At 44.1% G+C, this 226738-nt stretch overlaps 1 protein-coding gene across 4 annotated transcripts; it reads right to left on the bottom strand.

The window, feature by feature from the left end:
• Nucleotides 1-92182: 92182 nt before the first annotated feature.
• Nucleotides 92183-201586, bottom strand: tgfbr1b (transforming growth factor, beta receptor 1 b; the record flags this gene model as incomplete). Of its 4 annotated transcripts, none has more annotated exons than XM_083657981.1 (8): nucleotides 201430-201586; nucleotides 171421-171726; nucleotides 158814-159044; nucleotides 141884-142051; nucleotides 140345-140501; nucleotides 110171-110295; nucleotides 108935-109065; nucleotides 92183-92308 (listed from the first exon to the last, which is right to left on the bottom strand). In XM_083657981.1, exons 1-8 carry the CDS (start codon nucleotides 201569-201571, stop codon nucleotides 92183-92185), a joined length of 1386 nt encoding a protein of 461 aa, XP_083514107.1. In that variant the 5' UTR covers nucleotides 201572-201586. The 4 variants fall into 4 exon arrangements, with proteins under 4 accessions (XP_083514107.1, XP_083514106.1, XP_083514108.1 ...); XM_083657980.1 differs by having other exon boundaries at nucleotides 171460-171726; XM_083657982.1 differs by having other exon boundaries at nucleotides 171460-171717.
• Between the last annotated feature and the right edge of the window lie 25152 nt (nucleotides 201587-226738).

The raw sequence follows: 226738 nt of genomic DNA, 5'->3' as shown, positions 1-226738 counted from the left end.
CTGCCCCCCCCCCCCCCCCCCCCCCCCCCCCCCCCGCCCGCCCACACACACACACACACACACACACACACACACACACACACACACACACACACACACACACACACACAGACACATGCACATGCACCCTACCCCCACTCCTTCCCGGGGTGGGAATAAAAAAATAACTCAAAATATGTTAATATAGGTCTACTATGTTGCCCACGATAAAGATGGTATCACAATATGGCGATTCAATCTGCAATATTCGATATATTGCAAGGCAATCCGTCTATGATATATCACGATATGCCTGATATCAGACTGAATTGTCAACATGTTACACTCCATTCCCATCTTCTAATCTGAGATTACCTCCACTCTAACTGATTTCCACCAGGGCACAACCCCAGGGGAATTCCATTTTCCCTAACCAATCACAAGAGACCAATGTGTCCGCCTGTTTAATCTAGTTGGGAGAATGAAAAAAAAAAAAAAAAATCTCGTTGAATAAATGCCTTCAAAGCAGAGTGCTGTTTGGATTTCAAAGTAAGTGGTGCTTTTACTCATTACATTACATTACATTACGTCATTTGGCAGACGCTTTTATCCAAAGCGACTTACAATAACATATTTTTGTCAGCAATAGATCAATCAACTACGCAACACAGTCTATGACAACTACAACATCTGAAGGAATAGTGGTAAAGTTAAGTTAGTAATTTTTTTTTTTTTTTTTTTGAGAGAGAGAGAAAGAAGTTAGTTCAAGAAGGGCCCAGATGGAGCATGAAAAGGTGTGTCTTTAGTCTTTTCCGAAAGATCGGCAGTGATTCAGCCGTCCTGACTGGAGGTGGAAGCTCATTCCACCATGAGGTGCCAGGGACGAGAAGAGTCGCGATCGGGATGAGCGACTTTTTAGCCCCCGTAGTGAAGGAGGGGCGAGGCGTCCTGCACTAGTGGAGGAGCGAAGGGAGCGGTGAGAGGTTTGGAACCTGACCATAGATTGCAGGTACAGAGGAGCTGTCTGGTGTACTGCCCTGTAGGCCAGTACCAGTGTCTTGAATTTGATGTGTGCCGAGATGGGAAGCCAGTGAAGGTCCCGGAAGAGGGGAGTGACATGAGAGAATTTGGGTTGGTTGAATACCAGACGGGCTGCAGCGTTCTGAATGAGCTGAAGCGGTCGGATGTCGACGGCAGGTAGGCCGGCCAGGAGCACGTTGCAGTAGTCCAGGCAGGAGATGATAAGTGACTGGACCAGGAGTTGAGTCGCTTCCCTTGTGAGAAAGGGACGGATTTTGCGGATATTGTAGAGGGAGAACCTACAGGAGCGTGCTGTCGCAGCTGTTTTACTCGATTTACAACAACCTCGATAGCAGCGTCATATCTCATGGCAGCCGCCATTGTTGTTATTACTACTCAGCAGACTTGACAACAACATTCCGCCAGTTGCGCTGTTTATTGTTGCTGATTGCCTAATCATCAGTCCCCCTTGGCGCTGATTGGCTAATCATCAGTACCCCTCGGTGCTGATCGGCTAATCGTTTTTTTTTCTCCAACCAAGGAAATTGCTGTTATATATCACGATGCCAGACCAGAAGCAACCAAAACCTATGCAGGCAATCATGATATTTCTGTAACTGAAGAACAAATACCCCTTAAAAGGCAAAAAGCAGTATTTATTCACTGCATTGTGGTAAAGCAGTATTCACTGCATTGTGGTAAAGCAGTATTTATTCACTGCATTGTGGTAAAGCAGTGTTTATTCACTGCATTGTGGTAAAGCAGTATGTATTCACTGCATTGTGGTAAAGCAGTATTTATTCACTGCATTGTGGTAAAGCAGTATTTATTTACTGCATTGTGGTAAAGCAGTATTTATTCACTGCATTGTGGTAAAGCAGTATTTATTTACTGCATTGTGGTAAAGCAGTATTCACTGCATTGTGGTAAAGCAGTATTCACTGCATCGTGGTAAAGCAGTATTTATTCACTGCATTGTGGTAAAGCAGTATTCACTGCATTGTGGTAAAGCAGTATTTATTCACTGCATTGTGGTAAAGCAGTATTTATTTACTGCATTGTGGTAAAGCAGTATTCACTGCATTGTGGTAAAGCAATATTTATTAACTGCATTGTGGTGTCAGATTCACAGAGTTTGACAACTGACATGAAACAATGAACAGCAAGGGGCATTCAGTCTTAGCTGTGCCTCTTTAAACACACACACACACACACATGCATTTTTTTCTCCAATATTTTACTTTTCATTTTCTCTAGAGAACAACACAAAAAAGAAGCTCTGACACAGGAAAAGAAAGAAAAGGCACACATATTGGTGATACCAGCCGCATAAGGTGCTTATGTGCTTGTAAGAGATGTTGTGCATGGGATCCCACATAAGGGCGGGGTCCATGAGAAATCAGCTGGGCGAGTCACTTGTCGCTTTTAACCTCGTCAAAGTAGGCCAGAAACGGGTACCAGATAGTTGAGAATCTTTTAATGTAAGTGAATTGATCCTCAGGAATCTGAGTCTCTGCATCCGTATAACTGAGAGACCATGTCCGTCAACCACAGCTGAAAAGAAGGTGGAGTGGGGGAATTCCATTCCTTCAGAATGAGTTTCTTGGCAACAGTCATCCCCTGTGTCAGAGACTGTTGCACAGCCATAGGGAGGAGCAGAGACGATTCTGAGCAGCTGAAGATGGCGAGTTCTGCCTCCAGCTGAAGGGTTATTTTGTAGGCCTTAGAGCAGTGGTTCTCAACTGCTCTAGCCTCAGGACCCACATTTTTCCTTAGTCATTAAGTCGCAACCCAAATTTCAGATTTTTTTTTCTACCACTCAAATTTATTGAACAAAAAATAGTGCAGTGATACACAATGCCTTCATGCACTGTTAAAAACATGAAAGGAAAAAAGTGCAACAAAATTGCAAATAGCGCCAAATTACTTACAGGCTTATATATATATGTATATATATAAATATATATATATATATATATATATACATATATATATATATATATATATATATATATATATATACGTGTGTGTGTGTGTGTGTGTGTGTGTGTGTGTGTGTGTGTGTGTGTGTGTGTGTGTGTGTGTGTGTGTGTGTGTTTTAAACAAGTTGAAGTGCTGATGCTCATCAAGTTTCAACAATCTGAATTCTTCCACTAAAACAATTCGAGACAACATTTGGGGATTTTTTCCCCCCACGGGTGTCCGCGAACCACGTTTGGGTCCCAACCCAACAGAAACCCTGCCTTAGAGTGCCAATCAAATATTTTGGCCCAGAATCCCATTAGTGAAGGGCAGAACCAAAAAGCATGGGACAGTATGCCCTCTGTCACCTGTCACACAGTGGTGAGACATAAGGGAAGATATTGTGCAGCTTGGAATAGTGAAGACATGACATGAGCGACTTTAAATTTGATCAGCTGGTGTCTGCTATTGACTGAGCAGAGTTGTATCACAGACAGACTCCTATCCCATATAGATTCAGATAAATCAATACCAAGTTCCACCTGCCACGCTTCTCTAATCCTCTCAGTAGAGGCCTCACACGTGAAATGTTTAAAGGAAGGATACAATTATGCCTCACAAAATTCGTTTCAATCTGTGCAAATTCAGTTTTGAGGAAAAATACCTATTTCAGTGCTTAAGAAGCATATTGCAACTTGTTTTATTGGACATATTTCTGTGGCTGCATGTTTTAATAAAAAAATATCGATTTTTGGTGCCAGTGTATGAGAACGTATTACAAGAGGAAGCATCACGATATTTTTAGTTATTTTGTCCCACCCCTAACCTCCCTTGTCTCTCTAGGCCCGATAAAACTCAGTAAAAACTTTGCACTTACACATCAGATTACCCCTGCTCTCATCAGCCTATCACAACACTTTTAGCTTGTTGAAGCAACAGATACCCACCAATTAGGGAGGGAACAATCAGTAGTATGTTTGATTTTTCATTCAAAGAAAGCACTGCTGGTATCCGTAAATTTTTAGTATAGATACTTATCGATATTATGGATACCTGTTGCGAGTGAGTATTTTATCCGTTTCAAATCTTTAGTATTGATACTTATCGATATTGATACTTTTGACAACCCTACCCAGTACACACCAGTACAGCACCCAGCAGTCTGCTGACTCTTCACCTAATGTGAATGGTGACAGATGGTGTTGGTGTCCTGCAAGGATTAGCAAATCCATAACCACCACCCCCAACACACACACACACACACACACACACACACACACACACACACACACACACACACACATACATGTACTCTCTCACACACATACACAGATGCACGCACACACACACACACACACATGACCACCAACACTTTCTCCTCTTCTCATCCCGCTCTCCTGCTGTGATTTGTGGGTTCTTCATCCCGAGTATTTTATTCAAATTGTTCGTTTACATCTTCTTCTCACTCAGGCAATTTATTAAAGATCCCTAAAGTCATGTTTTAAGATGTATATAAAATAATAATTTGTGTACAAAAAAATATATATATATTCTTTTTCGGCAGATGCTATTTGCACCCGGGTGTGAATACGGTAGTCACATTGGCTATTTAAATAGCTAATGTGGATATTTACACCCCAATTCAGAAAATTATTTTAATGTATTTAAAATTTTAAAAATTAAATATAACTAAATGTTTCTAGAGCCATGCTTAAAATGTATTTTGCAAATAAATATGCTTCATGAAGGATATATATACTTCAGGATAGCACTCCAATAAGTTTGATAGGCTATTTAAATTGTATTGCCTGCACAAACATTTTGGGCCAGATGCACTTCTCCAGTGTGCTTAGTGGTAAATCATCTGAGTCAGTCAGAGGTAACGCTTATCAGTAATCAGGCTGACACAGCAGCTCACAAAAAAAAACATGACATCAACAACAACTCCAACAGTAGGTATATATTTTTACACTGCAAATGAGTTTCCTTTGTTCTTCTTCTTCCACTTCCTTTTTAATATATATACTGTACATAATCACATTATTTTACATTATTTTATTTTATCCAGGACTAAGCCCAGAAAACAGATATAGGACATATAGGGACAAATTTAATCCAGAACAATCTCAAGAAAGTTACAAAAAAGCAAGATAAACATAACTCCTCATTGAGCACCCTTGGCTCCATTGTGTCAGTGAAATGGATCCAGAGATATTATTTTTGTAGAATATCCCAGCAAACATTTTCATGTAGAACAACGTCTTCTGCACCTCAAACCAATATACGTCAAGTCAGGGTCTCATTATATGTCTGGAACGGAAATCCCAGCGACGTCAATCCTGTCCTTCCCCAGAACATTGCCGTGCATTCAGCAGCGTTACATATAGCCTACTACGGTATGTCCAGATTTAACCATTTTTGCTACATAAAAAAAAAAAAAACTTGCAGGATTTAACCTGGCACGCCAGCATGATAGTGCTGTAACTTATCCACTGTGCCATCGAATTGTTGCAGTTTTCATGTGCACTTTAGACATATAGGGCCCTATTCTCCCACAAGCCTTCGGCGCTAAAACGGGCCTTAAACGCAAAAAAACGTGCCTTGCGCCTGTTTTGGGACGATATCAATATGGCTTTACGCTGCCAAATGCGCTTTAGGCCGAATGGGCGTGGCGCAGTCCCAGAATGGGCCAGAGTGGGCGTGTCGGCGCTAAATACCGGCGTACTGCTATCTTCCGACCTGGCGTACATTTAGCGCTTTGCGCTTTTGAAAACCAGGCCTATTCAGAGTGCGCCAGTTGCGCGGAGCGCTCCCCTATGGCTCTCTCCCTCCCCTCTGGCTCTCTCCTCTGTCACCCTTCTCTGTGTCACTCTCTCCCTCTCTCCTCAGTCTGCCAGGCACAATACCGACTGTCTCTGACTCCCTCGCTCAGAGTCCCATAGAAAAAATAAGCTGTAAGTTCACTGCAATGTGAATGTCCCAACATGCATTGTGTTTCTCCATTTCGCTACTAAATAGCAACCAAATGAGCCGAAAACCTATATTAAGGGAGGATCTAAATAATGTGTAATGGTAAGACAACCTCCAATTGTAGAACATTTCAATATTGGACCAAATAAAACATCGAAATGAAAACACCACCCTATGTGAAACATATATGTCCTACTGGGGCTATAAATATCCCTTGTCGATTTAACGTGATTTAGATAAGTGACAGCGGAACGCGCTTCGGAAGCTTCTACTGTCATCTGCTATACTGTGATGTCCGCTCCAATAACTTGGCCCTACTCCACATTTAGTTTTACAATAAAAACACATTTATGCAATGACTTTACATAATGTAGGCTATATTTATGTGCATCATCCTTCCTGCAGCAGGCGAGAGAAAATTATATCTTTCTGGACAAACTTTCACCAATCTAATAGGCTATATTTTTCTAGCTGATGCATTTAGAACATTATTTTCACTTTGATCTTGCTATAGTGTAGCGTATTTACATGCTTGCAGTATTTAAACTGCAGTTAGATTGGTTTGAGAAGCATAATAATATGGAATAATAGCCTATAATGGAGACAGACAAGACTGGATGAAGGGAGGGGGGGGGGGGGGCAGAGCGCTTGGCTTTCGTCTGGTTTTGCGGGACCAGTGGAATTGGAGCTAAAAAGGCAAGCGTGCGATTCGTTTATTGCAGTTATCCAATGAGCATGACGGTGCATAATTTTGCGCTTAAAAGGCGTGGTTGTAATGCTTTAGGCTGCGTGTAGCACCAGCCCCTATCGTTGCATCGGCGCTGTTTCTAGGCCGAGCGCCTGGCGCAGCGCAAATCAGTGGGCGTGGACCAGCGCACTTGATATCTTGGTCTTGGCGCTAGACGCAGCCTCAACCATTACAACCACGCCTTTTAAGCGTAAAATTATGCACCGTCAGTTCATTGGATAAGTGCAATAAACGAATCGCATGCTTGCCTTTTAAGCTCCATTCCAGTGGTCCAGCAAAACCAGACGAAACCCAAGCCTCTGATCCCCCCCCCCCCCCACCTCCCTTCATCCCGTCTGTCTCCATATATCGGCTATTATTCCATATTATGATGATGCTTCTCAAACCAATATAACTGCAGTTTAAATACTGCAAGCATGTAAAAACGCTACACTATAGCAAGATCAAAGTGAAAATAATGTTCTAAACGCATCGGATAGAAAAAAATATAGCCGGCTGGATGTCATGAGATTAGATGAAATTTGGCCAGAATGATATCGTTTTCTCTCTTCTCCCCCACTGCACGATGCAACATCCTCTGAATGACACCTATCACTTTTACTGGATCTGATTACTTTATTCTATTTTATTTAGCCTACTGGATTTTATTATTGAGTATTTGTATTTTATTTGGCCTATGCTTTATTTGGCCTATCCCCAGGTCCCGGTGGAGGGGAGGGGGAGTGGATGGGAGGAGAGCCCTCGCCCTCCGACTCAGTGGTTTCCACTGCTGTAAATAAAATAATTGTATGAGCACTCAATCTGTTTGTCAGTCAGCTCCACTGCTGCACGACCCGCCTGCACGACCACCAGCGCCTCATAGCGCACCAGCGCGGCTCCGCTCCCCGCATCTCCTGCGTGATGCCCGGCGTCCTGTGAGGAGGAGAGGACGGCCCCGTGCAGGGAGAGGAGAGAGGACGCCCCTATTAAATTAATATTTTGCTTTGTCATTGTTTTTCATATTTTATTTAGAATTGTAGCCTAATTAAATATCCCCCTCTCTCTTTCTCATTCTTTCTTGCACTTAATGTAGGCTACACGGCACCTCGGACAGCTCCGCTGCCACAGACGGGGGAAACATTTGGAAATAATTCTAACTACTCTGCTTTGCAAACAGAAAATATAAATACAACAGACAATTCTGTAATGAATAGCTGTAATGAGAGTGGGGTTTGAAGAAGCGCTACACAAAAGTTTATCCAGTTTCTTTCTCTCTTTCTTTCTCTCTCCCTTTCTCTCACATTAAACGATATACATGCCTATAATGTCAATTATCTGAATGAAATAATAATACGTATTAATTAGGAATATTAGTAATATTAGAAGCCTAGCTAATTTCGGGGGGGGGGGGGGGGTAATAAAACGTTGAGCTATATTAATACAAAGTTAATATTGCTAATCAAAATGTTCCAAAACGATTTTTTTATACATCAAATATGTGTAGTTAGACAGCTATCCCATTTGAAAAAGATCTGACAGATATAACTCTGCTGCTGTCTGGATGCTGCACATAAATGGGGATTATTATGATAGCCTAAACTAAATAAATGAAACTGTGCATTGCAGCTTCACCCAAAGCCTGAGAAGGGTTGCCACTGCATGCTGTAATCTTCCAATCTTATATTCTATTGTGTTCTAAACTATTTTTTTCTATATATTCTATTCTCCATTCACTATCCTGTCCCCGGCACTGAATAGGCCTGCTTTTCAAAAGCGCAAGGCGATAAATTTACGCCAGCTCGGAAGATATCAGTAGGCCGGTATTTAGCGCCGACACGCCCACTTTGGCCCATTCTGGGACTGCGCCACGCCCATTCGGCCTAAAGCGCATTTGGCAGCGTAAAGCCATATTGATATCGTCCCAAAACAGGCGCAAGGCACGTTTTTTTGCGTTTAAGGCCCGTTTTAGCGCCGAAGGCCTGTGGGAGAATAGGGGCCATAACGTTTACACTTCCCAATATCATGATTCCAACAACGATGAAACAGGTAACGTTATATATTTTATATCATGTACGATATTGTAACAGACTATTATCTTGACATCACATGAGAGCAATCTAGTATACACGCCGCTTGATCGCTGACGCATTATGGATCCCACCAATAACTGTACTGTTTTCTTATTAAGACCCACCTTACTCTGCCTCTGATTGGCTTACCCACTGATGTAAATAACCCAACCAATTATCACTCACGATCTAAGTAGGTAGGACCAGAGATCAAATAGCTGTGTCTTCAATGGCCTGTGTGAATAGCACCGCAACACGGCAAAAGCTATTTACACCCGGGTACGAATAGATTTTTCTTTTTTTTCTGAGGCATGTTACCTTCATTTGATAGGACAGTAGGCAGACAGGAAAGGTGGGGAGAGAGAGGGGATGACATGCAGCAAAGGACCACGGGTCGGATTCGAACCTGGGTCAGCCGTGCGAAGGTCTAAGCCTTAGTGGTACCAGGTGAGCCACTGGGACATCCTCAAACAAGGGCTTCAATTGCTGAATACTGGACAGCTGGATTGGCTCCAGTATTCGCAATGTCACAAATCATGCTTGTTTCAGCAAACAAATGTGAAAACAGCCCTCTAGTGTCAAACTCTGCACAGTCATCATTCTCCACAGTGAAGCTCAAACATCCAACTGAAGGAACAAGAAGAAAAACTGATTTTTGACTTTACTTGACTATCCATTTAAAGATCACATGATTCTGACATTTTACAGGCTGCCCTGCCTTCAGGGAAAAGACTAGGGAGAAGGAGCAGTAGCTAGGGATAGGAAGGTGGTAGAGAGTCAGGATTCGAGGAGTGGTTGGGTGGGGGGGTGGTCAGGGAGAAGGAGCGATAGTTAGGGAAAGTGGTAGAGTCAGGATTCGAAGGGTGGGTAGGGGGTGGCAAGGAAAAGGAGTGATAGGGATAGGAAGGTGGTAGAGAGTCAGGATTCAAGGGGTGGGGTTGCCGGCTCGTGGGATGTGGGTGGTGGGAGGGGGTGTGCTGCCACAAAGCAGAGTGGCCACACCACTGTGGTGTGGGCTTAAAGTGTTGTTTGTTTTTTCTTCACCCGACCTTCCACTGCATGGCATGGTGGTGACGGGTGAGTAGATAAGTGGATTTAAATTTTTGGGTGAACTGTTCCAGTGCTGCTAACCCTAAAATAACTTAATCAGTCACTGGAGAGTTGGAGTGTCCCATGATGGTCTAAATGCTGTTCCAGAGGCTTTTCCACCCTGACAAGAATTACTTTTTTGGTATGATTTTTTTTTCTTTTTTTTTAGAAATCTTGAATAAGATTAATTAAAAAAAGACCATTATCAGCCTTCAAAAGGTCCATATCAGTTGACCTCTAATGCTAATTATATCAGTAACACATCATATGGCATAAACCCCTCAAGTTTTAAAGCATAGAAATGTAGGCTAACCTTTTGCATTTAGCCCAAGGAGCTTGAGGAGGAGATTGTTGGGAGCATGCCACGTCTTGGAAAGATGTGCTGGTTGAGCAATTAACATGGTACACTTGCTTCATGCAGCATTTGCCCCATGGCATCCCATGTACACAAGAGCTGGTGTGGATCAGAAGTCCAGCCTGAGATAGACACAGTGGAGCTCACAGTGCTATGCCTCCTCATTTGGTTCTGCATGCCAGTTCCTCCCCGTTGAGAGACGAGTCACCGGGGAGATAATTTGGATTAAATGACGTTGTGGTAATCCCTTGGAGATGGGCTCTTAACACATGTAAGTGCTGTCGTAATTGCATGTCTCTGTGGGGCGTCCTGGCAGGTTTATGGGAACATCTGTAGATGTGTAACCGTCCCATACTGTTCATACTCCCATTACAGCATTTCTGTCTCAAACACGTTGGTAGTTTTATCAAGGGGCCTATCAACCTCTGGCTCTGAAAAATGAAGCCAATGCGGAAGTAACTTTAAACCTGCATTATTTCTAATGCCCAGCAGTGGACGACTCCACTGTCTCAAAAAAGAAGTCCAATTGTATGGAAGTCAATCGGAAAATCATTTGAACAAAGCATGTGAACGCAAACTCCTCAGATGGCCCAGTTGTGATGTATTGCTGACTCAGAGAAAAGAAAAGTATGCCTTGACACATGTAGGCAGGGGAGAAAGGAGGAGAAAAAATGTAACCTGGAAACATGCTCCAACGTCAGCCTCGATGAGGGGGTCGCAGCCAGGGGAGTCCCCAGCAAAATGAGTGAATTTATTTTTCACTAGGATTTCGATGACTAGAAGTTAGCCCAAGGAGAGAATGTAGTGCATATACTTGGTCATAGCTTTCACTCTCTCCTGTTATCTAACCATCTACTGCATCAGTGACATTTTCAGGGAGCTGCACACCAGGTTCGTCAGCCGCGGCGCAGCGCATGACGCATTCAGCGAGGGCTTTGACACTGTAGCATGTTTTCCACATTAGATTCAGAGGGTAGGTGGTAGGTGTAGGGGTAAGCAGATGGTTGGTCCGGTGCCCTGAAGCCTCCAGGCAGCTGGTAATCTGGAGGGGGGCCTCAGTGACCGACAGCTAACCTTGGTGAAGGTTAGCTAACCGGAGTCAACACATCGGCCTGAGTGTGAGCAGAAATAATTAAGTAAGAAAACAGTAAGGAGCTGTTGATGTAACCTGAGACTGTTAGTTATTCATTGAGTTATTTTGTAAAAAAAAGAAAAAAAAAGAAAAGAAAAAAAAAGCATGGCCTTGAGAAGCCCTGCTATTGAATTGCAGCTAAAGTGCAAAAATTGTATTTCACACTTGTTGTCATGTTGACAGTCAACAAATGTGAAATACAATTTTTGCACTTCACACATCAGACAGCACCGTGTAGAGCAGAGGTTTTCAAAGTGGGAGGCGGGCCTCCCCAGGGGGGCTCCAAACCGTTTAAGGGGAGGCTCAGTGAGTGGGATTTATTTACGTCTGTATGTATTTTTTAATTAGTTATTACGTTAGCTACCACATCACATATAATAGTCTAAAAAGTGCATAATATGAATAAAGAGATGGTTCAGAGATACAGTAACTTTGGAGATTTTTTTGTATAGGCATCCAAGAATTTAGTGAAACTAAACAAGTAACTAAGGGGAGGCACCTTTTTCCAAGCTTTTTTCTGAGGGGAGGCCCATGGTCTCAGACTTTGAAAACCCCTGGTGTAGAGGATTATCAAATGGTAAAATTCAGAACTAATTAATTTCACACAAAACTTTAAACGCCTCACATGCCACACATGTGAGGCATTTAACATTTTTCTTTCTAAGCCGCTAAAAAATAAGCCACATAGATTTCCTTTAATATATTATCTAGTCATTTATGATATTAAAATGTTTCATGACATTTTGGACAAATTTTTAGGGGTATCAATTACATTGACAAATGACAGAATCCAGAAGTTATTACATTATAATTTACTATATTCCTCTCAATCTCAAAGGGAAATGCAGGGATCTATTCCCTTATCTGCTCTTCTTACAACAGAATATGTTTGCTTCCTATTTCCATAACAATAGGATTGGCTCCTGCAGGGGAGATACTGAGAAATGCAGACTCAGCTCTTTCTCTTAATTTCTATGCATGCGAACCAAGATGCCTTATACCTTACTAATCTGAGATGATGCTTTACCTTTACTAATCTGAAGATGATCCCTTACTTTAGTAATCTGATGCTTTACCTTAGTAATCTGATGGATTTCTCATATATTTCTGTGCTGCATATGATAGGATATAAGATAAGATATGATATATGCATATGATATGATATAAGATATATAAGGGTTAATGCACGACGAGGTGTCCATTATCACTTTTTAAGGGACGACGCGAGAAGCGTGAACCGGTCCGAGGCACAGCCGAGGACCGGTTGCTTCCGCGAAGTGCATTAACCCGCTTATACCATGGTCACTTGCCAAAGAAACAAAACAAGACCATTCATTTATATTTTCATGCATTTTGCAATCAAAATCTAGTTTTCATAACCTTGAATATGAGTTGAGAACCGGCGAGACAAAATAGTCCCTCGAGATTAGGCTATCATTGGATAAAATGGCTGTGTAGTTTCTACACCTGGCACAATTCTAGAATCAAGCTAATTAATAATTGTAGCCTATGTAACAACATACAAAATAAAACGGCAATGTCTAAGAATGCAACGCCATGTAACTGGGTCGTTTAAACTCGCATTCCAGGGAATTGCGTTAACGTCTGCGGGTCTTATAAGACGTAAATGGCGCGAGGCAGGAGTAGATTGAAAACTCTGCTTTCAGTATGTTGGAGTCCAGGTATGTTTTGTACAAGGACGTCTCTCAGTGTGTTGCTGTTAACTCCCCATTTCGTTGTTTTCTTTTTGTTGATCTCGTCTTTTTCCTCTTTGACTTGATTTGTAAAGAGGCAGCGCACTCTCTCCCAGAGCACCTGGCTGCTGGTTGCTGCAAGTTGTAAACAGAGGGTTTGACAGTTGACAGCTGAGAGCCCGGCTTCTGTCAGCTGACCAGAACGAAAATCAGATTTCTAAATAGCCGTTATTTTAATAAACTGAGCACTCAGGGGTAATCTAAATAGTTACTTTGACCGACTCCGTTTTTTTATAAACTTATAAAAGTGCCATATTAAGCGTTAACGGTGGTATAGAGCTCAAACAGTTGTCTTGATACCACTGTTGAAACTATGGCGCATTGATATGAATGGTGAACAGACCATTTGGCTGAACGACTTTACCAACTGTACATTATCACTTTTTAATGGACACCCTGCAGCCAATCAGAATCGAGTATTCACCCAGACCATGGTATAAGATATGATATATGCATATGATATGGGTGAGTAATTGTGGCCATAACACCGCAGGAAGTGCTCATTTAGCTGTTGTGTTTTGGCATCCAGCAGAATACTGCGGTGCAGATGGGACTGATGTGGCAGTGACTTGAAAAACTAAAGCCATTGCAGAAATATGGACGAGCTTCAAACGGCTCATTACCTTGATCCATTGGAGACTAATTTGTCAGCCTCTCTCACCAAGTACAACAACACACACACACACTGGCCCCTATCGTTGCATCGGCCTAGTTTCTACGCCGAGCGCCTGGCGCAGTGGGCGTGGACCAGCGCACTTGATATCTTGGTCTTGGCGCTACACGCAGCCTAAAGCATTACAACCACGCCTTTTAAGCATAAAATTATGCACCGTCATGCTCATTGGATAAGTGCAATAAACGAATCGCACGCTTGCCTTTTAAGCTCCAATTCCAGTGGTCCAGCAAAACCAGACAGAAGCCAAGCGCTCTGCCCCCCCCCTCCCTTCATCCAGTCTGTCTGTCTCCATATAGGCTATTATTCCATATTATTATGCTTCTCAAACCAATCTAACTGCAGTTTAAATACTGCAAGCATGTAAATATGCTACACTATAGCAAGATCAAAGTGAAAAGAATGTTCTAAAGGCATCAGCTAGAAAAATATAGCCTATCCCTATATGATGAGATTAATTTTATATTGGTGAAAGTTTGTCCAGAAAGATATCGTTTTCTCTCCCCTGCTGCAGGTAGAATGATGCACATAAATATACCCTACATTATGTAAAGTCATTGCATAAATGTGTTTTTATTGTAAAACTAAATGTGAAGTAGGGCCAAGTTATTTGAGCGGACATCACAGTATAGCACATGACAGTAGAAGCCGTTCCGCAGCGCGTTCCGCTGTCACTTATCTAAATCACGTTAAATCCACAAGAGATATATATAGGCCCAGGAGGACATATATGTTTCACATAGGGTGGTGTATTCATTTCGATGTTTCATTTGGTCCAATATTGAAATGTGTACAATTGCAGGTTGTGTTACCATTACACATTAATTTAGATCGACCTTTTATATCTATTTCGCCTCATTTGGTTGCTATTTAGTAGCGAAATGGAGAAGCACAATGCATGCTGGGACATGCCAGGCAACTTACAACTTATTTTTCCTATATGGGAAGTGTGTTGTGCCTGTCTAAGCAAGGGAGTCAGAGAGAGAGAGAGAAGGGTGACAGAGAAGAGGCAGAAGAGCACTGGCGCACTGAATAGGCCTGGTTTCAGAGAGAGACAGAGAAGGGTGACAGGGGAGAGGCAGAAGAGCGCTCCTTGCAACTGGCGCACTGAATAGGCCTGGTTTTCAAAAGCGCAAAGCACTAAATTTACGCCAGGTGGGAAGATATCATTACGCCGAGATTTACGGCCGACACGCCCATTCTGGTCCATTCTGGGACTGCGCCACGCCCATTCGGCCTAAAGCGCATTTGGCAGCGTAAAGCCATATTGATATCTTCCCGAAGCAATGCGCAAGGCACGTTTTTTTGCGTTTAAGGCCCGTTTTAGCGCCGAAGGCCTGTGGGAGAATAGGGGCCACACTGATCTTACACACTGAGCACACACACATAAACACACACACACAACATAAAACTGCATTGCCTGAACAGGCATATTACTTTCTGTATGTGTATGTGACGTATGTGTGTGTGTGTGTGTGTGTGTGTGTGTGTGTGTGTGGGGGGGGGGGGGGGGGGGGTTAGGGAGTCTGTACACAGAGAGCCCCATCGACTGACTCTCTGTGTATATATACATCCATGCAAATTGAGCAGACAGCAGTGGAGGAGGGCAGGGCCTGAAGGTTAAAACAGCAGGCTAGTGACCAGAGAGTCATCACTTCTGAATCCTCAGACCGACTAGAGCAAAACATGTACCCGTTTTCTCCTTTTTAGTTGAAACGGGGAAAATGGATTATACTTTAATACTCCGCCATGATCCCCTTAAAAACGGGGGTCAGGGTACTAAAGTATGGTTTTCCCATTTTCATTTTTGCCTTTAAAAGGGAAAAGTACCCTGGCCCTGTCTATTTTGCACTGGTTTTTGAACATTTTTAATACTGAATTTTGGTTAAATTATCTCTGTCTTAACCTGTTGGTGCAGAAATTGAAAAGACATTTTGAAAAGATACAGAAATACCTATTGTAATATGTGAGCACATCAATAAACAACTATGTGTCATATATTTATTTAGGTAGAAAATTAATTTGAATGGGTTTTCTGGTCAAATTCCCCCCCCCCCCCAGTCTAAAAAGGGTGAAAACACGCCCTTAATATTGGCTTAATTTGGCCTGCGACAATATTTTTGTGTATATGTGGACCACAACCAAAAAAGTTTGGCCACCCTTGCCTCCGAGCGCGTAGCATATTGACGCTTTGTCACGTGCCTTGTGCGTTGCTTGTTACTAACACGGTACCCTTGAGCGAGCCATGAAACTTCTGGTTCTGCACTCTCCTGGTTCACCTCTTATCTCTCCAATCGCACATTTCAGGTTCTTTGGCGAGGTTCCCTCTCTAAATCTTGCACTCTGAACACGGGTGTCCCCAAGGGTTCAGTCCTCGGTCCCCTTCTTTTTCTGCTTTATGTTAGGTCCCTGGGTCACGTACTCTCTTCTCACGGGTTCTTGTATCACTGCTACGCTGACGACACTCAGCTTTTCCTCTCTTTTCCCCCTTCTGACACACAAATCGAAACACGTCTTGCCGCTTGCCTCAAAGACATCCTCTCCTGGATGACAGACCATCATCTCAGACTGAACCTCAGCAAAACAGAACTACTTTTTATCCCTGGTAAAAACTGCCCCCTCACTGACCTCTCCATCACCATCGACAATACCACAGTTCTTCCTTCTCAATCTGTTAAAAACCTTGGTGTACTCATTGACAACCAGCTATCCAACTCACCCTCAATTACAGCTATCGCCCGCTCCTGCAGATTCTCATTATACAACATCAGAAAAATCCGTAAGTTCCTCACCACTGAGGCAACACAACTCCTGGTCCAGGCTCTTGTCCTCTCCCGCCTGGACTATTGTAATGTCCTCCTGGCGGGGTTACCTGCCTCTGCCATCCAGCCCCTCCAACTCATTCAAAACTCTGCTGCCCATCTGGTCTTCAACCTCCCAAAATTCTCCCATGTCACCCCTCTTTTCCGTCAACTTCACTGGCTCCCCGTCCTGGCACGTATCAAGTTCAAGACCTTGGTTTTGGCCTTCAGGGCAGTCCACCGGTCAGCCCCCCTTTATTTACAATCCCTCGTCACCTTCCAAACATCCCACGTTCCCTCCGCTCCTCTACCTCCACCGCTCGCCTCGCCCCTCCACCACTTCTGACGCCTGGTAGTCGTCTGTCCCGTTCACGCCTGTTCTCCTCTCTGGCTCCACAATGGTGGAATGAGCTTCCCCCTTCGGTCGTGCTGGCTGAAACTCTTCCTATTTTTCGCCGGAGGCTGAAAACCCACCTCTTTGGACTACACCTGGGTCCTCCATAATTGCTACTGTTACTGTTACTTCTTACTGTTACATTTGTTGCTTTTTAACTTATTTTAATGTTTACATTTGACGGTAACCTATGTTTCTCTCTTTCATTTGTATTTATCTGATATGTTCATAAATTGTAATTTGTAAATCTTGTAAATCGCTTTGGATAAAAGCGTCTGCTAAATGCAATAAAGTAAAGTAAAGTAAAGTATGAAACGACTTGGGCTTTCCGACTAAACTCCAATGTAAACCCATGGAAGTAATCTTTGACGCTCATGGCAACTGCTCCCCCGTTAGGGTCTGGGAGGAGGAGCTAACCTCTCCCAGCCCCTACGCCTAAACCTAACCTCTCCCACCCCCCACACCTAAACCTAACCTCCCCCAGATCCTAACCCTAAACCTAACCTCTCCCACCCCCCACGCCTAAACCTAACCTCCCCCCAGACCCTAACGGGGGAGCAGTTGCCATGAGCGTCAAAGATGACTTCCATGGGTTTACATTGGAGTTTAGTCGGAAAGCCCAAGTCGTTTCATGGGTCGCTCAAGGGTACCGTGTTAGTAACCGGAGTGAGAACGTGTTGGGAAGGAGTAGTTCTCTTCCCTAGTGACCAGAGAGTCATCACTTGTGAATCCTCAGACCGACTAGAGAAATGTGGAAGGGTCTCCCCTCCCTCAACAACTGCTGGCCAAGTGCTTGAACAGCACACTGCCCCCACCTGCTCCAGTGAGCTGTGTTGGCAGACAGTAGAAGACTGGGCAGATCTATACCCTTTTTCCATACACATGTGCTGGCCTGGCATCTCGGGTACGGGTTGGCACTGGTTTGCACTAGGCGTCAACTGATAATCGGCCTGGCCGAATATTCAGCGTTTTTTTTTTTTTTTTTTTTACAATTATCAGTATCTTTCCTCCCACCCCCACCCCTGATTGCCTTCTTCTTTTTCTTCAGGTGCCTTGCATGTTGCACGCTTGGGCGGTCATGGCTTCCCACATCAAACAATCCTTCACCCCGATTGCCAATAAACTTAATTTAAAAATGTGCTACTTTGGCTCTGATACAGCCTCTCTCTGTCTGTTGTCCAGTCTGTGGCCTTGAGCAATGTCCTGCCCGCAGTGCTATCTGATTGGTTACACATCAGTAAAGGCCGTTACACACTGGGGACGATGCAAACAAACTTTAAAAATACAGAATAATTCGCAGGCAAATTATCATTCACCCAATTATATTCACATCAAATATGATGTGATTTTGCTCTTAAATAGCCTAGGTTCTAAACAAACCATTGTGTCATCAAAGAATGAGTCAACGTCAAGCAGCAATGATGACATGCTTTTGAGGAGAGGAGAAATCATGGAGAAGATCACTGCTTGCTTGGCACAGGAGCTGAAGTTGTAGCTCCACTTTCAGACCTACTTATAAAGTCAAAGTCGGATGGACAAACCCATCTTTATTGTCCCACGAAAACCCAACACACACATGCTGCCAGCCACACACACACACATGCTGACGGTGGCTGGTGAAATATAATCTCTGCTTTTAACCCATCCAGGCTTGTGCTTCCTCCGGGGGGCAGGCCAGGAGCAGTGGGCAGCTTTCTTGTGTACAGCACCCGGGGACCAACTTCAAATGTTGTTGTCACTGGTCAGATGACGATCTTCTGCATGTTTTTAGTAGGGGTCCATACTGATGTTGTATGGAGGAACCTGAGGGGAGCACGGGAAGAACATGCAAACTTCACACAGAAAGGCTCAGCGACCACAACGTCCCAGGCGGGAGTCGAACCCAGAAGAAACATGCACTTTTAATGAAGGAAGACAATGAGATAACCAGTGGGGATAACAGGCGACTGACATCCAGAATTTACATTTTATTCACTTAGATTAACCTCTCTGTGGATTATATAGATGCCGAATTGAAGAGTGGCGCCTGGCAATATATGTCATGTAGGCCTACCTCTGTATAATCAAGAAACTTTAAATTAATAGTGTCGATGTTTTTCATAGCGAGACAACAGCACGCATGCATGGGTGTAGCGGTGTGGCAGTGTAGCAGATCAGCAGAGGCATAGCCTCCAGCAGACCACTTTTTCCATCATGTTGGAGGACAACAGTTTTCCTCCTGGATCTTTTCTCTTTACACTACCTCATATTTATTTGGGGCATGGGATTAATTCCCTCATTTTAGGGTTTGACTGGAGTCTGGCGATGTTTTAATCACATCAATCAATGCGCCTCCTCTTCAACCAACTCCATTACGTGCATAACGTAATGGCTGGAAACTCGCATAATTCAGCATTTTCTTTTGCCGACTTTCTGAATGGTTTGTAGTAGGGATGTTCATTTTGAAAAATTTCCATAATCGAAAATCGGGAAAATTAACAATCAATTATCGATTATATTAATAATATATATATATATATATATTTTTTACAAAATGAATGCCTATGGCAGAAAATATGAAAGACAATGTGTTCTCCTCAATGAACTCTTTATTTCAATGTGTCTCCTCTCCAACACTCTGCTGTCCCCGGCGCATGCCGGTGTGAATTCCCCATGTTTAAAACAGTTTTGTTGGCACAAAGGCCCGTGCCCAACCAGAAAACTAGAGACTATATGAAGCTCCACCTCACGTTAGTCGGCTGCGCAATGGAGTGGGGCGAGGAGGAATGAATTCCACCCAAACCTAGTCCGCAAAATAATAATAATAATAATAATAACAATAATCGATAACAATTCCACATGATCGATTCAATTCCTTAACGATCAATTATTGATTTTCGATAATTGATGAACATCCCTAGTTTGTAGTGGTACAAAGGGGATCGCATGCTTCCCATTTTGTGGATTTTGTGATCTTGCATGCTGGCTTGCGGTGCCATTTCCTCTTTCCTTTGTCTCTCACCAGGTGCTGCTGTTGGTGGGCTGCGGCAGGGCGTGGGAGCGAGAGTTTTCGGGCGGAGACGGTACGAGGTGGTCGGCTAAACAGAATGGCAATGGGCTGCTTTTAAATAGGCTATAGCCTACTCAACATTATTTTTGTAATAAACACAGATTATTTTTGGATTCATGCCTCATCTGGTGATTATTGGAACCAAGGTATTTAAATCATTGTTGTTGCCATTGGGTTGAGCTCCTTCTGCTCATTAAACAGAAGGTGGCATTGTCACAGAACATTTCGAGTGTATTTGAAAGTGTGGTGAACAGGTGGCGTTGTCACACTGGAAGTCCTTACAGTGCATTTAAAGTGTGGTCACTACAGTAGCAACGTTCATCCAAACACATTCACTTCAACTTGGCTATCCTGCAACTCTTTCTACAGTCTGTGGTCACACTCAGTGGGTCAGACAGACAGCAGTTTTGCTTGCTAGCTTGCATGAAAGACACCACTGTGTGTTTTATGTTTTTAATATCTAATGTCTGTTTTATAACACTGCCGCTACTCTTGAGTGCACGTATGGATCCTATACACAAATCGTTCAAAAAAAATGAAAGAATGTGATATAAAACCAGGGTCAATGGCCTTTTACAATCAACTTTAATTCTGCTCATTAGGAGTGACATGTATTTGAATTGAAATATTAATCAGAGGAAACAAGGTGATGAAATTTACAATGACAACAAAAAAATACACATTTAGATGAAAATGTGTTGGAACCCTGATCATAATCAAGTCTGGTTCCTTGCTTATAGATGCCTCGCGGGAAGACCCACCGTCGCACACAGCCATCAACGCTTTGCCACACCGGCCATATGCTAGGTTTCGACCTAGCCTTGTTTTTAACTGAAGCGTGAAGCACTTGGTGTAATTGGTGGCAAAAACATGAAGCGCTGCAACAGCGCTAAAAGGCTAAAACATGTGGAGATTAACCTTGCGTCACTAGGCTCTCTTAAAGAGTGGAGATACTGTAGGTCTGGCTATCCAAGACTGCTTCTATGATGACAAGCCAAGTGATCCTCTGGGGCTGAACCTGTGAAAGTACCAAAACCCGCAGTTCCTCCAATGGCTACTTGAAGCTAGCTGCAAAAGTGAGTCATTCCCCATAGACCCTCATGTCAAAATGCCCAACTTTACAGGATAAATAAAATAAAACATTTAGTGTTTACACCCTTGTACAAAGAAGAAGAATAAAATAAGGGGATTTGGTGTCTAGCTAATTGTTTCAAAGAAATGAGGGCATCCAGCCACTGTCTTGACTCACAGTTCACTGTAAACCACTCCCACCATGTTTGAGTTATGAGCATTATAAAAGCTCCAATTAGGGTGAAATATGGCCGACTGTGGGTTGGCATTTACTGTCCTCATGAAGACATGCCTATTGCCCTTCACGCCATGATTCATCACTGAGCATCACATACAAGCCAGCACACACCAACCTGCACTGATGTCAATACATGCCTGTGTATCTCCATTCATTTGTATATTAATGTAATTTGTATATTTGTGTTGCGCTGTTCCAACAGTGGATCCGAGCAGGCCCCTTCGCCACTGGCGCCGGAACAAGGGGGACATGGGGACATGTTGTCCCCCTTAAAATTTGGTCCCCCTAAAAAGACCCAGGGATCAAGTTACAGAGAGCCCACTTTACACTGTTTACACAGCCTGTGACACTTGTTAAAGCTGTGATCATTGGGGGATTATTACACCTGAGAGACAGACAGACCTGGACTCTGTACTGCACTCACTGTCATTGGCTGCTGCTATAATCGTATACGGTTATTGTTATTTTATTTTTGTGTTGAGATGACAAGTTTTGCACTGTGTTTCGAAGTGATAATAATAATAATAATAATAATAATAATAATAATAATAAGTTCAGTGTTTCTGCCTGTGTTGCTGTCTGTTGTAGTGTAATTATAAAATTACCTAAAGGGAGAGCAGGTCACCAAGTGAGTTCAAGGTTCAAAGGTTCAAAAAACTTTAATGTCCCCGAGGGGCAATTCGCTTTGCAGACAGTAGACACGACACATAGGCAACAAATTAATACATCATACATACGTCGTACATACAGTAACACAGCACAGAATAGATCTAAATCACCTGCACTGTCGTCATAAATCATGGAAAGAAAAGTCTCTCTACCTGCAAGAGACACGATGACATCTACGACTATCGGTTGTTTAAAAACCTAATGGCAGAGGGAACGAAGGACAGCCTGAATCTGTTGGTCTTAGTCTTTGGGTGACTAAACCGCCGACCAGATGGAAGCATCTGGAACTCAGCATGTAAGGGGTGCTGAGGGTCCGAAACCACAAATTGTGCCTTTGATGTGACCCTCCTTTCATATAGGCACTGAATGTCATTGAGGGTGGCTCCGGAAATCTTACAGCAAAGTTTGACAATTTTTCCCAGTCTGTTCTTGTTTTTAAGACTGAGATTACCAAACCAGCAGATCATGCTAAAGGAAATGACAGATTCAATAAAGGCAGAGTAAAACATTTTCATCAGTGTCCTGTCCACAATAAAACTTCTCAACTTCCTTAAAAAGAACAGTCGTTGATTTGCCTTTTTGCAGATGGCATCTGTGTTTGCATCGAAATTGAGTTTGTCATCAAAGACAGTGCCCAAATATTTATATTGCTGCACTGCTGCTACTGGCTCACCCATGATCACACAGGGAGCAGGAGCATGATTAGGAACAATTCTCCGAAAATCAATGAACATTTCCTTGGTCTTAGCCACATTTATTTCAAGGAAGGACTGGTTGCACCATTCAACAAAGTCATCCAGGACTGGGCCATGATCTTGTTCTGCACCATGCAGCAGGCTCACGATCACAGAGTCGTCAGCATACTTTTTTTTTTTTTTTTTTTCACAATATTTTTTTATTCAGTTTCACATTTTTCTCCCCACATATATTACACATACATACAGACAATAGTAATCAAATCAAATTCACATATAACATAATTATATTAAGACAAAACTAAACTAAGCAAAACAATAATAAATAGCACAAAACGAAACAAAGACGAGACAAAAAATAAAAAAGACAAAAAATAAAAAATAAAAAAAAATAAAAAACAAAAATAACTGCACATCAACGAGCTAAGAATGATATAAGAGGGTCCCACACCCTCTCAAAGTCTTCTGCCCTTCCTCTACTTATATAAGTCAGGCGCTCTAGCGCCACACAGGCCGCCATCTCCCTCTTCCAAACCTGTATTGAGGGTATTTCCATTTTTTTCCAGGACAATGCTATCATCCTCCTGGCCTGCAGGAGTCCAAAATCAACCAAAGTCCTCTGCTCCGAGCCACCAGCAAAATCAACTGGAAAAATACCCAAAACACACAGCCTTGCTTGACACGGGACCCCAACCCCAACAATCTCCGTTATCGTCCGAACAACACTCTCCCAGTATTTTTGTAACTTCGGACAGTCCCACACACAATGAAATAGAGTACCCTTTCCAACAAAGCATTTACTACAGGTATCAGGAATATTAGGGGACCAACGATTCAGTGTAACAGGGGTGATGTAAGTTCTCATCAGCCACTTATATTGTAGAAGCCTCATTCTTGTATTAATGGATTGTTTTTGGGCTTTTTCACATGCCTCCTCCCAATCAGCTTCATCTATGTCCCCTTGAACATCTACTCTCCATGCCTCTAACCTGTCGATAGTAGATTCCTTATCATATGACATCAGATCTGTGTAGAAGAAAGAAACATGCTTCCTTCCCTCTGGGGGCAGAAGTGTGAGATTTTCGATATGAGATAATAACGGTTCAGACATTATATCTTTATGTTTTGTTAATATGAAGTGTCTCAGTTGAAGGTATTTGTAGAAATGCTTTGGAGGAATATGATACTTCTGGCATAACTGTTCAAATGTAAGAAGTTTACCCTTCTCATAAAGGTCTCCTATATTCTGCACACCTCTGTCTGCCCAGATTCTGAAAGCACCATCTGCCCTCCCTGCTCTGAAGAGTGTGTTACCCCATATGGGGGAGAGGCAAGAAATGGGAGGAGTATCCCCAATATGTTGATGTGCTTTGAACCAGATGTCAATAGTATTCTTGAGGAAAGGGTTCTCTGTTGATTTTTTCAATTGTTTTGGGTCTGCCGAGTACAAGTACAGCTTTAATGGAAGGTTTGGTACAGATGTCTGCTCAATATCCGTCCAGGCTGGAGAAGCCTCTTTTGAAAAATAAAACATTGCTGAACGTAACTGAGCCGACCAGTAATACAACTTAAAATTCGGAAGTCGGAGTCCACCCCTTTCATAAGGCAGGTACAGTAGTCCAAGTCTTAATCTCGATTTCTTGTTATTCCAAATGAATTTACTAAGGATACTATTAAGCTCGGTAAAAAAAGATTTTGGAAGTGGGAGAGGGAGTGACTGAAATAAATATAAAAATTTGGGTAATATATTCATCTTAATCATGTTAATACGGCCAATCATTGATATGGGCATTGTCATCCATTTATCCAATGTTTCTTTCACTTTGTTCATCAGTGGGTCATAATTTGTTGGGATAATTGTTTTAATTTCAGGGGTAATTCTGACACCAAGATAGGTAAATCCTTCCTTTGCATTAATAAATTGAGTTTGTATGACTGGGTTTAATCTTTCTTCTTTATTCAAAAATAGTATCGATGATTTTGAGTTGTTAATTTCATAACCAGAGAAGCGCCCAAATAATTCAATTTGTTGCATCAAGGTTGGGACACTGGTAGATAACTTTGTCAAGAAAAGAATCACATCATCAGCATATAAAGATATTCTGTGTTCTCGTTCACCCAACCGGATGCCCGACAGGCTTGTCTGCGCTCTTATAGCCATAGCCAAGGGTTCTATTGCTAAAATGAACAGTATTGGTGAAAAAGGACATCCCTGGCGGGTAGACCGCTCCAAAACAACTGGTTCAGAAACTATATTATTTGTGAGGATGTTGGCTATTGGATTTGTATATAAGATCTGAATCCATTTAAGGAAGTTGTTTCCAAATCCGAATCTAGGTAAGACATTAAATAAATATGGCCATTCTATACGATCAAAAGCCTGGCGAGCATCCAGTGATAGTACAGCTGTATCCTTAGCATCAGCTTTTTCATGAATAATGTTAAGAACTCTTCTAATATTATGGAATCCTTGGCGTTTTTGCACAAAACCATTTTGATCATCATGAATCAGATGTGGAATATAACGATCTAACCTCCTAGCTAGGGCTTTACAGAGTATTTTTGTGTCTGATCCAAGCAGGCTTATTGGCCTAAATGATGAACACTCCGTAGGCGGTTTGCCTGGTTTCAGCAACAGTGTTATCATTGCCTGTCTTAAAGAAGGTGGAAGAGTTCCGTTTTTATAGGATTCATTGTACATATTTAAGAGTGGGACTAGTAATTTTTCTTTAAATGCCTTATAAAATTCAATTGGTAGGCCGTCAGGCCCAGGCGCCTTACCACTGTTAGTATTTTGAATAGACTGTGATATTTCTTCGATTGTTAAACCACCATCCAACTCATTTTTTGCATCTTCTGTCAACATTTGGAATTGAAACTGATCAAGAAATGCATCACGTTCTGCTGAAGTTTGGGAGCATTCTGAGCTATATAAATGTTCATAAAATTCTCTAAAACGACTATTAATTTCCAATGGGTCTACTGTTAGACTTCCAGAAGAAGTCATTATACCATTAATTGCTCTATCAGATTGCATTTTTTTAATTCTCCATGCCAGAAGTTTCCCAGCTTTCTCTCCTTGATCGTAAAAAGATTGTTTCAGCCACATTAAACTTTTTGCAGCTTTATCTGCAGATAACTTATTATATCTGGCTCTCAGAAGAAGTAGGTCCCTTTCTTTTGTTAGGTCATCTCTTCTGTTTGTATCTACCTCAAGCAATTTGATTTCTTTTTCCAAATTTTCCATCTCTATTTTTTGTTGTTTGGCCTTGGAGCTCGTGTAACTGATTATTTCTCCTCTAATATATGCTTTGAATGCTTCCCATCTTATACTGGCACTAGTTTGATCAGTATTCAATTCAAAATAGATGTCTATTTTAGTTTTCATAAATGTAACAAACTCTGTGTTTTGCAGCCATCTGACTTGAAATCGCCATGTAGGGGGACTGTGAATAAATTTTTCTATATAAATATTTAATGAGATGGCAGCGTGGTCGCTTATTACTATGCTATTATACCAGCAACCTTTGATCTTGGACAGGAGTTCCCTAGATACAAGAAAATAATCGATACGAGAGCGGGATTTACCTAAACCTGAGTAACAAGAGTACTCTATTTTGTTAGGGTTCTGTTCTCTCCACACTTCAACCAAATTTATATCCACAATGTATTGTTTTAGTGAATTCCTAGTTTTTACCTTATACGTGTCACAGCCTGTAGAACGATCCATGGTTGGATTTAGAGTGCAGTTAAAGTCTCCTCCTATAATATAAGAGCCTCGTAAAGTGGATAAAGTAAGGAAAAGATCCTCAAAAAATTTAGGGTTGTCTTCATTCGGGCCGTATACACTGACTAAATTAAGTGTGAGAGAGAGAATGTTACCTTGGGTGATAACATACCTTCCAGCGGGGTCTTGAATTGTTTTAATAGTTTGAAATGGTATTGTTCTATGAATAAGGATAAGTACACCTCTAGCATAGCTATTATATGATGCATATATCACCTGACCAGACCATCTATTTTGTACCCGTCTAATATCCGAGATTGTCAAATGGGTTTCTTGAAGAAAAACTACCTTTGACTTAAGCTGTTTAATTCTGTTCATGACCTGTTTCAATTTGGTTAATTTCCCTAGTCCCCTAACATTCCAACTTGTGACCTTTATATTTTGGATGTTTGGTTGTTCCATATACTATAGTACCTATCAATTCTGCAGAAAAAAATAGTAAAAGTTGTTACTACTACATTGAGTGCATGACGTATATAAACAAAAATAAAAATACACATAGTTACACATATACACATAGAACACTTAAATCCCCTCCCCCCCACCCTTACTCAAGAGAAAAAAGGGGCTTGTGCTGATCCACTCTAAAGGGGAGCAGCAAAACTGTTCGAGCCCGACTCAACAGGCAACCAATGGTGTTGACCCTGTCAACCACGCACTTACTATATTTAAAGCCTATGTTCAACCCGTAAATATAAGAAAAGAAAAAGAGAAAGGGATTTTTTTTTTTTTTTTTTTTTTTTTTTTTTTAAGCTACAGGAATGTATCGCCCCTTATAAATGTTCATTCAAGAACACGCAGTCCCATTTCAGTAATAATAGAAAAATAATAATAATAAATAAAAAATAAATAAACATGTATTTATATATATATATATATACATATACATACATAATATAATCGTGATAACAACAATTTCAAGCTATTATACCATTTTCTTTCAAAAATAAAATATTCTATATTTTTATAGTGTTCCTTCAGGCCCATGTAGACAGTCCGTGTAGTTAGCTTGAGATGGGAAAATAAAAATAAAAAATAAAATAAAATAAAATTGCAGCATAAGCTGTTGTCAATCTCTCTCCATTAGCCTGTCTCTTCAAGAATATAGTAGGCTGTTATTATGGCAGTTCTAATGAAAAATAAAGTCAATGGAGATCGAGAGAGGAAGATCAATGTATATATAAAAGTAGAAAAATAATATGTCTCGTTGGACTCATCAAAGTGGACGTATACAACCTGCAGCAAACATCAGTTGGCATTCATTTGACGAAGCTCATCTTCCCCCTAGTGGTGGTGGCTCGCCCCCTCCTCTCTCCGCCGATGGCCCGCCTCCCCCTCTCTCTGATGGTAGTGACCTGGCTCCACGGTGGAAATCCTCCGCCTCCCTTGGTGTAGAAAACACGCGTAGCTTCCCGTTGTGGAGAACCCTCATCTTGCATGGATTGATCTGAAATCCGCGGAAAGTGCCTTTTTCGATAAACACTCGTCTGGCCGTGTCAAACTCACGTCGTTGTCGCATAGTCTCAGCCGAGAGGTCCTGGGCAAAGGAGAGCTTGTTTCCCTCATGTGTGATGTCACGCTGTTTAGTGGAGCGGAAAACAAGCTCCCGGTCTTGAAACTTCAGGAATCGAATGAGAACCGCTCTGTGCTGGTTCGGTTTCGGTGGAGCTAGGGTTCGGTGAACTCTCTCTAGGATGAATGGCTCATCTGCAGCGCCCCGTTCCAGCCAGCGTGGTAGCATATTCTGTACATACTCCAGCAGTGGTCGATTTCCCTCAGCTCCCTCTCGGAGACCAAATAGCCGCAGATTCTTCCTTCGACCCCGGTTCTCCAAGTCTTCGGCTTTGGTTTCCAAATAGGCGATGCGTTTCACAGCGCTGGAAAGTTCCGCCTGGGCCTTATCCAAGTGCTCTTCCGCTATCATTATCCGAGTTTCAGCCTCTCCCACCCGTTTGGTATTGTCAGCGACCTCACGCTTCACCTCTAACATGCTGGTTTCCAAAACGGCTATAAAGCCGGCCATCTCACCCATACGTTTATCGATATTATCCAGTTTGTGTCCAAAGCCGCCAAACTCTGAGCTAAGTGACTTTAGCTCCGTTAGCACCGCTGCTAAGTCCACCATGTTAGCTTCCTCGCCTGGCTCTGTTGATGGAGTCTTGTCGTGTTTTAATGCCTGTGAGGCTCGATTTCGGGTGAATATATCGTAGTCGTTGGTCGTTTTATCTGTTTTTTTTGCCATTCCAGGTCACTTGGTCGTGTTAGTTTTGGGTTTTAAAGCAATTTAGCGCGAAGCTGTGCAGAGCTTCCAAGTTAAGCTGCCATCTTGGTTCGTGGCTCTCTAGCCAGAGTCGTCAGCATACTTAAGGACAAATCTAAGTGCATGAATGCTCTGGCACAGGTTTGTATACAAAATAAATAAAAGTGCTGAAAGCACGCAGCCCTGAGGGGATCCGGTGGAGGATGAAAGTTTACCGGACAGGGTTCCATTAACCCGGACCCTCTGAGATCTGTTGGTTAGAAAATCAACTAGCCAACATACTAGACTAAAATCCATATTAAACTGAGATAAAAGCCTGTGAGCAAGAACATGTGGCTGGATACAGTTAAAAGCAGAAGAAAAATCAATAAAAAGCAAACGTGCATGATTCTTATCTCCCTCCATGTGCTTCAGAAGGAGATTTGACAGGGTAATAGTGGCATCCTCCACTCCCCTCTTAGCCCTATAGGCAAACTGTAATGGGTCCAACAGGTCGTGCACATTGTGCAAAATTTCGAATTTGACAATCTGTTCAAAAGATTTCATAACAAGGGACGTGAGTGCCACAGGGCGATAATCGTTTAGTACTTTAGGGGCCTTAACCTTTGACACTGGCACTACAATAGATTCCTTCCACATATTAGGAACTTTATGTTGTTCCAGGGAGGACTGGAAAATGTATGTGAAGATACCGCTCAATTGCTGGGAACAGCACTTCAGCAGTTTCCCCCCAATGCCATCAGGACCTGGGCTCTTCTTCACTTTAGTGCGGCCTAGGGCTTTACACACAGTTGTCTCATCAATTGTAATTTTGCAGCCTCCAGGCACATTCCTGAATTGAGAAAGCTCATTGTTAAAATCATGAATATCAAACCTAGAGTAGAATGTGTTTAGTTCTCCAGCTAATTCTGCATCAGTTTTATCAGGGTAGAATACTCTCCTGTCCTTGTTCTGCATCCCTACCATGGACTTGATGCCTTTCCAAGCCAACCTTGATTGCCCATTATTCAGCTCATCCTCCACTTTCCTTTTATACTTGGTTTTGGCTAACTTGATCTCTCTCTTTACAAGTTTATGAGCCTCCCTCTTTTCAATGTTGTTTCCTGCATACTGAGACAGCTTTTTATGATTAAGGGCATGTTTAAGTGATTTGCTAATCCAGGGTTTATTGTTTGGGAAAATAGTGCAAGTTTTCCGGGGGATCAGCATGTCTTCACAAAAAGAGATATAGCTGGAGACTGTGTCTGTAAGATCATCTAGATCAGAACATGAGTCTTTAAATAAATCCCAATCCCAAAAGTGAGTGAGAAAAGGAAAAATACTGAATAATTACATCACTACAGTATAATCCTAATGTTAATTTAAAATTAGATATTCATCTAAATATGGCTAAAAATCATCCAAACATCCATAAAAACGTCAATTTTTCATCCCTCAGGGCGCCGAAAAAAATAATAAAAAAAAATAAAAAATAAAAAAATAAAATAAATTGTGTCCCCCTTATTGCAAACTCGTTCCGGCGCCACTGCCCTTCGCCTTCCCAGCATGCATTGCAGCCGCTCCCCTCCTCCGCGACGAGATGAGGCAGATTATCACCATGGTAACGGCTCTGTCCCCATGGTGACACCATGCGACACTGTGAGGGAATGTACTGCAGCCTGTTAGCCTTCTGAGAGAAGAAGAAGAAGAACCGGACACACACATGCAGGCCACACACACACAGTACGTTAACACATGCATGCAGGGCACACACACACACGCACACACACACACACACACACACACGTTACAACACATGCATGCAGGCCACACACACACACACACACGTTACAACACATGCATGCAGGCCACACACACACACACACACACACACACACACGTTACAACACATGCATGCAGGCCACACACACACCCGTTACAACACATGCATGCAGGCCACACACACACCCGTTACAACACATGCATGCAGGCCACACACACACCCGTTACAACACATTCATGCAGGCCACACACACACCCGTTACAACACATGCATGCAGGCCACACACACACCCGTTACAACACATGCATGCAGGCCACACACACACCCGTTACAACACATTCATGCAGGCCACACACACACCCGTTACAACACATTCATGCAGGCCACACACACACCCGTTACAACACATTCATGCAGGCCACACACACACCCGTTACAACACATGCATGCAGGCCACACACACACCTGTTACAACACATGCATGCAGGCCACACACACACACATACACACAGTACGTTAACACATGCATGCAGGGCACGCACGCACGCACACACACCCGTTACAACACACACACACACACACACACACACACACACACAAGGTATTCCCCCAGTAGGAGACTGAGGTCTGTCAAGACCTAGTCTCGGCTCCCAGACGTTTGGTGAGCGACGCCAACAGAGACTGAGAACTGAGTCTAGTGAAGCCCAAAACCTCTCGCCACAAGAACAGCTTCTTCCCAACTGCCACCCGCCTTATCAACAAGCCCCAAAAGCCCCCATGAATAGGGACTCTGCCACCCCCACCCCCTTTAAAGATATCTTGGACTGCACCTTTAATTTTTTGTGATTGTCTTTCTGTATTGTTTTTATCTTCTGACTATTGATGTGATGCTACGCTGCATACTTACACGAAGTCAAATTCCTCGTATGTAATCTGATTACCTACTGTGGCAATAAAAATAAAATCTAATCTAATATATAATCTAAGATACACCTTGTGCTCTCGTTTTGACTCATTTGAGTCTAAAAGACATCACTCCCTCATTTTGGAATACCCTTATTTCCATTACATTCAATTTCATATTTCAACAATTTAATTCATGTGTGCCCACAAGCTGAGAGAATGTGTGTGCTCCATTTAGCTCCCTCTGTTAAGCCAAGGTGAGCGGACAAATGCAGAAGCAGAGGCTGAGGCAGTTGCAAGGTAACAGGGTATTTAATGAATGTTCAGTAGTGGCATGTGGCAGAAGGCAGATGGAGCTGGCAGGTAGGCTGGCTGGCAGAGAAGCAGGCTGGAGTCAAGTCGGTGATCTGAGCAGAGAGACAGGAACAGGTTAGAACAGGCAGACTTGGGAGACTAACTGGTTGCAAGTCTATAATACGGCGAGGACTGAATGTGGAGCTGGAACTTATTATAGGCAGAGTTGATTGTTGATCGTGTGCAGCTGTGATGCCATGCCATGCCTGCAATCACACACGACCCACACAGACACATACAGAAAGAGAGAGAGAGACAGACACTAGGAGGCAGGGGGTATGACACCCTCAGCAAGTTTCAAACTGATTTCACTCTATTGCTCTATTTGATTAATTTAGTTGATTGCATTGATTTATTTAGTTGAATTAGCCTGCTATGTTGTTGAATAAAGATTAGTTGAGTGAGGCTTTGATAGGTAACAAAAAAGTCCGCACACAGCATTTGCCGGTGTCACATAGTCATGTGACATAGTCATGTGACTGATCTATCTAATGCTGCGTTCCATTTGCACTGGGAACTAGGAATTTGTCAGTTGAGTGACATCAGATCCGCGTTGACCACGTTCCACTAAACAGTCGAAAAACCAGCCAGGGTTAGCTCTAGCCAGGCTCGCCATTGTTAGCAATAACAGTTGATAAAGCATTTAGCGATATTTTGCGCATACAAACACTGTAGCAACATGTCCACAGATAGAAGTTAGATGACAGTACTGTGTGTGCAGAGAGACCTGCCATCTTGGATTTTGAGGTCAGGGTTGGTGAGGTCCCCCGACTTTCACAGTAGGAAATCCCAGTTCAGGTGATTGAATTTGACAATATCTCACCCTTAAAGAATGTATGAATAAACTATGGAGGGGGGAGAAAAGGGATGGCGGTTCAATCTCCCAGGGATCAATAGGGAACAATCAATTCCAATCAGATCCAAAGCAATCCAGTCAAACAGCAGGCAGGTGTGTGGGGGGCAATGAGGAAGAAGAGGATGGAGGGAGGAAGGGGTAGAAATAACAACCTAATCATCAGAATAACATTTTGGCACTCTTTTTATAGGCATTTTACGAAACTAGGCATCTCGCGCGCTCGATTCCTGGGCTCGCTCGCCTGCCCTGCAGCTTGCCGAGCTGGCCCTGCAGCTCGCCTCGCATATGCAGGTACGCTGCTGCGTGGCCTTGCCTGCCCTATTGGCGGATGCACAATGTCTCCCTCACTCTCTCTCTCTCTCCATCTCCCTCAGTCTCTCTCTTGTGTGTGTGTGTGTGTGTGTGTGTGTGTGTGTGTGTCACTGATGACATCATGTCACAATGCCTATGTATGACATCACTGATGACATCATCAGTAATGGTATGACATCACTGATGATGACATAGGTAATTAGGGCAATCACCTTAATTAAAAAATCCAGCTCCGTCAGGTCACGCAAACGGGTGCTCTTTACACCCCCTGAAAGTTTCAGCCCGATCGCATGTAAAACGGCATAGCTGTGGCCGGCACAAAAATTGAAACAGAGAACAGAGATTGCCCACATTGCCAAATTTATACTGCCCTGCAAAGCTAAAAAATTTTTTTTGTCAAAAATCAGTTTTTGTCATTTTTGGAACATTAAAGATCTGCTTTATCATGTGGAAAAATATCAATTTTGTTGTTTTTTGGAGAAAATAGAGGGTCATATTTACAGTAACTTCCAAAAGCCCTAGAAAAGCCAAGCCAGACTGAGGTAACATCAGTTACGGTTGTTTGGTTTGGTTTGACTGACTCTGAATGCTCTGCCCTGCAACGCCAAAAGGGGGTAAGCCCTTGTTCACACAGGATGCCGAACGTAAGCAGAACTGAAGCTTGAAGCAGGCACAAGCTGAACGTACGCCTACCTGTTCACACAAGACGCCTTCTCTTTTCCTCTCAGCGCCTACTCTCGCGCCTTGAACCCGCCCACAACTCCCATTGACTTCATGCTTCACGGCTTCACGGCTTCAGCGTCACGCTTGGAAATTCGGCGTCAATCCTGAGTGATCGCTTCAGCGTGGCGTGAGCGTGGCTTCAGCAGGGCGTCAGCGTGGCACGCGCGCGGGTGGTGTGAAAGGCTTCGCCTGTTAACAAGGATGCCTAAATGAAACTTGTGGGTTCAGCGTAGGTACAGCTTCGGTTGAGTGTTGCTTCGGCGTACTGTGTGAACTCAACCAGAATGCTCAGGTTGAGTTGAGGTATGAGTTGTACTGGGCAGGCCTAATATCACGATTATGACATCGGACCGATACCATGCCACCCCCACCCATCACAGACACCCACCATACCCACATTAACCCCAGAGGCACCAGCTCATATGACATTAACCCCCGAGGCACCAGCTCATACGACATTAACCCCCGAGGCACCAGCTCATACGACATTAACCCCCGAGGCACCAACTCATACGACATTAACCCCCGAGGCACCAGCTCATACGACATTAACCCCCGAGGCACCAACTCATACGACATTAACCCCCGAGGCACCAACTCATACGACATTAACACCCGAGGCACCAACTCATACGACATTAACCCCCGAGGCACCAGCTCGTACAACATTAACCCCCGAGGTGCCAGCTCATACGACATTAACCCCTGAGGCGCTGCTCATACGACATTAACCCCTGAGGTACTAGCTCATACAACATTAACCCCTGAGGCACCGCTCATATGAAATTAACCCCAGAGGTGCCAGCTCATACAACATTAACCGCGGAGGAGCCAGCTCATACAACATTAACCCCGAGGCGCCGCTCATATGAAATTAACCCCAGAGGTGCCAGCTCATACAACATTAACCCCAGAGGTGCCAGCTCATACAACATTAACCCCGGAGGAGCCAGCTCATACAACATTAACCCCGGAGGAGCCAGCTCATACAACATTAACCCCGGAGGTGCCAGCTCATACATTAACCCCGGAGGAGCCAGCTCATACGACATTAACACCCGATGCGCCAACACACAGACACACAACAAGGGGCCAGCAAGAGTCCTACCAAACTAGGCTTAAAGGATGTGTAGTGGCCTGATAATCTAGTTATATATTTATACGTATATTATATTAACTCATTCATGGCCAGTTTAGGACTGCCAATATTTAAAAACACGATTCAGACGGACAAGCCTGTCTTTATTGTCACACGATTACAATCAACACATGCACGGAGGGCCACAACACACACATGCTGACGGTGGCCGGTGAAATTTGTCCTCTGCATTTAACCCATCCTGGCTTTGTCCTTTCCTCCGGGGGGCAGGCCAGGAGCAGTGGTCGCTTTCTCATACAGCGCCCGGGGACCGACTTCGGATGTTGTCGTCACTGGTCGGATGACGATGACGATCTGATCTTCTGCATGTTTTTAATGGGGGGGGGGTTATATACGGAGGAACCCCCCTGGGCGAGCACGGGGAGAACATGCAAACTCCACACAGACAGAAAGGCCCTTACGACGAGATACCCCACCTGGGCAGTAGGCACTGAAGATATGGGGGGGAACACAACCACAGCGCCCACAGTGTCCCAGGCGAGAATCGAACTCAGGACCTTCTGACTGCGAGGCGACAGCTCTACCACTGAGCCACCGTGCCCCGTATTTAGCACAGGCCAAAGATTTTCATAATTGTTGGTCATCTTTCAAGACCCACAGTAAATTATCTATTAGCACCAAAGTGATTTGCAATACCTCAAAATGAAGATGTACGTCTCTGGGTTCACCAGAAAAAAAAAAGTGAGCTTTTAGCATGTTCTGTACTCTACTTATAGCCATTTATATACACCCTTTTTTCACCAAAAAGGTCTCTCTGAGAAGAGAAATTGCAGAAAATTGCATTTTTGTAAAAGACACAATCTCAGGCAGAACTTGCTCTCAATTATTTTATTTTGAACTGTATTGACATCAGACATGTAAATATTATTCGTTATGACACAAATGACAAAAAAAAATATATATATATATATACATGAAGTGCTTTTTTTACATTCAACAATACAGTTTACTCAGTGTGAGTGAGTGTGAATGTGTGTGTGTGTGCGCGGGGCCCATGTGTGTCTCTTTACATTACATTACATTTCGTCATTTAGCAGACCTAAATGACCGTCCTGACCGTCCTGACCTCATTCTGAGATGTGGGCTCACAATCGGCTCCTCATCTGAAATAAAAGCAACATATCCTCAGTAAACTATATAATCACATTTAGTACAGAGACAGTGTAGTGTACTAGTAGTGTCTCAGTAAACTATACGATCATAGAATGCAGAGATCAGTGTAGTCTCTCTCACACACACACACACACACACACACACACACACACACACTCCTTACCGCGAGATCATCCGGGTCCTGTCGCATTGGAGTCCAGTCTTCCTCGCCCTCGACAGGAAAGTGGCCGTGCTGCTTGGCTCTGTGTGAAAGCAATTTCTGTGGCGAGGCTGCTGTTCTCCTCCTGCTCACAAAGTTGTGACTCCGTCTTGTCTCTTTCGGGGTGGCACACAGGAACGGGGTCCAGGGACCAGGATCGATCATGTTGGTCACGGGTTTGACTACCGCGAACAACTGATCGATGTCCGCTGCCCTGCAGCAAGCCGACCAGCTCGTGCAGCGCGCCGAGGGGTGTTTCAATGGCGTTTCTCCTCTGCACAAGGAAGCGCGTTTCTCTGTTTTCTGTTTTTCCTCCTGCTCATTTCAAAACAACAGCTGCGGTATGTGTTTGTTAACGTGTTGTCGGCTTGACTTTGAGGGCAGGGACCTGATAACATGTCACAGGCTGGGGAAGTCTTTGAACTACGCGCTGCACTAATAAAAACAAAAACACGTCAAACACGTCTTTGGCGTGGATGGCTATTCCTGATAACACGTCAAAGACGTCTTTGGCGGTGAATGAGTTAAGCCTAATTGTCCCATGAACATTAGACTTCATGGGCCCTATCGTTGCAATCGGCGTAGAAACTGCGTTTAAGGCCTAGCGCTAGGCCGCCTAGCGCAGTAAGTGGGTGTGGACCAGCGCACTCGCTATCTTGGTATCGGCGCTACACGCAGCCTCAACTATTATAACCACGCCTTTTAAGCGTAAAATTATGCATAGTCCGCTCATTGGAGAATTGCAGTAAAGAGTCACACGCTTGCCTTTTAAGCTCCAATTCCTGGACAAATCCGGTAAAACCAGACAAAGCCACTATAGCAAGATCAAAGTGAAAAGAATGTTCTAAATGCATCAGCTAGAAAAATATAGCCTATTAGATTGGTGAAAGTTTGTCCAGAAAGATATCATTTTCTCTCGCCTGCTGCAGGAAGGATGATGCACATAAATATACCCTACATTATGTAAAGTCATTGCATAAATGTGTTTTTATTGTAAAACTAAATGTGAAGTAGGGCCAAGTTATTGGAGCGGACATCACATTAAATCGACAAGGGGTATATATAGGCCCAGGAGGACATATATGTTTCACATAGGGTGGTGTTTTCATTTCGATGTTTTATTTGGTCCAATATTGAAATGTTCTACAATTGCAGGTTGTGTTACCATTACACATTATTTAGATCTACCTTTATATAGGTTTTCGGCTCATTTGGTTGCTATTTAGTAGCGAAATGGAGTACCACAATGCATGCTGGGACATGCCAGGCAGTGAACTTACAACTTATTTTTCCTATGGGAAGTGTGTTGTGTCTATCTGAGCGAGGGAGTCAGAGAGAGAGAGTGTATTGTGCCTGTCAGACTGAGGAGAGAGGGAGAGAGTGACACAGAGAAGGGTGACAGAGGGGAGCCAGAGGGGAGCTCTCCACGCAACCAGCGCACTGAATAGGCCTGGTTTTCAAAAGCGCAAAGCGCTAAATTTACGCCAGGTGGGAAGATATCATTAGGCCGATATTTAACGCCCAAACGCCCATTCTCGCCCATTCAGGGAGTGCGCCACGCCCATTCGGCCTAAAGCGCATTTGGCAGCGTAAAGCCATGTTGATATCTTCCCGAGGCAGGTGCAAGGCACGTTTTTTAGCGCCCAAGGCCCGTTTTAGTGCCGAAGGCCTGTGGGAGAATAGGGGCCTATGTCTATGTTATCATTATTATCATATATACTGGTTTTATATATTGATAAGCAACCAAGTGAAGGATCAAATAGAAGTTATTGTCTTTTTGCTTGGCATCACCCCTTATTATTTTGCAGACAATGCAAAGCCAGAGTAAGGTAACTTCCAAATAAGGGTCAAAGGTCAAGTTTGAGCAAAACAAACAAACAATATGTAGATAAATAAGTACATTTAGGTACCTTTTTCAATGCTCTGCAGCATTTAGGCACCTTTTAAGATAATTTACTCACATTTTTAAATCGTTTATGCACTTATTATTGCACGAGTTTAAAAAGGTTAGAGTAGGAAACTCCGTTGATGCGGAGACCACGGCAAGCACGTCACACACCAAAACAAAAGAAACAAGATGACACATGGCACTGACCAGGAACTCTGCGAACCGTAGACTACTACTTCTGGAGCGCTCCGCGGGAAAGGTAGGCTACACGGCCCCGGTCACGTTGGTGCCTTTCTCGAGCTGCGCTTGCCTGCCCAGACAACAACTTGACGGTGCCATTGTGGCAGCGATGCGCAATGCGCATTTGGAGACGCGCATTTGGAGACCAGCTCATGGTGAGCTGAACGGTTAAAAATGTGTGTCAGGAGTGGGGAAAATCATATAGGCCTACCGTTTTACAACTGAAGAGTGAATCATTGCACTTCACGCAATTAAGACAACGTGACCATTTCTGACGCAGAAGAAACTGAATGGATTCGTCAGTTTTTCATAATAACCCGAAAAAACGAAGAATATAGGTTGCAAATGGTAAATTGCTTGTTAAAGCAGTTAGTCAGATTATGCCTGACATATTGTTGTCAAGTAGCAATGATTGAAGCTTGATGTGCTGAGCTCAATCAAGCTAATGTTATTAATTTGCACTGCTCTGGCTGTCATTAGGCATTGATTAACTGAATGCTATTGCTAACTGTTACTTTGAACATTAATTTGCAATGATTCTGGCTGGATATTAACTATTGTAAATTTGTCACAATGAATGCAATTTGTGCACAATGTGTAAATACATTTTATATTGATTGTTTAGGCCTAATTATTTGTAAAGTCACAACACATTAGAGATGTGTGTAGTTCTTCATAGATTTAGCCTCTTAATTTTGCTCTCAAATGCACCAGGTTGACGAATTTTACTTTAAAATGTACAACATTTTCTTCCGGGGGAGAATCCCCTCGGACCCCCCTTAGGTCCAAGGCCCATCCCATATTTAGCCAGCTACTTTTCCTATCTGGCCGGCTACTCAGAAATGTGGGGAACCCCCTGATATACCTTATAGGGCTATTAAGATTAAGTTGTTCTACTCTCATATTTTGTCTTGTACTGTATATCGGTCACGGAAGCTTATAATTTATCCGCCGTTATAACACTGCCGGTGCCGCGTGAGAAAGCTGCCTCAAAAGTATAGTTTACCCACCTTTTGTTTTTTACCACTACAGCACTGCCTACAATACATTTGGCTGGACAACAACAAAACTTTAAAGTCATTTTTCTCAGTTCTACACTCTGGCGAGTTAACCCCTTTTGGCTTTGCAGGGCAGTATAAATGGATAGATAGCTGTAGATGAAAAAAGAATGGCAGATGAAATCTCTTGGTGTGTATGCCTCAACCCGGAAGTGGGCGTGACTTTGTATCTCTATTGTATTGGTCTTTCTATGACCTGCAGTTATGTCACTGTTCACAACAGCATGTATCCAGTCTTATTAAATAATAGATGTATACATTTTACTTTTGTTTGGCCAGCTATTTTCATATCTGACATGATAATTTGTAACACTGGAATTGAAGTGCTGATGAGAATCAGAACACACATAAGGCAGCACAGGGTATTATAATCTCATTATCAAGTGTAATCAACACTACATGTAAAAGGTTAAGGTTGGGTACTTTATGGGGAACCTGTATAGTTAATGACATGATATTAATTTTAATGTATGTTTTAATATACTGTAAACAATACAGATTCTGATATAGAGTTGCAGCCCCTTTTTTACAATCAAACAAAAATTATTCTCTACATTCTATTCTACATTCAATAATAACCTGGATTTCTTATCAAAGAGTTGAACATGGGCGGGACCTGCTCATGTACTGTATGGTGATATGATGGACACCAGTGCCCCCCTGTGGTTGTTTCCTAGAGCTGCTGGGAGCCCAAAAAGAGGCAACAGCTACTAACAAACTCTAAACACCACCCCCAGTCCAAAGACAAAATAGTGACTGTTGCTGTTTGGGGTTGATGGTGGTTAAGTGAGGAGGAGGCGCCCTGATATTAGGTTTGAATCATAGCGATAGTAGTTTGGTTGACTGTTTTTGATCCTCAGACAGCTCAAAACAATTCCAATTAAAACAAAACCTCCTCCTTCAGTTCTACACAGCCACCATTGAAAGCATACTCAAGGGCCGCCGGGGGGGGGGGGGGTTGGGGGGCGGGCGGGGGGCAACCTGTATAGTTGTCCTGGGACCTGAATCAGGGGGGCCCAAAAGGGCTCTAAAAACTGCTTTTGCGGTCTTACCGTCTTATGCTGATGTTTTTCTGTTTTTCTTGTAATACATTTCCTTATGCTCTTTCTGTTAACCCTCGGGACACTTTATCATGTCTATTCATCATACACATTTAGCTTTTTGGACATTTTTGTCTCCTAACCACATAAGTGTGACATTCCCCACCCCCCTCTAATAATATTCAAATCGAATAATAAAAAATAAATAAAAATAAAAACGGAGGGGAGAGGGCGTTTGCACACTGCAGACTAGAGCATACATGGCCGTAGCCAGGGTTTGAGAAATACTAAGGTCACTTTAGCACGGCGTGGGGCTCCCCCGGTTAGAAAATGGTGTCCATTTTAAAGTAAAATGCTTCAATCTGGTGCACTTTAAGAGCAAAATTAAGAGGCTAGGGGCCCTATCTTTGTATGGCGATATCGTTTGCGCGCCTCTTATTGCTATCTTCCCTGCGTCTTAAGCTATCGTCTGCCTCGCTATGTTCCGAGCGTAAACAGAGGTTTGGGCGTTGACCGTGCCAAAATAGGCGTTCCAGTGCAATGTGTTAGAAAAAATGGCCTTGGGTGCTCTCAATTTTAACGCCACCAAATAGCTGGTCTTAGCGCAAAAAAAAACACTACACCAGGCATACGCCTGAGCACAAACAGTATTCTCCACGCAGTGCATGAAATCCTCGCTTGGATACATTAAGCACGGCATGGATGTCACTCTCCAACACCTCGCGCCTGCACACACTCTTCTCTCCTCAGAATGCCACATTTTCAACTATAGCCTACATTGCAGAAAAAACACACCTTGATTTAAAAATGAGAATTCGTTTGTCTGGTTTTATTAGGCTACATAATTCCCAACCATACAGGTGTGTGGTGGGAGGTAACAGTAGATTGCTTTTGAGAAAGTTGTGACGGTGTTGTGCCAAAAAGTGATTTGCTGCCAGAAACTGATTTCGCTCCGTGGGACCACGCACAGCGCTGCCTCTCCCCACCCTGTGAGCCCCATAGCCGGCCAAAAACACCCAGGGCACTGACCCTCATTCCCCTAATCCAATTCAAAACGCAAATCACTTTTTGGCACAACACCTGTCCGACCAGTACAGTAATCTCTTTCCCTGCAATTGCACGCATGTAAGACCAGCTTCTCCACAGCGCGGATGGCGTGACCGCAGTCAATGGCTTAACCAGAGTGGACAATTCTGACATAGGCTATTGAAATAGGCTAGAAGTAAAATCTCACACATTCCTACCCTATTAACACGTTGAGTGCCAATGACGAGATATCTCGGCCTACAGAATCCAACCGTTGAGTGCCAAAGACCAGATATCTCGGCTTAAAATTTTTTTTTTTTTTTTTTGACGGTGGGACATCGATCAACCCCTTTTACGTCTCCTATACCAATATTGGAGGAAGAGAATGTGTATAATCTATTTTACCGACCAGCTAAGTGGCGACAGTGCTCTCCAGACAGAGAGAAAGCCAACCAAAAACAGCCGCGGGAGCAAGCCATTCTCAAGGAAATGGCTTGGCGATTTTACAGTCATCAGTCACCAGACTCGCCCGAGAGCGGCCGCGCCAGCAGCAGCACACCGAGAGCGGAGAGCGGTGCTGGCGTGGGGGATTGCAAATTTGCATAATAGATTATGGGTGAAACACACTTTGAAACACCCGCAGAAAGGCCAGAATCGCACGCATTCCGAAAACCTAGAAACGAACGAGCCTCATTCTCATACTGTAGGCGAAAACGCTTTCACGCTGCTGCACACCGGCGCACAACGGTGGGGGGTTCCAAAAATAGACTGGGTGGGCAGCATAAAGCCTAGAATCGCACAAAGCTTCATCAAAGCTCTCAACCGAAAATCCAAGAAACGATTGAGTCCCATCCACAGTCCACACTCGCCACACTCGCCGACGAGGGGCCGCCAGAGAGGGAGGCTGCTCACTGCTCAGACAGGCAGGAGAAACTGGCTTGTGACAAACGCCACCAGACACGCCCACGGAGGGAGGAGTTTAAAGGAGAGGGTGTTCAGAACTATATTGTTCAGATGTCTGATCTCTCACTGATGCCAAAAATAAATGGTTAAAGTGACTGTTCTGCCTGTTTGATTGAATTTCACAAAACTGCGATTATCTCAGCTTCCTGTCTCAGACGCTCAAACCATGCTGTACTCAACGGCTAATATCTACATAACTACTAACTCTACAAACTAACTCTTTTAGACAGAGAAAGCACACATTCTATTAGTACTTTTGTGAACTTCGTGTTCACAAAGTCCAAGCAGAAAATTATCCTCGGCTCTTGTAAAATGAGCCAGAATCCTCAAAAAACGGCTTGGCAGAAGCTACCTACAGTAAAAAAAAAAATGGCTGGCAGTGAATGTGTTAAAGAAACAAATATTTTTAGATGTGTATGTTATAGCCTATATGAACGAAACGTCTAATTATAGTAAGCGCACCCTTTGGGACATATATAACACCATGGGGATATTATCCACTGTGTAATTGCGCAGCGCGCGCGGCAGCCCTTTCTTGTGTTCAAATGGAATATTGTTCCATCAGCACCAATTTTCGTTATCACATTTTTTTTTATTAGTTTCTAATGGTGTATCTATATTGAATCATCGTTTAATTCTCTCCCTCTCTCTCTCCCCTCTGTCGTTCTCTCCCTCCCCCTCTCTCGCTATCCCCATCTCTCTTTTCTTTCTCTCGCCCCCTTCCTCTCTTCCTCTCTCTCACTCTGTTCCTCCCAGTGAGGAGGAAGCTGCTGACGTGACGCTGTGGCTTGCATGATCACACCTACAAAATGCTTTTTGGCATAAACACGCCTTATGGAGCTTTGTGCCGAGATGACGCGAAGCACAGTGGGCCGACACGCCCACAATTAGGGCTTTGCGCGGCACTATTCCAACGCAAAACGGGCGCTAACGCAAAATTACCGCCGTTGCGAAGATAGGGCCCTAGATCTATAAAGAACTACAGACATCATATTAGATTAATATCCTCTTTACTGTGCTGTTGCTTTACAATAATAATAATAATAATAATAATAATAATAATAATAATAATACAATGATACAAAAAATAAATGTCTCCCCACATAATATATATTCTGCATACAGGTCACATATGGCAGAATACTGCTCAATTAAATACAATGGCCCATCTACACAAACATCACTTACAGGGGAGTTAGCCTACTTACCCATTCACTTCAATATGTCCCCAAAGTCTAGCCCCAATGCAAAATGTCAACGTTGTGGTGAGTTATGTCTCTTCCTTCTATATAGCACACAGAGAGGAAGCAAATTGTTGCATTTCTGATCAACTATGTCATAGATCATGTTATTTATGAGGGCTTTAAAACATCAATGACAGATGAATGGATCTGGGGGCGGGGCTATTTTATTTTTTTATTTTTTAAGAAAATATGGAGGTCATGACATCGGTGTCCTCAATGGTAGTTACGGGCATGAGAGCATAGTCAAAAAGTCGGCCAGGATCATTGGCACCCCCCTCCCATCAGATGAATCACACTATCTCAAATGCTGTATCAAAAGGTCAAATAAAATAATCTGACCCCTCTCACCCTGCTCACCACTCAATCCCTGTCCACCAAATCATCACGTTTCAAACAGTTTCTTCCCCACTGCTATAAGGACTCTGAACACTTAACACATTGCACTAACCTTGCCAGAGTGGCTACTTGCACTTTAACTCATTGAGTGCCAGCCACTTTTGGAGAACGGACGCTCCCAGTGCCAGAGTTTCAGAGCGTTTTCAGTGATTTCTCGAGGCCCACAGAATATTGTGTGATATTACTATGTAAACACCGAACACGCACAAAGAACGAGGAGACTCTATTCAAAAAAAATATATACTCTACGCAAAAAAAAGTTTATTGATACCTGTTACATCCTCAAACTCCAAATGAGACCTGTCCCCTCTCCTCCAACCTCGAAAACGTTGGCGGTATGCCTCAGGGACAAGCTCATACGATTTGAGGATTGCAGCTTTCACAGAAGCATACTTTACGCACTCGCTGTTACTCAAGGAGGAAATGCCTCCTTGAGCATTAACAACTCCTTCTGCTGCTCAAAACTAAATCCAGCACTGGACCTTGCCACTGGCGGAGGCAAGCCCTCAGCGCCTTCGGAGCTAGCACGCACCACATCTCGGACTTAACACATTTATAGCCACCAAGTTAACCTTTAAAATGGCCCTCACAGTATCTTTGCTAGCTCTCTTATCTCCAACGTCAATACTGTAATAATCGGCTATTGCCACAAGCTGATCTTTAGTGCATTTCTCTAAAAACTTTTCAGATGGTTCTTCTGAAAACGCTTTAGTTAATTCCTCCATTTTTTTTATATATATATTGTAGTGAACCGGGGTTTACGGGTAATGTGGTGTTTCTGTGTTTAGCTAGGAACTGATATGTGTGGGTGTGTTCCTAGGGGGAGGGGGTGTATGGGACCAGCGGCCGCGTGGCGGAAGTCAGACAAGATAGGCGGGGAGCTGGTGTGGTTGTGGGGAGAGCTAGCAGCAAGGCTACCGCGGAAAGCTAGGGTAACAAACTGTGAATAAAGAATCCTGTACCAACTCAAGTCTCCGGTTCCTTGGCGAATACACGATTCGCTACACTGGTGTCAGCAAGTGAAGCGGTAACGCCTCTGATTCGGCCGAGAGGAGAGAGAGTAAGGAGGAACGACGGAGAAAGTTGGAATCGACAGCTGTTGGACTCGAGTGAAAAAATAAAATGTTTAAGTGGGAGAGGGAAGAGGCTGTAGCCTCGGGGTTCGCGAGGACGAATGCGGCGGAGGAGGACTACATGTGGATGGAGGAGGGCCGTGGGCGGAGGGAGAATGAAGCCGAACCGGGCCCCGCTAACGGACAGGGACCCGTGCGCGGAGCAGCGGGAGCCGGGGAAGATCCTGTGCAGCTGGCGCCAGTGAGGAGCGGCGGGCGGGGCCCTATCAAGACGCAGAAGTACGACGGTAAACAGAGTTGGGAGGCGTTTCAGGCCCAATTCGAACTGATAGCGGAGAGTGAGGGCTGGACAAAGCAAGAGAAAGGAACAAAGCTAGCTACGTGCCTGGTGGATGACGCGCGGGCATGCTTGCTACTGCTAAGCCCAGGGGAAAGAGGTGACTATGGAGCACTGGTGGGGGCCCTACAGAGGAGATTCGGCCAGTGTGAGCTGCCGAGTATACAACGCGCCGAACTGTGTAACAGACGCCGGCAGCCTGGCGAGTCACTGCGTGTTTTGGCTAATGACATTGAGACTCTACCAAGGAGGGCATATACGGACATGTTGCCAGAGACGCAGAGTGAACTTGCCAGGGATCAGTTTGTTCGAGCTTTGACCCCATGTTGGCTGTGCAAGCAGACCCAGCTGGCACGCCCAAGGACGCTGCAGGAGGCGCTGGAGCTGGCATCAGAGAGAGAGATCGTGGGGGCAGCGGCCACGGAGGACGGCACGATGGAGGCCGCCCCCGTGGCGAGAATGGCAGTGGAGAGCCCACCACGGGAAGAGCCGGTGTGGAAGAGTGGGTTGGCGGAGCAAAGCAGCATGGTGCGGGAGCTATCTGAGTCGGTGCGCCAGTTAAAAGAACAACTGCTCCGAAGCGCGACCCTGCAGCCCACCCCACGAGACAATACCTGGCCCAGGGGGCCCGGGGCCATGCGCTGCTGGACCTGTGGACGCCCCGGACATCGGGCCAGAGAGTGCCGCGGAGGAGCGTGGAACCAGGGAAACGGCGCGGGGCCCGTCTAAGAGGGGCGAGACGGGCCCCCTACGTCATATCCCCTATGGCAGGGGTGCCCAATAGGTCGATCGCGAAGGCATTTTGGTCGATCGCGAAGGCATTGAGAAAAAAAAAAAAAAAAAAAAAAAAAATTATTATATATAAAAATATATATATATATATATATATATATTTACATAGTGCCGTAGTGAGGATGGATGATAGGCTAATAGGCCCATTTGCCACTTGATTGACATACAGGTAGCCAGTCAGATCTCATCTATACGGCACATGCAAAAGTTAGCAGCCTATCATCCATCCTCACTATGGCATTTGCCACTTGATTGACGTACAGGAGCGCCAGTCAGATCTCGCTGTGGCAGTCAAGTTTGGTGAACCGCGCGCTAGCTGCAAATCACTGGTGAGCTGCTAGTTAGCCTTGATTTAACGATGAGTGCGAAAGCTGGACCAAGTAGTAAGAAACCAAAAACTTACAGCTTCCATCAAGAATGGGAAGAGGACTTTTTTTTCACGATGTCATTTTCGAAGTGCGTTTGTCTGATCTGCAAAGCTACGATCGCTGCTCCAAAGAAGGGAAATGTGGAGCGGCACTTTCGGACACTTCACAGGACGTACGACACTGACTTCCCTCCAAAAAGCGAACTGAGAAATAAAAAGGTGAAGGAACTGAAATCACAGTTGTCCGGACAGCAGGCATTGTTCACACAGGTGAATTCAAAAGCTAAGGCAGCCACCGAAGCATCGTTCAGGGTGAGTCACGCCATCATTAAGCACAAGAAGTCCTTCCAAGATGGAGAGATGGTAAAAGAGGCATTCGTTGAAGCAGCTGACTCGTTGTTTCGGGACTTTAAAAACAAACCTGAAATATTATCTTCAATCAAAGCTCTCCAGCTATCAAGAAGTACAGTTACACGGCGCTGTGAAGTCATGGCAAAGGATTTGACACAGCAGCTTCAGAAGGACATCGCGGACTGCGATTGTTTTTCACTGCAATTAGACGAGTCTACAGACGTGAGTGACATCGCTCAGTTGTGCATTTTTATTCGGATGGTGTTTACAGATATGACTGCAAAAGAGGAGATGTTAACAATACTGCCCATGAAAGAACACACACGGGGAGAGGACATTTTCCAGTCTTTCAAAAACTTCATAGAGAAGACCCAGCTCCCAATGTACAAATTGGTGTCAATCACCACGGACGGTGCGCCCGCCATGGTTGGCCGCTCAAATGGATTTATTGCCAAATGCAGGGAGGACGATGCTTTCCCGGACTTCCTCAATTATCACTGCATAATACACCAACAAGCGTTATGCGCAAAAATGCTTAACATGAAAGAGATAATGGATGTGGCAATGAAGATCGCCTGTTCTATTCGAGCCAGATCTCTTCAAAGACGACTTTTCCGTTCACATCTGGAGAAGGCTGACTGCGACCATTCTGAGTTGTTGCTACACACTGATGTGAGATGGCTTAGTAGGGGGAAATTCCTGCAGAGATTTCGAGAGCTCTGTCCGGAGATAAAAGAGTTTCTCCTTGTCACTAAACATGTTGAATACAACCAACTAAATGACGAGCAGTGGCTGCTAGACTTGGCATTTTTAACCGATCTGACCAACATGTTGAATGACCTTAATTTAGAGCTGCAAGGAAAAGACAAAACCGTGGTCAATATGATGAGCTCCGTTAATGCTTTCAAACGAAAATTGCAACATGTGTCCTCAAAGCTGGAGCGCTATGATTTGGGGAACTTCAAAAACCTTGCGTCAGAGCTGGAGACGCAAAGGAAGGCATGTGCGCAACTTGACAGTGCACGTTACACAGAGCAGATTGGGACAATTATGTCAGAGTTTGACAGACGCTTTCAAGACTTTGCATTACTCGAGCCAGTCGCTACATATATGTGTTACCCATTTCGGGAGGATGTTGAGGTTGATTCACTCTCTTCCAAAATTGCGACGCTGTTTCACCTGGACTCGTCTGGAGTGGAGGATGAGATGTTGACACTACAAGCTGACATTCAGATAAAGAGCAGGGCTCATGGACAGTTCTGGAACTTACTCACAGAGGAAAGGTACCCAAACATTAGAAAATGTGCTACTTTCTTGACCGCATTATTCGGCTCCACCTACTTATGTGAGTCAGCCTTTTCCCACATGAAGATCATCAAATCCAAATACCGTTCCACCATGACTGATGAACATTTGGAAGTCTGCTTAAGGATGGCTATCAGCAGCTACTGCCCGGACTATGCAACCCTGGCTGATTCCATTCAGTGCAAGTCATCAGAGTAGTAAGCAAGGTAATGACAAAAAATGTAGCCTACTGTAATGTAACAATGCAAAAAAAAAAATGTAAAATGTAAAAAAAAAAAAAAACAATACAAATGTATGTTGTATTGTGCCCTCTCATGCAGTTATGCAAGGTACACCAACATAATGTATTTGTATACTCAGTGTATATATATATAAATAAATATGCTTGGTAGCTCACTTTGACTTGGTCATTTTAAAAGTAGCTCGCGAGCTGAAAAAGTGTGGGCACCCCTGCCCTATGGCCATGTCACCGTTGGAGGGGGGCCAGCGGTACAGACGGGGAGGTGGGGCGTCGCCTTCCCCCGAAGCAGACGACATCGCCGGCGCTGTCAGCATGCAGAATGGGCCGCACACGATGAACAGCTGCCATGTTCTGGTCGTCCTGCAAGGGAAGTCCTGTGTCACCCTGGTGGACACGGGGTGTACGGCAACGCTGGTGAACGCCAACATGATGCCAGAGGGAGCGCTTCTGGAGCAGCCAGCGGACCAGCTGCTGAGGACAGTATCCGGTGAGTTGATGCCGATGAGGGGAAGGGGGTCCGTGATGATAACTGTGGGGGAACAGACAGTGAACTTTCCAGTATGGGTAGTGGAGATGGCGGGGCCCTGTATCTTGGGGGAGGACTACTTGACGCTAAACCAATGCACAGTAGACCTGGGAAAGAGGACACTCACGTTCGCAGGGGGGCCAGTAGTCCAGATGGGCCACCCTCCCACCGCTCCAGGGGAGCAACCAAACGTCAACGGCACCACTGTGTACCACGTCACGGTTGAGCACGGGCCCCACTCGAAGCCGCAAAAGAGACTGTGTTGGACATGTGGGAAACCGGGGCACTTAGCGAGATGGTGTTGCAGCGGTCCCGGGGAACAGACCAGGTACGCGGGACAACGACATGGACAGCAGGGAGCCTGCTGGGCATGCGGTGCGATTGGACACCTGGCCAGGGAGTGTCGAGGGGCTGTCGGAGACCGGGGGACAGCGGGGGAGGAGAGACGTGCAGGCGGCGGGCAGGTGAGACTCTGCTGGACTTGTCGTTCGCCTGAGCACTTAGCCAGAAACTGCACTGCGCCCCCCACAGTTGCTGTGCGGAAAGCCGAGGTGGAGATCGAGGCCGGTTGTGTTCCCCCTGCTGTCCTGAACACGCCGCCCCCTGGGGAATGGGGGCGGGAGGACGACCGAGTGCAGGAGGTGGAGGAAGACGAGGACTGTCCAGATGTGGATCTGGAGGACGACAGAGCGACCATCAAGGATGTCGACGTGGGTGAGTGGAAACGCAGACAGATGGAGGATGCGGATATCGGTCCGGTGTATGAGTGGGTAGCGGCCGGACGCCGGCCCCCTGTGGGGGAGATTTCCCTGTGTTCCGGTGCCACGAAGGGACTGTGGAGCTTGTTTGCAGAGCTGCGTCTGGACGAGGATGGGCTGTTGGGGAGGACAGGGCCCGGGGAGGTGAGGAGACAGATGGTTGTGCCCAGTTACCTGCGAGAATTGGCACTTAAGGGGGCGCACAAGGGCCCTGGATCCAGTCATTTTGGGCCCGAAGAGACACTCACCCGCATCCGTGGACATTTCTACTGGGGCAAACAAAAGGAGGATGTGCGAAGCTACTGCGGTGCGTGTGATGACTGTGGGGCACAGAGGGGGGACCGAGAGGAGTTACACTGCAGAGGACTGGCCCCATTGGGGGTTGAGCGGGACTAGAGTGCTTCGGGTGGGACGGAAGCTTTGAAAGGGGGGATGGAGGTGGTGGTCGAAGTGGGGTGTGAGATGTGTGTGAAGAAAAGGGGTGTTGTGGAGAAATTGGGGGTTATTGTTAAATTGAAAATGTTGAAAATGTAAATGATGTGAAGTAGCTATGTGGGGGATTGAAATGTTATGGGAATTGTTGGGGGAATTGAAATGTGGTGATGGGAAAAATGTTAGTGTTGGTGTGTTTTGGTACAGGGGGGTATGTGTGGGTTGTGGGTGTCGCGTGGGCGCGACATTAAAGTTGAGTGGGGGATATGTAGCGAACCGGGGTTTACGGGTAATGTGGTGTTTCTGTGTTTAGCTAGGAACTGATATGTGTGGGTGTGTTCCTAGGGGGAGGGGGTGTATGGGACCCGCGGCCGCGTGGCGGAAGTCAGACAAGATAGGCGGGGAGCTGGTGTGGTTGTGGGGAGAGCTAGCAGCAAGGCTACCGTGGAAAGCTAGGGTAACAAACTGTGAATAAAGAACCCTGTACCAACTCAAGTCTCCGGTTCCTTGGCGAATACACGATTCGCTACAATATATTCGCCCTCAATTAGGAAAAAAAACAAGGGAATTCAACGTGTTGCTCACCACTGCACCCGACAGAGGTCCCCCCCTATTGCTGACTGCCTATCAGAATCTAGCTAAAGTAACCCATTCCCACCCCCTATGATCTTCATGGAGTGTAGTGGCGGGTTTTTCAGCGCCCAGTGGAGCCACCATCCACCATCCTCCTCGGAACGAGCTATAAGCGACCGCTATTCGGCACACCCCCTCGGACCGGGACGCGGCTCCCGAGCCGACGTAGGGAAAAGGGAAAGGGGATGCTCTATCCACCTAACTCCAACATTACAGCCACCCCACGACGAAACCCAAAGGGGAAACGCCGTTTAAACCCAGGGAAACACTCTGTCCTCAAGGCGCAATTACGCACCGGTGAGTCAACACTTACCCCAACACACTGGCGAATCTCCTGTCCCAAAGACACTGAGTGGAGGAAAAAACACAATTAACTCCACTAGACCATTCACAGCACGAAAACAATCCAAGACTCTCAAAAATGCATCTCCCCGAGCGCACTAACCATGAGGAAAACAAGCGCTCGACTGACTTCAAAATAAAAACTTTTTTTTTTTTTTTTTTAACAATAATGATGTCCTAGGTTTACTCAAACGGACAGAGCCCCCACGTTTGTTACAACCGGCTCGTTGGTTGCAACAAAAGAGGGAGATGACAGAGAGTTTTTAAACAATAATCAGGTTTATTGAACAAATAATGAATAAATGATCAAAATGTACAATAGAGTATGATAGTCAGTATCAGTAGTGTCAAGTAATGTATGAATGCAGTGATCAATGTGTGGTGTGTGTTGTTAGTGTAGAAATCAAAGATAAGGAAGAGTAAAGAGCAGCGTGGCCTCTGTGCAGCGTGAGAGTAGATCTCCAGACTGGCAGAGCCAGGAACCGGATAAAGGATCCTGGGAGCACTGGCCAGGTGCTTCCCATTTCCAATTAGCCCACCAATCTGGAATGCAAATGACAGCACAGCAACACAGGCAGAGGTATAGACAAGAGGCCCTAGGGCCGTCACATACCATTTTCCGTTCTTTAGTTATCAGCCGGAGAAGATAGGTTGTTTTCAGCAAAAACAGACGTTTCAAATTAGAAGCTGAGATATTGAGCCTTTTGTGAAATGAAGCATTTCAAGCAAATCACTGACTCTGAAGCTAATATTTTCTGACCTGAAACATCTGAACAGTAATTTCCTTCAATAAACAGCACCCCCACCCCCCTCAACTCCAAACTCCTCCTCCGTGGGAGTGTCTCTGGTGGCTCTGCTCACTCTGCTGGCTGCTGCGTGTGTCAGGCGAGTCTCTGCTGCCTGCTATGGCAGGCTCTGCTGCCTGCGGATCCACGTTCGACTCGACTGTACCTCCAGTCCAACTAAGTCGAGACTCGAGTCCCCAGTACCAAGTCCGAAAAGAAGCAAAGAACCACCTGCGGTGTTGGGGTAAATCATTTAAATTGCAATATTTTTAAGGTTATTACCGGAAGTTTCCGTTTTATTCTGGCTGACTTGACGCTGATCAATGGCTCAGTTTATGGTGTTGATGTTGTCTTCCTTGTATTTTATTCCTGTGTACTTGTATTGTACTGGTATTAGTATAAATGTAGGAATAACTAGCTACTGTAGTTGACTGCTTCTTGGTGGGGGCTAAACACTGTATTGACTTGTTACTGCATAGCCTCACAGTTTTCCATTGGCTATTGATGGGATCATAATACGTATTATGCATGCGAGTTGTCCAGAGTCGGCTTGGAAATTCAAATATGTTTAATAAAATCGTTGTGGTGCCGAGTGGCGTCGGGAGGCACTCTGTTCCCATCACATTAGAATCTGTAGCCCTCACACTTAGAGATTTTGGTGCCAACTGGCCACAACAACTGTAGACTAGTGCAGACAAAGACAGACTCTGCCCGACTGGAAATCGTGGCTCAAATCGGGGGAATAGTCTTGTAGTGTAACCTCAGTTTATGTAGCCTATTAGACACCACAATGCTATAATTATTATGATTAGCCACTTATCTAACTAAAACAAGTCGAGACAACAGCATTTGGGGATATTTGGAGCTATTTCCCCCCCAGTGAATCAGTTATAAACACTGCAGAAAGTTAAGCAAAGTAGAGAGTACAAACAGAAACACAGCGAAATAAGACTGATATCTGAACGCACAAACAGGGAAGTGTAGCATTTATTAAGGTTAGCATCTGTAACTGTGTGTGGGGGGGCACACTTCCCCCAAAGAGAAGAACTACATAATGGGGTTTGAAAGACCGCCAGAGGTCACCGCTACTTCCTGGTTACAGCTCCCAACTCTGGCATATGGATCACACGCATGTAGGCTACTTACATTCATAAACATCGGCCATGTGTCAACTTTGTCACATGGTGTGAGCAGAACCACCTGCAGCTCAACATGTCAAAGACAAAGGAGCTGGTGGTGGACCTGAGGAGGGTCAAGGCTCCGGTGACCCCGGTTTCAATCCACGGGGTCAGTGTCGACATAGTGGAGGATTACAAGTATCTTGGAGTGTACATTGACAATAAACTAGACTGGGCTAAAAACTCTGATGCACTCTACAAGAAGGGGCAAAGCCGTCTCTACTTTCTGAGACGGCTGAGGTCCTTCAACGTCTGCCGGACCATGCTGAGGATGTTCTATGAGTCGGTAGTGGCTAGTGCCTTCCTGTATGCTATTGTGTGCTGGGGCAGCAGGCTGAAGGCAGCGGATGCCAACAGACTCAACAAACTGATCCGTAAGGCTTCTTTCACACAGACAACCTACGCCTTGCCTTGCCTCAACCCACGCCTACGCCGAGCTGGGCGTGAACCTGTTACACGCTTTTGCGATCACACCGCACGCCTTTTGCACGCCGAACCTGGAGCCGAGTCACAAGCGCCTCTCCTCTCTCCCGACTGTATTTTTTCACGTGTTGTCCAGAATTGTCATGGGTAGCCTCTAGGTAAAATAAATCGGATATATTTAATGTTCTATTGATGCTGGATATGTATAACCAGGTCTGACTATAGTCGGACATTTTAGAGAGGTGATCTTGCAAGAATATGTGCTGGCAGCCTGGCACACAACAACATTGCTTCTTCGGTCGCTATTCTCTCTCATGAAGATTTGTTTGCCGACGGGGAGAAAGCCCCACGTGATAGCCACCCGTCAATCTCTCTGTCTCTGCTCAACATGTTGTAGTAACTCCATTTTATTTTGAAATTCAGTTGACTTTGCCAGTTCCCACGGATATTGTCGCGTTTTTCTTTCATGGCTTGACAGAAAAGCCTGCCTGCACGCGCCTTGTCGGCGTGAAAATAGAACTCTCGCCTATTCGATAAAATCGGCAAGGCACAGGCAAGGCGTGGGTACACGCAGGGTTCACGCTCAGGCGGCCGGTGTACACAGCCTCATTGACTAAAACGGACGCCTATTTAAAAGCGTGGGTAAAGGCAAGGCATAGGCAAGGCTTGGGTCGCCGGTGTGAAACCAGCCTAAGGCCAGGGACATTGTGAGGCTGGATCTGGGCTCTCTGACTGCGGTGTCAGAGAAGAGAACGTTGTCCAGGCTACGCTCCATCATGAACAATGACTCGCACCCACTCCACGGCGTGCTAGTCAAACACAGGAGTACGTTCAGTGAGAGACTGATTCCACCTAGATGCAATACGGAGAGGCACAGGAAATCATTCCTGCCTGTGGCCATTGGTCTATTTAATGCCTCTCTTAAAAGAGCACCTCGAAGACGCTCAGTCTCCCTGAGACTGAGCCAGCCGATAGGTTAACTGTGCCTGGCTGAGCCACGTGTAACGTATAGGGCAAGCCGACTTAATATAAGTCCAGGGTGCAATAATGATAATTGACACGGAATGTATACTTACTCTACGTATTTTGTATTTTGCTTACTTAGACATTCTACTTATTTTTTGCTTCTATCGCATTTACTACTGTTATTCTATGCTATGTTGTGTTCTTCTGCTTATTTGCTTAATATTGCATTTACTACTGTTTATTTTATGCTATGTGTGTTCTGTGAGCCAGCTACTGTAACTTGTCCCAATTTCCCCCCGGGGATCATTAAAGGCCCAATCCGTCAAAACTCACTATTACTGACGCCGGTGGCCGTTAGTGTAACTGCAGGCAGCGTGTGAACGAGCTGACGCGCGGGCACCATACTCGCATGCGCACAAGCAGTTGCCTGGCAACAGCAGAGCTGTTCGTTGCTTTGTAACGTTAACTCATAAAAGTCACTTGAAAACGGCAACCTGGACAATTTATCGGTCAGATCAGCCTCGAGATGCCCAGCAAGGATTCTGGATGAATTAGGGGACGTTATTGTGGCATGTTTGGTCGTGTTTTGGCTTGCGTTGGCTGCGGGCAAGTCGATACTCATGTTAGCACAAGCCAGGAAATAGCCTGCTGCTCCCCCTGTATGTACGGTACCCTGTAATGCCTGGAGTTGACCAAACTGAACAATCAAACAATGTTTCATAAATAAATAAAAACATGATTTCAGACGGACAAGCCTGTCTTTATTGTCACACGATTACACATCAACACATGCACGGAGGGCCACAAACACACACATGCTGATGGTGGCCGGTGAAATTTGTCCTCTGCATGTAACCCATCCTGGCTTTGTCCTTTCCTCCGGAGCAGTGGTCGCTTTCTCGTACAGCGCCCGGGGACCGACTTCGGATGTTGTCGTCACTGGTCGGATGACGATGACGATCTGATCTTCTGCATGTTTTTAATGGGGGGGGTTATATACGGAGGAACCCCCCTGGGGGAGCACGGGGAGAACGTGCAAACTCCACACAGACAGAAAGGCCCTTACGACGAGATACCCCACCTGGGCAGTAGGCACTGAAGATATGGGGGGAACACAACCACAGCGCCCACAGTGTCCCAGGTGAGAATCGAACTCAGGACCTTCTGACTGCGAGGCGACAGCTCTACCACTGAGCCACCGTGCCCCCCATAAGCATAACAGTAACGTTAGGCATATTTACGACTGTTAAATTCATTATCCACACAAGACGGTAACGTTATTAGTGGGGCTGGTGGTAATTTATATAAATGTAAATTAATATTAGTTAGCCGCGATTAGCATCAAGCTAACGTTACTAGTATGTGCAGTCCCACTGCAGCCAACTGCAGTCAGAGCCTGCTGACTGCGGGAAGTGGATACTCATGTTAGCACAAGCCAGGAAATAGTCTGCTCCCCCTGTATGTACAGTCAAACAATGTACCGTAAACATAACAGACAGGCTAACGTTAGGCATATTTCCGACTGTTAGATTCATTATCAACACAAGACAGTAACGTTATTAGTGGGGCTGGTGGTAATTTCTATAAATATAGCTAAATCTATTAGTTAGCCGCGTATAGCATCAAGCTAGCGTTCAGGCAGACTCACCACCGCAGCTAAATGCAGTCAAACAATAATGTTCCATGACCATAAGCATAACGGTAGTAACGTTAGGGTTGCATTACTTCACACAAGACGGTAATGTTAGCAGAGTTTCTGACCAGGTGGTCAGATACTTGTACTACGGAGTGACAGTAAAAATCTTGAATCTTGAAAATCCATTAGCAAGCAGCTAACGTTATCTGGTCAAAACCACATTACAGTAGCTACAAGCAGCAAGTTTCCTTCATGAACCGAAAACACAGTCCTGACTCTAGTTTCCCCCCGATGTCGGTCACATTGCTGCTGTCTGGCCAGACGGGCTTCATTAGATAAATATTTATTTATTTAGTCTGGACTTTTTCTGGAGTCTGTGTTGTTGTTTCCTTTTCCTTTAGCTAGCAGCTAGCGACGACCGTAACGTTAAAAGCTACTTCAGCCATTTCCTGTTAGCGTCTAGGACAAGAGACAAGCTCGACGTGAATGCGCGAGAAGTCACATCCTCTAGCTGTGGCGGGAGATGCTATCCACTTCGAAACTGCGGTTTTTCAATGTATCTTCTGAACGGCTGGTCTGAGAGAAACGCCCCTGGTCGCCATTTTTAAGTTACGTCAAGGCGCATTCACTCAGTGCCAATAATAAACACTTTGTGCACATTTATTTCACGCCAAAACCAACGGAATGGGCCTTTAAAGTCTTTCTGATTCTGATTCTGATTCTGATTTGAACCACCTTGAAAATCGACCAATGTTGTCGTTTACCTTGTGAGGAGGACGGTCTGGCTATTAGTATTAATACCAAAGATGATGGGATTTCAAGTAAGATGGCCCAACTTCAACTCACTTCCTGCCATTTTGGGTTTTGCCCATCATGGCTTTCCACGGACACGGCCACTAAGAGATTTTCAGCAGGTCTGAGTCTATTGGAGTCAATGGGAAAAGTCAACGAGATCTCAGATTATGACAGATCCCTTAGCCCCCACATTCATTAAAGTAAATATTTGGCCCATTCTCCGAAGCCACATATCTTCTGAATATTCTGACACTAAAATGGCATTTTTCAGACAGACAGATCAGGAGAAAATTAAACTTGTTCAAGACCTGTCTCTATCTCAGCAACACACTCTCGTGAGGGTCTGAATATCAATTAAAGGACTTCCACCAATACCTGAACACCACCAACCCCAACATTAAACTCAGCCTAGAATACAGTAACACAGAGATACATTTCTTGGATTTAAAAATCTCAGTTGACCAACATGGCTGTCTGCACACATCAATATATAGAAAAAGTAGTGACAGAAATACCATTCTGATGGCGGACAGTTTCCATCCAAAAAGCCTAATTTCAAACATCCCATATGGCCAGTTCCAGAGACTCAGACGGATCTGTGACACTGAAAGTGATTTTGAACATCAAGCCAGAGATATGCATTGTAGATTTACACAGAGGGGTTACAACAAAAACACCCTCTCTACAGCTCTTACTAGAGCTCAGTCTCTGGACAGGAATGAACTTCTGAAAAAGAGACCACGAGAACAACAGCCACCTAGAATCTATTTCACTACACAGTACAGCAACATGGCCTACGACATCAGACACATCATCACAAAAAACTATTGACATTCTATTGAGTGACCCCTCCCTCAGCGCAGCCTTTCCAGAGCCTCCAGCCTTCGCTTTCAGAAGGGCACCAACACTGAGAGACAGCCTGGTGAGGAGCCACCAACCGGGCCCCAAACCCACCACCTGGTTTCCAAAACCAACCGGCACATACAGGTGTGGCTCTTGCAATCATTGCAATAACATAAAGAGAGATAAAACTTTTGTGGACATCTTCAGCCACAGGACTTTTCAATGTCGGAGCTTTGCAAATTGTAACACTACATTTGTGGTCTACAGACTTGAATGTGAATGCGGGACCTTCTACGTCGGTCGTACCAAGCGCAAGCTGAGGGAGAGATTGGCGGAACACAAGTACGCAATTCGGACCAACAACCCCCTCTACCCTATGGCTCAACACTACAAAACTGCAGGCCACACCAGTCCTGACACTCTGAGGGTCATGCTCCTTGAGGTCATCCCCAAAAACGTGAGAGGAGGTGACAGACTGAAACACTTGCTCAAACGTGAGACATTTTGGATAAACACCCTCAGAGCCACCACCTTCCCTGGCTTGAATGAGGATAATGATTTCTCACCGTTCCTCTAAAGTGATGTACCGTAAATTCCGGACTATAAGCCGCACCGGTGTATAAGCCGCACCTGCAAAGTTTTTTTTTTTTATAATATATTTATTTGAGATTGGAATTTTGCAAAGTTATATACAAGGTACACACAGAACAGTGGTATTTCTTCTCTCTTTTTTTTTCTTTTGGGATGCACCAGTCGCAGACTGGAGCACAACCTTTTCTTATACAATCTCAAATTGACAAAGGCACAAACAGAAAGAAAACTAAAACAACAATGAAACAAACAGACAAAACAAAAACAAACAAACAAAAACAAAACAAAACAAAAAGAAAACTAACAAAACAATAAGTCTACATGATAACACACAAATCAGGCATAGGTCGCATGGGGGGTGATGAGCAATCGACAAGTCCATATAGAAAGATAAAGTAAAAAAAAAAAAAAAAAAAAAAAAAAAAAAAAAGGGGAGAAGTATATAGAAGTAAAAAGAATAAAGTATAAAGTATGCTCAGGGAGTCCATCTCAAAAAATAATAAAATAAAGGTCAGTTTGGGTCCAGAGACACGAGCGAGTTGACATGGGAGATAATAGGCTGCCATCTTCTGTCAAAATTAGCAATTGATCCTCTCACAGAATGCCCAATTTTCTCCAAAGACAGGAAAGACATTAAATCACTCAGCCAGGATGTGGAAGGGGGGGGATTTTGACTTTTCCAATGCAACAGAATGCGTCTACGGGCTATGAGTGATGCAAAAGCGACAACATCAGATTCAGTTTTAGAGAGATTAACTAATGTAGAGGGCACCCCAAAAATGGAAATAAACGGACATGGATTCAGTGTAATATTAAGGGCTTCACTTAATGTTCTAAAAAAACATAACCAGAAATCAGACAGCTTTGGACACAGGAAAAACATATGAGTATGGTCAGCTGGAGACAAGCCGCATCGATCACAAATGTCATTCGTATCAGGGAACAGCCTACTAAGCTTAGCATTTGTGTAGTGAACCCTATGAAGAACTTTGAACTGGATTAAGGTTAGACGAGAACATGAGGATGAGGAGTTTACTCTAACTAATGCCTCCTCCCAACATTCATCAGACAGATCTTGTCCAAACTCCTCCTCCCACTTACCCCTAACTCTCGCAAGAGAGATCGTGTTCGAGTTCAATATGAGATTATACATGACTGAAATTAAACCTCTTGTTTTAGGAAGAGACAGAATGTCGGTTAGAAAAGAGGTTACCGGGAGTAGAGGGAAAGATGTAAAATGCGTGCGAGCGTAGTTACGAGCCTGCATATATTTAAACAAGTGGGAGTGTGGTAGATTATATTGTACACTGAGGTTCTCAAAAGAGGCAAATATACCCTCTAAGTATAAGTTTGAAAAGCAGACTAGACCCTTCTCTCTCCACAAACTAAAAAATGCATCTAGGTGAGAAGGGAGAAATAAATGATTATGGCATATAGAACTATGTGGGGAAGGGGCAAGCAGGTTGAAATGACGCCTAAACTGTTTCCATATTTTTAAAGAAGAGAGAACTATAGGATTTTTAATAAATTGGGGGGGGCGAGAGTCTAAGGGGGCACAGACTAAAGCTGAAAGAGAAGAAGGTCGAGAAGAGATGTCTTCAATTATACACCAATTGAGAGCGGGTGAATTACACCACGCGTGAATATTTACAAGATTGGCCGCCCAATAATAGAATAAAAAATTAGGCAGGGCAAGGCCCCCATCCTGCTTGTTTCTTTGGAGAACTTCTCTACGGGCCCTTGGGTTTTTACCAGCCCAGATAAACCTGGAAATAATTTTGTCCAAGTTTTGAAAGAATGACTTAGGTATAAAAATTGGAAGACATTGGAAAAGAAATAAAAAGCGAGGAAGAATATTCATTTTAACAGAGTTGATTCTACCTATTAGTGACAAAGGAAGAAAATCCCAACGTTCTAGGTCAGATTTAATATCACCCACTAACTTTGCAAAATTATCCTTAAAGAGAGAAGAAAGAGAGTGGGAAATGCTGATTCCTAAGTAACGAAAATTAGAATGAGCTAGTCGGAATGGTAGCATGCCTGGCGGAATTTGCTTCGCTGCCTCATTTATGGGGAAGCACTCGCTTTTGCCGATGTTTAGTTTGTAACCAGAGAATGAACCGAAAGATGTTAAAATGTGTAAGATGTCATCGACACATTTTTCAGGTTCACTAACGTACAACAAAAGGTCATCGGCAAAAAGAGATACACGATGTTCCAGTCCAGCTCTATAAATACCGGTAAAAAGTGTTGAGGATCTAAGAGCTATAGAAAGAGGCTCTATAGCTAGAACAAAGAGAAGAGGAGAGATAGGGCAACCTTGACGGGTCCCTCTTGATAACGAGAAGTAATCTGATTTCTGAGAATTAGTCATCACTGAAGCAGTGGGGGCGGAGTATAGTAATTGTATCCAAGAAATAATTTTAGGGCCAAAGCCGAATTTCCCCAAGACGGAGAACAGATACTCCCACTCTACACGATCAAATGCTTTTTCTGCATCCAATGCAATGACCATTTCGGCAGCTGGTGTGGAGCTGGGGAAAAGAACAATATTCAAAAGTTTCCTTATGTTCCACGGCAACTGCCGTCCCCTGACAAAACCTGTTTGATCATCTGAGATGATGCTAGGTAGGCACGGGTCTAGCCGGCTTGCCAGGACTTTAGCTAAGAGCTTAACATCTGAGTTTAACAGACTAATAGGTCTCCAACTGCCACATTCCTCAGGGTTTTTGTCTTTTTTCAGTATAAGTGAAATTGAAGCTTGATTTAATGTTGGAGGGAGAGAGCCACATTCAAATGAGTCATTAAACATATCTAATAATAAAGGGGCAAGTAAATGAGAGAATCTTTTGTAGAAGTCGGCCGGGAACCCGTCTGGTCCCGGGGCTTTGTTATTTTGCATTAATTTAAGACAAGTACTAATTTCTTCTAATTGAAAAGGGCTATCTAAATTTTGTTTATTATAATTGTTAATGACAGGAATATCTAAATTTTCAAAAAAATTATTCATAGCTATATTGTTTATAGGGGGCTCAGATTGATAAAGATTAGAATAGAATGTAGTGAAAACTTTATTTATTTCAGATGGTTCGGTAACTGAGGAATGTGCAGCATCAAAAACTCTAGATATAACTCGAGGGGCCGCTTGACGTTTAAGTTGGGAGGCTAAGAGACGGCTGGCCTTGTCACCATGCTCGTAGTATGAAGCTTTAGTCCGTCTGATAAGATACTCCGCTTTGCCTGTAGAAAGCAAATCAAATTCAGATTGTAATTGAACCCTTCTAGCATATAGAGCTGGACTGGGAGAGATGGAATACTCCCCGTCTATACTGAGGATTGCGTCTATTAGTTTTTGTTGCTTTCGTTTAGTCTCCTTGGTTAAATGAGAGCTAAAGGAGATGATCTCTCCACGCACCACAACCTTGAAAGTTTCCCATAGGAGTGAGGGTGAAGTTGATTCGTTCTTGTTAGTTTCAAGGAACATGTTTATTTTACTAGAAATAAAGTCACAGAATTTATCATTCGATAAAAGACCTGTGTTTAGTCTCCATTGCCTATTGGTAACAGGTGGTGAGAGAGCTAAGTCCAAAATCAGTGGGGCGTGGTCAGAGATCACGATAGCAGAGTAAGAAATAGATTTGACGACAGATAACAGAGTCCTATCTATAAAAAAGTAATCAAGACGGGAGTAAGCTTGATGTACATTCGAAAAATATGAAAACTCTTTTGCAGTAGGATAAAGGAAACGCCACGGATCAATACAACCCAACTGACTCGCGAGAGACGACAAGGCCTTAGACATTCCAGATGGTATAATTGACTTAGGGTGTGAGCGATCTAGTTGCGGCTCAACTACTAGATTTAAGTCACCCCCCAAAATAAGACGGTGAGTGTCAAGATTAGGAATCTCAGAGAAAAGAGAAGTCATAAAATTCGGGCTATCCCAATTAGGGGCGTAAACACAGACTAATACAACTGGGGTTTGGTATAAAGCACCACTCACTATGATGTAGCGCCCATTAGGGTCCGATATAATCTGTTCGGGGGAGAACTGTATATGTTTACTGATTAGAATGGCAACTCCTCTGGATCTACTGTTGAGAGCTGAATGGAATATTTGCCCAACCCAAGGTTTACGCATTCTATTCTGATCACTCACCCGCATATGAGTCTCTTGTAGGAAGGCGATACTCGTGTTAAGAGCTTTAAGATGGGAAAACACTCTGGACCGTTTTATTGGGCCCCCCAGTCCACGGACATTCCAACTCACCAACCTAATAGGAGACCCCTCAGTTGTCCTCTGGTGTACAGTTGGGTTAACCATTGATCGTGTCTGTGACAAAGAAATAGTTAATGACAGAGATGAAAAGGAGATGGACACCCTGAGCATCAAAAGAAAACATCATCGCACATGTCCCCCCAGCGACAATAACAAATAAACAAAAAACACATAATTTAAAACTTTGATAATAAGAAAATTCAAAACCACTTACTAATTGGTTTCCTAAACTTGTCATTTCGAAACCAGACAAGTTGCAGGATTGGTCTAAATACAACCAGTTTACTATGCAGTGGAGTTCACCTCCTGATGGAACGTAATCTACGCCATGTGAATACTCGCAATCATTGACCAGCAACACCATATACAAATCGAGAAGCAGGTAAACTAGACCAGTGATATTGTTGTGATACAAAAAATAAAAATAAAAATAAGATGGAAGAATGGTAAGGGCTATGCATATTTCAAAAGAGGGGCACTCAGTCGGTTTAGAGTCATTAAGTCAAATTATATTGGGTTTAACTTCTTAATGGGGGGGGGGGGGGGGGGGAGAGAGAGGAAAAAGCAGAAAAGAACAAACAAAAGCAACAGCAATAACAACAGCGCCATCATGTATATGCTCTGGCTATATAGGTGATCTATAGTAAGTGTCCAGTGTGCAGTTGGCACTCAAATGTGTATACATAAAATAAGTGCTTTCAGTACCTGTGTGCTTCTGTGTATGAGTACACCCGCATCAATGACATGCGAGTACCAATGCATAGGTTAAATTTGACAGAGTAATAGACCTCTCTTTTCCACACAGTGCCATTGGTTAAACATCTCAATTTGCGCAGCTCATGTGCTTGATTTTAAATTTAACTTCACATGGCAACAACATCTTAAAGTATGGAGTCCTAATACAAAGATCCGAGAAGGAGATTAATACACAAGGCAAGCAGGCCACCAACTAAAATGTATATGAAACTGTCGATATTAGCATGGAATGGGGTTGAGTAAGCCTGATTAGTTGGCCTCTCTCCACTTGGCAAGATGGTGCAATGATGTGAAGCCTATTTGAAAAATATACATTTATGCCAAAACTGACTTCTCATAATACTAAGACAGTACAATGACATCGAAGCCTATTTGAGAGGTAAGCATTGCCCATATAATATCAGAGTGGGGGAGAGAAGAAAATTAACAACCCTTAAAATAAATATATCGAAAAATACCCAAAAATAAATAAATAAATAAATAAATGAATGGAAGAAAAGAAGAAAAAAAAGAAAAACACACACGCATAAGCACACACACACACGCACACACACACACGCACGCATCCACACACGCGCGCACACACACACACACACACACACACACTCACACACACACACCCAAACAAATAGGACATATCCACACAAAAACTAAATACTCTTCACTTTTAAATGGGACAAAAAAAAACATGAACCAACCAAAGACTCAAGTCCTAGTGGAACTAGGCAAGATCGAATGTCCATGTTCAACAGAAGGCATTAGGACCGTCATATTAACGAAAGAGAGAAAGAGAAGCCCAGAGTCGTTAGTTCAATGCAGTGCGTCCAGTGATGGGGGGGGGGGGGGGGGTTACCGGTCCAAACGAACCAAAAATGAGACCCGCTTCACACGGCCAGGTAATCCAAAGTTTAAGCACATGCTCCCGGCATAGGTGCACAACCTGCACAGGGGAACCAACGCAATGTCCGAGTCGCAGAAAGCAATACATACCAAGCTGCGGAGCACCGCGCGTGCCTCATCTGTAGTGTGTCCAGCGGGGAGAAATAGGAGAAAAAAAGAAAAAAGTGGTCCAGAGAAACAAAACAGGGCCCGCTTCACCTGACCAACTTATTCAGAGTTGTGTACACGTTCCTGATAGAAAAGCTCAGCTTGATCAGGAGAAGCAAAGTAGTGGTCCGTACCGTGGAAGGTCACACGCAGTCGAGCCGGGTACATCATACCAAACCGTATGCCTTTCTTGTAAAGCAGTGATTTTACCTCGTTGAAAGCGGCTCTATTGTTAGCCACCTCTGCACTGAAGTCCTCGTAGAATTTGACGCTGTTGCCTCTGTAGACGACATCACGATGTTCCTTGGCCCACCGCAGTATTCTCTCTTTATCAACGTAACGATGAAAACGCACAATCACAGGGCGAGATCCTTGAGGCTTGCGTCTGAGCACCCGATGGGCTCGGTCCAGTTCGAGGTCTCCCGAAACCACTTCACCGGCTACTTCCTTGAATAAGTTAGCCATGAAAAGTCTCGTGTCTCCACCTTCGGCCCCCTCCGGTACGCCAATAACCCGCAGGTTCTGCCGTTTTGAACGACAAATCAAGTAATTTACAGTAGACCGAAGCAGAACCTGCTCCTCCGCCATTGAGGTCGTCTTTACCCGCAGCTCCACTACTTCTTTCTGTAGGCTTGTGATGTCGTCTGAGTGCGCCGTGAGGGCCTTTTCCATATCCACAATAGTAGCAGTGTGCTTCGCCACCGTGTTGTTAATAGTTTCCAAGGAAGAATGAATTGGGGCGAGCGCCGCATTCAGGGAGGCAGTAAACTCAGTGGCCATGCTTCTTCTGGATTTCTCTAACTCGTCAATTAGCGTTTGCAGAGTAAGAGGAGAGTCAAGTGCCATCTTGGCTGCGCGAGTGCTAACTTTAGCTTCACTTGTTAAGAGAAGGCAGGGCTGTAACTGAGACTGTTTCAAAGCTTTACGAGTCCTTTTGTTGCCGCTCATACCGCGCGAAACACTCGAGTGTCGTTCTAGTAACTCGTCGCACTAAAAATGAAACATGCAGGCGTATCTAGCAAAAGTCAGCCATCAAAAAAGCAGGAGCTGCGTACCACGCGTCCGTCCGCTACATACCTCACCGGAAGTCCGCCCGCACCTGCAAAGTTGACTATTTTTTTCTTATATAAGCCGCGGGTGTTTTAATGGTATTTTTTTTTTTTTTTTTTTTGTGTTTTAATGTTTAATTACCATATGTAAGGGTTCATGCACAGAGGGGATTGTCGGGAAAGAGATGGCTGTTTGAGGAAGCTCCCATTTATTAACATTTCAACAAAACAACATAACACAACACCACCTGTGTTGTTTTTTACAGTGCACACAGTGTCATACAGTGTCATACAGTGTGGTGAAAAGAGGGCAAGAGAGGAAATTAAAACTTATTATAGTTATATAGGATTTATAGTTAGAAAGAGTGCTAAAAAAGAGAGATTTTTTTTTTTTTTTTTTTTTTTTTTTGAAAAAATCCATAGATAAGACGCACCGTTATATAAGCCGCAGGGGCCAAAAAAGCCCAAAAAACGGGAAAAAAGGTGCGGCTTATAGTCCGGAATTTACGGTATGTGCATGTATGTATGTACAGTAGGGGTGTCACGGTACACAAAAGTCACGGTTCGGTACGTACCTCGGTTTTGGGGTCACGGTTCGGTACGAAAACGGGGAAAAAAAGCAACAAATCCCAAATTCTGTTTTTTTCCCTTTGAATATGTCTGAATTCTGCTTTTTACACTATTTTTACCATCAGAAATAGTGTCTAATATGTGGGAATGAATAAATGTCCACTATTTAATAAGATCTAGGCAATCCACACAAAAAGGTTTTACTCTAGAGCAGTGATTTTCAAAGTGTGGGGTGCGCCTCCCTCTCAGATGTCTGTATTCCAGCTGTTTGACAGGGCAAAGGCATTTCCCCCCACTTTAAATCTTTATTGTACACAAGTTTGTAAACAGCGCATGTGTGGAGTAGCCTAATACTCCCACCAACCCCTCCCCCTGTTGTATTTGTTTTATGTAGCATTTGCGTTTGATGTAAGCACTAATTTGGAATCCTATCTAAAAGCGGCCACTAGGCGGCAGTGTTTCTTTAGTCAACGTCAAAATACCTACATGTTCAGAAGAAGAATAAAACGGCAGAAGAAGAAAAACTTCTAAACCCTGTTGAAAGATACCCCTACTGTCTGACAGACAACGGGGTGGGTTTCACTTTCCCAGTAAGTACGGGAAAGAACCCTGTCAGCGCCTTAACGTTATTGGATGTGAGTTTTGTTTAGCATAATATGATTACGTTCGGTCATCTAATGGATTATTGGAACATGACAAGGAGTCATCGCCTCTTCCTCACCGCAGCTTGCCTGTCTGCATCCGCAGATGTCTGCTTGACCGCATCACTCATCCCACGCGATGTATGTTGCTTGTTTACAAGTTAACAGCTTTGTCAGTGTTATGTAACGTTTAGCTGCAACGCGCAACTATAAAGGACTTTGTCGCGGCTACGTAACGTTACATTGGCAAGCTTACCTCGTTGGCTTGATGTTGACAGAATTTGCAAAACAGCTTATCGCCACAAAACGTCCCATTCTGTGAACGCGGATTTCTATGGCCCTTGTGTTGTTTTGGTGTGTCTTCTTCTGTGGCGTTTAATTCAATTCAATTCAATGCCGTTCAAACAGCGTTTGTGCTTCTGGATTTGACGTATTCGTCGTGTCGTTTCATGTACCGTGAAACGAGGTACCGTGAGGGTCATACCGTAAACTCACGGGACGAATACATGTACCGTGACACCCCTAATGTACAGTATATGTGTATATATATATTGTAGCGTTTCAGGTAATCCAAGAATTACCTGTAATGTGATGTGCAATAGAAGTGTCTAGATCGCAGCTAGGAACTGATGTGTGTGGGTGTGTTCCTAGGGGGAAGGGGATATATGTGACCAGCGGCCGGGGCGGAAGCCAGTCAGTGCCATGTGGGCGAGCAGACCGGTTGTTGTGTCTAGAGCTAGCGGTGTGAAGCTAGCTGCTAGGAGCTAAAGGAGCCTGTGAATAAAGAACCTGTACCAACTACAACTCTCCGTTCCTTGGACAAATACCCACTTTGTTACATTGGTGTCAGACAGTAAAGCGGTAACGCCTCTGATTCGGCCGGGAGAGGAGAGAGTGAGGAGGAACGACGGAGAAAGTGCGGAATGGAGCGGCTAAAGATGAAGAGCGAGGTGGAAGAGTCTGACGCCTCGGTGTATCCGGAGAATAGGGGGGAATACAGACGGATGAAGGAGGAATACAGACTGATGAGGGAGAACCTCGGGCGGGAGGAGAGCGGAGCCGAGCCGGGCCCCGCTGGCAGACAGGCGGGGAGTGACGAGGCTGAAGCACGGCACGCGACGGCGGGGGATGGCGCCCGCAGAACCAGGAAGGACGTGCCCGTCCCGAAATACAACGGTAAAGGCGAGTGGGAGCCATATTGCACAATGTTTAACGTAGCAGCGGACATGAATGGCTGGTCGAGGGAAGAGAGAGCCAGTCACTTGGTGATGTCGCTCGAGGGCGAAGCTATAACATGTGTGGCAGCAATGGCAGACACAAAAGACTTAGACATTGTGATGGCGGCCCTGCGGAGACGCTTCGGACGATGTGAAGAGCAGGCCATCGTAGCCGCGGAACTGTGTAACAGACGCAGACGGCAGGGTGAGTCGCTGCGTGCACTGGCAACAGACATTGAGACTCTCAGCCGGCGCGCATACAGCCAGCTACCGACGGAGGCGCTGGATGGGTTAGCCCTAAGCTACTTTGTCCAGGCCATCGAGCCACGGGGTCTAAGCCAGAAGGTAACGCTGGGACATCCAAAAACACTGGGAGCAGCGCTGGAGTTGGCGCTGGAGATAGAGACAGTAGAAGGCTGGGATAAGAGCAGCGGCATAATGGAGGCCGCCCCAGTGGTGAGAATGGCAGCGGAGAGCCAGCTACAAAAAGAGCCAGCGTGGAAGACGGCCTTGGCAGAGCAAGGCAACATGGTGAAAGAGCTATCTGAGTCAGTGCGCCAGTTAACAGAACAACTGCTCCGAAGCGCGACCCTGCAGCCCACCCCACGAGACAATACCGGGGCCAGGGGGCCCGGGGCCATGCGCTGCTGGACCTGTGGACGCCCCGGGCATCGGGCCAGAGAGTGGGCCGGGAGGAGCGTGGAACCAGGGAAACGGCGCGGGGCCCGTCTAAGAGGGGCGAGACGGGCCCCCTACGTCATATTCCCTATGGCCACGTCACCGTTGGAGGGGGCCCAGCGGTACAGACGGGGAGGTGGGGCGTCGCCTTCCCCCGAGGCAGACGACATCGCCGGCGCTGTCAACATGCAGAACGGGCCGCACACGATGAACGGCTGCCATGTTCAGGTCCGCCTGCAAGGGAAGCCCTGTGTCGCCCTGGTGGACACGGGGTGTACGGCAACGCTGGTGACCTACAACATGATGCCAGAGGGAGCGCTTCTGGAGCAGCCAGCGGACCAGCTGCTGAGGACAGTATCCGGTGAGTTGATGCCGATGAGGGGAAGGGGGTCCGTGATGATAACTGTGGGGGGACAGACAGTGAACTTTCCGGTATGGGTAGTAGAGATGGCGGGGCCCTGTATCTTGGGGGAGGACTACTTGACGCTAAACCAATGCACAGCAGACCTAGGGAAGAGCACACTGACGTTTGCAGGGGGGCCGGTAGTCCAGATGGGTCACCCTCCCACCGCTCCAGGGGAGCAACCAAACGTCAATAACATCACTGTATACCGCGTCACAGTTGAGCACAGGCCCCACGCGGAGCCGCAAAAGAGACTGTGTTGGACATGTGGAGAGCCGGGCCACGTGGCGAGGTGGTGCAGAAGCGGTCCCGGGAGACGGACCGGGTATGCGGGACAACGACATGGACAGCAGGGAGCCTGCTGGGCATGCGGCGAGATTGGACACCTGGCTAGAGAGTGTCAAAAGGCTGTCGGGGACCGGAGGGCAGCGGGAGAAGAGAGACGTGCAGGCGGCGGACAGGTGAGACTCTGCTGGACTTGCCGTTCGCCTGGGCACTTAGCCAGAAACTGCACTGCGCCCCCCACGGTTGCTGTGCGGAAAGCCGAGGTGGAGAGCGAGGCCGGTTGTGTTCCCCCTGTGGTCCTGAACACGCCGTCCCCTGGGGAAGGGGGGCGGGAGGACGACCGAGTGCAGGAGGTGGAGGAAGACGAGGAGGACTGTCCAGATGTGGATCTGGAGGACGACAGAGCGACCATCAAGGATGTCGACGTGAGTGAGTGGAAACGCAGGCAGGCGGAGGACACGGAGATCGGTCCGGTGCTTACGTGGGTGGCGGCCGGACGCCGGCCCCCTGTGAAGGAGACTCACATGTTTTCCGGTGCCACGAAAGGACTGTGGAACATGTTTTCCGACCTGCGGCTGGATGAAGACGGGCTGTTGGAGAGAACAGAGCACGGGGTAAAAGGGAGGCAGGCGGTTGTACCCGGTTACCTGCGAGAGTTGGCGCTTAAGGGGGCACACAAGGGCCCGGTTCCAGTCATTTTGGGCCCGAAGAGACACTCACCCGCATCCGTGGACATTTCTACTGGGGCAAACAAAAGGAGGATGTGCGAAGATACTGCGATGCGTGTGAGGACTGTGGGGCACAGAGGGGGGACCGTGCTGACTTACACTGCAGAGGATTAACCCCACTGGGGGTTGAGCGGGACTAGCGTGCTTCAGGGGGGACAGAAGCTGTAAAAGGGGGGATGGAAATGGGGTTTAAATGAAAAATTAAGAAGTTGCTGGGAAAAGAAAAGTTAAGGAAAATGTGGGGGCTTGTGTTTAATTGAGATGTGGGGGTTATTGTTGAATGGGCTATTGTGTTGAATTTAAATGAATGTGTGAAAAAGAAGGAAATAATGAAAACTAGACATTATGGAGTGCCTAATGGGAAACTAGACATTATGGGGGTACCTAATGAAAAACTGGACATTATGACGGGGGTGCTGAAAAGAAAAGACTGGTTGTTGGGGAATTATAATTTGATGTGGTGATGGGAAAAATGTTGTGTTGGATGTGTTTTGGTACAGGGGGATGTGTGTGGGTTGTGCATGTCGCGTGGAAGCGACATTAAAGTTGGGTGGGGGAAATGTTGCGTTTCAGGTAATCCAAGAATTACCTGTAATGTGATGTGCAATAGAAGTGTCTAGATCGCAGCTAGGAACTGATGTGTGTGGGTGTGTTCCTAGGGGGAAGGGGATATATGTGACCAGCGGCCGGGGCGGAAGCCAGTCAGTGCCATGTGGGCGAGCAGACCGGTTGTTGGGTCTAGAGCTAGCGGTGTGAAGCTAGCTGCTAGGAGCTAAAGGAGCCTGTGAATAAAGAACCTGTACCAACTACAACTCTCCGTTCCTTGGACAAATACCCACTTTGTTACAATATATATATATTGTAACGTATCGGTGATACGCCAAGTAACGGAGAGTTGTAGTTGGTACAGGTTCTTTATTCACAGGCTTCTTTAGCTCCTAGCAGCTAGCTTCACACCGCTAGCTCTACACACAACAACCGGTCTCGCTCACTCCATAGCTTGACTGACATCCGGCCTGCGGCCGCTGGTCATATATACCCCGTTTCCCCTAGGAACACACCCACACCCATTAGTTCCTAGCTGCACTCTAGACACTTCTATTGTACATCACATTACAGGTAATACCTGGATTACCTGGATCGCTACATACTCCTCACCCAACATTAGTCGATGTCCACATTGACACCCACAACCCACACATATCCCCCTGTACCAAAACACACCACCCCACAACATTTTCCATTACCGCATCAATTTCCCCACATAGTCTCTTATCTTTCAGCACACTTCTTAATTTTCGTTCCACCACCACCATTTGCATTTCTTTTCATTTCTTCCCTCTTTTTCCATTCCTTTAAATTCAACCCACATTTCCGTTCACATTCCCATTCCAATAGCCCTTCTCTTTAACACCACTTAATTTTGCATTCACTCCCACCATCATTTAGTTACTTCCCATTAGCACCCTTTTCACCAACATTTTCACTTAACACAAGCCCCAACATTTACATTCCCTCTTTTCTTCATTACCTTCATTTAAACCTTTTTTCTTACTCCCATTATCCCACTTCACTTCAACCACTATTTCCATCCCCCCTTTTACAGCTTCTGTCCCACCTGAAGCACACTAGTCTTTCTCCACCCCCAGTGGGGTTAGTCCTTCGCAAGGTGACTCTTTTCGGTCCCTTTTCTGTGCTCTACAGTCCTCACACGCACTGCAGTATCTCCGCACGTCCTCCTTTTGCTTGCCCCAGTAGAAATGTCCACGGAGGAGGCTGAGTGTCTCTTCGGGCCCACGATCACCGCATGGGCCCTCATGCATCATCTTCAGTAACGCTTCTCGCAGGCAACCAGGCACAACCCACTGGGTCCCGCCTTTCCCATGCCCCTTTCTCTCCAAAACCCCATCTACATCCAGACGCAGGTCGGTAAACATGTTCCACAGTCCTTTCATGGCACCGGAAAACATGTGAATCTCCTCCACAAGGGGCCGGCGTCCGGCCGCCACCCACGCATACACCGGACCGATATCCGCATCCTCCATCTGTCTGCGTCTCCACTCACCCCCGGTGACATGCGTGATGTGCCTGTCCTCGTCTGTCGGCTCCACCTCTTGCACTCGCTTGTCCTCCCGTCCCGCTCCCCCAGGGTGCGGCGTGTTGAGGACAGCAGGGCGAACACCATCGGCGTCGATCTCCACCTCGGCTTTCTGCAGTGCAGCCGTCGGGGCTGTGTAGCGGCTTGGTTGGGCCGTCTCCTCCGGCCTTGACCCCTCTCGCTCCCCCGGGGACACGAGTGCCGCTCCCCCGACTGTAACAGCTCTGCAGATGATGTCGCTCACTTCCCTCTGGCTGTTCAAAACGATCCCCGCTCTCCTGATGGTCTCGTCGCTGATGATGATGTCCCCCTCTACCGGCTGGTATGCAGAGCAGCTAGCCTGGGCCGGCTCAACAGTCACTCTCCTGCCCAGAACAATCGGCTCTGTACTGCCCCGTTGCTCCGCTGCTTGTAGCTCAGGCTGCTCCCCTGCTCCGCTACTCCGCTGCTCCTCTGGCTGTTGCTCCGGCTGCTCCCCCGGCTGTGTGTCTCTTCCAGCGTTCGCACTCTTAGTGCAGTCTCTAGCTAAATGTTCAGGCGACTGGCAAGTCCAACAAAGCCTCACCTGTCCGCCGCCTGCCCGTCTCTCCTCTCTCGCTGTCTTCCAGTCCCCGACAGCTTCTCGACACTCTCTAGCTATGTGTCCCGATCCACCGCATGCCCAGCAGGCTCCCTGCTGTCCCCAGTACCTTTGCTCCGCATGCCCGGTCCGTCTCCCGGAACCGTCTCGGCACCACCTCGCCTCGTGGCCCGGTTCTCCACAGCTCCAACACAGTCTTTGCGGCTCCTCCGTCCGCTTCTCTCCGTGCTGCGCGACCTCTCGTAGCAGCTCCATAAGCCCCTCTGCCCAGGCTGGCGTCGCCTCCCACAGCCGTCTGATCTCCTGCATCAAGCGGGCTTCCATGCCCGCCAGCACCGAGCTGATCCCCGTCGTCAGCTCTTCTTTTCTCCCGTTCGCCGACAGGCATTCTTCTAAGCGCACCATCACACGTGGCGCTCGTAGCAGCTAGCTCACACAGCTAGCTTGCTACCGCTAGTCGCTCGAGCCTTTGATCTCCAACTTTTCTCCGCCGTTCCTCCTCACTCTCTCCCCTCTCGACCGAAATCAGGCGTTACCGCTTCACTTCTGCACCAATGTAACGTATCGGTGATACGCCAAGTAACGGAGAGTTGTAGTTGGTACAGGTTCTTTATTCACAGGCTTCTTTAGCTCCTAGCAGCTAGCTTCACACCGCTAGCTCTACACACAACAACCGGTCTCGCTCACTCCATAGCTTGACTGACATCCGGCCTGCGGCCGCTGGTCATATATACCCCGTTTCCCCTAGGAACACACCCACACCCATTAGTTCCTAGCTGCACTCTAGACACTTCTATTGTACATCACATTACAGGTAATACCTGGATTACCTGGATCGCTACAATATATATATATATATATATGTGTGTATATATGTATGTATGTGTGTATGTGTATATATGTGTATGTATGTGTGTGTGCATATATGTGTATATATTATTATTATTATTATTAATTTACTTTTCCAACTCTCTCTGCCTTAACTGTGCTGTGCCTTAAACTATGATGCCTTAACTCATTCATGGCCAGTTTAGGACTGCCAATATTTAGCACAGGCCAAAGATTTTCATAATTGTTGGTCATCTTTCAAGACCCACAGTAAATTATCTATTAGCACCAAAGTGATTTGCAATACCTCAAAATGAAGATGTACGTCTCTGGGTTCACCAGGGAAAAAAAAGTGAGCTTTTAGCATGTTCTGTACTCTACTTATAGCCATTTATATACACCCTGTTTTCACCAAAAAGGTCTCTCTGAGAAGATAAATTGCAGAAAATGGCATTTTTCTAAATCACACAATCTCAGGCAGAACTCGCTCTCAATTCTTTTATTTTGAACTGTATTGACATCAGACATGTAAATATTATTCGTTATGACACAAATGAAAAAAAAAAATATATATATATATATATACATGATGTGCTTTTTTTACATTCAACAATACAGTTTACTCAGTGTGAGTGTGATCATAGAATAGAATGCAGAGATCAGTGTAGTCTCTCTCACACACACACACACACACACACACTCCTTACCGCGAGATCATCCGGGTCCTGTCGCATTGGAATCCAGTCTTCCTCGCCCTCGACAGGAAAGTGGCCGTGCTGCTTCGCTCTGTGTGAAAGCCATTTCTGTGGCGAGGCTGCTGTTCTCCTCCAACTCACACAGTTGTGACTCCGTCTCGTCTCTTTCGGGCTGGGACACAGGAACGGGGTCGAGGGACCAGGATCGATCATGTTGGTCACAGGTTTGACTACCGCGAACGATCGATGTCCGCTGCCCTGCAACAAGCCGATCAGCTCGTGCAGCGCGCCGAGGGGCGTTTCAATGGCGTTTCTCCTCTCTGCACAACTTCACAAGGAAGCGCGTTTATCTGTTTTCTGTTTTTCCTCCTGCTCATTTCAAAACAACAGCTGTGGTATGTGTTTGATCGCGTGTTGTCGGCTTTGTCTTTGTGGCTAGGGACCTGATATCATGTCACAGGCTGGGGAAGTGTTTGAACTACGCGCTGTACTAATAAAAACAAAAACACGTCAAACACGTCATTGGCGGGGAGGGCTATTTCTGATAACATGTCAAAGACGTCTTTGGCGGTGAATGAGTTAACTGTGCTGTGCCTAAAATTGGCCTTAACTCTACTGTGATTTGAATTATGTTGTGCCCTCTCTTTGATTAATAGAATCATACATTCATGACTCAATCCACTGTGTTGTCATTGATCCATGCATTTTTTGGTAACTCAATGCCATTGTTTTTATTATGAAAAGTGTGACCTTGTTTATGTGACCTCGTCTGGTTAGATTGGGAAAGACACCTTTTCCATTTTTTTTAAATCTCCTTCTGTCTCCTATGTTGACTATGTGGGATCATATCGTCTGGTGTCTCCTTTAAAGGGGTTGTTACATCACTCCCATGTGACTCCACCAGTGGGCTTTAAATACAGCACCTGTATGTGATTGTTCCCATTACCCTGATGAAGACTCTTTGAGTCGAAACGCGTTGGTATCCCTGTTTAGAATAAAGGATTATTAATATTATTCAGAGTGCCTCAGATGTCTTTCTCTGCTCCATTCAACACCTGGGGAACTTCCTGCAACCACACTGGACAGCTACCTCTTTTTTATCTTACACTCTCGTGAGATTTGGCAACAGGAACTCATGTTAGCATGGAGCAGTTAGCTAAAGCTAAAGCTGAAGTTCGTTGATGTAGTAGCTAAATATGTCGCTAGAATTTTTTTTTTTTAATGGATCTTAGTTTCAACTGTATTGAGCTAACAAGGGACAGCTTTGTGTTTAAATGTGTGGTTTGTGCGGAGTTTGGGAACTCACGATCTCTATTTGAAGTTGGCTTGCTAGGTCAGCACTAACCCTGCTTAAAGCCTGCTTGAAGAAGAAAACAAGTGGGGGTGGAGGGGGGGTAACGAGACATGGGGAGAGGAGAGGTGACCACATGACCATTTGCATTTAAAATACTTGCTACCAGTTGTTAGAATTGGCGGAGCCTGCGGTCACCCATCTAGATAGTAATAGAAGATCTATGGTATTACTCAGGGATGATAGCGGTGGACCATGCAGCATCACGCACCAATGCGTTTCTCATAGCCCACTGTTCTCCTGCGCGCACACACACACACACACACACACACACACACACACACACACACACACACACACACACACACACACACACACACACAGATAAACCAAGAGAGAGACAGCCAGAGGTGTGTTTCTGCATAAGGCATGGCAATAAAAACGATGTTCTTCTCTTAACCTTTAAGCCCCATGCAGGGTGCCAGGAGCTGTTTCTGTTTCTTGCCTAGACAGACATGCCCAAAATAAATCAGCATATCCTCAACCATGACACCTATATGCATATAGCCTAGACAGACATGCCCAAAATAAATCAGCATATCCTCAACCATGACACCTATATGCATATAGCCTAGATAGACATGCCCAATATAAATCAGCATATCCTCAACCATGACACCTATATGCATATAGCCTAGACAGACATGCCCAAAATAAAATAAATCAGCATATCCTCAACCATGACACCTATATGCATATAGCCTAGACAGACATGCCCAAAATAAATCGGCATATCCTCAACCATGACACCTATATGCATATAGCCTAGACAGACATGCCCAAAATAAATCGGCATATCCTCAACCATGACACCTATATGCATATAGCCTAGACAGACATGCCCAAAATAAATCTGCATATTCTCAACCATGACACCTATATGCATATAGCCTAGACAGACATGCCCAAAATAAATCAGCATATCCTGAACCATGACACCTATATGCATAGGCCTATAGCCTAGACAGACATGCCCAAAATAAATCTGCATATCCTCAACCATGACACCTATATGCATATAGCCTAGACAGACATGCCCAAAATAAATCAGCATATCCTCAAACATGACACCTATATGCATATAGCCTAGACAGACATGCCCAAAATAAATCAGCATATCCTCATCCATGACACCTATATGCATATAGCCAAGACAGACATGCCCAAAATAAATCAGCATATCCTCATCCATGACACCTTACAAAATATGGAAAGACAATCTAAATGACCTATATAACTGCACTCCAAAGATAATGCAAATAAGGTTGCTTAAAAGTTGGTAGGGACAATTTGGACCCCCTGAAATGTTGGTCGTGACATGTCACAACCAACCCTATGCAAATCGACGCGCTTGACAGAGACAGACAGCCAGAGGTGTGTTTCTGCATAATACAATACTCTGTTCTTGTTTTAAGCGCAAATTCTATCTGACTCCTCCACGGGGGTCATCTCTGTTTTCCCACAGCCCTATATTCCCACACCCCCATTTCTAAGAAATTTTCCTCCCATCAAAATTAGACCCTATATGTTCCCACAGCCTTATGTTCCCCCAATGATTTCCCAGCAAATTAGACCCTATGTTCCCACATCCCTATGTTCCCCCATTTCTAAGATTTTTTCCTGTGATAAGAAACTTACGCACATCCACTTCTTGGTGCTGAGCTAAACTGTAACACAGAAAATTAAACTAGAAAAAGGCTCACGACACAGAGTTTCTTTAAGCTCCCATGGACAACATTTAAAAGAGACAGACAGTTTCAATCCGATATGGATCTTCAAGAAACTGTGTCGCGAGCCTTTTTCTAGTTTAAGAATTTTTCCTGACATCAAAATTAGGCCCCATGTTCCCCCAGCCCTATGTTTCCCCAAGGATTTTCCTCAAAATTAGGCCCTATGTTCTCACAGCCCTAGGTTCCCCCATTTCTAAGAAATTTTCCTCCCAGCAAGATTAGGCCCCATGTTCCCTCCGGCTTACATCGCCACAGCACCACTATGGCCATTCCCTAATGCACATAACGTGTTGTTGCCCCCCCCTTAACCCGTGCCCCCCCCCAAAAAAGACCCAGACTGCAGTGTACAGTATGTAATAAGCAATAGGTAGTAATAGGTAGTTTATGTTTATGTTTATTAAGGATCCCCATTGGTCCACACCAAGGTGTAGGACTACTCTTCCTGGGGTCCAACACATAATATAAAAAGACAACATAAATAAGGTAGTAGTAATATAGTACAGTAGTAATGAGTAATCATTAGGGGTGTCACGATCCACTCAGTTCACGATACGATACGATACACGATATTGGGTTCACGATAACGATACTTTAACAATTTTTTTTGCGATCGATTTGTAAGTTGAGGGGGCATCCTCCACGCTAATTTGAGTAATTTCACCATTTTCATCCTCCTGTAACGTCCCTCGTCTGTTCAAACAAAGCAATGAAAAGGAGAGCGAGCATGCAATCAGATGCAGATCAGTGCCACCATGTTGAGTTTCTTTTTCTCGCGATATGAGATTTCATCTCTACGATACTATTGTCACGTTTTAATATCGTGATATATTGTGGGACGATATATTGTGACATCCATAGTAATCATACTCTAAAGGCAGGAATCTCTGTATTGTATGTCTGTGTGTCATCATATCCTCATATTGTTCAGTTGACTTCACACTTGGCGGGTTGCTTGCATGGGACACGAAGAAGTCCAGTGTATGATTTTGTACAATTTAGACACTTTTGTTTGAGGGACAGTGCATTCTAATGAGATGTAACGAGAATGGGCAGGACAGACATACTGTACAGTACATACGTACGGACTTTTTTTTCCATCTATGAAAATGCTTGAAAGACAGGTGAAAATCTTAATTTTATTATTAAACAGAGGAAACAGGGCTGTGGGAATATAGGGCTGGGGGAACATAGGGCTGGGGGAACATAGGGCTGGGCGAATATAGGGCTGGGGGAACATAGGGCTGTGGGAACATAGGGCTGGGGGAATATAGGGCTGGGGGGATATTAGGGCTTGGGGAACATAGGGCTGTGGGAATATAGGGCTGGGGCAATATAGGGCTTGGGGAACATATGGATGTGGGAATATAGGGCGGTGGGAACATATGGCTGTGGGAATATAGGGCTGTGGGAACATAGGGCTGGGGGAATGTAGGGCTGGGGGAATATAGGGCTGGGGGAATATAGGGCTTGGGGAACATATGGCTGTGGGAATATAGGGCTGTGGGAACATAGGGCTGGGGGAATATAGGGCTTGGGGAACATATGGCTGTGGGAATATAGGGCTGTGGGAACATAGGGCTGGGGGAATATAGGGCTTGGGGAACATATGGCTGTGGGAATATAGGGCTGGGGGAATATAGGGCTGTGGGAACATAGACACGCTCCCCATCCACGAGGATATCCGTGGATGTCATACACTGACATCTGTGATGTCACAGAAGCAGACACGCCCCTCCGCGAGGCTCCCGTGTGGTTAGTTTTCGCCTGGCCGTGCACACCACAAATTTAGCTTTCTTCCTGTTGCAGTGTTTGCTAATACAATAGCTGACAGGAAATTAGCTAGGTTTCAAACTGTTACCTAGCAACAGAATTCTGTGAAAGCCATCCCTGCAACAGTCCATACGTCAAGCAGAATTCACACATTCAAGGCAGAAGCCTGCTGCAGGACAGCGCCCCTCCCTCCCCCCCTCTACTGGGAGGTGTATACAGAAAGATGGATACTGCACAGAATAAATATGAACCCATATGAAATCCCCCCTCAAGTCCCTATAGAAGCTGCTGTTGCAGCAAGTCCTGGGCTCAATGGCTCCTAGGCAGAGTGTGGCACCGCAGCACTGCGGCGTGTAGGAGGGGAGACTGCAGCTCACGGCATGATTTGTCGCATCGATTTCCTCATTTTCTTATTGACCTTTCAGCACACACCGCCTGCTCACTGCAGGCTGACACACACACACACACACACAGTGTGTAAGTGTGGGTGTATGTGTGTACTACACACATACACACACACCTACACACGCACAGGGGAGAGCTCAGGGAAGTATTTAGTTTGGTACGGGTGTCTGCAGAGACTCACTTTAAAGCCACAGGAAACTAAAATGTGTTATTTCTCTACAGTTGTCTTGTTTCGTTAGGGGTTCAAGCCCAGAACGGGCTGAAACCCTATTGTTTTTGTGCTGGTTTGTTATTCTTGTTCTCGTCCTTCGTTGTTCATCTGCCTCAACACAAATTCCCGTGAGTTGGTAAATGGCAGAGACCTGAAATTTGGCACAATGACAGATATTGGGTGCTATTTCTGCTCAAGAAATATTTTTTGAACCGGCCTGTAGGTGGCGCTATAATTAAAGGTTTTACGTTAAAGGCCATAACTTAAATATTGTTAAGAGTAGAGAGACTGCTACATCGACACTAAAAAACTAACGTTAAGAGTAGAGACTGCTACATCGACACTAAATAACTAATGTAGTAGAGACTGCTCCATACATCGACACTAAATAACTAACATTAGAGTAGACTGCTACATTGACACTAAATAACTAACGTAGTAGAGACTGCTCCATACATCGACACTAAATAACTAACGTTAGAGAAGAGAGACTGCTACTGTACATCGACACTAAATAACTAAAGTTAGATTAGACTGTTACACAGACACTAAATAACTAATGTTAGAGTAAAGAGACTGCTACATCGACACTAAATAACTAACATTAAGAGTAGAGACTGCTACATCGACACTAAATAATTAACACAGTAGAGAGACTGCTACATCGACACTAAATAACCGTAACGATAGAGTAGACTGCTACATCGACACCAAATAACTAATGTAGTAGAGACTGCCACATCACAAATTAGCTAAGATACGAAGAATTATAATTACAGTTCATAATACAGCTTTTGCTTCCTTTTACTAAGTAGGCTAGGATACTGTTGATAAAGGACATGATTTGTATTAAGTAATTTTCTTAAGTCCTGTAAAAAGAAGTTTGATCATTTCAGTGTATAGAAAAATGAAGAGAGGCCAACAAATAAAGGACACTTTGTAATGAAAGGCCGTTTCTTTATTCACACCATTTTCTATTCCAGCTATGTTAGAAGTTAACATAAGTGTCAATCCTCTAGTTCCTATGATCTCTCATTTGTCTGTACACACTATATAAAAAGTCAAGGTTATAATATGCGTTTAGAAATCCAAGAGTGCTGCGAGGTGAGGAGGGCTGGACACAGTTTGTTGAGGGTTTTTAGCTTCAGAGTCCCTGCCCTCATGCCCACCCTCTTCTGCCTGCAGTTTGACAGATATTTTTTATTTATTTTTGTTTTTTACAAAAGAATGTATTGAACAAGGCATTTGTACCAGAGCTCAGAACGGGGCTTGGACATTTTGTAAAGCGCTTTTTGACTGTACAGCTCACGTAGAACACAACCAACTGGTCATATACAGAGCATGGTAAAAAGAGGAATAGTATACTGCTTGGGCACAAACACAAACACGATACAATGCCATTGACAAAAAAGTACCATTGACAAGGAAAAAAGTAGTATACTCTTCGATTTTTTTTTAGCATTTCATAGAAAAAAAGATAAATTGCAAACTTGGAGTAAACAAATTGAGAATATATACAGTGAGGTAAAACACATTGGTCTTTAAAAGAGGTATTTTCTTTTTGATTAAATGACCTTTTCAATATGTTAATAATTAGGCTTTTTAAAATATTTTTTCTCAGCTTTTGGATGACCTATCTATAAAGCAGGTAACGCCGACATCGATGCAGAGACACAATCACATGCAGTCTTGTCATTCAAGGTGGAAAATAAAAAGGAAATAAAAAAGAGGTCTTGTCAAACTTAGGCACCAAATAAAATGCGATAAAGCTTTTTTCTACCCACGTCGCCACAAAGGCCTCACAGCAGCAGCCAACCAGAGGGGGAAAAAATCGCCTCATCGCTTGTACTGTTGCTAAGCCAGAACCCTTCAGTGACCCAAACCGTTCCTCGGCTCAATCTCAAGACTTGTCTCGGCTTTCTAAGCACTTTACAGAACTAAGGTCATTAGTTAACAGCCTCAATAGGTCCTCTCCTCTCATGTCTCTGAGACGACGGAGGGCAGCCATGATGGGAGGGCTTGACAGTGGTCTTTTGAGATACAACCTTCCCCCACTGTGCGGTAATCAAAAGGGCCAACCTCTCCATCTGAAATACCCCCGCTCTGTCTGGTCCTGGAGGGCCACTGTCCTGCGTGCGCAACGCTTTTTGGATTCGAGGTCCAAATGAGGATCCCCGTCACAGTGTGTGGATCGTGCTAGCATAGATAGAACATTCAACCTGTGTCATCCGGTCGGGTTAACTGAGCGGGCTGACATGGTAGGCCCTGAATTTGCACAAGGAGAGACAGAGACAGACCCGTGTGGTGGATATTTGCGTGCTCGTGAAGTCGCGGGGCCACGACCTTTGGGCTAGATGATGCAGATTGTGCTCTGGCTCGGCTTTGCCGGATTGGTTGAAGACTCTGAGAGGGCGGATACATTCACAGCTGTTGTCGTTTGTCAGTGCGCGGTTTGAAGCGGTAGCTGCTGGCATAGTTCACATCAGGTCCCCCTGCTTTTCGGCCGCCCATCAACCCACGCAGAGCGGAAGACCTCAGATCAGTTTTGTACCTTTCTCGGCTAAACAAAAAGTACAGTATGAAAAGGTTGCATATCCAGTTGGTCACTGAATTGACCTCCTGACTGACCGGTCATCTACTGGAATGGGTCACGAAAGGGCTTGGCAAAATTCACACATCCGCACGAGAGCTTCCACTGTTTTGACCGGTGACCCAGGCCGTTAAACGAATAGCGTAAAGTGACCACCCCCCCCCTTCAATCTGAGCTGACATGGGAGGAGAGGCAAGGCAAGAGATGTTTTTCACAGACGAGGTACAGTGGGCTTTCTTTTGTTTATGTCATGTGATGTTGAAATGGTTCTGTAGCCCTGAAGGTGTCTAAATCAGTGGTTCTTAAAGTGTGTTCTGGGAAACCCCAGGGGTCCTTGAGGGGGTTCCAGGGGGTCCCCAGCAAAAAGTGAGATGATTTATTTTCAGAAAGCTTATCAGATGTGGATCCTGGGACAAAAATTGTATCAAATGGCGGTCCATGGTCTAATTTGTGTCAGTTTAGGGGTCCTTGACGTGAAGGTGAAAAAACCCCCAGAAGCACCGAGAACTAGAGCCCGACCGATATGTCAGTCCACCGATATTATCGGCCGATATTGGCCCATAACCGATATATCGGTATCGGCCAATATGTTGGCCGATATGCCGATATTTTTTTATTTTGTATTTTTTAAGTTATAGACAGCATGTTGTGTAGATTTGATCTTTTTTCTTAACTCAAGTTATATTTTATATTTGTTCTATTTGTGTTTTTGTATTTCTAGATTTTTATAATTATTAAATTCCCAGTTCAGTTTACTGTTTCATTACATTGATGTCATTTTGGACAATAAAGTTTATTGATAAGTTGTAAACTATCCTCCCTACATTACATATCTCAAGTCATATCTTTGTCAAGTGTTTGATATTTGAGGGATCATTGCAAAATAATTGTGTAATATGTTTATTATATAATATAAGAATATCGGCCGATATATCGATATCTTTTTACTCCCTAATATCGGTATCGGCATCAGCCTCTAAAATCCAGTATCGGTCAGGCTCTAACGAGAACCCCACCAAAAAAACCCGAAGATTCCTGCTGTACATTTCCAGAGAAAGGTAAGGATGATCTATAGCCCATTTAAGAGACAATCATCCATGCTGGCGTGCATCCTCTCCTCTACATGCTTAAACTTCAGTAAGAGTTTATGGGAAGATAAAAGCAGCTAGGAACACGTTTGGGCCTGTCAACTCAGGGGAGACACAAACAGCTAGGGACACGTTTGAGCCGGTTAACTCAGGGGAAATACAAGCAGCTAGGGACACGTTTGAGCCGGTTAACTCTGGGGAGATACGGGCAGCCAGGGACATGTTTGAACCAGTTAACTCAGGGCTATGGCGTAGCCATGGGTGTGCCTGTGCCACCCAAAGAGGCAGCTGGCACACCCCAAAAAAAGGGGGGGGGGCAAAGTTTTTTGTTTGTTTGTCTGCAAAACACATCAGCTGTCAAGTGTCCGACTGTCCGCTGACCTATGACTCTGTGCCCCAGAGCATCATGGGAAACTAGCTAAGCTGTCTATTAAAGTAAACAAATGCAGCGCAAATCAAGAAGACATGAAACAGAGCTCGCTTTTATGCTTTTTCGACAAAGGCAAGAAACGTCGCATTGACGAGGAAGATGACTCGTTGCCCTCGCCCTCAACCACTGCGGCTTCACGGTTTGGAGTGCCGCCGTTCCCGCACCTGTATTGGTGGTGGACAGTGGAGAGACAGACGATGATGAAGATGATTCAGCCGAAACATTGACGTTAATAACAGCGGGGGACGCAGCCAAAAACACACCGGTGGTTTGTGCAGCAGCAGAGCCAGAGGACACTAACACTACAGATCTCTCTGCAGTAGACGAACCTGCATGCCAACCAAACTTGCGTTCTTTCGCGACTAGAACACTCTTTGGAAAAAGTAGGTGAGACTTTTTTGAGATACCAAAGTGGTTTTACATCTTGCCAAAAGATACAAATTAATTGAGTGCTTCTATCTGCTAATAATGAGTGTGAAAAGGAGCAAACATTGATGGCTATGGTTATATGGGGTCCTATCTTCATATTCCTCTAAATCTGGCTTAAAAAGGCAAAACAAATGGTGGCGGCACACCCAATGTGCCAAGTCTGGCTATGCCAGTGACTCAGGGGAGATACGGGCACCTAGGGACACGTTTGAGCCAGTTAACTCAGGGGAGATACGGGCACCTAGGGACACGTTTGAGCCGGTTAACTCAGGGGAGATACGGGCACCTAGGGACACGTTTGAGCCGGTTAAGTCAGGGGAGATATGGGCAGCTAGGGACACGTTTGAGCCGGTTAACTCAGGGGAGATACAAGCAGCTAGGGACACGTTTGAGCCGGTTAACTCAGGGGAGATATGGGCAGCTAGGGACACGTTTGAGCCGGTTAACTCAGTGGGAGCAGCAGTGCGGCTGTGGTGAAGTGGGACCCTTGTGGCTAGGCGATATCGGTATGTCGCTGAGAGAAGAGTGTATGAAATGACAAGAATGAAAGGCAAGACAGAAGTGGAGATAGACAGGTTGCTGTATAAAGAGCACGAGAGAGAGAGAAATAGTCGGGTGCAGTTTCTTTTTACAGTTAAGTCACCTTGGATTCGGAAAAAGGAAAAAAGAACAAGGCTGCTGGTGATTTTAAGACAGAATGACGGTTGTAGTCCTAGAAGAGGCATACCAGAGGTGCTGTTGAGTTGAGCTGTTGTTGTTGCTAATATGTCCCAGAGAATGACCTTGCTAATGGAATACACAAAACACTTGAGTGGAGTACACTCGAGGGCCGAGCAGGGCCAGCCGGGGAGAGATATTTTGAATTTATTCCGCTAGTTTCCTGAGCCAACCAAGTCCCTGCTTAGCTTATGGTACGTGTCCACAGGGGTGTCATCACCTCACAATCACAATCCAGGACGTTTGATAGGCGGGCTTCAAAATTGCACCACAGGGCTGCACATCAGGGCCATCTGCGGCAGATTTCAAACTGGAAAAACTGGCGGCTCATTGCAAACTTTCTCTTCTACTACGAAAATAGCGCGCTGCACGCACCTGATTTGCATAAAGTAGACTAGACCTCTATGCAAATGTGAAGCGGCCACCGCACCTCTCGAAATGAACCACCGCTAGCAGAATGCATTGCACGCTGCCTACATAGACAATGGATGGGAAGCGTGGAAATGACTGCTCCTGTGGACAGGTACCATTAGAAACATGAATCCTTGGCCCTGGTCCTGCCTGGTAATCCCCAGTTGGCCCTACTGGTTCGAGAACCTTTGTAGACAAGATCTAACTCTGCATCGTCTCACACCCCTTTTCTTCTTTAATATAGCAGCAATATCCACTTACTTTCTTCAGATATCAGGATAGCTTTCTTTTCGTCTTTCACTTTTGTTTACTCCACAAGATAGACACATATTTACAAGACTTAATATGTCACTTCTGCCCCCGTTGATCTCTCTACATAATTCAGCATACTTCATTCTAGAGAGCAGGTTGTAACAGTGAAAGTATTGATACGGGTGCATATGGCACATCATACTGCCTGCTCTTTGTCAAGCTTTGCACCATGGCAGAAGTCGCTCGACTGCGTTTCTTGAATGGCCGATAACGGAATCCGAACAAGGCCCGTAGCAACTGATAATAACAGTCAGATGATGTAATAGCCTGCCAAAATGTAAGAAAACATCACTGTTTTTAAATAGTCTGCCTTGTTTTCTGCGAAGAATTCCAGGTTCTGTGCCGGAGAAAGTTAACGGAATTTAAAAGAAAAAAGAAAAAAAAGTGCAGTTGCGTATCACTGCCTGTAGTTATCACTGAAGCACACATGGGCTTTCAGTCATTCCTAATCTCATCAAAGGTCCCAAGTTTTTACCAACCAGTGACAATAGCCACAACTAGGGACATTTCCACAACATACAGAACTGTTTTTCAGACTAAATGTGGGGCCTGTTTCCATGTTTTATATCCAGTTTTCATCTTTCCTGGCTAAAATACCATGAAAATTAAAATGTTCTTTCAGATTCATCTGATTGAAGGGTTAATCAGTTGTGGTATGTTGTCATTTGTCATATTCAATCTGTTAACTATGATATATGGTTAAAATTAGTCTTAATATCGGACTTCAGCAATTATAAAATTAAAGTTAAAGTTTCCATATAATTTCCATATATGTATCCTATGCACAATGTGGTTTTGGAGTTCTTGAATTTACTTGAATGTGTATTTGCACCTTTGATTTACTCAAACGCAGTTGACTTATCAATTAAATTTTTATAATAGCTTAAGGTCAATGTATAGGCTATCATTTAGTGCCAAAGGTATGTACAAATACTTGTGTTGATGGATTACAAAATACATAATGTAAGATAGCTGAAAATGCTGTCTCCATTTTGTTAAAATGCATATTTTTCCTTGTATAGGCCTTTTGTATATTTTGAATATGCGACTGATAAGTCATAGATTACTTCATCACCCTTCAATTATCACATTATAAGGGGTGTAACACTTTTTATGATGTTATCTGGCAATTAATTATTGTTCTTCATGTTGCATTTATTGTATCGTTTTCGTCATGTCCTGATGTGTGATTTTTGCTGCCTTCTTTGCCAGGTCAGCATTGTAAATTAGATTTGTATCTCAATGCTTTTTATCTGGTTAAAGGTTTTTTTTTTTTACCTTCATTAACAGGTTTTACTAAATTTTCAACCCATTTAGAGGCACAGAGGATTTTGTAACATTTTGGCCAATTATTATATTATCCAGCTGTTATTACTTTATCAGTTGCTACAAGGGGTTATGCTGGGGGTTTCCGGAGGAACAAGCACTCTTTTCCAAGCACATCTTTGCCTCCAAAAATACCTGGATGTCTATTGATACTCCTCTCCCACACACAGACCATATTGACAGCCTGGGTAAAGGCTTTGATAAAGGAGACTAACTCTGAATGTGTTTCTGACAGTGTTTTATCCGTGTGTGTCGGAGTGGGCTAAAGAACAAGCTACTCCTATAGAGTGCCAAAGTCACACCCTGTTCTAGGTTCAGCATGTGTCCTAAGTGATTTCATCCGTCATTCATTTTCCCATAGACATTTCATAAAATGCTTATAAAAAAAACATTTTACTTGGTCAAACCAAGCGATTCAGCTATATTTAGAATGAGAGACCATGGCTTAAAACATTTCACTCAAACCAAAACGTCTAAAATATTTTTTAATCATCAAATATTTGGTCCGAGTGAAATGTTCTATGGTTTCTCGTGATTCTAGATATAGCTTAAAAGTACAACTCTTTTTATATTGCCTGGGTCCAGACCTTGGAATCCACCCACTCCACGGAGTTGAGTTTAACTGCTATTGGTCTGGCATCGTCATATACAAATGCCTTTTCTCCGGGTGACACTATGGCCGAGCCAATGAGCACCAAGGGAGACTAACGATTGACTAATCAACGTCAATAAAGAGCCCAACGGGCGGGACTAAGCCGTGGTCAAGGGCGGTTGTCAAGACTGCGCCGAGGAGTAATCAAGGCCGTTTTAAATTGATTACAAGTACCAATTACTTTGATATCTGAACGGCACACTGCTTTGAAGGCATTCATTTAAAGGGGAGATTTTTATTTTATTTTTATTTTTTTACGTTCGCCCGAGTAACTAACGTAAGATTCAGGTCGATATACGTTGCACTTGGTCTAGTGATTCGTTGGAATTCACCTGGGGGGTTCCTGTCATAGAAATAACACAGAGTGCAATCCCAGAGTAGAAGATGGATATGCATGTGCGAGTTGACAATTCAGTCTGAATATCAGGCTTTTTAGAAGCATTTCACTAAATGTCTGGAAAAAAGAATGGCAGATGAAATCTCTTTGACGGTGGCACTCTATGCCCAATGACCTTAACTCAGCGGGCCAACTGTCCAGACGACAGTCAGCTTGACTAGCGGACAGAGAAACACGGCATAGAATGATCCGATCGAGGCAAGCTGAGGATATTTACATCCAACGGCAGCTCTTGCCCCAGCTCACACAAGCCAGGCGGACAACTAAGTAGCAGCACATCAATATTATACATTATGCATCATAAAGAAAATGATCAGACAGATAAGACTGACTCACTGACGTCCATATTATACATTATGCATCATAAAGAAAATGATCAGACAGATAAGACTGACTCACTGACGTCCATATTGCCACACAGGTAAACTTCGCAGTGGTTCAGAAGTGCACTTATTGCTGAACAATCAATAGATATTCTGTGGGTTTCGTTCACGCAAGATTCCCTCTCCGGTGGATCTAACTATGTACGTTTCTGTATTTTTTTTTACACTTGTTTATAATCTACCTATTCATGCATTTATATTTCACCTGCGCACTACGAGACGAGTGCTTTTGACAGAGGTTCAGCTTAACACAAACAAGTCAATAAGAGAAGACAAAGCGAATGGTTTTAGGTGTATGGCAATATTGGCAACAGGACAGACACTTGAACAAAACGGAACTGTTAAATCAGGTGCTACATATACCGTACTTTTTTTGTCCTTTAGATAGAATAATGACACTACCTTTTATCATAGGAATCAGTTATAATATTTTTTCTTTTACAAAATAAAACACACAAACAGAAATAAACAAAATAATAGCAAATCCCGACTCTTATGCGTTGGTCCCTTAAGGCTTGCTAAGCTGAAATGACAAAAGTTTGTCCACGTTAAAGACCCCCCCCCCTCTTTTGTTTTTCAGAAATGTACATTCTAGTAGAAGAAAAAAAGAGAACCACCGGGAAACCTATGGCTTAGTAAATATCCATTTGCTATATTTAAATGAATGTACCTCACCTTGTTGTCATTTTTTCCGTTGATTATCTGTATACGGAGAAGAAAAAAGCCTCGAAAAAGACGGCGCCGCTGCGCTGTCGGGCTGCCCGCGCGCGCACATGAAAAGAAGCGGGAAAACAGAAGTACGGTATAGTTTATAGGGCAACATCAGTAATGCTTACAAGTCTCTTTTGTGTCTCTCTTTTTCAAAAGCATCGTGACTTTTGCGGGGGTTTTTTTGTTTTTTTTTCCCTCACAACTTGAGTCTCAGGTTTCCAGAGGTCCATTTCCAGACTGGAGTCAGCGGGATAAACGAGCTGTATCGATGAGAGGTTGCTGAGGTGGTTGGGTGACTGGGTGAGGGGTGTTGGGTGACATGGCACCAGAGTCGGCTGGGGGTTGCGGGTACTGCGATGCGTCCTTCCTTCAGTGTGCATAGTACGAGCTTGCTGTATGCTCGGCATGGGGCTCCCAGAGGGCTTCTCTGACGCACACAAATACATCAACACAAATATAAACGACAGACACGCAGTCCACACCAGCCCACATGAGAGGACTTTGTTGTTTTGTTTTAAAGCAGTGGCACTCTCCGCTAACAGCTGGCTTGGAAGGCATGGTGGCAGCTGAGTGGTTGTTGGTGTAGTCGTGGTTGTAGCTCTTGCCATGTTTAGCGGAATCAGAGTATAGAAAATAGACAGGTTTATCTACTGTATATTGCATATGTTGCAGCATGTTTGCTCCAAAAATGAATGAGGTTGTGTCCAGTTTTGCAAAAAAAGATACACATCCCCTGCCACCAGAAAGAACAGAAAAACTCTGAAAAATGAATAAATTAAACTGACCTGGCGGAGTCCCTGGCAATAAAGAAGGGAGACAAAATAAGAAAGAGGTGCAAAATTGTTGCAGAGGTGCGACTGATCACGACGCAACCAAAATGAGGCCGTGGTGAAGCCGTGTGTCTGGGTGACAGGGTGAATTACAGAGACAGTCCTGTAACCGACTGTAACCTGTAACCATGTGTCCTGAAGTGCTCTTGAGCAAGACATTGAAGCTCTACCTCATCACTTCAGATGAGAGCATTGGCTAAATGGCTTAAGAGTAGGGCTGCAACACAGACTTCATAAATTCAAGAACCCCCCCCCCCCCCCAATTGAAAAACAAGTTCCGTTTTTGAATAATCCATTTGCCACTGCTCACCTCCATGGCTGGTTGGTCATGAACTGAGAGCAAGAAGATTCTCCTCCATGGACTCCATGTCAGTCAGCCTCAAAACGCCACTGAGTGACCAAAACATTCGCTTGTTAACCATTTCGAGTCACATGTGGGGGCATCAGCTTTGAAATCCAGTTGTTAGATATCTCAGCCTGCAGCTATCCTTACAGCTAAACTAGTAAGGAGGGAATACTGTTTCCGGCATAACTTGCGCTGTTTTTCCAGGCGTATCTGATGACGTGTGAACGTTGAACTGACTGGACAGGGGCTTGAAGGACTATATTGCTTGGCATAAAAATGATTATTTGTTATCAATATTGCTTTTGTTGCTGTTGCCCAAACCTTACCGGGTAGGCTATATATAGTAACTATTTTATAAAAGCAATAAGCCCCGTGAGACTGTGGTTTACAGTGATTTTACAACAGCCAAGAGGTGTTTAAGGCACGCCTCTTGGGGCTTATTGCTTAAAGAAACTACTCACTCCTACTAGACTATATTCAAACCTATTGTTTATGGGCCTTATAATTGCAATGGTGTATCAGCTTTCTCCAACCGATATCATCATATATTGCCATTGACATCAAAGGAATATTGTCAATAGGTAAATGTTTACATCATCCAAGCCTACTTGGCACAACTCAACCACCTGCCTGCAGTATTCCTAATTAAAATTCTGATATATATATATATATATATATATATATACACACATACACATACACAGTATATATATATATATACAGTATATATATATACTATATATATATATATATTATATTATAGATTATAGATAGCATTTTGAAAATCAGAATATTTTTGGTTTACTGGGCTATCATATTTAGCTGACAGATTATACTGTATGGAACCTGCATTGGCAAATTGGTTGGGGGGTTGGAGGGTGTGTTCTTGATGACAGCTCATTTGAAAAAAGGAAATAACCGGGTTGCAGCCCCACTGGTGAGTAGCTTTGTCCTCTGAACTGACAAATTAAGTGATGATAAAGAGAATGAGGCAACAATGACGAAAATGTCACCAGGATAAGCTAAGCCCTGCCCCCTCAGGGCTAGTTGCTTTGTGTTTTGTTTGCCCTCTCCAGTTTGAGTGCTTCCTGGTTGGGTCTGCAGTGGATAGCTGGGGGGGCGGGACTTGAGACGGCCACCGGCTGCTGTGATGGGTCCTTCAGAAACACCGGGGGAAGTGGAACAATGGGGATAGATGGACTCTGTTTTTTGCTTTCAGAGACAGCCACTCCTCCTCTGATCCATCCATCCATTCCCTGACGTGTGTATATTAACCCATTGCAACACACACACACACACGCCTGGTTCCTCAGTCTTAGATGCAACAATCATCTGCTTGTCAACGAGCAAAAAGGCGAAAAAGACAAAACAGAGCACGGGGGAAAAGGAAGAAAAGGTTTTCACCTCCAATCGCTGAGTAAGGAGGATAATAATACCGTCTATAATAATAGTAGTGATGGTAAGGATATGGGTGTGGTTGGGTGGGAGGTGTGTGTGATGGTGGGGAATTACATCTTGATGCCCTCCTATTGGCTGAGCTGGGACAGGGTGTTCTTGATGATTGGTTGGGTGGTGGGGGGTTACAGCTTGATGCCCTCCTATTGGCTGAGCTGGGACAGGGTGTTCTTGATGATTGGTTGGGTGGTGGGGGGTTACATCTTGATGCCCTCCTATTGGCTGAGCTGGGACAGGGTGTTCTTGATGATTGGTTGGGTGGTGGGGGGTTACATCTTGATGCCCTCCTATTGGCTGAGCTGGGACAGGGTGTTCTTGATGATTGGTTGGGTGGTGGGGGGTTACATCTTGATGCCCTCCTATTGGCTGAGCTGGGACAGGGTGTTCTTGATGATTGGTTGGGTGGTGGGGGGTTACATATTGATGCCCTCCTATTAGCTAAGCAGGGACAGGGTGTTCTTGATGATTGGTTGAGGGGGGTTACATCTTGATGCCCTCCTGTTGGCTGAGCTGGGACAGGGTCTTCTTGATGCGCAGGGCGGTGAGGCGCGCCGCCCCGTTGGCATACCAGCACTCCCTCATGATCTTCGCCATCACCCGCAAGGCCTGCAGGGAGGAGCGACAACACAAGAGAAAACACAGGTTAAAATGGCTGCCTCGGTTATGTGCATGCACGAGCGGTCTGCCATCTTGGAAAAGCTAGTTACGGTAACCCACTTAGGTCGCTTTCACATATAAGCTGTTTGGTCCGCTTTAAACGCGCCATAGTTCATTTCCTTGGATAGTCCGCTTCGTTTGGGGTGGTGTGAAAGCGCAAACGAACTCTGGGGCAGAACAAACAAGTGAACTCTGGTCCGCTTGAAAACGTGGGTCTCGGTTCGCTTCCAAGTGAACCCTGGCGTGGTTTGTTTGTTGTGTGAGCAAATAGAAGCGATTAGACTTGCTCGTCTAATCTGCAGAATGAAATGTTCAACAGCTTGCTGCCTCATCAGCTGCTCATATTGGGCACATTCTTGTAAAATATTTATTTGATAGTAACACCAACGTAAAACCAGAAATCCCAATATCGCAGGTGGTGTTGCTATGTGGGTTTCTATTTAAAAGACGTGCAAACTGCAGTTCATCCAAACTGATTTCATTACAGATTTTTACAAACAGTGTTAACAGTGTTAATACAAAAATGTATATAAATATATAAATAAAAAATAAAAACACTAAAACACTCCAAACCATCACATAGGCTAATAACTTTATCAGTCGGTCTCAGAGTTTGTTTGTCATGTTTATTTCGAATATGTATGTAAACAAAACAGACAATATACAGGGCCTTCAAAATTACACACGTTAACAAGTCGATTGAAATCGTATTATGTAAGTGTAATATAATGTTTTAAAGTTGTACCCTGGCCTGAACAGACATATTCACAGTCTCTTCATTGGTCCGCTCTTAGCATTTTCCTCTCTCCCCGACCCGTCTTTGTCCATGTGGTATTGCCATAGCTAGCTCGCACATGTGAAAACCCATTCTCTAGCTCGGACCGATTCGGTACTGACAAGAAGCAACATTTCTACTGTCCCATGGCACAAAATAGCCATGTCTTATCTACAGTAGGCTTGGGCCGATATTATTGGGGCGGCTGTAGCTCAGGAGGTAGAGCGGGTTGTCCACTAATCGCTTTGGATGAAAGAGGTCGGTGGTTCGATTCCCACCTCCTCCAGTCGGCATGTCGAAGTGTCCTTGGGCAAGATACTGAACCCCAAATTGCTCCCTGCGCCTGCCGCCATCGGTGTATGAATGGGTGAATGTACCTACTGATGGTAAAGCGCTATATAAATGCAGGCCATTTACCATTTACCATTATTATTATTGAGTGAAATCTCACAATATTCATGGAATATGGCAATATATCCCCCAAAAAATTACATTGCAATGGACAAGCCGTCTCATTTGTGATTACTACAGCAGAATAAAATCTAGCATGATTCATTTTTAGGCACCACGATATCTATCGCCACATTGTTGTATCGCGATTTATTTAATTTTGATATGTTGTCCCAACCCATCAATGACAATGTAAAGCTTATCGTTGTGAAACTTTGCACCTTTGTTTGGTTTGATTTACCGTAGTTTTTTCTATTGGGAGAGAGTTGCTGGAAATGTTGAGTCATCAAACTATTTACCATAGAATTATTTTCCACTGGTCTAAATCAGTGGTTGTCAAAGTGGGGCCCGGGGAGCCCTAGGGGTCCTTGAGGGGGCGATCATTTATTTTCACTATCAGGGCTTAAAATTTGGCGCGGGATTGTGAGATTCGCACATCTTTTTGGAAATTCCCGCATATTTTCAATTTATAAAGGGGGAGTAATCCCGCAATGGTTTACGCCAGGGGTTTCAAACTCAGGGCCCGCCACGCCACTTGATATCAAGTTATAGTGAAATGAGGCCTCCGCTCGTTGTAAAACACAGAGCGCGCTCCCGAGGCATGTGGACGAGGCGCTGACGAGCCACACTTCACACCAGGGTTGCCAGATACATTTCCATAGATGTGCAGTTCCTTGGGCGGTTTTGTGTGCATTTTGGCGGGTTTTGAACTCTTTGTGCTGGAAACTGTCAGCAGTATCTGGCAACACGGCTTCACACTCCAGGCCAGCGGCATGGTGATTTGGTTCACCCGAGTGAAAAACCAAGTGGAAAGAAAAACATTTGCACGCTAAAATGTTGTCTTTTGTTGAGAAGTGAACATGTCGCTGTCAAAAGGCAAAAGAAAGGTTGATGTCGAGCACAGACAGTTTCAGGAGAAGTGGAAGAGTGATTATTGCCGACTGCCTCATTTGCAAAGAGAAAATCGCCGTACTAAAATAATATACAGTAAGCTGAAGCGAATAAGAATAAGCAGGGATGCAAACTAGTCACCTTTAGGTAACAGTGAGTCACCTTTTTCATCCCAAAATAGGGCACTTAAGTGAATGATTTTGTGTCTGCCCTGGTATCTGTCACCTTTTTAACTATCCATGACTTTGAGACCCTGAATAAGAGTCTAATAATTACTGTCTTTTGTCATTGTGTTTTATCTGGAGACTAAGCAGCCATGGGCTTTTGGTTGTATTAAAGCCTTTATTTTTTCTATTGAGTGATACTTTTTTTTTTTGTAAATATATTTATTGGGTTTTCCTTTTTTTTTTTACACAACATGTATTGACACAAATACAACATGTACATACACACGAATACAGAAACGAAACAAAAACAAACCACACACACAAAAAAAACAAAAACAAACAAACCAACAACTATAAAATAAAACCAAAATCAATTAAATTAAATTATTCAAGCATTTCTTACAAGGCACTTACATTCCTGGTGTGCGACTTTCTAGGTATTCTATAAATCGTCCCCACACTTTATGGAAGTTTTGCACTTTCCCTTTGACGGCATAAGTCAATTTTTCCATGGCAAGAACATTGGAAAGACTTTTAAACCACTGTTCAATTGTCGGTGCCTCCGTGCTCTTCCAAGACGTTGCAATACAGTGTTTAGCCTGAAGTGAACAAAGGTTTAGTAACTTTTTATTTGCCCCCGTCAGTCCTAACCCAGGAGGGGGTAACCCCAGAATGAATAACTGTGGGCAGATCGGCAATGCAACAACAGTAATGTCAGATATAGTTTGCATGACTTTCTCCCAAAATTGCTTAATTTTCGGACAGCTCCAGAGGCAATGAAATAGAGTACCGACTTCTAGACTACATTTACTACATAAATCAGGATTATTGTTGTCAAAACGATGTAACAGGTATGGAGTAATGTATGTACGCATAATCCATTTATATTGTAGCAGCTTGAATCTGGTATTGATAGTCTGGGTTTGTGCATCATGACAAACTGTCTCCCAGTCATCCTCAGAGATCTCTACCCCGATGTCATTGGACCAAGCCAATCTTTTGTCATCTGAGGATTCTCTGGAATTATCTACCATCAGTTTATACAAACATGAAACCTGGCCATGTCCTTGGAGATGCTCCATTATGGAATTTTCAAGACAAGAGAGAGGAGGCTTACTAGTGGACTGATGTAATGCTGTTAAAATGTAGTTTCTAATTTGTAGGTATTTGAAGAAGTGTTTTGTAGGGATACCATGGTTTCTTTGTAGATCCTCAAAACTGTAAAACACACCGTCTTTATTATAAATATCCATAACTTTACTGACCCCTCTCTCTGCCCAAGATCTAAAGCCAGGATCACCTCTGCTTGGAGGAAATCTACGGTTTCCCCATATTGGAGTAAAACCTGATAGTTCTGATCTTATGTTTAAGTGTGTTTGTACTTTGTACCAGACTTGTATAGTATTTCTAACAAATGGATTATGCGTATTTTTTAACAGGTTTCTCAGTGTATCTGAATAAAGGTATAAATTTAGGGGTAATGTAGATGTAGTGGAATTTTCTATTCAAACCCAGGACGTTGTACAATTGTCTGAGAACCAACACATGGCTGCCCTTAACTGGGCTGCCCAATAATACCAGAGGAAGTTCGGGACTTGGAGACCTCCCCTTTCGTATGGTATGTAAAGTAGAGTGATACACTTTACTAAAACACTCATATCATAGTATAATACTCCAGGTGTGCATAAACTACAGGTAAGGTAAAGACAAAAATGTGAAATTATTATTCGGTATCATATCTGTTATCGGACAGGAGAAGCAGATATTTACCGGGTTATCCTATCGGCTGAAAAAATCCCTCCCAAAGTCTCTTTGATGTAAAAAAGTGTGAGAACCTCTGGTGTAAATAGCTCCAACTCCAACTAGATTCACCAGGCTGTGAAAGAGGAGCGGTACCGGGCCTGTAAACAGCATCTGGTGTGTATGAGTCAACAAGTGTGTGTGTCTGGAAATATGCTAGTGGGCCCCTGTGATCTGTGGGATTTCCTACAGCGCTAGTTAAGAACACACACGCACGCACGCACGCACACACACACACACACACACACACACACACGCACACACACACACACGCACACACACACACACCAGGTGAAGCTCATTCCTTCATTCTTCCACTGCTTGGAATCTGTCACTGTTCAAACTTAAGGCCCAATTATACTCTACGTTAAAGACTGAGACGGAGATGGACAGAGCCTTCTGTCCGTACTCTGCGTTCATTTTGTGCGTTTTCTGTCCGTTATCTAAAAGCTTACGGATACGCATGAAACGGAGCAAAACCACACACACACTCATACATTTGACTCTCTACTGCTCACTGGTGAATGTATTGCTTAACATGATACCAACGTGAAAGACGCATGGAAGTATGTGGGCAGTGACGATAACGTTTGAAACGGACGCATCTATTTACGTATGAAAATGGAGTATAAATGAGCCATAAGGGTGCACCGTATTGGATTTTTTTCTGATATTTTCCAACTCTTTTGGCTAATTGTCGATACCGATATATGCACACATTTCCCCCTCACCTAACTTCAGAGAACATCAAGTCTCTCCTGTAGTGGAATTAACACATTATTATTATTATGCATACTCTCATGGTGATGGCCCACTGGCAGATGCAGACATAAATACAATGCTTCTCAAAATGTACACATTCACTGGGCAAAATAAGAAAACTACCTCACCTTAGGTTATGTAAAACATGCCATATTCTTATTTATGTATATATTTTTTTCATCCAAGGAAAACTGTAGAATTAATCTTACTTAAACCAGCTTGGATGGTATTGGCAGAAATGTCCTATCAGGCCGATGCCGGGGGGTGGGTGATGTGGGGGGGAGGCACAAAAACTGAAATGAATGGCATTTTGTGGCTTTTTTGGGGAAGGCACAGAATATCAGTGTCAGTCAAAAATAAATATATACATAAATAAAATCTAATCAGTGTTGCCTGTATTTGCGCGTGTGTGTGTGGTTGGTTGTGTGTTTTGCGGTCCTCTCACACAGCAACGATAGTATTCCATCATACATGAGACTGGGATCTGGTTTCAAACTTTAGTCTAGACGTAAACACAAATGTCTATACACACACACACACAGACTCACGCTCGCGCAAATTCCACTGAGTCCGGGTTCGGTCCGGCTGCGCTGCGGTACGGCTTTGGAGCCGATACGTTTCCACTCTAATCAATGTGTCAACTTCCACCAACTCCGCTGCGTTGCATGTCTACTCCATCCCAGCTCTGATGATCCGGAGCTCTCCGAAGCAGATACGCAAGGCTTCTATTTTTCCGGGTGTCGGAGCAAAGCCGCAGCAAGTTGGGCGGAGACAGGCCTGGAGTCAACAGGTCAGAGGTGCTTAGAGCATTCAAGATCAAGCCAGAAGACAAACATGGATGAGGAAAAGTTCATCATTGAAGTGGAAAACCACAAAATAATATATGACACGACACATCCTTTTTACAAGGACAACACCAAGCAAGTCCACCCCTCCTCTGCTTCTCCAGTTGGGAACAATGATCTTCTGCCTGTTTGTTGTTGTATTTATCCCACATACAAATTGTCTTGCGCGAATGCGCGTGATTTCACCACGAGAACTTGTCGGTCTTGTCACTCCAGCTGTCGTGCAGAGCCGTGACGTGCTCTGCATGCAGTCGGTTAGTGTTGGCGGAGCACGGAGCAAAACCGGAGCACAGCCGCAACGCAATGCAAATGCACTCAGTGGATCCCGGCGTAACTTGTGATGCAAGATCAACCACAGACTGCAAATAATATCTATCCAGACAGACATACAGGTTGGACAGGCTCAAACCCCCCCCCCCCACACACACACACACACACACAGGAGTCTATCACTTGCTAAAGTGGGCAATGCTGTGCTGGTGCTCTGCCTCTTACTGAATATTAGACAGAATTAGAGAGATATGTGACAGTCTGGTTTTTAATTCATGGCCTCACCTAGGAGCACAATGATGATAACAGTACAACACAAATTGATGTGGCCTATAGTTAATTGAATATCAAAGGTGATTGTGCAGGGTGTTCTTCTCAATACAAAATCATTACAAATTAATAAATTAACACAGACCTTTTGAATATTGATGTTTTTTTTATTTTTAAGAAAAAAATACAAAAATTGAAAAGTAGATGCGAGTATTTTCTGGCTTCTTTAGTTTTCTATGACACTAAACTTATTATCTTTGGGTTGTGGACTGCTAGTCGGGACAAAAGAAAACATTTGATGATGTCATATTGCGCTTTGGGGTAGCTACTGGACTGCACTGGTCCAAGCAAACAGGGTGGCCCATAAACACTCTTTAAAAATATATTTTGTTAGATTTGTCTTATTACTCCCATTAGCTACAATATTCTTCCTGTCACAACAAACAGCAATCAAACCTGTGTGTGTGTGTGTCTGTGTGTGTGTGTGTGTGTGTGTGTGTGTGAGAGAGAGAGAGAGAGAAACCACTGCGGTCAGGTTGGAGCTGAAACTGGAGACTGCAAGAGAGACAACACACACACTTTCCCTCCCTAAGGCTAAGTGGTTGCTTCCTCTCTGGGGAGTGTGTGTGTGTGTGTGTGTGTGTGTGTGTGTGTGTGTATGTGTGTGTGTGTGTGTGTGTGTGTGTGTGTGTGTGTGCGCGTGTGCGTGTGGGTGGGTGGGTGCGTGTGAGTGATTGAGTGAGAGAGAGAGAGCAAGAGAGAGAAAGATGCTACGTGACCGTATCTACTGGATCACAGTGTGAGTAAAGATGCTACGTGACCGTATCTACTGGATCACAGTGTGAGTAAAGATGTTACGTGACCGTCTCTACTGGATCACAGTGTGAGTAAAGATGCTACGTGACCGTATATACTGGATCACAGTGTGAGTAAAGATGCTACGTGACCGTATCTACTGGATCACAGTGTGAGTAAAGATGCTACGTGACCGTATCTACTGGATCACAGTGTGAGTAAAGATGCTACGTGACCGTATATACTGGATCGCAGTGTGAGTAAAGATGCTACGTGACCGTATCTATTGGATCACAGTGTGAGTAAAGATGCTACGTGACCGTATCTACTGGATCACAGTGTGAGTAAAGATGTTACGTGACCGTCTCTACTGGATCACAGTGTGAGTAAAGATGCTACGTGACCGTATATACTGGATCGCAGTGTGAGTAAAGATGCTACGTGACCGTATCTATTGGATCACAGTGTGAGTAAAGATGCTACGTGACCGTATCTATTGGATCACAGTGTGAGTAAAGATGCTACGTGACCGTATCTATTGGATCACAGTGTGAGTAAAGATGCTACGTGACCGTATCTATTGGATCACAGTGTGAGTAAAGATGCTACGTGACCGTATCTATTGGATCACAGTGTGAGTAAAGATGCTACGTGACCGTATCTACTGGATCACAGTGTGAGTAAAGATGTTAAGTGACCGTCTCTACTGGATCACAGTGTGAGTAAAGATGTTACGTGACCGTCTCTACTGGATCACAGTGTGAGTAAAGATGCTACGTGACCGTATATACTGGATCGCAGTGTGAGTAAAGATGCTACGTGACCGGATCCCAACACTCATTCACTGCATGCTTACACCCTATATTTTGCTGGATGTGTACACCCTTTACTTAAACAAAACAAGATGTGAGGAGAAACGGCAATCATCAGAAGTAGCATGGTAAAAGTCGAGCAAGAGTGATCTTTTTTTTAACTAATATAACTCCACAACATAAAGATATGCATTAATCAATAACATGGGCTTGTTTGTATTTATAATATGCAGTCATGGCTGCATTGCTTACAAGAGTACAAAATTACTAATGGCACTACACACTACACAGGTAGTCACACTGCGATCCAATAGATACGGTCACGTAACATCTTTACTCACACTGCGATCCAGTAGATACGGTCACATAACATCATCTAAACACGGAGGGGTTGTTGAGCTACTCACAGTATCAAAGGGAAGTAAATTAGTGCAGTCAGGGGAGGGTGAAGTCCAGAGGATTGATGAAAAGTCAGGCAAAATGAGTAATCCAGTAAAATGAAAAATGAAATGTCCATCCGATGAATAATCCAGTGGGGTATCGTTAGCGGGACAGAGGGAGCAGGGCAGCTCCAAGCAGACCAGGTGTAGCGCTAGCCGGCGGCTAACAGACGAGGTGTAGCGTTAGCCGGCTAGCAGGGAGGCTGGGAGAGCGAGGCAGCAGGGGACAGTGAGTAGAGAGAGAAGTGGCGAGAGACTTAGAGAAAACAAATATAGACGGAGAACAGATGAAAATAGATGGAAAGCAAGGAAGAAAGACTGACTGAGGAGCGGCAGCCACACACGGCGCCTAGCAGTACCCTCCGACAACAAACACACATGCGCACACACACACACACACACACACAGGACGTGACGTGAATGTGATCTCTGTAATCCAGTATATACGGTCACGTAGCATCTTTACTCACACGGTGATCCAGTATATACGGTCACGTAACATCTTTACTCACACTGTGATCCAGTATATACGGTCACGTAGCATCTTTACTCACACTGTGATCCAGTATATACGGTCACGTAACATCTTTACTCACACTGTGATCCAGTAGATACGGTCACGTAACATCTTTACTCACACTGTGATCCAGTATATACGGTCACGTAGCATCTTTACTCACACGGTGATCCAGTATATACGGTCACGTAACATCTTTACTCACACTGTGATCCAGTAGATACGGTCACGTAACATCTTTACTCACACTGTGATCCAGTAGATACGGTCACGTAGCATCTTTACTCACACGGTGATCCAGTATATACGGTCACGTAGCATCTTTACTCACACTGTGATCCAGTAGATACGGTCACGTAGCATCTTTACTCACACTGTGATCCAGTAGATACGGTCACGTAACATCTTTACTCACACTGTGATCCAGTATATACGGTCACGTAGCATCTTTACTCACTCTGTGATCCAGTATATACGGTCACGTAACATCTTTACTCACACTGTGATCCAGTATATACGGTCACGTAGCATCTTTACTCACTCTGTGATCCAGTATATACGGTCACGTAACATCTTTACTCACACTGTGATCCAGTAGATACGGTCACGTAACATCTTTACTCACTCTGTGATCCAGTATATACGGTCACGTAGCATCTTTACTCACACTGTGATCCAGTATATACGGTCACGTAGCATCTTTACTCACTCTGTGATCCAGGAGATATGGTCACGTAGCATCTTTACTCACACTGTGATCCAATAGATTTGTACAAAGGACGGGTTGGGAGAAGTCATGAGTTGACTGCAGTGACAGAGCTGCTGCTGAGGGACTGATGACACAAGTCCAGAGGAGCTCGGTGCTGTTTACAAAGACCATCGCATCTACACATGGTGAAAATAATTGTGACAACTCTTGATAGCGAGGCAGTTTACTGAACTTAGTTAACTTGCTAACTTTTGCAAGTTAAACAAAATGGCCCCACAGGGCTTAACACATTGAGTGCCACAGCGCTTCAGTAAAATTGTCTGGAGCCTGTGCCAGATTCACTTCCATTCAGTTGAAAACAGCTATAGAATTTTTTCTATTAGGGCTATATGGACAGGGCTGGACTCTAATGAAACATTGGACACTCCTGCTTCTTTCAAAGAAGAAATTTTGTTTCTAGACAGTTCCATTATGAAATGACAGCCTCTGAAAGAAGAGCACTTTCAAGGGTTTTCTGCTGTCTTTTTTTACTTTTGAAGATAAAGTCACTTTTATGAATACTTTTTGCACTCTAATTTCAAGCACATTCACTGACTCTAGCTAATATTTTCTGATGTAGTGACATGGTGTAGTTCTGTGCAGCCTGCGTGCCCCACCCCCCTCTCCCCCCCTCTCCCCCCCTGAGCTGCAAACTCCTCTCCACACGCACACAGTCTATTTTCGCAGCCTCCGTTTTTGCCCCGGGCGGATCCCAGCGCGACAAGGAAATGCCAAACGGGACTGAAGGAAAAGGTTTGGCTGTTCGGCATCGGGTGCTGCCTTTCTGGCAGGGAATCGTGTGGAGAAACTATATGCAGACAGATAGACAGAAGCAGAGGAGCTCAGTTGTGGGCGCGGATCGCAGCCAACTGTCAGCTGCAGACAGAGCAATCTATATGGCTCTGGCTGCAGCATGCATCGGTGTCTCTTTGATCACGGCTTTCTCCTGCACAAAGTAAAGGATTGAGCGCCAAGGTTTTAGGGTGGCGCAGCTCCCGTGTAGATTTTTAAGGTGGCGCCGTGTGATCCCTTGAAAGGATTCATGCTCACTGGCTGGGTACGACCTTAAACAGCAGAATTATGGAATAATATGAATTATGATTTTAGGACGTCCACAGACGTCCTTGGCACTTCTCGTTACTTTTTTTTAGGACGTCCACAGACGTCCTTGGCACTCAATGTGTTAACATTCACTTTGCAAACTAGGGGGGAATTCCCCCCTTATGTTCTTCAGATAGGGGGGATTTATACATTTTGGGGGGATCTATAGACTTTGGGGGGGATTTATAGACTTTGGGGCGAGACACTAACCCGAGTTCAACTATGTGTCTTACATTGTCCTATTCTTCCCAGGCACCATGGCAGTACACAAATTCCCAGTAAAAGTGCAAATACTCAACTAAAAATAGACTCAGGTAGGAAGTTGAAGTAGGGGTTCAAATCCTTTAGCCTACTCAACTCATATTATAAAAGTACATAGTTACAGAATGTTAAGCAGCTGAATTCACTATGTAATTCACACAGCACCATGCATTTTACAAATTGAGCAGCTCATTTCACCCTCCTTATGCTCAAGCCATGGAAATAGTATGTACCATTTCTGCTGAAACTTATCTTTAGGTTTGATCTTTTTCGTCTTTATATTGTGGGTGCTGCGTGTCTCGGGTTCATTAACATCATTCTCGTTCTCTGGATCATCAACAATGTCGACGTCACTGGCACTCGGCATCGGAAGAATTAACGTTATTAATGTCATTGTCACTATCGATTTCTTCATCGTCAATAATGTAAACTGACACTGACGTTACTCGGTGTTACGTTAACGTTACCACTAGAAGTGCCTTGTTGTTCGACTTGTCCAGTTTGTTTTATCTGAGCGGGTCCCCCTTCTGACGACAAAGTTTTCTTTTTAGCCAGCGATCCATCACGTTTGCAAGCAGCTGTCTGTATCCACCGAGAAACCAGCAGAGGAGTGTTGATGTCGAGAGAGGACTGAGCGGACAGAGCTAGCGTGCTAATGTTTATTGTCAACTGGCCAAGGAAGTGAAATTTGGTCCGCCCATGTAACGCGTCCGGCCAGTGAATGCAGCAACGTTCCGCACAAACACAGATCGGTCCACACAAACCATTGCGGGATTACTCCCCCTTTATAAATTGAAAATATGGCGGAATTGGGAAAATGTGCGGGATTCCCGCAATCCCGCGTCAAATTTTAAGCCCTGCCCCATGTATTGACCAACCTCATCGCAAATGCACCATTATCCTATGTTTTTATAATATGACCGGGAGGTAACAACGTGTGTCTTCCGTAACCCATTCAGCTATGGTAAAGTTAGAGGTGTTTCTCTCAACATGGGCTACAGGTGACTTTAAGCTGAAAACATACTACAGCGTCAAAAACCTCGCCGAGGGCTGTGCCACTGCTGGCGAGCCTGCTGGCGCAGCTGGTGTGCAGCAGCTCCCCGGAAATGTGACTTGACGCAGCTGACGTGAACAGCGCAAGTACAATATAATGTAGATGGGGAGATAGCAGGGGAGAGTGACGGCCGCTGTACACCAACATGGGCGGTGAGCGATGTACTCGCTATCGCCCAGTCAGCCCTGCCCCGCTGCTACAGCGTGGTTGGCTGCCTTGCTGTATTTCCGTCTTCAATTGGTCGATTTCGAAATGGCCCCTACTTCCCTCGCTGCAGTCTCTCGCTCACCACCTTGCAAAGCATGCTGGGATACCTAGCGTCAGGACATCGCAAACGACAAGACGAGGAGGGGCCAAAATCGAAATAGACCAATTGAAGACGGAAATACAGCAAGGCAGCCTACCAAGCTGCAGCAGCGGGGCAGGGCTTGACAGGGCGAGTGCGAGTACATGCGAGTTTATCGCATTTGGTGAGAAGGGGGTCTGAAAGGTATGACCAAGTACAGTATATGCACTACATTCTATCCTTGGGCTAACTTCTAGTCATTGAAATCCTAGTGAAATCACACAATTGACTCATTTTCTGGGACCCCCTCGTCAAGCTGACGTTACAGTATATAGCTCTAGTTGTCGCCGGCAAGGCTCCAAGTAGAGAGCTGTGCGGGCCTGAAATCTCGGCCCAAGCCCTCCCCGGCCGTGACATGCAGGCCCGTGCCCGACCCGGCCCGGATGAGTTATGAAATTAATTGGCCCGAGCCCAATATTACGATACAATGACACATCTCTCCCTCTCTCTCTGTTCAGTGTGCTGCGGCGCGGCCCCCCTGCTCCTGCAGCCTCTCGCTGCCTGTCTCTCTAATTGACTCTCTCTCTCTGTTCGGGAGCTGTCCGCTGTACACGGACGGACATGGCACACATGGCTTGTTTGTTGTTTTTTACACACTGACACAGCATGCTGTCTGTCGCTGACTGAGCGGAAAGCTACATGTCATGACATGAGTATGAATGGCAGACTAACGTCACGTGAGGGTCTGTGTGTGACTGTGTGGCAGGGGGAGTGTCTGTGCACTCCTCCTCTTTGTCTGACTGTGCTCTGCTGTGTAAAATTAAGTGAGTAATACGTTATTTTATTTAATTATTGAAACGGGCCCGACCCCGGACCTATTAATAAAAAAAAGGGGAAAAAAAGCCCGGCCCCGGCCCGTATTGGCCAGGCCCGAGGGGCCCGTGAGGGTACGCTCGGGTTTGCAGCTCTCTAGCTCCAAGTCGAGGCTGATGTTGGAGCATGTTCCCAGCTTTACTCTATGATCCACACAAAGTGGAGTCTCCTACTGGTTAAAAAAAAGACTTTAAAATCTGTGTACAAAACTTTTTTTATGTTTTAACTTTTCATCTTCCTGCCTGACTTCAGTGGTGTAATTTCAGCAAGAGCCAAGGTATGGCAAGGTAGCAGGTGGAGGGGGGTGAAGGGGGAGTTCCCCCCCCCCTTCGTGGATTTTGTGTGTGAAATCGGTTGTGCAATAGTCAATTTTGGTGTTATTTCTATATGCAATTCAGTTATGTGACATGTATAGTAAACATACTTTTTAAAATTCCAGTGAATGATATAGCCTACATGTAGCGTTACATTTTTTTATTTTATTTTTTAGTGATTTGCTTCACTGACAGGCTGTGCATAAAAATGAATACTGTAAATTGTACAAGGAACCTTAACCTCTAAAAATATTAATGTTAGCCTGCAAAAGCAGTTACATTAATGTAGCCTACTCTGTGTACATGACCAACACACTACAGCAGTAAAAACAATAATAGGCTATGGTGTGAGGAAGTGTAACCTCTGTAAACAGCTGTGTTACACTATGGTAATTATCCCTGCCTGCCAGAGAATACTTTATTGTTGTTGGAGTGTTTATTTCCAAAAAACCTAGCATGAACAACAGTAATGATATCAAGAAAATCCTCATGATTATTATCATGATATTGATTTCAACCAGATCACCCAGCCCAATTTTTGGACAAAAATGCACCAGCTGCCCCTGGATACGGTAACTCTGTCTACAAACTATAACCGCCAGTCAAGAAATACTTTGCAAGGTAGCTACTGTATGCTTAACAAACAACATAGCCTAATTGGTAGAATGATGCAAGTAAGGAGATCTGCTTATTGCTCACCTCTTTCGGCATCTGCGAGAGAGCAGGAGAGAGAGCAGAGGGGAGGAGAAAGAGAGGGGACCGCACCGGACGACGCACGTGTGGAATGGGGCTCAGTCTACTCTGAACATAATGGCATTCCATTGACTTTTAATTGCATTTCATTGACTTTACCATGGCCCATTCACTGTACTATGTAAACAGCGGTGCTCTGAGCAGCACTCTGAGTGAGTATGAACACCGACCCGAGTGGGGAGTGCGCCCCCGGTTTGCGGAGCTCCGCCTCGTGCTGCCTTCCTATGTCCTAAGCTTAACGAGCAGATGCGAGTTTTTTCCCCCGTGCGCATATCTCTCTCTCCGCTTTGTCTCTCCCCCTCGCTCTCTCCTTCCCTCTCTCTCAAATTTAGCTAGAAGCCAAGGTATGGTGGCTGCCATAGCTTGCCATACTGAATTGACGCCCTTGCCTGACTTCCTCACCTAAAGTGTAGTTTTGAGAATAAACTCCAGGATTGTGTCAATGGCAGCAAAGTAGTGGGTAAACCCCAAAAGCCCTTGACTCAACTTTTCACAGAAAGGACAAGGAGGGAGGCGAGGAGTCTCCTGGCAGATAGCTCACATCCTTTATTCAGCCAGTTTGAGCCTCTGAGCTCTGGGAGGCGCTATAGAGTAATGTATTTAGGAAGGCTTTAATCCCAAGTGCCATTAGTACCGTATTCTTAACTCTACCAAGTGAGCAACAAAATTTAAACCACAGACATATTTTAATGCGTAATGTAACCGTCTACATGTTCTGTTGTGTTTTTTTTTGTGTGTTTGGTGAGCAGAAGACAATTTTCCACCCTGGTGGACAATAAAGTTCTATTCTATTCTATTCTATTCTATTCTATTCTATTCTAAAAGGTTGAAGGACCCACGGGACCCCAATCCCAATGCAGTCCTCAAAAGTGGTTTCCAATCATCTCAGTTTTCATCTCAACCAATCACTAGAGTAGCTGACTAAACCAATTAACACACCTTCAACCATAGAGGAGGAACTGCTCATTGAATTCATTGAGCTGCTGAATGTTTGGTTGGAATGAACACCTGCAGCCTCTTGGCTAGGAAACTTTCATATCAGATCAGATAAACTTTATTGTCCCCGAGGGGAAATTTGTCTTGGGCAACAAGTGCATTACAGCATGTTGATCAGCAGTAACATATACCAACAAAAGAAAACAAAAACATGACAGCAAGACAACAGTAGCATTTGAACAAAGACATTGCACAGAACCCGGGTGGAACAGGCGGTGCCTGTTTAGGCAAGAAAAATTGCACCCGCCCATATTACACTTACCCTTATTGCACTATCATGTAAATAATAAAATAATAAAATAAATAAAAGCATAGAACCATAAAACCTTAAAATCATAAAAACATAGAAGCATAAAACCATGGCGAAATAAAAGCAAAGAGAACCCACAAGAAGGACTAAAAGAAAGGAACAAGTGCGCTTCCATACTGCCACCTCCCATCAGTGCAGGTGTTTCACCCGTGAGGAAGGGGCTCGCTGTCTATTCAGCAGTGCAATAGAAGTAGGAAGGAAGGAGAGACTATATCTATTGCTTTTGCAGTGGCTGGCTCTGAACCGTCTGCCCGAGGGTAGCATCTCGTACTCCGAGTAGAGGATGTGGTTTGGATCAGTCAGAACTCTATTTGCCAGGTTAATTACTTTGTTTTCGAAGATGGACTGAAGTGTCAGGTAATCGTTTCTGCCAATCACCTTCATGGCAGTTTTTAAAAGCCGTGTGCGATCGCTGCAGCACTAGAGCCTGGGTGGCCAGCAGAGCAGCGCCACCGGAAAGAGATGATCATTGAATTCATTGAGCTGCTGGCTAGGAAACTTTCATATACTGTTAAAGGGAACCTAGTATGCTTTTCCATATTGTGTGTCATATATGTATTGTTACAATGATGTTCATATTAAAGATGGCCAAACTTTCAAATGAAGAGGTTAACGTATGTGAAGTTATCCCCGTTATCCCCAAAAATCGCAGGATTTAGACTGCCCTGAAGGAGAGGTTACGAGAGTTGAATGAGAAAATGGGGTCTAGGTGATATCAGACCCTGATTGCCTTATGTCATTGCTCCACCCCCCGGCACTGTTCAAACCATACCCAAGTGTGGGTAATGTCACAATTCACTCTACCAGAATTTACAAACTATACCTTTCATAAAGACACACATTCTTCACTGTAGTTTCTGCTGTCAGCTAAAGAGACAGGAGCTAAAACCCAACATTTCAGAGAGAGGCTGAACTGAGGGGCTGCATAAAGGGACAGTACAAGATACATACGTTTTTTGAACTGTGAATAATGCCACGCTACTCTAGTGAAGTCCCAGAATGAAATAATAATAAATGATAGAACTGGGAATTAGCATTAGAATATTTGAGAGTCTAGATATGACAGTTGGTGATAGTTGTCGTACCTCACAGCTCTGCCAGCGGTTGGGAATGTTGGGCCGAAGTTTCTGCTCACAAACGACCTTCCTCATCTCTTCCACCGAGGGGTCTGACTGGACCAGGTCGTAGTAGGGCAGCTGGTAGTCCTCATGTATGCCTGACAGAAAACATGTGTCACACACAGCTGCAACAGGATGGATGGCTTGTGTGTATTGTCATGTGGAACCACAGCATCTACTGATTATACAAGAAGTGGAATTTCCTTGAAGGTTCAAGCCAGTGGGCTGTTTTGGGTGATCAGATTGCAATGGGATAGTGCTTGGCCACATGAAATGTGCAAATGCACCCAAGACACATTGAGGACGGATTGTGATCTGATCGGCCAAATCACCTCCGGAGGTGGTCAGGGACCCATTTGGGATCGATGGATCAATGATCATCGATCGATCAATCAATCAACCTTATATTTATATAGTGCCACATCATCACAAGAGTTATCTCAAGGTGCTTTACAAATAGAGCAGATGGAAGACCAGGCTCTTTATTTTAGACCAAACAATTGAAACAATTATCACATGCACTGGCTATTTTACTGCAGGCCATGTGGCAATTGAAACAATTCCCCAACAAGAGCATGCACTTGGCGATGGCAGCAAGGACAGTCCTAACCACACTTTAACGGGGAAGAAACCTTGAGCAGATCTGGCTCATTTACACAAGTGTAAATGCAAACGCGTTCTCACTCTACATAAAACCGTCACCTCTGTTTTTCTGCTGCTCTAAGCTATGGACCTTGCCTGATCCGATCACAATCGGATCTCAATGTGGACACTGGAGACTATTAATACCAGGTGTAAATATAATCAGGTTAATGTGGTCAAGCACTATCCCATTGCAATCCGATTACCCAAAACACATTTTAATGCCAGGTGTAAATGAGGTCTCTGAGCCTCCTCACTCTATTCATCTATCAGTCCTTCCATTAATATACCCCCTTTAACATTGGCCAAAAAAGCCACTAATATCAACAATTCAATCTGATTTTATTGACCCTTGAAGCGACGCGGCTGATTATCGGATCAGCTCTGAACGGCACGCCATATAAATTGCACAGGGTGTTACAAAGCGTTATTAATGTATTTTTTTTAACGCTTACAGCTGCTTTAAAGCTAAGACCTGTGTTTAAAAAAGAACGGGTATGAGCGGTACTTTTGGCGTAAAAAATTAGTCAACCTCTCCCTCCACCCCCTCCCCATGCTCACCTCCCATAGAGCAGCGGCTGGCAATCTCCCAGAACACCAGGCCCATGGCGTAGATGTCAGCTCTCTTGAAAGACTCAAAGTGTTTCATGTTGATGGAGTCATCCAGGACCTCTGGAGCCATGTACCTGGACACAGAGACCAGACAGCTCAGGACTTGAAGAAGATTCAACATTCAAGATTTAAAAAACTTTATTATCTATCACATAATGATAGAAAATTGTCAGGTTTTAGGGGCTCAAACCATAAAAACATACATACATGAAAGTCACATAAAATTACATCAAGAACATAAACAGTCACATAATAAATAAATCAGTGGAGGTGTACAAAAAAAAGGGGGAACATTAAAACAATAAGTAATAGTAAGATCATAGAAAAAATAAGATACTATAAGAAAAAATACTACAATGAACCAACCACCTGGGATAATAATTTAGGGATTTAGCGATAAGGGAGAAAAAGGACATTACAACAATATAAAGTAATAATTATTAAATACAACTAAATTAATTAAAGGCAAGGTCATAAAAATACATTTTGAGTTTCTTCTTAAAACTTTAAGATATGAAGGTGCTAGACCATTTAAAGGGGGACTATCCCCCAAGATTTCTGGCAAAACGGCATGCTGCTTCATTAAAAATAATAATAATAATAATAATAATAAATAAAAATAAAAGAAGCAGAAGAGCGTCTCCTCTTGTCTCACTACATTTGGCTGTGTTCAGACCATTGATTGGTTCAGACCGGAAAAACCAACCGGAAACGGACACTTTTCCCAGCATAGAGAAAACCGTTATATCAGAGTGTATCAGATATAAAGGAAGTTATAAATATAGCCACGTTATAAACTAACCAACGCTGGTGGTCCATATGGAAACTGTTACTCGAAATGGTTAAAAATTATATCAATTTGGTAATTCAGTGGCGTTTTACTGCCATGTAACATAACTAACGTTAGCCACTAGCATTAGCCACAGTAGCAATTACTCATAATGCCTTGCGTTGTTAAAGGGCTCACGCTAAAAACGGGTCCATTGGAGTGGATGGATGTTGCAACTCTCCTGGCGTGAACTACAGTAATGATCACATGAAAAAAACATTTTCCCCATGAGTGGGAAAGGCGGGAGTTGGCCGTGAAGTGACACACAACCGTGACGTGACACACAACCAGGAACCGGCCATTTTAGAGGGCCCCAAAAAAAAGGCTTCAACACATAGAGGGCACTTTTCCTGCTGAAACTGATGCATTTTGTACAATTGTAACAGTTTGGTCTCAAATGTGATTTTGACCAGAATTCTTCACACACCACCCCAAAAGCCATATATATTGGTTAAAAGCTGAAAAAATTTGTTTTTTGTTGTTTAAGGATTTAAAAACAACTCAACCCAACACTCAATCACTGATGCATGCCGAGCAATTGTGGTTTTTGGTCACTCGTGCAATTGTGACATCATCACTGATGATATCATAGACATTGTGACAGCATTGTGATGTCATCAGTGAGTGATGTCATCAGTGATTGAGTGTTGATGTCATAGGCATTGTGACATCATCAGGCTTGAACCCCTGGTATTGCCGCTTGTTCTTGGCCATCACTGATGATTGTCACAAAGCCTATGACATCATCAGTATTAGGGATGTAACAATAACCAGTTTGAATGATAACCATGATAAAATTCCTTACGATAACCATACCGTTTCAAATTTCCATTATCATTAAAACCGTGGTACCGTGATTACCGTGGTACCGTGATTACAGTGCTTTGAAAAACATGGTAAATAAATACTGTCCATCATCAACCAAAGTTGGCAACCGTCTGCCAGATGCAAACATGCAGCCTTGGAGAAATGATTTCAGTGAGTGTATCAGTCAAATTGCCCAAAGTCCCAAAGTTGAAGTCGATCGGACCAACGGTTCTCAAGATAAACCACTTTTTGTGTTGTCAGTAGGTGGCGCTGTGCCGAATTGCACAACATTGTGCACTGTTCTATGTCAGGTTCCTAGCAGCACACTCTCCAAGTTTGAAGTCGATCAGATGAATGGCTATGGAGATAAAGCGCTTTTTGTGTTGCCAGTAGGTGGCGCAATGCCAAATTGCACAGAATTCAGCTCCCTGCACTCCCTTGAGTCCCCCTAAGCGCACTGCCCAAAGTTGAAGTCGATCGGACGAATGGTTCTTGAGATAAACAGCATTTTTTATGTTGCCAGTAGGTGGCGCTATGCCGAATTGCACGGAAACAGGGCACTGCACTGCACAATAGGGCACACTCCCAACCCTACTTACACAGGATGGGGGTTCCCGGAAGTGGCGTGACCCTAGAGCAGTGATACTCAACTTGCGGCCAGGGGGCCAGATGCGACCCGCGACAGGGTGCAGAGTGGCCCCCCGACCATTTCCTAATAATTTCACGTTAGTTTTCATTGTGAATTAGAATCTAATTCACAATAATAACTAATGTGAAATAAAGTTTGGCTGAGCTCCAGTTAAATTGTCAAATACCGCCGTCTGCTCGCTACCCAGGCACTTATGTATGTACTTAACCTAACTAACTTAACTTAACTAACTATCCGGTGTGCACAACATTGTCAGACTAAACTCCGGCTGACACCCCAAAAAACTACAATCCGCTACAGAAAAATTTATATTTTTTGTTTATTAGCTGGCCCCTGGCCTCCTATCATTTCACAAAAGTGGCCCCCAGGCAAAGCAAGTTGAGTATCCCTGCCCTAGAGGATATTATTTCTGAATGCGTGACTCATTATAGCCTACCATTATAGCCACATAACTGAGCTCTACTGATTATTTTCCCTTGATTTTATTCATGACAGACTTGTAAATGCATATTTGGACAGGCACATACATAGGAGATTTCTTCACCCTCTGCTCTTAATTGCAACCTGGGGAGGGATGCTGCCCCCCCCTAAACACAGAGTTTCAAGTCGATCCGACCGACGGTTCTGGAGATACGCGAAGGACAGACAGACGGTATCGTCATTATCTATACTACTAGTGCAGTGCCCGTTCCCGCATGCACCACCCCGTGGGCGCTTCCCCCCCGCACACACAATGCACTCTGTCAGGTCCCCCTAAGCGCACTCCCCAAGTTTGAAGTCGATCCGACAAACGGTTCTGGAGATAAGCGAAGGACAGACATACAGACAGTCCTGGAATAAGTCCAAATTGCATGAAATGCGACACCGCACTCCATCGGAGTACGAGCAGCGCAAACCCCAAGTTTGAAGTCAATGGGACAAATGTTTCTCGAGATAAACTGCTTTTTGTGTTGCCAGTAGGTGGCGCAGGAAATTGCAGGATTTGCAAGAAATTCTGCGCGCACTACTTCCCATGAGCACACTCCCCAAGTTTGAAGTCGATCAGATGAATGGCTATCAAGATAAACTGCTTTTTGTGTTGCCAGTAGGTGGCGCTATGCCAAATTTCACGGAATTCAGCTCTCTGCACTCTGTTGAGTGCCCTTAAGCGCACTCCCAGAGTTTGAAGTTTGAAGTCGATCAGATGAATGGATGAGATAAAGCACTTTTTATGTTGCCAGTAGGTGGCGCTATGCCAAATTGCACGGAATTCAGCTCCCTACACTCCCTTGAGTCCCTCTAAGCGCACTCCCCAAATTTGAAGTCGATCGGACGAACGGTTCTTGAGATAAACAGCATTTTTTATGTTGCCAGTAGGTGGCGCTATGCCGAATTGCACAAAAACAGGGCACTGCACAATAGGGCACACTCCCAAAGTTTGAAGTCGATGGGACAAATGTTTCTCGAGATAAACTGCTTTTTGTGTTGCCAGTAGGTGGCGCAGGAAATTGCAGGATTTGCAAGAAATTCAGCGCGCACTACTTTGAGTTCCCATGAGCACACTCCCCAAGTTTGAAGTCGATCAGATGAATGGCTATCGAGATAAACTGCTTTTTGTGTTGCCAGTAGGTGGCGCTATGCCAAATTTCACGGAATTCAGCTCTCTGCACTCTGTTGAGTGCCCTCAAGCGCACTCCCAGAGTTTGAAGTCGATCAGATGAATGGTGAGATAAAGCACTTTTTATGTTGCCAGTAGGTGGCGCTATGCCAAATTGCACGGAATTCAGCTCCATACACTTGAGTCCCTCTAAGCGCACTCCCCAAATTTGAAGTAGATCGGACGAACGGTTCTTGAGATAAACAGCATTTTTTATGTTGCCAGTAGGTGGCGCTATGCCGAATTGCACAAAAACAGGGCACTGCACTGCACAATAGGGCACACTCCCAAAGTTTGAAGTCGATCCGACCAACGGTTCTCGATGGCATGCAGCAGATTATGCTCATCCATAAGCAGTGGTGGAAATAGCCAGGTTTTACTCTGGGAACCCTACTTACACAGGATGGGGGTTCCTGGAAGTGGCGTGGCCCTAGAGCACGGATACTCAACTTGCTTTGCCTGGGGGCCACTTTTGCAAAATGACAGGAGGCAAGGGGCCAGTCAATAAACATTAATATTCATTTTTCAGTAGCAAATTTTGGGGTGTCAGCCGGAGTTCAGTCTCAATTTTTTTTGCATTGTTAATACATACTGTAAGTGCCTGGGTGGCAAGCAGACAGCCATATTTTACAATTTAGCTGGAGCTCAGTCAAATATTATTTAACCTTAGTTTTCATTGTGAATTAAGAAATTGTCGGGGGGCCACCCTATCGCGGGCCGCATCTGGCCCCCGGGCCGCAAGTTGAGTATCACTGCCCTAGAGGATATTATTTCCGAATGCGTGACTCATTATAGCCTACCATTATAGCCATGTAAAAATCTCACTTAACTAAGATCACTGAGCTCTACTGATTATTTCCCCTTGATTTTATTCATGATAAACTTGAATATTAATGCTGCTTATTCAGCTTACAAATACATGTTCTCCTACTATTCTCTGCTGCTTTCATGCTGCCATCTCTCCAGTATTTACTTTAGCGCCATCATTCTCGACCAATCACTCTGAACGACACTACTTACAGCACCATTCACTCTCTCAACGACTGTACTCACAGCAGTGTTGACACTTCTCACTTAGCCCAGATCAGCCAGGGCTTGAAGGAGTTATTAGGGGTTCAAGCCCTGAAGGGGCTGAAACCCTATTGTTTTTGTGCCGGTTTATTATTATCGTCGTTTTCCATCTGCCTCGACGCAAATTCCCGTGAGTTGGTAAATGCCAGAGACCTGAAATTTGGCACATTGACAGATATTGGTGGCTGGTTTCTGCTCAAGAAATATTTTTCGAATCGGCCTGAAGGTGGCGCTATAATTAGAGATTTTACCTTAAAGGCCATAAGTTCCAACCACCAAAATCGCCAGGAAGCATCTATGGAGCAAGCTCTACAATCCTGAATGTCAGATGTTTGAAATCTACTTTCGTTTCGGAGTTATTAATCGTTAAAGTTGTGATAGGGCGTGGCCTCTCAGCTAAATTGTCATAACTTCATGACCGATTAACAAATCTTCACGAAACTTGTTGGCGATCTTCGGAGACCATCCCAGACCATGTGTGTCAAATTTTGTGCAATTCGACCAAAAGCGGGCGCCATAAACACCAGAAATGGGCGTTGCCTAACACAAAAAAGGCTCTGCACCCGTTTGTCCAATGATCGCGAAACTTGGCAGATATATCAAGGAGGATGTCCTAGACAAAATCAGACGTGTTGTCATCATTTGTGAAAGTGGGCGGGGTCTATGGTGTAAGCATGTAATAGCGGCAAATCAAGTCCATTCGCATAATCGGTTGCAAACTTCTGAGCCTCATCTGGAATGGCATTTCTAACATGCTATTTTGCGATTTGAACAAAAGGGGGCGCCGCAGATGCAAAAGGTGGGCGTGGCCTATCACAAAATATGCCATAACTTCACACCCGTTTGTAACTCCCAGCCTGTTTCTCCCATTTTCAAGCAACTGTTTTCCACATGTTGACCTGAACAACAAACTACAAATTTGCCTCAAGGACTATTAGGTGTTCAATTTGCGCAAGGCTTGAACCCCTGCCATTGCCGCTTGCGGCTATATTTTCCCCTTGATTTTATTCATGACATGTTCTCCTACTATTCTCTGCTGCTTTCATGCTGCCCTCTCTCTCCAGTATTTACTTTAGCGGCCTCATTCTCGACCAATCACTCTGAACAACCCTACTTACAGCACCATTCACTCTCTCAACGACTATACTCACAGCAGTGTTGACACTTCTCACTTAGCCCAGATCAGCCAGGGCTTGAAGGAGCACACGCTTGATTGAACACAAATGTATTAATATCGTGTTTCGCATCCGAATCGCACGGAAACAGGGCACTGCACTCCCGTCGGGTCGCCATCAGCGCACTCCCCAAGTTTCAAGTCGATCCGACCAACGGGTCTCGAGATACGCGAAGGACAGAGAGACAGACAGACGCTATAGTCATTATAGTATAGATTATTATGTAATAATAGTTATCTTACATAATAGCTATATATTACCGATTTGTTTCGCTGTATCAATTTAAATAAAAAAAAGTTTGTATGGGTATCGTGCATTGTACTGTTTTGTGTTGGACCCCCTTGAAACCGAGATGGTTCATCTGAAGAGGCTATCCATTAAATAACATTTCTAATATCATCAATGATGTCACAATTCCCACAAGTGTAACCAAAAACCACAATTGTTCGAGTGACATCACGGATGTCATCATCATCAATGCCTATGACATCATCTCTGCTCTTTGGTATGCACAGCGTACAATTACACAACTTTGCATTAATGATGACATCACTCACTGATGACATCACAATGATATCACAATGTCTATGACATCATCAGTGATGTCACAATTGCTCAAGTGTGTAACTAAAAACTACAATGCTCAAATGACGTCATTGATGTCACAATGCCTATGACATCATCAGTGCCTATGACATCAGTAATGGCATAAGATGATTTTTGTCAATACTGATGTCACTGATGACATCACTGATGATGTCACAATGTCTATGACATCATCAGTGATGGCATAAGATTATTTTGCCCAACTAGGGATCTCGCACGCTCGATTCCTAGGCCAAGCTGGCTCTGCAGCTCGCATTTGCAGGTCGCCCGCTGCGCGGCCATGCCCGCAGCTTGGCTGCTGTGTGGCCAATGAGACCAGCATCACTGATTATGTCGGATTTATGACATCGCTGATGTTGTCAGTGGGTTTTCATGAGTGACATCACTGATGATGTCCCAGTGGGATTTATGACGTCACTGGGATTTATGACATCATTGATGATGTCACAGTGGGATTTATGACATCACGGTTGATGTCACAGTAGGATTTATGACATCACAGTGTGACAATCACAGTGGGACAATCACAGTGGGACAGAGAAACAGACAGAGCCCCAGCTCCCATTTATATACTGATGATGATGATACTGATGTCACTGATGACGTCACAATGTCTATGACACAGTGCCCAATTCAGCCTGCCTATTTTTGATGCCCATGCGGAAATTGCATTCTTTCAAATGGCCAGTGGGGGTCACAGTTTGTGTAGCACTCCCCGGGAACATCCATTCAACTCTATGGGAAACGAGCCAACTTCTCTCTCGGTCTATGTCTTAAATAAACACTTTCCAAATTAGTTTATGGTCTGAAAAAACAATTTAAAGTATTTTTCATGCTCTAACGCGCTCCGTTTTCCAAATTACAGCCCCATTTCGAGGAAAATTGACGACAAACATCGAATAAGAATAGTAATACTTCCGACCGGTAGAGGCAGCAATGTGCCGCAAGGCATCAGGTAGCAAGTAATAGTTGAGCAAATTATCAGAAAATAGCGTTACTTTATGATATTTTAATAATGTTAGTAGACACACGTAACTATATAGATACCATACATCTAACGTCCATAACATGGCAGACCATTTAACGTTATCTATACCGTTAGATAAAGCCTTAAGCCTTCTCTGTATTCAGACCATTGGATTCAGCCCAGAAACCGGAGTACGTTATAACGTTATAAATATAGCCACGTTATAAACAACTAACCAACGCTGGGGGTCCGTATGGAAACAGTGTTACTCGAAATGGTTAAAAGTTAAATCAATTTGGTAATTCAGTGCCGTTTTACTGCAATGTAAAAGTAAGTAGCGTTAGCCACTACCATTAGCCAAAGTAGCTGACTACCCATAATGCATTACGGCGATAAGAGAGACAGGGCAAATTCGGAAACTCCCCCGGCAGCCGCTAGGGGCAGCCGCCCCCTCTCCTCGTACTTCCGTGTAGCATTAATCCATTCAACCAATCAAACTAAATCAAACAATATCCGGAAGTGAGCTTAATTTTGCTGTGTCAAAGTCAATGAGCCCCGTTGGTCCATTATATATTATGTCAATGCTATGACATCATCAGGACTTTGAACGTCAGTAAGAGCCCTCCACATTAACAACGCTGGTGCCTGCTACAACAATAGGCTCTGACGTCACTGATGATGTCATAAGCACTGATACACCACATGGATTCACCTAGGTCAGTACTCCAGGTACATACGAGTAGTAGTAGTAGTAACTAACTGTTATTTTCATTGTCGATTAATATGTTGATTATTTCCTCGATTGATGAGTTGAGAAAGAAAGCTTCTGGATATACACATGCAATACTATGACACAAAATGTATTTTTATTGCCATCTAGTGTATAGTATTAATAGTGCTGCCAGAAGCAGTGTTTTGTGAAGCTTCATATTGTGATTGGTGCTTGTATCCATCTAGAACCATGGCATAAGAAAAGTTGTGGGTTCCTAAATAATTGGGTTCAACTCCCAGCTGTGTGTGATCTCTGCCCTTGTTAGCAAACTAAACCTGTACAGTTCAAACGCTCTGAAAAAGGCTCTGTGGCGAAATGCATAAGCCTTTTTCTATTGTGATGTGAGCCAAATAAATAAGTGAAATGTGAAATGTATTTTGTCCTCCTTTATTTGGAAATTTCAGATGTGCTAACTATTAGAAAATAGTTTGGTTTGGACTGAGAGCTTGGTCGCTGTTGAGCAGGTGAAAAAGAAAAGCTTGTGTATCAGAACATCAATATGTAAGGTGGATTTGTGCCAAGGCTAGAGCTGCCGTCTCAATTGACCCCAGGCTTACTGAATGATTCAGTGGCGCTATAATATGCCTGGAGCTTCAAACCACTATACACAGGGGGGTGACAAGGCATACAAGGGGAGACATGTCGAGAGAGGGAGATAGGGAGAGAGAGAGGGAGGGGGAGAGAGAGAGGGAGATAGGGAGGAGAACTATACTGGTAAAACTGATCACTGTGGGAGATGGAGAGCGGAAAAGCAAGGGTTGGCTATGATATAATAATGCTCATTTTCCAGCCCTGGGGCAAGACAAGTCTACATAATACAACAGGAGGGATGTAGAGAGAGAGAGAGAGAGACAGAGAAAGAGAGAGAGACTAGGGATGTCGACGGTTAACCGTTAACCGCCGAGAACGTCTTTGGTCGGTTAAGCATGTCGGTTAAACGGTCAATTTCCATGTTAATTTGCATATAACAGTGTTGCCAATGTGGCGATCCCCCCCCCCCTCCTTCGTGGTCAGCAATGTAACATAAGTATATTAAATGATGGGGCAAGTATTAATCAAGCTAGATTTGGAAATAAACACATGGTTCATGTTGATTTTATCTACCTGATGTCTGATCAAACGCATTCCGCAGCGAAGCACACACACAGCTGAACACCTGCTGCAGTCACAGTGAAGTGAGCGCACTGACTGTCCCGCCCCTCTGTTGCTCCTGTCTGAGCACACAGCTCAGATGTGCTCTGTGACCATTTCAGAATGAGTAATACACCCAGCGAAACAATCAGCTCATACATGTTCTATAGTTTTGTTAACTCCGTGTGTGCTGTCATTAGCCTACTTTTTCTTCACTGTCTCATTCGGTCTAACGGCCGGGACACACATCTTGCATGTGCGTGGCGTGTGCGTGTGCGTGGCGTGCTTGCTGCGGCTGGCAACTCTCTCCCTCTCTCTCTGCAGTGCATGTTCATCATGCACACGCATGCATACGCTCGCACTCAATGATGAAACAGTAGTTTTTACCGTGTTACAAAAATGATGCAGTCGAATTGACGATTGAAAAGTATCAATTAACGTTAACGTTACTGTCCAACACATGGCAGTTCGATAAATTGTTTCACAAGAGACTGCGTGCGGAGTGCGGACTCGTCTTTATAATGTTGTGGAGCCCTGCAGACACAGAGAGCACAGCCCTCGCCGCGTGTGTGAAGAGAGAGAGCGAACGGGTGAGACAGAAGCAAACTATTTTTTGCAGATCTCAAAAGCAGGTAAACCACTGTGGGATTAGTGAGACTATTGCTAAAAGAGAAGATACTGTAGTGATGCTGCGCAATTTGTCAGTGCACCCTGCAGCCTGGGCTGTCCTCCGCTCAAACACTACTTCACGGGGCGGCTGCGTGTCAATTGACGTGCCCTTAATATGCAATGCGAGCAGTATAGCCTATCGGAGGATTGTTTTTGTTTAGATGGCTGGAGGATTCAACTTGTCTTCTCGTTTTGTTAATGTGTTTTTTTCTGCTGGTAGATGTAAAAATAAACGCTTTCTACTGAAAAAAAATCAAGCATTTGTTGTGGTAATGGTTTAATGGGGCACAGACAGTAAAATAGCGCATTTTAATCTTCTCGGTTAAACGACAGTTGTCGGCTAATGAGTGTCGGTTGTCGGTCAAGAAAAATTATGATTTTCGACATCCCTAAGAGAGACAGAGAAAGAGAGACAGAGAAATAATTTTACATTACATTTTAAATTACAGAGTATAAACAGTGTAAGCTCTCTAACTCTCAAAGTGGGCCCAGGGACCCCCTGGGGTCATTGAGGGGGTTCCAAGGGTTACCAAGCAACAAGGGGAATACTGTAATTAATTCCACGCATGATCCATAACACAATGACAGAATGTATTACTATTTTACGATGCCAGCACTTGCGATTACATAACCGCAAAAGGGTGCGATTTTTTTAACGTCTTTTTGTGTGTGTGTGCCTCCTCTAACGAACGTTACACGCGACGCAGCAAACACACATTTCTCTGCCATCACACTGGGCATCAACACTAGCGGGAGACTTCTCCCATGCACGCCCACAAATAAGTAATGTTATGCGCAGCAAGGTTCACAAACAAAACATCTTACCGAGACGGAGAGAGAGAACATTCATGATCGCTAACAGCTAGCTATGCTAATAACTAGCCGTTCAGAAAGCATGTAAACAGCCGTGTGATTAGTGAGAAAGTCAGTAAAATAAGGAGCTGCAGGTGCTTATGCAGAACTAGTGTACGTTTAAGTGCACAGTGGTTACTAATGACCCGCTGTGATGAAGAATATAGCGAGATTAACAAGGTTGATAGCAGAGAAAACACTGTTGCAGCTGCCTGCAGCAGCACCTCCAGGCTTCTAGCTAGCCTGTCACATGACGCCTTCATGGTCCCTCGATAAAGTCTGCAGATGCACGTTACCTCGCCTCTCTCTCAAAAAAAGAAGAGTCACATGAGTGTGGCGTTTAAGGCCATCTGTCGCTACAAAATAAATAAAAAGGGGTGTATCACTGTATTACTGGAAAGACATGTAACTAACTTTGCAGTCTGAGCCATCTTCTATGTGCTGTAACACAGTGCTGCAGTCAGGGTTCATACAGACATTACAAAATGAAATTCAAGGACTTTCAAGGACTTTTTCAAGCCCAATTTTTTTTCATTTTCAAGGACTTCACGCAAATCAAATAATTATTTTCAAATATAAATGTGGCACAAAAGGGAAATTTGCATTATATTACATTTGGTCTTTAACAAGTTAATTCCACTATCAATCTTGTGAATGGGATGGAAAATATTTGTCTAAAGATTGCTTTGACTTTGAACAGATGCTCATACCTCAGTAAGCAGCGCCTTTTGTCTTTTTAATACCAACTTTGGTGAAAATATAAGACGTGACGTCACTGACAGACAGCGTTATGTGATTCATGTGAAATTCAAGGACTTTTAGGAGCCTTGTTTAAAAAAGGGTCTATTTTCAAGGTATTCCAGGACTTGAATTTTTTCTCTCAAAATCCAAGCACTTCATGCACCTTGGCAGAACCCTGTGGAGTTTCTATTTTTCTGGTGTTACTTTTTTACATGTTTGGGACAGGCAAATGTCTCAAAATGTTTTTTTTTTTTTTAAAGATAATTTTATTTCAAATTGTTTTATTTATTTAGTTTGAATATATTTTCAATTTTAATATATTTCACGTATTTTAGTCTGCGATACGTGAAAGCGTGGTATTTTTGTCCAAGGTTATCATACCGTCAAAAACTCATACCGGGACCCAACTCTCTTCCACAAACTCTTTAACCTGGAGAGACTTTTGCTGGAAGAACATTATTCGCTTCTTCATCACCCCAAAGCAGAAATCCAATCAAATGGGGACTCCACTGGAGGTGTGGGACAACAATGGTGGATCACGCACATATATTCTGGACTTGCCCATATCAAGACATTCTGGGAAGAGGTGTCAAAAATAGTAAACAAAACACTGGGTTTTGATGTCTGCATGTCCTTCCCCACATTATATCTTGGACTTATTCCAAAGGATATGGATAGAAGTGACCTATACCTTCTGAAGATCTTTATGGCAGCCGGAAAGAAAGCCATCACAAAATGTTGGCTCCAGAAGCATTGCCCCCCGGTGGAGCCGTTTATAAATATTGTAAATCAGTTACATCGAATGGAGCAGCTGACTTATAGTCTGAGGCTACAAAAAGAACAAGGGGAACTCTTTGGAGTAAATGGACACTTTTCCTGATCCATAGGGAGTGACTTTTGGCAAATACCCTACCTTACACAGATACAACTACATTAGTTGGCCCACTGTATCATTGTATTGTGTAGCCGTTGCATCATAGCATAGGTTGTGACCTCTCCTGACCTCTTCTTGTTGTTTTTTGTTTTTGTTGTTTGTCGTGTGTATTTTCTCTTGAAAAAAGGAGGTAAAAAATAAAGTAAAAAAAAATCATACTGGCATATCCCTAGATGCCATTTGTTTATTATATCACAATTAGGGCTGTCAAACGATTAATTTTCTTAATTGCGATTAATCTTGCGATTAAAGGGATAGTGCAGATTATTGGACATAAAGTTGTATGACCTCCATACCAGTGGAGTGTATGGGGAGCTGACTTGCTGATCCATGAGTATCTGCAAAATCACTAGGATAATGATATGGTACGATTTGGATCAGATTTGATTTTAGACCCACCATTTCATTTTGCATCTGTGGACTGCAGCAGCATTAAATTACTCATAGTATGTCCAGACCTAATGTCAATGATCTGCATTGTAAACGTGACACAAGGTGACACCATATCCATCTGCGCTTAGCCAGTGAATTTACTTCTTCTATGAAATGTGTTGTGTAAATAAAGTTGGCTTTCCTTGAATGAAATTCATGCAACACTTCGCTGCGCAGAAAGTCTTCAGATGCACCCCGCGGTGTAGCCCGTTTTGATATTAAGCTGCCTGAGTCCGCCCACCCAGGCCAGTTACAGCATGCGCCGCAGCGCCGGTAACAATTAACGAGTGCACCTATCCTCCTGGCTCACCGGGCTAGCAGAGGGAGGGAGGGAGGTCTACCCTGTGTGTGTGGTGGGGAGCGGCAGGCAGTGAAATTTAGGCACAACATTAAAATGAACGGCTCTCAAGTAGGACTCGGTTCCCCTCGTTCATAGCAAAGAGCCGTCCAATAGATTCGGATCGTTCGCGAACGTCACATCACTAGTGTGTATTGTAGCGCCATATTGGTAGGAAAAAGGCTTGTGACCTCATCGGAATACTATGAATACAGTATCACTAAGGTTTTGATTGCTACAGCCTGGAAAATCTGTGAATTGTGAAGTGTGTAGCATTTTGTCAACTTGCCTCACTGTTTACAGACATACAGAGCGTGCTGTGTCTGAAACACCGACCTAAATAAATACATAGCCCAAGTTAGTGACTCCCGCGGATGCACAAAGCCAGTGAGGATAAAACAATTGAGTGTACGGTGCTCATTTCACCTATAAAAGGATTATTTACCTCCATGTCCAGAGCAGAGGAAACCCCATGTACTGAAGAGCACTGCTGTGCCAAAACCCATGGTATGAGAGACTATAGTACCTAAATCTAAAAATGTTGTCAGTTAAAAACATAAAAATAAATACATAGGCTACTCGGCAGCAGTAGCTCTCCAACTCTGTTGATCTGTGTCTTCTTGTCTCCGTCTCTCTCTGCCCATTCTAGGTCGATCTGACAAGTTCCTCATCTGTGTATTCAGGTTCATAAAGACATCCCCTCAAATCTGGCGTAAACGGCATATCTTCATCGCTTTCATAGTCAGACATGTTTAGTATGTTTTGTTTTAGTAGCCTGTTTACAGAGCGCACTGTGTCTGAAACGCCTGTACAAAGTGTTAGTGACCGCCGCGGATGCAGTGCGCGGAGCCAGAAAGTAGTGCTAATAAATAGCGCGGTCTGATCAACAGCAAGACTGCAGTTTTATTGATGAAATGAGATGTCTTAACACATGCATGCTTTCTTTAGGAGTAAAACTTGATAACTCCGTGACGATAGAATGTCCGTCGGGACTCGTTTTTCTCCATTCAGATAAGATAGGACTCATGGATCAACAAGTCAGCTCCCCATACACTCTACAACTGGTATGGAGTTCATACAACTTTATGTCCAATAAACCGCACTATCCCTTTAACTATAGTTAATCGCAATTCGCGATTAATCGCATCTTTGTATTGCATGTTTAAAATGCCATTATTTTGCATTTCAAAGCATTTTTAATTTGATATTAATAATTCTTACCAGTGTGTCATGATTGGGAATCAAATGAATGCAAATAAATGTACTTTGTGATCTTGAATTTTAGAGTTATTTTCAATTCAATAGAAGTGCAATGTAGACCAGGCCCGATTTTAGCCTGCTACATTAGGGTGGGCTGGTAGGGGGCAACTTTGGCAGTAGGTTGCCAGAGGTTGTGGGTTCGGGATGGGGATTAAGTTGCATTATATTCTAATTTATAAAGAACGATTTGAAGCAGGGTGTAGAAGCCATTTCCAGAGTTAAAGGCCGGCTTTCCTGATTTTCAACCATATTTGTGTCATTACAATGTCAGTAGTTGGATTAGATATTGCAGCTTTCACCTCCCCTCACTCAACCCTCCTGGCTGATCTCCCTCATCTCTCACATATTTTCTTGACGCTCTGACGTAAAACGCGTCAGAGCGTCAAGTCTAGACTTGCGGAAGACGAGCAGCTGTAAACTACAAGTGTTGTGGGGGTGTGCCGCCATGGTTCCGCCTCTAGAGGTCCTCCACGCCCCTTCACAGCTCCTGACGAAAAACAAAAGGCAGCCATCTTTTTTCACCGCATAGCCTAGGCTAGCTAATGTTAGCTCCCCTAGCTGCTTGCAAAGAACCATATCTCGGGAACGGAAGCAGCTACAGACACGGGACTGGCGGCATTGGAAAGCTCGTCAGATTTTACATCTAGTAGAAGGTGCGTTGAAGTTACGAAATCAACGCTGAGCAATGTACCCATTTTTACATGAAATAGTTACAACATCAGATGCTCATAACTCCTAGGAAAATGCCTTAAAATGCATGATTTTTTTTTTATGAAGACACCTCCCGACATATATACTACCGTTTAAATTTGGTGCAATTTGGAGGCAATTTTTTTTTTAATTATTCTCCTTCTACTAATGTTTTTATGTCGAAGCCTTCTTCTTCTTCTTTGAGTTTTATGGCGGTTGGCAAACATATATGTGCATTACCGCCACCTACTGGAGTTTGATATCAGCCAAATGCCTGAGGGGTGGGCGTGGAATCGAAGGCCACGCGAGCCCAGTGCATTGTGGGAACTGTAGGATTTCAGCTCACCCCCCCCCCCCACACACAGAGTGGATTTTGGTTGATTGCTCAGGCTCTGAACAACCAATTCAAAAAATTCCAACGGATTCCAACTCCTTAGGGGCGTGAGATTTAATATATCTTCATATTCCCCACGGGAAAGCCTTCCTTTAAGTGTAATGGGTACACCAAATTGTTCCAGTAGGAGTCAGCCACCTACTTGTGACAGGTTGACAGATATGGGAAGATGTCATTATCATGTTTATGTTTACTATGGGGGACCAACAACTTATTTTATTTACCTTATTGCACTGACAGATAATTTTATAATTTTACTACGTAGTTTCAAAATACATTTTCAGGTTGATATAACTTGTCGCAAACTCGCAAAACATCAATTTTGGTTTATTTGGTAAAAGTGGAACTGTATTCCTTCTGGTTTTCTTCATTGTTCCTGATTTTGTGGAAAGCATTCACTATAGAGTCTATAGTGAATGCTGCTATTAACTTGTGTTTACTTTTGCTACTAAACCAACATCAGGACATCCAAGCAGGTTCTGACAGAGAGCAATGCCATTGGACCGCATTGGACAAACACATTTGCATATTTCCCCCAGCATGCCTTGTTCCTTCCAAAAGTACTGGTGCGGGCACAACATTGCAAGGGACAAAATAGCGGCATGCGAATAAAGCGATAACGTGTTATGGTCGGCCCTTAATCGCATCACGATTAACGCGTTAACGCTGACAGCCCTAATCACAATCGCAAATGACCACCATAATCGCTAATCGCACCTTTCCCCCAAATCGTGCAGCACACATTTTCTGTAATAAAACATCTAAAAGCAAAACTTAAAAAATGTTGGCATATCCCTTAAACTTCCCTCCTGACCCTCCACGTTGCCTGCACTAAGAGCTGCCCATTCACTTGCGGGCCTGGCAGAAACTAAAAGAGAAGCCATTCCCTGTTATGATCTGAACTAAAAGCAACATCATCATAAGTTGTTAGCAAGTGAGTGAATGGGAAGCCTAGTGTGTGTGTGTGTGTGTGTGTGTGTGTGAAATAAACAAACAAGTGCTTCATTTATTCAGTGCCAATTGTGCTGATGCAGCGAGAGACTGGAGGTGGAAGGGCACAGACACACACACCTCATTATCAAATGTAGCCCACAGCTCCCAGAGGACTCTGTTGAGGTAGCTTAGCATTCCTGTCGCTCACACTAGCCTTGCCTTTAGCTACAAACTGCTAACTGCAACCACTGCCAGGCTAACAGGGCAAGCACTCCAACAGATGGGAATACACAAACAAATGTGTGCACACACATACACCTCCACAGGCGGTATTATGAAAACAGTCATGTGTTACACCAAATATCTGGAGAGAGGAGTTGGAACATGAATTATGGAAATGGCTAAACAACAACTACTTCTGTGCTGTGTGTGCGCGGGTGTGATGCTGCTGTTAAGAGACAGAGTAGCCTACTTCCACATGATAAATCACACTCATATAAGGACTTATGACGCCGGGCGTCAGGGTAGTCCAGCGGTAGATTCCCTGCCTACCAACAAGAGGGTCACAGGTTCGAGCCGCCCGTGTAACCTCCAGCTTGGTCGGGCGTCCATACAGGCACAATTGGCCGTGGTCTGTGGGTGGGGGAACTGGGAGGAATAGCGTCATCCGCCCATGCGCTAAGTCCTGCCAGTGAAACTCCTCACTGTCAGGTGAAAAGAAACAGCTGGCGACTGCACATGTATCAGAGGAAGCATGTGCTGCTCTACAACTCTCCCCAGATCGGCAGAGGGGGTGGAGCAATGACCGGGACAGCAGGGGGAATTGGCCACTACAATTAGATGAGAAAAATAACTCATTATTTACCGATACAATTCAGGCCATGTTTAGACGATAACCGTCTCTGCATAAAACGGCAAACTAGCGTTGCGTCCTCACCTTTTATTTCGCATTTACACACAGCTGGTGTGATAACGATTTGCGTGCAGACTGTCAGGCTGACTGAAGCCGCAAAAGCGCCAAGTGAGCCAGAATAACAAATGGTACCCTAATAAACTGCTCCAGATCATGCTCCAGATTGGATTACCGAATAAAAACCCAGTAAAGCAACATAAAAAAGACCTGAGCACAATTGGGACTTCACTTGAGGAAATGCATCGCAGACAGTGAGTTGTTGTCCATTATTCAATGCGGGAGACAGTGATTAATAGGCTATGTGCGACATTAGTAGGGGGGACTTAACGCAGATTGTGTTTTTAGCAAATCGTTATCACGTTTGTTGAATGTCAATGCGACTCATTATGCCTGTGCCATAAGGCTGTATTGGACTAGTTCAATGTTCCTATTGCCTACCATTGTCTAATATGGCGATGGGGGGCTGTGTCATCACCTGAATTGCGTTTCTCCACTTTACACAGCGACAGTAAGAGGCAGCGTTTTCAAGAATTCTAGTCTGGGAGCTGTTTTCAGATTTTTGCATTTCACCCCCCAATAACGCAGTCACCGTGTAAAAGGAAGGCACTAACGCTAAAAAAGTTTGCCGTTTTATGCGGGGAGCGTCGCCGTTTAAACAGGGCCTCAGTTTCTGATGTGTTGACAATTCTTGACAGCATCTGGTTTCTGAATGGGTGAGTGGTCCGTTCCAAGCCAGCAGCGGCAGCTGGCCCATTACCTTATGGTCGCTAACATCAATAGCTAGTTTAGAAATAATTGAGTACTGTTGGGAACTAGGGAGAAGTGGAACTGTAGGTACAGGGAAGTGGAGGAGACTTGAGCTGTATTTGCAGCAGAGTTTCATCTGCAATGGATCTGCCAAAACCAAAATGCTCTTTGAAATGCATTCATCCCCTTACAGATTCTTACCCTGCTAAGAATGATATTCTGGGAAAAAAATCCTATTTTGGTGGAATTTTTCAAATGATAAGATATGTAATGCAGGTTAACATTAACATTTCTTCCTTTGCTAAATTAGCTGGCTGAGTGTTCAGTCTTCTCAAGCTACATCTCAGTGTTTGGAGTAGAGCAGTGGTAGCCAACACGGTGCCCGCGGGCACCTGGTCAACCGCGGGGTGGCGCTGTGGCGCCCGCAGGCCACGTTCAGAAAAAAATAATAATATATATATATTTTTTTTTTTACACAAACAAGACAAAACAGACAAACAGGCTCAGACACAGGGGAAAGAAAGGAAAAACAAAACAAAACAAAAAAATATCAGAAAAATGTATTTATTTGTTTTTCTCCTCCCTTCCCACAATAACACACAAATGTAGAAAATAATTGGTTTAACAATGCATACGTTTTAAAAACGTTTATTGTCTGTGTATAATTTATTGTCTGTGTAAAATTAATTATTGATTAACTATTTTGATCCAACTGGGCTGGGGTCAAAGTTTAGTTTTACATTACGTCACTACGTCATTCACTCTGCGACAGTGCGACTGCCAGCTGCCAATGATTATATCAGTTGGCTAAGCTAAATGATGGAAAGCAAGAACAATGGCAGAAAAGAAAAAGAAAAAACATTACCAATTTCAAGAGGAGTGGGAGGAAGAGTTCTTCTTCACAACAGTGAAAGAAAAGAGTGTATGTCTCGATTAAATGCATAATACTCATTATTTAAAGGTAAATCGAGCAAATTTCAACAGGTAGCCCCCCACATGACTCTCTACCCTTCAGGTAGCCCTCGACCTCAAAAAGGTTGGTGTAGAAAAGGGCCCATAATGGCCCACCGTCAAGCCTGTTCTTGGGGCAGTCGATGCCCACCAGCCGGCGCGCCACGACGTAATGACGATGACATCATCAACAATGACACCGATGATGTCATAGCATAGAGCTCACCTGTGAGGTCATCGGCAATGTCAGACATAACACTGATGATGTCATAACTCCCTAGAACGTTGTGACATCACCAATGACGTGATGTCATACACCAAAACGCGGGCATATAAGCCAGGTGTCCTGTGACGCTATGCTTGACTAACCTCATCCAAGAGATTCCAGCTTGACTAACCTCATCCAAGAGATTCCAGCTTGACTAACCTCATCCAAGAGATTCCAGCTTGATTCACCACATCCGAGAGATCTGCTTGATTCCTCCGAGATACCTTTTCCTCCATAATGTTTACCTTCACCGCGACCAAACCCGGACCCGAACTGAATCCTGGCCATCTTCCAACCGGCCAGGCCCTGGTGCCTGATTGCCTTACACCCAGTCATCCCAGTGGTATTTCAACCGAGTCCCAGGACCGACAAGTCGGTCCCTACCTCCATCTCCGTGATTCTGATCGATCACAGCCCGTGAGCCTTCATCCACGATCCAGCACACTTCACGAGGCAAGCCCAAACGCTTTGCCTCCAGCAAGCCAACAAGCTTCGCTACAATTTGGTCCTTCGAGCCGGATCGAGGACTTGCGACGCTCAGAGATGGAGCAGGAGTCAGGTGAGCTCGCTCTGGTCACGGCACCTCGTCGACCAGAGGAGCAACCCTTCCCCCACCAGATCGATACTGGATACAGCCAAGTATCCAGCGTTCAGAGTAGTACTAAAGGGCGAGACCCCCTACACTCCGACCAGAAGATCCACCAGGGGCAGGAACTCATCCGCAGCCACCACCGACTCCCTGCTCAGGCGGCCCAGACAAGAGCCGAGTTCGAACATAAGATCGCGCGCCGAAGGGAGACCAACCGGGACATCACTGAATACTTCAAGGAATCCCAACACGCTGGCAGGTCCCATCAAGGTGGCCACGAGTCAAGCCGGGACAGGTCAGGTCATGGAGGCTCGACCTATGACGACAGAGACGCCCATGTACCCAGCGGGCGCAGGAGTCACCATCATCAGGGCGCAAGCCATCATGACGGAATATCCTCGGCCCAGGCCCTCGCCCACGACCGGGAGACCCCATGCGGGCATGGGTCAGCCCGGTACCAAGGGGCCCGACCCTCTTCCCGAGCAGAGCCCCGGTTGAGGAGCCCCAGTCACTCTCACTATCATAGCGCTAGCAGTTACCGCAGTCACCATAGCCCATCGCGACACTCTAGCGCCAGCTCACGGTCAACCGTACGTTCACACGCCTCCACCAACTCCTCCTCCTCAGCCCAAGCGGCAGCCTACGAGCAGGAGATGACACGATTGGCAGCTGAGGACCTCCGCCGGCAACACGCGGAGGAGGAGGAAGCCGACAAGGAGTACCACCGGCTGAACGAGCAAACCAGAGCGGCGAAGCGGGTCCAAGCAGAGGCCCAAGCAGAGGCCCAACAGGCCCAAGAGGAGGCCCTCCAAGCTAGAGAGCGGATCACCCGCCGCCTGGAGAGAAGCCGACACCTGCGGCAAGCTGAGCTGGCCCACCACGAGGCCCGGGCTCGTGCCCGGCTGCAAGTCGAGCAGGAGCACGTAGCAGCCCGGCCTAGCGCCTGTCTGCTCGCCGGGGACCCGGCAGTTCCACCTGCGCCTCTCACCTCCCAAGACCAGGGTCAGGTCAGTACGGCGGCTCCAGAGCCAACGACCCATACTACGGAACCCACTGTTCCATTGCCACCAACACCAACACTCCCACCTAGGACAGAGATCGCCGACCCTGAGCATGCAATAGAGTGCAACGGGGCGGCCAAGCCCGCCACCGAGGTAAACCAGACTCAGGGAGGCACGGCGAACGTTGGGACCAACAGCACGGGGCACAGTCAGCCGGACAGCATCAACCACCCCAGGATAGCCGAGGTCGAGAGCTGGGACCCCCCCAGAGGACGGGACCAGCCATCTCAACTACCTATTCCCAGAATTCACCTCCTGGCCCTGCCCGGGCTAACGGAGACGACTCCAGCCAAGACCCCCAGGGAGGCCAAGAAGTCCGAGCAAGTGGAGCAAGTGGACATGCCTTGGCGGACGGCGAGGCAGGAGCCCCAGATGCTCCACGGGGCGGCCGTCTCCCTCATCGTCTCGCCGGCAAGTCGCCCAGAGCAGACCTATTGCACCAAGAGAGCCTTTACGGAACCGAACCTTGGTCTAGGCGAGCAACCTTACCCCATCACCGCCCTGCAGCAGGAATCCTGCCCGAGGAACTTGCCCCTCCATCAGTTCGGGAGGATCCATCTTATCCTGCTCATACAGCACCGATGGAAATGGGAGCCAGGCTGGGATGATCCAGTCCTACCTGAGACGCTGCTGCAGGCCTGGGAAGAGTGGGAGGACGACCCACCGCAATCACAGGTAGCTGTTGTGGTCGACACTGCGTGGGGAAGGCCTCTTCCCGCACTCACCACCAGCAGGCGGGGTTGCGGATCCCCCTTCCCTCTTCTCAACCCAGACAGCTGGCCAAAGACACCCCGACTCCACACGACTGCGGATAAGAGCGAGGAGTTGAAGCCGAGTTACGGTGGCCTCAGGTCGGCTCCCCCCATGCCGGAGGAGTGTACGACCTTCGGTGCCCTCAGTGAGGATGCCACACCGGCGCTCCACGGGGCGGCCAACGAGACACTAGGGGCAGAGGCCTCCCTCCAACGAGGGCAGACAAACTGCTTCCTCACCGACCCTATGCCGCTGAGGTTCCTCGACTGGAAACTCAAGCCACCAGAACCAGAGGCTCCTCACTACCCCAGTAGCTGGGCAGGATGGGTAGGATGGGTAGACCCCTGGCTCCTGAGCGGCTCCCGCGCTGACCTCACGCCGCTGAGTTTCATCAACTGGAAGCTCCAGCCCCCAGAGGCCATTACAGCTCGCTACTGCAGTAGGATCCCACACACATCCTGGCCAACGAGGACAGTCACCAAATCTTGGCTCTTGTGATGTACAGGACTGGACAACGGCGTGCGGCCGGTGGCCAGGCGGACCACAGCCCCCCTCACTCCCAGAATAATCAACCAAGCCCTGCCTATACCAGGTGGGACTAGAGGGCCATTCCGGCCATTTCTGGAAGAATACAGATTCCCCACAGGAATCTGGGAGCGGCTGTAGAAAAGGGCCCATAATGGCCCACCGTCAAGCCTGTTCTTGGGGCAGTCGATGCCCACCAGCCGGCGCGCCACGATGTAATGACGATGACATCATCAACAATGACACCGATGATGTCATAGCATAGAGCTCACCTGTGAGGTCATCGGCAATGTCAGACATAACACTGATGATGTCATAACTCCCTAGAACGTTGTGACATCACCAATGACGTGATGTCATACACCAAAACGCGGGCATATAAGCCAGGTGTCCTGTGACGCTATGCTTGACTAACCTCATCCAAGAGATTCCAGCTTGACTAACCTCATCCAAGAGATTCCAGCTTGATTCACCACATCCGAGAGATCTGCTTGATTCCTCCGAGATACCTTTTCCTCCATAATGTTTACCTTCACCGCGACCAAACCCGGACCCGAACTGAATCCTGGCCATCTTCCAACCGGCCAGGCCCTGGTGCCTGATTGCCTTACACCCAGTCATCCCAGTGGTATTTCAACCGAGTCCCAGGACCGACAAGTCGGTCCCTACCTCCATCTCCGTGATTCTGATCGATCACAGCCCGTGAGCCTTCATCCACGATCCAGCACACTTCACGAGGCAAGCCCAAACGCTTTGCCTCCAGCAAGCCAACAAGCTTCGCTACAGTTGGTGACCCCTGGAGTAGAGAGAATGGGGCTAAAGTGGCCAGGTGTGCCTGGGCTGTCAGTATAAATGCAATGCTATCGGTTGTAGTTTGAGACCCAACCAACTTTGGAATGTTAAGCCAGCCAAAAGCGCAGGATGATTGTTTTGAAGCAGAGGTGACATGCAGATAATCCTGAGAGCTGAAGTGGAGTCTCATCTTAACACATTGAGTGCCACAGCGCTTCAGTAAAATTGTCTGCAGCCTGTGCCAGATTCACTTCCATTCAGTTGAAAACAGCTATAGAATTTTTTCTATTAGGGCTATATTGACAGGGCTGGACTTTAATGAAACATTGAACACTCCTGCTTCTTCCAAAGAAGAAATTTTGTTTCTAGACAGTTCCATTATGAAATGACCGCCTCTGAAAAAAGTGCACTTTCAAGGGTTTTCTGCCGTTTTTTTTTACTTTCCAAGATATAGTCACTTTTATGAATACCTTTTGCACTCTAATTTCGAGCACATTCACTGACTCTGGCTGGTGTTTTCTGATGTGGTGGCGTGGTGTGGTTTCTGTGCAGCCTGCGTGCCCCCCCTTCCCCCCTCTCCACCTCTGAGCTGCCCCCCTTATGTTCTTCAGATAGGGGGGATTTATACACTTTGGGGGGGATTTTTTCAGCCGATACGATATCCGGTAAATATCTGCTTCTCCTGTCCGATAACAGATACGATACCCAATAATAATTTCACATTTTTGTCTTTACTTAACCTATAGTTTATGCACACCTGGGGTATTATAATATGATATGAGTGTTTTAGTAAAGTGTATCACTCAATACAAAAAATAAAGGCTTTAATACAACCAAAAGCCTATGGCTGCTTAGTCTCCAGATAAAACACAATGACAAGACACATCGTAATTATTAGACTCTTATTCAGGGATGCAAAGTCATGGATAGTTAAAAAGGTGACAGATACCAGGGCAGACACAAAATCATTCACTTAGGTGCCCTATTTTGGGATGAAAAAGGTGACTCACTGTTACCTAAAGGTGACTAGTTTGCATCCCTGCTTATTCTCTTATTCTTATTTGCTTCAGGTTATTCTTTTAGTACGGCGATTTTCTCTTTGCAAATGAGGCAGGCGGCATTCCCTTTGAAATCGACTCGTCATCAACGTTTCTTTTGCCTTTTGACAGCAACATGTTCACTTCTCAACAAAAGACAACATCGATTTCACAGATCGATTTTTTTAAATAAAAAAATAATAAATAAAATAAACATAGGCTATAATATTATAGGCTATGTGTGGTAGTTGAAACATAGTTTCAAGTTGACGTTTATTTATGTTTGTAGTTGAAACAAAAACATAAATACTGTAGGCTACATAAATGGAAATGTTTGATCATTAATATCTACTTTTAGAAATGATATAGGCTGAAATCAAATCACTGTGCATAATTGTGAAAGTGTCTTTACCCTTTGTCACCACCTGGTGAGTAAATATTAGAGCTGTCACTTTTTCCCAAAATAAAGTTTGAACAAACTTTAATTGCCCGCAAAAAGTTCGAATACCGTATATTCTAAGTTAATTGGTGAATTAAATTATTATTATTTCTTTTTTGCAGGCCAGGCCAGGCCACCGGGCATCGGCTCGACGCGCCCGATTATGCAGTCCGCGCCTGCCGGTTACATCGTATAAATATATATAATATAATATAAAATATTAAAAGAATATAAAAACCAGACGGATTACCAATTGAAATTTATAAGAAGTTCAAAATTAGATTACAGACACCCCTTTTAGAAATGTTTATTGAATCCTTTGAAAATGGAATCCTGCCACGCTCCTTAAGAGGAGCATTGATCACGTTATTGCCAAAACCGGGTAAACCAAACAACAAATGTGAGAACCTGAGGCCAATTAGTCTTTTAAATGCGGATCTGAAAGTGTTATGTAAAATTTTAGCTAGAAGGATTGAAGGGATAATACCAAAAATAATAGGAAAAGATCAGAACGGTTTTATTCGTGGCAGGCAAGGCTTTCATAATGTCAGAAGAATTCTGAATATTCTCCATTACCACAAGGGGGAGCCAGACACTGCTTTATTGTCATTGGACGCCGAAAAGGCCTTTGACAGGGTAGAATGGCCATATCTTTTTGAAATTCTGAACCGTTTTGGCCTAGGGGATAAATTTTGCAAATGGATAAGATTACTTTATACGGAGCCATATGCTGAAATATTGACCAATGGAACCATCTCAAATACTATCAAGATAAAACGCGGCTGTAGGCAAGGGGATCCGGTGTCTCCATTATTATTTATTTTGGCAATTGAACCACTAGCGCTGGCAGTAAGCATTCATAGGAACATCTCAGGAATAACTATGGGACAACAGGAGCACCGTCTGGCCTTATATGCAGATGATGTCATTATTTTCCTCAAGGATATAAGAAAATCTATCCCGGCCTTGATGGATTTAATTAAAGCATTTGGAAAGATCTCAGGCTATAAGATAAACACAACAAAAACTGCAATTATGCTACTAAACCCGGCGGAAATGAGAAATCCGCCAGAAGAAGCCGTTCAGTTCAAAGTGGTGGAATGTTTCACTTATTTAGGCATTCAAATAGTTCCATCTCTGGGGAAAATTGTAGATGTGAACTATGGACCATTGCTGTCGGATATTTCAAAATCAGTAGATAGGTGGTCTTCGATTCCAATGTCATTAATAGGGAGAATAAATGTCCTCAAGATGAATGTACTTCCCAAGCTGTTGTATTTGTTTCAAAATTTACCATTGCCACCTCCGAGCAATTTGTTCTCTCAACTAAAGAAACTGTTTATCAGATTTTTATGGAATAATAGACGTTCCAGGTTGCGACTGTCGTTACTGTATTTACCCTATGATAGAGGAGGGCTTAAGTGTCCCAACCCACTCTGGTATTACTGGGCAGCTCAGCTGAGAACGATTATGTTTTATTTTACAGAAACAGAGGCTCCCTTATGGAGGGAGATGGAGGGCCATCGGTTGAGTCTACCTCTACCAAGCTACCTATACTCGGCTAAAGTTAAAAAACTTAAGAAAAGTACTGAAAATCCTATAGTTAAAAACATGATTGAGGTGTTGCGGCAAGTCAAACAATTCTTGGGAGAAACAGAGTCTCTTTCACTTTTTAGTCCAATATGGAGGAACGATCTTTTCCCCATAGGGAGGTCTGGGTGGTTTAAAGACTGGGCTGAAAATGGCTTACAAAAAATAGGAGATTTATATAAACCAGATGGTGATCAGATGATGTCATTTGAGGAAGTAATAGATAAATACAACATAAATCGCAAACAATTCTTTGGCTATTTACAAGTGAGAGATTTCATCAGAAAACAGCAAAATCAATCTTTAACTATTCCCACTATGTCTGCAATAGAAGAGGTAATGTTGATGAACTGTTTAGGCAGAGGCATCATTTCTAGGATATATAATCATCTGGTAGGACAGTCTGCAGAGTCTTCCATGGAGAGACTGGAGGCATGGAGAGAGGACTTAGATGATGAAGACATTACTGAAGGGGACTGGGAGGAGGCATGTGATAAAGCACAATCCCAAACGTTTAACTCACGCCTTAAATTGCTGCAGTATAACTGGTTGATGAGAGTCTATGTAACGCCAGAAAAGATCAATAAATACAATGGTGCCATTCCTGATTTATGCTTCAAGTGCCAAAAAGAAAAAGGTACACTTTTCCACTGTCTATGGCAGTGCAACCAAATCAAAACATTTTGGGATGCAGTAAGAAAATGTATTCAAGATATTTTGTCCATACAAATACCTTTAGATCCAAAGCTTTTTATTTTAGGATTATACCCACTTAATTTTAACATCAGAAGGAGACAGAAAAGGTTTCTGGATATAGGTTTACTTTTGGCCAAAAGAGTTATTGCCGTAACTTGGAAACAGGTTGGTAGGCCGGGGATCGGGAGATGGATTTCTGAATTAACAACAACGCTGCCCTTAGAAAAAATCACATATATCATCAGGGGTAAACAGGAATTGTTTGACAGCATTTGGGGCCCTTTTATTTGTTATCTAGAGAGGACAGATGTGGCCGACATGATGGAAGCGCCTGGGACAGGTTGATTGACTGTTTCTGTTTTCATCTGAATTTTGTTTTTTGTTTCTTTATTCCATTTGCTCTCTGTATTCCATTCTAAATACCTGTACATGAGTCAAGATGTAACTGAAAAGTGTAAGCTAAATTAGACAGCCCCCAGAAGAATCATGGTCTGTATGTCGGTGTGTTTTTGTTTTTGTTTTGTAGGTTTGTTTATCTTTCTGTGGTGCTATTGTGGGGAGGGGAGGGAGGTGGGATATGTATGGGATGTTTGTATTGTAACTTGTATAAATGTCTAAATGTGATAAATGAAAAACAATAAATACAATGTTGGAAAAAAAGAATATAAAAAAAAATCCTCAGCTGTCCTCATGGTCCAGTCAGTCAGCTCCTCTCCGCTGCTGTGTTAGCTTGGACACTCACAGTCACAACACTGCCTCACAAACTTGGCTGCATCCAACTCGAGACAACTTTTCAGACCCTCCTGGAGACTTTTCAGACCCTCCTGGAGACAATCTTTCTCAGAAGAGACTAACGCGACAAATCTGGAGACTTTTTCTGACATGGGATTAACATTACCAGCAAGCAGCAGTAAGCAGGCAATTACGATAGCTGGTTAAGTCCCGCTAGCATCAATGCTAAGTTAGAAAACAATGTTGTTGTTGTTTTTGTTGTTTTTTTATAAAAAAATAATTAATAATTCGAACAGGTCAATGACATTCGAACATGCCCCCCCTCCCCCACATTCGAAGTTAAATTCGAATTTCGAATAAAAAGTGACAGCTCTAGTAAATATATGTGTAACTAAAACCATTGACAACCGGTCCGCAACTTTTTTCCCCATGTATCTACCGGTCCTTGGCGCAAAAAAATTTGGCAACCCCTGTGTTACATAACTGGACAGTCATGTAATTCAGGTTACAGCTCAAAAAACATGTTTTAGCATCACTAATCAAATCGATATTGAAATTAATCGAATCAGAATCTAATTGAAATTAATCAATTCGGAACCTTGTGAATCGGAATCGAATCTTGAAATTTGAACCAATACCCAGCTCTAAGCCTAAATGCCTCTGTCAGGGCGGAAGATAACTAATGGAGCCAGAATGGTAACACCAGGATTACTTATCTTCTTGGAAAGTCCATACCTTTTGACAGAACGGAAATGATAGTACGATGGAGAAAGAGCAGGTCTGACACTGAATTTCATCCTTATGCTGCACCTTTGCATCTTCTACAGAGGTGAATTGAGCCAAAATGGCAAGTAGTGGTGTCCTGTCATGGCCTTTTAACACATCGACTGCCAGCCGTTTTTTTCTTGCTGTAGATAGCTTCTGCCAGGGGGGTTTTTGAGGATTCTAGGCTCATTTTACAAGAGCCGAGGTTTCTCTTCTGTTACGACTTTGTGAACACCAATCATCTAAAAAGAACTAATAGAATGTGTGCTTTCTCTGTCTAAAAGAGTTAGTTTATAGAGTTAGTAGTTATGTAAGCATTAGCAGTTGAATACAGCATGGTTTCAGCATCAGAAAAAATATTTAGAGATAAACGGCTTTTTGTGAAATTCGATAGAACAGTCACTTTAACCATTCATTTTTGGCATCAGTAAGACCTAAACAATAGTTTTGAACAGTAATTTCCTCCATAACAGCAGTAAACTTCCCTCTGCTCAACTCCTCCCTCCTGTGGGCGTTCTTTTTGGCTGCAGCGCCATGTCACAAGCACTTTCCTACCTTTGCAAATGCACTTTCTCATACTCTCGACCTCTCAAATAAATTTCTGAATAGAAATTAAATTACTCTAAATTATAGCGAAAAAGAAACAAAAAAGAATGGGTTGAAAATCCCATTCTAAAAGCCTTTTAGAATGGGATTTGTTTCCAATTTGGTGTCGGACTAGGGGGCAGTCCCCGCTTGTCACCAGTTTGCTTTGCTGCTGCTGTGCGGGTGTGAGCCTGTCTGTGCGGCCGCTCTTTGAGGAAGTCTGGTTAGACTCGCTCGCTTCTTGGAGTTTTGGTTGAGGGCTTTGATGAAGCTTTTGCGATTCTGGTCATATTTATGCTGCGTGTTTCAAAGTGTGTCCCACCCGCAATCCACTATGCAAATCTGCAATCCCGCACCGCCAGCAATCAGCGCGAAATGAAAGTGCCTTCGCCAATCCACCTTCATGAGAATGGCTTCAGTCACACTGCTTTTTGCTTGCCTTCCTCTAGTCAGGAAAGCACTGTCACCACTTAGTGGGTCGGTGGAATGGGTTGTACACGTTGTACACGTCCAATACCTATATAAGAGATGTAAAAGGGTTCGATGCACATCCCACCGTCAAAAAAAAAAAATCGATTTTTTTTTTGACGAGTCAACTCGTCGCTGGCAGTGAACAGCTGGATTGTGTTTGACGACTACACTCGTCGCTGGCAATCAAGGTGTTAAGAGCTGGGATCACAAATTAATTTATGTGATGAGAACTGTTCAGTTGGTTTCGTTCTATTCCCATGTAGCATTTACCACCTGAAAGCTGAGGCAAACAGCAAGATGGCGTCCGAGGGGGCAGGCGCTTACCTTTTGGTTCCCACTCTGTGGTTGGGGGCAATGTCGATGGTGTCGGTAGCCGAGTCATGGCGGACGGCCAGGCCCAGGTCAGCGATGCAGCAGGTCCCGTTCTTCTTTACCAGAATGTTCTTAGACTTCAGGTCTCTGTGGGCAATGGCTGGCTTACCTGGAGGAATACAATGACAATTACAACTAATAGACGGTATTCTAGGAAGGAAAAAGAGTACATGATACCAAAGACGTATTAGCCTCACTATTCCATAAAGGCATATTATTAACATGGGGGTGTGGGGGGGTATGGGTGACGGACAAATCATATGTTCTCCAATAAAACTGTCAATAGCATAATTTATCAATATTATCAGACCATTTGCCTTTGTTAATGTCACATTGTTATGGTTGCTGACTAAAATGTTGCCATTGTTGTTTTTGCTTTGGCAATAAATACGACTTCATTCTATAAAAGCAGCTTTGAACTGGAAACACTTCCAAACTGACAGACAAAAAGGAAAACGAAGGGTTTTGTGGTTTCTCGTGCAACCAGATGGTGATAAGCTGAACTTACTGTCAACCACAACACACATACTGTCGCTCTCTCTCTCACTCTCACGTACATAAGGAGAAAATAGCAATTTTCATCTCATAAATCCCAAACAAGCTCACACCACAAGTTTAGAACATGACAAGATATGATTAGGATTATCATGCCCGACGGAGCTGCTGTACGCAACAATTCACGTGACCATGGAGAGGCGATGTTTGTTTGCAAACAAGGAGGTGGAACAGCTACTTTTGTGTGTGCAGTAGTCTGCAGTTGCAGTAGTTTGCCACAGACAAGTGAAAGGCCAGATGAGTTGAGAGACACACAGGCAGCGCCCGCTGGAGAGACAGACGGGCAGGGCATGCTGTCTGTTCTGGAGGACCAGAGGTGAGAATTTATGTTGCGTTACACAACTCACTTCTCCTGTCAGGTAGTTTGGTAATCCAGTTCGTAAACTTTCACACAGTGTACATTTTCCCCTCTCTTGACAGCGGGGTGAATCTCTCTCTCGCACCGGTGGTACGGTAAAAGTTGTGACCGTGGACATGGGTGGCCCGGAAAGGGAAATCAAATCATATGGGCTGCATAGTTTGGGGTAAAACTGGCCAGTATCCGCCATCAGAGACATTTATTTGGTTCAGCATCCGTGAATATGACTTTTCATTTACAAAAATGAATTTTTTCTCTGCTTTTTGGGGACAGACGGAGATTTTCGGTGAACACTACCTACATTCAAATGCCGATAACTAAAGAAAGGATGAAGGTAGAATAAAAATAAATAAATCTGTGAAAGTAGAGGCTTTCTTCGTTCTTTTGGGCTATTCAATTTAGATAGTCAGAGAAGAAAATATTCTGTTGGTCTTGGAAGATTAGTGAAAATGATCAAAAACCCTGGCGGTGGCTGGCGACTTTTCCTTTGAAAATCTGGCGAGGAATGAGTGAGGTGATATGTTTGTGAATGGAGGCTGACTGTCGTTATTATGGTGTGATGAGTGAGAGTGTTTCACCTTGTGTGCCCACTATCTCCATGTGGAGGTGAGCCAGGCCGCTGGCGGTGGACAGGGACAGTTTGATCATGCCCTCCACAGTGACGGTGTAGCGGTTCAGGTAGTCAAACAGAGAGCCATGCTCATGGTAATCTGACACCAACCACAGCTGAGTCCATGTCCCATTATCTAGACAGAGAGGGGATACAAGAGGTACAGGTTTAAGACAATGCTGGTACTGTACTTACTCTAACCCTGCCTTAAGGAGCTGCTAACACACTTTAAAAGAATTTCATGAGTCTGGCTTTCAATGCAGAGTTTTAGTGAGTGTCCCATGATGGTCTAACTCTAAATGTTGTTTTAGAGGCTTCTCCACCCTGACAGGACTATGATCTCATAATCACCAGGTATTAAAATGTGATTAGAAATTTTGCACGTCCATTTTTCGGGCGGAGACTCTGGAGACGATGCACCATGGGCGCACTTTTTGCCAGGCAGCTGGCTGCCGGCCTACATCTGGCTATGTCTGAAGGAAGCTGCCTGACTGACAAGCATGAGCTCAAGTGATGTCAAGGAATGAAGCTGACTGACTGACAACCCTCAAAATGCTCGAGTGACATCACTGATGACATCACAATTGCTCAGAAGGCTGACTGATTCACAACCCTGAGGACAAATGACGTCATCAGTGGCCAGCAGCCAGCTGCCTGTGCCAGGCAGACAGATGCCGGATGACATCATCAGTAAAAAAAAAGAAAAAAAAGTTGCCTGGCATAATAGCAATTCATGCTCGTTTAGATGTGACCAAACTCATGCCAAATCAGCGAGCTCAACCATAGTTTCTCTGGCTCAAGCTGATTTCTTGTGTTGTCAACATCACAGGTTCAAGCTTGATTGGCTGGGCTGTGAGCAAGAGTCGTCCAATTTATAACCTCATTATGGAAGGATTTATGACATCACAATTCCATGCTATGACATCACTGATGATGTCACACTGATGATAGCCTCAGCCAGGAAGGTTTTAAGACATGACTGATGACATAATTGCTCACCACAATTCAATCTGGCCCACGACAATTGTGACGAGTGATATCAGTGGGTATGACATCATGTGGGTATGACATCATCAGTCAGTGGCATTTGCATGCTCAGATGGATTGCTGGGAGCGGATGGCTCTCTCAAGAGAGGATGGCTCTCTCAAGAGAGGATCCGCTGGAGGAGATGGAGTCCGAGCCGTCGAGCAGCGAGGGAGGTCGGCGTGCTGTCATGAGGGCCGAGAGATCCGGGAACATGGAGGTCGAATAGAAGAGCGAGGCGGCCGGAGGAAGGAACATTGAGGGGGGGGCGGACCCCCGAGTCTGGAATTTGTGTAATATGTGCCGCAAGAAATCCAGTCTGCCGGAAAGCCATTAGATGGTGTGTCAAACTCAATTTCACCCCGGACCACATCAGCATTATGGTTGCCCTCAAAGGGCCAGATACGTAAATGTATCTAGCCTACGTGTTATAATATTTCATAATTGCCTGTGATTCGGTGATTTTTGTTTTTCAGTAATAACTTAATAACTAGCTCTCAAAGCAGAATTATAGGGAAAACAATGGCAAACAGACAACTAGTAGTCTACAACTATTATTCCATTTAACTCATTGAGTGCCAAGGACGAGTATGTTCGTCAATTCAGATACTAACGTAGAGTGCCAAGGACGAGTATGTTCGTCAATTGCGTTTTTTGACGGTGGGACGTGGATCAAAGCCTCCTGCATCTCCTGTACAAATATTTTAGCTATTGAAGGTGTATAACCTATTTTACGGACTCATTAGGTGGCGACAGTGCTCTCCAGATTAGAGAAAGGTCCGGAAAACAGCAGGAAAAAGCCCCGTGATGAAAGAGAAACCGCTCATGCTGCAGCCAGAGCCATATACTGTAGATTGCTCTGTCTGCAGCTGACGTTGGCTACGAACAGCAGTCAATCCGCGCCCACAACTGAGCCTCTCTGCCTCTGTCTGTCTGTCTGCATAGTTTCTCCACACGATTAGCCGCCAGAAAGTAGAGGTCGACCGATATGTGTTTTTCAATGGCCGATGCCGATGCCGATATCTGGAGAGCAGGGCGGCCGATTGCCGATATATAAGGCCGATTTTTTTTTTTTTTTGCATTTGATAACATATAAATATAATAAGGAATGAGACAAAATTGCCGAACTTAAATTAACATTTATTTAACACTAATGTATTCACTTTCCTTAAACACAGAAACTTGAAAATAAAAAATGTTTCGTTTCTCTTTTCTGTCTGCACTCTATTAAAAATAAAATAAAATTCACAAGTAATAAACTTGTTTTAGTGCAACATTAGCAGCAGAACACAATCTCCTTGTTTCTAAGAGAACAAAAATAAATATTTCCATAAATAAAATAAATGTTGGTAGTGCACACTGCATACAGTAACAGCATATCTTCTTTGATTTTAGTCCCAGAGAGCATTAACATTTCTTTAACACTATTCAGCATTCGCTTGACTTGAACACAAACACTTGACTTGAACATAAAACATATTTGAAAAAAAAAAGTGCATGGTCTCTGCTCTTTTTAATGCACATATTAGCAGCATCTCTTTTTAAGTACCGGTTAAGAGCAGCAAGTTAACTGGTAAATGTAAACAACGTTTCTATTTGAAAGAATAAAATGGAAAAGTGCATTGTATCTGCTCTCTGCACTCTTACTAGTGCACACACTACTAGCAGCATATCTTGTCTTAAGTCCCAGTTAAGAGCAGGAAGTTGTAATGCAGTAAACAAACATGAACAAAGTTTCTCCAGTTTCTACTTTCTCCAGTTTGCCTGTTTGTTTTCATATAGTGAGTGACTAGTCATTATATGCAAGTCCAAGTCATGTCTCAAGTCTTTGAGTCAAGTCTCTGTGTGTGACTTAAGTGCGACTCAAGTCCAAGTCCCCATCTGTTCTCTCAGGATCTGTGTTTAGTCATCAGTAGTTCCAGTTTAGCAGCTGCAAGTTGTAATGTAGGAAACAAAGTCTCTCTGCATTTTCTCCAGTGAGGCTGCACCTCTTCTTCTGATAAATGTTCCCAATCTCACTGAATACTCTCTCGCTGGGAACAGAGGAGGGTGGAGGACAGAGAAATGTTCTTGCCAGTGGTGCCAGGAGGCTGAGGCGGTTTTGGTTCTGTTTCCACCATTCCAGTGGCAGGCCAGTCTTTCTGTCAATCACGGGCTCCCGGAGGTAACGGTTCAGCTCGGCAAAGAGGTCCTCACTCTCTCCCTCAGCAGGAGCTTCGGATGCAATGTGAGCCCCAAGCATGCTTGCATACATTTGGTCAACAAGACCAGCAGGTTCCTTTTCCTCCACCCGTACTCGTTTAGGATCCGGTCCTTGGTCTTGTTCTTGGGAGGCAATGGTGTGTTCCTCTTGTAGCCATTGTTTTGCCTTGTTCAGTGTGTCCTGTGCTGCAAAGACATGGCCCTTGTACCGAGGATCCAGCAGTGTTGCCAGCACCAAACATTTGGTCTCCTCAATCTTGGAAAATCTTCTCTCCATGCTCTGCAACATTGTCTCCCGGAGTGTTCCGATTCCCCTATTAGTGGGACCCTCTGCCTGAAGCAGCATCTTCAGCACTGCAATGCTTGGGATGATGCAGGAGACAGACGCCTCTGCCTGGCTCATCTCACGAGTCACTTCTTCGATAGGGCTCAGTGTCTCGATCAGATTTGCGACGATAGCCCATTGATCAGCGCTGAGACATGTAAACTTCCCATGTTCTCCTGCATACACATTCAGGGCACGCTTCTGCTCCAGCATCCTCTGCAACATGTGCAGAGTGGAGTTCCAGCGGGTGGGAACAGCTTGAAGGATCGTATGCAGGGGGAGGAGAAGTTGCTTTTGAATCGCTGACAGACGCTGTTTTGCCAGCACAGAGTGGTTGAAGTGTGTTGCACAGGCCTTCAACTTGCTGATAATGTCCCCCACTGCTCTCTGACTGTTGAGGCCCTCGTTTACCACAAGCTGTAATGTGTGTGCACTGCAGCTGAGGTCCGGTACATCTGCCACTCTCATGCCTTTGACCATGTTGGCACCACTATCTCTGAGCACAAGCAGCACTCTTTCTGGGTCGATATCCCACTCCTCCAGCATTTTGAGAAACATCTCGCTGATGTAGTCTCCAGTATGAGAGCCAGACATGGCCTTGACATTTAAGACAACCTGTTTCCTTTCCCAGTCTTTGTCTATAAAATGACACGTTAGGCTCATTAATGCTTCGGTTTCTCCAGACCAACAGTCTGTTGTGAAGGACAAATGGAAGCCAGCATTATTTGGTCCAATCATTGTTTTGATTTTTTTCACAACCTTTGTGACCGCAACGTCAAGCTGGGTTGTGCGGTAGTGCTTCTCTGTTTTAAGCTTATATCTTGGTTGTGCTACAGCCAACAGCCGCTTAAAGCCTGGATCTGAAACAACCGTAAAGGGCTGGTTGTCTGTGGCAATCATTTCTATTATCAAAGTGTCAATTTTTTTTGACCTGGGATCCGAGTCTTGCCATTTTTGTTGAGCATCAAACATTTGTAGAACAGTAGGTTGACGGGAGTCAGCTGATCTAGCTGCTGCTGCTGCTGCTGCTGCATCATCTTTTTTCTTCTGTGCCTCTCTATAAGCAGGGGGGTGGTGAATCTTCAAGTGATTCCACAAGTTTGTGGTGTTTTTCTTTTTCCCTGTTTCAGCTCCCATGCTCACTGGCCCATCGCAGAGGTTGCACTTGGCCTTCCCTGGTGTTGGTTCAGTGAAGAACTCCCATAAGGGACTTGATTTCTGTCCAGCCATCTAATTAGAAAAAAAGAAAAATGCAAGGTCATTATTTGGGTAAAGAAAAAAAACAACATGTAGCCTATAATTCCATTATCCATTCATGCACATTGACAATCTATAATATAAAATTATACATCTAATATAAGCCAGTAACATGTTTCTGTTTTTGTTTTTTATTCATGGAAAATACATTGGGTTATGCAGTAGATTTCAGTAGTGACTGGTAGGCTATAGTGAGAGCAGTCTGTCAGAGATCTCATTCAACTGCATTATTCTATAGAATAACCATAATAATGACAATAATGATGTAACGCTAGCTGTTTATATTTGCTTTAATTTTATGGGCGAAATGTGTTTACAGAAGATGGTGACTGAGGAAACGTTAGGCTATCAGAGTTATAGGGCTCAAAACTGTCGCAAAACATGTTTTTGTATGTTTACTTTTGGGGCTGGGATAACGTAATTCATTGTGGGTAGTCGGCTACTAACTGTGGCTAATGTCAGCGGCTAGCTAAGCTAGCTATGTTACATGGCAGTAAAACGCCACCAAATTGATTTAACTTTTAACCATTTCGAGTAACACACATTTCGAGTTTCCATACGGACCTCCAGCGTTGGTTAGTTGTTTATAACGTGACTATATTTATAACTTTTATAACGTACTCCAGTTTCCGGTTTATAATTCGGGTCTGCAGCCAGAGTATAACATAGGAAATGGCAAGCGGCAACAATGAGTCACGTTAAACCGGACCTTGTATCCACGATTCTTTTTTACGGTGGGGCATTCAAAAATAAGGTGGATAGGAGGAACGCTACGCTATAATAAAGGATTGAAGTTCATGAAACAGTAAACACTGTACACATACGCGAGCGCACACGCACATACGTGGAGCTATTTAGCCTACTACGGTATGCTAGCTAGGAAGCTAACGTTAGCTAGATACGTTCCTTCAGCAAAACAATGTTGACACGTTGATGTGGTAGTAGCGTTAACGCTAGCTTTCGGACTCATGTTAGTAACCCCTTGTTGAATCCCTAGCCCACATTAGCAATGCAACCTGATGTAAATAACGTTAAAATGACTCGTCGCTTGAGACAAAGGGAGAAATTGAACTGGCTTGCGTCTATGTTTCACAGTTTCCAACCACATGCATCCCCACGCAAACAACGTTATAGGCAGGACAAACCCCCCGCTCTAACGTTAAGACAGTAAACGTGTAAGAGTGAGTGAGAGTATATGTTGAGCATTGAAATCTAGGACTGTGAATCTTACCGTGCTTTTCTTTCTTCAACATTTAACAAGCGTGCTTGTAGCACTGACTGAGTGAGGTCCACAACTTTTGAAGTGACACCGACCGGCGACCGCAGCCAGCTCTGTTGTTCTGCTTGGAGACGAAAGGGGAGGGGTGACATACCCCCACACTCAAGGCTGCAGGAGTGCAGGATCAGTTTCCCCAAGCACTGTGCTTTTCTGTGCGGAGTTAATGTTATCCAGATAGGAACCCCGCACTAAATAATAATGATAATGATAATAATAATGATAATAATAATAATAATAATAATAAAAAAATAAAAATAATCGGCCTCGTTAATCGGCCTCGTGAGCCAGGCAGAGGCCGATGCCGATTAATTAAAAATGCCAATAATCGGCCCCAATTAATCGGCCGGCCGATTAATCGGTCGACCTCTACCAGAAAGGCAGCACCCGACGCCGAAGGGCCAACCCTTTCCCTGCAGTCCGGTTTGGCATTTCCGTGTCGCGCTGGGAGCCGGCGCACAAAAACGGAGCGCTCCGAAAATAGACTGGGTGCGTGTTAGGCTGTGTGTTAGTGTGGGGAGGAGTTTGCAGCTGAGGGGGGGAGAGGGGGTGGGGCACGCAGGGCACCACACAACTACACCACATCACTACATCAGAAAATATTAGCTTCAGACTCAGTGAATGTGCTTGAAATGCTTCATTTCACAAAAGGCGGAATAACTCCGCTTCTAATTTGAAACGTGTCTTTTTGCTCAAAACAACCTATCTTCTCCGGCTCATAACTAAAGAACAGAAAATGGTATCAATAAACTTTTTTTTGCAGATGATAGAAGAGAGTCTCATCGTTCTTTGTGCGTGTTCGGTGTTTACATAGTAATATCACACAATACTGTGGGCCTCGAGAAATCACTGAAAACGCTCTGAAACTCTGGCACTGGGAGCGTCCGTTCTCCAAAAGTGGCTGGCACTCAATGAGTTAACAATAGCTTTTTTAAGCCATATTGCGAAGAATTGTATTGCGCAAATTGTATTCTTTGCAAGCTCTCGCGGGCCACATAAAATGGGCACATGCACATGACACGTGCATTAGAAGAAGAACAAGAACAAGAACTGCGGAGTGGGCGAAAACGAAGGATCTGAGTCTATCTTCAGTATCTTGGAGTAGGGAAGATGGACAGAATGTAGGGAAACAGTAGTTGGATAAATCCAGAAGGAGGTGGTAATGCAACATAAAGGATGCCAATTGCCATAAAAGGAAAAAGAAGATGGATTGTTCATCATCATTGGGTATGACATCAGTCAGTGCATGCTCAGTTGATTGATTGTGTTCGTGTGGGTAGAGGGACAAACCCGTCTTTATTTGTCACACAACAACACAACACGCGGCCACACATACACTCTCATGCTGACGGTGGCCGGTGAATTATAGTCTGCATTTATTCCATCCAGGCTTGTCCTTCCTCCAGGAGGGCAGGCCAGGAGCAGTGGGCAGCTTTCTTTTTTTTGGGTGCGACCAAACTCATGCGCTTAGCGTTCACACGTCCCTTCTGTGATCTTCCACATGTGCGGCTCCTCCGCTCTAGTGCTTCTCTGCACTGGGTGCGCTTGTTTAATCTCGCCGGGGCGTCCCCCGCGCATGAGAAGTCAGTCATTTTTGTTGTGAAAACTTTTAAGACAAAGAAGAAACTTCACGTTCTTTCCTGTTTTCAACCCAAAGTGAGTACAAGTCTTCAACTGTGAATTTAACTCGCCTGTTTCCAAAGTGAAAGTTGAAGTTGATACAGCACTAGCAATATTGAACGGCGCAAAACAAATAGGCTAACGTTAACGTTACAGATCCTGACCAACAACCTGTGTGTGTGTGTGTGTTGAATTTAACTAGCTGGCAGAAAACTGACAGAATTACTGGCGGATATAACGTTAGATTCGCGTGGGCTTTTGAACCTAATATAGTGGGGCTCAAAAAATGCACTTTCAATGTAAAATAGGTCGCTTCCGGAAAGAAGCGCCAAAATTTGCACAAATACTCCTTGTGGATTGTTATTTTGATAAAAGTAACTGGCCACGCAGAAATCTCGATCTTTCCAAGATGGCCGCCATTTCCCGCCCCAAAAACACTATTTTGGGGGCAACTTTGGGTAGAATTGTCCAATACGAATTATCTTGTTATCAAACCATACATTTATGACCACAGAGAAGCCAGATTTGTTCCATGTAAATTTCAAAATGGCTGCCATTTCAAAGATGGCTGCCATTTCAGCTATTTTTACCATAGGATTTCACTGTCCAGGGCGATTTTGATGATTCTGGTGTCAAATGACAGGTTTTTAACTATGGGAATTTAAAAATTATACATCAGAAATCATTTGTATATCTCCTTTTGCCATTTATTCTGCATATATTTTCAAAGTAATGTGAAAATATGCATAAACAACAGTATTTTAGCTGGGCTACTTGGAGCGGAGCACCAGCAACATGAGCAACTCAGGGGTCAGCCTGCCTAGCAGCTGTAGTGTCATGGACTACTCCAGCGCCAGCCTGCACCACCTGCAGGACACTCAGGAGATGACCCCCCCCCCCCTCATTGATTTCCTGTCCCCACCTTGACTCTCATTCTTTCAAAGCTATTTATTGTTTTAGCAAAAATGTATGTAATTACTTTACAGCAAGGTGTCCATTTATAAAAGTGGTAATTATTAGATCAAATGTACTTTATTAATTAACTCATTGAGTGCCAATGACGACAATCGTCGTCAATTCAAATACTAACGTAGAGTGCCAATGACGACGATTGTCGTCAATTGCGTTTTTTGACAGTGGGACGTGGATCAAAGCCAGATCCATCTCCTGTGAAAGTATGGTGGATGTTGAATGTGTAAAAGCTATTTTACCAACCCATTAGGTGGCGACAGTGCTCTCCAGATTAGAGAAAGGCGAGGAAAAAAGAGAGAAGAAGTCATGGGGAAACGGAAATCGCATCGGTATGCATCGATATGCATGAAGCATAACGTTAGCTGTGCCTGCAGCAGCCAATCTGCTGCCACAATTAAGCCCCTCCGTGTCCGCTGCGATAGCCCATCCGCATGATTAGTTGTGGAGTTGTTATTATTCTCAACTGGAAGCGATGGGAGCCGGTGAAAAATACACGCGGAACGCTGTAAAAAAGCTGGATGTAGCGCAAACTCAGCAGAGAGCCACCAGAGCCACCAGAGACACACCCACGGAGGAGGGGTTTGCAGTTGAGGGGGGGGGGGGGGGCACGCAGGGCAGCATACAACACCGACCCAGACAGACCCAGACAGCAGGACAGGATTAGCAAACACAAGCTAGAATATCTGATGCCCACCAGCAGTAAATCAAGACCAGCAAGAAGCTGCAACCAGCAGCACACGCAGGGGCCAGCGCTGCTGGTTGCAGCTAAAAAATATTATTTTGCCAAACAAAATTCCTTTGTTTTCACTGTTTTATTGAAGGAAATTATTTTTGAGGTGTCACATCAGAAAATATTAGCTTCAGAGTCAGTCATGTGCTTCAAATGCTTCATTTCACAAAAGGCTAATTATCTCAGCTTCTAATTTGAAACGTCTCTTTTTGGTGAAATCAACCTATCTTCTCCGGCTCATAACTAAAGAACGGAAAATGATATCAATAAACTTTTTTTTTGCTGATGATAGAAGAGAGTCTCATCGTTCTTTGGGCGTGTTCGGTGTTTACATAGTAATATCACACAATATTCTGTGGACCTCGAGAAATCACTGAAAACGCTCTGAAACTCTGGCACTGGGAGCGTCCGTTCTCCAAAAGTGGCTGGCACTCAATGAGTTAATAGATTAATGTATTTATTCATTTATTTATTTATTTATAGCTTATGCATATTCAATTGTAACCAAATAATCGCTCCCTGTGAAAATAAAATGTCAATTTCCTATACATTTCTAATAAAAGTTGTGCTAAAATACTGTTGTTTATGCATATTTTCACATTACTTTGAAAAGATATGCAGAGTAAATGGTAAAAGGAGATATACAAATGATTTCTGATGTATAATTTTTAAATTTCCATAGTTAAAAACTTGTCATTTGACACCAGAATCATCAAAATCGCCCTGCACAGTGAAATTCTATGGTAAAAATTGCTGAAATGGCAGCCATCTTTAAAATGGCAGCCATTTTGAAATTTTCATGGAAGAAATCTGGCTTCTCTGTGGTCATAAATGTATGGTTTGATAACAAGATCATTCATATTGGAAAATTCTACCCAAAGTTGCCCCCAAAATAGTGTTTTCAGGCTGGAAATGGCGGCCATCTTGGAAAAAAATAAAATTTCTGCGTGGCCAGTTACTTTTATCAAAATAACAGTCCACAAGGAGTATTTGTGCCAATTTTGGCGCTTCTTTCCGGAAGCGACCTATAGGTGCTGTTTTGAGCCCCACTAATAAGAGAGTTGAGGAGACTGGAGACAGTTGAGAGAGAAATACAGCAGCAGCAGCAGCAGCAGCAGCAGCTACTGCTAGCTGTTACAGCAGTAGCTGCTACTGCTCGAGTCGCCTGGCTCTGTGCAGTAGTAGCCTGCCTGTCGGTCTCATGAAGAGCTCAGCTGTCCTGCTTTTAACGTGCATTGCAGCGGCGGTTGGTATAAATGATGATGCCATCGTAAATCACGATGTTTGACTGTGAAACAATCACGATGGGTATTTCGGGTATATCGCACAACCCTAGTCCTTACCGAGAATGACGTGCCTGTTGAATGCCGACCAATTAAATATTCTTGCTGCAAAATCGGCCTCTTAACAACACTGGAATAAAGATCGACTATAGAGGCTATAAAGAATAGAATAAATTGATTATTTAAACAATTATTTTATGACGTCCTTTGTTTAGTAGTGGCTGGTAAATATTTGACATGGCCGGAATTCTGGAACATTACCGGCTACATTGGCCGTCTGAAAAAATGCCTAGCGGAATCCCTAATGTATATGTGACAAAAATGCGATATATTATGTTGGCCGGTAAAAAATATGCCTGGCGGGTGGATTTTTTCCATCTACCCATCCCCTGGCCGGTGAGTCAAAAAGTTACTTTCGGGCCCTGCTCCCGCCCATCCCTAGGCATGACATCATCAGTAGGGCTGGGACGGATCACGGATAATCCGTGACCCGTACGGATCAGCCCCCACGGTTCGGCACACGGTTCGGAACGTCTTGGTCCGCGGACCCCCCCCTTCGTTTCATTTAACGTTTAACGTTAGTGTATGAGAACGCCTGCAGCGCAGCCAGACACAGACAGGCATCATCATGGCAAGCACAAGTGAGCTTCCTCATCCCTTCGCTGTAAAGTCTCTCTGAAGGCTGTGGCTAGTGGCTACTAAAGACAGCAAACTTATTTCAACACCTCTGAAAAAGCACAGGAATGCGAGCAGCATGTTGCGCGCTGCACAAGATAGCACGAGCCACAACATGCACACACACACACACACACACACACGTTTCACGAACACATTATCACCGGACGGTGAAATGTTGCCTTGGACGCATAACAACAAAACAACACGTGGGGCCACCGAGTAGCATCAACGTTATGTTTCCAGACTCACCCGGTCTGGTCTGTAGCCTACCCGTGTCATGTGACTACGTTAGCTAGCAACAGCCAGAAAGTTAGGCGCAGTGCCACCTAAAACAGGAAGTTGGGTTGTTTTGCCTTCAGAGTAAAAGCATAAATTGTGTCATGAGAAAAAAATATTTTTTGAGCTGTGCAGGGCAACAAATGGTTAGAGAAGTATAATAGTATTAAAAATTCAAATCGAAAATCTAATTTTGAGAGAAAAAATCTGATATAGCCTATTTATATATTTTTTGCTGATCCGAAAAATCCGTGATCCGTGGCTAAAAATCCGTCACGCGATCCGATCCGTGGGTTTTCTGATCCGTCCCAGCCCTAATCATCAGTCACCACTGGCCCACTCAACGATTGTGGGGCATGACATCATCAGAGGGTATGCCATCATCAGTCACCACTGGCCACCACTCGAATGTTGCCGATGGCACCATCACTCTGGCCACCACTCAGCGATTGTGGGGCATGACATCATCAGTGGGTATGACGTCACTCGATGCTTGTGGGGCATGACATCATCAGTGGGTATGACATCATCAGTCAGTGGCGTTTCCATGCTGAGTTGATGGATTGTGTTCGTTTTATATACAGGGTTGTGTTCATATGGGAGGTCGCCGCGGAACGTCGCCCTATTATATTACTAAGATGTGCATCTGAATATGCTAGAGTTGATGACTAAGAAGATCACCTTGCATTTTACTATGCTATTTATATACATCACAGAAGGCAGCTTACCTGTTTTCTATTGTGCTAGACCCTCAGTGATGACATTTCTACCGACAGTGATCATGTTTCTACCACCAGTAATGGTGTTTCTACATCCAGTGGTGAGGTTTCTATCTCCAGTCATGATGTTTCTAACCCCAGTGTTGACGTTTCTACCATCGATGATGAGGTTTCTACCTCCAGTGATGATGTTTCTACCGCCAGTGATGAGGTTTCTACCTCCAGTGATGATGTTTCTACCGCCAGTGATGAGGTTTCTACCTCCAGTGATGATGACCCCAGTGATGTTTCTAACCCCAGTGATGAGGTTTCTACCACCGGTGAGATTTCTACCTCCATTGATGATGTTTCTACCCCCAATGATGAGGTTTCTACTGACATTGATGAGGTTTCAACCTCCAGTGATGAGGTTTCTACCTCCAGTGATGAGGATTCTACCTCCAGTGATGATCTTTCTACCCCCAATGGTGAGGGTTCTACCTCCAGTGATGATGTTTCTACCTCCAGTGATGAGGTTTCTACCCCCCAATGATGAGGATTCTACCCCCAGTGATGACGTTTCTACCCCGAGTGATGACGTTTCTACCCTGAGTAATGACATTTCTACCTCCAGTGAGGAGATTTCTACACCCAGTGATGTTTCTACCCCAATGACGTTTCTACATCCTGTGATGACGCGTCTACCCCCCAGTGATGACGTTTTTAACCGCAATGATGTTTCTACCTCCAGTGATGACATTTCTACCCCCAGTGATGACGTTTCTACACCCAGTGATGTTTCCACCCCCAGTAATGACGTTTCTACCTCCAGTGGTGATGGTTTTATCCCCAGTGATGACGGCTTGTGATGACCTCCAATGATGCTGTTCCTACCTCCAAGTGATGACATCTCTGAATCCAGTGATGACGCTTCTATGTGATGTGTGTGCAGATACTTACACCTGGCAAATTCTGATATTTTTGGTTTAAAAATTTACAACATCCAATGTTATATCGCAACTAGAAATAACCACGTCGCGGTTGTATGCCTCTGCCAACAACTCAAGTTGCAGTCTACATCGATGTCTGTCCAGACTCATACAAGCACAAATACCTCGACGACCAGTGGTGGGGCCATTCAGCCTGACCCTTAGGCAATGTTTGCAGGTACCTCAACAACACGGCTAATCGTTTTTAACATAGAAAATGGTCTTACCCAAAACCTAACCCTAAAGGACGCACATCCCACCAGCCACTCCCCAACCCTCCGCTCAAATCCTGACTCTCTACGACCTTCCTATCCCTAGCTACGGCCCGTTTTCCCCAGCCCCCTTCCTTGACCCCCCCCAAACACCCACATCCTGCTAGCCACTCCCCCTACCACCCACCCCTCGTACCCTCTCTAGGACTTACCTATCCCTAGCTATCCCTGCCAGTGTGCCAGCAGCCTGTGTGTGTGTGTGTGTGTGTTTTTGGCCACTTTTACCTCAGCATTTTACGTAGACCAATCACAGTTCACACTGCTATGGCATCATTTTACATAGACCAATCACAGCTCATGCTGGTCTGACATCATCTTACATAGACCAATCAAAGCTCACGCTGCTGACATCACTGAGGAGGTCATGCACCGCAATCGTCGAGTGGTGGCCAGAGCGATGACGTCATCGTCATTATCGTCGAGTGGTGGCCAGTGGTCACTGATGTCATACCAACTGATGTCATAGCCCACAATCGTCAAGTGGTGGCCACAGTGATTACATCATAGTCATCGAGTGCCAGTGGTGACTGATGTCCAGTGTTGGGGGTAACGGCCGGGACACACATCTTGCGTGTGCTGTGCGTGTGGCGTCTGCGTGGCGTTTTCATTTCGGCGCCCATGTTAACAGGTTACAGCAGCCACACCACCGGCATCAGACGCGCGTCTCAAGCACGTGTCTTGCGAGCGTGAGACGCGCGTCATCTAGAGAATACAAGCAAAGCCTATTTTTTCCTTTTACCGCGCGCGTGTCTCTAGCGTGTCTCTACACAAATAGACACAAAAAGACATTAAAATTATATTTTACAGGGGCAGCCACAGCCAATCAAGGCTGGTTTTGATTTGAGAGGAGAGGATGAGCTGAGCTCACAGCTGCAGTTCTCCTGCCCTCTGAAAACCACATAGGCTACAACGTGGCTTCTTTCCTCCTAATTCATTGCTTGCGTTACATAAGTTCTTCAATTTTCAGCAGGATCGGGTTTGAATCTGCAGGATTATGGAGAAAACAACGTGCTTTCATTCACTCGATTGCGCAACACAACAGCTGACGTAAAGACACGTCTTTGCGTGGCTAGAATGGATGGGCTGGGGGGAGAGGGGTGGAGTAATGATTGGTTAGGTTTTAGGCATGATGAGTGACGATTCGTTGGTTCACGCGTCCGTGTCCCTCCAGCCCATGCATTATACCAGGGATATTCAATTAAAATTCAAATAGGTCCCGTTAGAGAAAATGTACTCGAGCAAAGGTCTGGAACATCGCAACGTCTAACTTTTGTGATGATTCAGTGCCATATATATTGAAGTAGCCTAATAGTTCTATCAACGTCTGCATGTAGTGAACAACTGACTGTTAAATCAAATAAATGAAGTGAAAGTAATTCAGTATTTCAACAATATTTATTTTCAGAAAAAATATATTTTCAAATAAGAAAAGTATTTTCAGTTTTCCCTTCAACTGGTATTAAGTGCTTTAAAGGAGAATTTCGTTTTTTTTTAACCTGGACCCATCTCCTGGCATTAATTATGATTTGACCACTCACCCAGCGATGTCCGCGGCGTTTCTGGCCGTCCTAGCGTTGTTTTGAGATCAATAGCGTCCAAGTCAGTTGTAAAATGGAGCTGATTTGGGGCCAAGTGTGAGCCTGTCTTTCCTGCATCTAAATAGCTATTTTTATTCCCGTTTTCCCCAAATATCGTCATAATGTGATCCCTCAACATCCACCAGAGTTATATTTCGCCCCAGGCCATTTCCTGGAGTCGCACAGGGATCAAATTACCTCAAACGTGATCTCGGTCACCAAGTCTCGTGAAGTCCCGCGATACTTTCCTGCCGACTGGCCAACTAACAGGTAGGACGCTTTGTGGTGGTGGTTTTATTTTTTTTATTTTTTGTTTTTTTTATGACGATATTTGGGGAAAACGGGTTAAAAAAAAAACGAAATTCTCCTTTAATAATACATAAATTATTTTTTACTCTTTCAAGTAAAATAAGGGCTGCATTGAAAAAAGTAAAATACATAGCAGAGAACTAGAATGACCGCATTCTACGACCGGATTTATGCCTCCGCCATTAGTTCATTCTTGATTCCAAATCGCCATTTGAAGCATTGGAAGAAATTCCGTCAAGGCGCTCCTGAGATGTTGCGTTACAGAGCTTGGAAATTGGGTGTATGAGGTCACAGTGACCTTGAACTTTGACCTTTAACCATCAAAATCTAATCAGTTCATCCTTGAGTCCAAGTCGATGTTTGAGGCAAATTTAATGAAACTCCGTCAAGGCATTCCTGAGATATCGCGTTAACAAGCTTGAAAATGGCGTTTGAGAGGTCACAGTGACCTTGACCTTCGACCACCAAAATCTAATCAGTTCATGCTTGAGCCCAAGTCGATGTTTGAGGCAAATTTGATGAAATTCCGTCAAGGCATTCCTGAGATATCGCGTTAACCAGCTTGAAAATGGCGTTCGAGAGGTCACAGTGACCTTGACCTTTACCTCCGGCCTGGCTATCGCCGGCGGAGGCATAAAAACAATCAATCTCGTTTATTAATGACACAAAGACACCATGACATGACATTACAACTCGACCGGCCACAGAATGCACAAGATGCATGGGAAATATTACTTTGACCCATCTCAAATCATGTGACTTGTCACATGTTACGGCAGTCTAGCCTGAGCCAAGTAGCCTACAACGACGCTGGGCTCCACTACAACAGCATTTAATGTCAGAAGGCTAAATTAGAAACAGGCGGACACCGGAACTAGGTCACAGATGGGTCATGAGTTACATTGTTTTAGAAGAGGAGGAACCCAAAAGTCATAAAAGTGGTCCACATTTGTGAAGATTGTCGTGCTGACAAAAAGCCCGCAGTTTCATAAACTTTTGTTAACCACAGACCTTATTTCATGCATTTAAGCGAAGTCCCCATTCTAAAACCCCATAGCCTTTTGTCCTTATGATCCAAGTAGAGATGCACCGATTGCGATTTTCTTGGCCGTTCCGATTTCTGATTTTTGGATAGTCTGATAGCGATTTTGGCCAAATCCAATTTTCTTTCTAAGAACAATAATTGACAGCTTTTTTGTAACTTACCACAGAAGAAGAAGAATTTGCACTTGGTTTCTTCTTTTTTAGAAGCTCCTCTGGACATTTCTAACCTGACTCTAACTAAACCTCTGGAAGCTCCTCTAGCGGTTGCTAACCTGGCCCTATCGAACCCTCTAGTCTAGAAGCTCCTCTGGAGGTTGCTAACCTGGCCCTATCTAACCCTCTGGAAGCTCCTCTGAGGTTGCTAACCTTTGTTGTCAGCGGCGATGAAGCCTAGGATGTTCTCGTGTCGCAGCATGACCGTCTGGTAGATCTCAGCCTCGCGGAACCAGGAGCGCTCCTCACGGGAAGAGAAGATCTTCACCGCCACCTCCTCACCGCGCCATTTGCCCCGCCACACCTCCCCGAAGCGCCCCTTGCCAATGCTCTCCTGCAAGATGATAGTCCTGGCGATGGTCCGCTGGACCAGCAAGGGCAAGCCTGGGAACAAAGACAAAAAAGCACAAAAAGACAACAGTATGAGTAGCAGATACACATGTGGTCACACTAGGGTTAGATGATTGGATGCTGAATTTTGATGTGTGTGCATTAAGGTTAGACATATATATTGGGCTGATCAAAAAAAAAGTCTGATCGGGTCCACATCGAATATGAAGGATACAATGTAATTTGACTGCACACTTATAGTTGAATTGAAGAATACTACACTGGTTTTCTATGGGAAGCCCTTAACCTGAACTGATTTTATTCCAGCCAAACACTACAGCAGATGACTTTGCTGATGATCTCCTCCTCTCTGGTTGAAGATGTGTCAACAGCAGCAGCTGCTGCATTTGTTTGGAATAAAACAACGGCAGAATTGTGGCCGCTCCATGGACCATAATTGAGAAGCACTGATCTACACATAGTACCCCTCTTTCCACCAACTGGAAACTAGTGGTGGTGCTTGTTCAAAGTTGGTTCAACTGTGAACCTTCTAAGGACCAGATAGTTTTTCTATGGGGGCTAAGGCTGACTCGACCGCAGACCCCTGTCGCAATAAGCTGTACTTAGTTAGACATATACACGCTACTTTGTTTTAGTTTAAGTCAGACTTTGGATGCAATTATTCATTTAGATACAAGGATGCCTTGCTCGCCATTCATCTAGCCACTCAGCTGTGCCTTGCTTGCATTGTCTGCGGAGGTGATAATCCCGCCCCCAGCCCCTGACATAAGCAGTTCTTTCATCTAGTCCAGCAAAGAGTTGATGCCACTCTGGAAGCAGTTTTCCTGGCTGAGAGCCAGTTCTTTGACTGTTCAAACGCAAAGAACTGTTTCAAGATTAGGCACTGGCTCCGAACCGGCCCGGCAATGCCTTGGCCAAAAAGGGGTAACAGAATACTTATTACTTATTATACAGAATACTTACCGTTGACTTCCATCAAAGTGATAACATTTGAAGAGATTGAATGTCAGCACAACATACCTGAAGCTTCCATCAAAGAATATGGGTATGTCCTTCAAAAACCCATATTGGTTAATACCCAGTGGACACATTCAGACACACACACACAACCGCCCACCCACGCACGCACACACACACACACACACGCACGCACGCACACACAGGGCCGCCGCACCCTATACGCAGAGTACGCAGACTGCGTAGGGCATCATGTGCTCTTAACTCATTGAGTGCCAGCCACTTTTGGAGAACGGAAGCTCCCAGTGCCAGAGTTTTCAGAGCGTTTTCAGTGATTTCTCGAGGCCCACAGAATATTGTGTGATATTACTATGTAAACACCGAACACGCACAAAGAACGAACTGGCTCTATTGTATCATCAGTAGGGGTGTCACGATACACTCAGTTCACGATACGATACGTATCACGATACTGGGATCACGATAACGATACGATACGATACGATTTTAACAATATTTTTTTAAACTTGAATAATGACAATATATGACTGGAAAAGTAGTATTTTATTTGAAATGCACAAATACAAAACATGCTGTTGTGGGAAATTGTTATTACAATAACAACTAGAAAAAACATGAGATTGGAGATAAGGCTTATCTTGAAATAGAATGAGTTACACCGTCACTTAGATTTACTTTGAACTAAAAGGTTTCTCAGCAGTATAAATTCTCATTATGCATCTTCAGTTTTTCTTCAAACTCAAACAACAAGACTTTTCTTAGTCTATTTTTTATGCATCTTCAGTTTTTCCTGTCAAGTAAACAGTTTTGCCAGAAACTCAATTGAATGGTTTCTCTCCTGTATAACTTCTCATGTGTCTCTTCAGAGACTTTTTCAACTGAACTACTTTCCACACATTGAACTTCAACAAACAAAGACGTTTCTTTGTCTACTTTTGAAAAAAAAAAAAAAAAAAAAAAAAAAAAATTTTTTTTTTTTTTCACGATATGAGATTTCATCTCAACGATACATATCGTGACGTTTTACTATCGCGAAATTTCGTGGGACGATATATTGTGACACCCCTAATCATCAGCAAAAAAAAGTTTATTGATACCATTTTCCGTTCTTTAGTTATGAGCCGGAGAAGATAGGTCGTTTTGAGCAAATACAGGCGTTTCAAATTATTAGCTGAGATATTCCGCCTTTTGTGAAATGGAGCATTTCAAGCACATTCACTGAGTCTGAAGATAATATTTTCTGATGTAGTGACGTGGTGTAGTTGTGTGATGCCCTGCGTGCCCCACCCCCCTCTCCCCCCCTCCCCATCTCAGCTGCAAACTCCTCCCCACACGTAACACACAGCCAACACGCACCCACTCTATTTTCGGAGTGCTCCGTTTGTGTGTGCCGGGCGGCTCCCAGCGCGATAGGGAAGAGCCAAACCGGACTGCTGAATGGTTTGGCGTCGGGTGCTGCTTTTCTGGTGGCTAATCGTGTGGAGAAACTATACAGACAGACAGAGACAGAGGGGCTCAGTTGTGTGCGCGGATTGACTCCTGTTCGCAGCCCGACGTCAGCTGCAGACAGAGCAATCTATATGGCTCTGGCTGCAGCATGCATCGGTTTCTCTTTGATCACGGCTTTTTCCTCCTGTTTCTCAGGACCTGTCTCTAATCTGGAGAGCACTGTCGCCACCTAATGGGTTTGTAAAATAGGTTATAGACCTCCAATAGCTACAATATTTGTACAGGAGATGCAGAAGGCTTTGATCGACGTCCCACCGTCAAAAAACGCATTGGACGTCGAAAGACGTCCTTGGCACTCTACGTCACTATTTAATTGGACGTCGAAAGACGTCCATGGCACTCAATGAGTTAAGGGCCTGCCAAAAAAAAAAGAAAATTGGTGCCCGCAGTCAGGCCACTCACTGAACAGCAGGCCAGGCGCCGCCTACTGGTTTACTAGTGGTTTTATTACTTTATTCAGGGTTAAAGTGGGTGCATCTCATTGTAAAATTGGACTCAGCCCAAATTGGGCTTCAAACGGCCCAAATCTGGCTTCAACCGGCCCAAATCGGGCTTCAACTGGCCCAAATCGGGCTTCAAACGGCCCAAATCTGGCTTCAATTGGGCTTCAAACGGCCCAAATTTTTCGCCGCCGCCCTCCGGACGCCGGCACGCGCGTCAGCCCGTATCGGCCTGGCCTGCTTGGTATCTAATGCCCGGCCTGAATTATGATCCCAGTAAATATAGTAAATATACTGTATGAATAAGTATTCGGTTTTAAGATTGCAGTTGTGTATTTTGCGGGGGGGGGGCACCACAAAACAATTACGCTTAGGGCACCCAAATGGCCAGCAGCGGCCCTGCACGCACACACACACACACACACACACACACACACACACACACACACACACACACACACACACACATACGTGAATGATTTATTATGTCCACACAAGCATACAAAGGACATAAACACTATTAATGCAGTTAAGACCTTATTTCATGCATTTAAGCGAAGTCCCCATTCTAAAACCCCCTAGCCTTTTGCCCTTATGATCCAAGTAGGGATGCACCGATTGCGATTTTCTTGGCCGTTCCGATTTCCGATTTTTTTATAGTCTGACTTGCCGATACCGATTTTGGCCAATTCCGATTTTCTTTCTAACAACAATAATTGACAGCTTACACACACGAACATTGTTACTTTGCTTTAATAGAAAATTAAGATTCATGTAACAATTCTTATCATTTGAGGTAGGACCATCTCACTCAAACACATCTCAAAATAAGTTTTCCGGGTTACTGGACAGAGCTTTTCTTTTTTTGTGCAAATACAATGAATATACAACAATTAATTCCAGTATATCCCACAGCTATCATGCATTTACTTTTCCAAAAGAAAACAGGTGCAACAGAACATCAAAATGTTATCCATGGACAAGGAGTTTATAGCCTATAGGTCTGGACTCTGGAGCCCAGACCTTCGAAGCCACGCCCACTCTACAGTTGTGGATTTGGCTGTTCTTGAGTAGATGATTTGTTTTTTGTATTTATTTATTTGAGGGACAGTGCACATTAATTAACATTACTGTAAACATGCCAGTGATAGCCAAATCCAGTGAGGTGAAGCAAGCCGCTCAGACTGGAGTGGACTCCAGCTGAGCGTGACTCGGCCGCACCTCTGCCTCCGTGGCTTATTTTCGACTTGCATGTGTGACAAACTGCAGAATTTCCACAATGACGACATGCTGCCATGTGTTTCCTTTTGGCTGCAGCCCATCTGTCTCTCTGCCTTGGGGTGCGCGCACCTCATGTGAATGTGTGCATTGTGCATGTAATTGATTAAACAAAAAAAGGGGGGAGCCGACGCCGGCGCACTGGATCGGCTATGTGGACTGACCGGCGCAGGTCACCGATCGGTGCATCCCTACAATATGGCAACGAAAAGTTCATTTATTCAGGTGGGCTCATCACAGACTTCTCCCTGTTGATACTGATCTTTGAACATGCTCACCAAGGTGTGCAGTGTACACTGTATGCATCACTGCTGCTACTTCATATAAAAAAAAACAGTTGAATTCACTTGAACACTTGTACTCACATTGGGTTGAAATGAGGAAAGAACATGTATGTTAGTTTAGCTCTCAGCTCTGCTCACTGCCTGTGGCTGCTGCCAGCAGTCTGCTGGCTGTTTGAAGGTGCGCTTGTTTGTCGTGCGGCGTGTGGTGGTGTGGAGTCAGTTTACCGTGTTAAGCACAGTGATTGGTCGGTGGTGTGGAGTCGGTTTACCGTGTTAAGCACAGTGATTGGACGGTGGTGTGGAGTCAGTTTACCGTGTTGAGCACAGTGATTGGTGTGAAGGACCCCGCCCAGTCAGGAAACTAGCGGCCGTCTCACAAAGCTACACCACGCTTTACTGAGTGAGACTGCATGAAATGAATTTGGCGTGTGTTAAGCCTATGATACACTACTATACAACTTTGAAAATCTTCACAGATTATGAAAAGACTGGGGACTATATACTACATGACTGGTTCCTGAAGATTTTTTATGACGACTGAAAAACTGGGGTCATAGACTACACGACTGCCTCAGATGAGGGACCATACACTACATGACTTGTCACAGCAACTGAGTCCAGTAAACTCACCTGAAAACAATGAGCTCTCGCGGCTACTAACCATACAGAAGCTAGATGATTTTACTTTCAAAATAAAAGCGATCATTTATTACTGCACGACTCACTACGAGTTAAAATCGACTTTTCGAAGGTTAGGTTTCTCTGCAAATGTTTTCTTTATTTCCTATCAAATTGGTACTTGGGGTATTTCGGATCACACACACACAAAAACACATTGCAATGGTACTTTTATTTTGAAAGTTGTAATGGGAAGTTTCCGTTTTATTCTGGCTGACTTGACAACTGTGAGCAAATGGCTTTTAGCGTGTTGTTTTTTATGTTGTAATTGAGTCTTCCACTCGTCCCTGTATTATTCACATGTGCCTTGGTATCAGAAATATGTATTGTATGAAGAATGACTTGGCTATTTGACTGCTTTTGCCTCATAGTTTTTCATTGGATATTGACAGGATCCATATGCATGTGAGTTGTTGAAGAGTTTACACTACGCGACTCTGTCCAGAGTTGTCGTGAAAATTCAAACATGTTTTATACAATCGTTGTGTGCAATGGGGGGAAAACGACAGCGATGTCATTGGGCAAGTCATGTTTATGCCCGACCACCGTGTAACACTGCCAACACAGACTACTGTGGCAAGCCTAGCTGTAATGTTATGTGGTATGCCCTTTTTTTTATTTATTTTTTATAAACAGGCTAAAATATTATGCTGTGTGTGGTAGTTGAAACAGTTTCAAGTTGACGTTTATTTATGTTTGTAGTTGAAACAAAAATATAAATACTGTAGGCTACATAAATGGAAATGTTTGATCATTAATATCTACTTTTAGAAATTATATAGGCTGAAATCAAATCACTGTGCATAATTGTGAAAGTGTCTTTATTGACAGATGAAAAGGCTGTTATTTACCCTTTGTCACCACCTGGTGAGTAAATATATGTGTAACTAAAACCATTCAAATTGACAACCGGTCCGCAACTTCCCCCCCCCATGTATCTACTTGGCGCAAAAAAGGTTGGGAACCCCTGTTACATAACTGGACAGTCATGTAATTCAGGTTACAGCTCAAAAAACACGTTTTGGTATCACTAACCAAATCGGTATTGAAATTAATCGAATCGGAATTGAATCGGGATTAATCGATTCACAACCTTGTGAATCGGAATCGAATCGATTCTTGAAACTTGAACCAATACCCAGCTCTAGTGGCAAGCCTAGCTGTAATGTTATTATGCTGTATGCCCAACCACCGTATAACACCGCTAACACAGACTACTGCGGCAAGCCTAGCTGTAATGTTGGAGAACACTTCTGAATCGCTCTGCACAGCAGAGATGCTCACAAGTCATTTTTTGCAAGTCCAAGTAAGGTTGATGATAGTTGCTCCTCACATTCTGTAGCAGCTGTAGCCTGGCTCCCCACCTTCAAAGCCACACCCACTCCACAGTTGTGGATTTGGCTGTTTTTGGTCTGGCATCGCCATGTGCAAAAGCTTTTTCTCCGGTCGAAAAACCAATCACGGGCACTGAGTAGCTAACGCTGTTGTCAGTCAGTCAGTCAGTCTTGCCTGCGAGAGATCGCTGCCTGCTGGAGCTTTATTTGGGCGGGGAGTACCATTATGGCGGGCCGCGCTAAGTGAAGCCCTGCTTGGCCAGCCGCCCAAGGAAATGTCCCGGCGCAGCCTGGCCTAGCGGAACTGTAGAGAGCGAGGGGCATGTTGATAGATCGATTCATAGCTTGCTTGTTATGTCCAAGTCACATTTTTCATCAATGGTAAAATTCGTTTTGACAATCCGTTGCTCGTTTATTATAATCGTTTTACAACTGCCACATTTAGTAGCCAAAGTAGAGATAGCCTGCTGTGTCTGTTTCTGTTATGCATGACTACTACTAGTGCAGTGCTGCCGCCGGTTGCCATGGTGGACACCTTGGTCTCCAGTGATTGGTTAGGGAAGACCGAAGACCGCCCCCTCATAGAAATCCTCTGAAGTGACTGCACTCTCAGACTAGAAGAGGAAATTTATGAGTTGACAATTCAGTCTGAATATCAGGCTATAGCAGTTGTACAAACAAGATCTATGGAAAATCATTTGTACTTGTGTCGCGTGCTACCTCAACTGGCCCAGCCAGGAGGCGTGTCCCCTGCTACCTCAGCTGGCCCAGCCAGGAGGCGTGTCCCCTGCTACCTCAGCTGGCCCAGCCAGGAGGCGTGTCCCCTGCTACCTCAACTGGCCCAGCCAGGAGGCGTGTCCCCTGCTACCTCAGCTGGCCCGGCCAGGAGGCGTGTCCCCTGCTACCTCAGCTGGCCCGGCCAGGAGGCGTGTCCCCTGCTACCTCAGCTGGCCCGGCCAGGAGGCGTGTCCCCTGCTACCTCAGCTGGCCCAGCCAGGAGGCGTGTCCCCTGCTACCTCAGCTGGCCCGGCCAGGAGGCGTGTCCCCTGCTACCTCAGCTGGCCCAGCCAGGAGGCGTGTCCCCTGCTACCTCAGCTGGCCCAGCCAGGAGGCGTGTCCCCTGCTACCTCAGCTGGCCCAGCCAGGAGGCGTGTCCCCTGCTACCTCAGCTGGCCCGGCCAGGAGGCGTGTCCCCTGCTACCTCAGCTGGCCCGGCCAGGAGGCGTGTCCCCTGCTACCTCAGCTGGCCCAGCCAGGAGGCGTGTCCCCTGCTACCTGAACTGGCCCAGCCAGGAGGCGTGTCCCCTGCTACCTCAGCTGGCCCGGCCAGGAGGCGTGTCCCCTGCTACCTCAGCTGGCCCGGCCAGGAGGCGTGTCCCCTGCTACCTCAGCTGGCCCGGCCAGGAGGCCCAGATGTAATGAAGAGGAAATGGGAAAGATGGAAGTGAAATGCAAATCTGTCTCCAGAAAACAGCTTACACAACATCTCTCTCTCTCTCACACACACACACACACACACACACACACACAGGTCAGTTTTGGGGTATTTACATAAGCTATTTTCACACATGAACTCCGGATCAGGTGAGGGTTGCTCCCCACTGAGCCTGCCCCGGATGATATGTGAAGTGTACCCTTTCACACATGAGGCATGTTGCATTCTCACATGAGTAGCACCTCCGCAGAGTTTGTAAAGTAGAGAGGGGGCGGGGGCGGGGGTGGGGGAATTTGGGGAGTTGTGAAAACTAAAAATACATAATGGCCCATGGGCGGTAACTGCCTAACGTTCACGGCATATAATCGTTTGCGCATAACGTTAGTAAGTAATTAATTAAACAACCCTACAACTCACGCCCAGATGCATCGATTTCCTCGAGTCGCAAGCACTACAAACAAAACAGGTCTTTGCTATGTTCAGTCCTAAAATGCATCAAACCTACTAGAATTATACAGAATACAGGAAGCTAGACGTTTTTACCTTCAAAATAAAATAAATGTATTACTTAGTAACAAAAAATCCGAATCTAAATTGACTTTTCGAAGGGAGCAGATATTCTTCCAGTTTATCTCCGTTCTGTATCTTTCGAAACACACACAAAAAACATTACACGTGCATTTACTTTATTTAATTGCCATTATTGCGAAGGTTATACCCGGAAGTTTTCGTTTTATACTGCCTGACTTGACGCTACTTGGAATTTGCGGTTCTGCCATTGAATCTTCACAAACGCTGTGTAAACGTTAAATCAAAGACATGAACGCAACCAGCTCCAGATACCCTACCTAGCGATGTCCAATACTGGGAAGCGGGACGACCCTCGTGTCCAAAAATGCTTATTAAATGTGTGTGCTGTGCGAAGCAGACATGAAATCAGATCAGAGCCATGAGCCTTTCAATCCAGCAATCCAGCAACATGTTGGCTGTCGCACACGGAGCAGTTTTGAGCTTCATTTGGAAACCAAATGGCATGATGTGTTTTTTGCTCGCTCATTCACATCGACTATTTATATAATAATAATCTGTCATGATGTCTCTGTCCTCATGCACTCACGAGCTGACTACTTCACGGAGCTCTGGAGGGGGGGGGGGGACAATACGCTTCTGCGACTACGGCTGGGGCTACACTTCCCTCCGTCTAGGAGGAGGCTCCGCGGGAGCGCGCATGAGCCACGAAAATCTGTTCACACATGAGAGCCATCCGCATGGCCTCTAGATAACTCCTGAATTCCAAACATGTGTGAAAGCAGCTATAGACTGACATGATTCCCTGGAGGCTTACCCATAACCATAACCACTACGTGCCTTAACCTAAGCGCAAATGCTAACCACTGACCTAAAAATCTGCTTTTTACCATGGCTTTTCTCCCCAATTGCAACCACTGTCCCAAAAGACCTTAAGTCGGGTGCGTGCCCCTAATTCTGACTTAAGACCACACACACACACGCACGCGCACACATGCACACACACACACACGCGCACACACCCACAATATGGCATAAAGCTAGAAAGACTAAGTCCAAGTCCTTCCTTGGCAGCCTGCTGGAGGTGTAAGTCTCCACAGAGAGGTGCTAATTTATGGCTAGCATCAAGTACAGCTTTTGCCAGTATGTGCGCGCGCGCGTGTGTGTGTGTGTGTGTGCGTGTGTGTGTGTGTGTGCGCGCGGGCTGCTAGAATCAGAGCCAGCCAATCATTATAATATGCTGCTCCAACAAGAGGTCTACTGCTGCCGATAGCAGAAATACACACACACACACACACACACACACACACACACACACACACACACACACACACACAGATAATAGTGTGTGTAGTGTGTATCCTCTCATGACTTAGTATTTACCAATTTGTTCAGACATTTACACATTAAAAAACACCACACAAACTAATACAATTAATCAACTGTTACTGTATTAGGATTGACTACTAGCAAAATGTCAGATTTGGTCACGCATGCCAAAATGAGGAATAATGGGCAAATAATGTGGCACTTTTACGAGGTGAGCTACATTAGTTCGGTAGTTCTATACCAGTGTTGTGCAAGCTCACACTTCACAAGAGCTAGCTCAAAGTTCAGCTCATGCAGATTAAAATTAACTACGGTAGTTCATGTTCATAGCTCATATTTTGAACTTTGAGCTATAGCTCACAGTCCCAAAAAAAGCAAAAAAAAAAGCAGCTCAGTTCATTTCAAGCTCACTTCTTGTTTACCCAGAGAAAAGGCACAGCACTGAAAACGTAACACACAATAGCTTTTAACACGCAATAGCTTTTTAAACATCTTATTTTAAATGTATTGATGAATGTAAAATTCAGGGTTTTTTAGCCCAAGCTTCAACAAGAGCAGACATATGTTATCTTGCTATAAAGTCAAAAATATACAATTAAAAATACAATACAGTAGCCTACATATAGCTATTCATCCCCCCCAGTCCAGTTATTCACAGGCAGCTGTTCTATAGATCCTATAGATCTATAATTCTTGTATTGTATCTTATATGGTATTGATTTGGTACTTATGGTAGGCTATATCTTGTCTTGTATTCTTGTAATTCATTATATTATTATTCTATATTGTACATCTATATAGATCATTATAGTATAATCATCACTATAAGCGGATTCCACTGTATAAACATGCAACTGTTGGAATCAAGTGAATTGGTTGGGTTCTCAGTGGTTGGGAGGGTGTACTGCACAGTTTCCAATTTTGAGTTTCCACTCTGGCATGTGAATAAGGGCTCTTGGAAACTACGCAATGTTTTGGAATACCATGGGACCCACATCTTGGATAACAACATTGTGTCGGAGGTGGGTACAGTTTTATTGTGATTGATAACGTGTATGTCGCTTGCAGCCATTTTAGCCGAGCCTGCAGTGGAATGAGGGGTTGCTAAGTCTAGACTCAGAATGAAGACTGAAGGCGGAGTCTTGCGTCAAGGCTACTGTACAACTTAACCGATCGCCTCAATCGCTCTATACTCCTGAATGAAACACCCTCCTCTTTTATGTATAAGACGCAGAGAATCAGCTGATTGATTGAGAGACAGCGCTACGTTAGAACTAGCTATGTGCAGCCTGAATTTGTAGGGGGGGAAGGAAGAGAGCAGCAGAGGGAAGCAGCCTGGCGAAATGAAAAACGGTTTTATTCCTATGTAAATTACCACACGCATGTACACAATGGGCAATTATCGAGGTAAGAGAGCGAGAAAAATAACGATAATAGGGCGGTTCACCCCCCCAGGTGTGAGTGACACTCACTGTATGCTCGTGAACAGGAGCTCGTCCCCACGAAAGAGGCGTGGTTTTGTAACAACTAGCCAATCACAATGCAATATGGACAGCTACGGATTTTACAGCGTCAGACACGCCTATTTCCTCATTCATTGAAAGCCACATCAAAGTGGCAAATTAACAGAGCTTTACTGCATGTCACAATCAAAGTCTGCGTTGGATATGAGTCTGTTACTGAAGGACTGTCACTTTTATTCACATCAGTCATTTGATTTATGCTGCTGTTTCAATCTAGTGCCTGTACAGCAGATTAATATAGGTCTACCCAATAAAACCTGCATGTTTTTTGCGAGGAGTGTAAACTCAGTCTAAATTTCCAAAATCCGTAGGCCTATTTAGATCATAGAATTAACGTTAAAAATATAGGCTCTGAATCAACACGGTGCGGGCGTGGTTTTAATTTAATAAAAAAATAGCATATAAAAATAGCAGATCCGTTGCACACAGCACACTTAATGCGCTTTGGAGTCGTTTATGGTAACCTTTTTACACAGGTGATTTAGGCTAGTGATATTTCTCCACGCAGCGTTCAGCTGCAATCGACAGGGTCAAACGTGCTTGGGAGCAAATAAAAATGAATACTTCACGCTGGAGGAACGAACCATAATCTTAAGGAAATATGAAGAATTCAAAGATGTAGGCTAATAAAAACCAAAGCCAACACTGCTGGACATAATAATCACAGAAAGGAGGGCTGGCAAAAAAATGCAGATTGTCTCAATGCGTAAGTTATTCAGCTTGCTTGATTTCGCCACTGATGTTCAGCATCTCCGTTGCGCACCATCAGAGACATATATGATTAAATGGGGCTTGGCGGTCGCAAGACTCTTCTCTCCTTTTCCAAGAAGCTCCTTGGTTCGTGAGCAGTGCCTTTTAAGGTTTAATCTTATCCTTGCAACTTAACCTGCTATTGACCAGGTTAAGTGTGAAGCATAAGTTGCTATGGAAATATATCTCGGTAAGAAGTTAACTAGCGTCGTAGCACGGCAAACCCAGGGTTAAACCTGAAGTTACCTCGCTAAGCCACTAATCTTGCTTTGTGGTATAGGCCTCTGGTTGCGTGGCAATAACCTATCTTGTATACTGTATCTTCTATCTAAAACTCCTCCACAATTCATCTTTGTATTGCAATAGATTGAATGCAGCCTACCTGAGCCTGATCCGGAGGTGGTCATGTCATAGATGAGGTCTTTGAGGGTGGTGCCTACAGTGATGAAGGGGTGGTCCATGGAGGGATCCTCCTCATTGGGCACGCGGTGGTGGTGATGGTGGTGGGCTTGGCCCCCGGCCCCCACCAGCCTGTGGCTGTGGCACACGTAGAAGGCCAGGACCAGCAATAAACACAGCACGCACACCGGCCCTGCTATCACTGCTGCCAGGGCCACTGGGCCCAGAGGGGGGACCTTCACTGTGGGCACTGCAGGGAGAGAAACACATACATAAGACAAAGTCATTTACACCCTGTCTTTAGCTGAAATCTGCAGTGTAGCAGCTAGAGTATCCACAAGAATTGTGGATCAAGGTGCTGTACCCCTACCCCGCCACGCCTCCGTTTCGCCATGCAGTTCTCTCTCATCGGCGGAGAAATAAAGCAGATCATCAATAAACATTGGCACGTGCTACAAAGCGATCCAGCGATGAAATCCTTGTGTGCTGAACCCCCCTCATCGCTTTCAGGAGAGCACGGTCACTCAGAGACAGACTAGTACACAGTACCATGGACCCCCCCCCCCCTGTAAATTTACCTGGTTACCTGCCCTAAACACCCCCCCCCCCCCCCCATCTGGTTTTTACAGATGCGGTCACTGCACCCACTGTTCCAACTCTTCTGACAGTAAACATTTTGCGTACTGGCAAAAAATATAACATTAACTCCTTCATAAACTGCAGCACCACACACGTTGTGTACATTCTCAAATGTCCTTGCAGGCTGGTCTACGTCGGGCAGACCAAGCGGGCATTAAAAGCCTGCATTGCAGAACACAAGGCTGTCATCCGCAACAATTTGGATTATGCAATAGCAAGACATTATGCTCAAGCCCAACACGGCTCTGCTGCCACTTTGAAATTCTGCGGAATAGAAAAAGTCTCTCCCTCACAGAGAGGGGGCGACACTGTCATGAAACTGTTGAGACAAGAGGCTTATTGGATTTATACCCTGAACACAGTGGAACCAAACAGACTTAATAAAGAACTAAGCCTCTCATGTTTTTTGTAATCTGGACCTTATTGTGTGAGAGGAATTGTTGTTTATTGCCTGTTTACTACTTTTTTTCAATAGTTTTTTCAATATTTTCTTCTACTTTTTCTATTACTTATCATTGTATATTATTGTCATGTATGGGCTGGCTCTAATGCCTATCCCTCTTTAGAGTGCTGTCATAATGATATTGGCTCAATGATAGACCACCACCCCATCCTGAACAACCAATAACAGACTGTTTTGTGTACTGGGGAGGCTTATTTAAAGGAGAATTTCGTTTTTTTTTTACCTGGACCCATCTCCTGGCAATAATTATGATTTGGCCACTCACCCAGCGATGTCCGCGGCGTTTCTGGCCGTCCTAGCGTTGTTTTGAGATCAATAGCGTCCAAGTCAGTTGTAAAATGGAGCTGATTTGGGGCCAAGTGTGAGCCTGTCTTTCCTGCATCTAAATAGCTATTTTTATTCCCGTTTTCACCACATATCGTCGTAATGTGATCCCTCAACATCCACCAGAGTGATATTTCGCCCCAGGCCATTTCCTGGAGTCTCCCAGGGATCAAATTGCCTCAAACGTGATCTCGGTCACCAAGTCTCGTAAAGTCCTGCGATACTTTCCTGCCGACTGGCCAACTACAGGTAGGACGCTTTGCGGTGGTGGTTTTAGCATAACCTATGTGGGATTCGAAATAACGAAGGTTTACAAAATTACAAAAAAAATCGGTATACCGGTTCGATCCGGTTTAGACGGCAATATCGAACCGGTTTTAAAATTTTCAAACCGACCCAGCCCTAGTGGGAGCATGTGGGATTCTTGATTCTCCTTCTGAAGCAAGCACCACAGACAATACCACCATTCTGAATAAACGCCACTTCCAAAAAGTAAGTCTAATGTCTTTTCTTGCACCCTATACACATAGCAGTGACATTAATTAAAACATACAATATCATGCAAAAACCATCTTGTATTTTCTCAAAAACATATTTTTGCTAACTCATCCTGGGCCATTTGCCCGAATGACCCCAAACTTTTTCTGGGTCTGGACTTCCCTGATCTAAAGTTGTAAGAAGAATGTGGATACGTGTAACCGTTTTTAAACTTTTATTGAAACAAACCCTTCACTCATCATAAAATGGCTATCACTGCTGTTACTCCAACTCCCAGGATGCCTCACTCCACACAAGTGTCAGGACACACAGACACACACACACACACACACACACACACACACACACACACAATCAATATCAATGTAAAACATACAATATCATGCAAAAACCATCTTGTATTTTCTCAAAAACATATTTTTGCTAACTCATCCTGGGCCATATATATAATGTGTGTGTATGTGTATATATATATATGTGTGTGTGTGTATATATATACAGTATATATATATATATATACACGTGTGTGTATATATATATATATATATATATATATATATATACACACACATGTATATATGTAGATACAACGCCCATACTGACCACAACGCCTATACTGACCACCACGCCCATACTGACCACCACGCCCATACTGACCACCACGCCCTGACTGAACACAACGCCCTGACTGACCACAACGCCCTGACTGACCACCACGCCATGGCTGACCACAACGCCATGGCTGACCACAACGCCATGGCTGACCACAACGGCCATACTGATCACAACGGCCATACTGACCACAACGTCCATACTGACCACCACGCCCATACTGACCACCACGCCCTGACTGAACACCACGCCCTGACTGAACACCACGCCCTGACTGAACACCACGCCCTGACTGACCACCACGCCCTGACTGACCACCACGCCCTGACTGACCACCACGCCCTGACTGACCACAACGCCCTGACTGACCACACAGCCCTGACTGACCACAACGCCCTGACTGACCGCAACGCCCTGACTGACCACAACGCCCTAAATGACCACAATGCCCTGACTGACGACTACGCCCTTACTGACCAGAACACCCTTACTGACCGTAATGCCCTTACTGACCACAACACCCTACTGACCACAACGCCCTGACTGAACACAGCCCCCTGGCTAACCCCAACGCCCTGACTGACCACAACACCCTGACTGGCCACAACGCCCTGACTGAACACAGCCCCCTGGCTGACCACAATGCCCTGACTGACCACAACACCCTGACTGACCACAACGCTATTTCTGACCACAACGCCCTTAATGACCACAACACCCTGACTGGCCACAATGCCCTGACTGACCACAGCCCCCTGGCTGACCACAACGCCCTTAGTGACCACAACACCCTTAGTGACCACAACACCCTGACTGTCCACAATTCCTGACTGACCACAACGCCCTGACTGAGGACTACGCCCTTACTGACCACAACACCCTTACTGACCGCAATGCCCTTACTGGCCACAACACCCTGACTGACCCCAACGCCCTGACTGACCACAGCCCCCTGGCTGACCACAATGCCCTTAGTGACCACAACACCCTGACTGACCCTAACACCGTTACTGACCACTACACACTTACTGACCATGCTTGGACCCCGCATTGCCGCTTGCGGCTATATTTATTATTATTATTATCATCATCATCATTATTACTACTACTACACCCCGGTGCGCGCACTGAATAGGCCTACTATACTATATACTATAGACTATTATACTTACTTTTCTGTCAAATCGTCATTATTAAGCCGGTTTATGACTGCATAGTATCTTAATTACTCAAAATATAAGGCGACTAAAAATGGCAACCATATTTTTATTTGGGCAACCAAAAGCTCCTGCCAGGTTGCCACTCCGGCAACCACTTTTAAAAGTTAACGTCGAGCCCTGATCTGGAAGATGGCAAATAGGCGAATCTCCCAAAATATTGGCGTGTTCCTTTAAAGGGATAGTTGTGATTTGTTTGATGTGGGGTTGTATGAGGTACTTGCAGACAGTCAGTGTACTACATGCTGCCGGCACAGTCCCAGTTTGGAGAAATAGAGTCCGGTCGCATCAGCTTTCTGCTGAGTGTGAAGGGGGTCACAAGCAAAAATGGAACAACCGAAACAATACATAAAATGCTTCCATACTGCTCACCTAGTATAATCCAAGTCTCCATAAGCCCCGAGATGCCAAGTTGACTTGAAAAGATATCATTTACTCCCTGTTTTTAGCTGAAATCGTGGAAAGGGTCCGGGTCAGGGTCCAGTTGCACATGGCTATATTTCAGCTAAAAACTGGGTGTACTGTAAAATGTATTTTCTAGTCAACTTGGCATGTCAGGGCTTGTGGAAACTTGGATTACGCCAGGTGAGCAGTAGGGGTGGGAATTGCGGGGTAACTCACGATACGATATGGTCACGATACTTGGCCCTCGATAACGATATTATCACGATACAGCGATTCTGCAATAATCGATATATTGGAAGAAATTTAACCTACGATACATCACGATATCTGTGTAACTGAAGAGAAAAAAATACCCCTAAAAGACAAGAAGCAGGTATTATGTATTTATTAGCAGAATTGACATGAACTCACTCAGAGTTCACTCACTCACTCATACCATTTTCAATACCACGGAGGAAAAGTTACACATTAAGAGTCTTTTTAATTATTATTAAAACAAGAGAACAATGGCATATATTCACAATATATTTTTAAGTTGTCTTAAGTAGTTAGTGGGGGGTGGGGATGTTCCAGCTTTCATGTTTCATGTAGGCTACAATTCCCTCCAAAGCCTCCCTCAAGCTGAGCTGCTGCCCCCAGTATGCTCAGAGTGTAGCCCAAGACAGCCCAAACAGCAGCTCTGCATGTCCAGGATTCAGTTATAAATCGCAACTTTGACAATTCTGCACCAAAGAACTTAATCGATAAGAACTGACGACTGGATTGTTCCCCTCAGTGGTTCCACTGCAACATCAAGGCGGGAGCGCTGTTGTAAAAAAACAACAACACACGCTTCGTCTCTTGCCTTCAATACTGCTACATCCGGGTACCTCCACCGGCAATGCGTTTAACGTTAAATTTAGCTGCAATCTACAAGCAGGGTCCATGTATCAACAGATTTCAAAGCCAATATGTTAGTGGAAAGAGCGTCATTCCGACTGGTTAACAAGTGAAACATTTGGTCACTCACACTAGCGTTTTGAGCCCGGTGTTGGTGAAGTGGTTACAGCAGCAGTAGTGGCTAACAGCTGCGGTGCTGTGTGTGTCTGTGTGTGTGGAGGAGGCAGAGGGAGCGCTGCTGGTATCGATAAACTTGATACTGTAGAAAATTAGCATTGTATCCGTTTAAAAATGTTTAGTAGCCTATCGAGTAAGTACCTATAAAGTAGAGGTGTCACGATACACTCAGTTCACGATACGATACGATACACGATATTGGGTTCACGATAACGATACGATACGATATTTTAACAATATTTTTAGCAATCGATTTGTAAGTTGTGGGGGCATCCTCCACGCTAATTTGAGTAATTTCACCATTTTCATCCTCCGTGTCTGTAACGTCCCTCGTCTGTTCAAACAAAGCAATGTAAAGGAGAGCGAGCATGCAATCAGATGCAGAACAGTGCCACCATGTTCAGCTTTTTTTTCCTCGCGATATGAGATTTCATCTCAACGATACATATTGTCACATTTTGATATCGCAATATATTGTGGGACGATATTGTGACATCCCTACTATTAAGTATCAATATTTTTGACAAACCTAGGACTCTGTTTATCAAAATGGCTGTGGGGGAATCAGTTTAAAAATCCTGCATATTTTAATAACATATCGATACTTGGTGCCAGTGTATTGATAACGTATCGCAAGTGGAAATATCGCGATACCGTGAGTATCGATATTTTGTCCCACCCCTAGTGAGCAGTATGGAAGCATTTTATGTGCTTTTTATTTATTTATTTTTACATTTTTGCTCATGACCCTGTTCACACTCAGCAGACAGCTCTACTTGCCTGACACGGCCGGTCTCCATTTAAAAAACTGGGACCATGCCGGCTGCATTCTACTGCATGTAGTACACCAACTGTCGGCAAGTACCTCATACAACCCCACATCAAAAAAATCTAAATTATTCCTTTAAGACAAATCACTTCTATAGGAATGACAGCTAGATATACTATGTTATTATAAATGGTTTGGTTCAATTTATATTGGCTGTAACTAGAGCTTGACTGATATCGAAGCCTTGCCATCGGTCAGCTTTCCCTCAGAGACAGAGATGCACCGCCCAACCTCTCTGGCTTAATGCATGTAAGTATTACAAAGTTATCAATCTGGGAACCCATCGGTTAAACAAATTGTTTTTTTTTCTTTCTCTAACCTCGGAACTCAAGGGACTCCATCGACAGTGGAAGAAAATCCTTTTCCGCTCCCTGCAAACTCTGCCATTGGCCGCAACCGACCGGCTCTGACCATTAATGGATTTCCTTTCCGCTCCCTGCGTGTCGCTCTCAAATACCTCCGTTGTTATGAAACAACAATAACAACTTTAACTCGTTGCTACTAGTAGCAAGTAGCAACTTGCTACATGCTGAAAATGGTAAGTTTTGACTACACACCGGATTTTCTACCAAAGTGAGTGTCGCAGCGACATTTCAGTCCAACAAGTTCTACAAACGTGAGGAAGGTCAAACTCTTATTTTTAACTTCTAATGATTTCTTAGACTAATTCCAGTCAGGTTTTCCACCCTGTCACAGCACCAAAACTGCTCTTGTTAAGGTTCTAAGTCAGTCAACCTGTTTTTGGCTCCAGCACCCCCTTTCCCTGATTTCTGAATCCAAGTACCCCCTTGAGCCGGCTACAACAGTTTGCTTAGAAAACTGCAAGAGAAAACTATAGCATATGATGCAATGAATGAATGATTGATAACCCACCTTTTGGGGAATATGACATTACAAAATAAGAAATGGAGTTGCAATTAGTGCCTCCTGAGTAGATACGGTTTATATTCATTTATATATATATACATATTTATTTTCATGATTTATTCTTACCACTTGTAGCACCTCCAAGTACCCCCTAGGGGTAATAGGGGTACAGGTACCCCAGTTTGGGAACCATTGTTCTAAATTACATTAACACTGATTCCCGCAAAATGTCAGTCAGTGTTACTGGATCTCAGTGCCGCTTTTGACAGCGTCCACCATTTAAAACTGCTGGAGAGACTGCAAAACTGGGTTGGACTGGACTCTCCGGCACAGCCTTAAGGACAGTTGGCAGTTGTTGGAGAATGTTTGATTGGTGTGCCATGGGCTAAACACAGACAAACAAGGATTGAACACATGGAATCTGACCAAACATCTCCAAACAAGGACAGACAACCATGGCACACCAAACAAACATCTGTGTTTGTTGTAGAATGTTTAATTGGTGTGCCATGGGCTTTAGACTGATTCAGGTCCTATCTGCAAGACAGGGACTATTTTGTTTCCCTTCCAATCCACATAAAGAGCAAGTGAGAGATCAAGTGAAGGAGACTGCAGGCTATTGGAGGGTCAAGCGTCCATATGGAGCATACTGATGCCTGGCCAGTACGAGGCCTGAAGTGCGAGCCACGAGCCAGGAAGGCAACAGGCCGAGTGGAGCTGGGAGACACATGCCATCTGCTAGCCTCATGGGATATTTGGCCTATAGTTAACACACACACACACACACACACAGAGCTAGGACTAAGTACAATACAAGAGGCTACTACAATGTCTTCATTCATTATACACAGTTTATACACATTTTGATTAGGGCTGCTCAATCGTCCCCATTTTCATATCGTCCAAACGTGGCCATTAGAGATTGGCGATAGACGATCAGATCGCCATAATCTATTAATTAGCAGTCATTTTAATTATTATTTATTATGTTTGATAAAGAGACCTATTCCTATTTAATGGCATTAATAATTTTGAGGGCAAAAAAGAATCGATCATAATATATTATTGAATGCAGCCTGTAGAAGAAGAATAAATGTAGATTATGCATTTATATGAGGAAAGACTCGAGACCGACCCATTGCTTTCTGAGGTAAAGTAAAGTAACTGTTGACCTGTTGCACTCTGACTCTTTATCATAGAAAGTATCAACAGAGGCTGGAGTAAAGTTTGAACGAGATCGCCATGTTATTCACAGGCTGCTATGAACAAAAGGAAAAGCGGGCACATCCACTCGGAGCTGCAGGTGCAGGACAACAATGGCAATAACAAGTATCAAAAGAAGTGAAGTCTGCACACTGCATCCACTTAACTCACAGTTTATTTGTTATAATGACGTTTCGGTCGTGAGACCTTCATCAGAATGAAGCACAAAATGACAGAGCACCCATATATACAAGTCAAACATCTCCTCCCACTAATGGACGTGGGGGAAAGAAAACAGGTGAAAGCAATCAACCATTAAGGTGAATCATCACAGGGTGCATCTTGCTTCACATAAAAACAAAATAATGGAGAAAGACATTCTCAAGACATAATACACAAAAAAGTACATTTTAAGATAGTATAGCCTAGTGTAGGAAGCAAAGTTGTCGGTACACTAGAAAATACAGTAAACAAGGAACAAGGGCAAGTCTAAGACAATTCTGTAGAAAAACATTTAGAAAAGGAGGGGCCAAGGCAGTTGCTCTGCAAAGGGTAGGATAAAGATGCCCACACATAAATATTAAAATAGAAATAAGGGAGGGATGACCTCCAGGGCAGCTAAAGTGAGCAATGCTAATGTCAGACAGGATGTAGGCTGATCACAAATATTTAAGTGAGTCTGTACTCACAGATGAGGGTAAGTATTAAGAAGTCTATCAAACGTAAAAAAATTAAAGGAATGGTCTAATATCAAATGACTCATTCAAGCCTCTGGCAAAGGTATCTAAGGTAGAGATCCAGAAAGCTTCCCTCCTAAGGAGTAAATTATTAATATCACCTCCCCTAGGTGGCAGTTTGACATGCTCTATACCAAAATATTTGAGTGAAGAGATACAATGTTTGGCCTGGAAGAAATGAAGTGCCACAGGATTAAAATAAAAGCATGCAGTGCAAAATAAACTTAAATAACTCATAGCCTTAACTATGAGGAACCTCCATAAAATAGCTTACACATCAACAATACTGGTTGTGATGTGTTACGATTACATATGGAGTGAAACTAGTCTAAAGCATTACTCAAAATGTATATTTTTATTTTTATTAACGTTACATTTAATTTTGAAAGCCCGCAGCGGAAGACATACTTTTACATTCTGGCTGACTTGACGGTGCTGCAAGGAAACTGGAGGAGACGAGAGAGCAGAGTGCTGCACGGCTTTCCCCCTCACTCGTGCTGATTTTAACGGAGCTCTGCCAGAAACATCTCTAAGTGTACAGTAGGGTAGGGCGCAGCTGCTAGAGATTATTTTTATAACGTAGAGTGCTGTAACGTTAAGCACAGCTTCCCCCCTCACTCGCGCTGATTAACAGAGCTCTGCCAGAATCATCTCCCAAGTGTACAGAATGGCACAGCTTCTGGAGATTATTTTTATAACCTTATGATAGAGAATTAGTTCAAATCGCCTTAAATATCGCTGTAGAAAAGCCAATTGGCGATCACTCCATTCAATCGTCAGTATACGATTTGATCGCAAATCGCAGCAGCCCTAATTTTGACTACTACAATGTCTTCATTCTTTATACACAGTTTATACACATTTTGGAATCATTTACAACAAATCCAATATGGCCAACCTTCTTCTTTCCTAGTAAAGCAAGTACAGCTGAATGTGTGAACCGTTTTGTGTCCATGGTACTTACAGTGAAGGAGTTATGACCTTTCGAACTATACACATTTGGCCTGTAATTATAGCACCCCCATCATGTGTAAGGATCCGATGTAAAGGCAAATTTATCAACTTTTAAGACTTTTCAAGACCCCGCAGATACCTTGACAGTAAGTAATCAGATTACAAACAAGGAATTTCACTTAAGCCGTTTTCACACATGCGCTTTATACCGGGAAATGACCAGAAAGTGGTCTATGCCTTCATGTGTGAAAATTGTTTTCCGACACAAGCGCGCCCCCGCGCGATCGCGCGATCGCTGATCTTTTCCTACCTCCTAGGTAGTGACAGGACCGGTATGCTGGCAGAGCGACTCAAGTGTGAAACGTGTCAAGTCATTTGCCGGTCCTGCAACAGTTAAATTACCTTACAGCCAATGTTAAATCATCCAAAAAGTTTCCCAGTAACAGCTGATCGTCCTGAAAATTGTCTAAGCTTTTTCTGAATATGTTTTTACACTATAACCGACATGGTTGATATAATCATTTGTTTGAGAAATGTGAGTATCGATCATTATTCTAATCGTTCACGCAGAACTGCATGATCCTGCTCTCATCTTGTCTCCCTCGTGTCGTGTGTGTGTGTGTGTGTGTGTGTGTGTGTGTGCGCGTGTGCAGTGAATGCCATGCAATTTATGGTAGCCTATAACGTTAAATTGTCTGACGGCAATCATGCAAAAAAATTATATGATGATGAAGATGAAGATGATGAATCTAATACTGTAATAATAGCCTAATGAATAATCCACGCATTCACCAGTCACCAAAATGCTGCATGTGAAGATGTTTTAACCATAAAATGCTTGTCCTCAGCCTATACGCAAGGGGATCTTGTTTAATCCAAAAGTGTGAAAGGCTTTGATCCTAATTTTATATTTCAGCTTATAGTGCAAGTCGAGCAGTTTGTGTGCTTTGCCTAATTTTGTCACATGCATGATGCCCGCCTTGCATTGCCTATGATTTTATTGACGAACTGTCCCTAATGACCACGATTGATATGATAGGGATAAAATAAGGACGATTCCCGCTCTGCAGTGCCGCACCCCCCCCGACCCCCCTCAAATACAGGTACGTTGGCTGCTGTTTTTACACGTGATCCCTCAGGTGTGAAGGGAAATTCCAGGAAATAGCCAGTCTTGATTTACAGGTAATTTCCCTGTCTGTATGTGTGAAAACGACTTTAGTGTAAGTACTGTATGCAGCACAGAGGTCACATCAATAATGGAAGACAGTGTTTCCCCTAGAATTTTTTTCAGGCCTGGAGGGACCCAGCGAAACAAAACATAAACCGATGCGGCGTGCGGGATGGCTGCAGTAGGCGGTCTGAAATGAAGTTATACTTGCATAAAAATTTTGTTCACTCTGTCGTATATTCAAGACTTAAAACAAAGTGATCACAAGGAGGATGACTTAATAATAAAGTGCATTTATTGTTGAATAAATAAGCTGTGTAACTTAATTAAACTCATGGAGAATGTTGGGTGACAAGATACCAGGCAGAAAAAAAACACTGAGGTGCACACTTAAGTGCCCTATTTGGGATAAAAAAGCTGACTGTCATGAATCATTGCTGCCATTTATCTTCCATGGCTTGGAGTAAAATTTGACCATGGCATCATGGTGTAACACAGTGGTTCTCAACTTTTTCATGTCAAGGATGCCTAAAATGACACAAATTAGACCACAGACCGCAATTTGATAAGACTTTGTCCCTTTAGATGTTTTATTACAGAAAGTGCATGAAACTGATGACCAAAATAGTCATACATTCTGTCATTGTGTTACTTATGGATGGAATTCTAGTGAAAATAAGTCATCCCACTTTTTGCTGGGGACCCCCTGGAACCCCCTCAAGGACCCCTAGGGTTTTCCCGGACCCCACTTTGAGAACCACTGGTGTAACAGACTGTTCTGTATCTATTATGGTGTACTCTTATTTTGAAGTCCGGAAAAGGAAATGGAGTGTGGTCCATCTTTTCTCTGCCCCTGACCAAGTAAACGGATGGCACCATGTCCCAAGAAGAAGCGGTCTTAGAGTCCTTATTTAATTCCTAAATACGATAAAGAACCCAAAACGCTCGGTTGCAATGGTATGGGCAATGACAGATGCTGGCCATTGCCTAGCAACAACACATCGGGTGGATAAATTGGATTTTGTAATGTGACGTTACAGCAACAGCGATCATTAAGGCAGTATGGATTATAAGGGTACTGGACACGTGGAAATATCCAATAAGCCTGCTTGGTGACACTGTTTTGTCTTCTTGAAGTACTAACCAGTTGGTTAGTGAGCTAACTCTGTGGCGATCTGCCGTTTCCACAAACATCGCTTCCACCTATCCACTCATGTCGACATTCTTCACCTCACCTGTTTTCGTCCAACCCAATCACTTCCAGAAACGCAACTCACCACAAGCAGGGAAGAGGCAGAGACCGTCCCATAGTGACCGTGCTGTTTATAATATCCTAATGCTGAGTAAAGTCCGTGTACTAGCGTCTGTTGCGCTATCGTCGCCGCCTGAGTGATTATTATTATTATTCTACTGTAGTTGTTTTTGCGTGGCTCGGGAGTTTGACAGATTTTCCTCTTTTTAGGCGGCGCCATGCTCAGTCAACTAACCTGTTCGCATCCCATAATAATATGACGTGTATACTATGGGATCCACGTTTTCCCAGGCAACGACACACTGACACATTTTGTATATTTGGCATTATTTAGTGCTCTTATATTACTGCAACACCAATATACGTTTTGTTTTGTATTGTATTATGTCATAAAGATGTATTGACATTTTGGAGAAGGAGAAAAAAATATTTTTTCTGGCCTCGTTTCTCGTTGGCCTGGCGGGCCCGCCAGGCCTGTACAATTGTAAGGGAAACATTGCAAGATGAAGCTATTCACCTTATTCTTTGCCCACACATGGACGCTTCCGCATTACGTCATTTTGTAATAGTGTTTCCGTTTTAGACTTGCCAAAAACCCCGCAGGCAAGATGGCCGCCCACACTCCCCTCCTAAACTGGCAGAATTACTCCCCCATAAACTAACATATCTTGGCCAATAAGTATGTAACATACAAAATAAAACAACCCGTAATATCTTAATTTTATGTAGAATGCAGAGGACATGTAACTGTTTAGTTAAACTTGCATTCCAGGAATATTGTGCTCTAAAGATGACGTTAGTGGAGTCGAGGCTGTTTCGTCCTGAAACCCACATAGGTTGCGCTAGGCGTAACCTATGTGGGATTCGAAATAACGCATCCGAGATAGAAACGTTATGAATATAGCCACGTTATAAACAACAAACTAACGCTGGTGATCCGTATGGAAACAGTGTTACTCGAAATGGTTAGAAGTTATATCAATTTGGTCATTCAGTGGCATTTTACTGCCATATAACATAACTAACTAGCGGCTAATATTAGTCACAGTAGGCAACTAGCGCTGAACCGGAAGAGCAAATACGTTTACATTGAACGCGGAAGAGAGAAAAAGTGGGCGTGGTGAATAAGGTGAATACAGGAAAACAATCACACATTATAAAGTGCAACTATAAAATCCTTCAAAGTAACATATGATAGGGGGCAGGGTGGGCGGGGACTTCCAGGATAAACAGGCTTAGGGGACATTCACACCAAAAGTGTTTTTTTCAGTCAGAACGCTATGAAAATCATGTTGAGAGCGCTTCCATTGTGCACAAAACACAGCGCACGGAGCGTTTTTTTTGTGCTCCGTTTTGTGTCCCCCTGCAGTCGGGTGCAGTACAGATCAGAACACAACGACCACAAGGCAGAGCCTTACTGACGGACCGAAGAGTGAAAAGTAGATGGGGAGAAGACAGACCGCCCCTCTCGCATGATAACAGAGTGAAAAGTAGACGGAGAAGACAGACCGTTCTCTCACATGATAACAGAGTGAAAAGTAGACAGGGAGAAGACAGACTGATCTCTCGCATGATAAGAGAGTGAAAAGTAGACAGGGAGAAGACACACCGCTCTCTCACATGATAAGAGAGTGAAAAGTAGACAGGGAGAAGACAGACTGATCTCTCGCATGATAACAGAGTGAAAAGTAGACAGGGAGAAGACAGACCGCTCTCTCGCATGATAAGAGAGTGAAAAGTAGACAGGGAGAAGACAGACTGATCTCTCGCATGATAAGAGAGTGAAAAGTAGACAGGGAGAAGACAGACTGATCTCTCGCATGATAAGAGAGTGAAAAGTAGACAGGGAGAAGACAGACTGATCTCTCGCATGATAAGAGAGTGAAAAGTAGACAGGGAGAAGACAGACTGATCTCTCGCATGATAAGAGAGTGAAAAGTAGACAGGGAGAAGACAGACTGATCTCTCGCATGATAACAGAGTGAAAAGTAGACAGGGAGAAGACAGACTGATCTCTCGCATGATAAGAGAGTGAAAAGTAGACAGGGAGAAGACAGACTGATCTCTCGCATGATAAGAGAGTGAAAAGTAGACAGGGAGAAGACAGACTGATCTCTCGCATGATAACAGAGTGAAAAGTAGACAGGGAGAAGACAGACTGATCTCTCGCATGATAACAGAGTGAAAAGTAGACAGGGAGAAGACACACCGCTCTCTCACATGATAACAGAGTGAAAAGTAGACGGGGGGAAGACACACCGCTCTCTCACATGATAACAGTGAAAAGTAGACGGGGAGAAGACACACCGCTCTCTCACATGATAACAGAGTGAAAATTAGATGGGCAGAAGACACACCGCTCTCTCACATGATAACAGAGTGAAAATTAGATGGGCAGAAGACACACCGCTCTCTCACATGATAACAGAGTGAAAAGTAGACGGGGAGAAGACACACCGCTCTCTCACATGATAACAGAGTGAAAAGTAGACGGGGAGAAGACACACCGCTCTCTCACATCATATCAGAGTGAAAAGTAGACGGGGAGAAGACACACCGCTCTCTCACATGATAACAAGAGTGAAAAGTAGACGGGGAGAAGACACACCGCTCTCTCACATGATAACAGAGTGAAAAGTAGACGGGGAGAAGACACACCGCTCTCTCACATGATAACAGAGTGAAAAGTAGACGGGGAGAAGACACACCGCTCTCTCACATGATAACAGAGTGAAAAGTAGACGGGGAGAAGACACACCGCTCTCTCACATGATAACAGAGTGAAAAGTATACAGGGAGAAGACACACCGCTCTCTCACATGATAACAGAGTGAAAAGTAGACGGGGAGAAGACACACCGCTCTCTCACATGATAACAGAGTGAAAAGTATACAGGGAGAAGACAGACTGATCTCTCGCATGATAACAGAGTGAAAAGTAGACGGGGGGAAGACACACCGCTCTCTCACATGATAACAGTGAAAAGTAGACGGGGAGAAGACACACCGCTCTCTCACATGATAACAGAGTGAAAATTAGATGGGCAGAAGACACACCGCTCTCTCACATGATAACAGAGTGAAAAGTAGACGGGGAGAAGACACACCGCTCTCTCACATGATAACAGAGTGAAAAGTAGACGGGGAGAAGACACACCGCTCTCTCACATGATATCAGAGTGAAAAGTAGACGGGGAGAAGACACACCGCTCTCTCACATGATAACAGAGTGAAAAGTAGACGGGGAGAAGACACACCGCTCTCTCACATGATAACAGAGTGAAAAGTATACAGGGAGAAGACACACCGCTCTCTCACATGATAACAAGAGTGAAAAGTAGACGGGGAGAAGACACACCGCTCTCTCACATGATAACAGAGTGAAAAGTATACAGGGAGAAGACACACCGCTCTCTCACATGATAACAAGAGTGAAAAGTATACAGGGAGAAGACACACCGCTCTCTCACATGATAACAGAGTGAAAAGTATACAGGGAGAAGACACACCGCTCTCTCACATGATAACAAGAGTGAAAAGTAGACGGGGAGAAGACACACCGCTCTCTCACATGATAACAGAGTGAAAAGTATACAGGGAGAAGACACACCGCTCTCTCACATGATAACAGAGTGAAAAGTAGACGGGGAGAAGACACACCGCTCTCTCACATGATAACAGAGTGAAAAGTATACAGGGAGAAGACACACTGCTCTCTCACATGATAACAGAGTGAAAAGTATACAGGGAGAAGACACACCGCTCTCTCACATGATAACAGAGTGAAAAGTATACAGGGAGAAGACACACCGCTCTCTCACATGATAACAAGAGTGAAAAGTAGACGGGGAGAAGACACACCGCTCTCTCACATGATAACAGAGTGAAAAGTAGACGGGGAGAAGACACACCGCTCTCTCACATGATAACAGAGTGAAAAGTATACAGGGAGAAGACAGACTGATCTCTCGCATAATAACAGAGTGAAAAGTAGACAGGGAGAAGATGCAGGAGACGGGTCAGAGAATAGAGAGCGGTGAGACATAGGTGTAATAGAAGTGAGAGACAGGATAGGGATGCGAGAAGACAGCATGCATTACTTTCTAAAGGACGGTGAGATGTTTAGGTGTACTGTGTGACTAAGCAGTACAGGAGCAAAAGAGTTTGATAGATAAGGGTTTTGCAGATTCAGATAATATGTATTACTTATTGCTGATATTCAATATCTTTCAATTTGGCTGCTTTTATTGCTGAAAATGATTAAGTGTTTCTCCAATAAATGTAATTCTTGTCAGAGTGAAAAAGCACCACATGCATTTATCTTAACTTGTTTATTTTGCAGGCATTCAGTTATTGACAGTTGATGTAATTCATGCATCACTGGTCCACAACTTTAACTCAAATAAATGCTCAATAACTGTCAAACTAAATGAAAGCCTGCAAAACAGTTTTTGGATATGTGTGAGATCATGTGCAAAATAAATCAGCATTGTTTTTCCGTGAAGTTCTCCTTTAAGGTTAAGGCAATTTGAAGGCAATGGCCTTCAATTTAAGCAGTACGGAGAGGGGTGGATAGAGGTATTACTGTGATCCGATGAATTCTGCTGGGAGATGGATAGTAGCACCTGTATCACACGAGAAAAGATCTTGCCATTTTCAAAGCAGTTATAGTTGTTTTATGTGTCTGCTCTCAATATTGAGCAAATATCACGCTATATACAAGTGTCACAGCAACACAGTTTAATTGCCAGCGTTGTCAACATTCCTGCATGTTAAATTACCTGTCTGTTAAGATGAGACTGGGTCTACGTTGGCTGTTGCTGCCTGGGGGCTGTTGAGTCAAATTTTTAGCTAGGGAAATCCCCAGCGAATATACGTGAAGTTACACTGCCACCATCTTCTCAACACCATTGTGTGCATGTTGAATAATACATAACCCTATCGAGCTTCTGTCTGTGATTGTGTGCATGCAGTTAAATTAAAAGATTGGTCAAAACTACCATTTGCATGTTTGGAGCAGAGGATTTTTCAAGGATTGTCTCAAGAGACATTGAGAGAAAGAGACAGTGGACAGACACACATGCACATCGCAGAGACAAAATGAATGGTTGTCCTTCTCCCTGGCTAGCCTCTCCTGTATTATTGGGGACTACGATTGGCCTAAAGCAACATGACCATACAGTACCCAACCCACTAAGGCTGCAACTAACCAACCATTATTTTCATTGTCGATTAATCTGTTGCATATTTTCTCGATTAATTGGTTACTTGTTTGGTCTATAAAATGTCACAAGATTGGCCTAAAGCAACATGACCATACAGTACCCAACCCACTAAGGCTGCAACTAACCAACCATTATTATTGTGCTTGCTGAAAGCAAGGCACAATCTTTAAACTCCTATTTTTCAATCTGCCAAAGGTTTGGCGGGTAATAACTCCCACATTTTTCACACTACATAGACATGCAAGACCTCAAAACGTGTGGCTCATTGATGACAGGTCTGCTATGACTTTGCTAAGAGTTTAATTGAGCGGTCTGGGCGCTATTCGCGATTAAGTGCCATTTTTCCCCCATTGACTTGCATTGGGTTTCGATAAATCTGGCAAAAGCTTGCATTAAATATCTCAGAAACCATATGGCATAGAGCGACCAAACCTTGTAGGGAGGTTCCCAGAGGGGCCTTTTACTATCCACGTAAAAATTACACCAATTGACCTGATGGTGGCGCTGTAACAGCTCTGTTTAAATTTTGGTCCATAACTTTTGAACCGTAGCGTCCACATTCAAACTTCTTTTGTCCCTGGATTCATTGGGTTGTTCCGCATCTACTCATATAGGCCACGGCCATTTCTGTCTGACTAGATTTCCCGCCATTTTGAATTTGGCCCAAAACTGTTTTTTTTGTGATTCCTTCTTGAAATGTTGTCCAATCTTCACCAAACCAAAGCCCACGTCATGTGTAGACTGCCGTGCACCCCAATGATTTCGTTGTTTTTTTGGGGGGAGAAACGCACAATTGCGATATACTCGACTTCCAAAGTTCTGTGGGTGGGGCCTATTTCACAAAAATCGCCATATCTCCGGAAAACAACGTCCGATGCTAACCAACCTTGGTACAGGTGTGCAGGGATGTACTCTGAGATGATAGGAAAAAGATTGTGCCATTTCGCCTATAGGGGGCACTGTAGCAACATCAAGTACCTGTAGCTCACAACCCATAAGAGCGACTGTTCCCAAATTGGGTCCATATGTTCAGAGTACTCTTCTACTCTGCCCTAAAAAAACTACACCGATTGGCCTGACGTGGTGCTCCATCTGCCATCCTTACTTTTTTGGTACATAACTTTGGAACCATAGCTTCTACAATCAAAATTATTTTTTCACAGGTTTCCTTGGCTCGCCTAACATTTACTCATTGCTCTGATCTAAAAAAAAAAATACTCCTATTGACCTGATGGTGGCGCTATAACAGCCCTCTTCACGTTTTGGTCCATAACTTTTGAACTGTAGCGACTACAATCAGAATTCTTCCGCCCATGGATTCCTTGGCTCCTTCCGCTTCTACTCGCATATGCCCACCCATTTCCTGCCCATAACTACTTAGTCCACCCTAGCAACAGTCTAAAAATGCCCTAGTGACCAGTTGAAAACACCCTAGCAACCAGTTACTACACTCTGAAAGTTGGTACAGGTGTGCAAGTATGTACTCTGAGCTGCTTGTAGGGGGCGCTATAGCAACATTAAGTACCTGTAGCTCACAAACCATGAGAGCGACTTTTCTCAATTTGGGTACATAGGTCAGAGTAGTCTTCTACTCTACCCTAAAAAAGTCACACCGATTGATCTTACGGTGCCACTATAGAGCTGTCACTTTTTCCAAAAATAAAGGTCGAACGAAATTTAACCCCCCCCCCCCCCCCCCCCCCAAAACCCATGAAAGACACCTGCTTACCAATCAGCTCTCTGGAAACAGCGAGTCGCCATTCATATGGTCCCCATATGAAAAATACATTGCATTCAAATGAAAAAAGAAAAAAGAAAAAAAAAACATATGGCTCCTGCGTTGAATTAATCGAGGACTGAAGCCTTGCACTTGTTGCAGGCTACATTTAAATTAAGCCCTACTTACCACTTTGGAATATGTTTTTATATATTCATTTTTGTGCTCTCAAGTAGGCTAGATACGTTTGACCCCGCCGATCGATTGCAGCTGAATGGTGAGTGGAGAAATATCACTAAACCGGCATAAAAAGGTTACATAAACGTCTCCAAAGCGCACGGTGCCGTGTGCGCAACGGAGCTGAGGCTGAGGTTGGCTTGGACATGGTGATATGCCAGAATAGCCTACTACATCTAAGCAATTTAATATGGGATCGCCTGCACACAGATGATTCATATCTAGGCTACTCCTGCATTTTGCAGCTGCAACTGTGTTGCTTTCGGCCTGTATGATGTGATTGAACTTCATATTATTTCCAGCATAGTCATTGTATGAAATATGGAGATATGCAACTCTGTTGCCAATAGCCTATATGTGACCACAAAATAGGCAATTTTTATAAATGAAATCTATGCCTGCACGTACCATGTCGATTCAGTCAGCAGCCTTTTTTAATTTTATTATAATTATTTTTTATAGCCTATTAGCCTATAGGAATTATTCCATCAGTGTGACCAAACACATCATGAGATCATTATTATTCATCGAGCCCAAATGGTCTAAATACGCCTACGGATTTTGGAAATTTAGACTGAGATAAATTACACATTACTTCCACTCGCAAAAAAGACATGCAGGTTTTATTGAGTTTATTGAGAGGGTGAATTGAGCTGCTGTAGGATAATACGTGGAGGCAGAAACCGCTCTTTAGACAGTCATTCGGTAACAGACTCATAATATCCAACGCAGATTTTGATTCTGACATACAATAAAGCTTCATAATTTGCACTTTGAATAAATGAGGAAATAGGCGTGTCTGGTGCTGTAAAAGCTGGAGCAGTCCATATTGGATTGTGATTGGCTAGTTGTTAAAAACCACGCCTCTTTTGCAGGCACGAGCTCCCGTGCACGAGCATTTTCATGTGCACACGCTCTCAACTTGATTAGAAAAACCTGGATCCACTTAACGAGTTTAGTTTAGTTTAGTTTATTGTTTAGTTGGACAGGACAGTGCACATTAATAAAACAGTTTACACATATAGAATCATCCATACATGTCAACAGTAAAAGTGCCGGGATTAGTCGAAGCTAGTTTTCACCCGCAGTCCTCGGGACATAAAGAACTAAAAACTACAAGGTAATTACAGGACTGAAAACAATACGGGAATAAAAAGCAATACGGGAATAAAAGCAATATAATAAAATAAAAATGCACAAGGGATAACAATACACAGGATAAGAACAATACAGTTCAAGTGCAAGGGAGACAAGATCAGAACAATAAAGTGCAAAATCAAGGAAATTATGAGAGGGCTATTGGTTATTGGTTATGGGTGCAATGTTGGTTACTTTTGAGCCATTCCTTAAGTATATTTTTGAAGGTGGTATATGTGGGGCACTCCCTTACTGCGGCCGGGAGACCGTTACCACTAGGGATGGGCATCGAATTTCGAATTTTCGAATAATCGTTGTTATTATCAAGGTCGACTTTTATTATTGAAAGTCGAAATTCGAGAAAAATAAATAAATGTTAATTCTTTTTTTTCTTTTTTTGTGAAATGTTGCATTGTCTCCCCTGATTCTAAGTATAGTCGAATCGCTTGGTTTGAGCAAGTAAAACAATTTTTATAAGCATTTTAAGCAAGGTTTATGAAAAAATGAATGGCGGATGAAATCCCATGAAGAGGGAGAGGGGGTGACTTTGGCACCCCTCTTTGGCACTCAGACCTGAGCCTACTAAATATTTAATGAACCACTCATGATTGTCAAAACTGTTTTTTATTTTCGAAAATGTCAATGTCATGTAACATGTTCTTTACTTCAGTGGTGCAATGCTTGTTTGAGCTAAAAATCAACAGCAGAAGCTTTTTATATTAATTAATAAAGCCTTAGACTTAGAATCAGAGGAGACAATGCAACATTTCACTCACAATTTTTTTTTTTTTTTTACATTTTTTTTTTTTTCCGAATTTCGATTAAAAGTCGACTTTGGCCAGCGAATTTCGAATAGTGTTTTTGCTAGAAATGCCCATCCCTAGTTACCACCATACCTTACCACCCACGATAGGGCTTGGTATCGAGTTTCGATACTTACTTGGCACCGAAATGAAAGCATCGATACTAAGGGGTATCGAAGCCTCCCTTGTCAAACGATACCAATTTTCGATACCAAAACAAAACAGCGTCATTGAGCCTATAAGCATGCGACATGCTTGCACACCGCGCTCTAATACGGCTGGTGATTGGCTGTCATGTAGAGGCATGCAAGAAACGTTACGCCCACTTTAGCCGGTGTGTTTGTTGTGACAGTGAGCCAGGCGTGCGGTGCGGATATAGTATACAAGAAGTTAGCCACTCAAGCTAGTCCTATCCTGGAGTATATGGCGAAGATGATGAAAAGCAGGGAAAGAAACAAAAACAACAAGGACTGGTTTCCACAGACAAGAGAAATAATCGCGAGGTGGGTCAGCTTACCGCAAATTGTTGTTGATGTTAGTGGTTATCAGATCCCTCAGTCTGACAAATCCATGCATCTGGCTGTGAGTTGTCGCTAGCATTAGATCGTTTAATTAATTGCCGCAGTAACGTTATGCGCAAGCGGGCATTGTGTATTTTTAGCAACTTGTTAACAAACGCTGATGTCATGATAGTTTGTTGAATGTAAATGCGATTCATTTATATTGATAGGCTAGTAAGTGAATGCATGAAGTGGAGCTGTCTCGTCAGATTGGACAAGAATGACGTTCTGTTGCAGCAGTGAGCATTAAACACTGATCTGCAATGCTAGCGTTAGATGTTTCATTAATTAGCGTTAACGTTATGTGCAAGCGGGCAGTTATCACCCATTATGTATTTTTAGCAACTCGTTAACAAACGCTGATGTCATGATAGTTTGTTGAATATAAATGGGATTCACTTTGTGCCATTATTGATAGGCTAGTCAATGCTCAACTAGTCTTCCATGCATGAAGTGGATCCATCTCATCAGTTTGGACAAGAATAGAGTTCTGTTGCATCAGTGAGCATTAAACACCGATTTGCAACTCTCTCTTTTGCACTGAAAACTATTCCACTGATTTATTTGTTTTACATTTCTTTCCTTTGTAGTACTCCAATATTTTTTGTAGGGACGGCAATAAGTTTAGACAACTTAAAGTTATGTTAAATACAGTAGGTTTTATTTTTTTCTGCTGTAAAACTTAAGATGGGGGGAAAACTAAAGATTTGTAAAATAATTTCAATGTGTAATGCAGTTTTATTTTTGTTCAAATGGATTTTTCTAAAAATTGGTATCGAAAAAAGTATCGTTCAGGAACCGGTATCGAAATCCAAGTATCGAAACGGTATCGATATCGAAAAATTTTGAACGATACCCAGCCCTAACCCACGATGGACAAAACGTTTCTCCCAAATGCAGTGCATCTGTGGCCCAACTCAGTGTCTCCTCTTTGACATGCCCTGGTGGTCATGCCCTCCACGGACCTCCGCTTAAAAAACTCTCCCAGAGGGGGTGGGGCAAGTCCATGGAGACACTTAAAAACAAAGCAGGCCTGTCTAAAAGTTTTAAAATGGTCAAAATCAAAGAAATTATGCTTCTTTAAAGTGCTACAGATATGGGCGGAGATGGTTTTTTTGTCGTAGATCTTTAGGGCTTTCTTAAAAAGAGATTCAATCGGCTTAAAAGCAGTTTTACAAGCCAAAGACCAGCTCGTTAGGCAGTAGTCGATGTGGGAAAAGATCATAGAGTGTACGAACATCAAGGCAGCATCGTCAGTCAGGAAATCTCTGATCTGTCTGAAGTTCGCCAGATTGTATCTAACTGAATTGGTCACTTTCTTAATGTGTTTCCGAAAGGTGAGGGATGAGTCCAGGGTGACTCCGAGATATTTGAACTTGTTGAGAACTAGATTCGTGGTATGAGTTAGGTAGATGGCAATGATCTGGTTAAGCCAAACCAGATCAAGGGACAGATCCTGGATCTGCTTATCCTACATTCGTGGTATGGGCCTCTGGAAACACCGTAGCAAACAGTTAGTAGGCCTACACCTTCGCAACTGCCTAACAAACGTTACAAATTGGGGCTGTATTCATACTGCATCAAAGGTCGGGGTTGAGGGCAGGGACCTTGCAAGGCAGGCGGTGCATGGCGAGGACAGCAAGCACAATTAAATTTTCGGTAGGAAATTTAGATATTCTAGTTGTCATTGTCGATTAATCTGTTGATTATTTTCTCGATTAATTGGTTAGTTGTTTGGTCTATAAAATGTCACAAAATGGTGAAAAATGTCAATCAGTGTTTCCCAAAGCCCAAGATGACGTCCTCAAATGTCTTGATTTGTCCACAACACAAATAGATTCTGTTTACTCTCTCTTGTAACGGACAAGCCCGTCTTTTATTGTCACACGAACACCACAATACATGCATGCGGCCACAACACACTCATGCTGACGGTGGCCGGTGAAAAGTGTCCTCTGCATTTAACCCATCCAGGCATGTCCTTTCCTCCGAGGGGCAGGCCAGGAGCAGTGGTCGCTTTCTCGTACAGCGCCGGGGGACCAACTTCGGATATTGTCGTCACTGGACGGATGACGATGACGATCTGATCTTCTGCATGTTTTTAGTGGGGGGTTATATATGGAGGAACCCCCTGGGGGAGCACGGGGAGAACATGCAAACTCCACACAGAGAGAAAGGCCCTTACGACGAGATAACCCACCTTGGCAGTAGGCACTGAAGACATAGGGGGGAACACAACCACAGCGGCCACAGTGTCCCAGGCGAGAATCGAACTCAGGACCTTCTAACTCTGAGGCGACAGCGCTACCGACTGCGCCACTGTACCCCCCTGAGCTTACTGTCATAGAAGCGTAATGAAACCAGAAAATATTCACATTTAAGGAGCTGGAATCAGAGAATTTTGACTTTTTCTCTTAAAAAAACTGCTCAAACCGATCAATTATCAAAATAGTTGGCGAATTTAATTTAATAGTTGACAACTAATCGATTAATCATTGCAGCTCTACTACAACCCACCTTTGTAGGTGCCCCATTGGCTGATATGTGTGTAGATGTACAGTATATATGATATTTTCACCTGTTTCAATTGATTGGTAATGGTGGCTGTCAATCAAAAGTGGGCGAAGCTTGGGTTCATTAATGTGACTAGTGGAGTCCTTATAGAGGTCCGCTGCTACGTTAGAGCTTACAAAGCAAAGATGGCGGAGATCCGCATTGATGAGCGAAGCATCAGTTAGTTACATTGTATCTGTTTGTAGGCGTCTTTTGTTTCCATGCTGAGTCCACGTCCTGTTAGCGTGTTTTATGATCAATGAAGCAGAGAGCTGTTGACGAGACGGAATGCTGGCAACCCTGAAGAGACACAGCTGCATCAGCAGAGCTAACCCTTCAAGCTGCTTCAGGTAAGTTTGGCTTACTTTACAGTAGGGGTGGGAATCACAAGTTTGTTTGATATCAATACAACATGATTTTTAGAGCATTGTTCGTTATACTTTGTCCTATGCTTTCTTTTAAGTGTAAAGTGTATTGGGACCATGCTTCATGGTGATTTTGCACTTTAAATAAAAATGTATTGATTGATTGATGATATCCATTCATTGGAATGGATGAAATCTGCCACAATACGATTTTGATACGAATCGATTCAGGGGGCTGCGATTGATATGAGACGATATGCGTTGATTTATATCCGAGAGGGGAGCGAATATCCTCTCCCTCTTTTTCTTGCGTGCCTGCCATGGCGCTCGCATTGTTTGTATGCAGAAAGAGGTGTGCTTGCGCAGAACAAACGTGGCATTTAATTTCAAAATAAAATAGAAATCATGTTCATTTCTTATGGTGTCATGGGGCCCTATCTTCCCAAAAGCAGTAATTTAGAGTTTGCGATCGTTTAACGTCGTGCGCAATGCAAATTGAGGGCGGGCACAAGCGCATGCCTGTTATAATTGTACTGGGCATAGGCGTGCCACATGCCAAAGCAGGCATTTCAGCACTAAAATGTGGGGATAGATGGCATTATCCTATCGTCAGCAGCGCGCAATTACTTTGCGCTAAGAGCTTTGAAAAGGACCTCTTATGCGCTAAATACCTTGCTGCGCTGGAGCGCACCATAATCTCCGTGCAGCGCAGCGCAGAAACATCATTACGCACGGACATGCCACCCCAGGACATCAAATTCTGCTGCTAAAATTGGGTAACCAGTAGGGCTGTGAATCTTCACTGGCCTCACGATTCGATTACGATTCAGAGGGGTACGATTCGATTCGATAACGATTATCGATGCATCTCATCTCGATGCATCTTAAATCGATGCATCACTTTTTTCCCCGAATACATGATTTTTTTTCTCACTTTCTTTTTAAAAGTGCATTTAGAATTGCATTGTATTATGATCCATAATTAAAATAAACAACTGCATGTACTTCCATTCTATTTTATTTGATTATATAAAAAATAATAATAATAATAATAATAATAATAATAATAATCGATTTTTGATATTTGTGAATCGATGCAGAATCGTGCAGGTCCGCATCGCGATGCATCTTATAATCGATTATTTTTGACACCCCTAGTAACCAGCAGATTATTCGGTGAGGCAATCAACTATAATTCACTGAGAAACTTTTATCACATTGCAAGGAGGGGTTATGGTAAATTAATTGAGAAAACTTGTACATTGTGGCCTACTTGCAATAGGCTATTCACCTTCACCTGCTATAACCCGGAGGGTCGTTGGCATCACAGCCGATCTGGCACAAGCCTCGGCATGAGTCAAGTTTTAAAGGACGGCTTTACCGTGGGGAATATGAATATATATTAAATCTCACGCCCCTAAGGTTTTCGAATCCGTTGAAATTTTTGAAATCGGTGCTTCCCTGCCTGACCTATCAACCATCTCTCACATATTTTTCGGGCCAGCCGACGTCATCTGGCCCGAGTCCGCCTTGCGGAAGTCGAGCGCCTATGAACTACAAGTGTTGTGAGCCATGGTCCCGCCTCTAGAGGTCCTCCACGCCCCTTCAGAGGTCTCGAAGAAAAGCAAAAGGCAGCCATCTTGTTCAACCGCCTAGCCTATGGTAGCTAGGTTAGCTTTCCATAGCTCCTTGCAAAGAGACCATTATCTCTGGAACGGAAGCACGGACAGACACGGGACTGGCGGCATTGGAAAGCTCGTCAAATTTTACATCTAGTAGTAGGTGCGTTGAAGTAACGAAATCAACGCTGAGCAATGTACCCGATTTTACACATTTTTACATGAATTAGTCACAACATCAAACTCCTACAAAAATGCCTTAAAATGCATGAAAAAATTTTTATGAAGACATCTCCGGACATATATACTACCGTTTAAATTTGGTGCAATTTGGAGGCAATTTTTTTTTTTATGTTTTGTAATTTTTTCTTCTTCTACTAAATCTTTTTATGTCGAAGCCTTCTTCTTCTTCGACTTTTATGGCGGTTGGCAAGCATATATGTGCATTACCGCCACCTACTGGAGTTTGATATCAGCCAAATGCCTGAGGGGTGGGCCTGGAAACGAAGGCCACGCGAGCCCAGTGCATTGTGGGAAATGTAGTATTTCGGGTGCCCGCACCCCCCCCTCCCCTCCACCACCCCCCCCCCCCCCCTCACACAGAGTGCATTTCTGGTGATATCTCTGGCGGGAAACAACCAATTTCAAAAATTTCAACGGATTCGAAAACCTTAGGGGCGTGAGATTGAATATATATTCATATTCCCCACGGTAAAGCCGGCCTTTAATTGAGTCCACTGTAAATCCTCCAATCTTTTCTTTTGTCTTTATGTTCTTTTGTCGCCGTTTACCCGCTGCAAACATGTTTCTATTGTCCCACCGCAGTCAACAAAATAACCCGAATTGCATCAAAACTCAGATGTTTTTAACAGGTATATGATGTGATGGTGTTGTTATGAGATAGGGATAATATATACAGTCAATAGGCCTGCCCTACACCTATCCAAATTACGAATGGGAAGAATTACAGCATGCCTCACGCAAACTGTATTACATGGACAGCAAGACAGGAATCTGGTTTGATTGATCTAACGCCCAGGCATTGCCAGGCCACACCTGTGAATACTTCTGGTGGTTAACACCGCACAAATCCCGTTTGCGCCGTGCATAAATGATTTGGCACGCCTGTAATCTGCGTTTGCGCCCGTTGTTGTGACGAGTTATGCTTCCCCGCACCACCATGCATCGCCACCACATTTTGGGGCTGGTTTAACTTAAAAACAGGGGGGTCACGTCTACTAGGGATGTTCATCAATAATCGAAAATCGATAATTGATCGTTAAGGTATTGATTCGATCATGTGGAATTGGTATCGATTTTTCATATTATTTTTTTTATAAAATCAAATAGGCCTACATGTGCTGAAACTATAAGATTGGATTTCACTACGTGGTCGCAACCAGGTGAGGGCGCAATGGGACTATGAGGCAGAGAAAACTGAACAAAACACCTCTGGGTGGGGCTATGGGCGTGGTCTCACTGGGCTGGCTGCGGTGAGAACAGCTCACCACTCAGCCAGCCCAGACGAGGAAATGAAGCGAGCGAAGCGAAGTTTTGTGTGGGACCATCTCCAGTTAAAAGACGACATTGTTCATTGCAAGAACTGTGATGCCATTTATAAGTACAGCACGGCTAAGATGCCAATGAGTCACCACTTGAACAGCGTACATCCGAGCCTGGTTAATGAGCTCTCAGCCTACCATCACTTCGGTGTTAGCGCGAGGAGATGTGATGGCCGGCGGCGTGCAGAAAAGCTCACCCAGGCCGTCTGCAACCTCATCGAGACAGATATGCTGCCCAATACATATCGTTAACACCTGATCAATGTGATTGAGCCAGCATATGAGCTTCCCTCATGGAGCACCATTACCAGGCGGATTGAAAAGCGCTTTATAGCGCTTAGCAAATAGGCATTATTTAAAAATATATATCTAAATATAAAAATATATATATATATATTATTATTAATATTATCAATAATCGATCGGTAATTTTCCCGAATTTCGATTATGGAAATTGATTCAAAATGCCCATCCCTAACGTCTACCCAAACAATTATATCATTTTTAAACAGTTATGTTTCTGTATAAATCATTACAATATGTTCCCGTGAGGTGCGGATGCGTTTTTCTGCTGTCTGGCGGGGGTGCAAAACTCGGCATAACACCTGGATAGCGGACTGCAATCTTCCCTGCTTTAAGGCACACACAAACAGGTGCGCAAGCGCTAATAGGGGATATCGCCTGTACGAAGATAGGGCCCATGGTGATTTATATTTGATAAAAATATCTAAATTCCTGGATAAGAAGACCATGAGGCTTTTAGCTACGTCTTTAATTCAATGTCATTATGACTACACTTGTATATCCTGGTACAGTGGTTTCACTAAAGGATTAAAGGACAAGCTTCAAAAAGCTCAAAACAAACACACGGTCTAATAATCAAATGTTGCTGCAGTTTTTGGACCTGTTTAGACTTTTTTCCCCATCTCCATGCACCTATGAAGTAGGTGAAGTTGTATCAGAAACTCCTACTTAGCCTCTGCTGTAAGCCAGAGGACTTTTTCAAGGAGGCACAATGACAATAAATCAGCCCAGACACTAACAAAGTGAATGTTGTGAACTAAAGACTGAATCAATCAGTGCTGACTTTGTTCAAACTAATTCTTGGCTTCCAATCTGCCCCCACGGCCTGAGATAAACAGCACTCATCTGTGCTCTTTGTGCTTGTCATTTACTTTCTTACTTTAGTTCCTTTCAGTCCACTGTGGTGTCATGACATGCCTGAAGAATTCACTCAAAGCACCAGTTTTATAAAGCCTTTTGTAAAGAGTTGCAATAGTGTAAGCTAAGTAATAATAACAACTTTGTCTTCCATCTATCTATCCAAAATCTGGACTTTCCCCAGTAGTTCAATAACCTGAGGAATTCTGGTACTTTGGTCTGGTACAGACTAAGCCCTTATTAATGATGGGTTATTTTCTATGAACCTTACTTGGCCTGGGGTCGGGGTTGCGGTAGTCTGTGTTGTGTGTGTAGTTACCGGGGGAAAACACTGGGGTTGCGGTTGCAGTAGTCAGTGTTTTGTGTGTGTGTGTGTGTGTGTGTCTGTGTGTGTGTGTGTGTGTGTGTGTGTGTGTGTGTGTGTGTGTGTGTGCGCGCACGCACACACCCACAATATGGCATAAAGCTAGAAAGACTAAGTCCAAGTCCTTCCTTGGCAGCCTGCTGGAGGTGTAAGTCTCCACAGAGAGGTGCTAATTTATGGCTAGCATCAAGTACAGCTTTTGCCAGTATGTGCGTGTGCGCGCGCACGTGTGTGTGTGTGTGTGTGTGTGTGTGTGTGTGTGTGTGTGTGTGTGTGCGTGTGTGTGTGTGTATGTGTGTAGTTACCGGGGAAAACACTGGGGTTGGGGTTGCGATTGCAGTAGTCAACGTTGCAGTAGTCAGTGTTGTCTGTGTGTGGTTACCGGGGAAAACACTAGGGTCAGTCAGTGTTGTGTGTGTGTAGTTACCGGGGAAAACACTTGGGTCGGGGTTGCGGTTGCAGTAGTCGGTGTTGCAGCACATGGGGAAGATGCCAGTCTCCTGTTTGACGGAGGGTGCACAGATGAAGGGGCGATCCCGTGGGATCAGCTCGTTCTCGTGCACACACATGCTGCGCTCCGTGGTCAGACGGCTGCCCGACTTCTTGATGGCCACGAAACAAACGCCGTCTGTGGTGCAGCTGGAGTTAGCACTGCAGCGCTCACAGTAGCACTGGAGGGCTGGAGGGAGAGAGAGAGAGAGTTTAGACCGAGTGATTTTATTTAGGATTGGTAATAACAAACACAGACATACAAACATGCCTAGGTTTCTGAAGAAGATGGAGATTGAGATGAGTAAGGTTGTCAAAAGTATAAATAGTATCGATAAGCATCGATATTCCAGGAATGTATATGACAAGGTAAATACATTTAGTAGAAATTACCCCCAAATTTCCAGTTTATTCCGGTTAATTACCATATATGTATTGCTTCAACAAGCTAAAAGTGTTCTGATAGGCTGACGACTAGAGCAGGGGTAATCTGGTGGTGACTTAGACTAGAAACTCAAGTCTTAATTGTAACTGCTTGAGAGTTGTGGACCAGTGAGGTAAGTTGTGGACCTGTGATGTCATTTGTGCATGAATAAAATAACTGGTCCATAACTTAATAGGGGTGGGGGGAAAAATCGATTCACCTAAATATCGCGATTTTTAGAATCGATCTTTTATTCCAGAATCGATAATCGCAACAAAAAAAAATTTGGGTGCTTGCAGTCAGGCCACTCACTGAACAGCAGGCCAGGCGCCGCCTACTGGTTTACTAGTGGTTTTATTACTTTATTAGTTAGTCTGAAGTAATAATTACACTTCAGGGTTAAAGTGGGTGCATCTCATTGTAAAATTGGACTTCAAACGGCCCAAATCTGGCTTCAAACGGCCCAAATTGGGCTTCAAACGGCCCAAATTTAACGCGCGTCGGCCCATATCGGCCTGGCCTGCTTGGTATCTAATGCCCGGCCTGAATTATGATCCCAGTCCGCTCCTGTTTTTAACTATATCGCCCAGCTCTACTCATGATATATAATATATGTACAGTCTCTAGTGTATGATTCAACTTTTCCCATGTTCTAATCTAGTGTAAAAAAGCAAACAAACTGAAAAAAGAAAAGAAAAAAATAAACAAAATCGCAATAAATCGTAATATTGAATCGCAATAATCGTAGAATCGCAATACTTAAGAATCGCAATATAAATCGAATCGGCACCCAAGAATCGTGATAGTATCGAATCGGGAGATAAGTGAATCGCCACAGCCCTATAACTTAAAGTCCCTGGAAACCAGAAATATTTCTTTATTATTTAGCATTTTGAGTTCATCACATCACAGGACCCTATGTTAATAAGCCACCAGCCAAATTTGAACGATGATGAACGTCGCAAAGTATATAAATTTAGGTTTGACAGTCATGGCAAAACTCATGAGAATCAATTAGTTTTTAGAGTGTATTTTCTCCCGCGGACTGTGTGGGCGTGTCCCGTCTGCAGCAGTTCTCCGAGAGAGAGAGAGCACGAGAGAGAGGGGGGAGGGAAACGGAGAAAGAGAGATCCAGTGCGTGTGTCGAACACACATGGTGTGTGTGTGTGTGTGTGTTCGTTGCTCGGAGAGGGAGAGAGAGAGACTTGCTGCGACTGCACAGCGCTACTGTGTCTGTGTGTGTGTGTGTGTGTGTGTAACCTCGCGTCACCATGCTGTGTCGAGCACTATGCTTCTCTCTCTCTCTCTCTCTCTCTCTCTCTCCTAGTGAGAGAGAAGGCAGCATAGCGCTCGAGTGCACACAGAGTGGGAGGGAGGCAGACACTGAGCGAGCGCTGTCACTGGGGGCAAAGAACGGACAAAAGGAGGGTGGGTGCGGATTGCGCGCGTGTACAAAGGTTATATACAGCTTATGACGTCATAAGCTCCTGCATTTTAGCACCTCGCGCACTGCTCTCTTCAATGAGGAAGTACCTTGTAGAATCTTGTAGAAAAGTGTCGATTTTAAGGCTTTGGGGTGAAAGTATAAATGTATAATCATTTCTGAGGGACACAATTACTAACATAAGACCCTAAATAACATAGTTAGAACGTTTTTGTGGATTTTGGTTTCCAGGGACTTTAACTCAAATCAACTCTCAATAACTGTCCAACTAAATGAATGTCTGCAAAACCGTTGACAGTTTTCGGGGATGTGTGAGATCACGTACAAAATGAATCAGCATTGTTTTTCGGTGAAGTTCTCCTTTAACGTGAATGTAAAAAAAAATTAAAGTAACTACTACTACAGTGGAATCCGCTTATAGTGATCATGGTTATAGTGATCAACCGCGTATATTGATCAAAAAGCTTACTCCGCTTACAGTGATCATTTTGGGCCTTGTCCCACGTGAGAACAATGGAAAACAAGTTTAAAACTACAGTAATTTTATTATTTTTTACAAACTGCCAAAGATGAGCCAACGAGATACAACAGCAATACTCTGTGCATGTCTGTCTGTATATTGAGAGATCCCGCCATCTCTGTCTGTGCAGAGATGTCTGTCTATGCGAGACCGCTGTGTTTTAAACAGCTGGAGGCCTAACTTACTGTATGGGTTTTTAAAGTCAATAACATTCCTTGATTTTATATGTACTGTATTCATGTAATACATACAAATGTCAATTAGATGGCAATCTGCATGAGAAATAAAGAAAAGTTAAAAATCAGTTATAATGATCATCTGCTTATAGTGAGTCAATTTGACCCGTCCCAAGGTGATCACTATAAGAGGAGTGCACTGCACTACTACTGTACCGTAGTTAGAAGTAGGGGTGGGACAAAATATCGATACTCACGGTATCGCGATATTTCCACTTGTGATACGTTATCGATACACTGGCACCAAGTATCGATATGTTTTTTTTTTTTTTTTTTTTTTTAATAAACAGGCTAAAATATTATGCTGTGTGTGGTAGTTGAAACATAGTTTCAAGTTGACGTTTATTTATGTTTGTAGTTGAAACAAAAACATAAATACTGTAGGCTACATGAATGGAAATGTTTGATCATTAATATCTACTTTTAGAAATTATATAGGTAGGTAGGTTATATAGGTTTTCTTGTTTTAATAATAATAATAAAAAAGACTTAATGTGTAACTTTTCCTCCGTGGTATCGAAAATGGTATGAGTGAGTGAACTCTGAGAGAGTTCATGTCAATTCTGCTAATAAATACATAATAGCTGCTTCTTGCCTTTTAGGGGTATTTTTTTCTCTTCAGTTACACAGATATCGTGATGTATCGTAGGTTAAATTTCTTCCAATATATCGATTATCGCAGAATCGCTGTATCGTGATAATATCGTTATCGAGAGCCAAGTATCGTGACCATATCGTATCGTGAGTTACTCCACGATTCCCACCCCTAGTTAGAAGTGACCATTTTACTTTGAATACAAAACAGTATAGTGGCATTGGGCTTGCTGTGTTAAAACAGTATAGTGGCATTGGGCCTGCTGTGTTAAAACAGTAATAGTGGCATTGGGCCTGCTGTGTTACAATTGGAAATAAGTCAGACCAACAATAAGACCAACGTGCATTAACAAAAAGTGAATGACTCAACACTGAAACTGAACTGGCTACAGAGACTTACTAACGCTGTTTGTGTGTGAGAAGAGCACGGAAGGATCTCTGGCTGGCGGAATGTGAGACGTTACATCACTGTTGTCTCTCTCTCTCTTTCTTCTCACACAAACAGTCTCATTTTCCTCCTTTGAAATTCTCTCTCTCACACGCAGCCAGTCTCTCTCTCTCTCTCTCACACACACACACACACACGGTACAGCTGGAGAGCATATGTTTGAGTGCAGAGTAAGGCCAACAGTCTATAAAGTGTGCTTACGGTTAGCCTAATAGTTGTGCAACCTCCGCCTCCAGCTGAAAATATGTAACAGGCGCTTTTAGCCTGGATTCCCTGAAATGCTCTGCTCACTAAAAACACTAGCACTTAATTTGTATTAAGTGCTAGTTAATTTTACTAGTAGGCGCTGTGGCTAATGAGTTGCTGTATAATCAATACTATACTAGTTTATACTGTCAGTTTTCTGTTCTTAATACTGGCGCTTATTTTATAGGTTAGTTACTATTGCCTAATTTCCCTTTTATTAGTTGCTTTTCTGATTTTATTTTTTTAAGTAATGTTAATAATTTAATGAAAACCAGCACTTATTTTATTAGTTACTAGTGTCCAATCTAAAGACAAGCTGAAATTACATCTCAGGGTCTGTGATGATGTATCCGACTGAAAACAAACATTGCTTTTAGTGAACAAGGTAGAAAGCTGGGACATAGTGTGTGGATGATTTGATTTGACTGTTCTGGGGACTGGAGTAGACATTGGCCAATCCTGGCGCTTGTATGGCGTGTTCTTCCCCCAAATCCAGTGGGATTCAGCGTGTTCTGTCCCTACGCGAGTGGGAGCCGCGGTAAACAACGATATTCCTGGAATGAGAGTTAACGAGCCAGTTACATGTCTTTGCATTCGACATTAAATGAAGACATTACAGTTTTGTATGTTACATAATTTATTGGCCAAATATTATCATTTATGGGCTAGAAAAGTCTGCCCATGTAGGTTCTACAGTGTTTCCCACAGGATTTTGAGAATTTGTGGTGGGGGACCGCAGACCCCCGTAGGGGGGTGCGGGGGCATGCCCCCCCGCGAGATTTATTTAAACATTTTAAAGTAAAATGCATGAATTTGGTGTACTTTGAGAAAGCTTAAGAGCAAAATTAAAAGGCTAGATCTATGAAGAACATGTCATCATTACTGTGCTGTGGGTTTACAATGACAAACTATATTTCTCCCTATAGGTCAGGGATACTCAACTTGCTTTGCCACTTTCGTGAAATGATAGAAGGCGAGGGGCCAGTTAATAAACAAACAATATACATTTTTCAGCGGACAGGTCGTAGACCTGGTGAAACGAGGGAGGAACCCGGCCGGGTGGCAACCCACAGAGCCCGGTCCCTCTACGTACCAGAGCCCTCTCCCTCCCCCGGTCCCGGCAGAGTAGTTCCGGAGCAGCGGATTGAGTGGCCCTGACCGCATGACCACCTTCAACCCTCCCTATAGGGCTGACCGTGGGTAGCTACTGGGACGTAAGTTGGGGCTTGGCCAGCCCCGGCTGGGTCACCTGGGCGAGGGTGTATGATGTTGCGAGACCCGAAACATCCTATGACCCCAGGGTACATCACTGAGGATACGTCCCAGTTATGCATCCATGCAATGTTTTTTTTCTTTCTTTCTGTAGCGGATTGTAGGTTTTTGGGGTTTTTGGGGTGTCAGCCGGAGTTTAGGCTGACAGTGTTGTGCACACCGGATAGTTAGTTAGGTTAAGTTAGTTGGGTTAAGTACATACATAAGTGCCTGGGTAGCGAGCAGATGGCGGTATTTGACAATTTAGCAGCTAAATCATAGATTATTGAAATATATTCCATATTCCAGACTGAAATGTTATAACAGAAGTATTGGCCAGAATGACATGAACATTTATTGGACACTTATTCAGTGGATATCTTGCATGTTGCGTTCAGGTGCACTGTAAAAAAAAAAAAAAAAAATTTTTTTTTTGGGTCAACATCTTATTGTGGCGGTCAAAATATGATTATTCCCTTTATGTATGGGAAACACTGTTCTAGGCAGCCATCTTGCCTGCTCAGAATTTTCTGCTCCCAATGATATGTCATGATATGTAATGTTTGGTTGTGTAGGAATTTGATAGTACTAAATGGCGTCAGCATACTGTAGATTACAGTTATGAATTACAATTAAACAATTACATGTGAATTTTTTTTGTGATTTCTTTGCATACATTGTTAAATAGGTGCACTGACCCAGGGATGTGATCTAAAATAGAAAAAGTCATTTTTCATTTCACCTCGACTAAATTGTAATAGTCAAAAATACAACTCTACCAGTCATCATTATGCATTAGTTAACCATTTAGTAGGGGTGTCACGATACACTCAGTTCACGATACGATACACAATATTGGGTTCACGATAACGATACAATACGATATTTTAACAATTTTTTTTGCGATCGATTTGTAAGTTGAGGGGGCATCCTCCACGCTAATTTGAGTAATTTCACCCATTTCATCCTCCGTGTCTGTAACGTCCCTCGTCTGTTCAAACAATAAAAAGGAGAGCTAGCATGCAATCTAGAGGTGTCAAAAATAATCGATTATAAGATGCATCGCGATGCGGACGTGCACGATTCTGCATCGATTCACAAATGTCAAATCAAATATTATTATTTTTTTTTGATTTTTTTTAATAATCAAATAAAATCTAATGGAAGTACATGCAGTTGTTTATTTTAATTATGGATCATAATACAATGCAATTCCAAATGCACTTTTATTTTAAAAGTAGCCACACAGTGAGAAAAAAGAAAGTGAGAAAAAAGAAATCATGTATTGCGGAAAAAAGTGATGCATCGATTTATGATGCATCGATAATCGTAATCGAATCGAATCGTAGCCCTCTGAATCGTAATCGAATCGAATCGTGAGGCCAGTGAAGATTCACAGCCCTAATGCAATCAGATGCAGATCAGTGCCACCATGTTCAGCTTCTTTTTCTCGCGATATGAGATTTCATCACAACTGTACATATTGTCACGTTTTGATATCGCGATATATTGTGGGACGATATTGTGACATCCCTACCATTTAGTAATTACTAGTTGGTGCTAGCACTACTACAATACAATTATTTACTAGTACGGTAACTATAAAGTAGTAAATTAAGGCTAGAACAAATAAAGCAGAAAATGTGACTAAATTGAATTTGTTTAATTTATTACCAGCCACTCTGGGAGCACGCCCAGCATAGCAGGTGAGCATGCACAGCGTGCGAGCTGCACGCGAGGCAGCGAGTGAAAGGAAGTTGGAAAGGAGTGCGCAAAGCGCACAATGTTTCCAGTTAGGGATAATAGATAAACTAGTGGATTTGTAATAGTGCCAAGGACATGTACTACTACGTCTAGTCATGGCATTTTAGTTGATTTACAATGTGTACTTATGTAATGGCAAAAGAATCCAAAGAATGCTGTCGTGTGCGTCGTGAGCGTCCTCCTCTGCATGCTTAATTAAAGATAACCACTAATTGGAGAATCCCAGAAACCAGGGGGTGCCGCTGACAGACAGTTAGCTTGTTAGTGTATGGTGACGAAGAAGGGAAAAAACTCAATGTGTTGGTATGCCTAAAGGGCCTTCAGCCTGGAATAACCCTGGCGTCAGTGCTGGCAGAAATGCTCCGTCTAATAATAGCACTGCTGTGAGATAGAGGCCTTGTTTGTTTACTGTAATTATACTAAGGTAGCACAATTAACATGACAATGATATAGTTATGTTTATGAGCACTGCACCTTTAAATATTTGCATGTGGTTGAAAGCATTGGCCATTAGTCTGAAGTGTGCGAGATGTAAGGAAGTCTGGGTAGCAACCCCAAGGGCTTCAAAAGCATTAGCAGCTTCACAGAGGAGCAGGTCTCACACACACACACACACACACACACACACACACACACACACACACAGGGGCAGATAGACAGATAGCTGGTGGGGCTGGTATCTTAGTGCACAGCTGGCCAGGCTAAAGACACATGTCATCACCTTGCCATGCCATGTGTAACCCAGGTATATAATCCATCAATACAACAGCTTGGATAAATAATGACTTAACATAGAAATCCCTTTCACTAGATTTACATCATAAATGGATTGACATAATACAAACACAATATTGTCTGTCAGTGAACAAGGGGTTAATTTTATTTGTTTTCGTTTGACTGGCATTTCATTTGTTCAATCAGTGAACTCTTAGATAGGCCGCAGCAACCAATGACCGATTAGCAGAGGTAGACACTTCCTGGTCCCTCGCAGTTTATCTGTTCCCCACTCATTGCGATCTCCCCTTTGCTTGCTGTTGACACTCAGGGCAGTCGCAGCTCTTTTGCCCACTTGGTAAGAGGAAAAACGAACTTACGCAATCTCACCTTAATGGAAAGTCATTCCATCATAAACAATGATTCCTAACTTGTTGTAACATCAAACAGACTGAATGGTGACGCTGCGTTGCTGATGAGGCCGCTTGAAACTATGAAAACAACTTGAACTCCGGTGAGTTAGCACCCATATAGGCTAACGTTAATGCTAACGTTAGTTAGCCGCCAAGCTAACGGGGCAATTGCATTGAATTGTATGGGAAAAACAATCTCCGCCTGGCCAAAATGCTAACAGAGTGAATCTATTTGACTACTATGAAGCTTTTTATTGATTTTAGCATTTCGTTTTGGAGGGAGACTTTTGTATATGGAGTTACTGACTTACTGACATTGTTTTGTCAGTGAGTATGATTCTGAATGTCATGTTTATTGTGCTTATGCTAAGTCACTGGTTTATGATGATAGCTGGGGCTAATTTTTAGTGCATTTCTCCAATGTGCCTGTAGGCCTCTGGTACAAAGAGAAATGAAAACGCACGTGTCCTAATGCCTCTTGTTATTTACTGTAGCCACATTTCTGTGGGGATTCAATTGAATTGCACTTTATACACATTTATTTTTGCCTTATGTTATTTTGCTGTCAATTGTATTTTGTTTCCTGATGGTTATTAATATAACTCATAGTTCTTTGAAATGGAAAACTAAAAGATAATTGAGATTTTGTTGTACAACTAAACTGAGAACTTTGAACTTTACTTGAATTTAAGGTAGTATTGTGATACTATGCTTATTTATTTATTCTAGTAATTGAATTGAACTGAAAAGTAATTCCTAGGAATCTGTGGCCTTGTTTATAGGTCAGGTTTTGGCCCTTAGGACAATCCACTTCCAGAACGAGAAACCAAGATCTTCCAGTCGACTGGTGGCGAGCCATACCCAGAGAACCTGAACGAACTCACACACACAAAATCCCATACATCTGGTGCGGTAGGAGATACGCGAGTACCCCCCACACACACACAGTCCATTCAAGAGACTTTGCCCGGGACAACCCCCCACACACACACATCACCTTATTGGGCCCGACATTTATTTTGTGTGCACACCCTTATTATTTATAGTTTGTTATTTTTCATACAATGTATTTTATATCTGTTTTGTATTAAATTGCCATATCTTATTTTTGATAAAATCATTATTGGTATTCAAACTCAGGCTCCTTCCATCCTAGTTCTTCTGATTGGTCCAGATTTATTTCACACTCCTAGTGTAACCGGAGTCACATAATAAATAGTAATAAATATTGATAAAAGGGTTACATAATTGGCGAGCCAGCCAAGGAGCCTGTTTAATTGAATATCAGTACTGAATTGATACGCAATATGTATTTTATACAACAGTCGGGTGTTAAGATTCCAAATACGGTTATTGTGAGTGGGGTATCCGAGGTAGGAAATGCAGATGAGGTGTTAGATTTCCTCAAGAAGTATGGTGAAGTCCACAAAAGCGTTCTGATTGATGATTCGTCCTCTGACTTTTACCAAAACCTGATCGTTGAGTATTCACACGGCTCATCGGTAGAGCAATTAGAGCCACTGCTGCCATATAAGTACACACAGCAAGATGAACCCAACATGGTGTACTTTATTAGAACTCTAAGCAGTGTTTACACTACTAAGAAAGGCAGTAGTTGTACCAAGACGTACTTAGCTGAGTTACAGGACTTGGCAAAGCAAAGTGGTAAAAGCTATGAGGAGGTGCTGAAAGAAATGATGGCGCAGATTAGCGATGATATTGAGACTATACAACAAGTAAAAGAGGGAACCCCCCCTCTACTGGTTGAGACCCCTGTTGAGAAACCAGAGCTCCTCATTTCACCCTCAGCTCCTCCTCAGAGCAACAACGCATTAGACCTCACTTCCTCAGCGTTGAATACTAATGTAAAGAGTACTCCATCTCTTTCACTAAGAGATGTGAACCCACCAGAGATTCAGAAGGTCGTGGTTGAGCATATTGTAAGGAGGGAGGATATTGGTTCACACATGCAAACTCCAGTAAGACTCCGCTCTTTCTCTGGAAAGACTCCCAGACCTAATAATGAGACTGACTATGACACTTGGCGTTCCCACATTGAATTGCTCCTAAATGATCCCAGCATGTCTCACCTTCAAATATCCAGAAGGATCCTTGAGAGTTTGCTATCACCTGCAGCTGACGTTGTTAAGGGGCTACGTCCAGACTCTCCTCCGGCAGCCTATCTGCAGCTGCTAGACTCAGCTTTTGGCACTGTGGAGGATGGAGAGGAGCTTTTTGCTCAATTCATGAACACCCTCCAAGATCCGGGTGAGAAACCATCTACATATCTTCATCGGCTGCAGCTAGCACTAAACCTAGCCGCAAGAAGAGGAGGAGTTGCACCTGGAGAAGTGAGCAGGCATCTTGTTAAGCAGTTCTGTAGGGGGTGCTGGGACAATGCTTTACTCTCTAGCCTGCAACTCGAGCAAAATAAACGCGCCCCACCTTCATTCGCAGACCTCCTGCTGATGCTACGCACTGAAGAGGACCGACAAGCAGCAAAAGCTAGCCGTATGAAGAAGCACATTGGTTCTACAAGACCAAGAGTCCAACTTCAGTCCCAGAGTGCATGCGCCTGTGTGGAGTCAAAGGACAAGCCAGAGGCCAATCCCAACGCCATAGATGAGCTTAGGAAGCAGGTGGCTAGCCTACAGAGTCAGTTAACCTCTTTCATAGCTCAGACAAAGACAAAGGGGTCTGACAATAAGGGAGCTACTGGGAAATTTCAGCGCAGAGCAACAAAACCAGACTTTGTAAATACAGACATGCAAAGACAAATGAAGAAGAAGCAGATGTACAAACCCAGGCCCTGGTACTGCTTTAATTGCGGAGAGGACGGGCACATTGCCCCGTCTTGCACTGATGCTCCAAACCCTGCTTTGGTGGCTGAAAAGAGGAAACATCTAGAGGAGAAACAGCACACGTGGGAAAGACAAAACCATTCTGACTCGTCTTTAAACTAGATTCAGTTCCTGTTGTGGGACAAACGGGGGCTGAAGAGAGTTGGCAACGTCCCTCAGACGTACATAGCAAAGCTCAAATATGTGCAAGTTTTGAACATTTTAATAGGACCCACCCTTTTAAGCTTCCAAGGGGGTTGGTTGGCACAAAGAGTACATCTCAAGTGATCATTAAAGGTGAACAGGTTAACTGCCTGCTTGACACGGGTTCTCAAGTCACAACAGTTCCCCGGTCATTTTTTCAACAACACTTTTCAGAGCAGGAGATTAAACCGTTGCATGATCTCTTAGAGGTAGAAGGGGCTAACGGTCAAACTGTGCCCTACCTGGGCTACATAGAGATGACACTTAGTTTCCCAAAGGAGTTTCTAGGAGCATCTATAGATGTGCATACACTTGCTTTAGTTGTCCCTGACTTTCGAGCCACCTCACAGTCTCTCGTGTTAATAGGCACCAATACACTTGATGTGTTATATGACATCTACTCTGACACACAATTGACACACCCTCAGCCCATTCCACATGGTTACCGAGCAGTAGTCAAAGTGCTCCAGCTCCGACAAAGACAGACTAGCAATAGTCATCATGGCATGGTAAAAATGCAAGGCAGGAATTCTGAAGTCATACCAGCGGGTGAGAGTGTAGTAGTTGAGGGAGTCATTGTAACCAATGGTTTTCAGCACGAGAAGTCTGTTGTCCTTGAGCATCCATTTTCTTCTTCCTTACCTGGTGGTTTACTGGTGAAAACTGGCTTAGTCGACTTTCCTCAGCGGCGGCCTTATAAGTTACCAGTAGTCATCAGTAATGAATCTGACCATGATATTGTCCTTCCTGCAAAGTGTGAGATTGCAGAAATCAGTGCATACCAGAGCATTTTGTCACATGAACACAGTGTAGTCAACTCACCAGAGACTGCACCATCCCAGAAGACAAACCTGGAGTATAACTTTGGAGAGACCTCGATTCCATCCGAGTGGAAAGAACGCATCAAACAGCAGCTGGACAGCATACCTGAAGTGTTTGCGCAGCACGACCTGGATTTTGGCCGCACAGACAAAGTGACGCATCACATCAACCTCTCTGATGAAACACCTTTCAAACAGCGTGCTCGTCCAATTCATCCACATGATATTGAGGCTGTCCGCAAACACATTCGAGAGCTGCTTGACACAGGAATAATCAGAGAGTCAGAGTCACCATTTTCGTCACCGATCGTGGTGGTCAAAAAGAAGAACGGCCAAGTACGGTTGTGCATAGACTACAGAAAGCTGAATCTACAGACAATAAAAGATGCGTATGCTCTCCCAAAGTTAGAGGATACGTTCTCCGCACTCTCGGGTTCACAGTGGTTTTCCGTCCTTGATTTGAAATCTGGTTACTATCAGATTGAAGTCGAGGAGGCAGACAAACCTAAAACTGCTTTTGTATGTCCTCTCGGCTTCTGGGAATTTAACCGAATGCCACAAGGTGTGACAAATGCGCCTGGTACGTTCCAAAGATTAATGCAAAAATGTGTGGGGAACATGCACTTAAAGGAGGTATTGGTCTTTCTTGACGATTTGATAGTGTTCTCAAAAACTCTGGAGGAACACGAGGAAAGACTGATGAACGTGCTCACTCGCCTTAAAGAGTTCGGGTTGAAGCTATCCCCTGAAAAGTGCATGTTCTTCCAGACATCCGTCCGCTATTTGGGGCATGTGGTTTCCAGAAATGGAGTTGAAACCGATCCGGAGAAAATCGCTGCCCTTGAGACTTGGCCAGTCCCTGAGAACTTGCGCGAATTGAGATCTTTCCTCGGGTTTGCTGGGTATTATAGGAGGTTCGTTAAAGGCTACTCTAGCATCGTGAAGCCCCTCCATGATTTAACGTCCGGTTACCCACCTCTCCACAAGAGATTCAGCCCGAGAGAGAAAGAGCAATACCACAACCCAAAAGAGCCCTTTGGAGGCCGCTGGTCACCAGCCTGCCAGCTGGCATTTGAACTAGTTGTACAAAAACTAACCACTGCTCCAGTGCTCGGTTTTGCGGATTCTCAGAAGCCCTACGTGCTCCACACTGACGCTAGCACCACTGGGCTCGGGGCTGTCTTGTATCAGGAGCAGGAGGGTCAGCTTCGAGTCATAGCATATGCAAGCAGGGGCCTGTCGCGCAGTGAAAACCGCTACCCAGCACACAAACTGGAATTCTTGGCGCTCAAGTGGTCAGTGACCGAAAAGTTTAGTGATTATCTTTATGGTAACCATTTCACTGTTGTTACCGATAGCAACCCGCTAACATATATATTGACCTCAGCAAAACTAGATGCGACAAGCTACAGGTGGCTGGCAGCATTATCCACGTTCTCATTCAAGCTCCTGTACCGTCCTGGTAAACAAAATGCTGATGCGGATGGATTGTCCCGCAGGCCTCACGGGGAACTGTCGGATGATCTAAAGTCTCAAAAAGAGAGAGAACGCATATGTCAGTTCACTCAGGATCATCTCTCTGACCCAGAAAACATTGATGCAGTAGATCAAGCTGTTGTACAAGCAATCTGTGAGAGGCAGCTCGTCTACAGTGTCTGTCAAAGTGACCAGAGTTGTGATGGTGGTGTTACTTTAGTTGAAACCCTTGCCCTCTCCACTGATGCTGTGCCTGACAGCTATGGTCAGGAAGATAAGCTTGGAGGATTGCCTGTTATTCCCCATCTAACTGAGGCAGAGTTGACAGACAAACAAAGAGCTGATCAGTGTATAAAGCATGTCATTTCTCAGATTGAGAGTGGAGACAAACCACCTCCCACCTTGAGGAGCGAACTCCCTGATCTTCCACTTCTGCTGAGGGAGTTAAATCGCCTTGAGCTCCTCAACGGCATCTTGTACAGGCGACGTCAAATAGGGTCTCAGACATCCTACCAGCTCATACTGCCAGCTGAGCTTCGTGACACAGTCTTGACCAGCCTGCATGACCATGTTGGTCACATGGGGATTGACCGCACATTGGATCTTGTAAGGACTAGGTTCTACTGGCCGAAGATGGCATTGGATGTGGAGAGGAAGGTGAAAACCTGCGGCAGGTGTGTACGGAGGAAGGCACTGCCTGAGAGAGCTGCACCTCTGGTCAACATTAACACCACAAGACCTCTTGAGCTGCTATGTATGGATTTCCTCTCCCTTGAACCCGACACCAGTGGGACCAAAGACATTCTTGTGATCACAGATCACTTTACAAAATTTGCCGTTGCCATCCCAACACCTAACCAGAAGGCCCGCACAGTTGCTAAGTGTCTGTGGGAGAATTTTGTTGTGCACTATGGCATCCCAGAAAGACTACATAGTGATCAGGGGCCAGATTTCGAATCCCGCACAATTAAGGAGCTCTGTGAAGTGGCTGGTATACGCAAAGGGAGAACAACCCCATACCATCCTAGGGGCAACCCTGTTGAGCGATTTAATCGCACCCTGCTAGACATGCTCGGTACACTACAAGGCCAAGAAAAGTCTCGATGGCGTGATTTCGTGAAACCCCTGGTCCACGCCTACAATTGCACCAGGAATGAGGTGACAGGTTTCACGCCATACGAACTGATGTTTGGGCGTCAGCCTCGCCTGCCGGTTGACCTGGCATTTGGATTGCCAGTACAAGGGGGTCAGCACACTTCACACTCCCAATATGTGCTAGGCCTGAAGTCACGTCTTGAAGAGAGCTACAAGATAGCCACCAACAATGCTGCTAAAATAGCACACAAGAATAAAACAAGATATGACAGGCGTGTTACTGCCTCGGACTTGGAAGCTGGTGACCGAGTACTGGTCAGGAACGTCCGTATTCGGGGAAAGCACAAGATTTCCGATAAATGGGAGTCAACTGTCCATGTAGTGGTGAAAAGAGCCGGGACCCTTCCGGTCTATACCGTCAAACCGGAAAACAAGGACGGTCCTCTAAGAACACTGCATAGGGACTTACTGCTTCCATGTGGATACTTAGCTGCGGAGGAAAGCAGTGAGCCTGTTCAACAGCCCACAAGGCGCCGGCCAGGAACCCGTGCAAATCCTGCTTCAGATGCAGATCACTTCTCTGAAGAGGAGGATGAGATCATCCCAGTTTACTGGAGGAGTGAACCTCCAGCAGCTGAGGTTCCAACTGTCCATGAGAGTATAGAGCCACCTGATCCAACTACGTCTACTGTGCAGGATACACAGCATCCTGGACCTCCAGGCAATAACCCCGTTGAGAGTCCTGCAAATGCTCAAAATGTTGATTGCACTCCCGAAACTGACCAACCACCTGACATGCTTGATGATACTTCTGATAGTCCCTTGACACTTCGTGAGCCTGACAGCTATCAGGGTGACACTGAGTCCTTACTTACCGACAGAGTAATACCCACTGAAAATGACTTACCTGAAAATGTCTTACCTGAAAATGTCTTATCTGAAAATGACTTACCTGAAAATGTCTTACCTGAAAATGTCTTATCTGAAAATGACTTACCTGAAATTGTCTTACCTGAAATTGTCTTACCTGAAAATGACTTACCTGAAATTGACATACCTGAAAAGGACTTACCTGAAAATGACATACCTGAAACACAAACTGAGACACTCCCAGACACTCTAAATACGTTTGGTGATGTTGAGGGGACGAGTACACCCCAAAATGATAGCCAAGAACATGTTAGTCCTGTCAGACGATCAACCAGAAATAGAGAACAGCCTAGCCGACTCCAGTATGCAAAATCTGGAAGCCCACTGATGGCTATTGTGCAGTCCTTGTTTCATGGTTTGACTACAGCTTTCGCTGATGCCTTAAGTGAGAGTCGAGACACTGAATTCCACGTTATATCACCCCTTCCGATAGTGACCGCACAGCCACTCCCATGCGACGGGACGTGCATGAGTTCAAGGGGGGAGGGTGTAACCCAGGTATATAATCCATCAATACAACAGCTTGGATAAATAATGACTTAACATAGAAATCCCTTTCACTAGATTTACATCATAAATGGATTGACATAATACAAACACAATATTGTCTGTCAGTGAACAAGGGGTTAATTTTATTTGTTTTCGTTTGACTGGCATTTCATTTGTTCAATCAGTGAACTCTTAGATAGGCCGCAGCAACCAATGACCGATTAGCAGAGGTAGACACTTCCTGGTCCCTCGCAGTTTATCTGTTCCCCACTCATTGCGATCTCCCCTTTGCTTGCTGTTGACACTCAGGGCAGTCGCAGCTCTTTTGCCCACTTGGTAAGAGGAAAAACGAACTTACGCAATCTCACCTTAATGGAAAGTCATTCCATCATAAACAATGATTCCTAACTTGTTGTAACATCAAACAGACTGAATGGTGACGCTGCGTTGCTGATGAGGCCGCTTGAAACTATGAAAACAACTTGAACTCCGGTGAGTTAGCACCCATATAGGCTAACGTTAATGCTAACGTTAGTTAGCCGCCAAGCTAACGGGGCAATTGCATTGAATTGTATGGGAAAAACAATCTCCGCCTGGCCAAAATGCTAACAGAGTGAATCTATTTGACTACTATGAAGCTTTTTATTGATTTTAGCATTTCGTTTTGGAGGGAGACTTTTGTATATGGAGTTACTGACTTACTGACATTGTTTTGTCAGTGAGTATGATTCTGAATGTCATGTTTATTGTGCTTATGCTAAGTCACTGGTTTATGATGATAGCTGGGGCTAATTTTTAGTGCATTTCTCCAATGTGCCTGTAGGCCTCTGGTACAAAGAGAAATGAAAACGCACGTGTCCTAATGCCTCTTGTTATTTACTGTAGCCACATTTCTGTGGGGATTCAATTGAATTGCACTTTATACACATTTATTTTTGCCTTATGTTATTTTGCTGTCAATTGTATTTTGTTTCCTGATGGTTATTAATATAACTCATAGTTCTTTGAAATGGAAAACTAAAAGATAATTGAGATTTTGTTGTACAACTAAACTGAGAACTTTGAACTTTACTTGAATTTAAGGTAGTATTGTGATACTATGCTTATTTATTTATTCTAGTAATTGAATTGAACTGAAAAGTAATTCCTAGGAATCTGTGGCCTTGTTTATAGGTCAGGTTTTGGCCCTTAGGACAATCCACTTCCAGAACGAGAAACCAAGATCTTCCAGTCGACTGGTGGCGAGCCATACCCAGAGAACCTGAACGAACTCACACACACAAAATCCCATACATCTGGTGCGGTAGGAGATACGCGAGTACCCCCCACACACACACAGTCCATTCAAGAGACTTTGCCCGGGACAACCCCCCACACACACACATCACCTTATTGGGCCCGACATTTATTTTGTGTGCACACCCTTATTATTTATAGTTTGTTATTTTTCATACAATGTATTTTATATCTGTTTTGTATTAAATTGCCATATCTTATTTTTGATAAAATCATTATTGGTATTCAAACTCAGGCTCCTTCCATCCTAGTTCTTCTGATTGGTCCAGATTTATTTCACACTCCTAGTGTAACCGGAGTCACATAATAAATAGTAATAAATATTGATAAAAGGGTTACACATGCATCGTTCAAAGGACAGGCATCGTGACCCTGCAGGCCACCGTACACTCTCTGACCCTGCAGGCCACCGTACACTCTCTGACCCTGCAGGCCACCGTACACTCTCTGACCCTGCAAGCTACCGTACACACTCTGACCCTGCAGGCCACCGTACACTCTCTGACCCTGCAGGCCACCGTACACTCTCTGACCCTGCAGGCCACCGTACACTCTCTGACCCTGCAGGCCACCGTACACTCTCTGACCCTGCAGGCCACCGTACACTCTCTGACCCTGCAGGCCACCGTACACTCTCTGACCCTGCAGGCCACCGTACACTCTCTGACCCTGCAGGCCACCGTACACTCTCTGACCCTGCAGGCCACCGTACACTGACATGGCAGGCCACCGTACACTCTCTGACCCTGCAGGCCACCGTACACTCTCTGACTCTGCAGGCCACCGTACACTCTCTGACCCTGCAGGCCACCATACACTCTCTGACCCTGCAGGCCACCGTACACTCTCTGACCCTGCAGGCCACCGTACACTCTCTGACCCTGCAGGCCACCATACACTCTCTGACCCTACAGGCCACCGTACACTCTCTGACCCTGCAGGCCACCGTACACTCTCTGACCCTGCAGGCCACCGTACACTCTCTGACCCTGCAGGCCACCGTACACTCTGACGCTGCAGGCCACCGTACACTCTCTGACCCTGCAGGCCACCGTACACTCTCTGACCCTGCAGGCCACCGTACACTCTCTGACCCTGCAGGCCACCGTACACTCTCTGACCCTGCAAGCTACCGTACACACTCTGACCCTGCAGGCCACCGTACACTCTCTGACCCTGCAGGCCACCGTACACTCTAACCCTGCAGGCTAGCGTACACACTCTGACCCATAGACATATATAAAGGCTAGATGGCTTAAGGCGGAGTCACCAGCGTCGTTGAAGCGCCGCCATCTTGCTACGGCAGGCTTTCTGGTAGCCTAGGTAAACCCAGCCACCACGTGACCTGCTCTCTCAGTTCCCAGTCACTATCGTCTAGCGAACGGGCCATTCAAATCGATTTCTGGGGCGATTGAAAGACCCACGCAGACCCGCAGCCAATGAGTGACGGCGTGACTGCCAACATCAGTCCTGCCGTGATCGGCCAATCAGAAAGTGCGTCTTTGTCAATGACGTGTAACAGCTGCAGCGGCTTAGCACTACCTAGCCGTTAGCATTTGGCCTCTCTAAAGCATAGCTCCCGAGCTAGCTACTAGCTATATGGCTATGCAACTACGTTGAGGACATTCAAGTGAAAACAGCTGTTAATGTTAATGTGGGAATCATGGTGGAACCGAATAAAAATGTTTTTGTTTGATACTCTTCTGTTGTATTGTCATGTGAGAATGAAAACAGCTATAGTAATAGTACTTCAAAACAGTGGTTCTCAAAATGTTTCCACATAAGGATCCTTAAACTGAATAATGTGATGCTAGGTCTGTTGATCAAAATAACACCTATATCGAAATCGGATTTTAGCGGACCATACAAGCCGGGGCTTCAGAGCTGATCACCTGGACACATTTTACGGCGAAATTATCTGATGAACTTGTCTGTGCAGCTCTGTGGTGATCAGCTAATGTCTTCATAGCATTGTGATTATGATTTAATGCATTATGGAAGATAAATGCTGGAAGGCTGGGTAGCATTAGCTAACGTCATCCAGGCTACAGTAACATTAGGCTATTATAGCTATGAAACGCTGATTCAAATGTTACAATAATAAGACACAATAGGAGCCAGTTACCCTACTGTAGATAGAGAGAGTAATTTCAGACCACCAGATATCACCATATTTATGTTATTAAATGCTGTAACGTTAACGGTAATTCTCATGTGTATGGTTTATTTATAAGCATTCATTGATTGAAGCAGAGTGCTGGTCGGTTAAGTTTCTCTGTAGTCATGTCCTCTGCTCCAATCTTCGGTTTCGTAGTTTCTTCTGTCTCTCGTCCAGCAGCTGCAGATGTCATCATTATCCACGTTATTAAAGATTATTTATAAAAAAATCTCATTGTGTAAATATTTTGTGAACGCACCAATAGTTAGAGAAGGAAACCAAACCTCTCTTTGCATTTTATTTTGTTTTTTAATAAAAGTAGGCTACTTAATATCTCACGTGGCTTTGATTCATCATTGCAAATTTAGCCCAATTTGTATAAAATGCAGATGTGAACAGCTAGGTTTAATGACAAATATGGAATATCACCCAAGGAAATACCACGGTTTAATGCCAACAGATAAACCATACAGATTTGTTGTAATTGTGAACACAAAGGGAGCAAAGACATGGTTTTCAAGTATAACACAATGTACAACTTTTATTCAAAGACAGGATTGAAAAATATAGGTCACTTGTATTCACTTCAGACAAGACACTACGTTAAAGTCTGAAATTTACCTAGATTTGCTATACGAATTGACATTTCAGCTTGTCACCTGATGTCATTATTAATGGACAGTACAGTAGTAAAGATTTTGAAAATTTTGATTAATCAATCCAAGTCAGAAACAACATGTGCTGTGAGCCTTTTAGAATTCAAAAACCTTACTTCCAACAATTAACTAGCCTGCACTAACTACTGCACAGTAACGTGTACAAATATTGAATGCAACAGTCTCGTTCTGGAGCGAACCCCTCAGCTGAATTCACGTTGGAATATGATATCAAGGCTTGATAGATTTGATTGTACTCATACAGCAGTGTGGAGCTTAACATCTAGCTAGGTTGCATCTGGAATATGATCTGGATTATGTATAATATACAGTATAACACTACGCTCACTATCATGACATTCACGTTAACGCTATAGCCTCCAAAAATCTACTGTAGCTAGCTAGCGTCAGCTACATCTGTAACCACGCTGAAATGCGAGTGCATTAACGTTATTTCTAGCTAGGTCAAACACACCTTACCGTTATGAGTGTGGCCGTTTTTGATTAACATTAAGTCCACGATCATTTCCGGGCTGCAGCAGAGTCGAGCCCCGGAGGCAGCCTGGAGCTCTGTGAGCTCCAGAGGGGGTGCGCGATGCACTGCTGCCTGCCCGACACCCTGCATGAGCTTGATTTGTTTTGAAGGTTTTGTCTGGTACTATTCAATATGATTTATGCAGATAAGACAGCGTGTCCCTGATAACTGTATAGATGATGACTGTTCTTCACAGCCACAAATATCTCTCCAGATCTGCGGCCATCTGCAGCAGGGATCGAGGTTTGGGTCCGTGTAGACAGTTGTCCTGTTCATTCCCTGACCACCGTCACAGGAGTCATTGGCAGAGGCGATGTTCTCTCTTCTTGGAAGCTCTAATAATATAAAACGTAGCAGTTACTGTATGTTACACGTGGCTAACGTTAGCTAGCTTCTGACATGTTTTTCTAGAATTCATTAGATCGTTAAATGCTCCCGTAATCTAGCTAACCCCCACACAGCCGATGAGGAAAAGTCAGTCATTTATCGAATGTCTTTCTTACCAAACACAATTACGCTAGTTTCTGAGATAATATATAGTGTGGCATATACCTGTGAATAACATATTCTTACCTGGAAATCACACATCGATCCGTAGGCCAGCTCTGAGTCTGTTTACATTTCGGGCGGAGGGGGGCTTGGTTGGTTGTAGCTGGTTGTAACCATTTGCGTGTTAGCAGTACTGAAATTAAAAGTGTTAGCTCATGCGCTAACAACAAAGGTCGCAGAGTGATGACGCCATCTGCTGCACTGCGCATGTGCTCTGTGCACTAAACTGGTTGGATGATGGTTGCGTAATGGAGCGGTCTATCGGGGGGGGGCCCAACAACCGCAGGAAATCGTTTAACAATGGTGGGATTCCAGACCATAGTGACTGAGAACAGGTCTGAGAGCAGGTCACGTGGGGGATGGGTTTACCCAGGCTAGCTTTCTGGTACGTTCTATGGTAGCTGTTGGAGGGTGCACAGACAAAAATACTCATAACTCGCTGAAATCTTGACGGATTTACAAACGGTTTGGTTTATTACAAGCATATTCCGTTCCCGAGATATGGCAACAACAACAAAAAAAACACTAAAAACACTATTTTTTTGATGGGCTCCAAATTACACCAAAATTAAACCGAAGCATCTATGCCATGAGAGGGATTCAGGCACAAAGTTTCATGCAGTTTCATCCATTTCCCTAGGAGTTATGATCATCTGATGTGATAATACTAACCTAACAACAGATGCTCATAGCTCCTAGCAAAATGGATGAAACTGCATGAAACTAGGTGCGTGAATTCATCTCATGATGATGATGCTTCAGTTTAAGTTTGGTGTAATTTGGAGCCAAAAATAATAATAAAATGTTAGCGTTTTTTTAACCCATAGATATATATAAAGCTGTGGTGCCGTAGCAAGATGGCCACCATGCGACGACGTCGCTCTCCATTGACCGGCAGCGCGGGTAAGCCATCTAGCCTTTATATATGTCTATGCTCTGACCCTGCAGGCCAACGCACACAGGGCTCCAGAGTGCGAGGTGTGGTTAGTGATGTGGGGACTGCAGGCAGTCGGTCTTCCTTTATTATCTTCACCATTTCTCTTGGAATGTTGATATTGGCAGTGGTAGGTTTACTTAATTTATTTAATTCCTATATAATACTAGTTTAATGAATAATGCATTATATTATTTGTTATATTTTGTGAGTAATATTGATGAATCAATCAATGAAGCTTTATTGAAGGACTCAGGTCTAGTGCTGCACGATTTGGGGAAAAGATGCGATTAGCGATTATGGTGGACAATATTGTGATTTGCGATATAATAAACAAATGGTATATAGGGATGTGCCGGTAGCTGCGACAGTGTTTTCTCTGCCATCAACCTTGTTAATCTCGCTATATTCTTCATCACAGCGGCTCACTACCCACTGTGCCCTTCAACTTGCACTAGTTGTGCATAAGCACCTGCAGCACTCTCCAGATTCCAGATTTTACTAACTTTCTCTCTAATCACACGTTTACATGCTTCTGAATGGCTAGTTATTAGCTAGCTAGCTGTTAGCGATCATGGATGTTCTCTTTCTCCCTCTCTGTAAGATGTTATATGATTGTGAACCTTGCTGCGCATAATATTACTTATTTGCTGGAGTGCATGGGAGAAGTCTCCCGCTGCTGTCCAGTGTGATGGCAGAGAAACGTGTGTGTGCTGCATCGTGTGTAACGTTAGATGAGGCACACACACACACACACACACACACACAAAAAGACATTAAAAAAGTAAAAAGAATCGCACCCTTTTGCGGTTATGTTATCGCACGTGCCGACATCGTGATTGCGATTCGATTAATCGTGCAGCACTACTCAGGTCTAGTGCTGCACGATTAATCGAATCGCAATCGCGATATCAGCACGTGCGATTACATAACCGCAAAAGTGTGCGATTATTTTATTTTTTTCACGTCTTTTTGAGTGTGTGTGTGTGTGTGAGAGCCTCCTCTAAACTAACGTTACACGCGACGCAGCAAACACACGTTTCTCTGCCATCACACTGGGCATCAATACTAGCGGGAGACTTCTCCCATGCACTCCCGCAAATAAGTAATGTTATGTGCAGCAAGGTACATATTATCTACCGAGAGGGCGAGAGAGAACATCCATGATCGCTAACAGCTAGCTATGCTAATAACTAGCTAGCCGTTCGTTCAGAAACGCATGTAAACAGCCGTGTGATCAGTGAGAACGTCAGTAAAATAAGGAGAGAGCTGCAGGTGCTTATGCAGAACTAGTGCGCGATTAAGTACACAGTGGGGATGACCCGCTGTGATGAAGAATACAACAAGATTAACAAGGTTGATAGCAAAACACTGTCGCAGCTGCCAGCACTGGCAGCATCACCTCCAGGCTAGCTAACTAGCCTGTCACATGATGCCTTCATGGTCCCTCGTTAAAAGTCTGCAGATGCACGTTCTCACCTCTCTCTCTCAAGAAGCGTCACGTGAGTGTGGCGTTTAAGGCCATCTGTCGCTACAAAATAAATAAACGGGGTGTATCATTCATTAGTATTTCTGGACAGACATGTAACTAACTTTGCAACTTTGCTGAGCCATCTTCTATGTGCTGTAACACAGTGCAGTTTCTATTTGACTGGTGTTTCTTTTTTACATGTTTGGGACAGGCAAATGTCTCAAAAATGTTTTATTTTTTTGTAAAGATAATTTAATTTCAAATTGTTTTATTTTTTTAGTTTTAATATATTTTAAATTGTAACATATTTCATGTATTTTAGTCTGTGATATGTGAAACCGTGGTATTTTTGTCCAAGGTTATCATACCGTCAAAAACTCATGCCGGCACATCCCTAGATACCTCTTGTTTATTATATCGCAATCACAATCGCAATCGCAATATTGTCCACCCTAATCGCTAATCGCACCTTTTCCCCAAATCGTGCAGCACTACTCAGGTCCATACAAAATACATAAAAAGAGGCACAAGACAAATGTACAATTACACTGATACATACAGGCTCTTCAGCTAGTGCTCCCTAAACCTGGTTGTGTATTGGGAACAGCTCATCATAGGGATAGACAACGCCACTATGATGCTACACTACCAATTTAAATCAAGTAATATCTGTTGGGAATTTGTTAAGTTTATTTATTTTTAATCAAGTGCTGTTATCTTTGACACAAAGTACTTGATTTAGTATGGATACACATAAGACAAATGCGGCATTTAAAATAGAGTACATCAGATAATTCTCCAGCCATCGAGATAATGGGATCCTTTATTAGGCTATTGACAATATAGGACAATACAAGAATAACGCACTCACAAAAAAACGGTGCGACCAATTCATGTGCTGTGCGACCAGGGATTCCGTTAGCCGGTAATTGCCGGCTTTTAGCCGGTATTTGTTGCCGTGGGCCGGCCAATTAAAAGGTCGCCGGCTCAAGTAGCCGGTTGGAAATGCCAAATAAATAAATCCATTAGGCTATATAAAATAGCCCAATATTGTGTGACCAGTGATGTTGCCATAAGCTACAACTTAAATATAGACTTAAATATTATATATTTTCGCCCCGCTGTTATGTTGAGTGGTTGGGGGGGGGAGGAAGAAAAAATACAGCAGACGCTCCATGCGCATGCTGCAGCTGTTCAGCATCCCACGCCCGACAGGCCTCGCAGCTGACAGCGCTTTGGATTGACCCAAGAGACCGAAATGTCAACGCAGACGTCCCTCGGCCAGTTATTTTTATGTAGGCCTAACGATGGTCCAGAACAAGATCCAACCAGCCATAAGAAGCCGCCACAGCGAGGAAAAGTTGGGTTGATAAGAATCGCTTTTGCTTTGCACATGTAGCGGAGCGCTGATCATGAAGAAACTGCCACGGCCGTATTGTGAGAATTTTCACAGCGACATAGAAGTCCTCCTCTACAGGTTGTAAAGCTTATTATTATGTTCGTTCATTTAGCCATTAATGTCAACATAATTTCAGCATAAATGCCTAACCTCAGTTGATTTGCCATTTAAGGAGGAGTATTTAATGGGCAGCTTTCATTTATTTGTCTGAATAACTTCATCGTGCACCATCTCAAAGCTCACAACACGCAACAAGCGATTTCGTACTCAGATGTAGGCTACAGGTAACGCAAGGCTAATATTCTTACATTTGCCCTTCTGTTTAAAGTAAAGCAAATAT

This window comes from Poromitra crassiceps, assembly GCF_964638095.1.
Source record: "Poromitra crassiceps genome assembly, chromosome: 2".
Lineage (NCBI taxonomy): Eukaryota > Metazoa > Chordata > Actinopteri > Beryciformes > Melamphaidae > Poromitra > Poromitra crassiceps.
This window is presented reverse-complemented; position numbering and strand designations above follow the sequence as displayed.